The sequence below is a fragment of the Calonectris borealis genome, chromosome 1, assembly GCF_964195595.1.
Source record: "Calonectris borealis chromosome 1, bCalBor7.hap1.2, whole genome shotgun sequence".
In the NCBI taxonomy this organism is placed as follows: Eukaryota; Metazoa; Chordata; class Aves; order Procellariiformes; family Procellariidae; genus Calonectris; species Calonectris borealis.
In genome coordinates, this window is record NC_134312.1 from 28,096,132 (window position 1) to 28,320,324 (window position 224,193).

At 41.0% G+C, this 224,193-nt stretch overlaps 2 protein-coding genes across 11 annotated transcripts; both read right to left on the reverse strand.

The window, feature by feature from the left end:
- Positions 1-2,023: 2,023 nt before the first annotated feature.
- ST7 (suppression of tumorigenicity 7) lies at positions 2,024-155,459 on the reverse strand. 10 transcript variants are annotated; one of them, XM_075147250.1, is made up of 16 exons: positions 155,387-155,459; positions 154,904-155,044; positions 72,427-72,509; positions 62,680-62,839; positions 58,045-58,099; positions 57,375-57,490; positions 56,143-56,218; positions 53,625-53,779; positions 50,265-50,362; positions 38,478-38,592; positions 29,115-29,187; positions 27,477-27,579; positions 17,383-17,533; positions 13,315-13,407; positions 10,073-10,212; positions 2,024-2,346 (listed from the first exon to the last, which is right to left on the reverse strand). In XM_075147250.1, exons 2-16 carry the CDS (start codon positions 154,962-154,964, stop codon positions 2,251-2,253), a joined length of 1,575 nt encoding a protein of 524 aa, XP_075003351.1. In that variant the 5' UTR covers positions 154,965-155,044; positions 155,387-155,459; the 3' UTR covers positions 2,024-2,250. The 10 variants fall into 10 exon arrangements, 8 of the variants coding, with proteins under 8 accessions (XP_075003351.1, XP_075003360.1, XP_075003345.1 ...); XM_075147259.1 differs by lacking the exon at positions 155,387-155,459 and adding an exon at positions 155,156-155,257; XM_075147244.1 differs by lacking the exons at positions 154,904-155,044; positions 155,387-155,459 and adding exons at positions 64,163-64,251; positions 142,056-142,081.
- A 14,509-nt stretch (positions 155,460-169,968) lies between these two features.
- CAPZA2 (capping actin protein of muscle Z-line subunit alpha 2) lies at positions 169,969-202,412 on the reverse strand. The gene is made up of 10 exons (XM_075147320.1): positions 202,290-202,412; positions 185,808-185,871; positions 183,739-183,790; positions 182,972-183,035; positions 182,259-182,465; positions 180,994-181,073; positions 178,080-178,158; positions 174,482-174,553; positions 171,860-171,922; positions 169,969-170,953 (listed from the first exon to the last, which is right to left on the reverse strand). The coding sequence occupies exons 1-10, from the start codon at positions 202,326-202,328 to the stop codon at positions 170,813-170,815; spliced, it is 861 nt and encodes a 286-aa protein (XP_075003421.1). The 5' UTR covers positions 202,329-202,412; the 3' UTR covers positions 169,969-170,812.
- Between the last annotated feature and the right edge of the window lie 21,781 nt (positions 202,413-224,193).

Consider the following 224,193-nt stretch of genomic DNA (forward strand, 5'->3'; position numbering starts at 1 on the left):
TTCCCCACAGTTCAAGGGAAGGATCTGATTCTTCTAGGAGTTAAGCACTCCTTTTTATCAGATTATAATCAGATAATAATTCCCACACAGATCAGAATTCACATTATCTCTTCTTCTAATAGAAGGCCAAACTAATACCTTAGTTGGTGACAAACGTGGACATTTGTATAAAGCTAGATATACACTGATATGCAAACACATCTACATATTAGGACTGTTAATCACAGCAATTTGTTCTTTTGAAATGTAGGGTACATGTAAATGAACTTTGAAAGGTTTTTGAGGTGGCTGGGAATAAGCAACACAAAACAGCACAGGACAAGAGCTGACTATGCCCGAACCTTCTGATTTTCACCAACCTTAAATAATTCTGACAGTGCCATTGTGAGGCAAACAAACGAATATAATTATCCCTAGTTTTACAGCTAGAGATACACAGGAGCACCTGCCGTAAAGGTGTTCTCTGTGGCTGTTCTAGCAATTCAGATGCAAAGCCGAGAACACAAATATTTGCCCATTTCACACTTCCACATGCTCCCCACGAGCAATCCACCACCTCTAATCTCATGCCACATCCCACATTAAATGTAAGCCATACTAATTTCAACATTACAGTGAATTGTTTGCAGGAATAATGGCCAGAGATGAAAAACCTGTATGGAAATCCCCAACAGCGACACACCTCGCCAGTTTTAACATTTAGCCGTGGGGCTCTCTGATCTTCTATGTCCTCCCTCAGGTCTCATTCTTACAGTTGATTTCTGCTGGTGTGGGCTGTCTTTTCTCCTCATAGCACAGCACTGTTTGCTTTAATGCAATACCATTGCTCACTTGGACAAAAATCTTCCTTCTACGTAGACTAGCATATCTGTGATCATGAGGGCAAAAAATAATGCAATGCATCTCCTTCTGTTACGAAACACTTTCCTTTTATACCAACTCCAATAATGGGAGTTTTGTCTTTGCTCGCTCATTTCCTCATTGATAAACAAACTTACCCGCTGGTGAGCACAGTCCCTCAAGCTGCTCGGCATTTTTAGAAGAACAGCAAAGTTGAACTGGCGAAGTGGCATTTTTGATCTGCTGCATCGGGTTTATGCTTCCTTGTCTGGGAGAGGAGTTGGAAAAAAAAAAGTCCTAGAGGGATCTGTAAGGAGGCACTTTCAATTCTTGACAGTCAGGACTATTTGCTTCAACCTCCAGATCAAATTCTTGATCTTAGAGCTAGCCTCATGCATTAGCTCTGCGGCAAGTTTCCATCTACAGTGGCTAAGTTATAAATGAATACTTTGTCTAAACCTCTCACAGCACAAGGATAAGATTTCCTGAGGTAAGCACTAATGACAAAACACCAACCTCTCTATTAATTGTGCATGAACTAACACCAGTTTTGCTAATGAGTTCTGGTCTCAAGCAACAGTTTATAATGCTGATGTTTAATTTGTACAGGAAAACGTACCTGCTTTTTCATACTTGAAAAGTACTAGTAATGCAATAAAAACTCAGCAAGAAATACATAAGAGCATGAATGCAATGCAATGATCACCCACTACAGGTAAATTTGTCTTCAATTCTCTGCCATTACTTATGCTTTGTTCTGTAGATAGAGAACAAAGCATGGAGTTTCTGGAGGTACTTGAAATAACAGTGGTGTGAAGAAAATCGGTAAAGTATGTGAACTTTTTGAAAATTCAAATGAGGATAAAACTCACCTCTGTGCAGGGATGGGAATCAGAAGCCCCATGTCCCATCCAAACTGCCTGGAGAGCCTAAAGCTGCTTTAAGCAAGAGCTTTAACTGTCTAGAAGCCTTGTCTAGACTGTCTCTAGTGGTAAGGGCTTCACCCTAACTGAACTCCGTAAGAAAAGGCAGTGATACCGTTGCTTAATTTTAAAGTTATTAGTGTGTTTTCATTAACAACGGAAAGCCAAGCCCTAGCTGTGGTGAAGCAGATACACCACACATGTTTAAGAACACGAAGTGCAATCTGAGCTTTGAAGAAGAAGCCAAAAGACAGCAATGCTGCAATACACAAAAGTTTATTTTAAGTTTTTCTCTTCTGAAGGCAAAATATAATAGAACCTAACATCAATGTATTTTGTACAACAAAACAGTTTTTATATGAGAACAGACAATCCATGAAGAATTTTTAAGTCTTAGAACTGCTTCCCTTTTTTATCATGCTTTCTTGTGGTCAACAAAAAGTTGGCACAGAAGATGTCATGGCAGTCAGTCAGTGGGCGCGCTCCCTCAGATCCTCGTCAACTGGTGCCACAGGCTGGAGGGCAGGATACTTTCTACTTTTTCCATCACAAAATTTAAAGGGGCAAAGAGGGTGCTGAGAAACTGCAAAGAAATCAGATAGATACACATTCAGATCAAAATCCAGGAGAAGAGAGAGAGAAAGCTGTCCAATAAGACCAGAAACTCTTGCTGCATTCCTCTGTAAAATCCTCCAGCATGATAAAAATTATATAATTCACGTATAAAGACTTTCTGCCAAATTCTGAGTCTTGCATATATAGAGATTTTTTGATTTTGCACTAAAGAAAGACATAGCCCCATTTTTATGAAGATCAAACTGATGAACTACAAAAGTTTTCACACATCTCACATCCTAGATTCAGGCTCACACTGAAGCCACCAAAAGCTCAAACCAAGGGAAAGAGAGGCTTTTTCATAACAGCAGAATCTGTCAGACCACCTCTCAGACACAAAAGGCGTGTCTTTAGGTTCAGGTTTAAAATGGTTCTGGGTTATGTATAGATCTGCTATATACACTGAGGCATCACTAACTGAAATTATCGTAACCTCCTCCCTCTATTACAGAACACAGTTGGCCATGTTGAAAGAAGTTTCAATATATTAACGTTAGGACAGGCATATGTGACAAAAATCAAACGAACAGAGACCATTTGATCACAGGAAAAAACCACTGTCAGCTACACATCTCAGAACTCAGGTACTCAAAGCACTCCCAAAATTTTGGTAAATACATGTTAACTTTGCATTAATTGCAATTCAACTGTACACATTACATACAGCTATGTCGGGTCCCTATACGTGTATGAAAGAGTACAATAATATGCAAAGTCAGCCATCTCAAGACTGTGAACTTTGTGGCTTCTAACCATCTAGGCTGATGCGACTTTGCTAAAAATAAACCATTCTGTTTGGAACTGATCAGCAAAGAGCTGCATGAGGTTTGTGTTTCAGTTACTGCTCTGCAGTCAGCAGTAACAAAACATATAAACTCTGCTTACTGCACTGATGTGTATATTAAGTCTGCTTGGTAGGTTAGTATTAAAGCAAATCTGGTGCTGGATGTGTTCTCTTTTTGCCCAAAAGAACTCTGTCTCCTGACAAAAGAGAGCACCAGACTTTATATATAAACACACATCCCTTTTCATGTTCTGAATTTGTCCCATATACCTTTAGGCACTTAAAGGATGCAGACATAGGGTTCTGGTCCTCTTGTAGTCACTGAAGAGAACTAAGCACTTCCAGAGAGTAATTCTACCCATCCCAGGACCAGAACTGCCCTTTGAAATTGTCTCTTCCCTCTATACCCCCAGTTGCAGAGGGAGCCGGGGTGGTCGGGCTTTTGTCTTCTCCCGTAAAGCAAGGAGGACTGCGGCACGGTGTGGGTGCTGGTCTAACCCAGCCACACGCCTGGACTGCTAGCACAGCTCCTGACACCGTTCTGGCCCGTACCAGTTAGTCTCTCTTCAACAAAGCCCAGGCAGAGTTTGGGAAAAGCACAGGGCAGGGACAGTTCAGCGTCTGCAGAGGTCCAAGCAGATGAACTATCTCCCTGGGCAAACCTGCTTGCTGAACTGAGATCTCATCCATCATACAGGAAATATTGAAACAGACCATGTCAGTGATCTCAGGCAAACAAAGGAATCAAATCAGAGAAAAATTAGTCTTTCTGAAGTTTCACTCATTTTAAAAATTTAACTAGGCACTACACTTTTAGACACGACTGTTGCCTCGAATTATATAGCGACTCCCTTGTTAATACAACTCTCAATTTTATTTAAGATACATTCTTGTTGCTACCATGTTATGAAAGGACCTGCACTTACATATTTTTAACGATTTCCCAGATACTGTTGTATTTCTGCATGACAATGAAAGAAATTTAATAATACCTACATTGTGCTGACAATTTTATCCAAGCCATGCAATCAGAAATTTGTTCTGCTTGTATTCACATCTTAAGTGATCTTCAAAAGCCTTTTATTAGAAAGCCTAGCAAAAATTAAAACCACAAGCTATGAACATGCTTCTCCCTAACCGAGTGAAAATGCTAAGATCTACTGTCATTTTAAAGTTACTTATATTCAGTCTGACAAAACAATCAAAGAAGAACTGGATTCTTCCAATTTCATTATGGGAAGAGTCAAGCTTACTGCCAGGTACAACATTACCAGAATTGGATGGATGCAGTTGGGAATATCTAAACTTGCTGCTGAACTGGCAGGCAGCATTCAGAGCAGGTTCTGGCTCTAAAACATGGGTGCACTGATGGAGTTTGGTGAATTCCATCCTATGTTGAACCTCCCAGAAGACGAAAGTAGCTTTAAAATACCTTTGACTGCTGCATCCAGTGAGGGAACGTGGGCTGTCCTAAGGGACTGTCACAGTGGCCCAGGCCACTGTGGAAGAGGTCCTCAGCATTCAAGGGCTTTTTCTGCCTTGAAGAACCTGTCTGGGTTAATGGGCTTTGGAAAAGGTGCAAGAAGATGCTACATGGAAGACAGGTCAAAGTCAATTCCCAATCATGCTAACCTATTCAGTTTCTGTATAATATGGTAAAAAACAATTTGCAGTAACATAAGCCTGGGCCATTATGGCGATATTGCATCTGTGCAATGCTTTTGGGATTGGCAGGCATAAGAGAAGGAATAATTTTGACCTGTTGAAATTAAAGCATATGTGCACAGTTTTCACAATGTCATATACCACATCACAATGAGTACCAACCATACAGGAATAGGTAGTTCAATGCACATAACCACAGTAACAGTCAGCACAGGCCAGGGCTGGCCAACCTCTTCTATTCTGTTCTGAATTCTCAGCTGCATTTCAGAGAGATATCTGCCATGATTCTCTTCCATCTTATACACCTGGGCTACTTTTCCCAGAGTAGACAACAAAATGAGGTTTCTGAATCAAAACCTTTCTACGAGCTACTAAATGAATGTCACAGGCTTAAATTCTGCCCTTCCTGTGTACAACAAACACTCAGCTGCTGCATGTGGTGGTTTATGAATCATAGAATCATAGAATCATAAAGGTTGGAAATGACCTCTAAGATCATCGAGTCCAACCGTCAACCCACACCACCATGCCCACTACACCATGTCCCTATACGCCTCATCTACACGTCTTTTAAATACTTCCAGGGATGGTGACTCAACCACTTCCCTGGGCAGCCTGTTCCAAGGCCTGACCACTCTTTCAGTAAAGAAATTTCTCCTTATGTCCAGCCTAAACCTCCCTTGGCGCAACTTGAGGCCATTTCCTCTCGTCCTATCGCTAGTTACTTGGCAGAAGAGACCAACACCCACCTCGCTACAACCTCCTTTCAGGTAGTTGTAGAGCGCGATGAGGTCTACCCTCAGCCTCCTCTTCTCCAGACTAAACAGTCCCAGTTCCCTCAGCTGCTCCTCATCAGACTTGTGCTCCAGGCCCTTCACCAGTTTCCTTGCCCTCCTCTGGACATGCTCCAGCACCTCCAAGTCCTTCTTGTAGTGAGGGGCCCAAAACTGAACACAGGATTCGAGGTGCGGCCTCACCAGTGCTGAGTACAGGGGCACGATCACCTCCCTACTCCTGCTGGCCACACTAATTCTGATACAGGCCAGGATGCCGTTGGCCTTCTTGGCCATCTGGGCACACTGCCGGCTCATGTTCAGCCGGCTGTCAATCAGCACCCCCAGGTCCTTTTCCTCTGGGCAGCTTTCCAGCCACTCTTCCCCAAGCCTGTAGCGTTGCCTGGGGTTGTTGTGGCCGAAGTGCAGGACCCGGCACTTGGCCTTGTTGAACCTCATACAATTGGCCTCAGCCCATCGATCCAGCCTGTCCAGGTCCCTCTGCAGAGCCTTCCTACCCTCGAGCAGATCAACACTCCCACCCAGCTTGGTGTCATCTGCAAACTTACTGAGGGAGCACTCGATCCCCTCGTCCAGATCATTGATAAAGATATTGAACAAGACCGGCCCCAGTACTGAGCCCTGGGGAACACCGCTCGTGACCGGCCGCCAACTGGATTTAACTCCATTCACCACAACTCTCTGGGCTCGGCCGTCCAGCCAGTTTTTTACCCAGCGAAGAGTGCACCTGTCTAAGCCGTGAGCCGCCAGCTTCTCTAGGAGAATGCTGTGGGAGACAGTGTCAAAGGCTTTACTGAAGTCCAGGTAGACCACATCCACAGCCTTTCCCTCATCCACGAGGCGGGTCACCTGCTCACAGAAGGAGATCAGGTTGGTCAAGCAGGACCTGCCTTCCATGAACCCGTGCTGGCTGGGCCTGATCCCCTGGTTGTCCTGCACATGGCTCGTGAGCGCCCTCAAAACGAATCGCTCCATGATCTTCCCCAGCACCGAGGTCAGGCTGACCGGCCTGTAGTTCCCCGTATCCTCCTTTCGGCCCTTCTTGTAGATGGGCGTCACATTGGTGAGCCTCCAGTCGTCCGGGACCTCCCCAGTTAACCAGGACTGCTGGTAAATGATGGATAGCGGCTCGGCAAAATCCTCCGCCAGCTCCCTCAGCACCCTCGGGTGGATCCCGTCCGGCCCCATAGACTTGTGAACATCCAGGTGGCATAGCAGGTCATTAACTTCATCCTCTTGAATTATGGGGGGTTTATCTTGCTCGCCATCCCTGTCTTCCAGCTCAGGGGGCTGAGTACCCTGAGGATAACTGCTCTGACTATTAAAGACTGAGGCAAAGAAGGCGTTGAGTACCTCAGCCTTATCCTTGTCCTTGGTGGCAACGTTCCCCCCCCGCATCCAATAAAGGATGGAGATTCTCCTTGGCTCTCCTTTTGTCATTAACATACTTATAAAAGCATTTTTTGTTGTCTCTCACAACAGTCGCCAGGTTGAGTTCTAGCTGGGTTTTTGCCTTTCTAATTTCCTCTCTGCACGACCTAACGAGATCCCTGTACTCTTCTCAAGTTGCCCGCCCCTTCTTCCGAAGGTGATAAACTCTCCTTTTTTCCCTGAGTCCCAGCCAGAGCTCCCCATCCAGCCAGGCCGGTTGCCTTCCCCGCCCGTTCTTCTTGCGGCACATGGGGACAGCCCTCTCCTGCGCCTTTAAGACTTCCTTCTTGAAGAACGTCCAGCCTTCCTGGACCCCTTTGCCCTTCAGGACTGTCTCCCAAGGGACCCTCTCGACCAGTGTCCTTAGCAGGCCAAAGTCCGCCCTCTGGAAGTCCATGGTAGCGGTTTTGCTGGCCCCCCTCTTTACTTCACTAAGTATTGAGTATTCTATCATTTCATGGTCGCTAAGCCCAAGCCGGCCTCCGACCACCACATCTCCCACCAGTCCTTCTCTGCTTGTGAACAGCAGGTCAAGCGAGGCACCTCCCCTAGTGGGCTTGCTTACCAGCTGCGTCAGGAAGTTATCTTCCACACACTCCAGGAACCTCCTCGACTGTTTCCTCTCTGCCGTGTGGTATTTCCAGCAGACATCCGGAAAGTTTAAGTCCCCCACGAGAACAAGGGCTAGCGACTGTGAGACTTCTGCCAGCCTCTGGTAGAATATTTCATCTGCCTCCTCGTCCTGGCTAGGTGGTCTATAACAGACTCCCAGCAGGATATCTGCCTTGTTGGCCTTCCCCCGCATCCTTACCCACAAGCACTCGACCTTATCATCACTACCATCGAGCTCTAGACAGTCGAAGCACTCCCTAACATCCGAGGCTACCCCGCTGCCTCTCCTTGCTCGCCTGTCCCTTCTGAAGAGCTGATAGCCATCCATTGCAGCACTCCAGTCGTGAGACATCCCACCATGTTTCTGTGATGGCGACTAAGTCATAGCCACCCCGCTGCACAATGGCTTCCAGCTCCTCCTGTTTGCTGCCCATGCTGCATGCATTGGTGTAGATGCACTTGAGCTGGGCTGCCGATTTCTCCCCGACATTGGCGTGCGGTCCCTAGGCTCTTCTCTAGTGAGCCTGGTTTTATCCCCTTCCCCCTTTGAAGATTAAGATATAGCTAAAACAAGTCACAGTACATGTTAACTGACATACTAACTGCATCCATCCAGGTTCTTGAGTGATCTTGCCAACTTTATGCACGTAATGCAGCCCACATTTCAATTCTAATTGTCTGTGCTTATTTTACTAACTAGGAGCTTTACCTGCTCCGATATGCAGAACTTGGTAACCACATACAGAGTCTTGGGCTATCTATTCTATTAACACCAATGGCAGCTGCACTTACACATCAGGGAAATAGATCCTTCTGGTCTGACTCTACTCCCCAAATGGCTTTGGAATCTGGAAGCTCCAAACCATGGAGAAACAACTACTAACACACCACAGTGTAACTTTTGGTATCTCTGATTGCACTCAGCAACCAAAGCCAGGTGAGTTAAGCCCATGCAAACATGCTACCAATTTTCCAGTAGCTCACTGCCTGTAGCAGGAGCACTAAGTACAAAATCTCATCATGCTGCCAGCTTGAGACATACTCTTTGTTCAGGGTACAAGGCTGACAAGCACAGGAACAAGGCTAACAGGGACAGATTTGGGGTCATTGACTGTGACAGTATCAGAAAACTTCAGATTACATTGAAAGAGCCCCCAAACAACGGGCATGCATTTCAACGACTTAAGGAAAAAAACACAAAATAAGCTTTACAAAGAAGTTTAAGATCATATGCCCGAGTTACATGCTTATTGTCCACCAAATGCCTATGTATACGCTCAAGAAACAAGAGAAAGTAATAATATTTCAGGTATGTTTCAGCACTTTTTGCTTACAAAAGTCGTATCTTTCGCTACAGCTAAACTTATTTTCTGTCTTCTAGAGCTAATGAAAGAAAATTCTTGATGCAAGAACTGTTGCTGTACCAGACCTCTATCACTCACAAGCCTGGGTGGTAGAAGATCTGATTCACCTGCAAAGGGAGTCTCTCGCCATTTGCAAAGGAGTTTGAGGAAGTACTTACAATCTGGAATTTGCCAAAGCCTTTCAGCCTTGCCTTCTCCACCCCACCTCCTATGCCCCCCAGACCAAAAGCACCAAAGACATTAAAAACAAGGCCAGGAGGCTATTTTGGAAACACCAGACCTACAAGAGATACAAATAGATCTGAGAAAATATATTACAACAGAGGATATTCAGTATTTCTTGGAGAAGGAGACAGTTTTTTTATTATCTTATAACTTTTCTGTAAGTGGATTTTTCATATCCTAGCACTGGAGCAGTGATGTTCTTGGTTGTGCAAAGAAAAAAGCATGTTTTAGCATAATTCATGGTCCTTCCCCCTCATCCTCCAAAATTTATTATTCCTTGGTGGATTAAAAAAGCAGAATTACAGAGACTTCTCTGGATGTAGTTAAGAAAAGTTATGAGGGAAATACTGAGACTGCTTCCTTCATGGCAGTTTAGGGAAAGAACGCAGAAATTTGCCCTGGTTAACAGTACACTCTATTTCTGCTCATACTAATAGTTTCTATTGCACTGGAAAGCACAGCACAGTCATTATAGCTCTACACAAAATACAGGGGTTCTGCAAACCATTATTAGTTTATTTTATCAGATTATATATGAAAACACAGAGATTTGCTTCTCCTACCAAGCCTTTTTTGGCAAAATCACAAGAGATCTAGCCTAACAAAAGAGCCATATAAACCAGAAAAGACAGCCAGTAGTATGTTTTACTGATTAGCTCCCTTAACAGTTGCTCAAATGTTCCCCTGCTCAGACATCTCTTGCTGTTTTATTTATACTACTGAATATGCAGGTATTTAATACTCAGCAATATTTAACTCAGCTCTTCCTGCATCTGTGTCTTTATTTACCAGAAGAGAGCACCAGCAGAGAATACTCACAGCTTTTGCGAAGACCCCCATAAGCTCTGGGAACTGATGTGTCAGGAGGGCTAGCATAGCTGTGAAAGAACATAGTCCAGCAGTGAAGAGGATGAAGAAGGGAAGCTCTTTCTTGGGGTAAACTGAAACTTCATGAAATGCTGTAGAAAAAAAGATGGGAAGGGGAATGCATTATATGTTAAAAAAAAAACCAAACCAAAACAAAAAACCAAAACAACCAAAACCAAACCAACGTTCTTAACGTCGTTCAAACAGCCAGAGACATGCAAAGATGATTTTGAAGGAAGAAACACGTAGAAGGTCTGAAACATCTGAAACATCTAAGGTCATCATTATTGTTGTGTCAGTCATCTCACTGCCAAGTAATTCTCATCTAAAGATCATATTTCTGGCTTACTCTGGTCCTATGTACCTATTACCATTGCCCTCCTTGTGTCAGCACTAACTATAATGCAGCTGGGCAATAATTAACCTACAAATAAAACATTCAGGTTTTTTATGCAGGTCATTGACTAGCCACATGGCTGCATGTTTGCTAATGCTGATACATGGAGAGTGCAGAAACATGCACCCAGGAGCAGCAGTGAGACCAACCTCGCAGAAGCATGGTTGTAGATCGGTTCAAGCAGGCTGTAGAACTACAGCCTTTGTAACAGTAAATTCTGAGAGTTTAAGCTGCAGAACCAAGAAAAGTTATCCTAAAAGTAGAACATATAAACACGTACTTTAAATTCAGATTTTCAGAATTCTCTGTATACTTATAACAATACAACAACTTTAAATTCAGATTTTCAGAATTCTCTGTATACTTATAACAATACAACAACTTTTTAAAGTGTTAAAACCTGAAATTTAAATTAATAGTGAGGTTTTAAGGTGTTTGTTAGTATACAGAATACAGAAATACAGAAAGGAATTCAGAAAGGAATACAGAGATTTCCTCGACTCTGGTATGAAAAATCGCTCACTGGGCTTTGCAGAAAGCAGCACTGAGAAGCCTAAAAGGGTCAGAAGAAGATAATGAGTATTTTAGTGGAAGAATATATCCCTTAAACTTTTATGGTGGCTCAGATTCAAGGTGAAAATTTGGCTGGGTTGGCAAAAGGTCTGGTGAACTTTTATTAGTCTGCTTCACTCATTGTCCATACAATCACGATAAATGCAAACTTTGAAACATTTTTTTCTCAAACAGAACCAACCTCAAGGCTTCCCATATACTCAAATCCTATGACTATTTATACACACAAAACATTAATCTTCCATTTTGCCTACTTTCTTTGCTTCAGTGACCAGATCTCATCTCATCGTACTTGCAGACAACATAAGCACAGGGTAATCCAGCAACATGACAGGACAACATCCTTGGCTGCATTCATCCAGAGTGGAGCGGTTTCCAAAACCAACAGCAGGAATTTGTAGGAGTTTAAATTAAAATATTATAAAACAAAAATTTGCATGATTTTTGGGTCTGCTAATTCATTCAGTTTAAAAAGAAAAACACAGATAATTTGTAACTTCTCTTTGATTTAAATTAAATTTAGAGATCGGGAAATACCAGATCATGGACTTTATAAGTTTAAGATTTCTTGTGCTCAGTTTTTTGCACAGGTTCAAACTTGTTGTTCTGGTCTGTCATCCAGTCATGGCAAAGGTTTTGTGATTGATATTTTTAATTTGGACAGCCTATCAGATCTTAGTGTTCTGATATAATTCCAGCTGACTCTCCTTTAAAACACACACAATTAAAGGGTGTGGACAGGTATGCAAAACCCCTTTAACCGACCTGTGTCTGTCACGGTATGTTAAACCCTTCCCTACTCAAACCCAAGAGATTTTGCAGTGAAAGGCATTTCCCATAACTGCCAGAGCAGAACACGACTGTCTGCATATGCTGTTAAAGAGTCCCGCGCTTCTAACATTTGACAAGAACGATTAGTTTTGCATCTAAAAAGAGAATGCTGAGCTATTCTGCATGACTTTGTCATTCCTAAATCTCCTGACACTCCACCCTCCCCAGCTCAGCATCCCCCTGAGTAAAGCAAGCAGAGCACTCTAAGAGGTGTTGTTATAATTAGGGTGATTATAATGGGGTGGGGAGATATTGTCAGTTGCCAAGGATTTCTGTGTAGTATCAGCGAGAATGTACTGTGAAGGAGAGACTTGCAATGAGTGGATTTTCGCTCTATTATTCTCACCTAATGTTTATTCACATAGGCTTATAAAAAGTGACAACACATTTTTCAGTCCAAACCAGAGAGGTTCTGAATGAAAGACTACAAAGAGTGCAAATGCCCTCAAAACCAGCCTTCACAGCAGAAGCAGGTTACGTTTTACTTTTTCCAGAACAGATTTCTCTTTATTCCTTCTTCAGGATAGAGAAAGTGAGAGAAGAATCTCCTTCCTTGGATCAACTTGTATTTGCCTCCTCTGCCCTGACCCTGCAAACCCCTCTGCACTTGTGTGTGTTCCACTTGTGCTCACACAAAGACCCACTGACTTCAGTGAGAAAACGTGGGAATGAAGCATAACTGTTTGCAAGATTTGCTGCTTCGGCTCTTCCTCTGCATTCTTGTGCTTCACTGCATGCACTGCAAGAAGTCCCATTAGCTTGGACTGTAACGCTTCCCAAGGGCTGGATCCGTCTTTATACCTGTATCTTGCAGAGCAGTAGGAACACCGTTGGCACTTTGCTAATACATGCCATAAACATAATAGCAAACACACCATTACACGAAAAAAAACCCTTTCTTGCTATTTAAGACTGCTTTTCAGAAAACGTCAGCATAACCTGTCAGAATAACAGTTGCGTTAATGATCCAGCCATCCTCAAGCAGGTTTGGTCTTGCCTTGGAATTTAAATAGCTATTGTGTCTACAAAAGACTAACAAGGCTGTCCCACCGTGCTTTTGGTTTGATGGGAAGTTACCCTAGATGAAAAATCAGACATATTTTCCAGTGTCTTGGCAAGAGAGAATAGCAAGATCTAACTGATTTATCTCTCTTCAGTAATCTCTCTCCCTGTCCCTACACTGTCAACAACAACAAAGATAGCTAATCATTACGAACTATGGCTCGGAGCTGCCTCTTAAACCATCAAGGGAGCTCCAGAGACTCACTGTCAACCTGATTATTCTACTCCAATGTATTCAATTTAAAATGCATCATCAATGGAGAGCAGTGCTGTAAGACTCAGGTAAACAATTCTTTGATGTCAACGGTGAGAAGAGAAAAGCTGAACGTACATGGTAGTAGTTCTCTATCTGCAGTTTCTGTACAAATAGGATACGGGTAGAAAAGATGTCCTTTTTCCAGTGGATAGGGGATCATTCTGAAAGCTGAAAAGAAAACAACACCGTGCACAAGTTACTGTGAGTGCGGCAGTCACTGGGCATATTTAACTGTATTTACAATTTTGAAAAACAAACATAGACAAAACATAACATTTCTATCTGGTTGCAAACAGCACGTAAATTGTTTAATGAAATGCCAAAATATAAATCTACACTTAGCTTTTCATCCTGCAAACACTTATGTTTATTTTTATTCTTGGGAGAAAGTTCATGAGCATCAAGTACATACAAGTACATCAAGTACATTACAAGTACATACATGAATGTTTGCACGATCAGAGCCCATTGTACTTACAATTCCATAGCCAAATTTACACATTTTGTCATAGGCTTTTAGGCTGTAGAATTTTAAAATTTCAGGGGGAAGAAGTGTATCTGATATAACAGGTATAGCCTACAAAAATGACCAGCCAACCTTGTGAATTGAGGCCAAATCTCGCAATCTCTGTGCATCAAGCATAATAGAAGTTTTGCATGGAAAAAAGTACACTACTTTTTTCCCATCACACTCCAGCAAACCAGGTAACACTGATGACTCAGGCCCAGGGAACCAGTTTTCCTACACAGTCATGTTTTCATTTTATATTTGGCAATCAAAGTTTAATACTGAGTTATTAAAACCAGGTTCCCCACATGCATTCTTTTTAAATGTACCAGATCAAGTCAGGTTTCCAATATAAATCTTCAGGTCATGGATTAAATAATACTTAATCTTATGCATTTTAAAAATTGAAAATAATAACAGAGAGGGAGGGAAATGGATTACTAAATCTGGACAGTGATGATGTCATAGGCCATCTGAGTGTGGTTTATGGAAACATCAGAATACTTGACTGAATTATAGCTTTGCAATCAAGGCATCCTTTTCCATTATCCTATATATTATTCTCACTGTTAAAATGTCATCAATGTGTTATTCTCACTACTCCTATGAACATCAGTCACTGAAGCAATATTTTCCTCAACAGATGTCCTAGAAGCACTGTATATTTTAGATGCTAGGTACAGCCCACCGCCACGCAATAACACTCCATTATCTCTTGCTCACAAGGCAACCGAGGAATTGGTTTAAAATACACAATATCCCAATATTTTCAGTTGTGCACACTGCATTTGAAATAATGTTAGCTGTGTTTTTTGTGCAGTTATATGAGTGTATTTATTCTTGATTACTATGTTTAAAACAACAGTAAAGAAGGCAGAAATCCTCAAAGGCTGTAAACCAACCTGGGCTGTAACGCTTTTCCAATATTAAACCCCCCCTCTCCATAGCACCCCAAAAAGCCAAGAACAAATGTAATAATCCAAGCCTTGTATGATCCAAGCCTTGTATGACACCAGCATTTCACGTGGTGTCACTTGGGCTTTTTCAGTTGTACTATGAATAAAAATGTACTTTGACTGATCGAATGAAGACAGAGCAGGAAACAACCAACATTCCAGTTCGATGATGATCATTATTTTTATAACCTCACTCTTCTCAATTGTTGAATGCAATTTGGGAAAAACACTCTGTGAGAATTTCAGAGTTTAAAATATCACAAAGACATTTCTGCATAAATTTTGTTAGAGGCTGTCTTAATTAGGAGTGACCTTATTCTCCTCAGAAGCATTCAAAATGTACTGCCCAAGTGACTGACTTAATGTATTTAATTCTGCCCAATTCCCACAAGGTCAGAACTGAATAGTGTATATACGTGGGCACTAAATTCCTACATACAAGCTACTAAAGTGAGACTTGTGGTTATTTAAGCACACTGACAGAATAGTACACTTTAAAGACATGGCAAGTACATAAATACCTAGAAAGCAAGCGAGGGCAACTGACCATATACTGTATGCAGGCTGTTGGTTAGAACTAGTATTTAATTACATTTAATTTCTCTGTCATGTTTCCACTGGTTTTAACTTACAATTGTGCAGAGATGCCAAGGAAACCTTTTGCAAGTAAAGGACATAAGAGTGACATAAATAGTTCACCACATCCGTAAAGAATATTACCCAGAGTAAGATATGGACCAAAAGTTATGACTATTGGACTAGATACTGGTGAAACCATTAAAACCCATGGGAGTCTTTACATGTGAGCAAAATCTGAACAAAATTCTTGAGGATTGGTGCACTGTTCATCTCTCTCCGAAATCACTGAGCAAAATGAATTATGGATTTTTCTTTAGAGGTTATACAACAACAATAATTTACATCTTTACAGGCTACTATAGAAATATTAACTAATAAAGTACATATTCAGATTGCTGTGGAGGGAATAAGGAGAGGAATCAGTTAATGTAGTTGGATGGGAATGCCCTACACTGCTTTCAGGCACAGATGACTAGATTCCCTACGTGGCAGGAGGACTGCAGGGCAGCCAGCCTCCTGTGCCAGAAGCTGGTCTGTGTAAACAGCCCCTTAGGGACTCCCCAGCCTGACAAAGCAAAAGAAGATCTATTCAGGATTCCCTGCAAAATACTGCTCCATAATGATGGGATAATGAGCCTTGGGCTAAAGGACTTCTGCAAGCATCTGGAAGAGAAGAAACACTACGGAAAAGCAAACTACCAAAAATAAGCCACAGAGAAGGAAGCTATGACAGAGAAAATAACAGACTGAGAGATATCACAGGAAAAGAGCAAGCAGGTAGGACAGAGAACAATGCAGCAGAGCAAACCACAGGTGGCAATTGTATGGATTACTGAGCAAGGTGTTCTGTACACCTAGAAATAAAGCCATTGCTTCCTCAGGGAGCCTACATTGCAAATTAGGCAAGTTCAGACCATTTAATATGGTGACTGAGACAGTAAGTCACTTTTACAATGGAGGTATTAAGTGCATTTCTGTAGGAATTATGGTGACAAACTGTATCTTTTATAACAAACCTAAATGAGAACAGCAAATGGAGGAAGGAAAAAAAAAGAGCAACATATGGAGAGGCTAAAAGAGAACAGAAGAAAGCAGAGCAGAAAAGGGCAACCAGATGACAGAAAGAAAAATCTGCATTAAAAAAGCCCAGAGAGGTTGATTCTAAATGGCACTCCTTAATTCTCTGGAACCTGAAAAGAGCACATGTCAAAGACAGGATAAGATAATTTAGGTTAGAGGGTTAGTATAGAAGTCCAACCTCCTACTCAAAGCAAGGTCATTTTCAAGGTGAGGTCTGGTTGCTCAGGGCCATGTCCATTTGAGCTCTGAATATCTCCGGGGATGGAGATCCCACAACCTACCACTAACCTGTTCTAGCCCATCACCACTCTCATTCTGAAAATATTTTCCTTATGTCTAAATGAAATTTCCCTTGCTGCAGCTTGTGTCTATTGCCTCTTGCCCTTCTGAGAAGACTTTGACTCTGTCTTCCATGTTATCTCTCCATTGGGTGGAGGAAGACAGCAACTGGATCCCTCCTTCACCTACCAGAAGTCTTTTCCAGGTTGAATAAAACCAGCTTGCTCAGCGTCTTTTCCTACTTCACATGTTCCAGCCCCCTAGACATCCTAGTGGTCCTCCACTGGACTCACTCTAGTTTGTCAATTAAATATTAATGAATAGTATAAAATAAAACAGTATTTTATGTTGTTGTTATTGGGTTTTTTCCTGCTTGTAAGGCACTTTCATAATTTCCCAATATCAAAGCATTCAAATAATGACAAACAAACGTCTACAACTCTGGAATGAGGAAGGTAAAATATTAATTCCCTTATCCATGAATAAGGAAATACATCACAATGAAGATGAGAAATTTTGTTCAGTGTCACACAGAAAACAGAATCCAAGACTTCAGAACCCTTTTTCCTCATTAAATGAAGTTTGTATTTTCAGTTTGAATTTCAAATATTTCAATGGTGGTGAGGATATAACTGACTTCCAAAATTCCCACATACCATACTTCAGAAAAAGCTATTATTTTATCATGACATTCAATAAAAATATTTTATTAGCTCCTTTGTAAGAAAGAGGATTACTTACTGCCTTCCCATGTACAGTGTAAAAGATTCAATGCCCCCTCTACTCTTTTCCAGTGTTGAAGATGAAAGAAAGCGTATGCTATTGCTTCACTGTCCCCTCTCTTCAGAATATGTTCAGGGGGCAGAATTAAGCTTTTCATTTCTAGTAGATACTGCAATAAAAAAGCAGAGCACAATTATTTCAGAGGTAATAAAACACAGAAAGCTGCCTGCAATTCTACAATGCACACTGAAAGGTCTATTTCCCTAAAGTACTTTCCCTCATAAGTGTTTCATCAAACATGTAACATCACCAACTGCACTTGAAGGTAATTATTGAATTATTCCCAAAGACTATGATACGCTGACAGATGGTTAATGTTCTGCTCTTTAGCTGTAGTAGAGGGACTATAGAGAATTTCAAAATGAGATGTCTCTCTTACCAAAGGAGACGGAAAAAAGGGCTCAAAGCAGAAAAGAGAATCTAATTACAAGAGCTTTTTAATTAAAAGTGTTTATAATAAAATGAAGAAGACATTAAGCAGTTTGATGCACATAGTCTTTCTATAAGGAAACACGCAGTACTCATAGTTTGCACACAGGTTGCTTTACTGCATTGCCATCAACTGGTTGCTAGAGCTATGAATATGCAAGGCTGGCAGCACCTAAGTAGCTACCAGCAAGTTACAAAGTAAAAAAAGTTACAAAATGTAACGAACAGCTTATTTCCAGAAAAAAAGTATTGGATGTTTAAGCTTGCTGCTTGAAATACTGAAAATGGTATGAAAATGAAAAGCACCATTGACTAAACCCCAAGCAATTCTCCCCGTTATGGGATCCCCCGTAACGGAAGCAGATGAAACACAGGGAGGGTTCATGCCAGCAGAAGACAGAGGTCCTGGACATTATTCGAGCAGGTGGTTTTTCCTCCCTCCCCAGCCCATGAACTAGACCACTATGAGCAGATACCATCTCATCACTTGATATTACTATATTCCAATTAGTGGAGGGGAAAGATACATCAGAGGAGAAAGACACATCCCTTCTTGGCATGCTTTACAGGGAAAGGAAATCACAGGCTGCCAAATCAACTCCTGTTTGTCAGTTCTCCTCCGAGAAGTGTAACATCGCCCAGTTGTGCGCTGACTGCCCTTCAATAGCATAAGGAAACTGCCTCTCTCTTCCAGGATGCCCAAGAGCAAATGTTCTCCCCACCAGACTATTTAAGTTAAGACAAGAGGCAGCAGGTGAGTCAGGCAGTAAACCGTCAGGCCCCAACACAAGGTTCGGAAAGGAAAGTTATGGTTAATCATTGGCAAAAAGAGAGTGAGCGTGCAGCCCCTCCACTTCACTGAGGCCTCTGTGCCTACGCACTGGTCTCTGCTTTGCTCTGGAAGGAGGAGGGCTGCAGGACCTAGGGACTGGCAACAACCCAGTGCAGGCACCCAAGAGAAGGCAACTTGACACCAGAGGTGGAACAGCGGCATGGGTGGTGTTAACCTTCCACAGGTCCTGTTAAACGCTGACTTTTGTGAACGGGAGACCGCAGGGCATGCTTGAGCTCAGTGTGTGAGCTGGTGCAAAAAAGAGGAGAAAAGAGGGCAAAAGAAATAAATGAGAATTGAAAATCAGCCTTTGGGAAAGGAAGAGGAAAGTCCAGAGGGAAATGAGCACAAATAGCATGATGTCACGGAGGGCATCCTACAGCTCGTCACCCCTTCGCCTGAAGGAGCCTGGAAGGAGCTAGCAAACAGGTAAAGGATTTGAAGAGACCGTGATCAAAGCAGAGAACTGTCAGCCCTGGGAAATAGATAAATACTTCAAAGAGGAAAGAGGAATCACGCGTGTTTCTGATGCAGGTAACAGTATTAAAGGAGGAGAAACTGAATTAGCAGTGGGAGTAATATGTGTGACACTTGGATTTTCTCTAAAGCCTTTCAGAAGAATTTGAGAGAGCAGCAGAGCAGGTGGATTAATGGAGGAAGCTGCAATTCAGTAGGCAGGACAGGGGATTAAGAGTGACAGAGAAAAGAGAATAAAGAGTTGACAAGAGGGAGGGAGCTGCCAGGCTTACAGAGATACAGCAAACGTTCTTATTCACTGCCCTAATGAATGTGCCACCCTTTTAAAAACACACATTATACCTGTTGAGCAGAATGGAATACAGCTGCAAGAGCTGCAGGTTCTATCTGTTTTATTAATTTAGAACATAACTCTTATTTCCGTACTTTCTATAAAAGTAAATTCCCAATATTTAAATATTTCAATCAAAGGAAAAAGAAACAACCCCAAAGCCATGTCACTATCTGTAGGAAAAGAATAACCAGGAAGGAATGCCCGATTTCAAGGAGCGTTGAGGTGAAAATACGTTATTTTGATTCTTATGTATTGCTTGTTATCAGTGATTAAAAACAAATCAAGTGGAAATACCAAATGGAAGGGTGTATCTTGACACTTGCAAATCATTCTTAGTCCTCACTCAGTTATGTTGACTTTTCTGTCTGCGTTTTTCCCAGTTTCCAAAAGAAAAATATTTTTTAAAGTTCCTCAGATCAAAAATGTGGAACACTCCTCTCTCATTGCTCTATCACAGCTACTTTCCTAAACAAAAAGTCCATAATCTGGTTTGGTGATATTCAAGATGACCCACACATAAATTTGATGGATGGCTCAAGTCTCACTTGGGCCTCATAATAGGTTTTGTTTTATGCACACCTTTTGGGCATACAAATTGTCAATGAATTTATTCTGGAGGCATTTCCAGCAGGGATGCTAATTGTACACAGATCCAGAGAGACCTTGTCTGGAACACTCTGTACAGTTCTCATCAGGCGCTTTCAGAAATCAAAGATCAAATTCCACACGTAGAGAATAAAGCTTATCAAAGAAATGGCACGTCTAGTTTGCGAGAGGGCCCTTGAAGGCCTCCATCTGTTTAACTTCTCTAAATAGCAGTAACGGGTACCAAAAAGGTACCTAGCTGTAGGTAGGGCTTGATTATTATGGAAGGAGAGATATGACGGTCCATGAATATTAGGATGGTCTTGATGTCCTAAAGTATCATATCCATTCATGCATTGCTGTATTTTCAAGGAGAATTCAAGAGCCCGGAGGGCGTTCAGGTTCCTGGAGGTTTGGCTGACAGGGCTCAGGGTCTACTTGGAGATAGCATAGCCCCCTTCTATGGTAACTGCAGGCTACTGGCACCCAGATACTTGACAGGCAGGACTGAGTCCCAGCAATCTGCTGGGTTTCTAGCAGATTGTCCATGAAATCAACACAGTCCGCCTGAAACACCTTGGATTGGACAAGCAGACAAATTCCAGTGAAATGAAATTAAATGAAAAAAATCTTTCTTCAAAAACTATCCAATAAGGTTCAGTCCTCATGCTGCCCATATAACGTGTGAATCACAGTCCTAATGGACTTCTGCGTGCAACAAGTATCTCCAGCTCTTGGAAAAAATCAGCCGAAGACATCTGATTGTAGTTTCCAAGAGGCTGCTATTGCACTTAATCAGAGATACTACACTAGACAGGTACAGTCTTTTCTTCAGCCACCAAAGACTTCAGGGTGGGAATCTGACGATTTACATCTCAGCATTTCCAAAGGCCTCAGTCCAGAGCACAGCCCTTGTTGTTACAGGACTAATATGGACACAAGATCCTACCATACCACTAAAATTCATAACAGTATGAACTCCATCTGGCTTTACAAGAAAACAACCTACATCTCTTGACAGACTCCCTATTAACTGTAACTCCTGATACACTGGCATCCTCTCAGATTCAACAACGATCTTTACAATTTAAGTAATAAAACTTCACTACCTTTTCGATACTTTGAATATACAGGGAAGACAGGAGCCCTCTGCCATCCTGACAGGGCTCTGAACCCAAGCGTGGTTCCACTTCAGAGTGAGAGTCAAGTAACAGGCTAAATAAAAAACTTAGCAAAGAGCTAGCCATCATGGAGGAAATGGAGATGGCAAGCCCAGCACATCTCCAACTGCATTTGTTTTTCAATGACGAATGAAGAAGTTTACTAGAACAGGAAATAGCATGTCACCACCACCTGGGGTTATCATGTTCCTTTAAAAAAGGAAGCAGCTCAGAAAAGACAATCTAGAAAACTACAGCCAGAATGACCTAGCCTTAATCAAGTTTTGAGTGAATACTAAAGTTGCGCAATCATTTCTGTCATCAACAGATGGCTCAATCAGCCCTTCTCCACTGCATTGTTTTGGCTTGGATTTTTTTGGTTGTCTTTTTTGTTCTTTTGGTCTCTCTCTTCTCTCACCCCAAACTTTTTCCTGTCAAAACCCATGTATTTTAGGAGTTATAACAAGGATAACAGGATTTTTCATGTGCTTCCACAGAGGGCTTCTGGGCTGGTTACATGACATTGCAATAGATATTGCTCAGCTATAGCCACCTGTACACATATGGCAACATGCCTTCTAACATTTGGAGGATGACAATGGACCTTGTACACATGAAGTGCAACATGGTGGAGTTTATATTTCTTTTACCTGAATTGATTGAATATACATAATTTATTTCACAATATCGACAGCACTCTGGCTACTAATTCTCCTCTGCTGGGAGTGCTTTTAACATTCCACATCAATGAGCTACTTCAGTGCCCTTTTATAAAATAAATCAACCTACCTCAGGCAGGTTTCCTTCTTTTCCTCAATTGTGCAATTTGCCTCTGAAATTACAGCTCAGGCTGCAAATAAGCAATAGTCACTCCTGCACCTGTGACAGCACCCCTCCAGGCCAGAACATGAGAATTTAACATTGTTTGAACAGGAACTCTCCTCCTCCCAGCGGGATGAACAGCACAAGCTAAAAACACTTCCAAAATACTGGTTTCTACATGCCCAGAGAAGCCACTTTTAGGTCACCTTACAAGTTCTCATTGGATTGATGGTAATTAAGAAGTTTGGCCTTTTTGCTGGAGACACAAAAACAAATCACTGTCTCACTGAACAGTTAAAAACTCTCTTAAACATGGCTGGAATAGTTTCTCTGTAATATCATGGGGTGTGCGGAACAGATTCATTTCCCATCTGGTATATGAATTTGTTTGCATTATTCGTTTCTATTAGCAACTACAACTTACTAGAAACCACACAAGCATACAGACAGACACAGTTCTTATTAAAAAAAAATCAGTAAGAAAGAAATGAGAAGGGATGAAATGGAGAACAGATAAATCTTTAAAAGTGTTTAAGTCAATGGTTTGTTACATACTTTTAAGAAACTGTTTACACATAAAATTGGTATTTCTTAAAGTAATATCAATATTTAAGTTGTCAGATTCAAATGCAGCAAACTTCAGCAGGTACTCTCTTTAAATCAACTCAGCTCCTGGCTTACATAGCAAACCCATACAACTGTGTGCAGAGGACACTTTTGACTTACTTTTGAAATTAGATATATGGACCATCATCAGTTTTCTCTTCCCTTTGACTTTACTGAATAGCTTGTGTCTCATAGATCACAGAAAAGAGGGAGGGGCTTTTCAGGAGGAGTTTGAATGCAGGGAAGGAGCCTTGCAAATCAGTTCAGAAAGGGTGTTCCACAATTGAGGAATGTCCCAGAAACAGCGGTGGTACTTTATCAGCATTAGCTTGGGATAGTTTTGTGTGTGTGTGTGTGTGTGCATGCTCCCCATGACATAGGATGTACTACTCTCTTTTTCATACAAAATCCTCTGGAATTACAGTGATACCCCAAATGCTTCAGTGGCAATAAAAACCTTTTTGTTTAACTCTTAAATTTTTGAGCAGCACGTTGTCAGACAGTGTCAGCACATTTCCTTGGGACCAAAACTCCACAGCGCATGATTCTACACTAAAACAAAAGTATACTAGTCCATAAAATCTCATTTAAGACAAAGATGGTTGAAAAAAAGTTCAGACAAATCTTCACAAACAAGTGATACAATTTGCTGTGATTCTTCTCGTAGTGAAATTCACAGCTATTTGCTTTGGTCTCTTCTTGCTGTACTGCTGACTTCAATCTGCTATGGCTTATGTTTTTCTTCTACTAAAAAGAACCCTGAAAACACTCTAAAGTGCTTTCTTTTTACACAGGCAATCTCTGTCAAGTATAAAGCTGCAATTTGCTGTAGCTAAGTTGTTTCAGTAACAAACAAGGCAAACAGTAGATAGAGGTACTACCTTTGATCAGATATTTTTCCAGCACAGCTTAAAAAATTTAGCCACTTTAAAGTACAGAAACCTTTTTACAGGTTAGATGTCCTCAGAATGAGAAGTCTTGATCAGTTTGATAGTGGTTCCATTTCTGCTGCAGTCAAGAAGGAGATCATAGTTGACACACCTGAGCTGGCCTTACCCTGCACAGCTCGGCTTCCAGAAACAACACAGCCAGGTCAGCTGCCCAGCTTCCTGAAGAGATGTGGCAGGCTGCACGGAGCTCTGTATTGCCTTTGTTCACTTAAACCAAGTTCTGGTACCTCCACGTGTCACACCTTGACTCCAGTGTATTCCAAAAACAATGAGATTTTATCAACCATGGCTGAGACTTAATGGACTGACCTCTGGGAATTAAATTGTCATTGAAATGTACTCAAAAATGGAAGAAGAGATCTGTGTCAAAAGAAGGTTATTTGCTGGAAGGGTGGCTACCTGAGGAAAGACTGTCAGCCATATTAGGTCTCTGTAAAAGGCATTTTTGTGCAGACAGAAAACGAAAACCAAGGTGATGCGTAGTTATCTAGAATCAATGGAAGTGGATGCCAACATCTTCGTGACATACATACTGAGAAGACTCCCAGAACCATGCATACACATTGGTTTCTATGTGGAAGGTAGGTGTTTTTGCAGGGTTTCTCACCTCTATGTGAAGATGGAAATCTGGGACTTTTAAACTGCTTCTTCTTAAGGGGTTCCTACATCTTTAGATTACATTCAAAAGCAAGTGTAAGAAGTATATCTGACCTCTGCAACATCACTATGGAACACTGGACTGCAATCTGGCCATAATCACCTAGCGAAAAATCAGCAGCATTGTAAGAATCCCATAGTGGTTTTATACAAACCTGCAATAGGTCACAACGGGGAACCCAGTTTCCCTTTCTTGCTAAATCCAGCTCAGCAGCATCTCTCTGCATGTTCAGACTGTGTTCCCTGCATTCCCTTTGTCTCAGAATCTCATTAGCAAATATCTGCTATTTCCAGTTAAATGTCTTGAAAATGCATATCTAGTAATAATCTTTTTATGTGATAATTCTACATTTTAATGATTTGCACTGAAAATGGTAAAATCCCCTTTTGAGACAAACCAAAAACATATAAAACAATTTTTTTTCCTCTTTAATAGTGCAGTTCACTGCTTTCAAGGCTTCTGCTGGGAACTTTGCAAATGCTTTAAATAATTTGTCACCTTTGTAATTTCTTTCTTCATCAGTCTGAACAACAGACTCATTAATGTTTAAATCCTAAAGAGGCGTTGAAGACATATTAGTTTTGTGGCACTGTTAGATTTGTTGTGATGCTGCTTGCTAAAACTTATCTCGATTTCTTTAAGAACAAATTGGATAGGACTTCAATCATAATTGAGTGGAAATTGAGGTGTAATATCCATACTGTGCATAAAATTGTAACGAAAAATATATTTTTGCCACCTTAATATCCTTTAGCTAATAGCAGAAAGAATGAGTGTGAAATCAGCAGTGCTGCATATTAATCTGTATTAGGCTACACTAATGTATGTATTAGGCTACACCAAGGCTAGTTTTAATGTTGAAACACAAACTAAAAAAACCCTAGAGTCTGCTCCCATTATTAACTTGTTATCCTGATAATTTATATGTTTCACAAAGGTTTTCAATTTAAAAATGACAGACTTCTTTGAAAAACTGAGGGAATCAATTAACAATGTGAACTGACTGAAAAACTCAGGAACTTAAATGAGGAAGAGGACTGGAATTTCTTTAAATCAAAAATACTGAAAATAACACACAATCTGCATTTCACACATGGGGACATTCAGCCTTGTATTAAACAGCAACCTAAACAGAAACTGGCTAGTGAGGAGGAGGTCACAAGTGATGAATGAAAGTACTGATCTACAAGAAAAGCAGAATCTTGGAGGTCTGGAAGTGCAGAGGTTATGGAGCAACTGCCACAACTTACAGTGAGGTAGATTTTGCAAAGGAAGTCAAACCAAAGAAGCACAAGCTCTTAAGTATAAACAGAAAAAGAACAAGCAAAAAGGTAGTAAATGAAGACTTAGTCTCAGTTTCATGGCAGTGCAGAGCGTGGAGACAATAGCAGAACGGACATTAGGAGCATGTATAGAAGTGGAGGCCACTGCAGCCAATTATCTCTGTCCCTGAACAGTGAATGAACCAGTCCCAGAAACAGCCAGACTAGCGTAACTGACTTAAAACAAAAAGATCCCCACTCAGAATCAAGTGATCCAGTGATGAGAGAAGTAAACGCAGTGCTGTTCATTTAAAGAGGAGGGAAACCATATGTGTTAATATGGAATCATTAGTATGTAAACTGTTAAAAAATATTTGGATGGAAAGAATTATCAAAAGCATGGAGGTAAGTGAGGAAAATGGAACCGGCTCCCAAGGATTGCTCATGACAGGCTAAGCTGATATCTTTGCTTGGCAAGATAGCTAATTTTTTAGACAGCAAGGATAGAATACTCTAACTGGGCTTCAGTAAAACATTCTGAAAGGTTTACCCAGAACAGGACTGGAACAGAGAGTTAAACAGGCAACCAGGCAGAAGAGAAATATCAATGGTTGTGTTGGTGCAAGAACCATTGGGATAGAAGAAAGTAAACAGGGTTCCACAGAAGCAGTCCTGGAACCAAACTTCATTTAATATTTTAATTTTATAGCTTGGCACAAAAATAGAAGATCAGCTAATAATACAAAGGGACTCATCTCACCTAAATCTTGTTGTCTAAAAATCAGGCTTTTACTGGAAAATAGTTGCTCCTTTCATAGTCAATGTAGAAACAGGCACCTCGGAGGGAAAGTCTGTCTAGAGATGTCTAAGATAGTTCCTTCTTTCCACTGCCTGTAGAGGAAGTCTAGATGATTTTATTAAACAAACAGCCTAACTTTCAGATAGCTAACCCATTGTATTTAGTGGTTGGCGTAACAGATATAGCTCACAGAGAAAATATTTAATTCCTGCAATGCATGAGAATGAACTTTCTGCAATCCATGTGTACATATGGGAAAGGTTTGGGGTTTGTCTTGATCAGACTTGGTCAGCTGTACCTAATGAATAGGCTCCCTACATTAACACACACCAGTCTTCTGCTCTCCAGTGGAGGCTGCTTACTTTCAAAGGGCAATACTGGTCCAAAGGTTTGTGGGGTGAGGTTCAGAGGCAGATCTCCAAGGGTCAAAAAGCATCTGCCTCTAGTTTGCCTTTACAATGAACTTAGAGGCTGCAATACTGAGTATCAGGTGATGAAATAATAAAATACATTAGCCTTTAGTAGCCTTTGGGCAAGATTCTTACTACTGAGATGCATATCTAGAGAAGGGATTAGGGAATTAGAACATAAATCCCTTTTCTTACTTTGTAGTTCTCAGCAATTCTTCATCTCTGAGCTTTGCATTCTCAGAACTTAATGACAGCGTGCTGCATAAGGAATTACTAATGCAACTTATATGAAGCACACCATGAACTCCAAACATAGGTTCCTTTGTATAGCATGCCAAAAACATATTCTTACATGTAATCATCAAAACAAATAAAACATGCTATTTTGAACTAGAAGATCTTTAATGGCTATTTTGTAAATAATAATCTGTCTTTATGTGTGGTTCTGTCCTGCAGCGTGGCATTTGGTGGTGTCTACTACTGCAATCCACCATGTAATTGTTGCTCACATAGAGGACTCACTTCAGCTAAAATTTCAAGTTTCACAGTCCAGCATAGAAGACACTGAGTGTAAAATACCATACGAAAAAACTGTGCATACTATCAGCTTCTTTCCCTTCCCATTGTTTGCTCCCCTTTCCACAACATCACTTGTTAATCTAACACGGAAATCAGGAGTTAGGTCCTCAGCAGTGTTAAAGCTACAACAATGCTTTCTCCATACTCACTTTTGGCACATGTGGATTAAATTCTACTGCTCTGTGAATAGCTTCTACTGCATTCATCTCTGCAGTACTCAGCCCTCGCCTTGAGGCAGCCTCTGGAGAAAATCTACAAAAGCAAAGAAACAAACACATTAGGTCAGAAACGCTGGTAAGAAAAAGCCAGAAAAGGAATCTAGAACATGGGCCCATGTAACCAAACTGAGTCAATCTCCTATGCTCTCCAAACTTCCATAGCAAGTGGAAACTCTGAGTGATCTATTACATCAAGGCCAATGAAAATCCCAGCAGAAGTGGAAAGCATGTTTGCATGTAATCATGGCAGAAAGTCAGTTCAAACAGTCCTTTCTCTGTCACTAATCTAAATTTAATCTAGGTACCTTGCTAAGGGGCATATCCAAGGCTGAAGTTGCAGAAAAAAGAAAAGCAAAAAAAAAACCAATGCCAAATTATTGGAGGGTTTCTATTAAAAACAGGTTTGGGGAGGGTTTAGGGAGGTTCCCAACCCAATGCCCCTGGGTCAGGTTGGGATGGAAGCACGATGCAGCAGCAGTAGCGGGTGGTCTACTGGCCGCAGCACCATTGAGGGTAGCATGCCCAAACTGTGGGCAAATCATCTGCCCCAGTGAATGAAAAACCAGACCATGCAATCTCTTTCTCACCTCACACCCCACGGCTAACTCCAGAGCTGTACTTGGCAGGCAGACACCACAGGGAAAGCTGTGACAACCTTAGCCCTGCCCTCCCAAGCTGGAGTCGCTGTGTAGGGAGGAAAGATGTTGCAGTAGGTACTGGCGATCTACAGGATAAAAAGAATGAAAGAAAATTACTTAGATCTTGATGTGTACATACACTTTAAAAGCAAAAACTGTCAGGATGTCAGTCAAGAAAATGGCTTTCCACTCTACTTGCTTTCCAACTTAGGGACGCATTCGACCCTCAGGTGCACAGACACAACTCTGCCTGGGATTTGTGTGAAGGCATCTGAGAGCAGAATCGGGATTTTTGAGCTCCATCTCACAAGGAGCTGAGCACTCTTTCAGAGCGGGCCAGTGCTCTCAAGTCCGCAGGCATCAAGTAGATGTGCTCAGCACCTTGGAAGGTTGAGACCCAAGACAAAAACCATAACAGGAATGAGCAGATATTTGTCTCTCTAAAAATATGAACGTCATCTACCTCTCAGAATCCCTGACATAGTAATGCTAAATCCACCTGCCGCTATTTAAGTAGATGAGCAGTCTTCTGACAGCACTTGTAAAATGACATTGCTACCAGTGCATCCACATTTATTTATTACCTTTTTTGTGGTCAGGTTTATACAAAGTTGAAGAGATTCAGCCACACAACACCTTTCAATTGCATCTTCATGATACTATCTAGGAAGCCAAAGCTCACCCAGACAGTATACATAAAATTGAAACAAGAATTGAATTTATGCTATTTCTCTTCTTTTCTTCTTCTGAAATATTTGAAGTGCAACGTTTGATCACTGCAAATTTTTCTTATATATAAAGGCATTTTATGAATTTACTGCAGGACTGAATTCTCCTGCTAACCCAGCAGATTGTTAGGGTGTGGGCTCAGCTAAGAGAAATCTCGAGTTAAATCAGGAATTTTGCTGGACAGTGGTTCTTATGCACTTACTTGTCAGAGACAGCTCTGGCTTTCAGCAATGCAGCTGTGTAACATATTGTTGCTGATTTTGGTAAGCTTATATCTGTTGAAAAGAAAGAAAAAAGTAAATATCTGAAAAGTTGAAAGTCTGCAGAAAGAAAAGTGTTTGATTCATACTTCAGAATATGCATGGCATACGCAAAATTATTACGTGAATTCAGAACACTTTCTGATCTTGGGACCTGTACTCCCATGTCACATGGATTTTTAAATTTCCACCCAATATACAGGCTTTAAAACCTGCATTAATGACCACTGGAACTGCTATTTAAGCAGCAACTGAGTTCATTAGAGAACTAATTCAAAGAGTGACATGACAGAGACATAATGAAAGAATGCATTGCTTCATACATAAATGTATAGGTAACCTGGAATACAGGAACTTTTCCATAGTTCACAAAACATCCAAGCAATAGCTGAGGGCTATCTTATTCACTCCTCTTGTTTTCACTCAGACGCAGTTGTCTAATTTGAATATGTGGCAGCTATACAAGTTAAGACAGCTATTTAAGTAATAATGGATTTGACCTGCAAGCTAACAACTACTAGATTTATTGCTGTTAAAGATCAACAGAAAAATAAGGTGTTTTGCCTCTTAAGGAAATCTTGGACCAAAATATTCACCAGACAGTCTGGCCATTTTATGCTGTTCCAGAGACACACAGGAGCCATAAATTTAGCCCATTAGTTCAACTTAATTTATACCTGTTCTCTACCAGTAGATTGGCACAAAGCATCCAAAAGGTAGAGAGAAATGCTGTTTAACAGATTTGAGTTATAGATTTGTTCCCACTATTACAGAGAAGAATTGACTTCCACACTACCCAGCAGACACATATTATATAGTGACTGAAATATTCCAGCATTAAAAAGTTAAAGATTACAGCTAAATGGAAAAAAAAAAACCAAACAAACCAACCACCCCCACTAAAGGCTGGATTCTGCAAACACTTCTGCACACTGCAATATTATAGCTTCCTATAGTAAATAGCAAATACACAGCTTAGTAAACACAGGACACTGGAGTAGGCCCACTGTAAAAGCAAAGAGCAGCTAATCAGACTATTGTTCTAAGAAACTATCTATCCTGCAGTTTGTCAGTAAAGTTAATTAGAAAGATGAAATTACCATAGAGATTGGTAACTTTAGGGTTAAGAGAAATTTGTCATTTACTGAACCCCAGTGCCTTGCAAGACAGGGCTCCAAAAAGGAGTTAAAGAGGACAAGCAAGTTGTATCTCAGCAGTCACCATCCTTCACTTATTAACAACTGAGCAACCAAGCAGAACATTGTTCTGTTAGACAGAAAACATTGCCAGAATGACTGAGGCACTTTGAAAATGTTACCTGTTAAATCCTCTCTATTGTCTTTTTATGCATTTGCACTTCAAGTATGAGATGTAAAGATCTTGTTGGAGGCTCCCCTATAATATATTCCAACTATAATTTCACTGGAGTATGTAATTGTAGTGACTGAAGTAATTAAAATCAACAGCATGCAAAGCAGTCTGGGTGATAGATATGTTAATTACTCCACTAATAGTAGCTAGCTACAGACACAGATGTGAGCACATCTTCAATGACAGGAGGAGAAAATATTTATAAGCAACTTCAATAATCCTGCTTATACCAGGTTTTCCTTAACATTAGGAGTTAAAAGTTATTTCCAGTAAACAGAAATGACCTTTTTCAGAACATGCTGGTCTCTGTCTTTCAGTATAAACCTTATTTATCAAATCATAAATGGAGTGAAACGTAGAGGAATGGAAAAGGAAAAAAAAAAAACCCAAGAAAACCAACAATGTGCTGTCATTTACAAGGTTTTCAATTGGTCAATAGAATACCTTATTTTCCCCTTACCTGTAAGTGTTTCTCTGGGCCATCAAGCCATCATTACCTCACGGGAAATAATTTCCCTTGCATCAGTTCACACCTAGTAACGTTCATTCAGGATCTGATCTTTACAAAATTTTGCATGAATGACACAGAACAAGAGGTCTACCTAGAAGTCTCTGGAAACACATTTTCCCAGGCAAAAGGCAAACTCCATATATAAAAAAAGGACCAAGAAGAGAACGTTTGCTCTGACTTCTTCGAATAATGCAGCGAGAGCACCACTTCATTTTTCTGTCTGTTTGAAGGAGCTGAAAACTAAGAGGAATCAAGAGGTCTGGAGTATATAACTGATGTAGCAGAGGAAAAACAGTTGTCATGCTGATGAAAGCTGCTGGCTCAATTTCACCAAAGAAAGCAGGTATGCCAGCAAAAGCCAGAATGACAGCAAGAAAATGGCAATTCAGCCATTAATACACAATCCATGAGGTTAAACAATGAGACCACTCAACACACAAAAAACCTCTAACCACATGTATAAAGGCTAGTTTCTGCATCAGATCATTGATACTTCATTGGAGAATGTTCAGTGGAAGTTGCATGGACCAAGTGGTGAGAATTATTAAAATTCCTGGTTAAGAGATTAAGATACAGTAGGAACTGAGTTTGATACAGGGTTAAATATACTAAAACAAAACACCGTATCACAAAACAGTATCTTCTAGTAGGTAGTAAGTGCTCCTGAGTTGGAAACATCTGTGCATATAGACTGCAGAATGATCCACAATGAACTACTGGCACCTGTAAGGAAGGGAAATGTGGTGATGTGAGGTAAGGCTCAGGCACATCACCTGAGTCATTCCTGCAGAAGAAATGGGATTTCTCAAGGGGAATGTTGTTTTCAAAACTGATCACCCATGGTCAAGAACAACAAATCAAACAGAAAGACTGGATTGTTTTTGTAACAATCCAAATGAAATAAAGTCTGAGAGAAGATACAACTGTTCCCTATGCATACTCACAAGAAACACCGGAAAGGAGAAGGGCTGCTTAGGTAAGGAAAATGTTGGCACAAGAATAAACAGTTCGGAATTAAATTTAGGCTGGAGATTAAAAGAAGGTTTCTGAGAAGTGAATTTTTGAAGCTGATTTCCAGGTAGAATAGTGGGGCAAACAAAATAGCTAATTCCAGGATGGATCTTGCTCAGCTCATGGAAGGGGTAATATCATGTAGTGAATGCAACAGCAGGGGACCTGACTCACCCAGGAGTCAGTACTACGCTCCTAATGAGCAAGCAGCAATTATTTGAGGATAATATCTACAGTCCCTTGGCAATGGAAGAAATACATATACATGTTCATGTTTACGTTGCAGTGGAGATAGCCCTCAGTAGGACCACGCCTGCTTCCCTCCAAAAGCATTTTGATTTTTGCTTGCTCTGTATTAGACCGTAAGTATTTGGTTCTGCTATATCCTGGTCTGATCACTACAATACTTCAAAATCCTCATATAAACAATTATGTCTGGTTACAACTTGAATTTAGCAAGGGAATCAAGTATAAACTAGCCCTAGAGATACATCCTCTGTTAGGAACCAAAGTGAAGTTTTTCATAAACGACTGTGTCCAGCTCTGTGAGCCATTTGGCAAAGTATCTTCACATATACTGTTTCCCACCCTCCTGTGATTACTTGTGGAGCTCTCACTGTGCTGAAAGATGTGACTGCTATTCTGTGGTCAAAATCATCAAGACATTTTTGCCTAATAAGAACTGATGTGTCAATCTAAAAAAGGTTCTCCTTCTTCCTTACTGCTTGTATCTTTAAACAGAATACAAAATAGTCTAGACTTAATTTATGAGCATTTTCTTTCAATTAGGCCCAGTCAGCTATGGGGAGGGTTGGGAAAGTGAATTCTTACTGGTCATTTGCTTCTTAAGCGGTTGCTTGTGAGAGTGAACTAACGGAAAGATGCTATGGATAGAGATTTGCAACCATAATATCACTACTCCTCTGATTCAAGATATCCAGCATATGCCATATATCATCTAAATAGGTCATGGGATCTATTGTTTTTTCAAAATAGCAACTAAACCAAGAAATGATAAATCTGGATATGGACTGGTGCAACATCCCCTATTGAAGTCATCAGAAGGCCCTAAATGTGAAGAGACAGGCATGCTGCAATTGCTTTAGTCATTAATAAATGTAAAATCTAAGTCACTAATCAGAAATTATTCCCTATTTTGACCCCAAAGCGTATGTTATTCCCAAGTCACAATACAGATTCCTATGGGCTTAATTTCAGATAGTCGAATCAACACTAATAGGACTTAAATATTTACTGAAAGAAGCTGTAGACCTGGGGCCATAATTTGCACGGTAAGATGCTTCCAGTCAAACTGCTAGTTCTTCTTCATGTAGCACTAGAGAGAGACTACATTAAGCTGCTGGAATCATTCACATATTTCCAAATATGTAACTGAAAGTATATCAACAAACTGGAAGAAGTTATGCGAAGAGGTAAAACAAAAAATGGTGGAATACAGAACACGTATTGTGCTATGGCTTGGGGGTGAACCCCAGCTCTGATTTTCTCTCTCTCAGCCTGTCTGTAGACCCTAGTATTTAAGTGATAGGCCAACGCTTGCCATGTCAGCACAGAACTCCCTCAGTTCTCTGCACCTGCAGGCTAGATTGTCAGCCCTTGCACAGGTGGTAGGAAAAATTACTTATGGGAAAGATTGAAAGTGCTCTAGCAAATAAGTATGTGCAGGCTGGATCAGTGATGACGGAAGAGAGATGCAGTCATCTATAAAGACACAAACATTAAGGAAGAAAGTTAATTAAGCTGATACAAACGGTTAAAAGCAAGAGTAATGGGATGGAATTCAATAAAGAAAGTATGAACTGAACATCAGAGGAAAAACACTTAGTCAAAAAGATCTAATATCCTGTAGTATTATCTCCCATGAGAACAGTCATCGCATTTTTCCACAAAACATGGTAGAAAACATGCTGGAGAGAGCAAAACCATGAACACAATGATCTAACGCTTACTTTGTGCTTGCAAAACAAAGCAGTTCCGATTCTCTGTACTTTTGACATTCTTTCTCAGTGGTGGGAAACACCCCAATCAAACACAAACACATAGCCACTGTGTATGTTAAGGCCTGGATTTTGGTCCCCTGATAGGATGGGAAAAACATTTCAGCACAAACAAAAAGTGGGTTTTTTGCCATGACCACAACCAAAACTTAAACTGTTAAGTTATGGAAAGATTTTGAGGGTCACTGCTGGTTGTAAACACTTCATATGCAACTCTTGCTGAGGTGAATATCTCAGTGACCAGGCAGGTGTCAGCCCCTTTGATTTGACCAAGTTCAATCCTAAATGCATATAGAGGGGAAGGAATAATTTCTCCTACAGGAGATTAGAAAGAGCAAGATTAGTATAATTAATTTAGACTTTTTGTGCTTTTGCACAAGCAGGAGAAACAAAAACCACCACAGAATCATACAGAAAAAAAAGAAATCAGACGGTATGAACAGACACAGAACTGATACAGAGACCTAGCTGAAGTGACAAGTGATTTTGACATGGAGGAAAGAAACTAGTTCTTAGAAGCAGAAGCTGAAAAAGATGTAATGGGAAAAAAGACAAACTATTCTCTTGATACTGCTGTTACACAAACCGGAGGTCTTACCTGATTTGCATCTCTCAGAGAAGGTAGACTAGGCTTTGGTATGACCTTAACTAACAGGAACTTTCTCTTAAGGTCTCTCTTTCAAAGAAACAAAAGGATTATAAAATAGTGTGCATGAGGTAATGGTTGCTTCCATACTGCCACATGCTACATCTTTAACTCAGAAGAAAACCCTTTCTTGCACTTAGAACATCTACCCAGTTAGCTCCACCAGGTAGACCATCTTCTCAAAAATACCAAACATAATCATGGCAAGTAATGAAACTAATGGAGTGGAGCTGTGATCTCAAATATATACTTATACACAAAAACCCTGGAGATCATAGCTAATATAACTGAAGACTCCATGCAATTGGTTCATCAATCTGCAACTCTCTACAAAAGGAATGCCTTCAAGTTCAATGTAAACAGAATTTACCCATTTCAAAAATCTGTAAGGACAAGAAAAAACTGGACAGAGGGGGACTGGAGAAAGGAAAGTAGCCCTGGATATGCTACATTTTAGAGAACTAATTTCTCTACATTAACTGTTTGTATTTCACTAAATTGAAAGTATTCCAAGACAAAGAAGACACTGTTTCTAAAGTGTTTCTTCAAAGGCCTGCATTTTGATTTCACACTAATTTAAAATAGGATTCTTTGAAGTAAGCTGTTACCAAATAAGAAAATGTCATAGCCTAGAGCAGAATGAGACCTTTTAAATTTAAAACCCACTTTCTTCCTATGTATCCTTTGGTCTAAATTATCTTCTCAAGTGAGCTCTGAATTTGGGCCTCTGTCTACATGGTGACATGGTCTTTCTCCTTCTTTGCAAGGGGATAAGTGAAAGGGGAATCTGTGTAAGGTGTTCCTCCTGCAAACCAGAAGGCTTATAGTCTCACTGGAAAACAGAGTCATTTAAAAAAAGGAAAGCAAGGACAGGTTTAGGGAGGAAACACTGCATCACTATGTCTAAATACATAGGCATCCATTCTTTTTAAATCTGACTTTCAATTGCCAGAAAGGTCTGAGTTTTCACACAATGCCCAGGTTACCAGATAATAACAATCAAAGCAACTGGCTGCCCAGGGAAGTTAATAAATCTCTAAGCTCTAAGCATCACAACAAGCAGACCTACTCCACTGGAAAACAATCTGTTTAAAAAGCAAGGAAAGAGGAGCAGAGAAACTTTATCTACTATGAATACCAGAAGCTTATTCCATCAAGAACAGTCTCTTTAGCAGCCATAACTATTTCTGCTGTAAATAACATGGATATGTGTTAAATCAGAGCCAAAAATCCTTTCGGAATTCAACAGTATTTAGGTCATCTGCACTCTATTGACAGGCACTGAACTCTGAAACCATAATGATGTAGCTCAGCAACAGTGCATGCCTTCCCACTAATGAGGCCCTTTTTCCATGAATAATGAGTATGGACATCAGCTCTGTTGCCAGGTACATAATATAAACACAATTTAACACATGGCTTTTGGTAAAGCAGTGTGTCTGCTTGCAGAGGCTGAGGTTTCACATAATGTGATCCAACTTTTTAGCTCAGGGTGGGGGCAGACTGCTCAAGGAAATAATTTGTTCATATGTTATCAAAATACAATAAATCAGGTTTGGCCTTAGTCAAAAAAAGGCAGTGGAATGGGACCAACAGATAGGAAAGTATAAATGAGTTCATTGTTTTATATTCCAATAAATCCTACAACACATGCAGCTGATGAGTTCTAAAATGAGCTGAGACTCCCTGAGATGGGCCTTCTGAGACTCATGAACTGTAAGGGTTATACTGGTTAAGCCTGTGTTTGCCGAGTCCTTGCACATACCCAGTCTATATACACACCTTTGTTTATATATGGCAAACCATAAGTTGAAACTGCATGGGTTCAAACAAAGTAAGAAGAGTTTTTATTTTGAAAAGCGTCATTTGTTACATTTACGACCTCAGTTTTGACTCTGTCAGATGCTTTTGAGAAAACAAAACGCACCTTCAAGTTTTATCAACTTCCATGACACAAAGTGCCAACACAGTATTGTTTAAAACTAGGAATCAGTACTTTAGTATGCAAAAGCAGAGCTGGCACAGGAGTTTAGTCCTAAATCTCAGGGCATGGCTTAATTCCCTATTCTGTCACAGTTCTGCTATCTCCCAGGGCTATCATCTCATAACTACATTAAAGACTAGAAGGTGCCTGGGGCATAAAAATGGGCATTTCTATTTACTTGCTTCTTAATGTGCCAAAATAAAGTCCATAGGGATCTACATCTGTGTCACACGAATTACTGAAATACAAGGAGCTACAAGAAAGACTCTGATGTTACCACTTTAACTGCAGATTTCTTCAACCAGACTAAGCACAGCCAAGATCTCTCCCAGAGTCATTACTGCTGCTGGATGGCAGCACTCAAGGGCCTGGGTGACATTTTGATCTCTGCTTAGTATGATTTGACTCCAGAAAGAGTTGAAAACATTCCAGGCTGGACTGGTAGCAGTGACTATCACTAATGTTGCCTGTAATCAGCTGCTTATTTATCTTTCGTTAAGTAACTCAGTTCTGCCACAGTCTAGTGGGGAAAGGACTGTGGATATAGGCTCCAGAGCCCATATTGGTAGCCATTTATACAACAGTACCTCAAGTGATGTCCATCTACCTTTTCAAAAACTTTGGAAGTTACAAGCCTTAAAATGTCAAAGAACACCAGAAAGGCTGTAAGAGCTAGTAATTAAGAACATTTTAAAGGCTATGAGATCAACCTAGAGAAAGAGTTAAGAAATATCAAAATTAAGGCTACCTGTTTCTCTTAATTCAACTGAGTCATGCATGTTATGATTTCATTTTTAGTTATATGATTACTTAATATTCCTTTCATAAACTCCCTTGCCATACTCCAGTGCACAGAATGAGATTTTTCTGAGGACGACTGAGGACTGTGTAGTAACACAACAGGAAACTGATGGCTGTAGGATTCCTGATTCACTTGTTGCAGAACTTGGAATGTGCATAGTGAGTAAGCCAGGGACTGCAGGAAGAGGATGAAGAGTGGCACTGTGAAGGTTGATGGCTGCTGCTCAAGAGAACTGGATTGTATTCCTGTTTCTGTCACAAAGTTTCTACACAATACAAGGAAAACCCATTTAACTTAAACTAAACAAAGTATGCCAGTTGGCGCTTATTACTCTGTCCTTTCTCTGTTTGAGACCCTGGTGTCTCTTAATTCTTAAGTTCAAACGGCTAGAGCTGAAGTCAGCAGGAGCTGTGATTTAAATATAAAAAGTGATGTAATGCTGCATAAACCAATGTTTACTGAAAAATACTGAAAATTAACGTGAAAAGACGGTCTTCTGTGCTGTCCAAGTTTTCCCCGTAAGCCATGAAGTCTGCTGCTCACTAGACTGCTGTGAAGTTAAATCAATTAATATTTGTAAAGCACTTGTATGCTACTGAGTCAACATTCATAGAAAAGGGAACTGATAATTCTTTCTTCAGACAAGGTTTGAATAGCATGCAATAAAAAGTCTGCAGAACCTAAAAAGTCATTCTTTAAAGATCTTTAAAGATCTTTAAAGCAAAGAAAGCACTGAAGAGCTGCTAGTAATTGATTTCCATTACCCTGTACAATGAATTAAGCATGGGTTGGCAGAAAAAATGCAGAATGTTTAATCTTTGGATTAAGGACTGTGTAAGGGGATCTACGAAGCTTGTGCCAATCACCTTAATTACAGTGTTTCCCAAATTTTAAGAGTTTGGCTTAGAAACATTGCTTCTGTGTGTACCATATAGAGAAAATATAAATATATATGAACTTACCATCATACTTTGCTAAGACTGCCTGGACATCTGCATACGCTTGCAGTTCCAACAAAGCCTCTAGCAGGTTTTCATGGATGTTGAACATGCTGAGCAGAGGAAACTCCTTCATCAACTAAAATCAATAACATATGAAAGGGTTAGATCATTAACATGGAAAAGGGTTTCTTGTTCAAAATTAAATAACCAACACCAAGTCAAAACCCCTCAGTTCCCCTTGTTCTTGGCTCTTTCCCAAAGTTCACTATTACCTCAGACATTTCTGAGCTCTTAATGGGTCAGGTTTCTTCACAAGACATGCTTTGCATAGGATGTAATTAGTCAAATCCAAGAACACAGCTGCCTGAATACATAACTCTCCTTCAATTAACAGACTTCTTCAAAGTGAAGAAGAGTTATCTTATTGTACTAGAAAAGAATCTTCAACAATATAGCTCCTGTATATCAGCAGTAAGTAATCCAGCACCTTTCTGGTATATTAGTAGAAAAAACAGAAAATACATTGAAAAAAATCAGAATAGAATCGAATGAGAGAAGCTTACATATATGCAACTATATTATCAAGTATGTGATATTAGGATTTGTAATCATGGATATTTTAGAACACAATTGCAATTGTGGCCAATATAAAAAAAAAAAAGAAAGAAAAGGCAGCAACAATAGGAAAGGTAGAGTTTATACAAATCTAACACTATAACTAAAGAATCCATCTGGTATGACAAACTGAATGAAATGTGTAGTTAAAATAATCTAATCCTTTTACATGTAAATGCCTTTACTTCATGAACTAACCCTTTGAGATGTACCGGGGATTTGTTCTTAGATATCCCCAGTTTCAGTGTCTGCATAGATTCAAATGACTGAAGCTGATATTCTATGGCATCTCCTTTTTGAAGCCACACTTATTAGAAACATCCATGTTTTTTACTGCAGAATTGATTAAATAATATTTTTTATTGTCAGAGTGATTCTCTAAAGAACTGAAATATTAAAAGATCCTTGCTTCCCTGTGTCCTCTTTATGGCTGTTATACCTTAACTGCCTACATGATGTACATTCAGCACAAAAAGGTCCCACAATGTAGAACTAGGATAGCTGATATTACTGCTGCTCTTCAGGAACTTGCAGGGGAACACTACCATTTACAAACTGAGATGGTTTATGAGAACAGAAGTCTATAACAAACCGGGCAAAGAAAATGATTCGAGGTCAGACTTGCTCAATTTGAGAATAGGAAGTTGGACCTGAAAACCCAGTCACTTAATAAACCTACCTTTGAAAATATAAACAGAGAAACTGATGAGAACCAACAAATCTTAATCTCACAAACAGGTAACATAAACAAAAATAAGCCAGGATTGAAACAAGAGGGGTGGAGATTCACCAAGAACTTTAGAAAATGAGACACAGGTAATGCAGTAGAGCTTCTTCACTCTGTTGAGGAAGAGACCTTAACAGGTAAACAGAGATGCAAAGCACAGAGAATTTATTCCTTGTGTTAATGGTCTGGCATAAGCTAATGTAAGAACTATTCTGACCTTAACGGATAAGCCTATCTAAATTTGGCTATCTGGATAGTACTGACTTTGCCGCAGTTTAAGGATTATTAAAATATCAAAGGCAAGGATGACAGTGTTTTGTTTAACTAATTATATAAATTTCTGGTGAGAATCATGATCACTGAGACAGCAACTGAAAGAGCTCGCTGCATTTTTTATGCTAGTGGCATGGGGATGGCCACAAAGCTCTTAGCTTCAATGGTAGGAGCTGAACCTGTAAAAAAGAACACAAACAAAACTGCATAGTTTGCAGGCTTTTCTCCTTCTCCAGTCTTCCAAAAAATGGACCACAGGCCTTGGTGCTCATCTAGGTAAGTGGAAGGATTTTATGAGAAAATAAAAAGTTTAAGTCATTGCTCATGAAGAAAAATAACTGCAGGTGAAAATTCACATAGTTGGATTATACAGTTAAGGATTCAGCATAGAGCTTACTTCTATTCGTTCTTGTCCTTACTCACTATTGCATTTTTAACAGAGGAAGCTACTATTTGGCAGGAAAAAGCATGACAGAATCTGGCCCTATATAAATAGTGATTTAAAGTTCAGAATGAACATATTGCAAAGAAACCCCTCCAAAGGATTAAGAAAGATTACCCCTGCTCATTGAGAATGAATAATGGCTGGCAGAATAACATTCCCTCCGTCAGTGAAGAAAAGGGAAGAGCTGCAGCTAGTTATATATGCACTATGGCCACTAAAAACTCTTACTCTGGTTCTCCATTTCTCACTGACGTCACTCACTGATTATTTTTTTCTATTTTAATTAGCTTCTGTCAGAGTGATAAACCTTGCCTAAGACAGCAGCGGAACAAAGGTCACTGTCTGGAGTGCCAGGCCTCCAAACTGACAAGTGTTAATAAAGGTTTAATCTGGGAAAGGTCAAATGTTAAGAAGTCCAACCCAGTTATAATGAACTCAGTTGATATTGTAGCTACAAAAATAAAACACCTCTAACTGGCCACTCAGCTATTCGAACATTGACTGTGCACAAACGACAGCACATTTGCTATTAAAAAAAAGGAAAAAAAAGAGAGGACATGAACTCATTTCTCCGTCATCTCAGGATGTATATAGTTTTCACTGCAAATAATTTTCAGTCACAGTAAAAATCCGTTTTTTGAGAAACTTCCCAGAAAGTAAAGCCACTTAGATGGAAGAATATTATGACAGGTCATCTTTTAGGCCTCATAGTGAAAGCAAACACTGGGGAAGAAAAAAAATGCCACACAGGTTGCAACATAGGCCTGCTGGATGGTCAGGGCAGGCCAAATACTGCGTCATGCTGAGAAGCAACGGAGAGCGGACTGTGAGGCTGCTCCCCTCCCTAGCAGATGGAGAGGGAGGCTGGCTCACACTCCACACAGAGATGTAAAGATGGGCACGTTATCCCTGAACACGAGATGAAGAACACACCCTCGAGTTCCCCAGACCCGTACAGCATCGAGCTCTCATCTGGACTCCAGTATAAGAGGCACAGACCTCCCTTTGCACCCAAAGATTTATTTTCTGTGAAGTTACAGAATAACATTTGCCAAATTGTTTGGCTTATCAATTTTAATTCTCTTTACGTCTTTACTGTAATCTGACAAATGCTTTCATTTGAGTGGCAAGCACTGCACTTAAAGAAAAGACAAAGGCTCTGTTATCATCTTTCTCCACACCTTAAGACCCTCAAGAGAGAGTCATCAAATTCAGCAAGATTTCTCACCAAAGCTGCTACGGCTCTTTACATAAACACTCGTTAGGACTAAAAGTTTCATTGTAAAATTCCAGTTAATTGGTTTCTCAGCTGATATGAAAGAGCTGTGCTCCACTGAGCGAAGCTTATTTTCATAGCATATGAGAACAGACACCACATGGCTATGAATGTATTCCCTTACAATATAAGGATGTTCAAACAGCTATTGAACATATACCAAATCTATGTTCACAAGGATTTTACTTTGAACTTGTATTGGTCAAAATACTTTCTAGTGATTAAATTCAGACCTGGGGCTGGGTTAGCCCATATTCTGTTCTAATTGCTCTGCACGTTTGGGGGGAAATAGACACATGTCTAGAAAGTGGAATGGCTTTTCACTGAAAGATTCGTTAGGTATACTGCAAATATACGGAAACGGTAGCTTTTGCAGATAACGAATAATTTTTAATTTTTTAGATAAATAATATTTTGGAAGTGTAAGTTCACAGAAAAGTTCTGGAAATAAGTTTGACACAATTGGATATCTTATCACTAGTCCTGGGAGGGCCATATTTCCAGACTCACCCCAATCCATATTGCAGGGTGTAGGTCCAATGATTTTGTGATGGATATGAAAACGTGATGATCACAAAAAATGCTTTATGGTACAAGGAAATCCACATCTGATTTATTGGATGAGGAACAAGTTTTATCTCCCAGAACAGTTTGATGAAGAGGACTCCCTTCCCTGAGAATATTTCAGTCATCAGCATTTTCTCATTTAGATCTAATTTTTGAAACATTTTCAAGGAATGTAGCTTTAACTGTTGCATCTGTTATTCTCCCTGTGATGATATTAATGTCATGCATCAATTAGCAATGATACATTATTTGTGCAGAAAACAGCTTTAAGCTACAGTTTATGCCTACGACTAGACCATGGGACTCAAGGGAATACAGGGGTGGCTAAATGAATGATCTTATATGTAACCTGATGTTGACAGAGTTATTCTCCATTTGCATTATGGCTGTATGCATGTTCACATATTTTACGGGCAGTGCATGCAACCATGCATTGCTGCTTATACTCATATCTTCTCAAAAAACAAACAAAAACATTTTTATATCAATGTATTCAACTGAGTGCATTCATAAATATGAAAACTAAATTCAGCTTAAAATGAAGAAACAACAAACAAGAGAAATTCAATGCAAACAGTGAAACTGTTGCAACCTTAATTCCTAGTGTATCTGTTCCTGCAGTGGGTATCTGAAATGGTAAAATTTGTCTCCTAAAAGAGGAATGACTGAGGCTGCCATCTTCCAGGTGCAACTGTCCACCACCATTGAAGAATCAAGCACACAGTATGGATAACACTGTTATTTTCACAAGCTCTTTGCATAAGCTGCTTGCTTGTATATGACTTGTAATCTGTAAGAACTGTTAACTGAACAAGGTAGAAAAGGCAAAACTCCAAGCCATTTCTGAGTAGAAAAAATAGAAACCTCCATTTCTGTGGGCTTCATTGTCTACAGCTGAGCTTTCAGATGTCTAAGCTCTGACTGAAGCTTACCCTGGGCTTGAGGCATTTGCAACATTTCACTCCACATTGACTCTCTGATGTCTAATAAGATACACTAATACTTAAGTTTTTCTCCTGGCCAGCTCACCTGGCAATGACAGAAGTGAAGAAACATTGTCAGCAGACTAAGGCTAGCACACAAAAAGGGTCTGTTAACAATGTCAGATGCTTAAAAATTAGACTAACTCCTGGTCCTAAAAGTGCAACTCATTCCAGAGCAGTCTCAATGTGAGTGGGATTCATGTGATATAAACAGACACTCTCATAGCTCTTGGAGTTGGAAAATGATCTGAAATACACTGGACCTACCTGAATTAAAGTTCTGCTTAATTACAGCAAAAAGTAGGATTCCGTCATTTAATGCATTTCTCTATGTGCTACATTCCTTTTGGCAAATAATCACTGTTTTTTTTGGAAGCAGCTCTGCAGTTACTCTTTTACAGCTCAGAGAGGATAGAAGCTGAGAAGCTGAATCTGCCAGAACCTGTTCTTTTGGAGCTTGGAAACAATTAGCAGTAGGATCCACATATTTTCATCCATGTGTGGAATTCAGGGTATTTGACATGTCATCTAATAGTTGAACTTCAGAGTGTCAGAAAAGAGACCCAGATCCAGTTTACACTAACTGTGGCATGGCATAGGTATAAAGTTTGCTGACATTCCATTTTTAATGGCAAATATGAGTTTAGTCCTAGTGCTCCATAATATTCACAGATAATATGACTTCTCTTCAATGTAGGATTAACGAGTCAATAAAGTGAAAAATGTCTTACCGAATACGCAAACTCTAAGGAAATATGCTAGAACATGCAGCCTTTGTGTTCTCTCTTAATTGGAGGATTAAAGCCTTCAGACTATGACTTGAGTTCTTTAAGGAATATAATTATGAAAATGCTGTTATTTGGACTATGTTGTAAAAATGCACTTATTTTAGGAATAAAGAGAATTTTAAAGGCAGATGTGGCATGAAACCAGAAGAGCGCAAGTTGTTCCAGATGTACATTTACTACTAAACAATCACATCACATAAAAGTAGTAATAGTGATAAATTACAATAATGTTTGTTACATCAAAGATTAGTAACTTTATAAAGCATGAAAATAAAGTCATTACTCATAGCCCTCTTCAAAAACATTCCTTTATTTGCACCATCCCAAAGTACTTTTTGCAGAAACTTTGCCATATTTTTAGAAGTAGATTTTTAAATGAAATTAAAGTAAGGAAATGATCTAGTAGCTCAAAAATGGGCTAGGAGATTCCAGAGAGACAGAAGAGCGTAATTAAAGGACAATATAAAGCCCCTGAACATGGAGCGATGCAAAAGGGCAGACAAAAAGGAGTCCAAGTTACCAGGGCTCCTACCAAGACTATGTGACTATATTCTAAGACTAGAATCATAGAATCATTAAGGTTGGAAAAGACCTCTAACATCATCGTGTCCAACCATCAACCCAACACCACCATGCCCACTACACCATGTCCCTATACGCCTCATCTACACATCTTTTAAATACTTCCAGGGGTGGTGACTCAACCACTTCCCTGGGCAGCCTGTTCCAAGGCCTGACCCCTCTTTCAGTAACGAAATTTCTCCTAATGTCCAGCCTAAACCTCCCTTGGCGCAACTTGAGGCCATTTCCTCTCGTCCTATTGCTAGTTACTTGGGAGAAGAGACTTGGGAGAGGAGACTACCTTCTATCTTAACAGAATCACAACGTTGGAAACCCATAATTTATATGAGAAACATTATTATTTGTTTAGGTAGTAGTCACCAAATTTCTAGTTTTTGAGGGTTTTGCGCAGGATCACAGCCATGACAAAAAGTGAGGGGTCTGAGTCATGTGCAGATAAAGGGAAGGGATAAACATCATCAGGGGAATCACAGGAGTCTCCATTTTATTTAAGAGCCCATTCAAATGAAGGATGTTCCAACCTGCCCCTCCCACTTACCAATAACATGTGAATCTGTGACAAACCAAACCACATTTGAATATAGAGACATATGGAAATGTTAAAATCAGCATTTATCACTTGCTATTATTGCAGTGCTTACGTGCCAGAACAAGGATTAATTGAAGATACTACTCTGTGGTGGAGATTGGCAAATGTCACTGTTCACAAGTGTAGCATTCTTCTAAGATTTATGAGATAACTCTTGGTCTTGTTTAACTAAGAAGCACTCTTCCTTCAAATTTTAATAAATGGTACTTTAAATAACTGCTACAGATATTAATAAAGCTGGAATCCCACTCAAGGCAGAGCAGCCTGCTTAACCTGACCTGTGTAACATAAGCCAAAGAATCTGACTCACTAATCCTTGCCTCAAGCACAGAAGTATTTGAAAGAGACAGACAGTAGCTACTGAAGCAAGTAGCTACCGATGCAGAAGTTGTGTTGTTAAGTTGCTAGGGATCATAACATCTTTATTTGCAATTAGTACTCTTTCTTTCACACAGCTTGATAATTCAAGGTGCAGAACACTGTCCTGGCTATGTATTCCCATTACCCGAGAGCAAATCAGCAATGCATACAAGAATACAGAATTCAAGAGAATATTGAACAGAAAACCTAATTCAAAGCCCAGCAAAAGAGGTTGCCAAGAAAGTATGCTAGATTTGCAGAACGATCATACCAGTAAAACCACTAATACTGCTGGCCATAAAAAGATAAAAACCCAACCCACCCATTTCATTAAAATTGTTTTAGTATGGGTTAGTACCCTTTTGAAGCCTTCAGGTGACATAACCTCTCAAACCATTTTAAATGCTCAGGGCAGCCCGGGTATTTAAACAACTTACCATGCAGCCCATTGACAAGCATGCAGCACTCTAAGAATACAAGCTGCTTAGGTACTGACAATTCCTTAGTGTCTCCTGTGGCTTAAAATATGCATTTAGAGACTGCAGGTGGGCACCAAGATGAACACACAAACACATCCAACCGAAATATCCTCAGCAAGGTTCTTAGAGCTAGGTGCATAGAAGTAGACTTCTAGGTCCTTTACTGTGATCTGAAGAGTAATTTCTCAGCAGACATGACTGATCCCAGAAATAAAATGTACTTTTCTGACCCTTAAGAAGTGTTTTGGTTTCTGATCTTCTCCACAGCCGAGGAAAGACCTGGGAGAGTCTCTTCTCTCCCTAAACCTCACTTGTTTCCAAACAAAGCTGCAAAGCATGGGGCAAGTTGCAATTCCACTGTGTCTTGGAAACATATACTTGTTAAGACTACAAAGCAGTCTTCAAGGGAGTGCAGGGCCATGGGGTAGGAGATAAAGACACTCTAGAATGAGTTTCTTTCATCTTCTCTCTGAAAGAGGAAGCAGCTAAGAGCTTTTGTTCACTTTGTCCACTAGCACACCTTCTGCCTGCCACCCTTCTCTTTCCTAAACATACATCACCCTTCAATGAAAGCTTATTCCACAGTCCAAATGTTCTCCAGAACAATCCCAAGAAGCTCAAATTAATTTGACAATTCACTTTCTTGCATGGTACACTTTCACCTCGATACTCCAGTGACCCAGTCAAGGAAAATACCGTGTCAGTCTGCCCCTGAATTCAGTAGCGCAGTCACTTATCCTATTACCTGCAAAGTACAGAGAGAAGTGCCTTTGCATACCCTCCGCATCCTCTCTGTTTTTAATCAATGAAAAACACGAAACACAAAGCCAGCATGCTTCTGTTTTCTTCCATTGTCATGGTGAGGGAATCCACAAGGAGCAGACAGAGAGCAGCTGGTACAAACGGCTACCCTTGCTCATCAGAATGTAGCTACTCGGCTTTCAACAATGTCCACAATAAAGATTCAACATGAAGGGATACTGAAGATTCCCCACAGCCACCATTAAGGCCTTTCACCTCTGCACACACCAAATTTTCCAACATCATTTAGAACACACTAGTTTAAATCCTCCTAACATAATCCGCACAACAAATAGAACAGCCAGCACTGTAGACTTTCTCCTCAGAGACAGTAAAAGAGATCTACTTCCCCCACAGACCATATCACGCTCTGTATAAACAGGAATAAAACTGGAATAACTCTGTTGACTAGATTGGAGTTATTCCAACAATACACTAATCAAATGAGATCATAAGTTAACCCAATATATACAAATAGTGACAGCTGCTGGTTTCTATAGCAAAATATAGTAAATAATTATCATCAGAAACACAAGCAAAAGCAACACCTATGTATGATTCAATTACATGCTTCCATGAAAATTACAGGTTCGTAATTCTCATTAATTCAACTCAGCTGAATGAATGACATCCCAGCAGCAAAGCCAGAAACAAAATACTAACTCAAAATCAATCACAGAAGCAACAGAAATTTCTACTCAATTTTTTTAAGTTAAAAAACCCTGTTTTTAAAGTTTTTTAAAAAGTTTTAAAAAAACTGGTTTTAAATATCTTCAATATAATATAAAGAATGTGATTTTCCTATCAGCAGTGTATATAACCATAAAATCAAAATCTTATTTAAGTCACCAACAACTCATTTTCTTTCCATCAAGGTGTTTTAAGCAGGCTCTTACTCTTTTCTTACATAAAATTCAAGTAAGACAATCTAAACCATCAGTAATGTCCTCAAGATGGCCTTATATACGCAATGAATTAAACACTCTCAAATATTTTATTTTTTCGAAGTGGCAAAGACTCAGTACATCCCAATCATATTTCCCAGATGGTGTCATGAACCTCTTAACACTTCATTCCCATCATGTTCCATGTCTTGAGAAATCTGTTTTCAATCTTTCAAACACAAACAGGGCCTCCGCCCTCTGTCCCCTGATGCTAGAGTCAGCAGTCCCCAGCCAACATATTCTTCATATTCTTTTTAGGGTGAATAAATTCATCTCCTCCCTCATCAATCACATAGAAACCTTCAATGACACAATCATGTTCTTCAAACTTCTTCATAAGTATATTATTTGTGTCTTCTATGAAGAAATGGAGGATATGCATTCATCAGAAATAAGTAGCTCCAAGTCAGTCTAAGAAAAGCATCTGCAAAGCTGACTTGACCCTACTCTTGCTCCCAGTGTATTGGAGTTGTGACCTACAATTTTCTCTCTAGTGACAGAATAAGCCATTCATTACAATCACAGCATTCTGGGTCTCACTTTGCATAAAAAACCTAGGACTAGATGGACCACCCAAGTCCTGAATCCAATTCTCTGCATACACAATTAACCATACATATTAATATCAGCAGAAGAAGGATATCACAGAGTTCCATGTAGCCCTATCTACAAATCACAAAACACATTCAGCAGCCCACAGTAAGCTCCAGAAGTTGCCATAATTATGATGTGTGACATTTGAATGTGAAATTCAAAATGTTATCTTTCTTGTATATTAATGCCAGAACTTAGAATTCCAATGTTTGTCCCCAAACATTTCAGTATTTGTCCCAGAGTGCCTGTGTAACAAAATTCATGAAGAATCAGTGGAGGTGACTGGACTGAAAACAACATTTTTGAAATCAACGTTCTCCCAGCTGACCACAAGACTGCAAAACCAGGTCTTTTGTCCTCGTTCCTCTTTCTCACACTCCTAGCTAGACAATGGCTGGGTTTTTGACAAGTTCTTTTTCAACACCCTTGTCTGGGAGCCCAGTGATTCCAGGGAGTGATAGTTGTGTGCCTGAAAAGCCCCAGCTAGAGACAGGAAAGTTACTCACCACTTGCCATCTGGTAGATTATTTAGGACAAGGACCTGCATTATTACGATGAACTCCACTCAAAGTTTTAAAAAAATATCCATGGGTGCCCCAGTTCCAGGAGAAGATGCTGGGTGCTGGATTCCAGACATACTGGCCCTACTGCCGTTGATGAAAGTGCGTAAGCTCCAGAGAAAGTCACTTGCCTTTTTTACATTAAAATTCCCACTGACTTGCAGCGAGAATTTCCCTTTTCACTAGGCAAGTTTCAGGACCATTCATCTGAGCTGCCTAAAGCACACTTTACAGGTGCTTCATTCTGGTCTGGGATTCCATTTTGTGCCTTTAAAATTTAGGTCCTTCAGCTTAACTTGGAGAACTCTGTATCTTGCTAGATTCACGTCTACCTCACTTTTGTGGGAGCTGGAAAATGAAGTGTAAGAAAGGACAACACAGGAAACCAGTAAGCAGTTTTATTATCCTCTGCCCAGAGCTCTAGGGCTCCATTCCTCCTCCTGTCACAGACTTGCTACCTCGGGTGAGGCAAATCACCACCTCAAAGAACTGTGTTCCTAATCCAGGAGATGTCACTTGAAGAAATGCTGGGCATTCGCAGCTATCTCTAAACTTAAGCATTTTACATACCTGAAACAGATACAATGCCTTATGCGGACAGCTGCCCCTCCTGCCATCCCCAAAATAGCTACTCTTTGGTGTTTCCAATTTGTAGCTTACTGACTTATGACTACCATTGGTAGCTCCCCTGCCTACAAAACAGAGATATAATCATCCCCCATCTCAGAGGGAAATCAGTTCATTATAGATTAATTACGTGGTTTTGACTTCTCACTAATAGGTTTTGCATGAATAAATAACACTGTCCTCAGGTCTGAATACTGTGATGTAAGCAATGCACAGAGCCAAACTGCAGCTTTGCAAGGAGGAAACAGAATACTTAAGACCTGTTTATTAAGTTAGTGGCATTCGTTACATGCTTCAGAAAAAATGTTATGTAACTTCATGATCAAATAATTAAAGACTGCACTCCATTGCACATGTACCAGGATGGGAAATTCAGTCTGTATGGGCAACTGTCCATCTGGTATTTTATGACTTCGTAGTGTTGCTTTCACAATCTTGTAAAGATTAAGTTAAGAGATCGTTTATGTACATTACACATACAAAATTACTATCAGCAGTGCTGCATGCAGCAGGAATGGATGCTAACTTGTAAGCAAATACATATCATTTCTATGCTACTATTATCTAAGTATCACATGCGAAACAAATCCAAACTCACATCTCTCATCATTTTCACTGCTTCCCTGGTCCTTCCCAGCTTTCTTGCACACATTGCCAGTCTCCTCTTAATATAAACTAACACATTGGTGTCCCTTCCTGTATAAGAGGAAAAAGAAACAGCATTAAGGTAAAAAAGATAAAACAAAGGTTTATTTAATATTCCAACACAAAAGGAAACATAGTTTTCTTGCCATTTTTTGTTATTCGCTACATCAATGCTTTCACAATAATATTAATAAACAATTACCAACTTCTGCTGATTTAGATGTGGCATAACACCACTGAAATCAGTGGAATTACTCCAGATACACAGTGGTATAAATAACGACCCATGGGCTGGCCTTATACCTATGAAATATAAGCAGAGCTGAATGTACAAAGAACGCTATAGGGTGTAGACCATGAAGTAAGCAAGTGAGGCAAGAACCCCTATGAAGTTATCACTGGCACAAAACTCCTGTGGTCACACACACAGCATTAAATTATTTACCAATTCACATACTTGGTTAAGACAAGAGCATCCATGAAAATGCACGTTATATCCTGCCTTTTTTGTAAGCTATGATGTACATGCTTGTTAACAGGAGGTGTAGCAAAACAAATCCTCATCCTCTAACAGTCTTTTTTCTTAATGATTAGAAAAAAAGAAGTATACCCTGAACTTTCAATTTACACAGAGCCTTTACCTGTTACCCAGTTATCATCTTCAAATTCCTCACACGGCTAATTATGGATGGCAAATTAACATGTTTCAGATATGACAGTCCTATGTGCTGGAAGATGCCCTAACAGCAAAGATGACAGAAACTAAACAGCTGCAATAATTATTCTCTTGGAGAATTCTTACTCGTTTCATTTCTCATTCTCTTCCCTGTAATTCCAATATGAACTCTTAGCATGCTTCTGGACCAACAGGAAATGAGCGGACAGCTAATCATCTATAAAATTACCGTATTGTGAAAATATAAGACACCTGCTACAAATTATCTTTGTGCATAGTATGCAGTCTGTAAAGATTTTAGTCTGTTCCTAACATTTTCAAGTCTTTCATAATAAGAACAAGATGTGCACTGAAAACATTCCAGGTACCTACAAATTGTTTTAAAGCTGTGATTACAATTTTCAGATAGATTAAGCAGCAGGTTGAAAGTCTGACTTTAGAAGAAAAAATAAATAAGGGAGGGAAGGAATTTCTTTAGCTGTATTTTATATTATGTAATTCCTTATCTCTGTATTGATTCCTATATATTTAATAAACAATTTATTAGTTACATCTGTTTCAACATGTTTATGTGGTGTAACTAAGAGGTATACATTTCAGGCCAAGCTTCTTTCCAGAAGGAATGGTCAAAAGGCATTTACTTACTATGAAATCCAGGTAACCTTTCAGGCCAAAATTTTCTGAGGTGACTAATGATTTGGGGTGACTAACATGAGCCACCTTAAAAGGAAGATAGCCCATGCTTTCTATAAACTAGCATTTTTTGAAAGAGGTTAAGTTGGGTACTCAAAGTCATTATTTACTCTTAAAATTCATGGTCTAACATAAAATACTGTACGAAGGAGATGGAACACATGAATAAACAGAAATAGAGAGCTATTGTTCAAGAAATTACACAATGTTTTTCACCTGTAAAAGACAAAATGCCTATTTTTCATCCCGAAGTCAACTTCAAAGACCAGAAATGGAATGACAGACAACTCAGAACCATGGAGTAACTGCAACACATGGTCCTTCCTCTCTAAAGAGATCTGAGCTCTCCCCCTTTGTAAATCATGCAGAAGTCCAGCATATAATCAAGACAATCCTACTTGAAGCCCCTGTATCCAAGGCACCACCTGAGGCTGCAACTTCTCTAACTTCTGTGGATGCAGACTGACATTAACAAGGGGAGGCTGGGTGGTATAGAGAAGTGCGACGATCTAGCCCCTCCTGAAGCCACAGTCAGAGCTGGCAGGCACTTTTCAGTCCTTCCTGCTCTGTGGCAATGCACTTAATTTTATAATTCAACTGGTTGCTTCCTCTGTTGTGATACTGAAGGTTCAGGGTGTCAAATTTGATGATGACAGTAGCCATCTAGCACACACAGGTTACAAAAATACCATACTTACATTTGCCCACACAAACTTAACCAGGTTATCTTGGACATAAGCACTGTGACAGTGTTTAATTACTCTTATTGTGTATTTTTCATAGAATCACTGTCATTTTCTGCGCTCAGGATGGATTGAGTGCACAAATTAAGGTTTCACAGACAACCATAAGCCTGCTACAGCCTGAAAACTGCTTCAAGGGCTCAGCTGCTCTACATTTTTATTTTCTCCAAAAATAAGCAAATCATCCTAAATATAATTTTATAACCAACAAATGTTCAAAATACTACCCCCAAGCTTTATAAAACCTCAGGTTTTCAGGTATAGACTTGCATACACTTTTGAAACCAGAGATCACAGACAATTTCACTATGTACAATTTTTATCAGCAATCTTCAAATTAGGTGAGATAGCCAGAGGCTGTGTATTCAGGTCCTGAGAAACCCGAAGATGCCCAAAGTATGTTAGTGCTTGTACTTATGTAATTAATTGGTATTATTTTTGCCTGAGGTATCCATTGTAGACTAGAAATAACCTACACTGTTTGCTTTATTTATCTTTTGTTCATTTACCGGCAGTGAACCCTCATGTATTTTCTTACGTTTAAGAAGCATCTAATAAATATCAGCACAGCAGCTAAATCTGCTTATTCAAAATTTTTAAAAAATAATAAAAATCTGGACTTCCAGTTAGAGACCTGTATTATTCCAGTTGTTAATTTTTATGTTTCTGTGACCTTTTTTAAATGTATGCAACTAACTTTTCAAATGTCACACTAGTTAATGGGTCTCATTAAGTTTTACACAGAACAATGTACATATTTACCCTCATAGCTGATGGAAAAAAGCTGGCAAAACATCACTTCACTCCTGTTTCCATCATTCTTTACTGCCTTTTCACAACATGAGCCCATGTTTTCAAAATGGCTAAAGGCACTTCAGTGCAACTTCCTAAAACAGTGTCCAGCATTTTCGGAATATCAGATCTCTTTTGGCTCTGCTACCTTTTCTTTTCTGTTAAGTACATGCTACATATTTTCTACCATGACAAAGGAAAGGTGCATCTGTAATCTGAGCATTGCTAGCTCAGCAACAGAATCAAGCAAAAACACTGAAACAGACTAGTCTGGCTCTAGGGCCATATTCCAGCCAATGTTAAATACTGAGTACATAGTTCTGAGAGGGGAAAAAAAAAAGCAAAAACCAAAGAACTCCCTGGAACTTCTGTCCCTTTAGAAACAGCTATTCCCTCCAAAGAAACTTACTGTGTTGAGCTTCATACTGCGCACCATGGTGCTGTAACTGCTGGCTGCGCCTGTAACAGCCCTCTCCAGCTTTCAGAGCTTGCTTGAACAGCTTCTCTGCTTCTACAATCGTTGTTGCTTCCTCTTCGGCCAAGAGAATATAGGCAGTAGCACACCTGCAAAAATATCCGAGGAAAAACCATGAGAAAATTGCATGAAATAAAAGCTATACAAAGACATGCAGACTGGCAAGGATGTATCAAATACAGAGGCAATCGAGCTTTGTCCATATACCTTTCTGATGAACTATTCTGATGAATAAATATTCTGGCAAGCAGACCATGAATCTCCTTTGTAGGTACTATATCACTCAGCCACTTGAGTAAACCTACTGACAATTGTCCCAGAAAGTAAAGCACTGTCTCACTATGCAGTCATGGCCTACATCACTAAAACTTTTCCTTCTGGAAACCAAGACTAGTTTTATGCACTATTGTTTTAACACAAAATGTCTCCATTACTGTAATGGTCTGAAAAGAATCAATAGACCTATAACACTTGCCATATGCAAAGAACAGATTATGAACATAATTGTAGAGATTAAAAAAAACAAAACAAAAAAAAAAATCCCCCCAAAACAGGAAAGCAGCTATAGCAATACACAGAAAGGTGAAATGCATGGTGGGAGTCATCTCATCCAGCTTTTAGCTGTCTAATTTACACCTCTTAATTATTTGTGCCCCTCCACCTCCATCAAGGAGCATCTTCACAAAGCCATTCTTTTCACATGTTTAAACATCTCTCTAAGAATAGGGTGAACTGCTGAATGGAGGTGCCTCTCTCACCATTGACTATAGGGGGAGCCCAGGCAACTATTTTAAACTTGATGGCCACATTTTTAGCAGCTGAAGTTAGGTGGGATATAGCCTGTTGACTTCTTTCTGATACAAAGCACGCTGCTGATAAGATTCTTCTTTATACAGAAATAGAATTGGGCTGCAGCTGCCTCTAGTTGCGTTTCACAAAGAGTCATCAGCTGTGGAACAGGAAACAACCGGTTCTGGGTGAAAATGAGATTCCAGGCACCAGTACTTGCTGGGAGCCACCCAGCTGCAAAGCAGCTCGGCAGAAAAGGCCTTGGCGGTCCTGGTGGACACCAAGTTCAACATGAGCCAGCAGTGTGCCCTTGCCGTGAAGAAGGCTAATGGTATCCTGAGCTGCATTAGGAGGAGTGTTGCCAGCAGGTCGAGGGAGGTGATCCTTCCCCTCAGCTCTGGTGAGGCCACACGAGGAGTACTGTGCCCAGTTCTGGGCTCCCTGGTACAAGAGGGACATGGACATACTGGAGAGAGTCCAGCGAAGGGCCATGAAGATGACTAAAGGACTGGAGCATCTCACATATGAGGAAAGGCTGAGATAGCTGGGACTGTTCAGCCTGGAGAAGAGAAGGCTCATCAATGCTTGTAAATACCCAAAGGGAGGGTACAAAGAAGACAGAGTCAGGCTCTTTTCAGTGGTGCCCAGTGACAGGACCAGAGACAAAAGCACAAACTGAAACACGGGAGGCTCTGTCTGAACATCAGGGAACACTTTTTTACTGTGAGGGTGACCGAGCACTGGCACGGGTTATCCAGGGAGGTTGTGGAGTCTCCCTCCTTGGAGATATTTAAAAGCCATCTGGACATAGTCCTGTGCAACGTGCTGTAGGTGGGCCTGCTTGAGTAGGGGAGTTGGACCAGATCACCTCCAGAGGTCCCTGCCAACCTCAACCATTCTGTGATTCTGTGATATGTGAGTAGAACAGGACAGGCTTATAGCTCACTTCTGCAAAAGCCTTTTATGCTACATGCTCCCTCAGTTAAACTGCTGTCCAGGAACAAACAAGTCTTTTTCTCCATCTGATGAAACACGTGAAGGACAAACCATAAGGCATCAGTTTATGAAATTCTAGAACGCAGTAATCTCTGACAGCAACCTAAGGGACTCTCTCCACCTTATGCACCTCGGCAACGTTTATACAGTTTGCCATGCCAGTAAAGCTTCACAGCATTGAGTTTTTTGTGGGATCTCAGAATACTACACTTCTCATTGAGAAAATAAATAACGGATTCAAAGACCAAAAGTCCCAGAAAATTACATCATATTCTCTCACACTATGAAATTAGTATTTCGGAAGGTGTTTATGAGTCCCTTCTTTCTTGCTTCTGTTCAGGACGACTGAGAAATCCAAAAGGGAACTCTCCATCCCATAAACGCGTATTTCATACGCTCATCAGGAGGCAACTTAATTAACACTTCACTATGCTGATCCAAAGCCCACTGACATCAGTGGGAAGACTCTCATTGTCATCACTGCCCTAAGGATCTTCTGGGTAGCTAGCACAACATGCAGCTGTGCTTTTTTCCTCCCATTGTAGGCTTTCCTGTGACAGGCCTGTAATCATGGTTAAAAATTACTGTAGCAAACCCCCTCCCTTAAGCTATCATCCAATGGATTTTTAAATGACAGGAAATAAATGTTAATGTTGTTGTCACTCACTCATTCAATTCCAAAGCTTCATGTGCTGCAGAAATTCGGGCTTGGGGGTTTCTCTCTCGCCAGGCTTTTTGCATTACTATTCAATAAAAAAAAGCAGAACAGGGGCATATCAGTCATTACAGCATTAACAAGGAGAATTTACTGCATTATAACAACAGAATTTATTGCTCTCAGCCTGACTCACTCCAGAGCATTTCAAAGAGCTCAGTGATCACTCAAAAGATACATAATCAACATGAGCTTTTGTCCCAAATACTCAGCTTTATTCTGTCTTTAATTAAACTTTTTTCCATGGGAAAATCTGGCTGAGAGATCATGCCATCTGCACTGTCACATACAGAGGTGATAAGCAGCTTGGGGAAGTAGATTCCACAGGGCACAAAAGAATACACGGATAGTTGGGATTCTTATTCTAGTTCCTTTCTATGCTGTTGCTTTAGGTGAATGTTAAAGGGAAACAACATCCAGGCTAATCAGACAACCTCATAATTAGCCCACTGAGTTCAGAAAATAGGATTCATGTTTATCGTGTGTCAAAAAAGCACAGTATGTTCTCCTTTGTAATTATGCCCTCAGAATGGAGTGCCCAACTGTCAGTATCTCTCCCTTCCCAAGAGCCAGAGAAGATTTGTCTCTTCAGAGGCAAATTCTGATGATCAAAATCATTGTCGTACATTTTTAGCAGAACCAAAGTCTGCACATGGACTTAACAATAAAGGCTTAATACAACTAAAGCTGCTTATATCAGATTCAGTTGTAAATGTGTTGTTCCCATTTTTTACAGAGCTTCTAACTACATCAAGGAATGAAACACAGAACACAAGTTTTACATAAGCTCCCTCTCTTCTGTCAGTGTAGACTAAATGGGACCTGGATAATGTAACTCAACATACTACACTGCAGCTGGAGGCAAATTAAGCAATACACGTTTGAAGCCACTGCAAGAAACAGGAGGAGAAAACAAGTCTTTACACTTGCAAATAGTACCCTGAATGACTTCAGCAAGAAAGTAGAACAAAATAGAGATACAAATTAGATAGTTTATACCTATATAGATCCTTGTTCAGATCTAGAATACTACGCATCCAACAGCAACAGTGTTCCAGGCACAGTCAAACTTTTGCCTTTCCTTACCTACCCAAGAGAACTGATGTCTGACTGCATTTTTCTTACATCAGTTTAAAACAATCATTAACCTATTAGCAAAAACAGTTGTTCACAAGGTCTCTTACTAGCGTCTGCAGGCCGTAAATGATCCGTGTCACATGTAAAGAATGTCTGATGGTCCTGTGCTGAAAGATTCATATCGTAGTAAGTCAAAGGTTCTCTCCCTGTTACCCATGTATACCTGCAAACATGCCAACAAAGAGACATTTTGGTTAATGAGGTCACATTCGGCAAAATGAATCCAGAAAAGAATCCTAGACATTAGAGATGGGCATAGCCTGCTAAATTCACCCAGCCAATCTCCTAACCAACATACATTGCATTTCACTGTACTGTGATGGGGTGACAGTAGTTGAACCTAAGCTAATGAGGATGTTGGAAAGTACACACTGGAAATTGGTAACACACATATTCAAACATTAATACTACATGAAACCTAGATATAATTCATTAGGTTGTTTGCTATAACTGATTTGAACAGAATTACTGTATTAACAGTACCAGGTACACCGCACTTAGGTTTTCCATTTTTTAATCATTAAAAAATTGCAGAAATAACAAGTGCATGAGCATGAATTTAAATTCATTTCCATTCAGAAACATTTTACAAATGACAGAAAAACCTGGCATGAGCACCTGTGTCCACAGTTGTTTTTGTTTTTCCATCTGAATTAGATTAATGGAAAAGTACAATTAAGGTCCTTAACCCTGAAACTGTAACATCGTAGTACTTACCGATTATATTCAGCTCCTCTGAACAGATTTAAAGGATTTCGCCAGACTTTGCATTCTGTCATAAACAGAAACACACAATAATGAATCTCTCCAAAATTACAATGGTACTTGAGATTTATCAAAAACATCAGTTACCTTCTAATGAGCCTTATCAAATAACTTTTATTTTTTAGAGGTGCGAATGGAAAAAAAAAATCAAAAGCATAGAGATGCACGTAACCAGACTGCTCTTCCCTTTTTAAATAATAATTTCATTATAAATTAGTGTCAACAAACGTTATCATTCCAGACAAATAACCACTAACAAAGCTCCAAACACCAGATGAAAAGATAATACCGATCAGTGCCAGGATTCACATTTACCATAATGCAGAATTGAAGAGGGATCACACTAGGTTATTGTACTGAAAAACAGGAATTAACTCAGTCCCTATGGACTTATTATTTCTACAGAAAAACTTCACCTTCTATTTAATACTGTAAATCACTGAGAATCTCAGCTACAGTTGCTAAATTTAATTCCGCCTTAGCTCGTGAAGTAAAAAATCCACGGTGACATCTGCTGACCTTACTTAAGTTATAAGCATCCCAAGGTTGACAAAGGATGCTGAAGTTGATGGGCAGAGCAAAGGTTTGGGAACACTAAAAGCATTTCATACACTTCTCTCGGGGGAAATAAAAATGCAAATTCTTCACACTACAGGTAGGAAGAGATAAGAAAATCCACAACAATGTAACGTACAACAAAACTCAAAAGAAAAAAAAAATCACAAAAATCAATTTCTATGGCTTTTGAAAAGGTGAGGTCTTGATTCTGGCTTTTCTTCCTTTAATTTAACACCAGATTTGTTCTCTTCATTTCAACAAAGACAATTCACTCCAGTGAAGGTGAGACCAGAATCAAACCCAGTATTTGCAACAAAGAGTCACTAAGAGGCAGCATGTCATTCCACCACAAATCTGCTACTGGATGACCCCTCACGTGGTGCTCTGCAAAAACTCATCAGTAGCATTGGCCCTGCAGCATTTCACCAGCTGCTTTCCACCATCAAAAGTCAACCAGCACACTTTTCCCTATGAAAATCTGTGACATGGTTTCTAAAGAGATCACAGCAACAGTTTTCTGGTGGGATATTGAGTCAGCAGGGTATCTACCCTACTTTATACAACACTGGTAAGTATATGTCTGTTCCCTTTCTGCCTGTTCCATTAAAAAAAGAGACAGAAATACTGAACGGCAAGTCAAGCCCTTCTCTTTTCCCATGGACTTAGCTCCTGCTTCTGAATATGAGACTAAGGTGGCATGGAGAGAAAGCATTTTACATAAATTATTTGCAATAACATAATGACACCTGCAGCTACACAAAACCTAGTCAAGTGGCATAGGAGGAGAGCCCTCAGCTTGGTGCCTACATCACCTAACACGTGCATGAAACAGAGACACAGGAAAGGGAAGATGTTTGGGAAGAGAGCATTGATTATACATCTGCATCTTTCAACTAATCACTTCAGCAGGTAGCTAACATTCGAAAGCTCCACTGGTTTTCTCAGCAGCAGTGCTGAGACATTCGGCTGTTCTGTTTTGCAGCCAGCGGATACGGCTGTTTGACAAGCTTCAATCTGACAGTTTTTACATAATATGACTTTCAAACCGCAGTAAATATTAAAAAATCATCAGCCTTCTCAGTTCCAGAGGTACAATTCAATGGCTTGGCTTACTCTTTTTGCAACCAACAAGATTAGGCAACAACTATTTGATCACAGTGACACCACTCTTTTTGCTCATCTTATTTAAATTTAAGTGGTTATACTTTATCTGAAGTATGCAGTACTTCAGCACTATGGCACGGAAAGGGGGAATTGGGGAACAAAAAGGGGAGGTGAAGAAGGGATTTTATTACCACCTCCTGTCCTGGGGGTAGTTTGGCATCTGTCTGGCTAGTTAAACGTGTGCTCTTTGTTGCTTTTGTCTTGGTATCTGCTGATACCGTGGTCTCAATAAAACCACCATTCTTCCGACCTTTCTGAAGACAAAGATACCTACTGCAATATTCTACCATAGTCAAACATCTACATAGGAAAACATGGTGAGCCAAGTGAAAAAGCCATCTTCACCTTGTTGGATCGTGAAAAATATCCCAGTGTTGATGCATGGTAAACTGGAAAGGTTGCCTTTTCTGTTACATTACAAACTAATAATATAACTATGTCCTCATTTTATATAAGCAATTACGATTTATTGAAGATTAATCTTTCAGCCCCTCGTTCAATGATCAAGTTTTGAGCACCGATATCTTTCTGAAGGCACAAATAACAGGCTATCCATAGACACACTAGCCAGAGACACTGTGAGAGTCCCAATTCATAGACTCAAGTGCCAATGTACTGAAAGGAAACACACTCTTTGACTATTTCTTTATATCAGAAAAGTCAAGATGCTTGGGTGAACCTCATTAGTCAAAATACTGTCCCTTCTGCTTTAAAACGATGGGACTTATTTCAGAGCTGCTGAAGTGTGACTGAGCACACTGATGAGTGCACACAGGTGTTTCCAAGCCATCCCATGCTTTCTGCCAGTTCACCCAAATCACCCAGACCATGCTCTGCTGCTATTCACAGCCCCTCCTCAGATGGGAGTGACAACAGCTGAATTTGCTGTGCTATACAGAGGCTTCGCGCAGTAGAAACACCCAGTAGAGAGCAAGGTTTTCTGAGGCCACCTATTTTATTTAACTTGTGAGTTCAAAGTTAATTTTTGTTTGCTTGTTTTCATGAACACTGAAGACCAGAAGTAAAATTTGCCAGGTACAGACATAGGCACCTCGGCTGCTAAACAATAATGTTTTCTCCGTAACTGAATTTGGTTTTTTTTCATTCACTTTTCCTCACTTATTAATTCTGATATATTTTAAAAGCCTGCAGAGGAAATAAATCTAATGAAACCGTAATTGATTCTAGGGGCACATCCCTAATGAAAGTTAAATTAACTTCCAATATTAAGATTATGGGCTGTATGCCAAGCTAGGGCTGAAACAGGTAAGCTTCGTTTTCCATATGAGGAACACAAGCCGAGATGCTCCTGCCCTGACTTTCTTTAACGGTAGCAATAGTATTTCAGCATCTTCATCACTCATGGGCTAAGTTTTCAATTCACCCCCTGCAGGTAGTCACCCAAGCAGGGAGACAAGTTCCCCTGGGACTCCTCTTCAGTCCGCAAAGATCAGTGCTTGAGGGGTTGATTCAGTTTAGGCAGACTAGCCTGTCTCTCAGAGGAACCATCCCTGGGCAACCAGACACCTGACTCAAAGTGCCTCAGCAGAATCCCCAACCCTTGACGTGAACGAAGTGACCTGCAGGGATAGTCCTCCTGCAGCAGAGCTGTAACAGGACACAGGCTGCCTCAGTTCAAAACTGACATCCTCGCCTCCATCATGTAAGAGCTTACTTCTTCTGATTTAACATTGTCTTTTTCACCACAGCAAGTAAATTTGTATTCATTATAGTAATATGTAAATGCATAGCAAAAATTACAACCCATACATTTATACTGCTCATGTACGGCTCTTAAAACACCTCCTCAATCACACGTTTGTCCAGAATAATCACATGCACCAGAAAAGAAGCCTCAGAGTGTCAAGGTCAACTTTTAACGGCTTGAATGGCTTAGAGTCAGACACCTTGAGCCTGATTTGCAGCACCTACTCCTTGCACTGAAACTCATAGGGGCTGTGAATGCCTGGAAGCTCACCAAAATCAAGCCCCCTAAACTGGAGGCCTTTTCTTAAAACCTGACTGTGTTATGACTTGCCCAAAGTCACAAATCAAATCAGTAGCAGTCAGGAACAGAACAAGCCCTTAAGCTATTAAAAGCCACTGTGCTTCCACTTACTAAAGTGAAATCCAAATGTTGTTTACATACTACTTACATTACCTAAAAAATAAAGCGATGCAAAAGCAGATGCACATTCTCAACATCTTTTTCTAATTTTTTTTTTACAACATGGTTATTATTCAAAAGAATTTACGTAAAAATACTGCCTTTAGAAACAATATTGCAGAAAGAGCATGTGCAATTTAGCAGGGCTTTCAGAACAAGGGGGCAATAGATTGGCAATGCAGTCTGAGCAATAAGCACTGCATGAATTTGGAAAGATATAATTAGCCAGAGCAATTAATGAAACAGCTCTGCCTTTTATTTGACGACAAAACAAGTTTAAAGGAGGCCTCATCTCACGGCGCAGCTCGAGATGACAGCTGCACGGCGGGCCTACGGCAGGCTGCCCACGGCACGCCGGGCGTCCGCTGCGGCAACAGGCCTGGGCGGAAGTCGAGCGTGGCACCCCTGGGTGAGGTAAATGCGGGGTGCTTCTGGGCGGGGGGGCTGACTGCCCACAGCAGCGTCGTCCTGGGCCCGGCTCCACGCCTCACCAACCGCCCGGCCGGCCGCCAGCGGTGACAGGCCGTTACGTCCCTCCTCGGGCACACAAGGGACATTTCCCCCCGCGCTGAGTGACCCAGGGCACGGGAACCTTAAGAAGCAAAGTTTCACCTTTACACCGCCTCGAAAGCCGAGGGAGCGGCGGCAGCTCCCGCCGGCGGAGGGGTGAGCGCTGCCCGCCGCCCGCCGCCCCTCACCTGAGACGCTCTGGCGGCTGGAGTCCGCGTCCCCGTTGGCGGCGCTGGCGGTGCTGGGCGCGCTGTTGTCCACCCCGCCCAGCAGAGGGCGCAAGTGGCTCACCGAGACCTGCTCGATGAAGGACGTCCCGTACTTGCGGAAGTACCACCACTCGAAGATCTGCAACACACAGGGAGAGCGCGCGCGTCAGCGCCCGCGCGCCCGGCCCCGCGCCGCCCGGCCGTTAACGGCTGCCCGCGTCTCCTCAGCCCGGTCTCCCGTCCCTCAGCATTGCGCGGGAACCGTAAAAGGGATGAGGCGCAGGCAGGCAGACTCCGGCCTCCCCTCGCATCCTGAGGGAGGCACGTGTCTGGGAAGCACCGGGGCCCGCTCGCCGCAGCGGCCCCCCGGCCGCCCTGTGGCACACTGAGAATTTAAATCTGATGCAAGTTCGTGCTGAATCCGGCCAATCGCTTTAAAAGCCTGGTTTACAGGAGATGAAAAATCTCGATCTTGTCAGCAAATTTGTTTGGTGTTTTTTTTTTTTTATCCAAAGAACCTTACATCAAATTATTTCTTCTAAAGGCTTTTAAAATTGTTAGGAGCATTCCTTTAAATTGTCTCCTGGAAAAAAACAGGAGCCCGGCTCCATCCTGTCTGACGTCAGCCACGTAAATGGGATGCTGCAGTCAGGACTATATTCTGGCCTCATCTTTCCCCAGCTCCCTCTACAAGTCGAGGGAAAGTGAGGAAAGGCAGGTTTGCTCGTTTTCCCAGTAATGCTTCCAAAGGAATTTACCGAGTCTAATTTAAAAAATGTTTAAAATACCAAACAAACTCCGGGAGGCTGAATCCTATTTCTTTCAGGATTTTTTCCCCCAACTGAACTGTGTTTTGTTTTGTTTGGCTGACTTGGGCTGATTCCGAATTAATTTTATTTTCAGGCTTTTGGTTTCATTAGAAAAAATGATTATTTACAGAGCTCTACTTGGAAAACCATTCCACAGCCTAAAAGAACGCCTTATAATTGAATTTATATACATAAATATGTATTTGTGGTATTTTCACTGAGAAATAATATTCTTGGGTAAGAATACACATATTTCAGGAAACCACATAAACCTGGAAATGCAGACTATTTCATATAAATAGGAAAAAGGTTTTGACTGCAAAAATTGTAAAGGCATACACACTTATATAATGAGTATGTAAAATGAGTGTATTTTGCAGTTGCACTTGAATCATCACCCAAACATCTATATACCAACTGAAACAAAAGCAAATCAAAGGGGTTTTGAAAAATTTGGCAGTACTCCGTAATATTGATTGCACTAGAAATTGCGAATGAACGACTTTTGCCCTTTCTATATTACTCGGTGTCTCCATGTTTTATACCAGTGCTGAAAGCTTTTACAGAATCTCTACAAAAAACCAAAAGGTTATTTATTAATTCTTACTACAGCTAGGCACAATCAGCAACAAGTGAAAGGATTGCGTTCACACCTTTGACACCATCAGCGTGCTGTCGAAGAGGTTCTGGTGGGCCAGCCAGGAGCCAGCAGTTTCTGGAAGGCCTCTTAGGAGTCTACCTGCTGCAAAGAGGTTCAGGCTGGGCTCCACGCTCTCCCTCCCACAATATATTTTCATTTTTAAGTTCTCTTGAGCTCTTTATATAATTGAACTGACTTCTGTCTCCATAGGATTGTCTGTAGACAAGACATACTTTTTTTTCCCCCCCCTTTAAACCATTCCATAGGGGAAAACCAGAAGATAAACCTTCTGGCACAGTAAGAAAATGTTCCTTTCAGAAGGATACCCCAAGGCATTCTGCACTGGGGATTTCCCTAAATCCAGCTGTGTTGTTAAAGCATCTAGAGCATTCAAATGGAGGAAGCTGACCCTAGCTGCACTGGAATGGAGTGGGAATGTAGCTGGTGGCCACTTGAGACAAGTTCACACAAGAGTGCGTGGCAGCCCTGGAGATCACTCGGTCCCCAAAACAATCTAATGGCTCTTCTAGGAGACATCAACAAGGAAGAATGGAGCAGTCTGATGAGAAGACAGAAGGGCTATGTGAACACGTAAGGGTCACAAGCACTTGGGAAGATAAACAGATGGTCACAGAGAAACCAGAACATAAACAAACCCAGATCTTTGTGAACTCTACGTCCCAGGCAAATCACTGAAAATGCACAGAGCCTGGACAGTTCCTCCTTACATTGGCTCCGCAGTGCGTTTGTCACTGTACTCGTTCCACCGGCACGCGCTTGCAGCAGCGCCCAGATGGGGATCCCGGGAACCAGGGACAGAATGCTGAGGAAGTATCACTGAACACTTGCTCTGCATGGATACACTTCCCCTGGCATGCACCACTGCCTCCAAACGCTGGAGAAGGTGGACAGGGAGCTGGCACAGGTGAGCTTTGGTTTTAGCTGTTCTCGTGCTCTTAGGCACACAACACTTTATCTAAAGGGTCTAGAATTTAAATCTTATGATCTAAGAGAGCATCATAACCTAAGCAGGCAGCGTGTGGCCGACGACGGGAGAAAGCCTGTGCCGTAAAATAGTCACAGATCTCCTGTGAGCATCTGTTTCTGTTTTATCTTTGGAAACTTTGAAGCTTGAACAAGTCAAGGCACACAGGCCACAGTTCTACCTGCCCAAGGCCTGAGAGGGAGTGGTTGTTAGGAATCAAAGATTACAGTCTTGTACTGAGGCAAGGGACACTCGGTAAGAGTATCACTGTAACGTAAGTCAGGGACTGAAATGCAGCTGCCAGACTGGCAGCTCAAAACTCTTGGCAATTATAGACTGTATCTAACAAGCTTCATACTTTCTTTAAGAGAAGAAAAAAATAGATTTTTCAAAATGTGCTAATAAATTCCTGCTCATTATTTCAATCATAATCAGTTTTTAGATAAAAAGTCAGTAAAACCCAGAGAGGGAGAGTGAGCAGCACAAGAGCATGCTTGAGCCCACTTGCCCTCCACGAATGTATACCAGCTGGAAAACTGTCACACTGAATTTCAGTGAAACTGAAGGTACAAGCAGAATGAATGTATATATATGTTGTCACTACTACAGTTCAGCTGAGTGACAGGAACTTGCTGAAAGTCTGCCTCCCTGGACTTACAAATACATTAATTACTTTTAAAAATGGCATTAAAGCTCGTAAATTGTTTAAGGCAGCTTTGAAAAATATTTGCAATGTTGAATTGAATCCAGTGCCAGGAAAGATCAGCCAGATCTCAATGCATACAGTCTCTCAGAAATTAAAGCCATAAATCATCATCATAATAAGCCTTTGCTTGGAGTGATTTGTTCAGGGTGTATGAGAAGGTAATCTGTAATCTGGTACTGAAGTCAAACCAATAAATTCTCTTTGCAGAATTTTTGCACCTTTCTCGGACAGTGTCAGCTGTTTTGAAACCTGATTTCTATAAATGAAATTTGATTTTTAACTGCACCAGACATTTTGAAAGCAACGTGAAGTCAACAAGCTTTTGACAGTTCAGCAGATGAGACATCATCTGGCAGAATAATAGCTGACTATAAGGATTAATTACCCATTGAAAGATATCTGGATCAGAGAGGAAATTAAGGCAAAAGATCATTTCTGCACCACTTCTGAAAGAAAAGGCCACCTCATTTCTGTCATATAGATAGAGTGGGAGGGGAGCTCATCTTCACAGATCTTGTCCCCTTCACAGCAGTGGCAAACTTCTCTGAGTTCTTTCTAGTTGGTGCCTGTGCTTTCAAACTGGAACAGGGTCAAACATCTCCAAACCCTCAAGGGATCTTTGAAACCATTATGTTCACAAAGGCCAAGTTAAAACCCTGTTCTGAACATTTCCAGCTTTGTGTGTTTAGAAATCCAAATCTATAATTTTTATTTTTTAATCTGGTATGGGTAATGCTTAATGTAAGAGTATTTGATTTTGGAAAACCCTTATTGATGATTTATGCATGGCTATGAAAAAACAACTTGTAGGTGACACATATACATTTGGGTTAAGTAAGAGCTGGTTAATCACTCATAAGTCGTCTTAATGCATTTCAGATACTTGCTTTGGACTGTTCTTGCTTTTGCTTCTCTGTGCAGGTACTTCTCCCCCATGCAATGAAAACATTACAGTCACTCTTTCTTATCTCTGCTCTCACGTACAGACAATCCCGGATCATTTTATTTCTCTGTGTAGCAACAGATCTATTCTGCATCACTTGGATATCTGATATTCCCACCTGGTTTTTCAGAACAGATATTCCATCATAAATCCATTCACAAGGGATGGTTTTGATGGTGGTTCTCTCTGGACCAAGTAGTGATGTCTATCAGCAACTTGAATTATGCTTTCCTGTTTATCATATCTGAGACAGGCATCCTCTCTTACAGTGAACACCCTCTGTAGTCCTCTCCTAGTGTATGTGTATTGAGTCTTCAACAGAAGCAGTAAAGCATTTTGTTTGCTGGCAACTTCCACGGTTCAGAGTTCTCATTCAGCCTTGTAATGAGGCTTCCAGGTCTCAGAGGAGTAAGATTTGGAGTACTCTTCTAATATGAGGGGTAGTAACAACCAATCTAATGGATTTAAATTAAACTTACTCTCTTGAGGAACAGGATAACGATAGCAGAACTTGATTCAGTGGTTAAGCTGATTTAATAAATAAGATAGGACCACAGCACAGGTTTGGTTGGCTCAGTCATCCATGCTGTTTGTTTGCTAGCACGCTGCCTGGCCTGTGCCAACTCTCCCAGGCAATGAGTGGACATGTTCTGGGGATATCACAGCCCAGGGGCTGTTTCCAGTACACAGTATGGAAAAGATCATCCTGTTTTGGGAGGATGTGACTATACAATGCCACTTGCCTTCAGATAAAGCAAGCCCCTGGTCTGTTTTATTTAGCTGTTAGGGGTAGCTGGTGACTCAAAGAGATCCTCCAGTCCAGCCCAGCTTGGTTCTAGGAAACAGTACGCCTCTGACCATGCTCTCAGTTTATCAGTCTTGAAAGCTATGCAGCCCCATTACTTCTGGTTAAAATACCCCCGTTTAGCATCCTCTCAGACTCTGCTCCTAGTTACCGAACCCCCACTTGTCTTATCTCAAGGAGTCAGCATGAGAAGATACATGCAGTGCTAACAAGCAGCTTATTCACAATAAATAGCTATTTACTTACTTACACTTCCATCTACCTCTGGAAATACAGAAATGGGAAAGAAAACAATATACTGCCTGGACTAAGTATAGTACTTCTTTCAACACTGGGTAGGCCCCAGCTACTTATGATACCTTTCTCTTGTCTGTGGACTGGGTTATAGCCTGCCTCCCTACAGACCCTTCCTCTCTCATCCGCTCCTTGGCAAGTGTTTCCAGTTTCTTAGGAACTCCCTACAAGGATTCTACCCTCCCTGAGCTGTCAGCCTCCACTGAGCAGAGCAGAAGCTTTGAACAATTACCACATAGTGCTTTTTCAGCCGCCAAAGATTGTACCTGCACAATTGTCAGACTTTCCGGGAGTCTGTGGCAACACCCAGAACTCAAGTCACCTTTCTGCCCCTCTACAGCAGACTACACAAAGGTAACGAAACAAGCAGAAGAACAATTAATATCTACAGAAAATCAGATAGGTCCCTTCTGTGTTACTCAGCTCCTCTCTCAGACTTCCTGTACTAGCACCATTGGCTACAAAAGGCTGGGACTCTCACAGACTATATACATACTTGGGTAGTAGCAGACAGCCCACCTGCTCAACGCTAGCCAGTGTGGAGACTCAGCATTCATGCTTTCCCTCTGTAGACTCATTTTCTAATTCCTATCTCTGAAAGACCTGGTATTTGTTCATTGCAGAATTTCTCATTGTGTAGCAGAAAACTCTTACTGTCCCAAGCTCTGAAGTAGAATAACAAGGCATTCTTGGTGGAGATTCAAGACTGGGGTTCAGTTCTGCCTGTGCTTTGTTAGAACTGAGACTCCATCAGTTTGCAGTGCAAATGCCACCCGCATTTGCTAAACAACTTTCACTCTAGTGATAACTGTATGCTAAATACGTGGCCTTATTTAGAAATCTCAGTAGCATTTACATAGTTCCAGTTCACAGCATTTACTGGACGTCAGTTGTGCTTCATGACAGCTTTATTGCCCTACCTGTGGAAAACCTTAGCCTCTCAGGCACGGAATACAATACAGCTCATTGTATTCTGTGAGACAGAACCCTGCTTTTTACTGGATTAAAAGTAACTGTGGTGGAACCAAGTTTCCAATACAGTATTTCTAACACAGCTTGGAACTTATTTGGTTCCTGTTTTTGAGGCCTAAAACAGTACAGGGATTAATTGAATATAAATTGTTCATTTTAAACTATGTGCTGTAGTCAAGTAATTATTAAGGAGAATGCTTGAGATAGAAAAGTATTTTCTGTACAGTTCTGAGCTATCCAGGAAAGAAAAAAGGTCTGAAATCCTTGCTTCATTTAAGTCACATTGCCTACAGCAAGGCCAGAATTTTACCTAAAGAATGAAAATAAAGTAAGAGACAAAATAAGACAGGAAAGCAGTGTTTTGCAAAGGAGTCACGTAGCATGCGATTGCCCAAAGCTGAACTCTGCGCAGTCACAGTTTCATGACCCAAACGTGAAGTAGGAAAAGTGTTCACTTTCCCATCAGTTACCACACTTCTGAAATGATGGAATTTTCCATCATTTCATAACCTGCAGTGCTGTGATTTCTCCTTCTGATTAGGAATTGCAGCCAACTGATAATGGAAAGAAATCTGCCAGACCATATGGTGGAAAATTCCAAGGAATATTAGTACATCTAGTCTGAAAAATACCCCAGCGATGTAGACTTGACAAGAGAATGTTTATTTTATAACAGAGTTTCACTTAATACAATTAGCAGGATTAAGAATCTTTTAGAACTGCAGATGCTGTGTAGTGTGACGGATAAGTGGGTAGTAATGCAGGCAATTCAGCAATGTTACAGGGCCATTGGTAAAAAGCAAGATTATTAAGAAATAATTAATCCGAAGCATAATTGGGCTAGTGACTGGCTAGCACTACCTCACTAGAACTTGCTCAGCTGTCTTTCCTGATGCATGGTCTGTTCAACTTGCAGTTTCTTCTTTCCATGACCATCTCTGCTGAGTTCCTTTTCCATCATCCAGACCACATGTTCCTCTTGGCGCAGACACCGGTCCCTACAATCTAGGGCTCCTGGCTGTTACCTATGTATCTTTTGCTGGCCTATGTATCTTTTGCACATTTAGGATGGTGGCATATGAACAGCATACAACAACTGACAGCAGTAGTGAAGGTCCACAAAAAAGGCTTTCAATCTTCTTTCAGTCTGTGTCTACACTTCCATCACCTCACTGTTCCTTCAACTTGTTCATAATGCACTCTGTCATACCGCATTTAGTGAATTTCTTCGGTTAAGGCGCACTCAGTCTAATCTCTTCTTGGAAGGCTTCTATCGGTGCACTTTCCCCCCTTCTTCATATCACAGTCTTGAATATTCCTTGCCACTTCCTTCTTGTACTTTCCATCGAAGTACAGCACTTAGAAATTTCTTGCTCGCAAGTCTCCTACTGAGCTCATTCCTCAGAAATTGCCTTCATGACTACAGTACAAAATGTACCTACATTTGCAATCATGCTATACACAGAATTTAGTTACAGATAATTTAGTCTCTCTTTAAGGTTTTTGTTCCTGTTTGATTCTGTAAGATATTTCCATAGGGCACAAACTGTCTTTTTCTTGCCACCTCCTCCCGCTGTCTTCCCTCTCCAACAACAAATACTGAATTGTGCCTGTGGAACCCATGTTATTTCCCTCATTCCTTCTCATCTTGGTGGTGAAGCCTGGCCTTGTGAAGATTTCTTCTTTCTGAGCGAGAGTACTGAATGCTACATTCAGTGTTTTCCTCCCATGCATTTGAGTGAGTTGTGCTGAACTGAATCCAAGTCTTACAGGACTGGCTCCTGTTCATATTCTGAAAGATCTGCTGATGTCTCTGTAGCTCTGTCCTGTGCTTTGGGGCTCAATCCATACAAGGATGATGAATGCCCAAGGTGCAGACATTAAGTAATTGCCTTCTGCTACAAGGAAACCCCAGAGCAAGGCACAGCAGCAGTGCACCTGATGCTTTATACCTGAAATCCTCTAAGTGATGAGAGTCTCACAGGCATTCAGGAGTCAAGGATGCCATTTCTTCGTCTACATCAGCTACAGGCAATGTGGGAGTGAGAGGTGTGGATTTCCCACACCAAACTGATACAGTTTAGTTAGGATCCTAGTCGCTTTCAGGTTTCTCTGAGGTCAGTAGATCCAAGGTGATGTGAAGCCGCCATGCCTGTCTTTTTCCACTTACCACTATGGTAACTACACTCCTAAAATTGGTCTCATTGGTCTCCCAATTACATGCCTAGTTTGGGATGAGGGAGGGTCTGTAGCTTGTATCCAGCAGATTTTAAACACGTACAACTTGTTTTTAGACAAAGGACCTAAGACTGATTGAACAAACAAGACTAAAACAAAGACAACCTTCCCCTGAGGAGGGGAAGTGGAGAGGGAGGTGCTGGGCTCTTCTCCCTGGTATCCAGTGATAGGACGTGTGGGAATGGTTCAAAGCTGCGCCAGGGGAGGTTTAGACTGAACATTAGGAAGCATTTCGTTACTGAGAGGGTGGTCAAACACTGGAACAGGCTTCCTTCCTTTGATGCCCCAAGCCTGTGAGTATTTAAGAGGCATTTGGACAATGCCCTTAATAACATGCTTTAACTTTTGGTCAGCCCTGAAGTGGTCAGGCAGTTGGACTAGATGATCACTGTACGTCCCTTCCAACTGAAATATTCTATTCTATTCTATTCTATTCTATTCTATTCTATTCTATTCTATTCTATTCTATTCTATTCTATTCTATTCTATTCTACTTTATTCTATTCTACTTTACTCTATTCTATTCTATGCATTTGTGAAAGTAGAAAGCCAACTCTCAGCAGTGAGGAAACAGAACAGCTCAATATAAGCATAATACCATAAGTACACCATGCAGATTCTTAGATTTTTTACCTCCATTTGTTTCTGTGAAGATTTTGAATAAAATCCAGAGCAAACGCTCTGCTTTGGACTCCTGCACTGTGATGGTATTATTATGATTCACTCCACTGCATCAATTTGCACAACGAAGCCCTCAGGGATTGCATATGGGAGGAGGGGTTTTTAAAGGGTTTAAAAATACTCTTCAGACCTTTAAGCGAATAGGCAGATATGTATTGAGAAAGATTTTAAAAGTGAAGATCTTAAATAATTATCCCTTAGAATCTTGGCAACAGAACTGGGTTCATTGATAATATTCTGCTTGCTGTTTCTCTAGTAAGTCCTGCTGTAACTTTCTAAAAGGACCATGCTGAGATAGTTGGTACCTCTCCTCCTCTTCTTTTTACTGGCCTTTTTATTTCTGTAGTACTTGTTGATGGAAACACTTAACATGCAAAAACTTGTTATGAATTACTATATGGTTGTTAGTGGGGCACATTGTCCTTCAAAACTTTTTTTCTTCAAAGACACATAGCATTGAAACATTTTCTCTGTCTTTTTTTTTTTTTTTTTGGTTCCCAGAAGTACAAATAAAGAAATACAGATTTTATGTACTGCAGCAATGTAAGTTTAAGGGGAAAAAAAAGACACCTATTAATCTGGATAAAGCCTGAAATCCCATTCTGGAGAAGGAAATCAATTTGTAAAGTGATATTAATATATCTAGTACTTACCAAAATAAGTCCCGAGATTAATGAGGAAGTGCCTGTCAGGGCAACATAGAACTTGGGGGTTAATGTGTTCAAAAACATACTCACTGAAAAAGAAAAGAGAGGAAACCATGAGTACAAGAGCAGGATATGTTCTCCATGTGTCCCCTCCTCCTCCCAACTGCTTTCCAACTTCAGATAAGTTATTACCTTAATTCTGATAAAAAAGACAGTTTAAAGAACATCCTGTTCCATCTGCCTCACATGTGATAAAGCAGAGCATTAGACTGCTACATGCAGAATCTTGTTTTCACAACAAAGTCAGTCACAAGGCATTGGAAAAAAGTTGCACACACGTTTGGGTTTTTACTATTCCAGTCAGCACTCCACTGACACCAAGTTCAGGATTCCCCATGATATATAGAAGACATTTTATTATCACCTTTGGTACTCCATTGCAGTTAGAAATCTTAGGGGTCGATCTCAATGTCCTGCATTCAACATCATTGTCTCAACGTCCGGTCTGACCTTGGTGAAACTATCTGGACAAATTTTTAAAAGTCTTTTACTTCTCATTGCTTTGGTTCCTCACTTATGAAGCAGGAGATAATAGCATTTCCCTAACTCATTCCACTGCATTAAAGTTGGTGAACCACTCAGTATAACAACAGTGAATAAATGCATAAAACAGATTAGGAAAAGACCTAACTGGCTTTCTGATAATTAGGGGTGAAAATCACGATAGCTGTCCAGATTATCTGGAATCTAGGGCAGAAGCAAAGCCAGACAAGCTGCAAGGAATGGCAATTCCATCTGTATGGGCTTCTGGAAATTCAAAGGGCTTTTCTAGTCATACGACATTTTGGAAGCTGCTGAGAGAATCACCAGGTAGTCGTGCTCAGCCCCCATAGAAAATCCCTATGGCCTTAAGAGAATAAAATAATCCTCTTATAGGTTTTGGATCACTCTACAGAAGCTACTAGAGAGAACTGGAGCTCCTCCACTAAACTCTAGATGTTTAAAGAAAACTCTCAACTTCCCATCACCTACATCTTCCACAAATGAAAACATTCTCTATTAAACCACATGGAGCATTAGAATATCTTCTGTAAAAAAAAACCTACTGGTCTCATCCTTAACCAGTGCCAAAGTATTTCTCATACATATATACATACATGTATATACATGCATATATATTTGTATATATACATGCATCCATGACTGAAGAGGGAACCAACAATAGTTAGCAGGTAAATTTAAAAGGCTTGTAGCAGACTACCAGTCATTAAAAAACACTTATAAAAGACCTGGATATGTAGGTGGGAGGCCCTCAGTTCATTCTGTTCCCTTTAGAAATGACACTTACTGAAATTAAATAATATGGAGCCAAAAAATGAAGAGAAGACAACAACAGCAGGATACAAATCATCAAACATATGATTAATTTTCTATGACCAGTAAAACAGAAAATTGTTTTCCAGAAATGCATCACTGAAAGAGATTGAAACCCTGCAATTCAGCTGCTTTGTTTGGGTTTTGGCTGCATATTTTCTATTTTTTTTTCTTGAAAAAGCCATGAACTGTTAAAATGGAAGTGTCATTTTGTGTTCCACTGGAGTGGCATTAAGCATCAAGCTGATATAATAAAGAACTAGTTTGGTGGTTTTTAATTCCATCGTACATTTTCTTTGTATGAGTTGGATGCCAGGTTCTCAGCTAGTGTAAATCAGCATAACATCTCCAATTTTACTGTGTTCAACACAGCTACACTGATTTATGCCAGCTCTGGCTCAATAGTTGGGATTTTCCCACATTTTATTTATTTTTTCCCTGTTCCCATTCTTTCTTTCTTTTTTTTAACGTCTAATACAAGCTGACCTTGAAATAGTAGTCCCTGCTTTCTCCAGCCCCAGTACCTGCTAAGAAGGAAGAGGAATGGAGAGACTGAAATAGCTTTGGCTTCTACAAACCACTCATGAGTCCGTTAGAAGAAACATTCCTCATTCTGGAATGCAAACGTAAACCAGCGACATAATCAAACTGTGTCACTGGCAAAATTTCAGACTGCCAGTGAAACTACTTCCTCCACTTAGGTCAGGATACTCCTGTGAGAGAATATGCTATGATGGGATATAGATGTCCATGTCCCCCATGTAGCACAGTGCTGCTGCACTGCCAACAATAACATGAAAAGCCAGGCAGCAGGAGACTTTACAGAGGTGCTTTCTCTTCCGTTCCTCTGCTATAGCTTCGCAGCTCATGGAATGCTGGAATTTTTCTTACTAAACTGGAAAAATTTTCTCATTACCCTGGAGGAAATTTGATTTCCAAAGTTGTGAAGCCATCTAAGCCTCCTGTGTTTTAGAAGATTCCACATGAGGATATCCATTGAATAAGGACATAATCTATTTGCTTTAAATTCCTATTGCCTGTTTCACTAAGAAATGCTGCAAAGAGAACAAAGCAGTGATGAGATACTCATTGATCGTTACTGACTGCCATCAATAAAATTCGCTTTGGGAAATGCATCCCCATTTGGAAGAGCCCTCTCAACAAATTAGCTCCATGGAGCTCATCAATGGAGTAGAATGAATGAGGCTCTTAAGAACTGCTGTTAGCTTTTCTCTGTCACCACTCTTCTACAAGCAATGTATACTGATTTATAGACAAACCCTCAGATCTGAATGGAGGTAGGATTTTATTTATCTGTCATTTGCACCAGTGCTACTGCTTTCTTCTTTGCTTGCATGTATACTGGTGCTCCTTTATGCTCTTTACTATAGGCTGCTACAATTCTTCCATTTTACAGCTTAGTCATGGGAACTGGCAAGGTGTACAGATATGATGCTGGATGCTTTTAGATTGTATGGGCCAGACTCCCAGCTAACTGGAATAGCTCAGTACGTTTGCTACAGCTGCACTCCACTACCAGAGCTGCTTATCTGGACTATATCTCCATAATCCTTTTGCCATTCTTCTTCCCACTCATTAAATGTAAGAAATTTCTGTTCCATTATGAAAACTATCAACTTCTGCCAATTATTAACTACCCTCCCAATCCCTTTGTCTCCGTAAATATTATTAACAAAAGCAAACATTTTCTAAAAAGAAACATATCTCCAAAACGGTAAAACTAAGCACTGGAGGATCTGTGGTCAGACTATTTTTATTCTGAAGTCAATGAGAATTCAGTCATTGTTTCAGTGGAAACTACATCAAGGCCCAGTTCTCTTAATCCCCAAAGTAAAAATCATCCCACTTTGGGGTTGTCTGATATGCATCATTATCCAAAAAGGAGTATTTCTTTACAGTCAGCATTCTGACACTGGAGAAATCACTATTATATCCAGTGTCTACAACCTGCGTTCACCTGTAGTGTATGCAGGTTTCCTTCAGGGTGTTGCAGTAAACTAGAGCCATTAAATAATGCTAAATGTCCATCTGCCTAAATTTGGATAGCAGTATTTCTCTTCTCTATTTCAATTTGATGAAATAGTAGGATTGAGGAGCAGAGAGAGATTTCTGAGAAATGAGAGTTGAAGATACCTGCAGAAGGTGACTGCAGAATAAAGAAGCCATAGGATCACCAGTGAAAGGTGGTACTGTATGTCCTTTCTTCTGAATTCATAACATGCCGGTGTATGCCTAATTATTTCTGTCCGCAAAGGGAAGATGGTGCAGTTATTCAGCTTGGAGTATCATCTCTTGTCTGTAACTTGGTAGGGCTTAAAAAGGGCATCTAATGAGTATCTAGAGAAAGAAACTTGCCTGATGGTCCTACAGTGCCTACTCATTTGAATTACTGTAAAATCCCAATTATTCCCACAGGCTTTTGATGATGAATGATTTATTTTAGGTGTGTTAATAGCAATGATGGAATACAGTACAGCCTGTTTTTTTAAAGAAAACCAGCATGATCTATAAATGCTGTCTAAACAAGCCAAGCATGTCTGCTTATGAGAAGCTCCTGGCCTTACAAATACCCACCCCCATCTTTCTTCCCTTCTCTTTATTGCTTTCATTTTAATCATGCTTGAGTCATCCAGAATAAGGTACTATTTACATTTCCAAAGGTGCCTACGTTACATTGGTAAATCATTCCAGCCTATTGTATAATATCTAGGGAAGGACTGTTATTTCATTGTTAACTGTGCATGCTCACAGAGATGAATTTACATCCAATTCAATTCATGGCAGACAAGCTAAAAAAGCACACAAGTCCCATCTAATATTCCATGTTGAGGCTAATCAAAAGAGGCAATTGAAATGTTCTTGAACGCTGATGCCGTTTCATTCCTGTTATATATGTTATTCATTGCCAACACTCGTGATTCATTCTGAACATGGGAATAAACAAGAGAGGAAAATCCAGATGTTTTTCAAGTGACAAAATCCTCAAGTCATGTAAAACGTATCACTCAAGGTGATAAAGCACTATGTTGCTTTACAAATTTCTTCAAGGACTTGAGGTATTCAGATTTTAAGCATGTGAGGAACCACAGCAGGAGGAAAATACTGGGGTTAAACTGCTCAAAGTATCATCGTGCTGCTGTATCTGTTAATTACATTAGAAGATCATTAGGGGAGGGAGCATTGCAAACTACCTAGTATTCCCACATGTGGCTTTACTAAAATTACAGCCCATTACCTACTTCTGAATGTGAGGCTATGTAGCTTGCACAGTAAGGTGCGAATAAAAATTTAATAGCAATCTTATATAAATCATCTACACAAACAGATTAAGCAAAAACAGGACTGCATCATTTATGGCACTTCTAAGAGAAAAAATAATTCCCCCAACAGAATGTTATCTTAAAATACAGGTAAACTTAAATATATACCAATAACTTAGTATAAATAAAAAAATGCATTACAGACCCAGAATTAAAGAGCAAACATAAACAATCCAAATATATTGAAATACACATGAAGGCACAGCTCTTTTTGTGCCAGTATCTCTGTGCTCCTAAGTGAGACAAGGTTTCTGGGTACAGCAGTAACTTTTATGAGAACGAATAGCCAGAAAACACAGAAAAGTTTATAGTCACAGAGCCCTTCTTGTGCATTACTGATCCTCAAGTCATCATGGCTATAACGTCTGTGTCACTAAGAAATTTTGCTGCACTTTCTGTCTTCACCCTCCATATTTGCTTGGTATGCAGACCAATGCAAATTCTTGTAACACCAGTGCCAAGAGCCCCAATCCTTTAGACAGGCGACAAGCTAAGAAACCTATCATTGAGGACCTTTGACACAGCAATTCAGCTTCTTTTCACTGCAACCATCCATTCAAGCTGGTGTTCAAACATGGTAGAGAGGATGGGGCAGTGATTGGCTTATTCATGGGATTCATATTCATGTTCATATTCATTCATCACAATCATGCTTATTCACGCAGCACGGATTAATGCAGCCCTCCGATTCAAAGTTGTTGCAGCAGTGAAGATCTCTTCTACCAAACTGTCAGCAAAGAGGGCAAAATAAAGTTCAAAAGACTTAATAAATGTATAACATTCCCCTCTCTGAGTACGAAGTGCTGCATACTCTTGACTTTAACTGAACTATTTATACATAACCTTTTTGAACCCTTAACCCATTCCTCATAAGAATATTAACAATACACTTTTGGGAAAACAGACTGAGTTATGCATTATAAACTATGATGGCCTCCAGCTCAATATAAATACAAACCCCACCAGATTTAAAGCTAGCACAGGGTATTGTCTCAGAAAAAAAAATCTTTTTCCATTTACCAGGGTTTTCCCTGGGAAGCTATCAACATTTTTTTTTATCTTCTTCAGACTTCTTGAAGAATTACCAAAGGAGAACTAAGCATTCAAAAATTTAAGACTGCTGCAGAGTGAGTTTCATTTTCACTTGTTGCAAGTGCTACGGAACTTCCTTCTGTAAGGCCTTTGTGTAGATCTGTTTTCAAAACTTGAAAAAAATAGTCACTCAGAAACAAACACATGGCCGTTCCAGGCAGAAACAGCCAGTGTCTCTGTGCTGTGCCCAAGGAAATCCAGATGCCCACTCACTTTGTTCAACCACCTACTCTTGTCCTAAAGGCATGACGCTGAATGAGAGTCACATTCAGATGTCTGGAGGCTAAGCTAATGGCCACTGAAGTCGTCTGTTGCTCTCAGTGAATGCTGGATCAGAGCCCCGGTGAGAGAAAATGGTGATGTGCCAAAAGCTACCTATTACTTCAGATAAATAATGAACTCTGATTAACTACATAGTTGCACATAATGAAAGTTCTGCCCTTACAGATATTTCTAATTAGTGAAATAAAACTTTTCTGGACTGAAGACCACCACACTCTCATGTTTCCACATCTTAAATGTAGGTTTCCCCCTTTCAACAGAATACCTTTACCACAATAAAAAGGGAGAGTGAGTAGGGATGGTCTATTCTGGAGAGAAGCTGGGTATCATGGGAAAGGCTTTTCAGCCACAAAGCGCAACCCAAAGAGAAGTAAGAGTGGAAGGCAATAATACAATATCAGTTCCAGGTCAAAAACATTACTTTACTTATAACTGAAAAATAAAGAATTTTGAAGGTTGCAGATGACAGCAATAACTTTCTCTCCACTTTGTGATCACCCAGTGGCCCACTGAGCAAATTATGTCCCGCACAGAAAACTGAAACAAATCCTAGCAAATTCAGTCCATGTTTTCCCAAACAACCTGGCCTGAGGATTGCTAACAAATTCAGTTTAATCATTCTCCTCAACTTTTTAACGCATTAAATATCTGAAAACCGAAGTGACACAATGATCAGTGCTGGCCTGCTTTTCAACACCAGGTCTATATTCATGTTATAATGTCCAGAAGTTATCTCATCGGTCAAAATTCTGGCTCAGTCCTAGCAGGAATTAGTCTGTGCTGGTTCTGGAGCTTTTGGGACTTACATGAATATATTGTGTCCTTCAGAGTGCATTAACCATTCAGCCTGTTAGACATTAAGATTGTTCATCCTCACTGAGAGTCATATACAGGGAAAAGTAACTGGTAAGAGACAAGAGCCATCACAGAACTGAGGGCAGAAGGTCATACAGGTGAATCAAGGAAATCAGATCTGGAAGACAAAAAACCACTTAGACACTACTGTGGCTTGGGAAAGGGAAAAGAAAAGAAAACCAGATTAGAGATAGACAAGCATAATACAGAAATGAGTTAAAAGAAAATTAAAAAATGGAATGGCCATAAAAATTAACATGCGTAGAAAAAAGATAGAGACAAGAACAGCAAAAGCAAAAAAGACACACAAGAAATGACACATGCACCATTAATTTAAATAAAGTCTATTTTTACTTTAGCAAAAGATGGTTTGCGATTCAGAAGTATCTTTTCACTGGGAGAAATAAGACTGCCAACACTAATAGCTTTGGTCATTTAAGAAGAGATACTGTCAACAAGTTATTCCTTAGTATCAAATACACCCCAAAGCCTTGTCTCACAAACTAAGGCACTTAACACAAGATGCTACTAAAGAATCGCATTCCCAACTATATTTTCCCAGCATGTCCTGCTAAGGTCAGCTGCTACACTTTCCCCCAGGAACATAGGCTGGAGATACGGGCACAGGATGCGCTGTACCGACCCCAAGAAAAACATTCTCTCTGGTGAATTTAAATACTAAAACCAGCTTAGGATAGCTAGACTCAAGCACAGTATTTTGCTATTCCATTTGTATGAGATCATGAACTCCCTACCTTGTAGATTTGGGGAGAATAAAAGTATGGAGAAAAAAAGATCAACTTTCCCCCATGAAAGCAGCTATTATAATGCAAATTTGCTGCCATATAGTTGCCCCTGCCAAGGGACAGGGACATTTCCTCTTGCTTTCACAATGCAGTGGTGACATGAGTTAATTACACAGCTCCTGTTAATTGCAGAGCATGTTGCTGAACACCAAGATTTGCCAATATATTAGCAGCAAAAATCCCATTTAAAAAAAACAAAAAACAGAAAAAAAAAAACCAAAAACCCCACAGCATGTCCATTTAAAGAAAAAGAAAACGAGGAGAAACCATCTCCTGGGACTTTACAGCCCTCAGCTGTCACGGACTGAACTACTGTGCATTTTTTTATGACCATCACCATGTCCTAATGCTAAAAGCAGACTCCTGGTATTAATAATGTGGAAGGGAGGAACTGGGCCAAATAAGAATGAGGCATGAAGGATGAGCAATGACGTATTGAGTAGAGATGTTAATATTTGGATTTTTAGAGATGTGGATGCATAAAATTGGGTTGTTGCTTGGTTCTTAGTCAAATTCTCTTGCAACAGTTTCAACCTCAATTCTTCTAAAATCGGGTTGCTTGCAAATTGATTTGAAATGCTGTCTTTATACACATCTCCCCTGCAGATTTTAAAGCTTCAAGAAACATATGAGTCTTGTCTTAACTTTTACTTTTACTTCAGTGTTGCACTGTATGAGGAAGCACTCTCTCAGATTTGTGATGGGGGATTTCCTTCACTGTGCAATATTACAAGGTATCTTTGTAGGCAGAACCAGTCCAGATATTGGAGAAAGCACCTTCACAGTTAGCTTGTGGTTTCCTTTTCTAATCACACATATATCAGCATGTGTATGTATCAGCAATTTCCCCAACACAAAAGCAGGGGAAATCCTGACGTGATGCTACAGTCAAATGAGGATGCATTCCCTGATGGTCTCTCATGTGACTGCAGAGTATCACTGTGTATAGACATCTTCTACCTTCTTTTAGATACACATTTGTAAGAGAAAGCAGGAGTATACTGAGCTCTTCAGAGTACAGCTTTGCACAGTTTATCAGGTAGATGAGTTTAAGACTTCTAAGTCTTCAATTTAAGGCACACAGCAATTGGACCCTACAGAAAATGAATAGTAATGTATTTCACTGCAAAAATGTACCTAAGGACTGAAACAAAATGACCTTATTTTCCACTCTGCACCCCAAAGTGTTCTAACATATCCATATTTTAAAAATATTTTTAAAATATTCTTAACATAACTGATCATTCATGTAACTGAACTGATACGGCTTTATCCAGTTTGGACAGGCACTGTTTGTGAAATCAAACTTACCTGTTACCTTAACTGTCGCTTATTCTGAAGCATTACACAGATTTATGTGGTTTAGCCTTTCAAAGCTGTATTAAAACAAAAGCCAATTACTAAACCTCATTATCTGGAGTCATTTAAGACAATTAATGGCTTTTGTGCCAAGTGCCAGATCAGCACAGTTCTCTCAATGGAACAGGGTAAGTTTTGCGCTCTTCTTTCATGCAACACTCAGGGAGGTAACAGCTCCATTAAATCTTTTTTATTTTGGTTCATTAGCTGTCTAAAGAATACGCTAAACTAAAAGTTTGTCACAGTGATGAATTCCAATGCCACAGATAACAAAGGCTAACCTACTGCAGAGAAACAAATCATGCAAAGAGTTTTCACCACCAACTCCTGGCATTCCACAAAAGAGAAAATACCCCATGGGTTCACGTTATCTGGGAACCTGTCTCGGAGGAGCTATTCCCATACTAAGACAAAAAGAGGCACATGGACAAAGCACCTTTGGCGGCCCTGCAGCCTCCTTTTGTGTCTCCATTTGTTCCAGCCAGGATTTGCTATGAGCACTAAACCTACAGATATGAGCAGTGCTACATCTTCCATCTTTGCTTGTGCATTGCGTTCATAGGCATACAAAGACGAAGATCATTATGGTTTGTGCATCCAAAAAAATTGTCTCAGCAATGAAAAAAATTCAGAAAATATGGCTGAAATTTGCATCTTGACTAAAATTTTGACTATTTTTCAGATACAATTTTTTTTTAATTCTGGACAAATATTCTATTCCAGACATTTCTGTTCTAACCTTGATAGCCTCACTCTATCTAGCACATCTATTTTGAGAGCCTCTAAGATGCTGATCTCTTCACATACAAGGAATTGCAAGGTGGTTCTTGGAATAGAGGTGACTGGAAAACATTTTCATAATTAGAGCCAGCAACCTCATGAATACTCCCTGGCGATCTACAATAGCTAATAACATTATCCTGTCGTTGAAAACTCATCTATGCTTCCTACTTACAAAATCAATAGGGTATTCATGCCATTTTTCTCCTGTGAGAAATTTCTACCTATGATAAATTTCTATATGCAACAGGGATTTTTTTCCAGTAATTGATGGTCTGGTTAATCTGGCACAAAAAGAAGGGAAAAATGAATTTTCCATCGAGTGTGATTCATTATTCTTATGTATCTAGTAATCAACTTTCCCTTTCAAAGCATTCTTAAAGCTGAGTGACGCACACAGTAATTGTACAAATGGAAAAGACGACAAGTTAAGTAGAAAACTTTTACCTCTTTGCCTCCATTTTGGGGTATTTTAAAGCAAGCATAGCAGCAGGTTTGACAAGCGCTGTGTAATTTCCATTGTCTACCAGTCTCTGGGGACACCCAAAACTTACTAAAATGGAAAAGGCTCTGTGGTAACTCCGTAGACAGAACTGCAATCTGCATTCAGGACCTGACTGATGAGGAGACAAACTTTGGGGGAGAATTTTGCATAATAAAGATTTTCAATAGAGTGAGCTCCAGAGAAAGAATTTTCAACCAAATGCATGGCAAATGGCGCAGTGGAGGCTGAGGGAGCACCTCTCTCACACGGCCTTATGGAAGTATAGCATGAAGCTAGACTTTTAAAACACGATCATCTTGTGGCCAGGGTGGTCTTCCTGTCCCTACAGGCAGTGAGTCTCGCCCCGGTGTGATTTCCTCCAAAGGCCTCGTGTGTCCACTAGACAAAACTGGACTGTCCATAATTTTGTTTCATGAGAAGACAAATAAAATGCCACTTAGACTACCTCATTAACATTAACAATAATGATGTTATTTAATTTAGCCTTTGATGAAATCCCAGGAGAAAAGGCAGCACAAGACACCCGCTACTTTTCTTACTGAATATTTGATGGTTTTAATTCCAAAAAAAATGGCTGACCAAATTCCAAAAAAAAGTGGCTGACCTGGCTGAAAACAACTGTGAAATAGCATTCTGTCCAATAGTGACTTCTTTCATTTTCCTTTCTTCTGTTTAAAATTATTGAATCTTTTCAGAGGTGGGTCTCCTCACGAAGGCAGGAGGGACCACAGAAAGAGTGGGGCAGGACCTGCAGGCAGAACTCGGCGGGGCTGCGTTAGCACCATGCAGAACTGTCACTCGACCTGCCGCAGCAGTCAGGCTGTTCAGAAACACCGCACAAGTACACTAGTCCCAGCACTCTGTGTTACCCACTAGCTACTGTCAGATCTCTTCTCCTCTAAAGCTAAACAGTGTGGAAAGAGAAGTGAAAAATGCGAGACTAAATCAGCCAAATGTAGCACACCTGATAGATGAGAAGCTTGCATGAAAAGTAACACCTGCGCAGGACTGACTATAACCTGTGTTCTCACCCCTGTTGTTGCGTACCAGGTACCGAATTGGCTCTAACGTGAAAATTCAAAGCTGTGTTTAGGTCCAGTCTGGAACCTGTGAAAGTAAATGCCCATTTACCTGTCTGAATTCTCCAGGTGGACATCAAGGAGCTGAAGAGTACACCCCCACATTTTAGTAAATAACTCTAGGGAAATATTCTGCATGTCACACCATATCAAACTACAGCTGGACTGCAGATACCATGATGCAGAAAGCAGCTTAAAAAAAAAGTAGTTCTCTTCGTGATTAACAGGCTATGTCTTGGTTTTTACACTGTTTTTTGCACACTGCTCTGTGAGAAAGACGCTGAGCTAAAGGGAGGCCATGCCAGAAGCATGGCCGGTCAGCAACGCTGCCCTTCCCTTCCACTGCCTCATCCAGATCGGGGTCTCGAAACAGCAAGTAGTGGCTGAAGATCCTCTTTGCAAGTTCCCCTTGACTCTGACTTGAGCTATGGAAACTCCGAGTTCCTCAAAAATCAGGCCAAGGTGGCTCAAATCAAATGTCTGAAATTAGAAACTGGTTTTGAAAGTTTGGTCAGGCAGGCAGTGAGTCACCGAGGTGAGACTAACCTCAGGAGCTCGGCTTTCCATTCTCCAAGGGTTGTTATGACCTGAGCACTGAGCAAACCCGGTGACCGTTGCCTGCCATTCAGTCATTTCCGAACATGACTGAACGCTACTTCACCACTGCATCCGGTGACTAGAGAAGACCATGCTGCAAAAACAGCCCATCAAAATGCTGTGGTTTTCTTGCATCTGCTTGGTCCTCTTCTGTTCACATTAGTATATCTAGGACTAGTAACCATGGCTGTGCTAATCCTCAGATACTGGTGATTAATCATGATAATCACTACATTGGGATTTTTTTCTGCTGTCCTTTAAGTTGACCTACTCAGACCACCCCGGAAGAATTGTCTTTGAAGCTAAAACTTGCCATGTTTTCTCTTAATGCAGTAGCAGAAGTTTCTGGAATTTTTTCGGGGGCGGGGAACACCAGCAAAAAGATTCAAAAACCAGGGGACCTCACATCCACTCCCAGTTTTCCCTACGCATGCGGTTAGGAATTAGCTTCCCATCTGGCCCTTGAGGAAGAGCAACAGGAAAGTGATCTCCAAATGTGCGGCACATGGAGCCGATTCCCCTCTGAACACATGCATCTGAATGAGCAACTGCTTCAGCAGAAAAATCCAGAAGAAAACTTTGAGAATGGCAGAATACCAAAATTAATACAGCGATACATTCAAAGTGCACTCTGGTACAGAAAACTCCAAGAGGGAACGCAAAATGATTGTGGGGGTCTACTTAACTTAATGCTTTTCAAAATGCCATTTGGCTCAGAAACAGAGAGATTTGGAACCTGCTAAGTGCGTTTAAGTGCTTGGAACTGTGGCATTTAAATGACCAACAAAACCCTTATTGCTCATTATTCAAAGCACGAAATACCACCGAGAGAAGGGGAGCTGACTTTCTGGCTAGAAGTGCCCATTAGAGAGATGCACTTAGGGATATCTAATACCGGAGCAACATGAAATTTGCAACAGAATTTGGCTTCTGCTCCCAGCTTCATGGCTGGCTTGCCTGTGAGTCTTTCAGTGCAGTGTTTTGGGGCTTGGGTTCTCTGCCTGCGCTTTGGGAAGAGACCTAAGTAACATTTTGTGTGCAGAAGCAGCAAAGATCTTTGCACTCATTTATAGCCCCCCTGTTGGTTTCTTCACTTACATGTAGCACCTTCCTAAGACACCAGCAAAGTGAATTGTTCTGGCCTTCTCCAAGGGCTGTTTCTGGTACTATCATCCTCCCAGTCAAAAAGGCATTACAGCAAATAGCTGATTATATCCAAAGAAAGGTATTTCATTTAGTGCTTTCCAGCAGACCTGATCTCGGTCCAGCCTGTCCCAGGACAGCGCGGTCGTCTAAGCTACAGTGGTCCATGAAGCAGACTTGCCTGCTCTCATTATATAAAGGCATTGGAAGATGAAGCAGAGCATGAGAGGGTATGTAAAGGTAATTAGAACAAAAAACTAATACAGCTTCACAGCCTTACCAACTCGCTACAGCAGAAAAAGTGAAGACTACATATAACCTACTGTGTTGGGTTTGGGTCTCCCTGTATTTGGCTACCATCTCCCTATTTTCTTTGTTACTTTTTAAAAAGAAAAATAGCTCCCCAAAGGAGGTTCCTCTGAGCTCCAGCAACATTATCACTATTAAGGAATGGGTCCCTTGAAGAGCTCTTTTTCATATTATGCAATTAATATTTCACATGGTGAAGAGCTGCCACTGAGCAGAAAGATCCCAAACTTTGAAAATAGGAAACATTGTCAGTCAGGTGAATTAAGGAAAACCATCTGAGCTCGTAAAGGCATTGCTGCCTGAAGGAAACTGCGACGCCCAAATACATGCTACAGCTCGCCAGCAAAGCCAAGCCCAGACTTGATACTGGCAGCAGAAGCCGAAGGCACGAGATGCCAATAGGTCTGTGAGCCTGAAATGGTATCAAGGATGTTACCATTTTGTAGCCGTATTAAAAAATGTATTTGGCTGACATGCAACGGTGCAAAATTTGTTTATTTCTGCATGAATGCATCAATAACGAAATATTGCATTAATTCTTTCCCAAAAGCATTCACAATTTTCTCAGTGAAGCATAACGCTAAAAAAAAATTTAATTGTTTTTCAAAACCCAGAATTTTTTTTTCCCATTAATAAGTCCTTTGTCCTGAAGACATTTAATTTTTAGATTAAATAAATAAATCCAGTCATCTTTTACCTGGGAATTATGAACATGGCTTTATGGGAGAAATACACCTCATGAATTGGAAATGTTATAATAGGTTTTTAGACTTCTCCAAAGTGGTGGTTTCCTTTTGCTGAGGAGTCAGACTCCTGAAGAAACTACTCCAGGTTCGCTGCTCATGAAGTACACTCGTAATTTGGATAATTAACTAAATGCCACAGAGTCATTACCTTTTCCCTAAAGCTGTTTTTTTTCTGTGGGAGTCTTCCCAAGTTAATTTAATACTGCCAAATAGGTAAATCCTTCAGAGATTAGTTAGTCTCAAACCAGACTAGAAATCCGCGAGGCAGACAACTTGTAATGGTTTTTGCTGCAATTTTAAGTATCTTGCTCTTCCTGGTTTTCAAAAACAAGGAGACATTTTTAATCCTATGCTTGATTGCGCCAATGAGGCAAAGCAAAAAAGGAAGGCAAGAGGACATTGTTTAGAAAAGGAAAGCTCTCTCTGCCCCATCTGCCGGTCCCACTGCTGTCAATGCTGCGAGAAAATGCCGACTGCATCGATACATGTCAAGAGAACTGAAGTGCCACAAAATGCTGCAGACGTTTTTCCTATACTGAAGTTTTGAGAAATGCAGGCGAATACTACAGAGGTAGCAATGCTAGATGATCATCACTGAGGCAAAATTACAAGTAAACATGTAGCACAGAAATTCAAATGAATAATTAAAGCACGCCCTTCTGGTGTGCACACACGCTGCCTGGGTGTTTGAAAACAAGCCCCTGAGGAGTGATTAAGGAGAGGCCTCTTCACTGAAGTGGCCCAGGATGTTCTTAGGGGCTGGAGAACCTCCCCAACACGCAGAGCCAAGCTTGCCTTCAGCTGGGCTGCAAAGGATTTGCAGAATTTTTATCTTGCAGTTTCACACTTATTTCATATGGAACCAATCAATTTCTGCCAAATCTTGACCGATAGCATCGAATAAGCAGAAAAAAGAAAGCAAAATCAAGAAATAAAATTACACAAGCCTGGGATTCTTCGTTGACAGTCATTAACTGTATCATTTTCTTTCTGTGTAGACCACTGTTTCTTTCTCTGGTTTGCTCTGAGCAGACAGAAATTTTTTCACCACGGTTATACTCCCTTTCTTTGAAATGTTTGTCACCAGAAGCACTCCACAGAGCTGACAGGGAAAGCACAGAGGCTCTGCTAGCAGATGGGCTTGTTAAGATTTTTTGCTCAAGGCCAGCGTCAGTGGAAACCAAAGTGCTCTCCATACACCAGATTAGCTGAGGTGGTTGCGTGGCTCCGAAGGACTGAACTATTTGTGCCTCCATCTCTTTAGGGCACACCTGCAGTTTGTAAGCACACCAGCTTCCAGCTCACAAGGCCATTTCTACTTTCTTTCATGCTGCAGAAGTTTTAAAGCCTCTTCTTGCCTTCATTTCTGTGATGTGCATCCCCTTGCTTGCTTCTATTGCAGCTCCTTCCTCTGTGACTTGTAAATTATTCATTCTGGCTGTCATCTAGCTCAATTTAGTTTCAATTTGCAATGTCATTTGAAAAAAGCAGAGTAGATCTATCCTCCCATCCTATCCCACCTGCATGCATTGGGAATGGCCTCAGAAAGGAGAAGAAACCAGAGTACAAAACTTCTGTTCATGTCTTTTCTGCCAGGAACAGATCCAGTTCTGAAGAGCTCAGCAGAAGTTGCCACTTTTCCTTATACAATCTAATTGTATGGTAAACAACGATGAGCCAAATGCATAATGAATGCTGATGGGCAAAAACTCCAGTCAAAGTCCCCACTGACACAGAACAATTTATTTTTTTTCTCAGTAAATCATTTTGCAAAGCTTTCCGTAAAATCAGATTTCCCTGTAGTTCAGCCGAAAAAGCAGGGAAGAAATTCCAAGAAAGTGATTGGTGAACAAACAGATTTGAAGGAGAAGGGGGAATGATCAGGAAATACAGCCACTTATTTTATTTAAAGGAAGAATGAGAAGTTCCTTTAACCTTGAAGAAAAATAACCCTGTTCAAGAAAAGGAAACTGCATCACTGCCACGGCTCTATTCTGTCCCTGGTGGGGTCAAGGCGCAGGGGCTCATGGAGGGCTGCCCGTCCACAGGGATCACCCGGGGAGGCGGCAGCGGCTGCCCCTTTCACTTCAGGGCAGCACTGCCTCTGTACGACTGAACCCCGCTTTGAAAGGGAGCCCCCAGAAGCTGAAATCAGTCGTTGAAAAAGTTGCCAGGTGCTATCTGCCAAGCCCAGGCGAGGGCCAACGCAGGCTCTCCCTGCGCAAGGTCCTTCCACAGGAGCGTGCTGCCCCCGCGGCACAGCCGGCAGGAGGAGCGGCGTGGGGAGGCCCGGCCTCGCGGTGAGGGGTTACGGTGCCCTGGCCCCCAAACCCCGCGGACGTGGAAATCCGAGTTTACCTTCTGTTTACCTTTGCTTCTCTCCATGTTTTAAAAGGCACATGCCTTATTTTTGCCTACTCTTCCTAGATTTTCCAAATGTGTGTTAAAATCCCACGGGTACTGCCATTTCCTACCCATGCCAACAGACTCAGCTCCTCCGGTGCGCTCCCAGGGAATCAGCCACGGCGCTCCTTCTTCCATTAGAAAGAAGAACTAAGAAAGAGGTTAAAACCAGTACGGTGCCGAAGAGCTCAAGGTCTAACTCTGCTCCCTTATCATCTTATCGCCTTTTGTTCGGGGGCGGTCTGCCGGCGACGGGGGTGCTCTGCGCCAGAGCTGCAGGTATCAGTATTCACCGCTCCGAGCAAACACAACGGCACGGCAAGAGTTCATGGCATCAATCACATGTGCTGCACCTTATGTAACTTCAGTTCTGACTCACAATTCAAAGAGTAAAACAGGATTTATTATAACCCACCTTCTAATGCCAGAAAAGAGTACCTGCTAGAATAGATATTAGAAAAACCAAAATTTACTTCTTGTATTTTTTTCCTCTTCCCCCAGCTCTCCTTCCCCTTCCCCCACTTCTCACTTCCATGTGATGCTGAGCCACAGACTCTCCAGGCAGTTTCCCAACAAACCTGCTTAAGATGGACTCCAGGGAGCGGATTTCCAGCCCACGGATTTAGCTTTCCATCTGCAATTAATGGTACCAGCCGCTCAGCAGCTAAGCCTGTGTGCGTAGCATCACCCACACTATTATTTAAACTGAGGGGTTTCATTAGATTTTGGTTGTTTTATTCAGCTCAAGAACTGCTTCAGGACAGCTCTACAACCAGTAATACATGCAAGTTATTGACTGCAGTTGGTCAGTAGTTTTTAGGCTCATGTCCTTGGGCAGCGTTTTCCCCCTCTTCTTCTGAACCACAAAAATGGGACAATTTACTGTCCTCTTTCAAGGTAAAGGGACATTGTCAGCCTAAAAACATTTCTTAACAGGCACTTTTTTTTTCTCCCGGTGAACAGAAAAAGATTGTGCTGAGAACTTCTGATGTTAAATGAAGAGATAAACTATCTTACTGATGTTACCTTTTTTCCCAGTCTCTTTGCCTGAAATCTCTTTTGGATTAATGTTTTCAGCCAGACACCTTCTCTATTTTGGCGCTTCACACAGCAATAAAAGAAAAAATCTTCCAATAAACTAGACTTCTATTACCCATTTTCACATAGATATTGTTTTTAATTTTTAAGTTACAACATTGTGAAAACCTGAAGCAAACGAGGATAGTCATCATTTTGATGAGGATTTTATAAAATGCTAGTAAGCATCATCTTTTGCACTTGCATCTTTTGTCTCAATGTTCAAAGTACCTAGCAAATAGAAATTAAGACTCTTCCTATTCGTACAAAAATAGCCTAATATTATGCCAATTTTCAAACTGACATGATCAGAGCTAAAGGGACTGAGATGTGTACCCCAAAACTCTGGTTCTCCTTTCTTTGCGTTCATCCTGATGTTCTATTTTTAGTCTGGTCTGAAGCCACTTTCTAAAGTGGAATTAATTGCAACTGCTAAAGTGTAGCATAATAATGGTGCTTTCTAATATAAAACTAATAGAAGAATAACTTCTGGATATCTAATAAAAGGGACTTTTAATGAAGTCACATGTGCAGAAACATGTCCCTTCCAAGGAAATCTAGGATTCCAGATTGGAATGGCCAGAGCACTGCAGTTGTTGTTGTTGTGTTTTTGGCCACTTCACAATACAACATGAAATATTGATGAAAAACCAGCATGCAGGGTACGTTGCCTACATCTGCAGTACATGGATCGTGCATGTCTATCATGAGACAGGACTAAAAGCAGATATAGAAAGAAATGAATAGAACTCACCAGCTCTTGCCAAGCAAAACCTCCCAGTGTTTGCCTAATTACTCATTTTGCTCATTTATTACACTTTGCAATTTGCCATCATATTTCCATATTTGGTATGTTATTTTGCCCAAGTAAAAAGGACAAATCCAGGAAAAATCTAAGTATCTGAATGGACTGAATGACATTTGGTAAAGAATTACTGATGTGACTGTAATCTCTTCCAAATGGCTTTTTCCAATTAAGTTCAGGTCTCTTACTGTATTTACCACCATCCTTCCATGAGATTACTAATTCTTACAGACCTCAACCTCATTTCTGCCTTCAGGCCATCACAACCATAAAAGCTCTGCTACCACAACCATGGAAGATACCCAAACTGGATGTCCAAAAGAAAGCCTCTATAACTCAAAGGAAAAAGGAGCCAGAATAAGTGACGCAACTTCTGCTTCAGAAAGGCTTGCGTGCCTGGAAGCTTACTTGTTTTTTCCAACTGTAACAATTGGTCTGAGGAGATTATCCCTTCTAACAAATTTATTTAGCACTTCGGTTCCTTTCCATCGTAGATCTCAAACTGCATGGCTAAACAGAGTGTGCATCAATTCACATTTTAGAAGGGGACACTTAGATACAGAGAAGCACTTGTAAACACTGAGTCAGTGGTTGATCTCAGAAGGGAATCACAGGAGAACTCCATCTACCCACCTTGAAGCCAGGGGAAGTTTTGCTACTGATGTTAGCAGGACCAGGATTTCACCCTAGCAATCTGATGCCTCTGTCATTTCCCTGGTAGGGTTAGCAACTCCACAAAAATCTCATCCAGGTAAAGCCATTTTGCTGATGTTGTCTCCAGAAGGCTGTCATTGTTATAGCAGTAAGCTATGCAGCAGAATGCACAGTTCTTGGGCGATACCTTTTCCCTTGCACATTGGTTATGATTAACAGTTATATACATGAAACAGAAGAAAGCATCATCTGGGCCCTATTTCCAGGCAATAATGATCTTAGAGCACCCAGAAAGATAGACCTGATAGACAAAAACCACCTGTTTCTGAGCCGATTTCATTATTTTGTACATCTGCTCAGTTCATTTCATTTGCTGTTAATACACTCTGCTTCGCAAGAGACTTTTACTAACGAAATAGTTGTTAAAGAATAATAATTTGCTTGATTGACTACCATCCTCTGTATTGCTGCCTTTTCTGGATATTTGTCACGCTGCAGATACTGGGAACAAGCCAGTCACTGCAGGGACTTTTCCAAAGAACCTTACTGAGATACGAGAGCTCCTTGTTTAAAGAAAGTCCTCTTGTGCCACCATGGGAAGACCATTCTTCCGCTCCCTTTTGGGCACTCTTTTTTTCCTATGTAATTGTTATGCAATTTTTATATAGATTTTTATTATACGATTGATGTGTGAATGTAAGCACGTGCATGCCTCAGTGGAGGCAATGACAAAGACAAAATGGGACAGCCGCAGGTTCCTTCTTTGTTTGTTTGGGTGTGTTTTGGGGTTGGTTTGGTTTTTTATTTACAGCTTGGATGGTCATTTTCACTTTGCCTTCCCTTTTCATCATATAGCTTCTTGACATCGTCCAACCTAGTGGGGACAAGGCTCTCTTGATATTGACTGTCTATAGTGATGCTTTAGTGAAAGGAGGGCTGCTGAGCTCCCCTTCTTATCCTCAGGGGATGAAACCTTCATCCTCTTCAACTCTGACATTTGCTGCTGGCTAAGGACGGTTGGTAAGAAATGAGCCCAGGTATCCTGTACAGTCATTCATGTACCTTCTCTGTAACATATTAGGAAAGCACCACATATTGATTACTGCATTTGTATGCTAGTAAGAATCTACGAGTGATTCACAACAACTAACAAAAAGCTCCCTGCTTCATTACATATCCTCGAGCCTCATACCTGATACTACTTAAAGCCTTGTTGATTCGCTTTCCTCTAAGAGCAATATAGAGTATGAAGCCAAAGGTGTGTGCTAAGATTGCTTCAAGCCTTTCCAGTTCTGCTGAAAAGCAGAAACTTCCCACTTCCCCAATGCAATTTGGATAGCCGAATAGGTCCAAAACCAGCATCCCGTGGGGATTGTCTCAGGGCTCACAGGGCAGTCCAGAAGCTTTGCTTTGTGACGAAGCTCCCATGGAAGTGCCCCCCTCCACCTTAGTAAAGGCATCAGAAAGAGTCCTTGGGAGACACACAAACAGCTGTCTTCTGCATAAGTTTAAAGACAGGCTTTTAAGATCACTTAGACATCTTTCACCTGAGCAAAGAAACTAGGAAAAGTGGTCCTCTGATACGTGATCTTTGATGGGCATGCAGGAGAGACATGCTTTTATTTATAGCACAGAAAGTTTGAGATGTGTTTATTTATTAATTTAGCTGTTTTTTTATGTAGCACATGCTGGAAAACAATATATCGAGATGCCTTTGCAAAAAAGCTTAGAAAACCAATCTATTTTACTGAGACCTGCAACTGTAGTACTGTAACCACATCTGATAGGTTTATCTCCCTGTATTTTCCTCCAATCTTCCCCTTACTGCAAGCTAGAATCTTCCTGCCAATCTTATGCGGGATGTTAGCACTACAAATAGATTGGAGACATACATTTTATTTCCCCAGACTGTTTTTCACCTTCAAAACTTAATTTCATGTCTTCTTGCATTCTCCTAGAGAACAGCCTGGGTGACTAGAGCACAAACACCCTCACACCTTCTTCAGAAGAGATGCTTGAGAAATACAACGATGCTTCTCTGGGCTGATCAGAGCTTCTGCTTTTGGTAAAGCCTATTTTCCTTCATGGAAATCTCCTCTTATTAAGAATGGCCTGGTATTCCACATGTTTTGTACAGGGGCTCTGAGAGATACAGATGAAATAATCTGGAGACTTTCTTGGCCCTAACTGAACATATTTGAAGGTTATAACTCTTTTAGTTAAAAATAATCATAGAATCATAGAATAGTTTGGGTTGAAAGGGACCTTTAAAGGTCATCTGGTCCAACCCCCCTGCCACGGGCAGGGACATCTTCAACTAACTCAGATTGCTCAGCGCCCCGTCCAACCTGATCTTGAATGTTTCCAGGGATGGGGCCTCTACTACCTCCCTGGGCAACCTGTTCCAGTGTTTCACCACCCTCATCGTAAAAAATTTCTTCCTTATATCTAGTCTAAATCTACCCTCTTGTGGTTTAAAACCATTACCCTTTTTCCTATTGCTACAGGCCCTGTTAAAAAGTCTCTCCCCAAATAATGGCTCTGTCTATATACTACTGAGAAGTATATTGATTTTGGGTGAACTACAAGTATGAGCAGTAACAGCAACCAAAAATATGAAATGTTAGATTAAGACCAATTGTTAGAATTTGAGAGGTCTGATTCCTCACTCAGTCTACTGATATAAGCAGAATTTTTTTCCATGGAAGGAACAATAAAATGCAGGTTTGTCCCACATTTTCAAATGCTTATTCTGTCTATAATTGTGTGGCAATCTAAACTTACACAAATTAGATGAAAACCAACTAGTTAAATAAGCAAATTATCAGCACATTTTGATGATAAAATGTGTCTCAGAAGGACAGTAAGAAGCAAACATAGATCAAGATTTTTGAAAATAACTTATAATTTTAGAGATTTAAATTAAGGCACTTTAAAAACATCTAATTTGAGGAACAGAGTACATCTCCAGTAGGATCCTTTGGAAGGTCGTAGATAAAGTGTCCAATAAAACAGGATTTAAAAAATATCACAGTTTAGAAGAAAAGCAGGGGGTTTTGTTCATGGTAGAACATTTACTGGTAGAAAAGGAAAAGCCAAAAACCAACTATCATTACACAACCTCTCTAACAACAACAACACAATCCTTCAACATAAATTTAGCATGGATCTGAACAAACCTGACACTGTAAAAGATGGAGAGAACATCTAAACGCTAGAGCCAGGTATGTTACAGAGTGCCCTGAATGACTCCTTACTGCTTCAGAAACCCTGTGTGGTGCTGCAGGACAATGCCGTGTGAAGATGCTCATTTTCATCCAAGACAGCATTAAAACCCTATTAAACAGCTTGACAGACTAATTAGCTGGAGTACAGTGTTGAAGAACAATATTGCTTTGGTATTACTCCACTAGCTCAGTTGAAGCTCTCTCCACTGCACAATATAGACATGCTCTTCATAGGAAAACCTTAGCTCCATTTATTCAGTGACAAAGCCCCCTGCTGACTCAGTTTGTCCCTCAACCTTTGTATTAAATTCCTATTTCAGCTTTTTGGAGCTAAATATACTGCTGTATGCTGAATGCTGTAAGCAGCAGCTGAATCTAATGAGGCCTGTATCCAAAATCATAAAAGAACTCAGATAAAATGTCACATCCATATTTATTTGAAACGTTAAAAAGTTTCAGTCTTCTCAGGCATAATTAAAATTTGTGTTCTGTATATGCTTTGCTGCTCCGGAAGAATAAAGATCTATCATTTTAAAGGCATCAAAGCATGTTTGTACGATTGGCATCTGACAGATTTCATTAAAATCAGGTTTCTTTGAAAAGTGGTATCTATAATTCTGTTTAATGTAGGATTCCCTCTGTGTATTTTATATGTGTAGACAGCAAGCACGCCTGTATTTTCCCTCTTTTCTGACAGTAAATCTGTTTCTGGTATTGAAACAAGTAGAAATGACACTAATTTTGTATGTAAATTTAATGTATGCAATACATATTTTACAATATATTTGTGTGTGTGAATTATATGGATTTTGTATTTAAGGGACTTAATTAGTGCCTCTTACTGCTGGTTTCACAGAGCTGGCTTAATACCTGAAAAGGTGCTTTGCTGTTCAGAACCCCCCCGATCTATACCTTCAAGACTCTTCAGCTTTCCATCCTAAACTGCAGCCAGAGCAGCCTGCTCCCACACACCGCTGGACCAGAACATCAGCCTGCAGATGGCCGGGATTTCTGTGCGTGCTCATCAGCAGGCTGAGTACAAAGAATGATGAATTGGGGTTTCTCCCCACTACTACGAGAGAGATTCAAGATTTTGCCCCACTCAAATTTCCATGTCTTGCTTACCACGTGTATTGCAGTCATTAGCTAACCTCAGTTCTACCAATTCCCATATTTGAATGCTCTTTCATTTAGTACTTCCTGCGGTGACTGTAATTGCATTTCAGGGCTCATTGGCTGGGACAGTCAAATGACATGATATGAAAAGAAAAAAATTAAAGCAAGTTCTCAACGCTAAATGTCAAATATATTTGACAGATAGAATGTATTGTGAATTGGCACCAAATGAGACTGTCATTCTTTATCCTGTAGTTAGCAACATATAGAAGTTGTCCTTTCTATTCTATTCCTTTTCCTTATAACTGTTGGTTAAATTATTATGTTCTGGTCACTTACTATATTGAACAGTAGGAAAAGGACACATCAAGATAAAGTATACCAGAACCTGACGTAATTTTTGCAAACATAAACACAGATTTTCAAAAGAGCTTTCTTCCAATGGCCCTGAGGCAAACCTTGCTCACAATCTGGAATATTTTATTTGTATTTATTAGTATTATTCAGAACTATTATTAGTAGCAATAGCTATTAATAATTATTAATAACTAGCATTATTATTTTGATCACAGGAAGTACAGCTATCTACTTGGGATCAAAAATACACTTGCATCTTTCAGGGACTTGTCAGGGTTTTACATGTAGATGACATTACTGCAATCACAGGACAGCCACATAAATAAATATAATTGAATATAAAAAATATAGATATAGATTTATATTTATATGCTATGTAAATATATTCTGATATGGAAACTGATGTTTTTTCCTGACAGTAGCTTGTTCTGCTTTTCCCCACCAAGGGAGGAGGTAGAGTTATGGTTCAGTCCATACGGGGACTAAAGAGAGAGAAGAATTTGTTTTGGATGAGGGGGAAATAAATGATGAAGGAATCTAGAAGTGTCAGTATATTAATACATGACTTTGAAGACCTGCAAGGAAAGTACAGGCATTTGCTGCGCTCAGTGTCTCCCCTTCTCCCAGTGTCGAGTGTAATTATAGATAACAGCAACAGATGTTGCCAATAAGCTTAAAAGGAGAAAGGGAAATGGCAGGAATAGAAATGCAGTGTCATATAGAAAAAAACAACAGGAGAGACACCTGAAAACACAGTGACTTTCCCTCCCCTGAAGACAGACCCGCGGCAGCACTGCGTGTCTCCCACTGCAGTTAAGCAGACGGTTGCAAAGGCTGTAACGGTACAAAGATCACAGAATATCCCGCAAAGCCATAGAAGGAAGGAAACTGGTAGCATTGCTTAACAGTCTGCTTATTTTACAGTCAAGCGGATTGCCAAGCAACTAAGCTATAACAAGTCCCATATTTAGGGGAAGAAATGTTTGTCTTCTGTCTGTCCCTGCTTGCAAATGGCAAGTGGAGGGCATTTCTAAGCCAGATAATCCGAGTACAGCATGTTCCCTGATCCCCGAGCCTGGGCTGCTGAGCAGCCGGTGTTAATCATGGCAACAGTTGACACGCGTGCCTTGCCAGAGTCCAAGTTTATCATCATTATTGTGACTTTTACTCTCTACTGCTCAAAACAAAACAAAAAAAACCCGAAAAACCCTGCAGTTATTCAGGAATCTGAGATTCCCACATTACTTAACACAGCCAGATCTCTTTAGCATTACATAAACGACAAGCCCTGATGACAAAAAGAGCTTGATTTGGTTGTCTAAGCATGTGCATCCAAAGCTGTTTGAGATGCATAGGGTAGCTGGTACACCGACACAAAGGCACAGACAGAATACCCCCAGGGACCAACAGCTGGAGGCCAGGTGAAATAAGTCCTAGGGCATCTGAAATGGCTCTGAATGCCTCATGTAGGCAACTGACCTGAGCCTCAAATGACCCCTTCATGTCCTGAATTCTTCAGCTGCATCACCCACCAATAAAAATGGGTTAGTATTGCTATTAAAAAGCACCTATATAAAAGTACAAATATATACAGTGTGTACATTTGGGAGCACATCTTAAATCACTCACAAAGACTAAAGATGTAGTATTCCTTCTGTATACAAGCAGATATTGAAGACTCTCACCCAAGAGAATCATCTTGTAAACACAATGCTCAAGCCTGAAGAAAGATGTGGTTAGGGCAAACGACAGAAGACGCCAAAGGATAACACTTCAAGATTCCAGGTAGTTGGGTGCCTACCCCAGACGAGTACCCTCTCCTGCATGGAGAAGGACCATGCAGCAACAAAACAAACCTGTAGGTCATATAGGTAAGTGGGGCAAAATGATCCCAGCCTGAGCCATCGACACCCATGACATTATTTCAAGGATAAATCTAGTTAATCAACCTCAGCACTACTAGTCCACAGGAGAAAATGTAATTATCTGAATGCTTTGATAGATGTTTATTATCTCATTAGTGGCTTTTCATGAGGCACCTGACTCCCTTTATTCAGAAGATATGTCTTTTTCCCTAGCTTAGCTATCTGACATCGATGTTTTCCAGGATTCTGCCTAATAGTAATAGAATAAAATTTAAGGTGTGATGAAAAACTATAATCTAAGTGTACAAGCAGTACCTCAACCTAGACTGATTTCACATTAATGCCCAGCTGAAATATTAAGGACTTAAAAAGAATTGTTAAAAAGTAATTATTTAAAACAATCAGCCAATTTTGAAACAGATTCTTTTTGTAGTTCACTGGTTTACTTCAAATAATAGGATCAAATTAATGGCAAAACCACTGTGTTCCTTCAATCTGAAATGATACTAAGAATCGAAGTAGAATTCAGCAATGGAAACATCCACTGGCTGATCAGCGCTAAAATTTGATTGGAATATAACTAAAATGTCTTTGCTTGGGAAATTACTACATTTAAAGTCACTGTTTTCAGTTCCAAATTTACTACATTTTCAGTTCCAAATTTACAACTCAGTTCCTCTCTTAATATCCCAACACAAAAGTTGACAACAGAGCCCCCCAAAACCACAACTGACAGCTAGCCTTCTCCCTGAAGCACCGTGTGTGTTAAATGGAGATGTAACGTGAAAAGGTAATTTATAGCTTGTTTATTACATAAACATACAAGTGGTCTTATTCTTTCACCCAGTAACTGCCACAAACAACCAGAGAACACAAAAATAGGGGTATAAATAATTACAACATAAAATTCTGCCATTGCTTCAAGCAAGTGCTGCTCTGCAAGCACAGCAGATGATACCTTCCACTCACCCCAGGCACTTGCTGCTAAATCCTGCTCAAAGCAGATGGAATTACTGACTGGAATCGGAAGAAACATTGTGTTGTGCAGCAATGTATTGGGGTGAAAAGTGCTTCCAGCAGTGAAGCTGTAGCTGAAGAGCCAAATTCTCTTCCTTACCTGTTAAAGATGACCCTTGTCAGTCCACTTGTTCAAAAGTGTTCTCTCAAAACTAGGTGCTTAACAAAATAATCCACCAAACAATTTCTGAGAAAATGTCACGTGCTATAACTACACAAACCACAGGGTGGCCATATCAAGGGCTGGAGCCTGAAGACCAGCCAGATGTGTTTGTAGTGGACAAAGTGAGGAACTCTGGTGTCTGAGATGCACTGTGCATTGCATTGAGCCTGATCAGCCAAACCACATGCAGTACTGGGAGTCAGTCACTAGCAAGAAATAAAAAAGTGACAGGTTCAAGATAAAAATATGAGAGACCGCTCCAAGCCAAATAACTGAAGGCCATGTCATAGATAACAATAACTATTTTCTCTAGATGTCTGTTTGCTTCCCTCTTACAGCAGGACAGGCTTGTTTTCGTCTTAGTTATCTTTCTTACCGTTTCAAGGATTCTATCAAGAAAGAGTAAGTCATCTAGCTTCAGAACAGATTTATATCCACTTTCAAAACACTCAATGCCTACTGTTAATTGAAAATACATACGTATCTTTTGGCTACCTATACTTTGGGCACTTTCACTTGTTCATGCCAGAGACCTAGCTAAGCCCTCTCTGTAGCAGACCAAGCTCTCTAAACCTGGTCTGTCTGCCACAGACTAAGAAATGGCCTTTTTTAGATTTACTGAATTAATTCAGTGCACCTTTTTATGCTCAGGCAACCTATCTGGCATGCTGTATGGACTGTAACAGAAAGGAGAGCATCATGCTTTTTACAGCTGAGGACTGTAAAGACTAAGCTTCCAGTGAGAACCTGAAACACTGACTGTTGGAAGTGATCATACAGCACATGAAACAGTGGCATGTTCAGAGATTTCCTTCACTGTCATCTTTAGAGTTCTGAAAAATAGGGAGGAAAACCAAGCTAGCTCTTCCAGTAAGTTCCCAATACATATTCTGAAAACACGAGATTTTTCAGAGTAAAGGGAAAACTATCCAGCAGGAAAATCTCAGTGGGGCCATACTGGTGATGCTGAATGGGTCAATAGGCTTACGCACAGATATCCGAGTTCTGAACAAAAGTGCCCGCGGGGCAGCTGGAAGCTGCAGGAGATCTCATCAATAAGCAGAGACTTTCAGTTATTTTCTCTGAACTACAAGATGCTAGATCTAAAGCAAGCAGTGGATTGAAAGGGATCTTACAGTAGATGCAGCTGAAAGGAGGGGAGGCATCACTAAGGAGGGCATAAATGCATATGCTGTACTCACTTGTTCATTAGAGAAAGAGAAGGGGGAAAAAGATGCAAATTAAATGGAAATGCCTCATTTTCAAAGGAGCTGAAAATAACACAGCAGCCATGGGAAGGCACAGCTGGTACTCAAGCTTATTGCTACCATCAGGGCTGAATGGCTAGCAGGATTAAGAGCAAGCCAGGCTCAAACAAAACAGCACCAGGCAGTTTCTCCTCTCCCCCACTCCCTGCTCTTTCCCGCTAACTACACCGTTAACTCACATCCCACTATTAATTCCGTTTCAGACGGCAGGCTGCACCGATCTGCGAACAAGATTGCAGCTTGGGCTCCTGCCCGTTTTGTTACAGCACAGATTGCTTTCCGTATTGAAAAGGGAACCATCTGGGAGGAAAAGCAAACGCTCGGCTACTTAATTGGTGCTTTCAGTAAAACAGGGTACAGTCGGGATTGACAGACCTAGAGAAAATCACAAAAGCAGCCATCGGAAAGTGAGGGAAGGAAAAAGGAGCCTGCCTCCACTCCAAACTCTGAAAAGATTTGGAAATAAAGTAGGGTTTGTGTCAACCCCCTCAACCCTGGATCACCTTGGTTGTCGCAGCTTCACCACTCCAGCCCTGGAGACACTGCCCTATTTTCCCACCCCACGCAGGAGCAGGGGGACTGTCTCCATGACGCGATAAACTCTGTTCACACAGCGGTCAAGGACTGCGTGATAACATTTAGTATGGCAAATTATGTACTATCCACCTTCTCATCCAGATATTGGAGTAAAGGGAGGCTGATGTCTTGATTTTCATTTCTAAAATGGTCTCATTTACTAAAATCACTTCAATAGCATCTCCAGCATTTTCCACCATTTCCATTTTACATCTTAAGGATGTCTCTTGATTTCTTCATGAGAATGGCAGCATCCTTCATGAAGGATGGATGGGCAGGATTCAACATTCCACCATCAAACCTGCTCTGCCTCTCCTACTGCTTCTCTCATCCTCCCCCCTCTCTTACCCATACATACTCCAGCGGCCTATTAGACATACGAGATTTTAGCTCTCACACTTTCCAAATCCCCCACAATTCGAGAATTTACTATTCCAGGATCTTCCATGTTGGAGACTTCCTTCTCTCTTCTAGCTTATCACACCTCCTCAATTTTCTTGCTGCTCAAGAATGAAGATGATCTGACCTCCTCCTTCAGGTTTCCAACAGTTCTTATTCTTCAGCTTATTTCAGTCTCCACAGATCAGCCACCTAGCCCGTACTTGATTTTGCAACAGCTTGCAAAATATATTTTGTGCTCAATTCCTGGTTTTGTCAGAATCTCAAAAGTTTTAAAACCAGCTCAAATTTAGTATTTAGATCAAGAACAGAACACAAACAGTATGCTTTTTGGTATAAAGACTAACTTTTATACCACCTTGGACAACGGCTTCAGTGCTGAACCATTACAGACAATGCCCTCATAAATTTAAGAAGGGCCTTTTCACTGCGTGCCCTCAGAATTGTTGATGCTCTGCCACTGTGGATCGATAGAAATGTCTCTAGGCCTTCCTACAAGCAAGCATCTCAGGGAAGCATGGCCTTACCTATGGGTAGGGCAATGAACACCACCTAGTATCCATTTTCTTGGCATCCTCCAAATATGTATCATTAGCTTTGCAGAAACATCACCAAAGGGCCGACTGCACGGCAGCAAGATCAAAGGAAACAAAGTTATTCATTTGTTATGCTTAGAAACTGTAGTTCATCTTCGGCAGATGTGAACTTCAAACCCTTTACCAAAGGTCATTCATGCTTGTTAAGAAATCTGAGAGCACAGCAAACAAGCAGATATTTCATTTTGAGTTTCCAAAAACTACAAGTGTTATGAGAGACATTAAAAACAGAAACAATAAACCATGTCAACATTTTTACATGAACATTACTTTAAAGTATTTTAACCTGCCTGCACCCACATTTTGACGCGGAAGAGTTCATGGACATTCTTATTTCAGCTAAGAAAGTTTATTTCAATTAATCTTAAACCTTGTTAACTCAGTATAGTCCTAATTGTGAATCTGTGTAGGTTTTTTTGTACCAACTTAATTAACCTTGTTAAAACAAATCACACTTTTATTTAAACCCAAGTAAGGACACATACAGACAAACCTTGTAAGAGATCATGTACTATTTCTGAGAATAGTAATCACAGAAAAGACTGATCTCATCAATCAGCCTAAGCTCCTAAAAGCCCAGCACAAAGGTTTTCAACACCTATTTAGGACAAGTCTTTCATTGCTCGAAACCGTCTTGATACACTGTTCCCAAAGAAAAGGTGACCAGCTGCAAATGGCCAGTGCTCAAACTCTATTGCAGTGACTCCTACCATAAGTCAACTACTGGTTTTGGCTTATTTTTGCCATTAGCATCCCTCAGTAGCTGGTGTGAAATCACTTGCACAGAGGCAATCAGATAAAACTTGAGTCCACGAAGGCCATGTTTTGCCTTGGGCTCATGTACGAGGCCCTGCAAAAAGCAACTTTATAAAGAAAAAGGAAGTTACCTTCTTCAAAATTATTTAATCAGACCAGTTCTGTGAGTCTGGATGCTAGAAAGCAGAAGCACAGCCCAACGACTATGATTCAAGTTTAGGAGTTAAGAGTTGCACACCTTTCCCTTTGAAAGGTATTTCTAGACTGAACTTCTGAAATAAAGACAGGACAAAGAGCCAGATTTTAGCCTATTAAAAACAAAACAAAACAAAACAACAAAGCAATCAATAACCTCCAGCAGCTGAATTTCAGAGATGAAATTCCAGTTTCTGGAAGCAGCATAATCCTCCCTTACCTATACGGAGGGCAGCACGTGAGTCAGCTGCAGTGAAGGCTTGCCCATGCCGCCCGTGATATACCTCCACCCTCTTCTGTCAGTATGTCCACAATGCTTCTGGAGATGAGAAGGTACTTCAACTTCCAGATGTATATAAAGTTTTGTGCTCCCCCACAGGGGAACAACAAGAGTTACTAGCTGCCATGGTACTGAATTCCTGGAGAGAAGCAGTAAGACCACAGCTTCACACCAGCATCTCCAGTATATAGAGACAGCTTCAGGCTCTTCCTTCATGAGGAAAAAACTGCTTTAACTTTGGTCAACTAGTCTGTTTTACAATCCTAGTAAAACCAAGGCAGTTATAGTTTTAACTCACAACAGCTTTCAAAGTAAAAAAAAATTTAAAAATTTTAAAAAATATATGCACACATACTACATACAGAAATAAAAACTGGGAGTTTTTTTTAATTCCTTCGTCCATAGTTAGATTGTTCAATGACATAAGGACACCTCTTTCTTCCTAGTGTAAACCAAATCACATTTGGAGTACACATACAAATCAGTGGACTAAAGGAGAATAACTGAAAATGCAGGCACGGCGTATTTACCGCCAGACTGCAGGCAGCAGCTGCTGCCCCGGTGCCTCGCCCTATAGTGACGGTGGCTGCGCTGACGTTCCAGATCACAGAGTCACATCGCCTTGCTCCCTCAGGGAAGCCTCTGTGTTTAAGGGCATTATTAAGAATGGCAAGTCCAAACATGACTTTTCTTCTTGTCTTTTTGCGTAATTTGTGCGAGTATTTATCTATATTTTATGGAAGAATTAATTGAATGTCACTATGGACACAGAAACAAGACATAACCTAACTAAATGCCAGGCACGTAGTTCACTGAACTCCTGCAGTACAGGGCACTGGTTTTCAATCTACAGCTTCATTCCTCTCTGACACGCAGCCAAGACCCGCAGAGACTCTCAGTCATTAGCATACATGCAATGCCCCAGAGCGACCAAGCTAACGTCTCTGCATCCAGACGGGTCACTGCAGGCTGTGACACACGATGCCCACAGCAATGCCACCTTCCGTGGCGTGGAGGTGTACCCTAGCATAGCTAGAGCCCCAGTCGTGAAAAAATGTATACTATGAAGATAACTCTAGAAAAGGTCTTGTGTAAAGGCCTTTGAATGCCCTTTCTTTGTGCGACCCCTCTCTGCCGTGACAGACCACCAGTGCTTTATCCTGGATAGGCAACTTAATCTCTTGGTCATCATAGCTGTTGTATCCCTATGGGCTGGGGCAACACCCAGTAGTCCCACTATAGCATGTGTAAATGATATTAAAGAGGATATACTATGTCTTATTTAAAACACTTCAGAAATCCTTCATCCCAGTGCCATCTCCTTGTGCTGTTGTAACATTCCAGCTGAAGCCCCAGAAAGACATCACTAGCAGGTCAGCAGCTGTAGAGGAGTCTGCTCCCGCTTGTACTGCCACAGAGCCTCTCTTCTGTCCTGTGACGAGGGACACCGTATCCTCCCGTACAACCTGCATTAGGCCTCTCACACTTGGGTGGTTTCTTGGAGGAACTTCCACTCTTGAATGCGATGCTTACAGCTCAGTCTTGCTGCTTTTTATCTGGCTGCTCTTTTCCACCAGTCGGAGCTTTTCTCCATCCATCTGCACAGGCAGCCTGATTATCACCCTCTTCGCTCTGTACATAATAATAACAGCTTATCTGGAGTTATCACCGTGGACCACGCAAGCAGCAGAGGACACGGAGAATAACCAGGCTGATACACATTACTGAGTTACAGGAACACTTAGTTAACCCTCTAGCAGACCTTTGCCTCCACTCACTGCCTATAAAATTTCCAGTGCTTTTTAGTTGGATTGTTTGGGCTCATGTCCTTGTGGATGACAAAGCACAGCATGGGATCTTCACACACAACTCGACACATTTCTTCACCAGCTAATTCGATGTTTCTTATCAATTTATTCTCTTTGATAATCTAAATCAAAGCTTGAGAGTATTTCATCAGCAGATGGATGGTTTGAGTGACTGGTTATTACCTCTATGCAGATACAGTGGCACAATTTACTACCACTGCGACAGTCTTAGATACCTTACTAATGCCAGTAATTAATGCAGCTGACAGGAAAAAAAGGTTAGTGGTGCTAATATTTTCCACATTCAGCTCTTTTCCTGAATGTTCTTAGCATCTTTCAGTATTGCTAATTATGGTGCATTTCTTTTTTTTTTTTTTACTATTTGTGACCAGCAGTATTTTCCTTGTGCTAAGTCAGTTCAGAGTCAGCGTGACTCATGTTATAAGTATCGGTAAGCCAGTGATTTATGCAGTTCAGGTTCTGCTTGGGATGCTATCTTCTTACAGCAGTTTCTCCTTTTCTTGTAGCAGAGATCTTACAAGTAGAGTTAGCTGCCATTTTTGGAGCTGTAATATATGCCCTTCCCCTCAGAATTTTCTTTCTAGTGGTGTCCTCGTCATACGATCCCTTACTACTTTTAAAAAATGCAGCAAACACGTAAAGTGAAAAATGTCTGATCTTCTTTTTCTACTCCCATCCAGGAACTTTTAAAATATGTAACTGAGTACATTTTCCTTTTGCTGCACATGCACAACCACAACTCATCAACGTCAAGACCATATCCTCTTAAAACTCCTTGATGCACCACAAGACAGGTACTTCCACACTCAGGCGAGTACAACAGGAACTCCAAATTCACAACAGCTTTGCAGGACTCATTCCTAGTGGTAAAATGTAAGTCGGCATTTGCTGGAGTGATGACATATATGAAATCATATCGTCACTGTAGATTGCAAAATCACTGGGCTAATGAGTGGCACATTAAACATGAGAGGCCAAGGGGTATGGATAATCTTTCCATTGGCATCTTCAAAACCTCCTCGTGGCTTGTTAGGCTACAGACCTTTTGAGCACAAGGCACATTCTTCCAGAGCTCCTGCCCACCACTCTCTCATCCTTCCTGTTCAGTCAAACCTTGGCAAAAGCTATGTAAGGGCTACACAAACGTGGAAAGTCCCCACTATAGCTATATATTTTCTCTGAAAAGCTCACCAACTTTGTACCGTTTTCACCTTGGGCTCCTGCTTTAGGCTGAAACACTATCTAGCATGCTTTGAGGGTCGCCTCAGCATCCTTCGTTTCACTGCACTGAGGAAAGATCTTCCCAGCCACTGGATTTCTCAAAAGAGGTCAAACATATCAGACTTTAATTTTGTATCGCTGCCTTGTAGTCTCACAAGAATTTCCCTTCTACTTCCCATGTACTGATCAAAACACTTGATATACCTCAAGATGCCATTTCCAAATGAAATCCACAGAGAGCCCTAGGAACTCCTAAAATCCTTACCATCTAATGCTGGGAAGCAATGGCACAATTCTTGGTCTAGGTAGAATATGGGTTCACTTGCACTCCCGGTTTCTGAGCATCTTAAGTTGATCTCTCAGCATGAGCTTCACCTTCATCAAACACAGCAAAGCCAGCCAATTTTCCACCGAGCTACACTGGATTCTGGGTAGCAAGTGTTTTTCTCTGTAGTTGTACAGCTTATTTCCCTAATATAGAATCTCAGCATCCTATCCTTTACAATAGGCAACATAATGGCATTTCTAAGATTCTGTAATCTCTCCTTACAGATAGTGACCTTCATATGAAAGGGTCTAAACAGTGATGTTACATCAAACAGGGAAGATATCCATTAATCTTGAAACCTGGAATGCTCTATCTCCCTGAATCCCACATGCTCTTTTCGTAGCACTTTACAGACCTTTTCCTGGTGCTCCAGGGATCAAGCAGGGTACTCTAGCTAAGACGAAAAGAGACGACTTAGATTGTTCTGTGAATAAGTTTTTTTGCTGGGCATATCCATTAATTACCCCCAAATTACATGAAACTCTACTGCTTCTACCCCAGCTCAAATAACATGACACAGTCCTCACTGCATGTACTGCGCTTCCTATCTGGGTCACACGGCCCAAAGGGACTCTAATAATCTTTCAGTTGTCCTTGGGCATAAAGATTTATCCCTATTTCTGGTCCTGTAAATTAAACTGGTCAAACTTGAAGCTTGTTCTGATCTCATACAATTTTGCAAACATGCAGATGGATTGAGACGGTATCTTTCACTGGCTCTAAAGTGGAGATCAGTCCTGCTTTGTGGGAGGGGCTGGTCCCTTCAACCTAAATTGTTCTATGATTTTTGTCTTAAATCTGAAAGATCTTTTGTCACCTTTGGCCAGTCACAGACCCCTCCACTAATTATAGCTCATGCTTTTAGCTGTGGCAAGGACCAACCAATTTGACCATCTGAAAAAAAAGGTTACCCTATTCACTGCATGCACCTTGAGATTTCTCCCCCGTTCCAGAAGCTCGTGTGTGGACACACCGGCGCTGTATTCAGTAACTTTACACCAGATCCTTGCAACCCCTAAACCAATGAGATAGGACAGGTGATCCCGGGCTGCGAGAGCCAAACCGTCCAAGACTGTCAAATGCATGAGTCAAATCTAGCCTGTGAGATGTCTCCGTTCAATTTTTCTTTATGGAAGAAGAAAGGGCAAGGTGCACTTAAATTTTCCCAACAGCTGCCTGCTTGTAAACAGCTCAACACAGCGAATTCAAACTGTCATTGGTGCTGTCTGAGAAGGAGGGCTGAGCTTCAAGCTCCTGTCCTCCTGAGCACGCAAACAGTCAAGCCCTTTGAGACATCACCTCAGGCATCTAACAAAGTAATACAGCCAAAGGAGCTTATAGAACCTGCAGAAGCCTCTCTTATCTTATGGTTGTATTTTTAAAAAACACATTTATTTAAAAAAACCCCAACAATTAGCACTCAGTAAATCCTCAAAATCTACCGTAAAGTAGGAGGTGAGACTACATTTTCCCTCTCAATATCTTGAAGTTTCACCGCTGAATTTGTCAAGTTTATTACAGCCCCTGCAATCTCAATCCCTTTCATAATCCAGGTTTACTCTGGCATTTGACGCTGCTGTAGCCAAGCTTCTCTTTGACCTGGTTCCGCAATTTGTTCAACAATCCTGACTCTATCAGGAACAGCAGGAACCTCAGCAGCCAAATATATTGGTTTAAAGTTACAGCTTCTGGTATGTTCCTGTAACCTCTCTTTGACGTACAGTTGCCTGAGAAACCAGCATAACATCATTGTGAAATTGTGGCTGTCATCTGATGCCAGGTACCTGTACTTACTGTTATTACTGATCTTGGCAATTACAGGATGGCAGTGGGCTATTTATGTTCAAAAAAGGAGCATTTTGGTCATCTGCTGGTTCAATGGAGCCCACCCTTGCCAAGGCTGCCATCCCACCAGAGTTTCAACAGCAATGACCCACCTTGTGCCGCTGCTCATTTGATCACTCCATGAACCAGCCTGGGGATCCAACATGCTCAAAACTCACTACCTGCAGAAGTGGTCAGGTTTTGGCTGGCTCTCCCACAGGCGGGGGTGAGTACCGGTGCTGGGGAAAGGAGGAGGCAGGCACACCGGCCCAGGACGGCAGCACCCGTGCTGATTGGATCGTCCTTGCTCTTAATATCTGATGCAAGGATCTCTCATTTCTCCACTGTTGACTGCTGCTGTTTTGCAGGGGTTTATAAGACTACTTTTCTGATGCCATAAAATCAATTATCTTGGTGCAACCTTTCCATTTATTGCATTCTGGCTGGAAGAGAGTTTGGGAAAAAAAAACGCTCAGGAACAAAAGCACCTTCTGAACAGACAGAGCAGGAGACAGTACAGTGAGCCTGGAACAAGCACAGCAGCTTTCCCTGGCACGCTTAAATGGGCAAGGTTTCCCCTTCTCCACAGCAGTCTCCAGCCTCCCCATGGAGAGCTGCCTTCCAGCATTAGCCTCGCGACGGAGGAAAGCTCCGCTTGCCCTTTGGTTTTGCATTTCTCCTGCCCTTTGGTCAACTCTCCTTTGGTCCAGAATCTCTCTGCTTTCCAGAGTGCAGCTGCTATCTACTAGACAGGGACCACCACGAGCACCTCCCTGAACAGCCCAGGCTGGAAAAGCACCTCCCAGACAACCTCCCGTATAACCCTCACAGTTTAGCGCTGCTGCTAGCTTAAAATACCCTGGCACGAACAAATGCAGCAGGACTGAAACCACCACCTCAGACTTTCACAGCACGCATCTGGGTCCTTTCAACAGCATTGGGGCGATCGATGTACACCTGTGTGTGCAATCCCCTCCTCGCAGCTTCCTACTGAGTTACTCTGTCTGGGGTATCTGAAGCACACATGGTGCACATTCTCAGACGCATGAAATGGCTCTCTGAGCGCCTTTTTGCTCTCTTTACAGGCTCTGAACCACACCCTGCCCCATTTCTTCCCACTACACAGACAGATTTGGTGGAGCTGCATCGCCCTGACCTCCCCCAGCATTGGTGACCCCCACCAACTGTGGCTGTTCTCACATTTCGGTTTAATTTGTGCCTGTATTGTCTCTCCTGTAGGCCTGCAACTGCCAGTATTACAAGTTAGATAAGGGACGTTTGCTGGGTATTTCCCCTAGGCTTGGGGTTATCTCTTCTCCCTGAACTGAGTGTCCTTCTCGTGGGGACCAGCTCGTCACTGGTTCAGAGCCCCACCGCTTCTCCGCTGAAGGTGCAGCGCTGCAACATCATTTCACCTTCACCTTCTCAACCCAACGCTTTATCAAACCAAGCTTTATTTACTCCCTACACAACGTGAAACAATTAAGGTGAGCTGATACACCTGTCAGGTCAGCTGGAGAGGTGGCGGGGGACGGAGAGCTGCGCCCCCCACACATGCAGCCCCCCGACACCACCCCGGCGGCGCGGCTGCAAGTGGATCAGCGCTGAAGATGAAGGGTCTCTGGCACATACGTTTCCCGTGGGGATTATAAAGAGGACACGTGACCGATGGAAAATACTGAGCATGACCCTACGGCAACTACCCTGCCACAGCGCAACCCTTCCCACGGACACTTCACGGGGTTTTTGCCTTGCGTACTCCTTCCTCGCCCATCACGCGCCGGAGCGTGAGCAGCTGTTTGTGCATCGCCTGCTGCCTCTTCCCCCTTCACAGGCCGGCGTCGCCTGCTGTTTGTCTTTCCCTGCATCCAGGAGGCGATAAGCAGATGCCTGTGTTTCTACAGCGGCCCTCGGACTATCTTTTATTGCCCTTCTGACTGCTGTTAAAAGCAAAAAGAAAAACCAGGATTGCTGAGTAAGAGTTGACTTGACATTTAAAATATTTTGATAGCGAGTGACAGAATAAAGGTTGTTGCTTCTGACCATTTTTCTTGTTTTTTTAATGAGAGAAAAGATAAAAGCCTAAATACTAAGTGTAAACAGCAGGATTAAAAAAACGTAATCTGCTCATTTCATCCTTTTTAGACAGCAGCAGAAATGGCTTCTGTCATGTTTTCAAGGACTAGATGATGCTGAAGATGATCTTTTTATTTTATTTTATTTATTTTATGTTCTAGACAGACAGAAATATTAACAATTAGTCACACTGTTGTCCTTTGACAGCTTGGAAATACGAAGAAGACAGGAGGAGAGGGAAGACCAAAAACCCTTAGCTGCGACCGCATTTTGAATAAATTAATTTTGATGCAATTTTCTTTCTTTGAAAGCAAACCCGCCGCTCCTCCAGCAGCGGTGCGGGCAGGGCTGGTTACGCAAGGGCTGCCCGGCGCAGGCAGGCGTGCGGGGGCATGGCCAGAAACCCCGCTCTCCCCCCGGCTCTCCTCCCGCCTGCCAGCACCCGGCGGCAGCAGGCAACAGGACAGCCAGCCCAACCTGAAGAGGATCTCCAGCGTCCCAGGTGGCCCCTTGGGTACGAGGTCCAGGCCTGAGCAGAGGCACAGGGGAGGGGGTCTGAACAAAGGCAAGGCCGTCACGCTGCCTTCATCCTCCTCTGGCCGGGGAGTGCCATAGCCTCTGCTTGGATTGATGGCAACTAGCCATGTTGCGTTCAACCCCTTTTTTAAAGGCAAATAATGCCGCTAGACCCTTCTGGGAAACAGGTAGCGGCTGTTACGGAAGCTCCTGTCGCCCTTTTCTAAATTGTGGGAACCATGGAAACAAAAGCAGCCGCAGCTGGGGGGGTACAAGCCAGCGACTTTAGCCAAAAGCCCGATGTGACAAGCAAGCCGTTTATTAATGCACCTCATAAAACAAGAAGGACCACGAAAATGAACAAGGCTGAATAATGTGACTTTCGAGTATGCAGCACGCACTTTTTGCAAGCGGGCAGGTACGCCCCTGATTTTATCTCAAAGCACGTTCATATGCATTTTGCAGAGGCAGACCCCACAGACACACAGGCTGGGGCTTACAGTCTGGCAGGGTGTGAACAGATGCAGCTACAGCACCCGGCATCTCTGCTCACGCTCCACTGGCCCAGGGCTGCAAACATGTTTACAACCATGCATGAAAAATGGGTCCCCAAACAAAAGAAATCTAAAGGCAAATTTTGTTTCTATGCTGCCTGACCTTGACCAGGAGTTGTGGTAGAGGAGGTTGGGAGCTGCCAGGGCCAGGCAACAGGACCGATTAACCCTTCGGGAGCATGGGGATTTGACAGCCAGGAGGACGTGATTATGAGGTATCCCCATGGAAGATACCTTCCCAGGAAGAGCCGCGCCACAGAACGGGTCCCAGCCTAACAGCACAGAGACGTTATACCACGCTGCACGTTATAACGCTCTAAAAAAGCCACTGCTTCATATTCAAGTGAGACATATTTTCAACATGCAGCACTATTTGTGCACAAAATTCAGTGTAAATCAACTGTTTTCTATTTTTCAGTCACCCGATAATCACTGGACCAGACTGGTCTCCACACAGCCGCACTGTCACCAGCAACATTATTTATACATAAATCCCCAGCCTTCCTCAGTGGCCAGATTTGCCAGGTAGGTAATTGTTGTTCCCATTGAAGCAAAACTGGCTTGCTTTCAATGACATGCGTCTGCACTGCTATTATACAGCAGACTGCCTCAGTTAAGATTTTCCAGCACAAAGATTAGGAAGAAACAAATAAATGGTCCTATTATTTTGCATTTTTCACCTCATATTCCACCTAATTTAATTCTGGATTCTCCAGTCACAGGAGGAATCCCACGCAAGCCTCCTTTTTCCCAGAAACAAAAATGAAGCAAATGAGATAGAAAGTCTTTTCCTGCTGATTAAATCACTCTCCCCCAGCTCTCACCCATCTAACGCTGCAGCATTCCCAGTCCCCAAACATATCATCTGAGTAGTGCATTCATTAGGGCGTTTGCAACTCCCGATCATTGACAGATGCGATCTTATCAATTACGACATTCAAGCAAAACTGCCTTTTTTTCCCCATCTTTCAGTGGCCTGAATTCAGCAGCACTGACAGCCCTGCGCTGCCTTGCTGCCGGCACCGAGGATGCACCCACAGTTAGGAGGTAGATGCTTCCCCTCCGGCATCTTCCGTCCCTTCGTAAACAGGCGAGGACCGCAGCTTTTAGCCAACGACCTACAGCAAAGGGAATGCGGGCACGGCGGTGGGTGCAGCAAGGATAAAACAAGCCCTATTCTCAACAGAAAAAGGATGTAAGTGGGATGCATTTACTTACATGAAGATTCAGTGCCAAACATGGCTGGCCCCAGATGCTGCTATTTTAAAAAGGAAAGAAGAAAAAAGAGTGGAAGACGGAGTGTATGAGAGTAGGGATGAGTGCTACACAGCAGGGGTCATGAAGCCAGACAATGCAGTCCAGGCTATCCAAGCTGCCAGATTCTCCACTCCTCTCCTCTCCTCTCTCCTCCTCTCCCCTCCTCTGCTCCACACCGCAGACAGCTTTTCCTTGCAACCGCAGCAAAGGTCCTTCTTCAGGAAGCAAAAAGCAGGAGCTTCTGTTTTAAATCCAAGAGGTAAGGGCAGGCCAGCGTCCCTTCCGTGATACCGGCAGGCATAAATAGGTAGCAGCCACCAGATACTGCAATCCCCAGCCCCTGCTCTCCGTAAGACAATAGCAGGGCTTATGCATACACTGGATGACGTCAGGACACTGCAAAGACTGACTGCTGCTAACCCAGAGGCTCGGAGGGGGCTTGAACGGAGCAGAGCAATTCAAATGGGAATTCCTTTGTCACAAAAAGCTGAAGACAAAGAACCAGACATATATTTCCCTCCGTGATGATAAAACCCCCACCCGGGGCTGTAATGCTAGCAGGAAAATAGCCGCGTTGTATTCACACTCCTTTTCTCAGCTGCACGAGACGCAAAGCGTGCAAACATATCACACAGAATAAATTTTGGGGACAAATGTCCAAGTAAATGCCACTTATGGCATTTTCGATAAAGAATAACCATGAATTTCTATCACTAACTCTCTCCATTATTTTTCCTTCAAAGAAAAATTAAAATCTTGGGCCAATCTACACATCAAACCTAATTTTCACATCAAAGTGCTAGCCAACTGTCTCATTTACTTAAACCTATTGTCAAAATATACTGTAGCAATGCTCTAACCATAATAAGTCAGTCATACATTTAAATAAAAAGAAAAACCCCAAACCACACTGATCGGAGTGATAAAAAGGCATCCTAGCAACCAAAGAAATATTTTCCCTATTTCTTCTTTATTCTTCTAAACCATCTAGATTGAGTGTTTCTTAGCCTCTGCGAGTGCATTTTTGAGTGCATTGAGAGTATTTTTTTCTGACATTCAGTAATCTAAAAATGTTCAAACATAGAAACAAAGCCCTAAGCTGGCTCCTTCCGATCCTCCCACAGACAAAAGGAATTTGCCTGGCTTGGGCTGGCGAGAGCAGCCAAGCAGTAAGCTGATGGTCGGAAGCTACCAGACATTGGGGGCCATCCATAGGAATGGCTGTCCGGAGGGGGCAAAACCGAGAACATTTTTGGTAAGTCTCACTGAACAAGTATATGCAGCTCCAAAGATGGCAAAGACTGAAAAGAGCTGCTGGTGGATGAGGAGAAAGGAGATAGATGCAAGTCCGTTAAGTGAAGCACTTAAAGAAAAACAACCACCCCCCCATTTCTGAACTTTTGTGGGTTAAATGTTCCCAAACGCTCTGGCTGCTCTGTGCACTAAGGGGTTTGTGCTGTTTGCAGAATACGCAATGCCAGTGCCAGCAGCAGGCTGGGAAAACAAGTAGCACTGAAGGCTGGCAGGACCTGCCACCAGAGGATCTCAGCGTGCTTAAATCATTAGGGATCCAAGCCGGTGTTGGCCGGGGCCACCGCTGCCCGAAGAGCAGACTGGAAAGCAACGTACGGGTTGGCGCCATCCACTGCCACGCCAATCCCTCCGCTCCCGGGGAGGGGGAACGCCATCCCATGCTCATACAATGTGTGTGCCCACCAACGTACGTATGGACCCTCAACAACCCTGGCCCGCAGGTGCTGCGAGGAAGGAGAGAGATCAAGAGGCTCTATAGAGCCCGACCTCCTTGTCCTCCCCATCCCGGTGCAGAGAGTGGGGGCACCTGCAAGGCACACTGAGCTCCTCTGTTGGCACAAAACGCTCTTCAACTGTTTCCCTGCTTTCCACCCCACACGTTGAACAGTCTCTTTGTGTTCTGTACACACCATGAGAATACTTAGGACCAGCAGGTTTTCGGGAGCATTTCAGCTCTGGAAGAAAGCCGTGGGAGAAGTCATACCCTGGGGTGAGACATCTCACAACACACTCTCTAACAGGCAACTTTTATTCTCTCCATTGGCAGGCAGGACACGGGTGCATGGTGACTCAAATCAACCCTTAGGCAATGACTAACCAGATGTCCTCAAGTCGTACTTAAGCACCTGAATTAATGGCCTGGCTGTTCAATGGTAATGAATATTTGCAGTCATGTGCATGGATGCTCAGCACCAGGAAGACACATCCAAATTGTTCTTGACCATAACGCTATAATGACAGTGGCACAAACCCTCTGACAAGGACCATAGTTTTGCTGTTCCCAGAACTGGACTAGTTATTTTGACTATTTAGAGCCAGTAACACCTCCGTCAGTCATAACAGCTTGACAAGAAGCTGCGGTGCAGGGAGCAAAGCAAGTTGGTTCTGGCTTGGCTTTCCAGTGACCGAGGAAAGTTCACAAAGAAAACATGTCTATTATGTACCGGTAAGTCTCCTAGCATCTTTAAACACAAACCTCTGGAACAAAAACCCTAGTGTTCATGTGCAATGGCTAAAGAATAAGTTTTGCTCTGATGAGCAGATCTGAACTTCCCACAGCATTGTTTCCAAAGAAGATGCAAAACTTCAGGGATTTCTAATGACATCCTTGAAGGTGTCACGGAGCCCAGGCCCTCTGCCAAGTTCTCATCACGCTGACGCACATACGCAGTCGAAAAGCCTAAACAACCCATGCAGTATCTGTGGAAGGATTTCATAATAATCTATTTCATTAGCATTAGCCTTGCCAGGTCAGTGCTTTGCCTTGTGGGGAAGGTGACTCCTGACAGGCCACTGAAAGACTTTCTCTGAAATTCTTTCAAGTCTACCTAAAACACTTCATAAAATGACTTAGAGAAAGTGTTAAAATCTGTTTCTGATCTACTGCTCTTGTAAGACCACAACCTTACAGTTAGGCTAGCCAGCTAGCAAAATTACGAATTTCTGTTTCCTACCCTGAGTTTTGCTGCTGGTTTATTCTGCAAAGACGGATCAACAAATTTAATCTCTTCCTATGAGAAAGTTTCTCTCTCCTATAGATAATGTAAGATAATGTAAATTGGTGTACAGAGAACGTCAAATGAAATCTCCTGCAAGCGTTAGCATCGCTGTGATTTGCTTACAATGGGCACAAGACATTGCTCAAGCATTAGATTCATTTACAATGTAACTTCCATAGATTTCTCCACAAGCAAGCATGAAATATTTAAAGCAGCAAATATATTTGCTATTCAAAGCTCTCTGCTATGCATTCACATTTTCCAGAGAAAGGGATGTGCTCCACAACCATTGCCAATCTTGAGCAGATATTCTTTATTCCTCAATTTATTACCGCAGAAAAATAATACATGTATTTCCCTTTGTTTTGTAAGGACACGTGTGTCTAAAGCCTAAACCATAGTTTGACTTTTAATAAAGAAGCTGGATAATGAAATGTTAAATTTTTATACAGATGTAAATTTCTGCTTTTGAGGAATTTCCCTGAAGACAAACAGCGCAAGCAGGAAATTGTGAGCTACCAACAGAGGTAGATTTGTACACGTGCCTTATGCTGATCCACTAAACTAGAAATCTTTTTTCTCTCATCACTAGAGAAACATTTCATTTTGAGCTTAACCTCCTTTTCCACAGGAGAAACTCTGGGAACGGGAAACGAATCCCTCCCATCTGTGAGGTTCTCCTGTCCTGCTGCCCTGAGCAGCTCCCCTCAACAGGGGGGTCTCACCTGTCTACCCCTGGAGAAGGGGAACAGGTCCCCTCTACAAGGAAAGTAGAGGATAATCTTCATTGTCCTCAAAGATGGGTAAGGATTTTTATTAAGTTAGTTAAACTTTACTTTCCAAGTCCCTGTTCTGTAAGGGCACTGAAAGTTTTTTAAGGCATTAAAAATTTTAATGTATTTATGGTGCTACTGGAAATCTCTGAGTGACTGTGTAGTTAATCCACACTATTCAGCAACCCTCAAAAGGAGTTTATTTTGCCTCTAGGAATGTTAGCTCCCTCCTACAGACCCAGCGAGACCCCCAGTCACCCACGCTGTGACAACCTCCAGCTTTGTCAGCTCTGCCAACAGCTGCCACACCAATTATTGATCGACATGACACCAAGAAAAGGCGTTTTTTCAGGCTCTGGAGAAAAATGAAGCCAAATAGCAGCATGCATCACTGAGCTATAGCTCCTCGGCTTTACACTTTCTCTGGCCTTGTGCTCAACTTCACTGACCCTTCATTAACTTTAACAAATGTTTCTGGTGAAAAAAGTTGACATCACAATTACACCAGGGAGAACCTACCGCGATGGTACAACTTCAGCTTCACATCTGACAGGATCATGGAATGACAAACCCCCAAACAACCACACCGAACGGCCTGCGCTGATGCTTACAAGCCCAACCCCTGACACAGAGGTGTGAACCATCACCCATCTGCGGGGTATTTTTCCAAACAGGCTCCCACCTCCCTCACTAAATGATGCCGCTGTCTCGGAAACAGCACCTTGGGAGCCGCGGCTGCGGGAAGAGGGAGCGCAGCGGCTGGGAGGGAGGACGGCCCCGACGGGCGCTTCCCAGCAGGAAAGCAGGCAGCGGGGCAGGGGTCCCGCGGGGAGGGTCCTCTGGGGTCTGTGGCTTGGATTACACGGCAATCAGAGCCAAGGAGAGCACATAAAGGCACGTCCCGCTGGAAGGCAATGTCTGAAGTGCCTCATTTGTGGAAATGCCAGCACGTTCCCAGCAGGAGCCAGGCTGGGCGGCGGGGAGAAGAGCAGCCCGGAGCGCGAGGCAGGCGGCAGGGCCAGGACCACGCCAGGCAGCCCAGACACGGAGGCAAGGGGACCGGCTAGCCGGACAGTGGAAAATATCCCTGAACATCCCAGCTGTCTGGAAGTCCTCAGTGTTCTCCTCATAGCCTGCTCTTAGCACCTTTTGTTCGAGGTTTTCCACCCGCATTCCCGCTTTGCAACTCGCTGTTCCCTTACTGCATTGGCACAGAAAAGGAGGAGTCTGCAGGCACAAAAAAAGTCAAGGTCTTCATCCTGTTCAACATATGAAGAGGATTTTAGACCACACTGATTTACTGATTGCAGGAATGTTTTTTTTCTTTTTATTATTATTATTTGCTCTTGTACTGATTTTTCAAATATTTCTGTGTAGTCCATATTTCACTCATGCAACCCCATTTCATGTAAAAACTCTTTTTCTGCAGCATTTTAGCCAACTAATGCCTAGAACAACAAAGTTTTTTGAGTAAACATACATACACAAATGACAAGAAAGACTGAAGAACAAGTACTTAATTTTGCCACCAAAAATCTTTGGTCCTTATCTGAAAGATGAAGTTCAAAAGACAGATTGCTTTTTTAAAAAGAGATACAATGAACTGTAAGAGCCAATCATTACATTACTGCAATGTCTTTCAACTTCAATTTTAACAAAGATCTTAGCTTCAGCACTGCTCTGTAGATGATTACTGCCAGCCATTCACTACGGGCAGCGAGAGGCAGCCCCGAGGAGATGCTCAGCAATTAACAGAGGAAGTTCTGTGTGTTCTGCCTCTCCCAGGCCGCCCTTCTGGGACACATCTAATGGCCATGAAGCTCCAGCAGTTATGAAATGGTAGAGTATTACACAGAAAACTATATGTAAAGAATATTGCATACAAGAAAGAAAATAAGAAAGGATTAGCCTGGCTTAAGCACTTAATTCTAGGGTAAGGCTGAGATTGTGGATCCCAGGCAGGTGTCTAGCTCTCTTCAGAGGGCTGGGTGTTTGCTCCTCGTTAGCCTCATGATCTTGAACAAACCCCGAATCTTGGGCTCCTGTCTTCTCATAGGAACCAGGAACTTCTGTAGGCGACAGCCTTGAGATACTAAGCAATACGGTATCTACTCCTCCTCTGCTAGTAGCCCCTGGACTTGAACACTTGGGGTCTAGTTACAGGGAGCAACGGAACAGAAAGATATTCCCATTCCCTACACCAGATGACGCAGAATAAATCTTCCATTTTCAACAACCACTTCCCTTCCAATATTCATCATGAGACTGGAAAATAAGGCAGTATTATTTTATAAGTAGCAGAGCGTAGCTCACCTTCTGTATAGTACTGTGAAAAGATTAGGATGATGATTCACCTCTTTTTTATTTTGGTTTTGTTGGTTTGGTTTTCAGTTTGGTTGGTTTCATTTTAAACATAAAACTGTTTATCCACAAATATCTAAGACTGTTATCAACACAGTGTGACAATCTACTCACTGTGGGCAAATGACATATCCAATCCAAATCAAATGTGTTATTTTTTCAACAACATCAAGCCCCATGGCTCAACAGAGCATGTGTAATGGCTTCGTTAAATTCTGAGAGCAGTTTTTGCCCCAAATGCGTGCAATTGTGTGATGAAATGGGGCCACTACTATATCTGAAAAATGTACCAGCAGAACACGCTACCTTTTGATATGATCCAAGGAGAACTTAAAAACAAAGGAAGCAACCAATCAGCGCTGTGGTTAAATTAAATACATTTAAATAACCACACATTTAAATGCATTTTTAAAAGAATAAAATATTAGAAGAAGAAAAAAAGTGTGTCTTTTCTACACTGAGGGAAATACCTGAAATATTTTGGTTTGGATTTTTGTATCCTAATATTGGGTCATTTCCAAGGATCTATGCCACAGGACTGCACATAAGGTACACATGAAAGCCTCAAATGTCAGAGTAAACAGAGGTGGGTAACAAATTAAAAAACAGATTCTAAACAAATAATTATCATTTTTTATGCAACTCTGAGGGACTACAAATTAGGGTTAAGGCCGACTCGTAATAAACTGCATGCAAACTGGCATCAGAGGGAACATGTGTGCCCCAGAAAAAACACAAATATCCAATTTATATGCATAAAAAATAAGTTGGAGGGATTTAGAACAGTATTAAACATTGCCAACATTGCATTACGATCCACATTAATAATGTCTGATCTAATGCCAAAACTTCACGGTTAGGAGTGAGTTTGATTGTTGAGAGAGGAAGATCAAATTTAAATTACTTTTCAGTCTGAGTAAACATAGTAAGAACGTTAAATCTGACATTATAAATAGCAATTATTTCATCATACATACGGGAAAAATTAAGAAGGACTTCTAAGCTTAGGAGGGAATACCCACAAAGCAGTGTAAGAAGGTATCCAAGGAATTTAGCTGTTCACACGATCATGCTCCATGTGTCCCTGCTTAGTTACTCAGGCACCGGTCAGCCATTTCAACCCAACTTAGCCACGGGACAGGAGAAACAAAGTTATCCCGCATGCCCTGTGACAGCAAGGAATGGGATAGGGAGGGTCCCTGCTGGAGGAGCGAGTGCTGTGTTGAGCACAATCCCTAGGAGACGTAAAAGACTCTATAATACAACCATGAGAAAAACGTCAAACAAGTTGTATTTTCATTTTCCTATGTGGATACTCATGTGCATAAGAGTGGATGAGCTGACATCGCAGCCGTAAATATAATACAGTTGTGGAGTAAGTGGGGAAACCAAGTCCACTGGAAACCTTTCACGAGTTCCACTGGACAAAACTGTAGTCATGTAAGGATTTCAGTTTTCCCAAGATGCAGCATTTCGGTGGTGTCCCAGACCCTCTTTCCAGGGGTTCCACCCAGCTTCCATGCGGTGCCAGCCCAGCAGACTAGAGATGTAAAATTTCTCTCTCAGAATAAAAAAAATTAACCACAAAATTTAGTAAATGGTTGGATAACTTGATTATCATAGCTTTTCTTGAGAAAGATGAGCTTCTACGAATCAAGAAAACAAACAAGAGGCCCTCCTGAACCGCAGCTTGATTGGCGTTAGGTTGCTGCAGGCACCGATGTCCATCAATGAGGCTTCAGGCAGCAAGCCTGGACACAAGTCCCACTTGCTGAACACTCAAAAGCAGAAGAGTAAAACCTCTTCTGGAAATGCAACGTTCTCCAAATTAAAAAAAAAGCTTATCTGAATAAGGGCCAGCCTGAGGAACAAATATGTGGTGAAGAGGAAGCCTCCACCAAAGCACTTAAGCATAGTCCCACTGCCTTTTAGGAGAAGTAGGCTCTTAAACTTGACAGACAACTTGGAAATGTTCTCCTAAACAAAGCACTAGAGAAAACTTCAGGCATTTAGTCATGGTAACAGAAGGTTTACCTATGCAGGTAGAAGAAAATAAGATTGGAAAGGATGGTGGCATCTGCCCTCCTCACAACAGATTCAACTGCACCAACATCCTTCCCGCCAGGCACGTATCACAAAGGAAAACTGCAGAGACTCCCAGGTCCAACTCCATGTGGGAATTCAACTTAGGACGTAGAGTAGACCTTTACTAGGAGCTCACAGCACTTACTGGTTCACCGGGTTCCTCTCACAGCAAACCACCGTGCTGCCAAAACACAAAGAAACCTCAGTAACTACGGCTTATGCCTTCTGCCCAGTGATGGTCAATGTATGAACACCATGGTAGAACCGTGATTCCAGATGGGCATGATAATAAGTGGCATGGCAACTTAGGGGCAATTAAATGATCAGACATTAACACTATTCAGGCTTCTCAGAAACTTGATACTAGTTGAGGGTCCCTCTCTGAGCAGACCACCCTGCCCAGAGCCAGGGTGCTTGTACCCCCCTTCCTGGCCTCTCCCCTGGAGAGGTGGGTGGTGTACAGCAGAGCTGCTGTGTTTCAGCAGCGCAAGGAGAGGATGGAGACATGGAGGTTGCAGCTCCCAACCTCCACAGCACCCATCCCAGGAAAGTCCTCATCAGCACGATTAGAGAGCACTGATTTTCTGAATATTTTTGTGGTCAGTTGAGAAGTTGCCAATCCCAGCAGTGCCTACTTCTCTCTGTACAGAGAGAATACACACAGAGTCAGGCTTGAGCAGCTCAGATGCAGACATCTACATGTGCGTAGAAGAAGTGCCTCCTGTGTGTCTGGGAGTTTTAGGGGAAGCATAGGAAAAGGACAAGGCTATGCTGGGATCAGGGGCCCCATACTTCAAGGAAGGAAAAGTAGATCCCTGCACTCCAAACCTACTTTGAACCTCTGCTATGGGCGCAAGTTCCCCTTGAACAGGTCCCAGGCTTCAGCATGACCAAGTCACCCAAAAAGCAGGTGTTTAAGCTGAGAGAGACACCCTTTTCCCCCCTGCAGCTGCATAAATCACACGAGTGATTTAACAGTATCTCAATACTTGGAAGCACTGTGCCACTTCTCTGGCTTCAGTATTATGAAAGGTTCAAGAGCTTGTGTCCAGTACTAGGTGGCACACAGTTTATCACCTTCATCAGCCCAGGCAGGAAGGTCACGCTGAGCACAGCGTTTGCAGATACACAAAGTGGATAAAATCAGCAGGCATTGCTTCACCAAAGAGCAAGTCTCCCTTGCCGTCGGAGACATTCCTCCTCCTAACAAATTCAAGCATGGAGATGCATTCCTTTCTTCAAGTCTAAGAGTTTGTGGCCCTTTTGACGCACCTGATTTGTTTACTTAATGTCACCTGATCAGTTGTCAAACCAGACTGAAGAGCTTCAGCTTGTAGTAGAGCACATGTGTACGGCTCTGCTCAGCCTGCAGGGTAGGCAGATCGCCTCCGAGCATCCCTCGTCGATGCCTCATGAAACCCATCAGCCATCAGATGGCTACGGGCTCTGCTTAGCTCTATTTGTTGTCAGTCAATGTTATTTACCCACTTTAGCCTCCAGCTCTGTTTACACTACAGGCAAGTAGTGTTTGACACCACTTATCCTTCGCGGAAGATGGTTTGGTGGTTGGCCAAAACACAACCTCAAGCACAAGGAGCGACTTGCCTCCTGCGTTCGGTTGATTAAGGCTGGCCCCGCACCACCGCGGCCAGGCCACAGGACCCTGCGGGCACCCCCAGGGCAGAGGCTCACGGGTCCTTTACACTTCAGTCAAACAGCATGAGAAATATATCTTGTGCAAATTGTTTCATCTTTTTTTATTAAAACTCTCAAGAAAATGTATTCCAAAATAAGTGACACAGACTACTGTGCCTTTCTCCAGCTCAAACCAAATATCACTGGAAACAGTGCACTGGATGAACGCTGTCCAGTATGGCACCTTCCCTGACCTCAACCCTCGCATCTCTTTATAAACTGGTATAAACAGACTTTCAGGCTTCATTACTTTTCATGTTGCTAATTGTGTGTTTGACTGAAATCGGTACAACACATTACAGGTAGGGAAAAGCAAAGGGTTAATAAGAAAAGGGTATGTGATATCAAGTGTCCAACTATGAACATACAATCTCCCTTGGCATGCAGTGTCAGGTCCCAGGGAAAAGACCTCAGTGGAAAGTCCCACTCTGTCTTCATCATGTGCTCCACGTGCCCCTATTCCAAATATCTTTCTCGTGTCTGTGCAGAGAGAGTTGAGACTCTTCTGGAACATTGCTTTCATTGTACGCAACAATTGCTTCTTACCAGAGCAATTATTTTTACAGAATATATTCCGTAAAAAAAAATAGTTCACTCGGTTCAACTTCAGCCCTGCATTACAGATGCAAATGAAAGCAACACATATGTGAATTTGTACTTCATCAGCAAACTAACCCTTCACCGATTTTTCATTGCCATTTACTAGCTTGAATTAACATCAATTTAAATGCAGTTAGTTAGATAACAGTCACTTAAAGAAATGCCAATAACTTTTCTTTTGCTCTGAAATAACATGAAGGATTTAAAAAAAACACTTGTTGAAATGTGCCCTACGTGTCCTTTGATAAGCGCCCGCACTGACGCAGGCAGCAGACAGACACAGGCTGCACGTTCACCGTGGGGAGGGAACTGGAATATTTTACTTGCAACAGCCACAGCCAATAGTTCAGCTCTGCCGCAAAGTGCAGTAGATTTACATGCACTAAGCTACAGAGCCAGGAGATGTCTCCAGGGCAGGAGCTTTCTGAAGGGGTAATTTCCTAGTTAGCAAGCTGCAGTTAAAGCATTTATTTTCTTTAAAATCTGTCTTTTTAATTGTTCTTGTTTTCTGGTGTTACTAATATTGCCTATTTAAAACAGAGTGCTTCACTAGTTTATAACAGACAAGGACTACTATGTCTCCAGCAGCAAACACAAAGCAAAAACAAATCAAATAAAAACCTACAGGACTAGGTGATGGATAGAGTGGACAGACCCCTTGCAAAAAGTCATGGCGAAGTGGTAAATCACTCTTGGAGGATGGTTGAAATGGAGCAAGACAGTCATGTCTATAGATCTTTATTCAAGCCAAAATCCAAGTTAGATGAAATGGGTATAGCAAGGTGGCTACTTGTTCCACCCACCCGGCCACAGCCAAGCTCAGGTCCCATGCCTCCTCTTCCCAGACCTACCCCATGCCTGCCCTGCACTTCCTAACCCGGAGCTCTGCTGTACCAGTGTTCGTCCCTCTCCTTGGGGAGCATCCAGCCCTTCCCAATGCACAGCCAAGTCCCTCCTCTTCTCCAGCCATGGAAAAACCTCCCTCGCTCCTCTCTTCTGCCTTGCTCCATATCCTCTGCTTTAAGCCTCTCCTAAATCACCTCCCAGAAGCACAGGTTAGAAGGGACCTTTGAGGATCATCTAGTCCGAGCCTCCTGCTCAAGCAGGGCCAGCTGCAGCAGGCTGCTCATGGTCACGTCCACCTGGGCTTTGAATGTCTCCAAGGATGGAGACTCCACAGCCTCTCCGGGCAACCTGCTCCAGTGTCTGACCACCCACAGAGTAAAGAAGTGTTTTCTCTTGTTCAGACAAAATTTCCTGTGTTTCAGTGTGTGCCTGTTGCCTCTTGTCCTGCCACTGGGCCCCACTGGGAATCTGATCTGTGTATCCAGTCCACCTCAAAGGCTGCAGCACCTCCTGGCTCAGACTCCACCATGCCTTGCAATCTCCCAACCAAAATACCCTTCCATCTCAGCCAGAGGTCCCTTGGATAAAAATAAGGAGACAACAACATGCACAGTTTATTTAAATAATGTTGCTTAAAGCAGATGTCCATATAACTTTCTTTTTCCCTTCCTTTTTCTAAAATCAAAAAATCACGTTTTTTGCACGTGCCTTTGGAATTAACTTCAAATTGAAACTCAGCCTTAACAGCTGAATATTTTTCAGACTTCTGTAATCTGCCCAAGTCTATTCATGCAAGAAAAGTATTCTGTCCATCACTGTATTTGAGGTAAAAAGACATACAATAAAGTCAGCAAGTTTTAAGGAGCAGGAAGCCTGGATCCGAAAGCACAACATCGTGCCTTCTCCTAATGCAGAGCAACTGAAGCATAAACATAGATGTCTGTGAGGAATATTTTATAGTGAAAACTTTAACAAACAATCCATGACTTTTGCCAAATTAAGTCCCCCATAATGCTAATGATTAGACTGAGCTACGCTTAAGAATGTATAATAAATAGATTTTAGTATATTAATAAATACTAGTTATAAGCCATAGAAAGTCTGTCTTTGGTTTCCCCCTTTCAGCATCTTTAAAAAAACCAGAAATTGCAATGTTAACAGGACTGTTTTGCAGACCGAACAGTACAGAAGTAACTCTTGCAATTGCAGCCTAAGGGAAAAACCACGCTGTGAAGACATGACTAAACATTTCCCTGTCATCAAGCCCAATGAAACAGATATTGTGTCAGGCAGTTCTGAAGTTTCTGCAGGTACAGAAGGTTCATTAGAGCCTTTGATTTTTCCCAAACCAAGGACCTGTCCATCATGTACCTTGGGATATTGCACAGTACATAGGCTAGACAGTAGTTCAGAAGCAAATAATATTTATATTTTTTGAAAGTTACAATGCTTTTTATTGTTTCTTGAAAATAATCACACAACTGATTTACTTACTTGTTTTTGTTGCGAAATAACTGAGTTTCTGAATTTCCTTGATTTAAGGCATCACTGACCTCAAAGAAAAATATGACCTTCTCAATCAAGTCTTTATTTTTTCCTTCCAATAGGCAGATGAATTATACTGTTGGTAATGAACAAAACTTTTCATCCTCTTACAATGCATCATTTTAGCACAGGGCAAATATGAAAACTGGGTTGTTTAATTTTCTTTCACAATCAAAGAAATCCCCACTTCTTCTGGCAATACTGCGGCATAATCTCATCGCTTCTGCAGCAGCCAGCTATGGATTTCTGTATTTCTCAGCATCAAAAGATCACAAATCCATGCCTTTAGAGGCTCTACTAGAGCTGTTTTACGATCCCTTTCAGTTGCATGCAGTTGTGGCCCAGCACCGTGACCCCCCTTTCAGCAGCCGTGTGCCCACTGAACCCGTGCGAGCCCGTGCTCCTTACACCCGCCTCCTGGTACTCGCTCTCCTGAGCGGCGTGGGGGAACCAGGTCTGGGAACGGACCTGGCTGGGCAGAACATGGGGAAGAGCACGCAGCAAGACCGACTGCCCACCCGCAGAAAGCTGTTCAACGGAGCACAGTCACCGCTGACTCACGGCCACCTCTGCCATCTTTACTGATCTGTGGGATCAGTGGGTTCCCATTACCTGAGCTGCTATTAATGCAGCAAACGTTGTGGTCATGATCAAGCTAACTAAAAATAAAGCCTTTGGTGACCTCTGTACCCCTACATACCAGACCAACAGATCTAACATACTGTTTTCCAAACAGGCAGAACTCGGCCATTGGATAAAATAGCCTTTAGATACCAACGGACTGCATGTATAAGCTATTCTTTTAAAAAGAGCACAGTTCTCATGGGAAATATGAACCATCCTTTTTCCTTTCAATGATGGTTGAAGTAATTTCTGAATAAAGTTTGAAAAGAAAGGTAAGGTTCTCTAGATTTAAAGGTACTGCTTACATGGGACCAGAGTACTCCATCTCAAATGACAAGAGTTGGTCTCAAGGCACAAGGTAGTGCAGGGAAAGGAAGCATAGTCCCACAAAGGTGGATCTAGTGCAGTCTCTGAATTCCCGCTGCAGAGGGACAGCTCACCAGGCATCTTTCACTCATTCTAACTCTTTTGCCCTTTTATCTATTTTTTTATTTATTTATTGCATAGTGTTTGCTGTCTTCAAGCTGTCAGCAGGACCTTAGGAAGGCTTTTGCCCTTTCAAAGTCTCACCTAATTGCTCCTACACTCAAAGAGAAACCATTTCTCTTTCCTCTTCCATCCCACAGCTCTCAAGACTTCTTTCTACAACCTGCACAACTGATACGAAAACGTTGATGGCAGAGCGCAGTGAACCTCCTAGTGCCCCCCCTACCGCCAGACCCTCGTCTGGGGTAATAGCTTCCTAGGAGCTCCAGTACAGTTTCCATCTAAAAGCTGCAGACCCTGCCAAAAGGATATGGGTTGTCAAATTTCAGATCTGTGCTCTCTACACAGTACTCAAACGCGTTTCTGCAGTAATAAACATTAGCTCTCCTGTGTGGCAAGCACTTGCCCTTTACACAGACGTGACTGAAGCCTTGCAGAGAAGTCTTCCTCCTTCTGCTCCTATTCCTCACTCATTTCTAGTCCAGACACAGCCTTTCTCTGACTGAGAAAAGGAACTAGAGACCACTCAAGGAATGGGGGACAAGCGTCTCCCTGCCAGGGTCCAGAGATTCACCATCAACCACCATTGCTCACCCTACCCCCCATAAAAATCACCCACATCGTGAGCCTCCTCGCATACCTTGGAGCCCACCTCCACTGCCCCCGGAGTGGATCTGACTATCCCAGTTTTTCCAAATCCCTGATTTTGCTTTGGCAGGGAGCTAAAAAAACTATCCATAAGTTGTTCTTATCAAAACCCACCTTCACAGGACTCAAGGGACAGCAAAAGCCGTGTCTGAGAAATAAGAGGCTAATGAAAGCACCGTGCAAGAGACTGTCTAGCGTGGCCACAGCAGTGCAATACAGAGCTCCTTCCAGCAAGTAGTGAAGGACCTAAGCTAAATATTGCTGAATTGCTCCGTGGCCGCGATCCACACAACCGACCAGGGTTATTTTACAGGTCAGCCTGTAAAATAGCAGCTTTTGCTGCTACAGGGGTGCACCTGCATTTGCAACACCGTTTTATCTAAAATCCTCATGGGACCGCGATGGGCAGCTGCGCTTCAAGGACCAGCCTCTGCTGAAAAGCCAGAGCAATCAAAACAGGCCGCAGAGAAGTGACAGTCAGGAGAGACAGAGGTGCGAGCACAAGAGAAGATGAATGGCAGGAGATGGGAGAAAGTTTATGGAGTAACATGGCAGGGAGCGTCATCCGTCCCTCTCTGTGTGACCATGGCTGCAGGAGCCACATCCTGTGACCGAAGAGAGCATCAACAACAAACCTCCTCCGAACCAGCACGGCTGTCAGAGGAATTTTCCCACAGTAAGGATCACATTCATCGCTCCGCGCCAGGAACAATATTGCATTGTGACGTCCCCAGGATTCCAGCAGACAGAAGAAAAAACATCCGACCTCAGCCATGAGCAAACTCTTGAGAAGCGGCTGAAGCGATGAGGAGCAATGCTCTTTTAGCTGCACTACAGCATTGCAGGTATTTTACAAGTTGACCACATGGCCAAGCAGAGTGACATGAACTCAAGTGAAGAACGGAGACTAGATGTTAATAAACCTTAAAACGCTGATGATTAAACAACCAAGCTTGACCTTACCTGTGAATTCAAGGGAAAGCTGAAAAAGGCTAGAAAGCAAGTGACTGAACCTTATAGAGGCATATGACCAAAAGGGGGAAAAATAATGTAAAAAAAAAGAAGAAACGAAAGAATAAAAAAGAAACAGAAACACTGAAGAACTTGAAGTGCTTTCTCTACCTGTACAATCTCACAGGTCTGTCAGTGGGAAGAGAACATGGTGATGGCCATGGAGACAACGCTGCGGGTTTCACTGTTGAAAAAAAACCCTAATATTTCCAATTATTTTTTCAGGGCTCTTTTTTTAAGTTTCCCTAATATGTGGCAAAGCTTATGTCCTCTTAAGGGTTAGACTTTTCTTCTTATCTGTAATGGTCACTGTTATTTTTCTTCCTACACATTTTTCAAGTAATCTTTCTCAGCATTCGTATGAGAACAGGATTTCACAGCCACTCTGTTTTTCTTTCGGTCTGGGACCACTCTATGCTTTCTCACAATCCTTACAGCAGGAAAGCTGTAGCCTACGCGGAGAGGAAAGCATAAATTATGCTATGACAGGTTTATAAGACTAATTCTAATAAATATCTCTCAATAGCCTCCTATTCACTGCTCCCTATAAGAGCAAGGAGGGATTTTTCTGCTGGCAATTTCAACTGTATCAACATATCTCATGCAAGCGCATGAATTTCAGCGACACTTTGTCCAGGAAGCCCAAACAGGCTTGCAGGCCAGGAGGAACAAGGAGGACCTCTCAGAGCACTGGCCTGGGGTAAGATAGACTAGACTTGACCCTATTTGATGAGCAGATGCATTCAATCTACTACTTTTCACCTCGGATCACTGTGAGTCAGGCTTCGATCAAAGCTTCTTCCCCCCACAAGACCCCACTCTGGCCAATTCAACTGACCCGGGGACAGGCAAGGCAGAGATGTGAAGCGGGGTGCCCATGTCCCGAGATGGAGCCACCAGCACCCGCAGCCCAGCCCAGCCCGTCGGACCCACTTCCCAAAGGTGTCTCCTGTTTTCTCGCATTGTTTCGTGCTGTTTTGTTCAGGTGTGCAGAAGTCCAAAGCTCGTTTCGTTTCAGTAGGACCTTTATACATATCTTAGTTTCATCCTATCTACTGCCACTGGATTTTTATTGAGAGAAAAAAAAAGCCCATATTGCAGACAGAAAGAAATTACAGCCCTGGAAGAAGCAACGTCCAATGCCATCAAAATCACTATACCATGTGCTCTGCATGCAGTAGATCTATTTTTCTGTCATTCATCCTTTCATGATTGTCCTGTTCTTACTGTTTCAAAAAACATTTCATGCCTTACCTACATGTATTTATTCAAATATTGGTTCAGCTGTGTCATTGAAACTCTTAGAAACCCAAGTGTCTTTTTCAAAAGTTAATTAGGAACATCTTTGTTCAAGTACCATTGGCTTTCCTAGAAAGTCACATCACTTTTGAAAATAGGATTTAGATGCGTGACAATGTGGAAGGAAATTCAGAACAACTTCATTTTGGAGACATTAACCAGTCCAGTAGCTCACCTGTACCACTGACCCATACCCATATCATTTGTTACCAAAGTCTCTTATCACTGATATTCAAGTGAATGCTGCAGAGGCCAGAGAGGTCTGTGTGTTCACACCTGTTTAAATCATACAAACTATGAAGGTCTAGGATTAAAACCAGAGGGTGAAGGATGACGTCCAAAAGCTAGAAGCATTTAACACTAAAGCATCTTCTGCAACACTCGCAGAAGAGTTTCTTCCTGTGTTACACTTGACATGGAACATATCAAATGATGGCTTTCTACCCTCAGACTAACTCCATTCTCTGTATCACGACCTCAGTACACAAAATAACTAAGACTCAAAAGAGCAATATTAAAAAAAAAAGTTAAAAGAAAAGTAGAATTAATCTAGTGTTAGAGTTCTTGCCACCTTAATCTATCGACTCTCCTTTTCCAATTTTATATAGAGAGTTGTACCAACTTTCAGAAATATTGAGAAAGTCTTTTAAGTTTTCCCCTTATGCAAGACGTGCAGATGGACTTCTCCTTTGGCTCTCCATGAAATGCCTTTTACCCAGTCTCTCTGCACTTTTCCTTTTCAGCCCAAGCACAGAGCATCTGACCCCACCCCTCACTTTTTGTTGTGAAACTGGAACATGCCCAACATTTTTTCCTCAGTAGACAATTTATTTTTAAATCCATGTCTAAGAATGCAGCATAATATATTTTAAAACAAATGTTCTTAGTCATCATTTCCATAATATTTCAACCCCTTCACAGGAAATATGATTCAGAGCAGCAACAGAATGAAAAACAACAGTTTTCTATTAGCAAATGTCCACAGCTCTTCATTTCAAATCTCAGCAGCAATAGAAAACTGCAATAATAAAAACCTGGATAAAGACTGACTCTTTGCAATAGCACTAATCAACAACTGGAGATCTGTCTGAAAGGTACACCGTATTTCAGTGGCACACAGTTGGTCAGCTACTGAAATGAACGCTTAAATTATGTTGTCCACGTTAGGAGCATGACAGACCTTCTGGGTCTTCAAATAAGTAAAGTTTAATATTTAATAGGAGATAATACAGGTCTAAAACTAGATTGTCTTCCTCAAACAAATTCTCATTGATCCCAACTGGCCTGTTCTCCTAAGGAACATCTCCCAGATGAGGAGAGAGAAGGTCTCCTATACCATAATTCCCTGTTGCTTCGTAAAAGCACACCATACATGCACAGAAAGTGAGGTTAAATGCCTGGTACTTCTAACAAACTAGTTCATTCCTCCTTCTTTTTCCCCATACCACTGATAAATAAAGGTAAGTGTGGTTTGTGTCAGTCATGAAGAAGGGTAGATGTCAGGTCTGAAGTGTCAGGTTCAAATTTTAAGGTTTTGTAAATTAAGCTTTTATAAATGCCAAGGCCATGGAGCTACCCCATGAGTAGCTCTGGGCAGGCAGTTTCGGTCACAACCAGGAATTATTCCTTGCTTCCCTGCTTACTGCATTACACTTTGATACAAAAGTGCTCCTGCCATATAATGTAAAAGCAGATGAATCTCTTCACTGCGCTTAGGGATCTTGTTGGTAATGTATTGACTAAATGTATCTTACTGCGTGCAGCTAGGGGAAAAATAGGAAATACTACTGCAAATAAATTTCCATTAAATTGCTATATTTCTTCTTTCCTTTAGCTGAATTATTACTTTGGCTTTGCTCACTGTCATGATTTTTTATTTTTATTTTTAAGTTCTTTCTACTAAAACAAGTAGGAATAGGCTGTATGTGAAGTAATAAAAGTTGTGCTGCTATTTTTCATATGAAATTATTCAAAAACACACACAACTTAGGTTCAAACCACAAATTCATGACCAAACATGAAAACACACTTTTATTCATGTTGCCATGAACTTTTAACTGTAGAAGCCAGTGAGAAATCAGCTATTGACACCACTGTGAGCAGGTCAGACCATTCAGAAAAAAATGTAACAGGATAATGTCACCCTGGAATTAAGTAAGTTGTGTAAAAACAAGTGGTAATCAAAACATAGAATGGTCCAAACTGTATTAAGCATTTTCTCTAAACTCCATTAAAAGGTTAAAGACAATTATAAATACACTGTTTTCTAAAATTGGCTTAACAGAGGCAACATGGACAGAATCATGGACCATGATTGATGTTCGAAAGCTACAGCATTTGCTGCCCTGCTGACACCATGGTTTGCTGAGTGGAAAGAATAGCATTTCTCTCAGAGAATCCACTGCACCTGACAGGAAGTATTTGCAGAAAACAGTATCCATGCCTTTGTCTAGACCTTATACATCCACAGGCCGGACCCTGTTTGAGTACCTGTTGCACTCTGAGGAGGAGACATTCATCTCCATGGCCATGGAGCTCCCAAGGATATTTACCTTCCATGGCAATATTAATAGGACATTAAATAAGAAAAGCAATTGCACCTCCACAGTTATTTTTGCAATTAGATTCCCTCAGAAAACCTATTTTTCATCACTAATGAACAGGCTCTCACCTCATATTCCTAGCAGAGTCCATTGGTCTCAGACCCAGGGCTCAAGACACAGCCTCCTGGAGCCCCCGGGTACTTAAGGCAGATGTCTCCCAGAGAAGGGGTATGGACATCCCACTGCCCCACTTGTATTTACATGGGACAATCTATCCAAAGAAACTGGCTAAACAAAACAAGGTTTCTAGTCACAAATGTCTTACCTTGAAAAACAGCATAAATCCAACACACCCTACCAGTTGGACCTTATCCCATCCTAAAGCCCTGGGTTTACCCCAAACCCCAAATCCCAACAGTCCTTCTTGCCTCTTCTGATTTTTGTCTGTTAGGGTGAAAGACCTCTACTCCTATGGGATCTCCTTTTTTCAAAGGCATTTCTCTTGCCGTTCATGCAGTTCACAGAGCAGAAACCCATCTTGGCTCACCAGTGTGGCTGGTTTCTGCCTAATTACACAGGGACACTTTCTAAAGTCGGGGGCCTTGCTGGCAGAAACTGACTGCTGCAGTTGTATGGAAAAGCTGTTGAGTTTAGAATGTACCTTGCTGTGCCAGAAAACCATCTCTGGCCCTGACTGTCCATGAAGTATCACATCTGTGCTGAGATAGAGATGCTGTGAACCAGAGCACAAGTTACAACTATAAATGGTTTTCATACACCACAACGGAATTCATAACTTTATACAGGGATATTTCACACATGGTTACAAACACGCCTAAAAGCTCCTGAGCTTCTCACTTACTAGTAAATAAAGAAAAAATTAACAGTGATTCCTTAAGTTTCTGTTTCTGGTTAACGCTAAAGATGAAAAACTGTTAACAAACCAACAGCGGAAAGAAAAGAAATATCTGGTAACCTAAAATAGAGCCCTACATACTGATTTGAGATAGAGAAACAGGATTTTTCAAACACACCTACTGTTTGGAAATGTCTTCCAAGATTATGGACCCTTCCAAGTCATAAAAGAAGTAGCAAGTATTGCATAAAAAGTCTTTAAACTTGGCTGTAGAGAAAATTAGTAATGGAAAAATTCATCAAATGTCTACGTCATACAAATTAAACAGTCAAAACCACAAACACACAGTCAAAATCTTAGTATGGGTGGAACGTTCCTGTGTGTGAATTTACAACGTCAAACTTTTAACATCCACAATTATCTATAATTTCCCAACACTTTAAAACACTTTGGCACCTTATTGTAAAGATTTTCCAAAGAGGCCGATTTCAGGATCATAGAACCATGGAATGGATTGGGCTGGAAGGGACCTTTAAAGATCATCTAGTCCAAGGTTTCCCGGAGTCTTCTCTTCTCCAGGCTGAACAATCCCAACCCTCTCAGCCTTTCTTCGTAGGAGAGGTGTTCTGGCCCCAAGATGAGACACCAGAAGTCACCCCAACACATACGTAGTGTTTAATGGTTGGACACTGGAAGGAGATTCATTTCCATCTCCCAGGCGTAAGACTCGCATAACATGCACACAGAGAGACATAACTCATGGTACTCAGAGGAGAGCAAACAGTGAGTCTCCTGGAGGGCAAAGATATGGCCCAGAGCATCAAACCACCAGTTTGTTCATGTTCAGCTACATCAGTAACTTCATCTCAATGACCTTCCTGTCTGCCACATGCTATGCCTCTCCTCAATTCATAAATCTTGACAAAACTACGTGAAAAGAAGGATGATTCTCAAGTGGTGTAAATAAACTGTACAGGCAGTTTAGTCCATGGAAGTAAACGGATTCAGGACAGCTACAGAAGCAGTGACCAGATTTGGTTTTTTTTCCTGGCAAGCTCTCCTTCATCTCAACTAACCACCTTGCTACTTCATCAAACTTTGCAGCCTTTTCCTAGCAATTTGGACAAGGAAGACATTGAATTCCCCAAACTTCGCTTTCAATGACTTGAAGTTGGCTTCACAACAATCGATGGTTATTCTCAACTGGCTGCCAGCTTGGCCTTACTCTCCCAGTGACAATGATGCTGGGTTATCTCTTCCGCTCGCATCAGAGGACACCTAACACCTATTCACATCCACCTTTCAGTGCTCCCCAGGTTGCCCAAGGAGCATCAGACGGAAGGGTTTGCCCGAGGCTTCAACCACCTACAGAGCTCCAGAGAAACCTCCGAAGCATGACAAAATAAATCTGACAGCATTTTTAGTAAATAATGTTTTCCATTAGCTACAAGAGCTATAAAATTAAAGCTTCTGGTCAGTCAATGCCCTTCTGTTTCCATTTACGGTTAAGAATGCAAAAACTTGACCATAATTTTTTTCCCAAACTCTCCTCAGCCTGTTCCAATTTTGGGACAGAATTCAGTCTAGTCAAAAATATTTTTAAACAATGTGGTTTATTTATAATCGGAAAAGTGATCTTAGTAATCATCAAAATTACTAAAAGTTACTAAATTTAAAACATAACGGCTACATTTTCTTCCCTCCTCATACAGAGCAACAGATTGAGCAGCAAATCTGAGCGCTGCTATACATGGCTCAACAGAATCCCCTCCCTCCATGAACAGCTGCAGCCAGAGCCAGAAAAAAAAACCAAAAACCAAAAAAAAATCCCAAACCAGCCAACCAACACAATATTAGGAATGGCAAAGAATATGAAATATATAATCTCTTTTATATATTGCAGATCACCTATACTTTATGAGTACTACCACTCTATCCAAAAAAGATGACTGTAGAGGGAGATTTAGCAGTGGCAATAAAAATTGTAAGATTAAAAAAATCAGTATCATTTAGATCATGTACGAGTTAAAGGAGAAGGGATATTCTAAGTGTATGTAGAATAAAAAAGCAGAATTGCAACAAAGCAGCCATTCAATAAAGTAAGGGACAAATTCAGAACTGTACAAGGAAACAGGCTTTCACTAAACACATAATTTGCTTGCAACGGTCACTACAAAAAGATGATGCTGAATTCAAGGATTAGCAAAACTCAAAATTGGAATTACAATAAGACTATCCAGAAAAGTAACAAAAGGAAAGCCAAGTGGCAAACTTGCATGTGAAAGTAAATTACACATGAAGAAGGAGAGGCAGATTATGATTGGCTCATGAACAGTTATTTTACATTGTCAGCTGCATCTGGTATTACCTATTTTCAGGAAAAAAAAATACACCTTCCCAAAAAATAACCAACCTCCCACCTCCCCCAAAACAACACTAGAAATGCCGTGAGTGACTTCACCCCAGAGGTTTCAATGTTCTGCGTAGTTTCTGGAGCACAGCCTACTAGCACACACAAAAACCCCTACGCTGCTCGAAAATATCAAGAACACATAAAAACCCCTGCTTTACAGATAACAGGAAACTGATTATTTCCAGACTAACCTGAAGAAGCTTTCAACATACATTATATTATGTTTGAACCTGAGACTGTCTTTTCTTGCCAAGTTAGCACCAAAATCCGTCACACTTACTCCAGCCATGTGACACTCTGAAAAAGCAAAAGCAAGGCTCAGGCTGTGGTCTGACGGGTATTTCTGGCTGCAGGTCAGGCATTAAGTGCTTTTTCGCTGCGAACGCCTGTCGTCACCGCTCTCCCTACCTGGGGTAACCCCCAAAGGTCTGCTGGCCTAACAGCACAGCGGTCAACCACGCACCAGCCCTGCCTGAGGGATGGGAGGTCACAACCAGAACCAAGCAAAGCCACTGTACGGAAAAAGTGTTCGAGCTAACTGAGATCACTTTGCCTTGCCACATCTGTCCAGATGTATACCTGGTTTTGCAGCACAAGTCATGTGGGCAAGAGCAATGAGGCATTTCCCATAGGAGGCTTCAAGTGCATTGGCTTTCACGCTGAATGAAATCTAACCATGATTCAGTTGGTTTTTACTCTCCGTACTCCCAGGTGTGGTCAGGGCTATGTAACAGCCAGGGATTCATTTGCCTTTGGAGTAAAAATGTCAAGATTTTGCCTCCACTAAGATTTTACAGCAGTGCTGCAAAAGGGTGTTAATTATATCGCACGAGGGAGAAAGAGAGAAAAATCACTGTTTTGGTAACAAAGACACTGCTTCTCGGTAACCTCTGGATGCCAGTCTCCAGCTTATTAGGCATCATTTCCCACTCTCCCATACAACACACTGAACTCGTATGTCTGATCACTGGAAATGAACTTTCATGGCAATTAAACCCCATCCTTCCTGCCTATTTATTTTCAATCAAAGGACCCTTCCCAGGAAAGCAGACACCCTAGTTCCAAGCATGAGCAGAAGAAACTAAAACAAATGCTAGCGAAGATGCACTACCTTTTACATTATCTGCGATGGCTCTTTGAGGTTTCACAAAGGATGCAAGTATGGAAAGGGAAGTTTTATGTTCTCACTCTCCCCACAGAGCTAGATGTTAAAAGCTTTTCACCTAAATTCATTCTTAAAATTGTAAAAACAAAGTGACACATGGATTTTGAATCCTTTCCGTATCAGTGTCCGTGTTCCTCCATGTGCCGCACGATTTGGGAAGGGGCTGTGGTGACATGGCTGAAGCAAGAGAAAAGTAAATTCAGACACAAGTGGAGGGGGAGTGTGAAAGTTATCACTCATTTAAGATCTGGAGACCAAATGAGAACTTGACACTCAAATGATATTGGATAACACTTGAGAAATAAATCAATAAATCAAGCATTATTTGGCTTTTCCTTTTCAGATGAAGAATTGTTTTTCATGCAAAATATGAAGTAAGCTCTACTCATATTTCACGTTCACTTATATGTTCTCAGCTTCAGCTGTTACACAATTGGACAAATTTAGCTGTTAAAAGTCCTTCCATAGGAAGCTATTTAACATGTACCTTTCTTTTAATGCTTCTGACCTTGCCATTGCTGTTCAGCATTAGAAGATGTGCAGCCAAGGAAGGGCTGAGGGCTTGTCTAGCAAGGCAGGTATTTTTTAAAGTCACTGCCCTTCCAATCAATGTGTTATTTTATACCATGTTAAATGCAAGAGAGGACAAGGCTGAAACATGTATTATGCAAAGAAATGTAGGAGATGTCTCACCAGAACAGAACACCTAGCCCTACGCCCTTGACATTCAATGTGAGTTGCTGGTAGCCATACAAATCTGTTTTCTTGTATTCTCTTTTTGAAATCTCTAAAATCTTAGGTAAGCTGCTGCCTTGATAGACACTAACAAATACTTTTGTTCCATTTATGAATATCTGTCATAAAAACACACCACAACTGAGACTGCTCTTTCTAAAATACTTTACAGACAAAAATTTTAAGTATTTAAATCGCTTCTACCTAGTATGCCTTATTATAAGTCTCCTTAGCTGAAGTCATGCTTCACTTACAACAAGCCACACACACAAAAATCAACGTAATAACCACAAAGCAGGTGGGGACCTGGCATTACAAAACACTGAGACCTGCACAGCACTTGGCAACCTACTCTAAACCATACCTGCAATGCTATTTTTCATCTTTTATCGCTTACATTTATCTTTGGTCTGTCTGGATAGATCACATAAAGATGGGAGCTAGCATTTAATACACAGCTGTATAAAGACTAGTCACCTGAGCCCCAATCTAGTTGAAACTCCCCAAGTAAGCTCATGGATAAAACCCCAATGAAGCAGACGTGTGCTGTTCCAGGGGCCCCTGATGTTGAAGAGTCTATTTTAACCATTTGAGCAGCTGCAAACACCTACATACTTGTATTTTTAAATGATGCTATTGTGCATACACAAAATATCAATGGCAGTCCAGAGAAAGAACATAAAGCAGCAGAGAACAAACTGAATGAACAGAACTAGAGCTCAGTTGATTTTATTTATAAAAGAACAATCATTTATAAAAGAACAACCTGTTATACGATTCTTTCAGCAAGGCAGACATAAGCACCAAAGGAAAGCAATGAGTTCTTTCCTGACAAATCCCTGATAAAAAATGTCAAATGCTAAAAATGAGCAATATACATATTCTTCTTTTATAAAGATGATATTGAATCAAAAGGGACATTTTTTAGAGACTTGCATCAGTGTCCATAGTTACAGGTGCCTGAATGGATCAGTTGTATGGGGGAGAGGGGGCGGAATAAACACCACCTTTAATTTGTTTGTACATATACAAAACCAACAACAAAAAATATGTCTGAAGGTATATACAAACGCTCAGACAGATGATACATGAGATCTATCTAATAGCAGCCGGGGAGGAGGCAAACCTTCAGGAGATGAAGCCAATTTTGCTGTTCGTACAGAATAAGCCAGCCAGAGTCGGGCACACGTCAGACTGTGCTTATAATGGGCTCCACGAGAAAGCAGCCCACGTCGTGGTCCTGGGAAGGGTTGTCCGTGCAGAGGTGGCCTGCACCAGCCTTCAAAGACGGCCTTCTGCTGCGGGTTAGGCTGTGCTGCAGTGGGGAGCCGGCGGCTCCGGCAGGGATTGCTCACCTCCCGCTGCCCGGCCCGCTCCTGCACGTGGCACAGGCCGTGCTGGGTGTCTGGGGGCAGCTTCCCAACCACCGCCACCCAACCTTTCAGGATAAACTCGCCTGAGTTTTCCAGAGCCTTAAAAATGACAGGCAGTGAACGTTAAGTCTGTAGAAGTGCTCTGTGGCCTTAACGGCTGAGGCAGTGGGTTGAGCAAGGCACGCAAGCTGTGGCTTGAGCAAGGCAGCAGTCACCTCCTCAGCGTGTCCATGCAAATTGTCCCCACGGCCTTTAAGCCCCGAGTCTGCAGGAGCATCAGCACACAGATGTAGCACCCATCACCACAACTGCTTCCAGCTCGCAATCTAGCTTGTTGTGCGGTAATCGCTTCAGGAAGACAAATATGAGACATCTTAAGTCAACAATCAGTCTTCTAGTCCTGCATTTTTCCACTTTTTGTCCTACTTAAGATAGTCTGGCCTTACTGCAGTCACCGTTGTTGCTTCAGTTTGCCGAAGCCCAGGACCTCATCTTTCATCTGACCTTGTAAAAGCAATCTAGAGGACCACCTCACAAGCAGACTTCTGAAGGTCAAGGGTGGGATGTGACTTTGCCTTACAGTGATGTCAGTTGTAGGAAGGCCTTATATTTCTTGCCTATCACGTGAGTGTGTTCAACATAACACCTCCCCTCTGCGGGTAATTGGATGCAATATAACGACTGTTAGGGATCTCTGCTCGTGTCTGAAGGGGCTCCACACATTCACAAGCTTGCTGCACGGGGCTGCGTCTGTGTGTGCCTGTGTCCGCTACCGGCAACCGGTGACGACCCTTCCTTAGGTCTCTGACACACAAAGAGACCTCCGTTTTTTTCCGGCCACGCAGGCCGCAGCCGCCTCTCCCTGCCCCCGATGCCTCCTGCGTCTTTAACAGGATGCCCTCTAGTGCGCGAACTGTACACGGACTTTCCACTTCTGCCCACGTTACTGCCGATAAAAAATGCCAAATGTGTTTAAGGCAGCCCAGGCAAGGCACGCTGCAGGGCCCGGCCCAAGCGCTAAGGAAAGGACCAGAAGGGAACTAGCAAAGACAAGGGGAAAAAATACCTACAAACCAACAGTGTAGAACAAAAGTCTAATCTTACTGTTCCCATCTGAACAGCAACCACTAGGAAATGGAGGTGACTCAAATGCAAGTGCATTGGCTTCTAGTTAGTTTTTCTAGTTAGCATGATAAACACCTGCTGAATCGAAAGTATAATTTTATCCCCTTCATAAACGAATTCAATGAATCCTTTCTAACAAATTTATCTGCAAGATGCCAAATGGTAATGTTAACGGTCTCTGTGAATAAATATACAGTTTATTTTGTTCACGATAATTTAAGAACAGAATGCAAACTTCAGACCGTTCCCATCTACTGCCATGCAGTGTTGCGATCCCCCGACCAGAGGGACCCATATTTTAAGAACAATGTTGAGGACCTAAGTCGGCCAATGATCCTCTTGCCAAACTACAGCGTTCACAAAGAGCAAACACACCGTAACCAAAGTTGTTTGAACTGGCATGTATTTTTGGTTTATTATTATTTTACGGTGTTCTCACATCTCTCATTAATATTAACTTTTATTCCAAACTGACAGCGTAACTTCCTGCAAAATCAATGGCTGCGATGCACAGAATTACACTAGCATACAAGTAAAAGGATATTGTGCCATTGAGGATGCACATATTATACTGTATATCAGATATTTCGTGATTTTCCTACAGGTAGCAAAGCACTTTCTGGTTTATTACTCTGCTTGTTATAAAGAGTATATAAATAAGTACATGTTAATAAGTAATCTAATGGCTGACTAAAGCATCTAGGTGATGAAATACCACGGGTGCTTCTGAAAACACTGCCCTGTAGATATAATTCCAGTCTGCATGTTTAAAATACATACGCCAAATAAATTAACACTATAAACAGGAACAGAGAAGATATTTTTAATACTGATTTATTTTCACTTTAAAGACCAAAGGCAGGTAAAAATCTAAGGAGGGAGGAGGGAAAGGAAGAGGACAAAGCCCTTAGTTAAAAGGCAGGCTCAGGTGCAGCTGGCAAGGGCACAGCTATACAGTACTGATTCCATATAGAAATAAAAATACATCCAGAGAACCGCAGAGCCCGTCCCAGCCAAGACACATCGCTACCTCCCCCATCAACATAATGGGTCGTTACGTTATCTCCTTATGCAAGGAGAAGGTTTCTGAAGGGCTAAGCCCAGGACCCCCGCTGCCGCAGCCTGCCGTGCCTGTCGCGTGAGGCCCTGCGAGGCGATGGCGGCCCCCGGACACCACCAGCCCCTTCGCTCCTAAAACAAAGGCGTTTGTGAGAAAACTGCATTGCTCCCGGCATCCTTCTCCCTTAAATGCGCCTCTGTCACATCAGAATAGAAAAGGAAAAGAAACGCAAAATTAAACAAGCGAGATTTTGGTTGGCAGGCCTTTCGTTATTCATTTACTGTTGATTATTGATTTTTGTGCCTGTGCAGCAGGGTTGGAAAGAGGACGACTGCAATTTACAGAGGGCTGTGTATGTAGGGGAGCTCAACGGCCAGAGAGGCTCTCTGTGGATTCTCTCTGTGCCTGGTTTTTGGATTGTTGGGTTTTTTTTTTAAACTAAGAAAGTCTCCAGTGTTCACCAGCTAAACCAAAGCCTCCTCTGCAGCTCCAAGGGCCCACTGCAAAGACGGAAAGGGGTCATGACCCAGAGTGGAAGATCTGAGATCCCACCATCTTGGGTGCTCCCGAGGGCGGCAGTGCCCTCCCGACGAACCAACTGGGTCAGCATTTACAGCTACCGAGCCACGTTACAATAACCGACCGGTGGCTGCTACCATTTGCACCAACAAACAAAATGGCCCCTAAGAGCCCTGCAGTAAAGTGGAGAGTATAGAGGTGTACAAACCCTCACATTTCTGCCATCCAGTAAGAGGAGCTCCACTGTACCTAGGGAAGAACAGATTTGTCATGAAGGTGTTATAGGATATTTATTTCAAGCCTGTATTACTAACTCACCTAAGGAAAGTAGCCAACGATGCTGACTAGTCCCGCAGGCGGCTGACTCTGCACCCCAACCGACAGAGCATTTGTAGAGCTGTGTATTTATAGACCGAGACCCTCAAACACAAGGGGGACAGTACTATGTAATTATTCAGAAACCTAAATAAAACCAATTGCCTAATAAGGATGTTGTTCCATAATCAGTCATTGCCAGTTTGAATGTGGCCTGCAGAAAAACTGGGAATTTTAGATCTACCTGAGTTTTAGAAGACAGTAGAATAGTACTTGAAGTACCCAAAATTTTCAGCTGAGCGATCTACTAATTACTGGGTTTGGCTTATATCGTGTAAAATTTGTCATATTGTCAGAAAGCTTACAATACCTTGTAAAACTGAAAATTTATCTTGCAACTTCAAGAATTTAAAAAAATGTGTGGGAAGATAACTGATTAAAACTCTTTAAACATAAAAGCACCTGAGAAACTTTGCAGTTTAGGTTTAGACAAGTCAGCTTTTATTAACACATAATACTCACTAAATATCTTTATTTAATGCTGTCTAACCTGCACTGCTATCAGTTCTCAGTTTCTTGATATCTATGATGTTCCAAGCACAGGAAGGCAGTGAATGTGCAGACTAATTTCAGATTGCTGGGGAGTGCTTGGGAGTTATTCATGCTAAATACTCTCTTGTACCAGGACCTAATGTCAAAGGACTCATAGTCATTTCACCAGTCAGGAGCTTTGCCGACTGCTTCAAGGAGGCCGGAACTGCAACACAGACTTTCTCAAAATAATCGTGGAAACTTAAATTCCATTTCTACCTCAGAGACACCAATCTATCAGCCAAGGCTTTAAAATAAAGCAACATCAGCCCTGTACGAGTAACACCCACAAGACCTAGGATGTTCAAAGATTCCCCTCTGCTTTGGTGAGGACAAAAGGCACAGAAATAAAATTGTATCATCTGATAAAAGTCAGACTGAGTTATACCTTAAAAGTTGTACAAAAACACTTAATATATATCAAAATAAACCCAGCAAACCAGTAAGATTACTTCAGCAAAATAAATAATGAGACAGCAAGGTAAGAAATAGGATACAGTAGTCCCCAAAACAAAGTGAATACTTATTTCAATTTTAAATGGGAACAAAACTGTTGAATATGGAGGGAAAAAAAAATAAAAGTAAGTGCAAGAAAAGAGATACTGTGATAGGAGAAACAGAGACATAATTCAAAGAGCTTAACACGTTCAAGACATGGCTGAGTGCGAGATGAAGGGAATATACATAAATCATCTTACTGAAAGAAGTGGCATTTGAAAAATCAAGCCCAGCATCAAACTATGCCAGAATACCTCATATTTCTATATTTAATATGTAGACCCAAGCTACTGAACTACTGACAAAGCAGTACTATGTGAAACTTCAGAATTTTAAAGATAACAATAAATTAAGCAACAGAGGTACATGAAAAATTGGATAAAACGCAAAATAAATCATGCCAGACCAACCAGATGTGTCTCTTTATTAAAAATAGCTAGTTTTCTAGCCAAGAAAAATGAGCAGCCCTAAATTGTCTGGATTTCAGTAAAGCATTTGACAGTGCCATAGGAAGCTAGTTAGAACAGGAGACATGGGGAAGAGAGAGAGGAACTGGCAGAGATGAAGAAACCCGCAACTTGCCTGGGAGCAGCGGGCTACAAGGAGAAGCCATGGAGCTGTCAACTGAACCTTATTGAATATTTTCATTACCAAAACCAGAAGGGTGCAGAAGGCGGCTGGTATGAGCTGCCAGGGAAACCAGATCAAAGTTAATGGTGCAAAGGGCAAGAGACCAGCAGGGGTTTCTGCTCGCAGCTGGTCAGCTGGCGTGACAGGTCCACACCTACTATATGACCGCATACTGCTATGATCTACCAAGAAGATACCGGTACAGAAAAAAAGGCAATTTTAACTGTATGACTACACGGCAAAATATTTCCAGTGAAAGGCGAGAAAGATTAATTACACTATATAAGGCAGTTAACGAAGCCTTACCTTGGCGTATAACATACAACGCTGGTTACCCAATTATGAAATGGATGAAAAAATTAAAGAGTATTAGTGGCACGATCAAGGACATCCAGCTGTTTTAGGAGAGCAGGCTAGGATAGCCTAACTGACTCAACCTCACTAGGGGAGGACGAGGAGGGAAAACCCCATGTAAGTGCATTGGGAACCAGTCCTCATGGCGGCGGTGCGGTTTCTGAAGGTAAAGGAGAGAGCTGTCATGAGGGCAAATGCCTGCAAACCAGCCATGAATACATCTGGGCTGGAGTAAGACCAAGGTTTCTAACCATCAGAACTATCAAGTTCCAGAAATATCTTTCAGTGCAGTGATTTATGGGAAGATAATGTAAAATATGACTGAGGACTGGAGTCGGGGACCCAGACAGCTCTGTCCACCTCTCCAGCTCCATGCAACACAGCTCCTACCTACTCCTCACAGGAGGCAGGGGAGCTACGCTGGGACATCAAGGGTGAAAACTCTGGCTTTTGGGGCTGCTGCCAACACAGCTGCCATCAGTACTTTAAAACCATAGACTCTTGACAAGGATTTCTGGAGGGAAATCCACGTTAGGCGTATGTAGGACAATATTCACTGCTAAAGAGTGAATATTCTCCTGTGCTTGTATCATTCCTCCTTTGTCCTAATCCAAAGAGCTGGACAGACGGACATAGAGACCAGAAGGCACTTCTATACCCCCCAGTGCAGCACAGTACAGGAGCCCACTCTGAGCGGGCAGATAAATCCATAAAGTCAAGCTCAGTCAAGGAGACACTTCTGACTCCTAAAAGCGGTAGGTCTGCATCAGTGCAGCCCTGCACGAGACCTCCTCAGCTCCTTCTCTCAGCAGGGAGGGCTCGTCAGCTCGGCTGCAGCATCCTGCTGCTGCCCAAAGTCGGCTTCTGCTCGAGAAGCGGCTTGAGTCACACTCGGGGACTCTGTCCTCTTGTCCCTGGTGCAGGGTATGACAGGCCAGCTGCACGCCCTCTCCTAACGGGGTCTGGTTTAGCCTTCTCTCCGAAAACCAAGGAAATGACTAGTCTGGGACTCTAAGCTGAGGTTTGTGTAAAACATACCAGCTGGGTATGCTGCTATCAAGTTCACTTCGGAATTAAAAATAGCAAGAGAAATTTCACATGGAAGATTAAGTGCGTTAGTAGATCATATAACCTTGCTCCAGACCAAGCCACGCTGTAAACAATTTTCAGTCCTCAGCATAAAACATACAGGCAGTGCCATCAAAACATTTAGTTATGTGAAAATCAACATCTACGGCACTCTCAGGTTACAAGCACATTTTCTTGAGACATTAATGGCAGCCTTACAAAATAAAACGATGACGACGATAACATTTCTTGTGCTTTAAATCTGATCTCTGAGCGTCTTGCTGCTGAGCACAAGACCTAACATACCAACCTAACAGGCTTGACATTTAATAAGCCAAGTTTATTTCTAGAAAGTGAGCTGGAAATTAAATCTCATGGTTGCAGTTGGCACACTGTGTAGAAGAGGAATCTTACGATGACTGCATTTCATTTTTGCCCTATAGCTTTCATCCTTCTAATTGGTATATTTAAGTGCACTTAATCACTTAGGCATTGAATCTACTGCAGTGATAAATCTCCAGTTTAGACTCCACAATAATAAATCTTTGTCTTCTCACAGCAGCTGGCGAGTTTTGATTTGGACTTTGAATTTAGGTCTTTTCCTCAGGCTTAACAGTAACAACTTGTTTGTTCTGTCTGCTGAAAGCATGACATTAACTCTTGTCTTTAAATGCATTATCGTTGCTTAAGCTTAGTGTTCTTGGTGTTAAAATTGGTTGCCCTTCTGCAATGCCCAACTAAGAAACACAAAAAAAATCCAATTAGCCTGTGCTGCGAGTTTACAAAGCAACTTTCACTCATTAGTATTTACACAGCATCACTGGTCCACACGACACGTCACAGACACGAGGACGAGCTGGACTTTATAATGCAATCTTTCAATAGATGGCTCCAGTGCCACAAAGAGCTAATTTAAAAACAGGTGGAAGGGGCCTTCGGACACCCCTTTTAAGAGCCAACAGAGAAGCAACATCCCTGCAAGCACCTCACAGTCTGGCCACAGGACCAAGCTAGGTTTTACCTTGAATTCTTTGACAAATGCCCTAAACAGGCTCCTGAAGTAGCTCTGGTAAAAAAGGTAAAACTTAAGATGCGACCATCAAATTACAAGAGGGAAAACTGCCTTTGGACTGAAGAGACTGGGGACTCTATCCCCCATTTTGCTACAGGCTTCCTTACCTTGGTAAACTATTTACGCCCCAGTCATTAAGAATTCATGCCTATTAATTACCTTTGCAGTAAACCCCTGGACCTATGCTTGCAGAACAAACCATGCCATTAAAGATTTGCAGGACCAGGGTCTCATTTCCCTGTGCCTTAGTTCTCCCTGTACAGTTTAACATAACCCTCAGTTGTATTCAACATACCAACAGATGTCTGGAGTAGGGGGTTATTTTGTTAAATATAAAATACCTTCTTAAACAACTAGCCTTGTTATAAAAAAGCTGAATCTTGACTTGTGACTACTGCACAAAAACCACTATCTTCATCATTTTCTGACGGTGATGTTCATTTCTGTAGATTTAAGTCCAGAAGAAACTGCTCGGTCATCCAATGTAAGTCACCACTTAGGTGGTTTTATTTGCTTTACCACTTGCCAAGAAGACAAATAACTCTCCCTTAAGCACAGAGCCTGCCAGCCGACCGAGCTGCCCACAGAAACCCTGGACTCGGTGGGGACGGGAGTCTGGCACACGCACAAAAGTCCTGGCACATCCGTGGACTGTCGGAGCCTCCGTGCTTGCACAACGCACCTGCACACCATCAGCAATCGCTTCCAGCTGGGTGTTGGCTTTTTTTAATCTCAACACGATAGCGTTTTTACTAGTCAGCTCTCCTGTTTATCGCGGGCCATTAGATTTCACTCCCATTCCCCCTCTATTGAGCTTGGCAGTCCTCATCACACTGCTGGTCTTAATACCACGACAACCAAAGCTGCAAAGCCATAGCATCGCTTGCCAGAGCAGTTGGGTCCAAATGCGCACATCTTCAAAAATCTCCTTTAAAAATATACTTCACATGTGAATTCCTCTGGATTCAGCTTGCAGCCACCCATTTTTGTAGGATTTGTCTCCCCTATATTAAAGGCTACTTTAGTACCTGCTATTTTCCTCCCACCGTATAGTTTACAGTGTAAGCAACCACCTCTCAATTCTTTGTGTTATTGAAGCGGGGGCATTGCACGCAGCATGTCTCACAGCCAGGCTGCTGCTTCAGACCACAGATGATTTGGCCCCAATTCTGCCAAGCGTAACACATTCATTTTAACTCCAAATATTTAGGAAGCTCACTATATGTTTGTCAACTAGATTAAAGCTTTTACTCCTCCTTAGCTACCGTCAAGTTGCTTCTGTAGCTTCTGTGTGATTAGATAAGCAGTTTGAGCTTCCTTATGCTAGCAATGTGTTTTTGCTAGACTCTGCGTGGTTCCTCTCAGAGATGCTGCAGTTGTCAGAATCCATTTTAAAACACAGGCATACCATTCCCCCCAAAATGCTTGTTTTATCCAACATCACCTTCCTAATTCCTGCTAGGTGTTGCTCTCAAGGCAGGCATCACGTCCTTCTGTCTTTCACTTAATATAGAGCTTTGGCACAGAATTATGTATTGCGCTCTCTTTTCAGTCCTTTAGGCACTGACACCACTTAGCAGTTCTTGCATCTTTCACAAATGCAAATTTATGATCTAGATTTTTGCATTTGCTTTGTTTACAAAATAACCACAAAAAAAACCTCTATTTTAAATTTTTCCTTTAATTTAGAATCGTGGTATTTTTCACAGCCACTCAGACAATTAGGACCTATGACCTCTGTGAACAACAGGGCTTATGTTCTTTCAGGCTAAATTTATCCAGGCACTCAGGGGATGCTTTGGGAAAATCCCACTACATATATGCAGTTTTAGGAGCACTTCTGAAGATTTTCATCAGCACACAGAGGACATTAGACTTCAGTTAGAAGCTGGCAGTACAACTCCATGGTTGCATATCAGCCAGTGTTACAGTAAGCTCACTCAAGATTTTATCAAATATTATTTTGAAGGCTCTGGCTTACACATTTCCCCTGAAATACTGGCTGCAAATCTTCTAGAGCTGTTGTAATATGAAAGTCAATTTCTTAAAGAAGTATTTTCTGAAAACCTTGGATTTGCTACAAACTTCGCTCAGTTTCCTGCATTCGATGCTGATTGAAAAATTAAGCTCAATCCAAAAATCAAACTTGTGAAGAAATGCCTAATTTAGTAGAAAACAAAGTATCGTTGTACGCTTGCATCCATCAGAAATTTATCTAACAAGTTTTGTTAGGGCTTTTCCGCCCACAAGAATCCCAGGTTTCATCTATAAAGACTTTTGTCAAAAATAACACGCTACTTTCACGCACATCAGATTCTTTTCCATAAAAATTAAAGGGAGAGTTTCCAAGCTTACCATGATGCAAATATATGTGCTTAAAACAGTTAAAATCTGTTTTATAATACCCTCTTGAATATTAGCCTATATCCAGGTAACAACTATTTTTTTGCAGACCAAAGAAACCTCTTCAGCAGCCACTACAAATGCTTCACCATGCTGTAACTAACACAACTGAAGACCGAGGCTAACAGTAAACAAAACGCTGTTTACTTTAATTCCATTAGGACTGCAGCAAAATAAGATGAGTATTAGGAAAGACTTCATTTACATTCTGAGAAATTCAAAAATTAAAGGACAAGTGATTTTGGGTCAGTGGGCAAACTATCTATATATAACTGATACAGTTTATTCTGTGAAATCCATATGCAGAATTAATGCTGACCTTGCCAGAAGTGGTCATGTATTTAAAATCTTACTTTCAACAGTCTAGTTCACACAGAAAAAAAAACTCAACACTGCACTTGCAGGGCGTTACGAGTTTCTCCATCCCCTTTTGGTGGCATAGGGATTTTGCTCCAGATTTTCCGTGGTCACATCACCACACTCACTTCTGTAGTCCACACAGCAGATGCTTACAGGGAAACCCATCACAACGATGACAGACGACCTTGAAAGAAGGCCAAGCAACCACCAGCAAGGCCGCGAACGTAAAAATAACTGACCTTCAGTTCTCAAAAGAAAGAAGCTGTTCACTTGTTTTTAACCCATTTGAAATTCCCCGGCCTTCATCAGGTTAATGTTTTCCAACCCTCATGGTTACCTTCCCGGGCTTAAATTTATGAAGGGGAACAATACCTCCTGACAGCGCTGTCAAGATGCTATCACAGCAAACGCACCGCGACACGCAGGGTGGCTACGGTGACCGAGCACACCGCGCAGGCGCCGGCAGCCCCAGCACCAGCGCCTGCAGCCACGCTCCCTGGCCCAGGGAGGACAATTCCCTGGCTAACAAAAAACCTTCTGCCCTAAGGGTGGTTTATCACCGTAGGTCTGCACACACGCAGCTCCAGATGGCCAAATATCACCCCAGCAGGAAAAAAGTGACTGTTAGTTAAATTTTAATAACAGGCGAATGTTTTCTGCTGCTACTTGAATTTGAGACCATGGGAATGAAAAGTTACTTATTTCTCACACTGCAACCTATTGGAGCACATTGCACTGGTGCCAAGCATATATCTGCAAGGTCAGGAAGCCCAGAAAGGGAAGATTAGAAAGATGAGATGAGCTTTGTTGACAGCAACCATCACCCTAAGACAGCATAGCCTAAACCTGAGAGGGGTGCTCCATCACTTCATCTCCTGCAGTATTTCTGCATATAGAATCACACCCAGCTTTCCTGCATGGTTAAATACTGGATAGTTTTTGTAAAATGAGGGTTCAATGAGACAGGAGCGGTCCAGGTGCTTTATTTACCGAAGCCTGTGCAATGCACACATCAGTGAACGCATCTGAGGTGGACCAGGTCACCATAGCATCTGGCTGCCTAAAAATCTCTCCGTTTTGTGTCTTCAGAAAGACTCTTGGATGAAGAGAAGGTGTTGTTATCCCAATTTTACAGGGAACAGAGGAGACACTTCGAACACGTCTGCTCCGTCCTCCTGCCCGTGCATGCACAAACCCCGACTGCGAGTGAGTAATCCGGTGTTGGCCAGCGCTGCAAGCGTTGCTGCACATCAGCCTCTTTCCTCCGCTCTCCAGGTGGCTGGCACCATGTGCAGTGTTTCAGGCTCTGGGGTCTAAGAGAAGCCTATTACATGGTCACAAATCCCACATTAATTAAAATTCTAGGTAATTATTTCAGTTGGAACGTCAGAAAAATAATTTAAAAACCATAGTGAAGAAAACCACTGCGTTCCCCAGAACACGACTTTGTCACAACCACCAGCTCCTCACCAAGGTGACGTGATCTTCCTCCTCCTGCTGCAGTTCTCCCAGGCTCTCTGACCTCTGGGACCCGGCAGGACAAAGGACAACGTTGCTTACTGCCTGTCAGAACCCTCCCTTCTCTAGATGTTCAACTGGTAACAGTATGGGGCCTTGCTCCAGGGCAGCTGAAGCGGGATGTCCCGCAGAAAGCTAATAATACTCTGCAGACACTGACAGAGCCAGATTCAACCCAGAGCTCATACCCCTATATTTATTATTCACGCTTTTAGGAAATCGGGTTTTCTGATGTCTCTGAACCCAAAGGTTTTCTCCTGTCTGCCTCATCACAAGCCAGTTGCACTTAATGCTCTGATTATTAAATCCGTCTTTCTGTTGCACTTCGAAAGGATAAATAAAATCAGAAACTCTTTAACTTCTGGGACTTTCTCCTTCTTAGGATATGACTAGGAAGCCAAACTGTTATGTCAGGAAAAACAAGCAGGGTTGCACATTTTTAGAAGAGGTGTGTCTTAGTTCAGATTAATGTGGCATTTAGAAATTGTGCAAGTGCCAATATGGGAGGAAAATATAGCATGTTATACAAAATAACCACATTTACTTTAATTATTTTGGAATAAGATGATAACATCCGCTTCCTCAACTACTTATTCTTCTGTATTTAATATTTTAGCCTGGCATATTAAGTCTCCTCTCTTGCTTCCTGGCTAATGGTATGGTATGGTTATAATAGTTCAACCACTCTTATTCATAAAGAATTTTATTATTTGATTTGTACATCAAGCTTCAATAAAATGCAAAAGACCATGAAAACCACAATAAGATTTAACACGAATATTTTTATATGACAGACTAGATTTCCCTTTGATTATATCACAGTAACCTACTCCGCTGAGGCTACTGAAATGACGCTTGCCCCAAACTGCCAGGACTTTCAAGCCTGGAAGCCCAATGAAACACACAGAATGACTGACTTGCACCACCAGAGCTACCAAATGCTTGGGGCATGCACATCTGTACAACCTCAAAAGAGGAGAAAAAAAGGCTCCACGCTTTATCTTAATAAAACTTACAGCTAGAAAAGCCCACTGGACTATTTGGTAAAACCATCCATAATCACTCTGATGGCCGCCGTTGCAGCCCACTGCCCAAGTCCTCGCTGAAAACCGATTCAAAGCTGTATGAACGCCGGTGACTCATATTTCACCATCTCATTTGAAGACTTTCAGACATGGGAAACCCAAAGGTTCCTTCAGCAGCTGATCCATGGTTTGTAAAAATTAATGCCTGATAATGACTAAATTGAGTTTGCCCTCTGTTTCCAGTCATCAATTCTTATTATTCTTTTTGTAATTAAAAGGCCAGTTATTTCTCTCCCATGACAATACCTCTTTACTGTAATCTAGTCATCTCCCAAGCAAAATCTCTCACTCTGATGCTTCTCTCCAGCCCTTATATCATTTTTCCACTATGTTCTCCAGCTTTTCAACTTCCTTTTAAAAATATTGACATCAGGCATGGAAAAACAAAATCACACAACAATACCAAGTACCAGTCCCTCTGGCAGGTACTCTCCCTTACATGCCACACTAATCCCTCAGATCACGTCAGCCCACTGTGGACTTGGGTTAAGATGATTGATCTAAATGTCTAAAACCTTTTGAAATAACTGTTTCGTGAGGTGCAAATCATACCTGCGTCTCCTACCGGCTGTCTAAGCCTGCGTCTGGTGGTACTGAAAAGCAGTTTGTTTGACCTCAACGCACCAACAGATCCAGCTTGTTCTGGAAAAATGCCCAGTCATTGTTTTTAATCACCTTATTATTTCTTTACGTCATGCAGAAGTTTTAGTAGCAACATTTATACTTTTATTTTCACATCACTGAGATCCATTTGATTAGTATTACATCTGGGGCCAGTTGCTGTGGTACTTTATGAGCAACCTTAACCCACTGACAGCATCCTACTGTGATCAACTGGGGAAAAAAAAAATCCACAATTAAATCAGATCATTTTTAATCCATTCACAAAAGCTTTGAAAAACAAAACAAAAGAAAACAAACTCATGTTATTGCCAGTGCTGATTTTTTAATAAACCCCATTTAGGAACAGATGATGCATAAAGGCCATATTGTGCCTATTCTTCCCTGGTAACTCATTTTCATCATGCACTTTGGGACTTACTGGTAATTCCTTCAGTCTTTTTAACCCCCTCAATGCTTTAAAACACACAGGTGTGAAAATCTCTCCGATTTGCAGATTTCATCCCGTCATTTTACTTGCATTTTGGGACATTTCAACGAAAACCAAGATGACTCAGCTGAAGACAGCTGGAGTAACATTTCGACTGAGAAAGTGTATCAAGAATTAGTCCATTCAAACTCAGGAAAAAATCAGAGGGGGTTGATTAGGTCTCAGATGGACGCCTGCGATTTTTTTCCAATCGTGAAAATGATCATAAAAACCATTCTGACATTGTTGCTTGACAACCACGGCCTGCAATGTTTACCTGGGACTTATGTATTACATAAATTGTTAAGAATCAAGCAACAAGAATTACATCCTGTTATAATCAGTGTGCAGCAATGTCAAAAGAAACAAGATACTTGTTCAAAGACATATTGAGAAAGTTTGACCAAAATTGTATTTAAAAGCTGTTTTTAATTGTGTTTACTGTCTATGCTTAAAGTGAAAATTGCAGTATGCTGAATCTTTTCTTTTTTTTTTTAATTCTTCTTTGATGCTGGATTTGCCAAAGGCTTATCAAATGAGAACAGGCCAGAACGACGGGTGAAGAGTGCTCAGATAATATTTGGCTTCCCAGCAGCAGGGATGCCGCATGGGTTATATCTCATCTGCCCCCAAAACAAACAGCCTTCTCCAGCATGGGGGCGGGGAGGGGGGGAATAAATGATCACAGTGGACAGGAAGGAAAAATAAGCAATTTCAAGATAAAGACGTAACTGCCCAGTTCAGACTGGCTAACGCTACATAAGTTACTGCTGATTCAGTATAGTAGTGGCACACTGCCTTAGTGAGTCTTAACAGTCAACGCAAAGTCCATTGCAACAGTGATAATCTTCCAGCAAACTTGCACGGATATAATTTATCATCATTCAGAAGAATAAGCTGATATCTAATTTTTATCAGAAACATAATAAAAGTTTCAGTCCTGTTAGAAAATGCTGAAGTATAATATAAATTGTACAGGAAAAGATATTAATTCCACTCCATATACTGCCCCAATCCAATCATATTCCCCATAATAACCAGTGCTTTTTTATCCTTCAAAGAAACCAAGAATTTTCCACAAATGTAATTCTCCTTTGGAATCCCTCATACATGCATATGCCACCTGCTCCTAAGAAAGCTCCCAGAAAGAATGAACTGCCCTGCAACCGAAGATGGGTCTGTATTTACATACTGACTCAGTCTACATGAAAGATAAGCCTGTTATGGAAGTGAATTGAGACCAGGCGCATACGAGATATAAATTACTTTTGGTTGTTCCCGACTTAGGCTTGTGAATTGAACAAGCTGCACATTTTTGCTCAAGCCCCTGAAATCCTCAGTTATTCTCAAAAGTACAGAAAAAGCATGACATTGTGGGGGGAAACCGCAGATCTGCTATTTATCATTTATGCAGTAAAAAGTATATCAATAGCTTAACCCACTACCTGAAAATCAAACATACAGTTTTTTTCTCAAAGAGCCTGCTAGTAAAAAATCAGTATGTTGACTCCTTCAGTCGAGCGTGAAATACAACTCCAGAAAACAGCAAGCTTCAGCTAGGGCACGGCCAGGGTTTGCCCTACACTCCTGAAGTCATCTTGACTTCTTTACCTCTACTCACAGCATAAAGGAGGAGAGAGAGAGAAGCTCCTCCAGTGCCACTACAGCCCTTACACCCGGGCAGAAGCAGGTACAAGGACCAAGCATCCCTCAGGTAGCTCACTCCGGCGGGCGAAGCAAGCAGGAGGGAGCGATGAAGCACCAGCAGATGATCTCCCTCAAAGCACCCTCTGGGATTTCCACAGCCTGTTCCTTGCTCCAGCACTACTTTAAGTCTCCCAGCTCCAGGAGGAAACTCTCCGCGTACCTTCAAGCCCTCCCCTGGGTTAGCTGGACCAAGTTCAAAGAGTCGGTCACAAGCTCAACATCGCCCACCCCAGCCCCTTACAAAAACCCAGCCAAGCAACGGGCTGCGGAGACGGGGACCTCGGCTGCCTCCCACCACCACGGGCACCCCCAGACGGGAGCGTTTTGGGGGAAGGGGACGGCGGGCAGCTCGCGGTGGGAGAGCACCCTACCTGTGGTTAAATTGTCATTGATCTTCAGAGGCACCCTTAAGATGTAGACCAGGAAAAGCATGATGAAGAACCACAGCGTCCAGAGATAAGTCCAGGACCAGACGATGCAAGACTTCAGCTGCTCTAAAAAGCCCGTCCCAGCTTCAGCCATGTTTTTGGAGGAAAAAAAAAAGGGGGGGGGTGGAATTAAAAAAAAAAACACACACAAAAAACAAAAAACCCAACCCAAACCCTGCTCTCTGCTGCCACAACCTCTCAGCGCGTATTCGTGGGATGATTCACGCCTCCCGGAGGCGGCTCTCCCCCTCCCGCCGTACGCACCGCCCGCCGCGGGGCGCGGCCCGGCCGCGGGGCGCTGCGCGTTCCCCCGCGGCGCGGCCGCTTCTCCTCCACGGCCAGGGCTGGCCAAAATGGACTCCTGCGAGCTCCCCTCGCCGCTCCGGCTGAGCGGGGGTGTGTGTGTGTGTGTTTAAGCAAAGCCACCTCCGTTGCAACTGCCTTCCAGGGGCGGGGAAGGGAGAGCGGAGCCCCGAAACCTCGTCCGGCGGTCCCCAAACCCGGGGCGGGGGTGGCAGCTCCGGACCTGCCCCCGGCCGCTGCCGGCGCTGGCAGCAGCTGCATGATGAAATGCGGGGAAACGGCGAGAGGCTCCGGAGAAGCGGGGGGGGGGGGGGTGGTGGGGGTGGTGGTGTAAGGAAAAAGAAAGAAAAAAAAAAATAAAAGGCCATGGAACTTTTTTCACGTCTTTACGATTTTGGACAAGGATTTCCGGCAGTATTTTCACCGTGCAACAGGACTTTAAGCCTAAAAAGGGCTCATGTAAGATTTTTCTTGCAGTTTACTTGCCTAAGCGTCTTGATACAGTTTTGCTTGTGTGTATTTGTGTGTACAACGCCCAGCAGAGTCCTGAACTGTAAAACTCCCCTCCCCCCCGCCCCCCCCCCCGGCCCTGGAGGAGACTATATGGCGAGAGAAGTAAGTGTGTCTTATTGAAATAATGAATAATTGTCAAATCACACAATTGTACTTTTGTGAAATGCATTTTTTTTCTTCCGTGACTCTCTCAATGAGGTATTTCTTCATGAAACAGGATTTGTCAACAGAATGTGACAAAAAATCAGAGGCCAGTTAACACAACTGATCCCTCCTTTTTTTGATGTTACATGACTTGCAAACATGTAAGCAGACACACGCTGTATATTCCAGGTTGTTTGGATCTCTCTCCTTCTGTGTTTCCACAGTCTGTTTGCAGTGGGGTAATACTTTCCAGCATCTTAAGAAACAGTATTTCTTAAGCAGTACCAAAAGAACAAAAAATCCTGGAGAATTTTTCCAACTGGTAATAGCCACTCTGTCCTGGGATTTTCTAGTCTGCCAATGAAAAAGTTATCATGGAGAAAAACCTAGTAGCTTTTCCAGAATGTTTATAATATCTAAAGACATTAAACCAAAATAAATCTGTAGTTACACAAATTGATATCTTCTCATATAGTAGCAAAAGCACCAAGATTCACAATTTTTTTCTTCCAGACTATGCTATGGGACTTGAAGCTGGATGGGGAAACTTTTAAGCTGGATGGGGAAACTTTTAAGCTGGCTGTGTCTTGTGCACTCGAAGATGGCAGCATCTGCTGATTAAGAGACCGTGGTCCCCATATCCGAATATTGGTGCAAGAATGACAGAAGTTTTTCTTGCTAATACATCACAAAACTTTTAAAATTTGAATATGCAGATAGCCTTTAACTACAAAAAGGTCATTTATAGTTTAATTACATACCAAAGAAAACCACATTTCAAATATTTCAGCTTCCCCTTCCAGTTATAAAGGCAAGAAATACTTAACGCATAAGTCACATCTGAAAAAAAGTCAACATTATTCCATCATGCAGTTATTTATAAATCAAAATATTAATCTCACATTCTCTTATGTACTAGTAAAAACACCCAAAACACTAAAATATGTAGAGGAAAAATTGCTTAATTTTCAGAATATTATTGCTCATATTATAAAACTAACTGTGATCAATTCCTTTTATGTATGAAAAACAGAAGCGGTTTATGGGGCTTTTTTAAAATTTCTTTTTATAAACAACTTTTCTTTTTCATTCTGTTAAGCTGTCTTTTATTGAAAGACTGGAGTGAACTGTGTTGATTTCTTCAGCTATGCTTTCTTTATATCCCCTGTATTCATAGAAGATCAAAACACTGTGAACTGTGCCCACTTAAAGCACAGGTGTTCATTTTATGCCTTTCTTCCTCTAAGCATCACTGTTTCTTCTTCCCCTGGAATTACAGCAGTTATTAATATTTTGCAGTAATTTTATGCATTTCACTCCTGGATCTCCAATGTTTTTACAGTAAGCATAAAGTATTTAAAAACCAAGCTGCCAATGGAGTCCAGCTCTTCAGGCTCCCAGTAGCACACTCCAATGGATTTCCCATTGGGTGCTACACACAAGTTAATAATAACAACAATAATAATTAAGAAATCAAGAAAGAAAAAATACATGTCCAAACCCAAATGTTTGCATGAGGCGAAGAGCAGTTACCCGTCAGGATATCTTGACTCATGACTAGCTTGGTGCACTCATATGACAAATTACATTTCTGTTGTCCCTATTCAAGAAGCGCCTAAGCTGACATTCAAGACAAGTTCACAGTTCAGACTCTGTTTAATACAGTTAAATTATGTCTCCTCTTTCAATTCTGTTTAAAAGGAGTGCCAAGTATTAATACAAAGCCTTAAAACATGCATTTCACAAGTCAAAGAAGCAAACTGTTCAGTACGATGGAGAGACACGATTTTATTGTCATCTGGCCCCAGGCACTCATTCGCTAGGTCAAGACATAACAATGCAGCTGAACTGATCATTGGACAAAAATAATTTTGAAAAGAGTCTTTTACCTTTCTGCTAAGATTTTCCACTCAATTATCTCACTCGTTTAAGTGTTTTCTCACATAACCCCTCAGGTACCCCAGCTCCTACCTCTAATAACAGCTCTAAGTGCGAACACTGCTCATTTGTTTGCCATAAAGCGAGTTCAGGGTTCCTAGTTTCTCATACGACTGTTCTTGACTTTGCTAAATGAAATCAGGAAGTAGAAGCGATGACAGTTACTAAACAGGAGGTGCTGTGAAGTTACTGGTTTTTTCCAGAAGAAAGAAACGCTCTTGAACTTGGGTCCGGGCAAGTAAGAAAGAATAGATGGGACCACTATGCAGAAAAAGTCTAGTCTGAAAATTCTGGCCACCCGATCTTTTTACGGGTCAAGATCCAAAGTAGTGGGGTTTTTAATGTGTGTTTTGGGTTTTTTTAAAATAAACCTTAAAACATCTTCTGTCTGAACATTTCAGAGATCAATAACTTTTTCTAGGCCCACAATGTACAATCCCCTTGGAGCCCGGCTATAAAATAAGATTGCATCAGGTTTCTTGGCAGGCGAGAGGTGGCCAGGCACATTTGTCGAGGATGTTCAGAAAGGGCACGAACAAGACCCACATCGGCTCCCGGCATCTGTGAGCGCTGGGAAACGTCGTCAGCTTGGTTCAAAGGAGGCAGACACCCCCCTGACCTTCAGCTGATGCCTGGTTAGTGATCGAATCCAGCTAAGCAGTGTTATGCCCAACACCTTTTAATCTTAGATACATAATAAACAACAATATATATACGCATGCATCCATGCGTGTATCTACACGTGTATCTATATACACATAAATACATATGCATATAGCGCACCTATTAAACATATCAGATGCATATTAACCAATATCAGGGATGAACTGGAGATGGCAGTCTAAACTGAAGTCAGTGATGGTGAGAAACAGCATGCCAATGTGAGTGAAAGCACTGGAGGAGAGTTCATGGGATCCCATGCCCAGCACTTTTCAGACATACCGAAGTCTGAACAAACATACGAAAAATCTGTTTTCAGCTAAAGCACACGGTCCTTAGTCACAGTCCGGAGAACTGAAAATATGCTAAGAAAGACTGAAATAAAAAGTAATGCTTAATTTACAATTTAATCAATGTCTTTTCATTAAAACAAAGATACTGCAAAAGTATGCAACTACAGACTTCTGAACAGTGTAGCCAGCTGAAGGTTCTGCTCCCCGTCTTAAAAGTGAGATACTACGGTATTACAGGAATATTCTTCAGCTGAAAGGAAGACAGTAATTTTAAAAATATGCCACCATTACTAATGAGGAAAAGTCAAATAAGCATTCACATGCCTCGAGCACCACTTGTCAAAAAGCTTAAAAAAATTGTCTTCCTTATTACTTCCAAAGCAGTACCAAGATGGGGACATGGGGATGAATCTCTGCCCCTTTTATTGGTTCAGAAAGCAGGGGAGCTGAGTTTGGCGGAGCCAAATCTTCAGATTCCCAGAAATCTGTTTAAACCAAAGGAGGATGGAGAAAACAACGAAAAGGCAAACTCCCCTAAACCCACGGGATTGTCCATGGCCATGGGGACTCTGCCAGAAAACGCTGCCAGGGTGACGTAGAACTTGTCTGGGCAGTTGTAGAGGAGGGAGGAAAGACCGCCTGAAAGTCATTTGAAGATCTTTACCAACAAGAAAATCAACTGACAAGCTGCCTTAATTGCAAGACAAAAACTCACAAAAACTGAGTTAGAACTGGCTCAGTTAAGAATCAGATGTCAACGCAAAGGCAGGGCAAAGAAAGGTGTTACCAAATAGTGGGTGCAACTCAGAGCAGTGTTTCAGTATTTTTAGGCAGTGTTCAAAATAAATCTTAACCAGAAAAAAAACCAAACCCCAAACCAACAAAAAAACCCCAAACCTGTTTTCTTCTTTTGCTTTTTTGCCTAACAAATGACTCTTCTCCCTCAACATGAGATGGGAATTCCACCCTGACCACCAGCACAGTTAGGCGTCAGTGCGGGACAGAGCAAAAGCACATTGACTTTTTTTTTTTTTTTTTTAAATCCATGGAAATATTCCCCAATAGCACTTACATATTTTTACGAAGTAGGTGGACGCACACATTCATTGAGGCATTTTATGAAGATCCTTTATAAAAATCAGGTGGTGGACCAAGACACGTCAGTATTTGTACAGGATGGTATGTGCTTAGGATTCATAAAGGAATCACGCCAGCTGCGAGGTTGGCCCCTGGTCAAACAAGAGCTCTCGGCAAGTCAGAGTCTGGCATCTGCATCCACACGTTCTGTACCTCACGGGAGGCAAACAAGGCTGTGGGAGAAACGGGGAGGCAGAGACAGATGGCGAAAAGCCCGGCGGGAACCAGCGCTGGTTTCTCCCTCCCCCGTTTACGTCCGGGAAAAGGACAAGAGCTCAGCTCCCCAGATCCATGCCTTGGACTGAAGCCAAACAGTAAATCTGCCTTTTTTTTTTTTTTTTTTTTTTTTTTAAGGAGATGCATTTGTGGGATGCAGGAGATGGAGAAGACATGGAATTTTTTCACTGTTCCGTATATTGTTCTTTTTTTTTCTTAAGAAAAAAGATATTGAAAGTAGTCTGTAATTTGCTGAGCATTGATGCTATATTTAATAAACAAAGCTTTTTAAGAGAGAAAAAGGTCTCAACTCCTCTCCTCTGAAATCTGCAGTTAGCAAAGTATGGTTTATTTTTCCCCTATCATTTGTCAACACAGCATCTTTATCAGCTATGTATCAGTAGAAACACAGAAATCCACTGACAGTTACATTTTACTTAATCTCCAGAAATCCAGATGAAGGAAATCGAGCAGTCACAGTGCTGGGTCACGTACAGATAATTATTGCTGCTTGAGGCTGGCAACTATTACAGCTCTGACTGTAGGCAGACGGGGATGGAGCACGCAGCGCATCCTCTGCCATGGAAGCAGGTAGCATCCAAATGGCACACAATTTCTTATATCACAGCTGGATTTGGCTCCTGAGCCAAATCTTGTTAAACCTTAGCAAAATCAAGTACCAAAATATCCTTTTGCATTGCCTCATGCAATTCTTTCCTCTTGGCCTGCTTGTCTCACCTCTTCACCTCCATCCAGTACATCATTGCTGAGAAAACTCTCTGCAGACCATGGAGCCCCCATCTGCTTTCCCCCTCCACAGATGAAGGTCTCCATGAGCTCTTGTCTTTAAATTCGGGCTATAGAACAATTGTCTGTCTTACCTGTTAGATTCATCACACCCTACGTTCTTCCTTCCTTTGCTCTTCAGTCTGTTTTGCTTTATCTATATTCCTGCTGGTTCACGGCATTCTCTCTTCTGCACCCAGCAGTTGTTCTTCACATCCAAATTCCTTTCTCCCAGCATCCTTTCAGTCAGTCCATCCTGCCTCCCCTTTTAGTAATGATGCAATCACTACCCCTACATCTACCTCACTATATTTAGGTTATAATATTGTGGAAAAAGGAGGAACATATTTTGCTGATGTGTAGTGAGAAAATGTACCCAATAATTTGTGCCTAAACAGAAAACCTTGTTGATAACCTGATGTAGGCCATTAAGGAGAAAGAGAGTTCTGGAAAGGCAAAACCACAATGGCCATTTCTTGAGTAAAAGTGGCCTGGCTGCAAAAGTGACATTTCAGAGTAAGCCTGGCCTGGGACTTAGAGGGATCCACCCTCTAAATGCTCATGAAGCAGCAGAATAACCCCACGGGCAGCATTTCTCACTTCTGAGGTAGCCCTTGTCTATAAAACATTTCTTGTTCAGCAGCAGGAGCTGAAGACCCTGCAGCCTGGCCCAGCCCCGCCTGGGCAGGTGATGGGGCCAGGAACGAGAGAATGAAGCTTGCCGCTGGTACAGACACCTGGGCTGCCCAACACCCTAAAACAAAGCTCCCTGTTAATTGCCGGTGCCAACCTCCTACCTTGCACTGAAGTGGGATGCTCACATTTGTTAACTGACCCATGTTTCAAGAAGAAATTTCATTGATTTCACCGTAGGCCTTCCTTCCCCTCTTAATATAATCTGAATATTTCATTAATATTAATCTGAATAGTTCCTATCTCTCTTCTTCTACATTATTCAAATAGGTTGTCTGCTCTTCAGCCAAACTGAGACCTAGGTGACTTCTACACTATAGGTATGCTTTTATATAACATTTTAATATTTCAGCCTCCTTCCGCTTGTGAAGAACGCAGAAGATGGAGTCCCACCCAGTCTGAGAAGATTCTCTTCCTTCTCACACCTGCTGGTGTTGGTAAGCCCAAAGTGAAGTGACTTTCCCTGTCATAAATGACTGCTAGCGCACATCCCACTCACTATCTCCCACCACGCAGCTCCGCATTTACCGCGCAGCCGAGCACCGCTGGACAGCCTTAGGTGGGTGCCTGCCGCCCCGGGAAACCCCGGGCACTTCTCACACCCCCCGACGGCTTGTTGAGAACGAGGTGGGTCTGCACTCAAGCACTGGTTGATACCTGCAGACCCATTATTCAGTACATATCCCTGGCCCCATTTACTGCCTATTACTGAAATCCGGCTGTACATACGGTATTATTCATTTCCTGATGGCTTCTTTCATGACGCTTGCCACTACAGTACCAAGTACTTCATAGACTTCACATGGACTTTTTCCATAATCTCTTTTGCAAACAGAAAGCTGTGGTGGAGAAGGAGTAACACTAAATATAGTCACTAATGTGGGATCTCGTGCATCGCTGAATACTCATGACATCGTACTTGTTGAACTCCAGCCTTCCGTCAGTTTGAAACAGCGAGTGCTTCTGCACACCTGGGTTTCTCTGGGCTTGTACGCCCCAAGGTGAGGAACACAAGCAGGCCCCTAGTAAAGGAGGATTGTATGGAGCATTAAATGGAGGCGAAATTCTCCTAAATCCCAACAGCTGCTGCTGCGTGGGGAAAAGGGTGGTGGCCCTGCAGCTATAGGGCGAGCAGAGTGCCGCAGCGACTGGGAGGTGGCACCAAGGTCAGGGCAGCAGGCTCAGGCCTGGCACCAAAACATTTTGCAATGGCTCTGAATACATAAATGGAGCATCGTAGTACTTACACCAGAGCTTTATACAGACACAGACTGCGAGAGGAGAGCCTGGGTACTGCTGGCCGCTTCCTCTCTGACTCGTTCTCCTTGCCAAAGAGTGACCACGCAAGGGCAGCTGCCCTCCCACAGCCTCCCACCCTAGGTGCGACGGAGGTGACTTGCCCAGCATTGGGGTGCTCTGCGCGCCGGTGAGGGTGAGGCATGCCCGTGGTAGTTATCTGAGTGGCTTTCAATTCCTTCCCTTCTCAATATACCCTGCCCTTTCCATACATTGGCCCTTAGAAACAGGACTCGTTTTAATTCCTCCTTCTGCTATTTAGCCATTTTCAGAGAGGGAGAGAAGACTTTCTTCTGCTTCCCCCATTGCTTTTACTAGAGAGATTTGTATATTTTTCTGGCTGTCCCATCCCTGAGAAAATTAGCTGTTAGGCCATTTCCATCCTGAGATATAAACTGTTCCCAAAGTCTTTATCTTCTCTATTTTGCATTTTTTATCTTCTGTGCGGAGGAGATTTTAAATCCTTAGGAACCCCTCTCCTACAGGCTAGTCCAAGTCTGCCCTGGCTAATTGGTTTTAAAGGCATACCTTCCCCCCTGCTGCTCCAACATGAATTCTGTCCCGTCTCAGTTCCAGACACACACACATCTGGTGAATCCTCATTTACAATTGACTCCAGCATCGGCTCACTTCACTTTCTGTTTAGACACAATCAGTGCAGCTGAAGAAGCCAGTTTGTCTTCATCCTGCTGACTGGATCCGTTGCTCTGCACGGCAGCAGGGAAAAAGAACAAGATGAAAACCCTGGTGGGTAAGCAGGGAGCTTCACCCATACGCTTCCATTCTTTCCTCTCAGCATTTCCTAACCTTGCTGGCAGGCACAAAGAGCCATATTGAAGGGTTTTTTCCTTATAATTTCATCAATAGACTACGAGAGGTTCTGAGCAAAGGACACAGTAATGGTTGCTGTTTCTATGTTTTCTTCTTCTGTGGAATCTCCACCACCAAAGACAGCCACGGGATTGTAGCAAACCCATCATCTGCAGTGAAAATCCACTGTTACAGATAACCTTGGAACCTCCTTCACTGCGTCTGTTACTTTGTTGGTAATTTTGATTTTTCCCAGAACAATGATCCTTGGTTGTGGGATTGCAGGGTTGCATCTGCTACTGCCCTCTTTCTCAACCTTGTCATCATCTGTGTTTTGACACCAGGCACTGGGTTACCACACTGTGTCAGCAGCTACAATTTGGGTAGCAACTTTACTACGTCTGGAAGGATCTTTTCTGGAAGGATCTTATCAGGAGGGTGAAGTATCAGGTAGCTGGATTTATTCTTTGGGAAATTAGGTACTGGCACTCTCTACCTTCATTTACATTCAGGTAGAATAACTCTGGTCACACCAACTGCTGGTAGGTCCGCATCATTAGGATACAGAACAGTCTCATTTTTGTACACTCCCAGCGCCTACTTTGTCAGCAGAGAAGGATAACATCAGGCACACACACCTAGCGGTAGTAGGTTGGGGTTTTTTTCCCTCCTTAATTTAGCATTCAAAGCCAGATTCTAGCAAAAGGAAATCCAACTACTATGTTAATATCACGATAGCCTGCAATATCACAAGGACCAAAATGAACAATATGCAGAGAAAAACAAGCTTCTCAGAATGAACAGAAACCAAAAACAGGATGTAGAGAAGTGACGTGAAGTGTTGGATTTCATGCAGAAATTAGAATTGCTGGATTCAGTCTTTAGCCTAAAAGCTACATAGTCTGGAGACGCTCCTCAAATACATAAAATGTGTTGCAAAGAAAACGGGAACAAGCTGTTCTGTATGCCCACAGCTAAGATAAAAAGAGGTTAAGATCCAGCAAGGAAGATTTAACTTTTCTTAATATCTACCTTAATACTAATAATACCAAAGCCCTACACGCACTTGGAGAGGAAGGATAATCTTTATCATCAGCAATTTCTTTCAGAGCAGACAAGCCTCTGTCCTGCCACATACGGTTGAGATGCAGCTGATCCTGCCACACTGTGGAATAAAAAACAAGATGAGCTTTTGCTTTCCATTCAAGGATTTCAAGACTTCTACCACCACTATTGTTCAGAAATCTTCCATCAAGTATCTGAACTTTGGAGTCTTTAACCATAACTGTGTTTTGGCCAATCATATTTTTGCTACCTCATGTTCCTATTTTTACAATGAAGTGAAAGACTTGCAAAGCTTACCAGTTTTACAGCATCTGAAAGCTGGTTTAACAATGCAGCGTCACGTAAAAGGAAAGAAGGAAGCAGATTTTTCTTCCTGCTATTTAGTTTAAAACTGCTAATGGCTCTTGAAAGCTCAGATTTCTATTCCAGTTGCTTGTGCAGGTATTAACCTCAAGTGTCACAGCAAAGTTGAAAATGTATTTAAAAAATCTGTTCATCTTTTGAATGCTGATTTATTTTGTAATTAGTTTATTCCTTTTCCAAGCCTCCTTGCCTAGTTTCCAAATAACATGGATGTTATTACTGCACGCTGCTACACCAACAGAGAAGAGTAACATGCGCTAGGTCAACACACGAACAGCAGTTTATTAACAAGGGCCACAGAGGCATTTGGAGCAGCATCCTCAGGAGTTTTGACTGGATTCAGATGGACTGTGCCGGGGTGGGAAGGACAGCTCAAGCAATACTTGAAGCAGGCCGTCGCCGCTTGCGAGGCACGGGTTCATGAACAGCACGTGTACCCAGACAGGCGGGCAGCAGAGGCTGTAGCCCACCGGGCACTGTCCCCCCAAGACTCCTGTTGTGAGTGCTCTGCCAGCCTCCATCAGACCTGCACCCTGGAGCGCAACTTTAATTTAACTGACCCTCTCCTCAAGAGCTGCAGCGTCAGGCTCCTACTCTCCAGGCTGAACAGGAGACTTGGTTGAGTGGAAACACGTGGCACCTTTCTTCCTTAAGGAAGGTCATAAGAGATCACATTCTTGTACCTCTTCCAGTCTTGCTGACGCACCTTACGTTACAACTGGACGAACTGCCTTACCTGGGAAAAGGCAGCATGACGGCATCCCAAATCCCAGGGCTGATATTTGGGCCCCTTGCTGCATGATCAGCCCTTCTGGCACCTTCACAGCACAGCAAGAATTTGAACATTTCTGCCTTTGGGCACCTAACTTTTAGTACCCAGCTCCTGCAACAGATGCCCAGTCCGAGACAATACACACGACCATCCGGTACCCAAGCAAGCCAGGACACTGGGCCGGCAGGCAGCTCAAACAGGCGAAAGGAAAACATTTTAAATCCACTGCAGCCTAAGAGAATGAAAGGTAAGTATTTTTCCTGTACTTGAGAGCTTGTGGCTGTGATTTTTCTGTTAGATTCATAAACATGTTATTTGCAAAAGAGGAGATAGCCTGGTTCTCTTTTAGCCAGTTGAAAGAACATTTGCTCCAGGGAGATTGAGTCCCTTCTTTACCTCATGGGACCAAAACTCTCTCCTCTACATCTGAGGAAAGTAGCCTAGGTTCCAGATGTACCACGAGAGGCAACTTTTGCCTTAGCCAGCTGTTGCACCATAACTGGCAATCCCTCTGAGGACGTTTTTACTTGCTACGAAAGAGATCGTGAGCATGTTTTTCTGAACCCCTCCTCACAACGCTGCTTGTCTTGCATTCACAGTGCTGTGCCAAAGTTGTAGTTCAGACTCCTACATTTTCATTCCTAAGTAATTTCTGAAGTAATCTTGGAAGGGTAACTCAAACTTTGAGTTGCACGCTAGGAAACTACTTCTTAAAGGAAGTACTCTCAATTCTTTCACTGATGCCTACAGTAGCTGCAGTCAGTATACACTGGATACTGAAAAATATTAAGCACATTTAAATACAAAACTGAAATAAGTATTTACTACAAGTCATTATTAGCATGTGGTGTTGTCCCCCTAAAACAACCAACCAAATAGTACTTTAGCAGGTACATTTACAACCCTGTAAGCTGGAAGTTGTTTCAGATCCGAAGTTATTTCAAGTAACTTCACGCAAAAGTCCCTACAAGCTCCTCTTGAGAGGAAAAAAACCTAACAGATTTGCCCCTGCACAACTTTATTGATTTGCAAGGAACAGATGCACAGGCAAGTCTAAACATGTTTACAGAATATATCCTTTAAGGCAATGATTACTGCTCTTACCCTCTCGTGATGAGCACATGGATAATACGCTGAGCAATACCTGTTACAGTAACAGAGGAAAATACTGCTAGTAAAAAAAACCTACCAAGTACTAAGCATTCACTTTCACAGAAGGAATAAAGTACATATTCACAGTTCCTTTCCTTTAGCTGTGGAAAAGAATTGATTTTTTTTTTGTTTAAATCTGATGCAAATTTTCCCCTTTCAAAACAAAAAAAAAAAGAGTTCAGAGTTGACACTGTCACACAAAAATTGACACTTCAAGGTTATGAACAAACTAAGTTTAATCTAAACCTAGTTTACAGTTGCATCAGAGGAAGAACAGTTGCAGTCTCTTTCCAGTAAACGAATGCAACAGAAGCTATGTCTGTGTCCGCAAGTAATTCAGTACGATAGGCGTGAATCCATAGAATCAGTCAATGTTCAACCTCTACGCCTACAGTACATACAGTCTGGGAATTTGAAGGCCAGGTTTAGTCTGATCCTCCAGACATCCTCAACACATCGGTGGTTTCAAGCTGCCTGAAGGAAAACACTGCTATGGACTCACGTCACCATTAGGGGCCTGACGGCATCTGGTGCACACCCAGAGCCCAGTTCCCAGTTCGGATTTCTCCCACAGGAAGTGAACTCAAGAGCACCAGAACTGCTTTGTCAGCCAAACCAGTATGTGGCAAGTGGGGACGAGAGAGGGATTACTCCCAAACTGCACAAACTACATCACTGCCGCAGGTGGGGCTGGAGTCATCCCCTAAAGAGAACACATCTATTAGGATGTTCAGTCTCATACAATACTTGTAACCTTGGGCTGAATGACTGTTTATTACGCCTTGCGGTGTTCCCAACTGAACCAGCCTGCAGAACTGCTTTCAGCGTGTAGAGCATAAGAAGCAGTAGTGACGTAACCAAAATTACAATGATTTTAAAGTTGCATTCTACCTGCAGTGTGAATTAAGACAGACACACAAAAAGGGGCTGCTCAGGAGAACCTGAAAGCAGAATTGTCAGTCCTGTTGCAGATGTTCAGAAAGAACAATTGCTTACTTGCATAAGTTAGAAATTCCTTCGTATAAAGGGGCACTAAGATGCATGAGATGTAATACACTTCATAAACACAGGCATTTTACAAGTCCATATTACAAGCCATAATGTCTAGTACATCAACATTCCACAATACAAAGCTTGTCTTTATATTTAAAAATAGAATATAAACAAACAGTAATTCACATCAAGACAGTTGCCACAGCAAAATTTCTCAGAGAAAATGCTTTACCTACACAAAATACCCTAAAGCCTAATAAGCAAGCTCTAAAAGTTCTCCAATTTAAGAGCAGTAAGGGTAGAAACAAAAAAAGTGCAAATGACATCCAAAATTTCGAGCGAAATCAGTAACTTCAAATGTGCCATGTGCCTCAGCTGATACGCAGGTCAGCTTCATCTGGGAGTCATTACCCCTAAATACGATACAGCATACCATTTCGAAAAAGTAACAGAATAGTTGATTTACTTATAAATTGCTTTATTGAAGCTATAACTTAATAAATTTGACGTTCAAGGTGTAAAATTATGTCACAGACTAAAAATCAACACAACAGGAAAAAATATAAGTAATACAAATCTACTTATGTCACCCTACTGGTAGAATTGAACCTGTAGGATGCTATTCTTTAAGATAAGGAATTAAGACTATCACAGGACTGAATAAACAGAGAGGGAAACACAGTAATAGGGTACTTCACAGTAAAATACCTCTTTATTAGGAATATATTTAAAACTAGCTTTTATTCAGGTAAGAAAAATAGCATTCTGACTTTTAGCCAGTGCTGATTCTAGTCATATGCAATATTCTAACAGCTAGAAAAGTTATTTGCACCGTTGCTGCCCATTAACCGTTCTCCTAACTGTCCATTCACTGTCTTCTGGTTTTTTTTAGCTTGTTCTTAAATATGTTGAAGAAATTCTTCAAACAAGGTTTGTGTTTAGATCTTAGTTAAGATTGACAGACTGACTTGACAGTGACTCAGCATCTGTTATTAGCTCACATATGGCTTTTATAAGCCTTCTTTTAAAGAACAACATGGTTCAATAGCTGATCTACGAAGACAATTCAGAGGGCAACTCTCCAGGAAGACTGTGGTAGAACAAATCCCACTCTTCTACTATACAGTTTAGTACTGTAAAGTAGCAGCAATTTCAAGAACTTCAGTTAATTCTATACCCCTTTATAAGACAGCACTGAAGAACAGAATATAGGGGTAGTGCTATCACTAGTCAACAGTAAACTACTTTGTGTGTACATTTTTACACTCAGTACAAGTCTAGACTCTCTCTCTTGCTATGCTGTAACTTAACAGTTTAAGGTAATTAATTGGATCATGCTGTAAACAAAGATATAAAACCTTTGTGTAAGCTTTACTGGTTTAGGAGTGTGCATAAATACCTGCCTTCTAAAAAAAAAAAAAGCTGTTTAGTTTTCCATCATAAGCATGTAATTAGGTAGCATATTTTAAAACAGGTTTTCATCCAATTAAAAATGAAATCTATGCATTTCACAGAAGTGTTATACAACATTTGTAATGAAGTCTGTGTTTTTTAGATACCTAATGTCCATTTTCAATACGAGATGTATCAGACAGGGAAAGTATTCTCCAGACAAACGTGTTATTTTTGGTCTTGTAATTTCTTCCATCCTCTGTAGCCAATATGAAGCTAAAAGATACCTGTTTTAAGTAGACTCCCATATGTAGATGTTTCTTAAATGCAGATGGAAACAATGGATGATGATATTACAACAATCTCCAAATACACTGAGAATAGCCAATAGGCCGCAAGTTTGTGGCTGTTTTAAGCAGTATTTTAAAAATACATAGAAACACCAAAAATAGGCTATATCAGGAAGTAATCTGATACTCAAATAAATAGAAAATTTGCATTTTAATGTCACATTGAATTTTAGTACATTTCAATCCAAGAAAAAAATAAACTGACAGACATAGTAATGAGTACAGGATTATATATATTACAATATGCCTTGTTATAATACATTTGTGGCTTTATGATAAAAAAACCTCAAGGGCAGATGGAGTTTGAACTCATTTAAGTAATTGTCAGGAACAAAGCATTAAATGCATTTCTGAAATAAGTACTTTTATTTAATTTCAAAATCTTAAAACAGCATTAGACCCTGGCCTTTTCTTTAAAAAAAAAAAATTAGTTACTATGGAGTTAGCTAAATAAGTATTCTGAAACGTTTAAACAATATAGAAAATGCTTTTCTCAATTTTACATACAATGAAAGGATAGATGATTTCAAAAACAGCACCTATGGCTAACTCCGTGTTGACCTTGACCTAGAAATGCACATTATTGATCTCAACAAGGAATCCAGCAAATTTTGGAAGTTGTCCATTTCACATGAAAGCAAGAGAAAGGGTTATCATATGCAAAAATATTTTTCAAACTGTTCTTAACGTGTAATTGAAAACTAAAGGCATGGTCTTTTCATTATAAAAAAATAAAGGTACAACAGAAACTCTAAAGGAAGATATTCAGCTATACTGAAGTTGCAATCCTCTGAAAAGAAAGAAAAAGGAAAAAACTCAATTAGCTAAGCTTTGTGCTCTAACCAAACTACTTACAGTGATTTTCAATGGCAAAAGCCCATGCTGACTGGGTGATTTGACAGTTCCAAATACTTTTTGTAATAATTTTTATTTGTATACAAGGACACTAAAATGATCCAGTCATGCAACGTTCACTTTAAGCATTCTGCATCTCTTTTCCGATCTTATAGCTAAGGATCTTGTTCCAGTCAATCTTGGTGCGGGTAACTGGCAATTGTCGACGTAAGGCCTTGAAAGTAGTGTCCGACATAGTCTGGTAATTCTCGCTGATAGCAGTCTGTTAAACACAAAGTCATACAAAGCAAAGACACATGAAGAACAGAACTAGGATGTTATATAAAAAGTTAAATGATTGAGTAATCTGTTACCTCTTAAACAAGCTTAATAAAAATATGTCAAATTAAAATAATATTTTATGAAGGAAAGCTGTTAGATCTAGATTGAAACTATGTGAAGAAAATTAGTGAGACAGATGCAATAAACCTGGCTGTAGCTCAGGTGTTTCAGCAAACCACAGTGTGGTTAATCAGCAGCATGAATAAAATGCTGATCAGAGTTAGCTCATACATCGTTAATTTCAGACACCAGTCTTCCACTGTTTTGCCTGTGGGGATGGGTAGAGTCAGCCCACAACATCGTATGAACTTGAGTCTAATGCATTTGATACATACTTAGTAAATTTTTATTAAAGAGCATTTTTTTTTTAAAACTGACAGAACATGGTGTCTGAAATTTACCTTATGCTCAAGACCTAAATGAACATGAATCCACTTCTACAGAGGATATCTAGGACAGTTATACTTTTCTAACTTTAAAATGACTAACTGAGATGGATAATGCTTATAGTCATATTTAGCAAAGCTGTCTAACAGAGTAGCCTCTGAACAGAATCTGTAGAAAAATTCCGCTTAAGGTATGCACTAATACTTAAAGAGATCAGAATTGCCGGTATTCGATCACGCTAGGGACTTTTCTGCACTCAAAAAAATGACTTCTAAATGTAACAGTAAGTAGGTGAGTGCAATCGTCAAAAGGTATGGAAAGGGAGGATAGAGTTAATAACAGCATGTAATCTATTTATATTTGTATGGAACTACATTATCTTAATATCAAAAGCTTGCTAATTATAGAACACTAGCTTTGATTAAGAATATGGTAATGTTATACATGTGAGTCAGCTTACCTGATATTCATTTTCTGCAGCCTCTACAATTTTTATAAATTCCTTCGCTGTCTGGGCTTCGTTCTAGAAAAAGAGCATTTCAGTTAGGTCTGATGTACAGCATGATTCCAAGACCAGTTGGATTATGTTTTTTCCTATAGTTATGAGAGATGTCAGGTAGACTCCATGAGAACACATGACCATTTAGTGGCTAAACCAAACCTAAAAAACACATTCATCCAAGAGGCATATGCCACATTATTATAATATTTATATTATTATTATATTAAAAATATAAAAGCAGTCCAACTGCAACAAGCATAAAGATTACCATGGAGCTCTTTACACTATTTTGATTTTAAATTCTGTGGTATGATAAAAAGACATATGGAACAGAACAGCATTTGGAAATATGAAAATGCACACACGTGTGTCTAAAAACATGCAAATTATGGATATTAACATTCATAATGTTAAATTTCCACTACAAATTCAGGAAAACTTAAAGAACACCAGCTAACCCAGAAGTATGCAGAATACAAACAAAAAACCAAAACATCCCTAAGTACATCTTGCAAAAATGAGGGTGCAACACACCACAATGTCCAAATTTCATCATGACTGATAAACAGTTTCTTGGCTTTGGGCCTCATCCTTAAGTATGCAAGCGTGTGTGTGTTTCAAAAATAAAAAATGACCCATCAGTCAATCTGGAGACAAATTAGCTGAAGTGCTTGAAAGAAGTCTCAAGAAGGAAGTGAGGGTTCATGAATTTCAAAACTTCCAACTTGGTGTTGGAGCCATTCCTAAGAGTGCTTTTGCAGAAGCTGTTGAAAGACAAGAGTGTTCTTGCCCCACATGATCCCTCATTCCTACAAAGGCAAAGACTGGGAGCAAGATACAGCCACTTCAACTACAACTGGTTCAAAGTTTCAGTGAAACCACACCTAGCAGCTGTGAAAGCGCTCCTGGACACCGCAGAAAGAGATGAAGGAGAAGACAGAGACCAAGTAGAAAAAATGAAAGGGTTCTGACTTTTCAGTCAACTGAGGCAATGATTTCAAAGGCTCTGCTAATGACAGGAAGAATTCGGGGGTATGAATTCTTACTTGACTCACAGAGAAATTAGGGATAAGAACGTAACCTTCAGCAAAATTATTCATAAACTCTAGCAACAAGAGAACTCTCCAGTCACTTACTTCAGTTGTGACCATTGATGGTACAAAATTGTTTCTCTGCCAAGCAACAAAAAAGAGGAGTCATTGGGGCTCCTTTTAATCTACCTGCCACTCCTTCTGTGTGAAATATGAACCTGTACAGCCTCTGCCCTCTATGAAGCTCAAAGCCAAGGCTAAAAATTGGTAACCAGCAACATACTTGCTTTTGTTCTAGCAGGAGGTAGGAAAGTTACGTAAAAGATGTTTTTCTACTCATCGGTCTTCTGCTGCTTTACTAAATTGCAGAACAGGATTAAATTTGGATTCATGGAAAGTGAAGCAAAAGCTATTGAAAGGAGAACTTCCACATAATCTTCCCTGAAGCAACTCTTAGTTGAATGAAAGACTGAACAGAGTCCTTTGCTTAGGGGGTCAAAAGTAATTCTATATCTACAGCTTCAGAAGTGTTATCAGTTGGCACCACACTCCCCCATTCTTTATGGTGCTATTGCAACTGAAAAGCCAACAAGCCTTGCTTTATATTAACAATGTTCTTTATTGATGAATTGAGCTTTGGAGCCAAATTGGTCACTACTAGTCCTTATCATTAAAATACTTCTACTGTTCACTTTTACAATTTCCATTTGCCAGTTTAACTGCACTGGCTTAAGTTTAATTAAAGAACACTCCAACAGAAAATCTTACTGTTTATAAACACAATCTCCAGTAGGCAAGAACATTATTTCAAAAGTAGTAGTTGTCCATGTTGCAACATTACCAACTCTTAAAGGATACAGCTGGTACTATTTCCAAACAATTTTTATTTCTACTGTCTGCTCCTCATTACTATAATGATCCATTTGGAAAGAAGCTGAATAAAATTATCCTTTATATTTAAAGCCGAAGCATCTCTGAAAGGGCTTTTTGTACAGAAAAGCAAGAGGCTGACAGCACCGGTTACAGACAGGGAGGAAATGAAGGAGAATACCCACTACTGCTTCTCAGCTGGTAGCATTTGTTCACTATTTTTAGCATACTGGTCTTCTCCCAGTGAGCAAAGAAGGCAATCTCCTAGAGACCGTACTACTTCAGTGCGTTATTACAACTCAAACCTGCTTCATATTCAAAAATTAATTCTATAGGTCACTCTGCAGACCAAAGTTTAAATACAACAGAAGTGCAGAAAAACTGACAGCAAGCTAAATAAAGACTTACAATCAAAGTTAATTTAGCTTATATAAGCCACATGCAAGCATACATTAATTTTAATTTTTTTTTTTACTTTTTTTTTTTTTAAACAGTAGCTACATGTTAGGTAAAAGTAATAAATATTACATACAAAATATTTATAAATTAGACCATTAATTCCTATTCATGCAGAAGAGTGAAGTAGCCACCAAACTTTTGCGTTTTTTTAAGCTTGCTTCTCTTTTTAAATTAAAAAGTCATTTCAATATACACACTAAGGTCTTTAAAGTTCACTTACAGACACTGTTAGAGAATCTTGTATGTCTTTATGGCTCACCAGCTGAACATTACCATCTTCATAATAGTGAACCTACAGAAAATTAAACAAAGAACCTCATATTAAATGTTACAGACCAACAACATAAAGGAAAATCAAAGTATTGTAGTATTTATCATAATAACAAACCTACAGGAATCAAACAAAAACACACATAAAATGTTACAGAACAACAAAACCAAAACCAAAATGTTGTAGAATTTAAATATTTTTGAAGGGGATTAGTAAAGAAGCTACTCTGGAAACATTTTTGTGTTGATGTGTCTTAAGCAGTATTTCATGCAAAGAAGTTTAGAACCATAGAACCATAAGAACATAGAGTCCAACCGTATACCTAACGCTGCCGAGTCCACCACTAAACCAAGGTTTTGATTAACATCATGAAGATGATAACATACTATTTACGTGACCTTACTAGAAACTCTTGAAATGGTGAAGTTATATTTAAAGTGAGAATAGTTTTGGCAAGGCTTCAGGATACTGTGAAGATGTTTTTTGCTTCACCCAAACTGTTTTCTAGGGACAGATATTTTCCTCTATTAGATATGGCTCATAACAAAAGCTGGTATTTATGTAGACAAAGGAGCTCTTTGGGACAAAGTTTGCCAAGGTTAGATAGCAAAGTAGCATGAAATCTATTTACTCTTGAAATGTTGTATCTACAGAACAGCTTCCTTGATTATTTTGCAGGAGGAGGAGACCAGTAAAACCCTACCCAAGCTAACTTTAGTACTTTTAAATTCAGTTGGGAAGGATCTGAAAACATTCAGTTTCTAATGCAACTATTGGAAAACGTAACAAATAGGAAGCATATGTAAAAGTTACATGTAATCATTCACAATAACTGATATAGAAGAGTTATGCAGCTCACTGACACTAAAACACGTATCTTTAAAGATTTTTTACAATTTTGATAAAGTCAGCATAGTCAGCGTAGCTATGTTATGAGGAATTGAAGAATTTGTCTCTCACCCTACTAGGCAAGATAACATTTTAGTTTGGAGATTAATGCACAATACTATAATTTCATATACATTATGATCATGATGTGTGCATGAGACCCTCAATTTTATAAACAATAGAGAAAACACAACACAGAGAAAGACAGCTATAATACCTAAGCAAAAGAAAGGTTTCCTATATGAGAAAAACATTATTTCCTATGATTCATCTTACGTTATTATTTTGCTTATTGTCAAATACTTGTTTTTCAAGAAAAGCTTCTTTTCAAATCAAACATTACTGGGTGAAACTTCTGCCAGCCTTTTTCAATCCAGTTCCTAAGAGATGATTAGTGCTTACTCAGTGCAAAATTCTGAGAGCTCCCAATGAAACAGCAGAACCCAGACAAGCATAAACCTCCTCCTTTCTCCGTCACTATCCACTGCAGAAGGCCCAAACCTCCCCTGTGCTTTGAGGCCAACATCAGCACGAACATCTTATCTGTCTCACTGAGTCACATTCTTGGCAAACACTCAGGCCTAAAAACTTAACGGGATGAAGAGTCAAATCTAATTCTGGAATGTGTTATATCTTATACAAAATATGAGAAGTAACTGTTCTGTACTATACCTCACTGCTGACATCCTTCTAGAATGCTAGGTCTGGGTTCAGAAGACTACAAGAAGGATGATGTTTATGAACAGAACCTCTTGGAAAGGTTAACTAAGGAGGGATGAGAATAACAAATTATCTAAGAGATAAAGTTAGTAACCAGTACACTTATCAGTTGTTTTCCATGCACAGTTGGAGCATGTCAAGCGCCATAGGGACTTATTTTTAGTAAAAGACTCTGCTGCTGCAGTTTTCCCCTTACATATAGTTCAAAGAAAATTAAACAATGGAAGAGATTAAGACAGTTGAGAATCTCCTACATTAGAATTTATTAATAGAATTAAAAAAAAGAAGGAAGAAATTGTGCAAGTGACCTTAAAAATACTGAACACACCTGAAGACAGCAGGTGATGCTGGAATTTTCCCCAACGTATTAATAAAAGGTCTTATCAGAAACAGGGCAATGGCTGTATTGCTGTCATAAAGATTCTGCAAATAACACTGAAATTCAGTACTCTGAAATTTCACTAATGTTATAATGAGTTCATATTCTAGAAAATTATTTTGCTCCTTAAAAAAAAATTAAAGCACTTTTTTTTGTTTGTTTCTTTGGAGAGGGGAAGGGGGAGCACTCCCACATACATTGAAGAAATTGTACACAATTTCTAAAAATTTGAAACTGAGTTCAAAATTCCTTGATGAAATAAGCAGTTCCTATACAAGCAAAAAAAGTAAAACTTTTCATCACTCCCCAAAACACAGACTTTAATGAATGTAAATAATGTCTTGATTAATTATGTGAAATAGTAATAAAAGACAAAATCAGCTGGTGCCCAAATTGAGATGCCTATTAAAACCTGACTAAACTCCCTATTCAGGGTATTTTCTAGGCTACTGGGCTAACCTTTACCAGAATTAGGTAGACACTTGCCTGCTTGTTCTGGAAAATCTTTTAAGGCATTTAACCAGAAGTGCATGCTGTGGAGAAAGTCTTGACAAGCCTAGAAGTTATTTAGGGTGCTTACCATGACCATCTTGATCTGACAACATAATACTGGCCGTCCACATTTTGACTATCATTCCAGTCGTTACAGAATTTGCCCCAGAATGGGAAATCAGATTCAGGCCCCCTGCTTGGGTGGATCTGAACACATCTACCACATCCTGAAATAACATCCTAAGTCTCAGGTTATGGCTAGAAAAACATTCCATTGCATCTTCCTTCTGAAATCAAGTCACTGAGCAGTAAGGAAGTACAAAACTCATGGGGGCACAAGAAGAGCAGGAAAAGGGAACTTGACTCTATGACTTGTAAAAAAAAAATAATAAAGTACTACGCTGAAAGCCAGACTGCACTAAGATTCTATTCCTGATCGCAGAATTGTTTTAATAAACTCCTGCACAATATGTGTACACATTCCAGGGAACCAATCGAGGAAGTCAAGTCCCCCTGCCTACCACATGACAGTCAGACTTCCTTTGGTCTCAAGATTGCTGCATTCCTCCTTGGACAGTATCTCCTTTCTGAATGCTCTAAAGCCAACAGGAAGGGCAAATTCTGAATGAAGGAGAGCCGGATTCAAAAATTTCAGATGGTGGAATGACTGAAACCAAAGGTTCCCACCTTTCTGAACAATGGGGTGGGTAACATGAAAAAAAACTGCTATTATTATTAGTTAAAAAGAAAAAAACTTCAGAAAGGGCCTACCCTCAGGATAGGCTTGTGCCACCATGAATTCACGAAACAGGAAACCGAAGAGCTATATGCCTAGCTGAGGTGAATATACCTTCTGAAGTCTTCTGAATCATTACATTAAACACATTTTGTGTTTGTAAGGATTAGGTAAATATGCAGTTAAGATGCTTAACACTTAACTGAATGGGCATCTCTGCTTTGCTTATTGGGCCCCCAAATTCTCTTAGAATACTTAATACACTGCCCTGAGTCTCCCTTGATAATAACTGGAGACGTTACTGATCAGGGCACAGTTTGAGATAAGCATACCTGAATTTTCAAGATGCCAGCCACTTGAGTGGTTGAAGGGGTGATTGTAAACTTCCATTCTGACCTCCAACGGCCATTCCTTTAAAAAAAAAAATAGAAATCAGATGTCACCCCACTGGGCCACTGGTTAAGAAAAAAAAACAAACACCAACATACAACTGATAGTCAAAAGAAAACAGAGAATGAAATATGCTGTGCAACTACACATGCACAAAATCTTCCCCTTAAGATTCAGCCCCATAACCAGCTGAGAAGAGAACAGTTTCCCAAAATATTTACCCTCGGTTTTGGATGTGGACCAAGGAGACTTATTAGTAAGAACCTTTTAATGATAGGACTTAACTTCGAAAATACCTAAAGCCTCCAATGTTCTTTTCTTCCTTTATTATTAATTAGGTATATATTGTCAATATTTTGTTTCCGGGACCTGGATGACTTGCTAGATCAGCTGAAGTCATACTTCACATCAGGCTATGAGAAACTTGAATGGAAGGAACATTAAAATAGCAAGACTTTCCGCTATGCCGAACTGTAACTAGGCCTTTCGGCTCTTCTAGCATTTCTGTTCCAGGACAACTATTTCCTTCCAGTTTCCTTCCACAAATTCAATATCCTTGCCAAATTCCTTAAAGGGAGTTTCAAACATCTGGAAAACAGTATGGGAAGACTGTAGTTTCACCTGATTTCTTTCCTGTAGACTAGACATTTTCTTTTTTAGTTATGAGGTTAGTGGATTAGAAGGTTAGTACATTAGAGCTATATTAAGAATGCACTGCAGCTGTATCTTGGTTTCTCCTTTGCACTTAAAGAAGGAAAGAAAGTTGATACTCTGAGTTCCAATCCTACTAATGTTAGGTGTAGATTCCAATGCATTCAACAAGGGGAGAGAAAGAGATAGAGACTTTAAGATTAACACCTACTAATGGATCTACATTGACACATCTTAGATGCTAACAACGTTAGCTCAATTATAAAGCCACTGTTTATTATTTCAGATGATATCCAAATTATAGATTATCACTGAAAAGTCAGACTAAGACAATTCAGAAGCTTGTTGGCACCTCTAAGAAAACCAAAAGAGTGACCCAACTCAGTGACACTAATATTACTGGTAGCCTTAAGACCGACCCATTAGTTATAAGAACACGCTGAACTACATTTTAGGTACAATATTAGTTTTTAGATGCATGGGATTCAATGACTAGCTAACAGATTTGTCTGCTTCTTAGTCACTTTGTGGTCCTTGAAGTTAAGATGACCACAATGTTTCCGCTCTGGGATACCTTTTTTGTCCTTAAGATGCTATTCCAAGAGAAGAGTTCAAGTTCAGAAGGATCCTTCTGTAGGAAATGCTCTAAGTTAAAAACAGCGTGTCATTACTTTATTTACCTCTGCTGACTTAAGATGTTTTGTAAGAGATTAACTGTCCTTCCTTTTCCTTCATATTCTTTAATAAACCATCTACCCTACTATGCTGATAGTATTTCAGAAATTCATAGAAGACTTTTCTTTGGCATGTATTGGTTTTCTATCATCCAACAAACTTGCTTTCACGGTAGGCTGCCAGCCTTCCAAATGCCTAAAAGCTGGGATACTTTGAGAATAAATACTGGCTGTGGCTTCGGTTGAACATCCAGACATGCAGTTGGATAACTGAGGAGCCTGGTTAACTTTGAATCTATTCCTCCATCCCCAAATCCCTCAAACCAATATGCATTTATTACAACTTGCCAAGAATGAGAATTCGTCTGATTATCCCCCTGTAAAACTTAGAAACATGGTCAATATTTACCCATAGATGTCTGACCATAACTTTATTAAAGAAAACTTTCAAGAAAGATTTTCTCCGTCTATAAAAGGTTGTTGCATATCTGTTCCTCTTCTTCAATATAAAGATTATAATATTAAAGTGATTATTTGGAATACCAAAATTCATTCATACTTCCGAACTAAAAAGAAAATCAGTATTGTTTCAAGTTACTTTTAATATTGATGTAAAACATGCAGACTTAACTAGTCAAGTTTAAGTCAGTAGGAAAAATTATTAACTGTGCAAACTCAATTAAAATCTATGGAACAGTATACTGGGCAAATCATTTAACTGATACAAACACATGCTGAAATTACTATGCATATGTAATATTCACCTTTAGCATCAGAAAACAAAAGTTGCTGCACTTCCATTCATTACCCATGGGATTACTAAATATAATTTCAAGCAGATGCAAAATAGCAAATAAAATAATAATGAAATACATTTCTTCAGACAACTGCATCTATTAGGTATCTTTAGGAGATACTTCCTTAACCCAATTCCAATACTGTGGTATTTATCTCAACTCTGCAGTTTCCTGCAAGGAGCTATCCAAAGTTCACTCCAGACTGTGGAAAACATCTTTCAACCAAGTACAGAAAAAAAAAACCAAGCTGCAGTTTATAAGAGTTCATTTCATCCACCTTTATCTACCTTACCAAAAAATTAATGATTCAAGTCCTACAGTAAATTAATCTTTGGTCACCTTCTTTGTTCGAGACATGCAAACTAGAAGGAGCTGGTTTTATTCTGTCAGTCACAAAGGAAGCAACACAAGCAGAAGCAACTTTATTAGGGAACACAGGCTTGGGTATTGGTGCCGGTGTGATAAACTGAAAGAGTCATAAGGAATTTTATGAAGTTCCCAAAGTTCTGCAAAGGAGATGCAGACATGCAGTCTGCCATTTTACTTACCACAAAGGAAGAGATTTCTACACAGTTTTGGCAGAAAAACTTGGAGTGGGGTGGAGGGAGAAAAAAGTCACATGCAAGATGTGCATGCACCTCCTTCTCTGAACTAAGGATTATCAGTGTAACAGCACTAGTGCAGTTATTCAGTTTGTTGTATTTTACTGTATTTGTATCCATACAGAAACTTACCAAAAATTTTTTGCTTGGAACTGATGGCTCTCTATGCATGCAATAATGGTCTGCTGTCCATCAATTGTTTTACCGTACACCTTAAATAGAAATGGGGAAAAAAAAAAGCAAACAAACCCCCAAAAAACAGAGTTAAAGTTTCAGAAACTGTTTTGCTCAAACTGCTTCGAGATATCTAGTTCTATTATCATTACATAAACTGTAAAATTTAATTTTATAACTGCTATGGTTCTTACATAATATCCAGTACATCAAACATTAAAGTGTATATTACAATGCAGAAAAAAATAAGATTAGAAAATCTGAAGGTCAAGCATCTTAAATGAAATTTTATATACTGCAAACTCATTTTTCTGCAACTACAGGAATTTTAAGCCTATAGCAGTGACTGCTGTGACAATATATATTGCCAGCTGGGTTTCAGATACCAGTTATTCTACAACTAAATGATGATTTAAGCCTTTGCAGACTAGCGAAAAAGTGATTAAAAGGGTGGTTTTGGTTCTGCTTTATCCCCTAAAATCAAATACTACTAAAAATGATCTCAATGAACATGCAATCTGGTTTCCTTTACAGAAGCTGGAACTCATCTGACTGCCTGGGAATCCAATTCAACTTGTTAACTCAGCAACTGATTTTTTTTTTTTTTGCTAGTTAATTTTTCCATCAGGTTAATACAAAGCACAGGACAGCTATCATTAGATCAGTTTGCTGAACTTCAAATAGTCATAGGGCTCCTAACAGCAAGTGAATGCTATTTTGGTCCAGAGTGAGAGGTTTTATTTTAAGAAGCCATCAGAACCCACTGATTCTGGTAAGAATATAGCATTTAGATATATAGGAGATGTGATGAAGAGAAAACAGTTTGTTTTACTGACAGTTTTGTCAGTAAACCAAGCTAAGACAGACATTTGTATCTTGTGGATTTTTTTTTTTTTTTTTAAAGTAACCAGCCAGGTAGCCAGGACCAACAGGATCAACCTGCAGTAGTCTACAGAAGGTCTTAATGCTTTAAGAAATTTAAATAAAAATTCTTCAGAACTGAGAGTTAAGTCTCCACTATGACCTGCAGTAACCACCCACTAGTAATCCAATAGCTGAAATATTAAACTTCTGAAGCTTTCCTTCATTTCCCTGTATGAACCCTTGACAGGACTAAATTCTTTACAGTTGAAACTGCCTATCTTCCTGGTTTACAAAGAGTTACACTTTTATTTTAGATTTCTATCTATAGTGGTAGTGTGGTTATATAATTTAGTACTTACTGTGCAGACACCATTTGGGTAGTGTTCTTTCACATATGCTTTCATTGCTGTTTCAACTGAATTTCTCCAGGATTCTATGGCATTTTCAACTTCGTGGGGTCTAGGATCAGTAGCCTCCTTTCTTAAGTGATCGAATTTAAAAGAAATCTTGTTCTTGGGATCCAAAAATTTTCCATTTCCCAAATCACCATGTTCTGTTATCAAAACCTGTATTATAAAATTTTAGTTGATAACATTTGCTATTGAATAAAGAGAAAAAAAATACCATGCCCAATCTAATTATATCCTACATTTAACTGGAGCTTACTCCTGTGCAAAGACTCACATTTTAAACAAAATATGCATATAGCAAGAGAGGATGAGGCTAACATGACAAACTGATTCAGAAAAAAAATCCTGAATCTTACCCTCTTACTGCAACAAACAATGCAATACAGAAATTTATGTCTTCTAGCACTAAAGATGGAGCAAATTGTTTCTACAGCTTCAAATCAGGTCTGACTGAATTCAGGACAACACTACAGAATGAAATTTCAAGCTCTTTATATGCCCTTAATGATTAGCTTATGGAACTGGTACTATTGGAGGGCCATAATCTCTATATTTTGGCAGGGAAGATACATTTCTTTTAATTTACTTGCCAAAATATGTTCCAATACCAGAACATCTTTAACAGTTTAAGGAACATTGCAAGTATTTCATTGTATTCATACCTGTTCATCGTAACCATCAATTTTTACTGGAGTAAACTGGTCCAAGTTGTACTGTGCAAATGCACTACAAGAGAAAAAAACACCAAAAGCCTGCATAAAGCACAATCTTTTTCCTTAGTAGCTGTAGGAGATTTAAATAACAGCTAATAATCTGGGCAATGATGCATCAAAAAATTATATCAATGCTTCATTATCTAGCAAGCTCAAATTCTTGGAATCACCTTGGTTCATTCAGTGCTCATATTACAGATTCCAACCATCATTACACAATAATTTATGTTCAAAAGTAACCTGATATAGACACACACATAAGCTTTACAGTAACCCGTAGAAACTGGAGGAACAGATAGTTTATATTCCACAGGGATCCAATCTACTAAGCCAGACATCTCCATTCTTACAGATGAAACTAATTTTGGCATAAAATACGGTAGGCGTAATGTTTTGATATATAAGTAGGGTCTAAGGAAGCAATATCTTACAGATGTTCAGTGCCTATAACATAACAAGAAGCAGAAAATGAAATTCAAAAAGGTGGAGACTAGTTCCAAAATCCAGGTCACCCATTTCCAAAACAGTTGCTCTAATCGTTAGGATACACTATAGATCTCTCCTCTGACAAAAATTTAATCTTGATCAAAGATGCACAACACACATAATAGGGTTTTACTTGCCAAGCACACATCTTTTTAAACAAATCACTTACTGACACTTACTGAAAAACATCTTGCTTTTATGCAACTGAGTATGTGGCATCTGGTACTTACTGGGCTGCTCCTTCCCTGAGAAGATTGTCATTATTAAGCAGCAATCGAACATCTGAAAGGAGATATTTACAACGTAAAAGTACAGTTAACTCCGAAACTTGTTTCAATCTCATAATTAATGGCAACACACCGTACAAAACAAAAAACCCAAACCACCCCATACCCCTACAGATTACTAGGTAGGAAATTTAATGTTTCATATTTCATAATTTTGACTGAACAAAACGAGAAGAGTAATACGGAAATGGATGCCTTCCAACACAATCTGGTAAGCAGATATAAGCCATATTCTACAGGCCGTGTGACAGCTCTAGGAATCAGTCAAACTAGTTTTTAGAAAAGTTCTGAATGAGGACTGCATGGGATTCAAATGAGTTCACTTTTAAGATGTAAACTACCAAATCCCTCACATTGTATCGATGGTAGTGGTTACTGTATTTTGACGACACTAATATGGTATGTGTTGCACTTTTTTTTTTTAAGCCTCACCATTTTTGCTCTCATTCCTTAGTGACACTTAGTAGTCAGAGCACAATGTATCATACAAGAAACATGAGAGTATAGAATAAAGTCAATACTCTCCTCACAATGACTTCATATTTACTATGCAGTAAATTGTTATTTATGTACTTGACTTACTGCCTTTATTTACTAGGCACTATTTTAATAACATTTTAATGCATTGATCATAAACTAACTGATCATTAGTCTCACTATAACATTTTAAACTCTCCTAGAGATTCCCAAGATATCATGCAAGTAAAAAAAAAAATCTGGAATATATTCAAAGTATTTTTTCTTTTAAAACAAACAAACAAAAAACAAACCACACAACAAAAACCAAACCAAACACAAAACAACAAAACACCCAAAATGAAAAAAAAACCAACAACCCCACAAACCCAAAAAATCCCACACTAAACCAACCAACCAACATCACAATTTACAGAATTGGAATTTAAAGCTTTCTCTCTCTTTTTTTAAGATGTCAGTATGAATCTCACTGAACACCAGTCGCGCATTTATGATCAAATGTTTTGTTATATGTTTTCAAACATATTATACTCTGTTATTGAGCAGGTAGTTGCAACTATGAACCAGCTTAACAATAAAGTTTATAGCAGTACTGCTGTAAGAAATTGTATTAACCTTCAGGGAGCTCAGTTAATGAGCTGCTCACTAACAGTTCATTTCACAAATGCAGTACAAACTAAGTTTAAATAATAATCAGTTGGTCACAGTTTAACTGAAGAGAACAAGGTACTTCTAAAAACATTACATTATTTAACAAATTTAAGCTCTTTCCAGCCTGACACTAACTAAAAGTTTAGTGCACTAAACCTACTACTTTACTTAAATAGCACCAGAGCTATTTGTAAGCTACAGTTACAAAATGCATGCCTTCTTACATGGTATGTATGCCCATGTATCTTGATGCAAGAAAAACACAACAATTTTTAAAGGAAAATAACATCTTAGGTAAAGTTCAGGCAACAATAGTTGAGCTTCTGAAGTTTCCTTTCAGCTTACCTATACACTCAGTAAAATGAAGCGTGCCCAGAATTTAAGGGTTAAAAAAATGTTTGGAGGAGATTAATATTCTTTCCACAACTGGCATTAAGCAGTAGTCCTTTGTATACTCAAGGTTAAGTATTTGTAATTATACTTTTTCTTTTTTTTAAAGAAAAAGACCATTTTAATTTCAGCTAGTTTAATTTTTTTTGAAAAATGTTAATTGTCTATCAAAGACTCAAAAAAAAAGAGTACATGTGTCTTCTAAACAAAAACCCTAGCAACTGTTAATTCATGACTGATTAAAAACAGAAAGAAAGCTCATTCTCACATCACAAAGAAAAGTGCTGCTTTCTTCCTTCTGCATTTAAACTCCAAGCTGTCTTGTGACTGCAAAGCTTATTATGCCAAGCTACAAAATCAGCTCTTACAGCAAGTGAGCTGCTAAAATGCTACAAGTGAGCTGCTAAAGCTACAAGAAATTCAGGAGAGTAATCAGCAATACAATTTTGGATACAGATGCCTTAAATGAAAGGACAGAGCAGACAGATACTCACCATTGAACACCTCATTGAATTCTCCAGGAGGAGCATGAATTATGAATTTTGCTGCTATACGCACCTTAAATACAAAAACAATTATGTGTTGTATATACTTGTATTCAGACCTATTCAAACCAATCATGCATTTTATAGGTTTAATACCCAGACATGAAATTGAACAACTCCCACTGTTTCATAGATTTGTTTACATTATTTAAACGACTCTGTCTTTGTTAGCAACCCAGAATATAAAGCTCCACTTCTTCAAACAAAATAGAGGAGATTATATGTGATGGAAGCAGAAAGAGAAATTGAGTCACTCATGTTTTGTATTACTGGCAAAAAGAAAAAGATTAATATAACAAATAAGATCAATAACATATTCACAATCTCTTTCAACTTTCAGTCCATGGATGCCTGGGAACCAGCCACATTCCAAGACAGCCAAAAACCATGATGAAGATACATTCAATCTTCAAAGCTTCTCCTCTAATTTTACTACACATCCTATGGTTCTAAACTTTCCAAAAGGCCCACAGCGAGATGGTAATTGATAGATTACATAAGCTTAAAAACACTTGTGTAGATACTAAAGCATGTAATTTCACCTGCATCTACCTTAAGGCCTCTTAATACCACAGTATCAGCAGATAAAGTTTAAAAAAACACCTTGAGAACTTCTTTAATGCACGTCCTCGAGCAATTGCCTTCAGCCACAACTTCTTGCAGACAAAACACAGCATAAGCCAGTACTTCCACTAAAAGTACGTGCACCTGCCCTGGCTTTCTCCCTCCTTCTGCTTGCACAAGCACTTGTACAACTGCACAGTGAGCAAAATTAGAAAGGTTCTTTTTCTTTTTTTAGACCGGTTCCCTGAACTGGTTCACTGCACAGCTGCAGACACATGTGCTTGCAAAAGGAACACAAAAATGCTTTTTTTTGATGTGAAGCAACCTTAAAACTTTTCAGCTGTTACCTTACTTGTAGAATGTCACTCAGCAGACTTGCTTTCATTCATTCTTCTTTCCCCCTTAAACTGTTAAGGGGACCCATTATGAAAATAAATAAATAAATAAATGTTGGTTTCCTGACTTAACCTGACAAGAGTTCCTATCCTTCACACTTTACAGTTATCTAAGTTCAGGAGACGTTCAGAGCTCTCTTGCATCCTTGATATGATGTCACTATTCAAATACACTATACTACCTGAACCACAGTTCCCACTTTTAACACCTTCAGTTATGTTTCTATGGAATAAAGAGCTGGGAGATTCAGTGTCTGCACTCTCTGGGCTTCCTGTTTGAAATTAAGGTGTATGAGAAGCACATACTCCATTAACAAATACCTAAAAATAACCAAAGAATGTTTTACATTTACGCATTTATATACATTTGAAACTACAGAAGAACTGTCTGAGCTTGCTAGAGCTCTTGAACTGACTTGTAAATAGCTTTTATAGTTGAGGGTTGCAATACAGCCAGTGCTCAGGCCCCAGGTACTTGATAGGGCCCAAGTTTCAGATAACAGTCTCCAGGAGAGATGGTTCAAACTTAGAGTGCCCTGAGAGAGCGCTTAGTTGCCTCATTAGCAGTGTTCAAACCTCGATGAGATTCCAAATCACTAGCCCAGGCAGCTTTCTGCTCACTAACAGTCAGCACACAGCCACTTGGAGCTGGCTAATAGAAATGGAAAGGCTGTCAGTTCCCAACTTTCTAAACTGAATGCTACATTTTGGATTGCAGACAGCCTTTATCTGCTGCCTCAAATACCTAAATCAGAACTCCTCTTCCCATGTAAACATAAATTTGCATTATACCAAGACAAATGCCACAGGGTTTACTCTTTTCAAAAGAGACAGAGAGGCAAGAGCATCTTCTTCTATTGCAGCTTATTAAAGCACTTGCCCAGATAAGAAGAAAGTGTGATTTAGATTGTCTCCTTTGACCCAAAGGAATGTAAACTCACATGCATTAGCCAGAGATTACCCCAACCACCACTGTACACTTTTCCCTGGTCTGTACACTTTTCCCGAGTGAGGACATACTCCATACCTCTCTGCTGATGTCAGGGCACTCTGTACACAGCGTACACAGCTCAATGCTCAATCCAAAGCAATCTAAAGGACATGAAATATAGCTAACTACAGTACTATTAAAGCACTCCTGAAGGAGAAGGGCAAGACAGGCTCCAAGGCTCTATTACCAGGACATTTTATCAAATGACCAATTTGTAACAGAGTCTGGGATCAGAATGGAATTTAGGCCTCACACTTAAGAGCAGGCATTTAGTTGTGCTTTCAGCATGACTATCAGGCTGACTCCCAGCTCAAAGTTACATGATGGGACACCATTTCTTGGTTCTGACTTCAGGATGTGAACAGGGCTGCTTACCCCTGCCAAGGCCGGGTTAGCTCTGGCGCAAGCAGAGAAACAAGACTTGCTTAAATGAGCAAAATTAAGCAAAACTTGGGTGCCCAAACTGCGCTCTGAATGACCATGTGCTTTAAACTGGCAATATCTGTAATGTGAGATATTAAGTGTGTATTAAAACTGGAATGATACCTCATTTTCAGCTGTTTTGGTAATGTAAAACTGGTTTTGCTTCTTTTTTCACTATCAGTAAGAACTATTCTTATCAGTCAGATGAGTTATAGTATGAGTAATATCCATTCAGAAGCATTCAACAGTAACAGATGTTTCCTCATGACAGACCAACCTAAACATTGCTTTTAATGAACATTTTACTAGTAAATTCAATGCCTCAATGAGAATTTTTTCAGTGTCATAATTCATCATAGATGCCACTTTTTATAGGACAGACAAACACAACCATGCTAATTCACAATGAACATCTCATCAAGAAGTATAAAGTATATTCATGCTTACAGAAGCAAAAAAACTAATGTGTCTTAAGAAGATGAGTCTGTCAGCTAAGACACTCTGCATTTTGCTAAGCTGCCTTTGTGAAGTCCATTTAAAACTAATCCACTCTTCTTCAGCAGTTAAACCAAATTAATTTATCTGTGGAGATGAGTATTTGAAAAAGCTGTATTTCCACAACTCATACATACAAGAAGCTGATATAAAATAATTAAATCCAGTAGTCTCACTTAACACATAAGAACTGAAAAGCACTTATGGCTTCTTTATCGCTACCGAGTTTTTCCAAAATAAATGCTTTAAAGGAGGTTTCTCTGTTTTCCAAAACCAGACCAATACTGAAGGATAAGTGAATACACTTTCAGGAGCTCCAATGAGATGAAGATCCCCCTCTTTTGGCAGTAAAAGGCCACTGGCTCAGCTATCACTTGAGGAAGCACAATTTAAACAAAGGGACAGTCCATATAAAATGTGGTGTTTACGGGCAAACAAACAAACAAAAATGCACATATAGCAAGAGGCACATCACTTGTAATATGAAGCGACAGGCAAAAAACTCAACTTAATGTAGTCCAGTTGAGATAGGAAGTTATTTTTGCTGAAAACTGTTTAAGAAAACACTTTAATCAGATGCATTACAGTTGAAATCAACATTGGTTTTTCAATACATTGAGACTTTTAAAAATTGAATAGAACTGATTTGAACAAGTCAAAACAGAAAAAATGTAACACTTTAAAAGTCTAAATGACAAAACCATTTTCGTTCACCTTTTTCATGCACCTTCACACACAGTACAAGAGCCTTATACACATATCAGCAAGTAACAAAAAATTAGGTTACAGTTGAATATTCCTTCAGAAAACTCAAAAGGCAAGACTGAGAAATCACCTGAAGTTTCTCCACTTATTACTCTAGTTACTCCCAAAACACCACCTAAAGTTTAAGACAGTGTTTTATTGATGTAGTTTCCAAGATGAGATTTACAGCCACTGTTTTCAGTTAAATGTCTGCAGAGTGGCTTGCAAGAAACTATAAACTTCAGAGCTCACTAATCCAGAACATCTGATCATCAATGGTTCACAAAAAAGCAGGTCTTGCAAACAACTTTTACCACAAGGTAAAAGCCTATGTAAGGAATTGTACATTTGCTATACTAAATTCCTTGAATGCACAAAACCAATCTAAATATGTTTTCATGAAATGTGACTTCGTGCAACTTTGAGCATTAATTTGGACAAATCATACAGAAGCTGAGAGGAAGTTACCAAAAAAAAAAAAAAAAAGACTTCTGAAACATTGAGAAGGGAAGCATTCCCCATGGCAGGTGTTCTCTTTATCCAATTTTCACATATACACCAGTCATAGTCTCACTCAAATGGATATCAGTAGGTAAGAGCTAGCGAGATTTACTTTCTCAATTCAAGGGAAGCCAAATACTACCCATCACATCAGTTACAAGCTTTTTGGTTTTATAAAATACACTATTTCAGTTAAGGTAAAAATTCAGACTGAGAAGCTTAGCAAAAGAGAAAAGGACAGGTTTGTTGTATGCGATGAGCATGGATATTAGGCATAACAATGCCTAATTCTTCATTCTGCTAGAGATTAAAATAATTGGTCTACCAACAAATGCCTACACTCAGTTACTACAGTATTTGCAGTTTTCAGATTACACAAGCACAGAGGTAGCAATGTACAGAATGGTGTCAGTTATGCTAAATCTGCCTTGCTTTCATACTTCTGCCTTTATCTCACAATCTAATTTCTCTCAAGGCTGACACCCATCAGATAGATAGAGAAATCCTACCTCTCTACCTTTTTCAGTCTGTGACATTCTGAAGTTTGTTTTATTTTAAATAAGTTACACGCAGTGACTTCAAATGCCCCCAAACCACACTTCCTGTTCCTGGCACATCGGAACCGACATTGGTTGAAAAAGCCCGACCTTCTGTGCTGTATGTGCCTATATATGGTCATGAATACGTGCTCGCAGAAGTGCAGGGGCTCCCGCCGCGCCATGCCACTGTGGCTCCACTAAGATATGCTCTTTCCTGATAATCAGCTAGGGTACACCTAACAATAAAAGAGACATTTAAACTTAAGTTAGCTTTTCTCCCCCACCCCCCTTTCCTTTTCCCCTTTTTAACTTAATTGAAATACAGCTGTATTTGCCAGGCACCCTGACAGCTCACTCCTTCAATCAACAGCCACATTGCGCAGGAAAAATGTGCTGGTAAGCAAGATGCTGTGAAACCACATACTTTGCCCTTACTCTTTTCTACACATAACTTATTTCAAGTTCAGCTGTGAACTCCTTGCAGCAGGGAGACCCACCCTTCCTCTACACTCACAACAGGTTAAAGTTTATTGCTCTGGAGCAATAAAAATGAAATAGTGAAGTACATATTAAAAGCTCTTTTTACCTAAAACTGCATGCAAATCTGAAAAGAAAGAAAAAGTGACGGAAGACCTCCACAATACATTTCCACTCAAAGACAACTTTGTTGCTAATCGCAGGGGTAAAAAAGAGCTTCCAGCAGTTACTTTTATCAGTGATTATAGGAAATGTTATAGCAGAAGCAAGGCACTGTATATCATGCATTTATATTCTGGATTCTTGAAAGCACCCTTGCTTCATTACAAAACAAACCAAATCTCCCACTCACAGGAACCTATGTTTGGCAAAAAAAGTAGATGAGACATCGCATTTAGAAGGGAGCTCTTTGGTTCTGCTCTAGGTACAGTAAACAGTCCAGAGAGCCCTATTCCTGGTGTCATGCCTTCTGCCACAGTTCTTCTTGCTAGTTCAGGAAACCTTTCTGCAGGCAACTAAGCAAATGGGTTTGTCTTGACCCACTGAACTCTATTTACAGGCAGCTACAGGGGTTTCTCACAATTAGCCTGTAGTTACATAAAGATTAACACAGTTAAGCTGATTCAAAATTAGATTAAAAAAGTTCCAAATCTCTCAAGAACCTGTAATTCACACTCACAATAACATACAAGTCATTCAGGGATCCTGCTTGTACTACCTGGAGTGATACTGGACAAAAGGCTTGTATAGTTTTATTGAGTTCTGAGTTTGATCCAAACTTGTGTTTTGAGTTCAGCCATTATTTTTCAATATCCAGCTTTACTTTCCAATGAACAACAAAACTGCTTTGACATCTTCTATCAGGCAAGATTAATTTTGCATTGACACATCAAGGAACACAGTCCAAGGTTCAACCATTTGCAAGATACAATGCCTGATGATCTGTCAGTACTGCAAACATCAACATAGTTTGAGTTTGCAAACCCTTCAAAATTTAAAAAAAAAAAAAAGTAACTGGCTTCTCCTTTGGAGAGGTGGATACTTGGTATTACTGGCTCCAATTGCTCATTAAATTCTTAGGTTAGATACTTCCCAGGATGTTACACCAGCAATTACAACACATTTTTTAAAATAAAAAAAGAGCTAGAGGTGTTTCATAAGTGGCATAAACTGACCTAACACCATGCTGCTGCTCCCACCAAAAGGACTAATCTCCCTGCCTCCTCCCAAATAAGCCCTGTGATCCATTTGTACAAACTCATTTGTATCACCAGTGCTCAGCTGTTTATGCGAGCACCCACAGAAGCAAATTGATCCAACTAAAGAACAGCTTTAGAAGGTGGCAAGAACATAGCAACCAATTCACTTACCAAGAGAGCTTTAAATAATTATTGCTTCTTGCTGCTAACAGTTTAGTAAGGTGAATAGGCCTTCAAAGGGCCAGACAAGCACTGAGAACGTGTATGTGAGAAAGGGATTACCCCATGTCAGCAGCAAACCATCTTCTAAGCATCTCATGAAACCTCACCCATACCCATTGATATAATTTCAAATAGTGAAGAAGCATCCCGAAACATGCAGCATCTCACACAAACATGGAGCAAAGACAGTGACTCTGGCAGAGTATATAAAAAGTAGTGTTGCAACTGCCTTCCTACCAAGCTCAACTAAAAAAATGCACTGCAGTATTCAACTCACTACTGCTTCTGGGAGAGCTAAGGAAGAAAACACTGCAAAAATGTGGTTCTGTGGCACAGGAAAGGAGGGGCACATTCCATGCCTATGGCTTTGACTGAACAGATATTTCCTTCATAGTAATGCCTGAAGCTGCATTGTGTCTGTAGAATGTGTGTTTTCCTCAACTATTTTTAATACACAAGTACTTAAGAGTATGTAACAGTACCAGCACTTAATAGTGGCACAAAAAGTAAATCTTACACAGTGTGAGGAATTCTAGCTGCATTCTTTCTACCTGAAGAACTGACTCTGATAATGAGATTTATTTTCACAAAAATAACCATCTTGAAAGGTGCTGACTGTTTCACTGTAGGGCCTTTCAGCAGCAGTGTATCAAAATATTATAAAAGTCTCCATCTTAAAATCACTTTACACACCACATCATATTAAGATGAAGGATTAAAAAAAACCAACCCAAAAGAGGACTTCTGAAAGTCAGAAGTATCAGGTACAGATAGCAAAAAGGAATATGAAAGCAATGTATGTTACTTGAGTAATACACAAGTCTAACGAGAAAAAAAATCAGAGATCATAAATCTCCCCCATGTCATTTTGCAGTTCCTTTTATTACCCCCAACTATATCTAATTGGACACCTTTTTATGTCATGCACTTCCCATATTTTAATTCAGAAACATATTAAAAGAACTGTACTGGTCTCAAATTAGTGAAACAAGTATGTTTTGTTTGTAGACATTAAAGGATTAAGATCAACCTGAAAATTTAGCTTCAGCTATCACTATCAATTACTAAAAGCTCTGAACTGAAAAAATTTGCATGTAATTATAATACAGACAGTAGAATACATTATATTATTTTTCCCCACATCTGTATTTCTCTGAAAGCCTATGTCTTCTCAGTAGTTGACTGGAAAACAAATAAGCCGAGAAAACCACATACATGCAAAAGTGATTCTAAAATTACTGATAGTGCTACATCTCCCAAATTTGTCATACAGAACGTTCTTCCTGCAGCATCTTTACTGCAAGTTTTTATCTTTAATGTAGTAGTCCTTTTTGCAGGTATGTACATGAAAGCTCATAATATGAGCAACCAGGGGTGGGGGGGAGGAGGAGATTAAGAACATTTCAGGTTCACAACTTAGACAAAAGTTGCTTTCAGTAACTTCCAAAGGACTGAGAACAAAAGCAAAGAAAAAAATTAAAAAAAAAAAAAAAGAAAAAGAAAAAGGATGAATAGGAGGTCTGTCCAATAAAGTAGCATTACGTTCCAGTCTCAGGAGACTATACATTGGGTGCTTTAAAATACCAGGATTTCAAACTGTATCATTCTTTGGTACTTCCTACTTCATTGTAGGGTCAAGCCCCACTATATGTAACCAACCCAAGAAACAAAATATTGCTTTGGGAAGCATGCTAGAGGCTAGCACTCCCTTTGATAAATAGAAATCTCATACGATTTGAGAAAGGTCTAACGCAGTCATTGGTCTGATGTAAATATATGAGGACATCATATCCATAAAACCTTTAGAAGCTGAGCAATTGCAAACTTTGCTTATGGATCAGATAAACAACAAATAATAAGCATTAAAAAAATCTCAGAATTTCCTTGTGAGTCATTCATTGAAAACTGAAAAAGTAGTAAAATTTTACATTTATTGAAAAGCAAAAGCACCAACTTTTGTTTGAAGAGTAAAAGGTGTAAGAAATGGCTAAGACTTCACAAATAAAGAAACCGATAGCATCATCTCCCACATACAGAATCAAGATGTTCTGTCAGCCCAACACGCGTGCTCCTCAGTTGCAGCAAGAAGACCTCTCTCTCAGCAGTCTTTACAGAGTGGTATCTACTATAACCTAAAAAGCACTTGGTTCACATTTGCAAAGCATTCTTCCACCACAAAGCCTAAATTTTTAAAGTGATCCTTCCTATTACTCCAAGTTCATTATTTATAATTAAATACTCCAGGGACATCAAGCCTGGATTCAATAGCAGCGGGGAGAGAAAAGGAACAAGATCAGAGCTTGCTCTATGAAAAATGCCTTTAATAAAGTCATAGAATAAGGTGTCACCTAAACTGTATGCTCCCCTCCCCCAATTCCAGTGTCTTAAAATTCTCACTCAAAGTTACCTATTAGTTTGAAAGTTTTAATAACTTCTGTCAAGTTAAGGAAGAATTTGAAATATTTTACATTTCAGAAGCTTTTTACTCAAGGATAAAAAAAAGTAATTTCCATACGCTGAAAAATCTGCTTTCATTTCTGCATGAGCAGTTCAAACTCCTTTACACTGGAAGTCAATATTATACAGCGCTACCTGAGAAAAATACACTAATTCACTAAATAATGTGGCTAGAATTCTTATCCTATTCTTCTTTGGCTGCCAAAATTGTAATCAACCAAACATAGTATTTCACAGCAGAACTGTAGGCTGATGACTGTATTGGTGGGCAATAGAAACCTTATCTGTTATACCACAAATTATTGTCTCCAGTTTCATTACTGGATTTGCCAATAATTTGTTCTATTATTCTTCTCCTTTTTTGGTTCAATTTGTTTCTCTTATCTACTTAAACTATGAGGTTTCCTGGGTAGCAAGCTTCCGCAAGAATTCTACAAGCACACTAGAACAGGGCTTTTGATGGTCCTGAGGTGCCACTGCATTGTAAGTACTCCATGACACGGTAAAAGTCATAATCCACAAAAAGTATCTAATTTCTTCAAGCTACCAATAACAAAGGAATATATGAACCGCAGTTTTAGAAATCACTGATCTTATATTTAGAATAACAGGTTTCATTTGTATTTATCTTCAAGCTTCAGATAATTATTTTTAACTTGTCAAAAATGCAGACAATTTCATTTGGCATAACTTTCTATGGAGGTGCACAGTGAAAAGGAAGCAGCATTGGACACAAGCTGCAACAATTAAATATTAGGAAAAGTTTCTGACCATGGATGTAGTCAAACATCGCAACATGTCACCCAGAGAGCCTGTGCAGTCTCCATCCTTGGCGATATCCAAGGGTATTGATGCATTTTAAAAAAAAAAAAATTCCTAACTATGGTATCTCAGGACGTACATAAAAATCTTAATCTTGGGAGGACTGCTATATTCAGAATTACATGTCAGCCTGAGAAGCACTCCCAACTTCCTCACTCTTATTAAAGAATTTCCTCAAAATGTTATCAAAGTGTAACCATTGAGTTTAACCTCACCTTTGTAAAAACAATTTTTTACACACAACTTCTGTTCATTTCACTTATGGAAAAATGTTAGTTTTCACAGTTTTGATAATGTAGTAAATTAAACAGAAGATATGCTTACACAGTAATTGAGTTATTTCACATGTAAGTATTAAAGGTTTTTCAACCTATTATCAGAACCTGCTACAGCATTTCCAGTTCCATTCAGAATTTAAATATAAACAAGAACCAGAGAGCTCACAAGGTCCTCCTGCTAGACACATTAGCAAAGCTGCACCTTTAAATAGAAAACAAAGTGTACACTGATGAACTACAAAGAAAGAACATTAAGGACACTTGCAAAACTTTAGCTTAAGTTTACCTTACACATTAAAGTACAATTATACCCAGAAAAGGCTATTCAAATCCTGCTTCTACTTCAACACATCCTGCTTCTAATCATCTAGGGTCTACAAGGCTCATTCAGGGCAATTCCAAAAGTCAGAATTTGAGATCCTTCCAAAACGAATGATTTAGAGCACATGTATTGCTTTAATACCTGTAAAAATTTTTTAAAAGTAACAGTTTTTTGTCAAAAAATTCTGCTAATGCTTCCAAAGCAGTTTCAGGGAAAAGGTTTATGTTCGCATTAAGGAAACACCTGAACTTCCTGTATTGGTAGGTTTGTTGTACATGCAAGTGAGATCTGCTGTCAATGTATTATGTTTTAAAGACGAAGTTACACACATGAGAGAATGCATTTTACTGGTACAGACTTTTGATCTCAAAGCACTGACTAAAGAAACAAGTTTTCCTTAAACAATCTGACAAAACTACACTGCAGAGTTTTGTTGGTGTAAGACATCCACTTTTATGACTTAGATTTGTGGGTTTTGACACCTAATTTAAGAAGTTAAAGTTACCCAATGCACCAGGAAATACCTGGAACCAATGCTGGCTCATTTTCACAAATGGTACTACTTCCTCATCAGAAGAGAAGTTTTGCTCTAATTACAGCAAGCTGACCTACTGTTAAACCCCACCTTAGTCAGTATGTCTTCTTGAACAAGTGGAACTACTGAGACATAACCTTACTGAAAGAGGTGTGGTTCCTTTTTTTAAAATCATGTTTGACAATTCCCATATTTCTATGCTCAGCATTTTAAGGAACGGAAGAGCTAATTTTTTGCATTAAAAAAATTGATGTGTTATCCTTTCCTACAAGGATTCTCCCCTTTCCTCCCTGAAGGCATCCTGATTTTCTCAGTCTTTATCTTGGTATCAACACCAGCTATTTAACTCCTGTGCTTTGCAGAGAACAGGATTCACGTTAAAAAAAAAAAAATCTACAGTAAATACATCCCTTTGAGTCACCAAAAATGGACTGCAGAACACTAGTTTTATGATTTAAATAGTTTTAGTCTTGTTTTGCATTTGCACTGTTGTTTGTTAATGAATATTTACATTAGTAAATGCAACTGCAAAATCAGTATCTTCCATTAATCATTGCCTATATTCATGTAGATAAATTGTAGTTTTTATATTTATACTAATATGCTCATTAAAAAGATTTTTGTATATGCTTATTAGTTTGACATAGCTGTAGGTAGGAAAACAATTTCTACAGAAACTGGAATAAAATTAAATTGCAAAAAATGGTTACTAGACTTTAACAAAACTACTTCAAATATGCTGGATAAATAAGTAGGTTTTGCATTGAAAACTTGTTAAGTGACAATGCATTACCCATAGGAAGGGCACAGAAGTGATGACTTTCCATTGCTATCTCCCTTAAGAGTTCGGGGCTTCAAGATTTCCACCTCTCACACCTCATTTTTATTTATAGACTGAAGCAAACATAAACTTATGTTCTTCCACCTATCTAAAAGCTTCTGAACTTTCAGTGACCTACATGTAAAAAGCAACTACAAAACACTGTGTCTCACAAAAGCTGTTTTCAGCACTGGATGCTAAGGCCAGTTACTTTCACTGGCAATGGCTCAACTTCAGATCTTTGGATCTTACACACCATATTTACTACAAATAGTTCTCAGATTTTTTTAAAAAAGCTTTTTCAGATTTATCCTTACACTTACTATTATCACTTTGAAAGATAAGCAAAGCTTCAAAATCTCTTCAAAAATCTCACACTAAAATGTGAATCTAAGGAACAAGACTAGGTTCAAAACCAGTTACGCAATCTTGCATATTGAAATCATGTTTTTTCTGGCAACTGGCTCTTCTCCTTCTTTGATTTTAGAGTTTCTTTACCTGAACTGAAACTCTGTTTTGCCACTGTTCCAATTCATGACCTTTCTGACCTTCATGACCTGCTAAACACTGCAAGTTTTAAATCTGAATTATGTTACAGCTAAATACAGCCATCTTAAACTGACTACTAGATAGCAACAGGAAGGTATAGCCACTAAAAATCCAATTGCTTACTGCCTTTGCAACACTTAAATCTACTGACTATACACGAAGACAGACATGAATCAAAGACCTTTCAGAACTTGTCGTATCACTACATCACTTGATCTTCTATTTACTTACGCTTTCACAGCATTATTAGGAGTCTGGTACAAAAAAAAGTTCTGTTATTTTGTTCACCTTCTTCCCTCCTTGAATTTCAGCAGTTTTGAACAATGTTATAGTTATGTCTCTATTGAAATTACTTACAGAACTATACTACCAACATCATCTGCATCAGCCTTCAATACTACCAGTTCCACATCATGGGAGAGAAGTATATAAAGGAGCAATGTGATTTTTTCCCTGTGAAAATGAATGTTTGTCTGTCTGCCTCTACTCCTATATTTATTTATAGTCCCAACTATATGGGAGAAGGGTGTGCTTTTCAAGTGCTATCCAGCTAATTCTTTTTAGCTAAGTAAAACTGAATGTTTGAGATAATATTTTTATGGAGATAGACAAGCTTTAACTTCAAAAATATTTGCAGTTATCTTTCATAACAAGTGTCAACTGAGACATCAGAAACTAATCAAAACTGAAGAAATTCAGTTCAAGATCTCCATATATATTAAGAACTTGCACTTCTAAATTTCATTCCTGATACAGTATTCATTTAGTGGTGCAGTAGAGGGCAAATCTCTCCACTTAAAAGCACAGTAACTTACACTGCCCCCAAATATTTTATTCTAAACTGAGTATTTGTCTTCTATTTAATCCACTGAGAGTGCACAATCATCTAGATCTTTTAAGCAGTACACATTTTTATTGTAAAATGATAGCACAACTTTAATGTATCAGAATTAAAATCTTAAGGCATTACAAGATCTGCATGGATATTTGCCTCCTTTTCCAAGAGTTCGCAGTGTTACCCATCTTTGCTTTATTAGCCAATAAAATATATGGCCAGGCTTGGAAAATTCCACTCATATAGGACAATCAATTTTATATGGGACTGAAGTGGATGGATAAAGGAATCAATTTAAATTTACAATGGAAGAGTGCTGATTCTATTTATTTATATCGAGGCAGGAGTCTCTAGAAGGTCTGTACCCATTTTGGGAGAAAAGAAAAACTGGAATTAACGGATAGAAGAAAATTCAGAACTTAACTTCATCAGTCACAAAAGCACAGGCAGCGCTTCTCAGATCATACAGAGGCAAGATAAAACTGTCATTGTATCTTAGAATCATAGAATCATCAAGGTTGGAAAAGACCTCTAAGATCATCGAGTCCAACAACAACCCAACACCACCATACCCACTACACCATGTCCCTAAGCACCTCATCTACACGTCTTTTAAATACTTCCAGGGATGGTGACTCAACCACTTCCCTGGGCAGCCTGTTCCAAGGCCTGACCACTCTTTCAGTAAAGAAATTTCTCCTAATGTCCAATCTAAACCTCCCTTGGCGCAACTTGAGGCCATTTCCTCTTGTCCTATCGCTAGTTACTTGGGAGAAGAGACCAACACCCACCTCACTACAACCTCCTTTCAGGTAGTTGTAGAGCGCGATGAGGTCTCCCCTCAGCCTCCTCTTCTCCAGGCTAAACAACCCCAGTTCCCTCAGCCGCTCCTCATAAGGCTTGTGCTCCAGACCCTTCACCACCTTCCTTGTCCTTCTCTGGACACACTCCAGCACCTCCATGTCCTTCTTGTAGTGAGAGGCCCAAAACTGAACACAGGATTCGAGGTGCAGCCTCACCAGTGCCGAGTACAGGGGCACGATCACCTCCCTACTCCTGCTGGCCACACTATTTCTGATACAGGCCAGGATGCTGTTGGCCTTCTTGGCCACCTGGGCACACTGCCGGCTCACGTTCAGCCGGCTGTCAACCAGCACCCCCAGGTCCTTTTCCTCTGGGCAGCTTTCCAGCCACTCTTCCCCAAGCCTGTAGCGTTGCCTGGGGTTGTTGTGGCCGAAGGGCAGGACCTGGCACCTGGCCTTGTTGAACCTCATACAGTTGGCCTCAGCCCATCGATCCAGCCTGTCCAGGTCCCTCTGCAGAGCCTTCCTACCCTCCAGCAGATCAACACTCCCACCCAGCTTGGTGTCATCTGCAAACTCATCCAGATCGTTGATAAAGATATTGAACAGGACCAGCCCCAAAACTGAGCCCTGGGGAACACCGCTCGTGACTGGCCGCCAACTGGATTTAACTCCATTCACCACAACTCTCTGGGCTCGGCCGTCCAGCCAGCTTTTTACCCAGCGAAGAATGTACCTGTCTAAGCCGTGAGCCGCCAGCTTCTCTAGGAGGATGCTGTGGGAGACAGCATTCTTCTACTATTTGACAGAAAAAGAGGCAACGGGCACAAAATTAAACACAGGAGGTGCCATCTGAGCATAAGGAAACACTTTTTTACTGCAAGGGTGACCCAGCACTGGCACAGGTTGCCCAGGGAGGTTGTGGAGTCTCCATCCTTGGAGATTTCCAAAAGTCATCTGCTCACAGTCCCAGGCAGCCTGCTCTAGATGACCCTGCTTGAGCAGGGGGGTTGGACAAAATGACCTCCAGAAGTCCCTTCCAACCTCAACCATTAAGTGATGCCAAGATAACTTGTAATCTAAGTATTTTCAAGTATACTCTCTAAGAACAACGTATTGGATTAGAGTTACTTGTATTTTCTGTAAGGGGCTAAAAGAATTATAGATTACCACATATACTTCTTGATTACATTACTACTTGTACTAACAGAGAGGTAGCATTTGAAGGTGAATTACGTAGAGGAGGGCACAGTCTTAAAGCCTCTTGGAAAAAAGATAGTGAGATTCTGGCGCTATGCATCTCTTAGCATACCAGTGTACCTAGTTCTGTAACGTGGTCCTGTTAACATGCAGAAAATCTGCCTTATTGTAACCACTTAGGCATTTTAGACATCCTTCTTCTAACTTCAAAGAAGTTTGAAACATCGTTTATTGATGTCTCCCACATTTAAGTCATCTCACAGCTTCCACAGCCATGAAAATCTACGTTTTTAAACTCGAAAATTAATAACACCGTATGTTACATAAAGACATGAGCAGTGCACCAGCACCATGTACACAAAACACCACACCCTAGCTCTGAAACAGGCAGCTGCCATGAAGCTGGATCCGACAGAGGAAGACAAGGAGCACTGAACTGAGGTCTTACAAGACACCCTACTCCTTGTGAGATTTTTCTGGAAAAATCTGTCTTAAATCGAAGAAGTTTTCAAGTGCCATAAAAAGAAATTACATGTACATCTCGTTAACACAGACCCTCTCTGCTCCTTGGCCTTACGCTTCTCCAATTGCCGTCTCCTAGTAGGAGGTAAACCAGCCTTCCTCATCCCCGCGCCCCCGCTCCTCTCCCCAGTCTCCCGTATCCCATCTCCTCCCGGAGCCTCCGGGGGTGAACGGGGAGGCGATGGCCACGGCCGGCCCTGTTCTGGGGCCACGGCCGCGGCACAGAGCCCCTCTTTGGGAGGACAGAGCCGGTGCTCCGGAGCAGCGGGCTGGCATGGGCAGGAGGCCTCGGAAACGGGAAGTGAAGGTGGGGGAAGGGGAGGGGAGAGGCCCTCCGCGTCCTTTCTGCCTCTCCCTACCATCCCCCGCTCACCGTTCTCCCCGCCGCACACCGGGCGGGGGCGGCGGCACGCAGCGGCCGTGCCCGATGCCCCGGCGGCAGCCGGCAGAGCGGCCACCGCCTCCACCGGACACCGGGCTCCGCCCCCCACCGGGCCCGCACCGTACAAGGAGCGGCGGGAGATGCGCCGGGGCCGGCACGGCGGCCGGGCCAGCCCTCCCCCCTCGCCTCCCCATCGACCCTCCTCCCGCCCCCCGGCTGACAGGCCCGGCCGCGGGACGACGATGAAAATACGAACCACACGGCGAGAGCCGAGCTCGCCCCGCAGCCTCCCGGCTCAGAGGGCCGGGGGACAAAAGGGCGGCCCGGCTCGGCACAGCACCCCCACCCACCCCTACCTTCTCCTCGTCAGACAGCTGCTCCTCCAAGTCCGCCATCTTCCCGTCTGGCCCCGGCCGCCGCTGCCGCCCCCGTCTCCTCCCGCTCAGGCAGGAAGGGCGGGGCCCCCCCCGCGCCTTGCGCGGCTCGCTGGGGAGGCGGCGTCTCTGCGCATGCGCGCGGCCGGGGGCGGGGGTCCCGCTGTGGGGCGCTCAGCGGGGAGGGGGAGAGGAGCGGCGGGCAGCCGGCGCAGGCGGGCGGGCTGCCGGGTTGTCGGCTTACCGTCCGTGCCTGTGTCCGTGGGGCGCGGGGTGGTCCTTGTCGTGGGGCTGGCTCGGGGGAAGCGGGGGCCTCAGCTGGTGGCTGGGTGTCGCGGCAGAGGAGTCGGGGGGAGCAGGGGGGGCAGGGCCTGCTACTCCCCTCAGGGCGTCTTCGGAATGAACAGTAGGGGTTCCTATCTCTTTTAACAGCAAAACGAGTCATTTAAGTAAGATCACTGGAAATTTGGGCAGGCAGAACTAAAAATTGCCGGGTTTCAGACATCCCCTTAGCAGCATGCTCAATGCAGTTAGCAGATGCGGGTGCTGGGAGCGGCGGAGCTGAGGGTTTGGCGGGGGGCGAGTGCTGGCGGGGTGCTGTGGAGTACCCTGCGGTGTGCTGGAGGAGGTCTTGGAAAGCTCGGTTTGATGCCAGCAACAGAGACTGAGGAAATAGATGTGTGAAATGATTTGTACTGTAGAAGATTGGACATGGAAAAGAAATGTGGTCAATGGGAGGAAACGGGAAAATAAATGAATTGGAAATTTTTTACCACAAGAGTAAGAAAATGTGAAGAGTGTCTTCCAGCGGTGTGACATTGCAGATACACAGAGGGGCATTTGAGATGACGGCTTGCAAGGATTGCCTGAAAGAAGACATAATAGAAGTTTTGAGGAAAGAAAACATTTGTGTAGCTCAAACCATGTGGGTTTGAGGCCTGTGAAATTCTGTATCCTCTTCCAACAGTGACCCAGGGGCAGGTGCCCAGGGAGTGGTGAGAGAACAAGGCAGTACATGTTGGCCTGGGAATGCTTTCTCGCTTCCAGCCAGCCGTGGTGCAGAAGATGGCCATCCTTCTCGGTGACTTTTTTCTAAGGAGGATTGTTGAACTCTTCTTTAAGGGTCAGGTAGACAGTGGAAGTTTTGTTTTCTTCCAGGAGAAAGTCAGACTGGGAAAACAGATAAGCAGGAGAAGCTGCTTTGATAATGATCTGTTCTGGCAACAGTGAGACAGTCGCAGACTCCATTCTGCAGAAGGTGAAAAACTGCAGAGGCCTGAAAAGGAAACCAAAAGAGGAGTCAGATGACCTTTTTGAGAAATCCTTCCTATTCCTTGATCAAAAGTAGAAAGAACATGGGAAATACTGGTGTTGGCCAAGTAGAGTGTTTGGGTTTTGGGGAATACTGGGATAAAGTCGGAATAAAATTGGGTGTCTACAGACTTCATTTCATTAATATGGGTGCCAATTTCCTGGATAATACAAAAGCAAGGGCAGCTGAGAGAACAAAGTAAATATCCACGTTCTAAAAAGGACAACCCTAAAGCATTATGAAGTGAATCCAAATGTTACATTATTTGTAAGGGGTACATCTTTCAGTTTACTGCATATTAATGTTAGGAAACTCAAATATGTAAGTAATTTGGAGCTTGAGAAAGATTATATGATTAGTATAACAAAGTTAGTGGGTAGAGTCTTGTATGATGTCAAAATTCATGGTTAAACCTTGTTCTTCAGGATGGAAAAGGTAGAAATGCTGGTGTATTATGCCAGAGTGGCCATTAGCTGTTTCAAAGTCAGAGAAGTTTCAGAACAATAAGAACTTAATTATTTATAAATTAAAGTTCTAATTCATTAAATGAAATATGGTCTGCCATGGATCCCCTGATCTTGCTAGAGATTAGGTTGAACTTCTTAACGGTCTGTTCCTAATGTGTGGGAAGAAGGTAGTTTTTATCGTTACTTCAAACTGAAGGAAGTATGGTGGAGGAATTATATGTCCAGTGATAACTCTTTGGTAACACTTAAAAAAAATACATTTTCTTAATGTCCAGCACAGTGTACTTCACCCCAGTTATGACGGACAAGGAAAAGCTGATCATTGACTGGAAAATCACAGGTGGCAAGATACATCTAAGTCAGTCATGGTTAGTGGTATGAATGTAGCCAGCTTCTAGCCAAAGGATCTTGTTATGCTATAGAGTTCATCCACATCTGTCTCTCTTGCATGAGTATTTGTACACAATGATTAATGCTGTCACATGCAGTATAGCAAGATATTGCCAATATCTGCAGAATTTTTCAAGGCTATCATTCTAGATGCCCTAACAGGACTGTTGCATGGAAATGAAGGAAAGTGATATTGGACAAGAAATCGTTGCAGTCAAATGGATACGTGGAAATTACAATGGCACCGAAAATCAATGTATGAACAAAGGATGAAAATGAAAAAAAGTCAAAATAATGAATGTACAAGTTGAACAATGTGACTGATTCAGGAAAGTTGAAGAGAGATTTAAAATGCCTGTAGCCATGGAGAATAAAGATAATGGACAGTAGTTTATTCATGTCAGGAACAAAATAAAGGACAACCAAACCTAATGCTAGATGCAGAATGGTGAAGTGTAGAGTGGAAAAGGTACATCTAAAGGATGTTTGGTTTTGGAACATCTCACATCATACATTATTTGGACTCAATAATAAAAGGTAATTGTAGCAGGGGAAAGTGTTACGCAACATTCAATTTCACGGAACAGGACTTTATACTTCCATGCAGGAGTCTTAAGAGTAACTAGCTGAGGAGGTCTGTGAAATGCTCCTGTTAATTTTTAACACACCTTGGGATTTGCCAGCTAGGGGATGTTGCCAAGGATGTTGCTTTATTTAAAATGTATTAAGACGATAGTTCAAAAAGGTAGATCTTGCCAGATAAACATGAATAGTTTCCTCATAAGTTAATATATCTATCGATTGGATGTACCATGTTTACACCAGGTTTTTTCTTGAAGTTTTCTGAAATTAGCATGATGAAGTGAATGATTCAGAGGAGGACCGTGTAGTCATCATAGATACTAATGGGAACCTTCTGCGTAGTAGCCTGGCAGGTGCTTTGCTGTGACCTTAGGACTTAATGGGAAATGAATAATCATGCAGTACCGTTCTTGCCTTGTGACTCAGTGTTTTGGAGTGCTTGTGTGTCTTTTCAGGAAGAATATGGAAATTTCAGAGGGAATTTAAAGGAGGACTAAAAATAATCCTGAAGATGCAGAACAAGTTTCAGGATGCGAGGCTTAAGGATGTCAAGATTAGGAAGTGACTTAGGAAATAGCAGCAATACCTGAGTTAGTTTGGAATTTATATGCGTCTTATCTGAAGTCATACATCTTTATTTGCTGTTTTAAATTGAATACAGCCAATTTTCAGCCAGTAAATCTTCTCATGCTATAAAATTCACCCACATTAACCATTTTTTTTTATGTGTCAGTGTCTCTACACATTGATCAAAGGTTAATTTGCGCTACAATCACGTACAGAATAGCAAAACATCCTATTGCTAACTAGCTAGCTCATGTCTTAGTAGACGTCTAGTCCCACTACATGAAGCTCACCGTGGGCTAGCAGATCTGTCTGATGAGCAGTGTGTGATTTACTGATTCAGTGAGAGAAAAACAAATGAATTTAGAAAAAAAAAAAAAAGCAGTTATTGAGTTCTACTTAATCTAATGATAGAGCTACCAATCAAGTACCTTGCTGTTTTGCTGTACTGCTTCTGTCATTTCTTTCTGTATCGACTCTGTAGGACCAGACCCCTGGTCCTTGAGTGACATTGGGAGGACCAGCAATCCTTCCTGCAAGGTCTCCCTGCAGGGCTGTCAAAATGGCTTGAGTTTCTATGCTGGCAGTTTCTATGCTGAAGCCATCCTGAAGACTGGCGAGGAGGCAATGGGACATAGGGGTTAACACAGCACACTTCTTTTGTCCTTCTGCACTGGCCCCAAAGATTGAGATAAACAATGCAGAAGAAAATAAATTACATTTTCATTCTTCTTATTCAAGACAGATGATTGGCATTTGACCTATTGCATCCGTTCAGAGGACGGAGGTACATTGATGAAAGGTACATTTGGTGCCTACTTGTTTAATCTGGAGGATGTACTACACTGTTTTCTAGGACAAAGGTGGACTCTGGCCAAGCTCAGATGATGCTCCTGGCAGTGGGACAGGAGGAGTGCCCAGAAAGGTGTGGAGGGCTGTGTCCCTGCTGCCTGCTCCTTTCTGTGGGAAGCGTCTCCCTGCATCCTGATACCTGTTGGTATAAATCCTCACATTCCTGCGGGTTGGTGGCAGGCATGCTCCAGTTCCTGAGATTCCCAAATACGTATCAGATCTTAGGGCCTTGGTAATTGCCTGCCAATTTGTGTCCGTATTTTGGGGGAGTTGGTGTTTGCAAACCTCGCAATTTGCTCTTTGTACCTTCTAGAACCTTAATGGCAAAAGCATATAGGTTTGTTCTCGAGAAGTTGAATGTTAAATCCTTACAAAAGTGTTGGAAAGAAAGCTGTGACAGGAAGAAAACTATAATAAAGTGCAACTGTAGAGCAAACCTGAGACTGAACTTCCTTCTTAGATAACACTTAGGATCTTTTAGGCCACAACAGACTTTCAAGAGAATGACTCAGTAGCCCTTCACCTACTGTGGAGGTCCCATTTGAGTCATAGAACAGCCGGGGTTGGAAGGGACCTTGAAAGATCATCTGGTCCAACCTTTCGTGGGAAGGGGAGCATAGATCAGATTATCTAGCGCCCTGTCCAATTGCATCTTGAAAACCTCCAGTGATGGGGACTCTGCCACTTTCTTGGGGAGGTTGCTCCAGTTAATGATTGTTCTCACTGTAAAAAATGTCTTTCTTACATCAAGATTTTTGTTGATGCCTTAGAATTTACTGTCCTTAGGTTTCTTTGCTCATCAAGTTCACGGTCTTGCTCACTGTGGCATTTTTAAGATTATCAGAACATTCTTTATGCTTCACAACCATAATATTTTTACAAGTTTTATTAGTTTTCCATCATATTCTATCTTTTTCATGGAGACTATGCATGTCATAATTATTTAGATGACAAACTCGATATTTGGAGTGGATTTTTTTGGCCAGTTTTAGGGGCCTTCATTAACACATTTACCCTAGAAGCTCTTCTTAGGTTCCTCTTAGGATTGCATTCAGATCTTACACAGGCTTGCTCTGTGACTTCCTACTCTGTTTCTATTCTTAGGAGTTTTCTTGGCTTCTTTCTCCACCCTGTCCCCTCCAAGAATAGTCAGCTATATATCTTGCCTTATGTAATTCCAATTCAAAGTCTTGCATTTGCCTTTCTTTTGACCTATGTTTTAGGAATTAGCTACCCATGTTGTTTCTTAGATTTATCTCAAAATGCAGGCCAGTAGTTTACTTCACTGGTTAAACAAGATTTAGTTCTCCCATAAATTGAGGTGCTTTGAAGCAGATACACTCTTTCAAGAACTAAGAGTGGGATTATTTATTTGTGATACAGAATTTTTATTCAGGGATGGGAATGTGCAAAAGTAGGGTGAAAAACAGCAAGTGTTGAGCATTTTGGAGGAAGGCAACCGAAGAAAGGAAATACACCTAAGTCTTGCTGGCTGCTACTCCTGCTCCAGCAGAGATAGGGAGGTTGCAGGTCTTTGAAGGCAACGGGCAATAGTGCAGCAGCATCTGCAAAGAGCTGAAGGCAACAAGGAGATGATAATGATGAAGCGCTGCATACTAAAACATCTACTTTTGGTTCTAGTCAGTCCCAAGCTATCTTTTGGAAGGAGCAATGCTTATGTAATCCAAATTATGTACAGATTTTCAGAGGTGCCAAAAAATTTCACGTTCTACTGATTCTGAAGCCTGTAATTTTCATACATGGGGAATGTGTTGGTAGGTTTCTCCTAACATGTTTGTTATCTTTGCTATCTTAGTAATGTTAACTATTTAAAAGCCACAGCATGAGCTTTTAAAATGTTGTCTCTACCTGCCAACTTCTTTTCTTCACCTACACTTCTTGAGTGTATTGTTTGATAAAGTTGTCAAACTTGCAAAAGCTCTTCATACAAAATTCTCTGGTGAAAGAATTCTGATTTCCTTCTGAAATGTAAAATGAAGTACTGTCAAGCCAAGAAGATTAGTGACTGCTTATAAAACATCTTTCATTACAGAATATCTTCTCTCAGTGCTAATTTATTTAATTCTGATGCAATGTAAGGAACAAAAGCATTCTAAAAGTATTCTTGAAGTTTGCAGTGCATGATGGATTGCCGGCACCGAGCAATTTTAGGGGTTTAAATTACAGCACCGGAATTTTCAGGAAAAACAGGACAACTAGAAAAGTTTTCTTTAGCATTGTTTAGAGTGTCTGTGGAAAAGTTGCTAATTTAAACATTAGTCTGTGCTACAGTGATAAATATTTTATTAATAAATTATATCATAGCCATGTGCTGTGACAGTGCTTTGGAAAGAAGAGTATCACCATGTCTACTTTACAGCCTGTTTTTCGAAGATAAATAAATTAGCTATAGACAGATACAGCTAGAGGGTTTCAAGGAGAACATTTACGAATTGCAAAGGGTTCAGAGAATAATCAGGGACTGGAAAATGTGAGCAATCCAATCTGGTTAGTTTATCAGCAAAAAGCTTAAAGGTTTGTGAGTACTTATTGGGAGATCAGAAAGTTGTTAATAAGATGTTTTGATGTATTAGGATATTACAGGATTCACGGTCAGAAGTTAAAACAGGAAAAATTCAGGCTAAAAATAAACTTAGTATTAATAAATAAACTTAATATTAATTGTCAGAGTATTTGACTACTGGAACAATTTAACCAAGGCAACACTGGCACTAGCAATTTTAAAGTAAAGATTGACCGTTTTTCTAAAAGATATATTCTACGGTTCAGCAGGGACTTAAGGAGTCTTGTGGCCTGTGTTGCAGAAGAAGGTAGCAAGGCAGATCCTGAAGCAATCCTCTCTGATATTGTATGGCATGATTTTCTGAGCCCTTTTCCTGTTCAGCAACTGATGGAGAGAAACTCAAGTGAGAATGGAAGTGACTTCATGGAAGAGCCAAAGAAGAGAGAGTATAGTTGGAGCGTAATGAACTGGATCCAGCGAGGACGGAGTACAGAAGGGGATCTGGCTTTTAAAAGAGAGGAAGAAAAAGTACCAGGGAAATTACTGAGGTTAGAGTGGGTATTAATGAAATAGGGAAGACCAGGGTCAAATAGAAGGTCTGTAAAAAGGTTTAGTAGAGTACTTGAAATGGGATTATTTGAGGAGTGTTTTTCATACTTAACTTATAAACACCTGAGTCTGAGCTGATGACCTTCGGCTCCCTTTACATCAACAGGGAGAAATAAGCACTCCAAGGGTGAGATTCATCTGACCTAGTTAAGACGTCTGTCTTAAGATAAGATTATTGGCTGTAATGAGGTGGCTAGTTCAGACCCAGCTGTCTAAATATTAGGTACCTCTGTTATGACAGCCAAATCCCTTTTCAGCGTTAGAAGACCAAAGGGCAAGAAGGTGATGGACTAAGGGAGGGTGACAAGGGCTAAGGGAAAAACACAAAGGACAGCTGAAGTTACAAGGCTAAGGGAAGGGAGAAAGGACTACATTTGTAATTCAGCATTGCTCTGTGCTCCCCAGGGAACCTGTACTCAGGGAGGTAAATCACACACTTACCCACAAAAGACTTTGTACCAAGAGGGCTGTATTTCTGTACTGCTTTTACTGCAGCTCCTACTCGGACATGAGGAATGCTGTATCAGTAGCTATTGATAATACAGAGATAGGGCAGGATTAAGATTCACAAAGGGGGAGGACAGGCTGGGGATTAGGAAGCAGGGGAAAATCAAAGTGTAATTGTTCTGCACCCCATAATGGCTGAAAAGGGCCTTTAAGATAACTGTGTGGCTTATAATAGCTCTGAGACTTCTCCAACCTGAACCAGTCTAGCTCTCCTTTGGTGTACATCATTTGTTTGCCTTTGCTCTGTACCAGGATAGGTTGGGAAGAGAAGGGAGGACCAGGAGAATGCAGCAATGGTGCTAGGACAAAGCAAATAAAACTGAGGAAAGCAAAGGAGCTGGAGCACTGCTCTCCCCAGGCGTTAACTTGTTACAGGAATAGTGCATTAACTCACAGGAGTAGAGCAGCCACCTGATTTTGAAAAGCTCCATGAGAAAACACAAAAATTCCTTTCCTTCCCTCTCACTGAGCCTGGTTCCTGTTTATATTTTTAGTTATTCCTTTCTGAAAAAGGAAAGTGTAGTCTTCTAACTGGATTTATTTACTTTCGTTTTAAAGGAGACATTGTTTGGCAATTTTATTTTTCAACAGGAAATGGCAAATGTGCTGATTTGTTTAATGAAGTTGAGATTCACTGGAGGAGTCCAAATTCCTTTTTCTTTTACTCTCTGTAGAACTGAATGTCTTACGAAGATAAAATCTCAATAAAGATAAACCATGCAAGCAGATGTGACTGAAGGGCTGAGAATTTCTGTGTCTCTGTAGAGAAAAATGCCTCAGAGACAGTGGTACTCCATGCCGGTTAACAGTGATGTGGGTCCTTAATTTTTGATCTTGTGTCACATATTAGAAGAAATGGTAGGAAGAGGAGTTAGGATTTTGAAGTAAAGCAATGTGATTTTATTTTTGTTTGTTTGGTCCCTGAATGATGCACAAAATTAGTACTTGAGTACACTTGCTTCTGACCTCAGTAAAAGTCCTGAATGGTAAATACTTGTGAAAATTAGGACAGTGTCCGAATGTTGATGTGGGAACATAACTTCAGTCATCTACTTTTGAAACAGTTGCCATGTTGTGTATCACATTAATCTATTAAAAGAGTTTTTTAGGATTTTTTTGTTCTGCACTGTTTAATGGAAGACTGGCGCAGATGGTGGTGCAATTTGCCTATAGCAGTCATGTAAACCCTGTCCTGCAGAACTCACCTGTGGCTTTAGAGCCCAAGATCTGCTTCCTTGGGAGATCTATCATTTCTTATCTCTGCACAGGGACACAGTGAAACCACCTTAGATGTAAAAGAAACAGAGGAATTTTTCTTACCATTCTCCTTTAGCAAAAGTAGTCCTATATAGGACTGTAATAATTGCATTGTTCTCAATTTTCTGGTGCTCTAGAAATTAGTAGGTCTCTGTATGGCTACAGGAGAGCCAGGATTTCACCCACCTGGATCCTGAAGTTGATGATGACCAGGGAAGATTAAATGATCGGGAATCAAGGGAGGAGGTCACAGACAAAGGAACAGTGTGTCTGTGGGAGGGAATGCCAAGTTTTACATGTCTATACATTGTCTCAAGATAGCATTTATCTTGTTTGACTTCAAAAAAAACCATTTCCTTATTTTGAGGCCTCAATTTTACACTTAATTGGATTATGTAATGGTACAGAGGCCTCTTGCAGAGAGCAAAATTAACATCAGAAGCATAACAAAGCTCAGTGCAGGAATTATCCATCGTATTTCATGCTTGTTTTGTACTCAGCTGTGATCAGCTTCAGAGGCTTCATATTGACACCCCTTTATTCAATGGTTTACAAGGAAGAATTCGTGCCCCCTCCCCCAAGCATTTCCACTATTGATTATCTCTATGGGAATGGGATTTTGATTAGGTTAATAATTCTGTCTATTCCTGAGAAGTTTGTAAAAGGGGAAAAAAGATGACTTTTTTTTGTTGCAGTCAATTGGGATATAGGGATAATTGGTCAAATTCTCCTTCAACTGGCCTGAAAGACAACTGACAAAAGTCTAATGCAAAACCAGAGGAAATACATCCCACCATAATGCCCCGCCAAGAAGTAATCTTTTGGTTAAGAAGAACAACTCAGAACAGAAGTAACACAAAGATTAAAGTTCAGATTATAATACTTTCATTTCTCCATGTTCAAGAAATACTCAGAGGAGTAAAACATTATGCTTACTCTGAAAAAAATGCTGCCATTTTCCTCTTTGTGGCCCTTTAGCAAGCATTTTGTGTGAACTAATTGGGAGTGGAAAATACCAGAACTGTATTTTGGTAGTAATTAGTAACTCACTAAAGAATTTCAATATCTAGATGAAATATTTTGAACCAAAGAAAATCTTTTGATCCCAGAAAGGGAAAAAAGTTTTATTCCACATGTGCTTTAACCAGTTTTCTAATTTCTAGAGAATTGCATTTGCTATGTGTCTGTGCCTGTTTTAACTCCTCTTGCTGCTGTTATAATGATATCCCTGACTGATTCGGATCATTAGTCTGACGGAAAGCCTCATGTACTTTCTTTCCAGATGGTAAGCTCAGGCTTTTGCAATCTGTGGAAAGTTAGTGCAAATACTGCGCTGCACTTCCTTCCTCACCAGAAGATTTTGAACTTCTGGTTTTAGTCTCTCATGTCGGATTAGGACATACAGCAAAAAAAGGAGTCTCATCCCTGTTGTGATGAGTAGGATGAGGTGACGAAGAGATACAAACAGAAGTGGGATATCCAGATACGTAAAGTAACACCACTCGTGATGGAGAGGGGTCTCTATTCTCACTATTCTTTTTCAGAGTTTTGTGGCCCTCAAGTCAAAAGTCATTTTTAGGGAAAGAGGCAAAGGAGAGCAGCAAGGTGCCTTTATAGATGTTTCAAGTGTAACACAGGAGAAGACAAAGAGTTTTCTTGAAAATTTAATGGTGGCAGGATGTGACACTTTGATAACCTATGAAAGACTTAGAAGGAACGATAATAGGCAGGAGGTGGTGAGACACAGTTGGACCACTGTTTTCGTATGCTGCTTGCTGACATGATGACATGAAAAGCTGTTTCTAAACCCAGTTCAGCTTATTTGCAGTCCTGCTGTAACTGAGTCCAGCTTCCTCATGTGACCCGTGTCCTTGCAGATGCTGGATGTTGTTTTCTGGCTGTTCCCTTGTGTAGCACGTGGTGGTTGGACCTGTATGTGTTCATTTCTGGTAGTTTTTAGCTCTTCATTGCTACTTACCTGTTTCTAGGTTTGACCTTGCATTCCTTTTAGTCACAGTCTTTTCTGTGCCCTGAGTCACATCAGGTTGCTGCTGCCACCATTGCTCCCTGCCTTGTGTGCCGGGACTTCTCCTACAAGTCAGGGAAGAAAAAGAAGACCTAGGAAAAAAGAAGTGGGAAAATGGGAGGGTGGGGAGGAGAGGGAAGCAGATCTCATGTCATGTTTTTTCCTTACAGCATATTGCCCTTCAGAGTTTCCGTGCAATACAGCCTGCCTCTCATCGTGGGCTATATTCCAGGGAAGGATTTTTCAAATGGGCCGTTAATAAACCCTCCATCTAGTCATGAAAGTCTGTTGCAGCCCTCTAAACTTGGCAAGGTTGGGGTTTTGTTGTGCGTGCAGTGAAGGACCTGATGGGGTCACCTGCTGGCGACCAGCCCTGCAAATGGCCAAGGCTGGGAGGGATGGTGGCGAGGGCCTGCTCCCGCCCATGGCGCGAGGTGGAGGGGAGCGGACTAAAACGGGCCAGCTCTATGTCAGCCCGAGGGGGTTGTTTTATGTTTTAACATTCACAGGAATTTCTGTTAGCCAAGCAAAACAAAACAAAAGGGAAACCAAAACAAATAGCGAAGCGGTTTCAGTGGGCGTCGGTGGACTAGTTCCCCTGATGTCAGGGGAGGAGCTGATGAAGAAGACAGAGAGGAATTTCAGTCTTAACCAAGCTGCAAAATCTGAAGGATGCGTGCTTGACTTCTGTGTGTGCTGCACGCATCTGTGTGCCCAATGTCATCTGAGATGTGCCTGACACTATTTCTTATGGATTAAAGATTAGTGATACCAGGCTATGGGTGCAAAAAACGCCCGTGAAATATGAGTCCTTGGGGTAGAAAGGAATCTGAGGCAATTGGCATAGAGATTGTAATCTTTCTTCTCCTGCTGCAGGATATACAGCCTTTATTTTTGGCTTCCTTTTGTAGTTTAAGACAATCTAGATTAAGACCTGACAATGAATGTACATTAATCTAGTGTAAAGGGCCAAGTATGGTGCTAGATGTAGTGGGAAGACTCTACAGGGTTGTGAGAAAAGGAAGCCAAGTCAGTATTCAGTGTTCCTGAAAGGGAACATTTAATAATAGGGGTCATTAAAGCAGCCAGAGAGAAGCATAAAATTGAGTGGCAACAAAATGGGAGAGCTATTCTGTGGAATTGTGACTTCTGCGAGGGCTCCTCACGTGGGTTGGACCCTGGCTCTTCTAGGGAAGAGAGTTTAGAAGCAAGCTCTATGTGCTTTGTCAGTGACATATGGGCAAAAAAAATTAATGACTTACATTTTTCTGATAAAAATGATCAGTGTCCATTAAAAAGGGGTATATTTAGCAGATCCTAAACGGGTACTACACTACAAAAAACAAAATGGTACTGTCCTTTTTTGCTTTCTATTTTTGCCCACTGGTGTGTGTACATATACATCTAATAAAAAGCCATGAAAGATGAAAAAGCCATCAGAGATTCTTATCGAATGTATTTTAGTGCATATTATAAAGATACCATCTACAGACAACAAAGAGATGTTCCAGTGTAGCTGTTTTGAAACAGAACAGGTTAGAAACCTGAGAATTACTGTCAATGTAGAACTTCTATTTATTTCAGTTAATTCACAGTTAGTAGTTAAATCTACTAATCAAGTAGATTTATCTTTATAGTTTTATTAATTATAGAAATGTAAATATGATGTAAGACTTTCTTCACCTGGAAGTCATGTATTCCCCGACTTGGGACTTGGGGCATATGGAGTTTGATAGTAATGTATCAGTCCTTTTTCGCTGGCGTTAGGAAATAGCTGAAATGAAGAACGATGTGGGTGATGCTGTGTGGTGCCCTTTGAACACAGCGGTGCACTAGATGGCACTGTTGGTTTTAGTTTTACTGCTATCTTCCTCTGCTAGGGAACTTGTCTTAATTAGCTGCTTCTTGAAAACAAACATGCTGTTTCAACAGAGGGTCAGTGTACATTGTTCTGGGCTGCTGCTTTTATGTTTATAGTCATGTAATCAATATGTTGGAAGGGTAATTAATTTTTAACTTCAAGCCAATTGTAGATCAAATGCCAGTAGAGTTACTGGGTGGAGACAGTTTAATTTCTTTTGAAGCAACGATACTGATTAGCTGTAAAGGGTTTGCAGTTGAGTTGCTAGAGATCCAGAAGACCTTCTGCTTTGAAATACTGGTGTTAACTTTAAAGTAACATTATTACTGTGATACAGATTAATGAGTTGTGGCATAATTCTGATAAAGTTCCTCTCATGTACTTGCTATATTTTGTCCTGTCAATTCCTATTTCAAAGCAGCTTTATTTGCTTTGACTATTCTGTTCCTATCAAAGGGATGGTACAAAGTCAACATTAATTGATCAAACTCACTTTCTGCTTTTCATCCCTTTTCTCTAATTATCTGTCTTAAGGGACTCGAGGGCCCACAGCTAAGGATGAGGTGTGACCCTCCGTACAGCAGCATATAGGACACTGTAAGAAGCCGGGGGATTCGGAAATCTCTCCAACCCATGTGTGTGGGGCCCACTGGTGTCCTGGCCTCCCTTCCCTGTCACCTGCTGTCTAGGGCAGCACTGGCTGTCTCTCAGGTTCCTTACTTGGAGACACTTTCTAGCTCAATACTTCCAGTGCTTTCAGCTCATCCCCTTGGTGCTTCCTTGTCCTCTGAGCTGACCTTCCTCGACCATATTTTCATCCCTTCTTGCTCTTTCATCTTATTCCTTGCCCCTGTTCTTCAACATTCAAACAAATTAGAATCTCAACAGTCAGCTCTCCGTCCCTGTCTTACAACTTTAACATCTTCTTTCTGCTCCTTTTTTACAATCAATAAATGGGCCATTTTCATGGATAGGCTATTGATCACTTCTCCAGGTGTCTGGATTCTTTCTGATCTAGTGTCTGTGCTTTCCATTACACTGAAATTTCACTACAGGCTCTGGCTATCCATTCTTGGGCAAGTCTCAGAGCCTCTCTGCTGTCCTCATCTTCCTTGATCTCTTGGCCGACTTTCGATACTTTGATCATTCAATGGGATTTCATGCCAAGTAAAACCACAAGCACTGGTTTAATCTGAAATTAAACTTTTGTTTAGTCTAACATTAAAAAATAAGGTCAATTTCAAAACAAAAAAATATTTCCCTTTCTCTGAAAAAAGCCAGCCTTTTGTATTTTTTGGGCTTAAACTATTAATTGAATTCAGTCTGGACTGAACCACAATTTCTGTCGTTTTGAGTCATACTTTTGAGTAAATCCTATCACTTAATGGGACTGTTACTGAGCTGATTTCTGCTGGAACCAAGAATAGCCCTCGGTATGGACAGGCGCAGCCATCAGCTATTGAGACTTGTCAGATTTTTAACCTTTTCAGGAAGACAAAACATCATAAGTAGGATAATGATCAGCAGAGGTTAGGGTCCACGCCATTACATTTTCTGTCAGAAATGAATATTTTTAGTAATAAAGGCAAGACTGCAGTTACTGCAGCAGACTGCTCTGTAGACTGTAGTCTACAGTTGTTTGTAAGATATTAGATTAAGATCATGAAATTTATTCTAGTTTTGAGACAAACTAGAGATGGATATTTGCAGCTTACAAGAAGATTGAAAAACCAATTATCATAACCGCAAGAACTGAAAAGAAAAATCCATGTTGTCTTTCTGTCTGTCGGTTCTGCAGGATGCATTTTTCTAGTGATCTTAGCCACAGTGCTTCAGAATACTACTTTTATCAAACCCGACCATTTTGGGAGGTGGTGGGGTGGCAGAGTAATGTATACTAATGTATTTACAGTAGAGGGAGCTGATGTTCAGTGAGTGCATGCCTGAGTTCTTACTGCCGTGCCAGTCTCTGTAGAGTACGAGTCGTTACCAGTGAGTACTGCAGAAGAAATATCTTCTTCTCTCACCAGTTCGAGGGGGATACCTCTGCATCCCTCGCCCACCAGCTGCAGTCATGATGGAGGTCTCTGGCTGGGCAAGCGGCCTCAGGGAGCACTTGTTAGAAAGAGGCACCTCCCGGGGCCCCTGGGCATTTTTCCATCCGTCAGGTTTGACGTGAGGGATAAACTGGCAATAGTGTTCGTATAACATTGCAAACACCGAGCCTCAGCGCACCTCCTCCCTTACCTACTGAAGTCTGATGTTTCCATCTTTCCAAATGTCATAACTTCCTATTGCACCGCAAACAATGTCTCTTTTGTGCTCTTAGCTTTGCTCTGCTCCCTGGGTTTGGCCTGGTTTCTGCCTGACCCATCTCATGAATAAGTGCTCAAGAAATTCTTTGATTTACAGCACTCTATTTAGAAGCCAGAGATCTCTAGATCTCTGGCACTGCCCGTCTGGATTATGCAAGTTATTCAAAGTTAATTGATCAAAGTTAGTTAAAATAGAAACAAAGTAAGTGTGAAACAACAGAATACATATACATTCAAAAATATGAAGAGTTATCATTCTTATAAGGGAATTTTGTTGGGTAGTGTGGGCTAAGGAATTGAAGGACTGGGGTTCCAACTAACTTGAGTTCCTGCTCCTGGCTTTGCCGTAGCTCTTTGAGTGAGTTTTTCTCACTTTTACCCTTCTGATTCTCTCCCCCATCCCACCCGGCGGGGGGGGTGAGCGAGCGGCTGCGTGGTGCTCAGTGGCCGGCTGGGGTTAAACCACGACAGTTGTCCTCCTGGTGAGGCAGCTGTCCTGACTGCAATGGTTCAGCTCAGGCAATCACAAAAGAATTAGTTAGGGAGGGGACATTGTCCCGAGACAAATGTAGGATATATACTTAAAAAAGAGAGGATTCAGAGAATTGCAGACCCATCTAACTTGTATAACCAGAAAGATCCTCACGCAAGTTACTGATTTGCCTTGTTAGCACCTAGAGCCATAGTTCTCAATCTACATCTGTTTGTGGACAAAACCACTAAGCACGTAATGTGCTGTAGTACCTTGCTTTTCCAGACAACTTGGGTTATATCACTGGTGGCTTTAGCCATGAGCGACAGAGCTGCTGACCTAATCACTCTATAAAGTAGTACATTTTGAGAGTACCGAGTTCATCCTCGGCACTGCACTTAAGAAATGGGGAAATGTGGAAACTGGGAAGAACCAGCAAGAAGAAAGTTATGATGTTTAGAAAATAAAGGATATGAGTAAGGGTTGAAGAAAACTTTTTACTTAGAAAAGATGAGATTAAGATGGGACATCTTTGCTTAAATTTTTTCTATAAATAACGTGACAGTCATTTGTTGGCTATGTTGCCAGTGATGGGGCAAAAAAGAAGGGGGGTGGGTCTCACGCTGCAGCCAGGAAGACTTAGAAAAGAAATCCAGGAGAACTTTAGCACTATGCAAATAATGAAGCACTGCAATCCTTGTAGCTTGTACAGATGTTTTTTTTAAAGAAAACTTTAGACAAACGTTTGCCAAGGCAGCTTAGGTGCGTTCACCCTGTTTTAGTGACACGGGATGGACCAGATGATCCCCTGACATTTCTTCCAACCCTATATTTCTGTGCGAGTGCTTTGAAATTTATTGATGGAAAGCACTCTCTCCAAACTGGGTGGTACCATTCATTATACTTCTTAGCGTAGTTACAAAGGGAAACTTATCTCCAAAATGGGTTCTTTCTGCTCATTCTCTTGTCAGCTTTCCTCCTCAGGCCTCGGTGCTAGGCATTATCGTAGCAGGCTGAAATTGTCCCTAGCTGTTTAAACAGAGGAGAGTTTGATTAGAAGCATCAAGAAAGGAAACGAGGCTTTTACAATGACATTTCTTTTAGGGAATCCTCCCAATATTTCAGTATTTCCTAGTCACGAGTAATTTTGGTATTAATTTCTTTAACCAGTCCTCCTCAGAGTGATTGATTTTTGAGCTGTATGCTGTGTGGTCCCTGTTACTGGATAATTACTGCATGTTGGACAATGTACTGATGTTATCTCAGCTGATCACAGAGGATGGATTTGCCTCTTTTTCAAATGCATTTTATCAGTTTTCCCTTGTCTTGAAGTATAAATTATTGTAGACTGAGAAACATCTCTCATATTCTCTAGTGTAGCTTGGCTCTGGGGGAGGATGTATTATATATTCAATCTGTATCTAAAGAAAACCCACTCCACAACATAGGTGTCTGAAGTTGTGGATACCTTTCATGTACATGAAAAATACACCAGCGGCATTGCAAAACACAGATAAGCCAAAGCAGCAGCGCTCCTCGTTTAGATCCCCTGTATCTGACTGACGCAGCTTACCTCTCAGCTATGCTTTGCCACTAAATAGAAGTTCCCTTGCAACTCTGAAGTCTGTCACTTTATGCTTAGATATTTGGAACTTGCAATACATCTGGGAAGTGAAAAAACACTGGGAAGCATTTGAGATCTTGAAGGAGTTGAACGCTTCAAACAGATGGCTTCTTTCCAGAGAAAGCTCTTCCAGCTTTCAGATATGCTCCTCATAAAATTTGACCTATCTGTTAGGGGTGGTATATAACTAAGTAAGGGGGGGTGGGGAGAGGTGATATTAAACTTGTAGAAAATAGCGTTGGGTACCTTGAGCAGTAAAATCCTTTGATCTCATTTGCAGTCTCTAATTTTCTGATTGTGGCTGAATGTATGAATGATGGACAAAGTTTCTGTATTCTCATTCAGGTAGTAAAGGAAGTTGTTTGTTTGGTTTTTTTTTAGTTTTCACTGAAATGAGACCTTGTTAGTCTGAACTCAGGTTGAAAATACCAGTGTTGCTCCTGTATGTTGTACTTTATGAATGAGTCTGTTTTATAATATCTGCTTGGCAGACTAGTGCGTAAGTACAGTATAACAAATATGATCTAAACCAAGCATTTAATTAAGGAAGGACATTTGTTACTGGTTTTTCTTATTGGCTTTCAGTATGGGCCGTTAACCTTCATGGCCACCAATTTCCTTGCAATGAAGTTACTATTTTAACACCATTTAAGGTTTTATGCAGTAAAATATAGGACTACATAAGTTTTAATGCAGTCGTGGTAAGTATTATAGAGACTTTGGAAGGGGGTGCATGGGAAAGGTGCTGTGTTGGTAATGATTAGTTCAGCACAGCAGTAAGGTTTTGTTTATATTGATCATCACCATCCAGACATTATCCTCCTATTAAGGATTGTCTTTAGAAAATAATATTGGGTAGATATTTGCACACAGAACCTCCATATCGTGATGCTTTCTGGTAGCGTGAAGATACTAGAGACAAGAAAAAGGATGAAGTATTTGGTAAATCAGTTCTGGCGTTCAGAAGAACCCTCAAGTACTGCAGAGAACTCTAGTTTCTGCCAAATAATCCAAAATCAGTTTCCCTGGACTCCTCCCCAAGCAACTCAGCTTTGAGAAGAAACAAAACCTATTTCAAGATGTCCAGAATGGCTAAAAGAAGAGAATTCCCTTCATTTATCCAAACAGGCTGGCAGACATATTTTGAAGGCATTCGCTCTCCTAGACATTCGACACAGACTTAAACATATTTTTAAATGGTCTTAAGAAAACCCTGCTGCTATAAATTAATATCAAGATACCTAGCAAATATATTTTATCATTGTCGTTGCAGATGTACAAGTATTTTTCCAGGATATTTTGGAGTAAACTTAATATTCACAAAAAGAAGTAGAAATAGTCCTGGCATAGATGCCCTTTATTTACCTGCATTTCATACAGCAGCCCAGGTGTACACTTGTCAACCAGGTGAGTTTGTTTTTATCACTTTAGTGACATGATTCAGCGTTCATAGGGACTGGCATGAGCCTGACAAACTTTTACCCTCTTCCCATCTGATTCAGAGCTGCTGTTCAAAAGTTCTGCCAATAGCTGCAACAACTTGGTGCTTCAGAGATGTATGGAGGACACAAGCAATGCTGGAGCATTTTTGCCATTATTGAGCCGTTGACCTTAGAGGGAAATACTTTGAATGCTGTTATGGCCCCTGTGGCCAGGTGGCAGGTATATTACATAGGCATGGCTGGTAATTTAATAGACAAGCTGATTTAAATAGATACGCTTCCTGTAACTGAAAATGAATGAAGAAACTATTCAGATAATTACACTTCTCTACAAAATGCAAAAGTTACGCGGTGACAGTGTTTTTAACTTCTGAAGCTGGTTGTCCTTCCTGTAGCAGTAACTTCTTCTAAGGAAGAGCTTTTCTTAAGAAAACCATTAGCATACAATCGGGGTTGGATGTGACTCATTGCTTGTTATGTCCCTCTTGCTGACTATGGTATACATGCTGTCACATCATTGCACGTGTTTGCCGTGAGTTCTGCCCCGGCATCTCCAAGAGGCTGCAGCTCCGCTGTCTTTCTTAAATTGCCTTTATTTTTTCCTCAGCCGCACAAAAGATGATAGAGAATATACCACCGTTGTCTGAAGTGCTTTTCTTCCTTGCTAATTAAAGCTCTGTATTTTTAGCATTTGTTTTTGGTTTTGTCGCACTTGCGAAGTGATGCCAACAGCCCCAGCGAGCTGCAACCTCCTGGCAGCTGAGGTGTCCATGTTTGGTCATGCACCCTGAAGTTTTTGGCAATAGCACTTTTCACATCCTAAAGGAGGGTATTCAGCTGTCATTTATACCAGAGAGGGGCTCAACGTGCGCTCGGTAATTAGAACTCTGGCGAGTGTTAGTGCACAGCGTTTGTAGAAACGCAGAGGGCCTCAGAGGCCCGAGCGAGGATGACTTCCCTGTTAAATTGTCGTAATGAATGTGAGAAGACATTCAGCAGACACTGACGAAGCTCCTAACGGCGCTAGGCTGTGGCAACGCACTTACTACTGAAAGAGAAAAGCACATGGAAACCAGATTAAATAAATCACCCTTCTTTGGTGTTCTACCTTGGGCTGTGCAAACAAAATCCTATCAAGGCTAACCTACAGCTTCTTGCTATATTCACTTAAATCCCTAACTGCAACGTGCTCCTTTGTCGGACTCGTGAGGCTCGTGAGGCTGCAGGCCGGGAAGGTCGCTCCGCTGCCCCGAGGCCTCCTGCGCCAGCCCCAGGCCGAGGAGGAAGGGATGAGGTGACAGCAGGGGGAAGAGAAATCTGAACGTGCCCCTCCTCTCCCTCTAACCCCCGGTAAGCTAACAACTGAAAAACCGAAAGCCCATGTGCTCTGCACGTCAGAGTCTCCCGTTTAAGCCTGTTTTGGCTGGACTGCACCCGACTGCCGTTCAGCCGGGAGGGTTTACCCTCGGCCGAGGTCTCTCCCCAGGCATGCTGTGTCGTGAGCAGGCTGCCGGCTCGGGAAAGGAGAGCGCCGAAGTTGATAGTAACACCAGCCAGGGAAGCGGTGTTCCTTACAAACCAGAAACCTTTCCTCTCTGTCCCCCAGGAGGTCGTGGGGTGGCTACAAGTGCTTGACCTTAATCAGAAGAAGAGCCTTTCGGCAGCCTCGTTGGCAGTGATTACACCTTCAGCCTTAGCAGGTGGATGGGGGTTTGAAAAGGCAAATTCAGGTTTAATGTCAGAGCACACAGTTCCAGTGCCAGGGCGAGAGGCTGATCTCCTCCGGGCCGGCGGCTGCGGAGTCAATCAAGTTGCTCTGAATCCTCCCTGCTGTCTGTGAGATCACAGTTTCTTGTAAATGTTTTTACTAATCGGTCTGGCAAAATCCTAAGATTTCCTGTGTCTTTCTTCGATGCTCGGAATACTCAGTTCATGACCTATTTGTTAAAAATAATGGAAATTGGAATTTCTCAGGAATAGATGTTTTGTTTAGTGAGTAAAAAACCCATTAGGATTTGTATTTCATTTATCTGCTATGACCTTTTCCTGTGATACAGTGTTATGGCTGAATTCCAGAAATGAAATTTCTGAAGGGAGAGTTTCATGTTCAGGTTTAAAGTATTTTGATGCCCTTTTGCAGTTGCTCACCTGTACTGCTTCTGCCACTGTCACAAAAATTGCAACGTAGCTTTCCTCTTCATGTATTTACCTAAGGCATGTAGGTCCATTCTTCATGATGAATTTAACACCAGAAACAGAAAATGAGCAATATGCAAAGCCTTAGCAACCCAATGGTACAGGGTACCATTTTCCTTGATTTTAGAAACCTTTTATGTTGTTGGATGTGTTAAAAATCTTCCTTAATATAGGCAAATTATTGAAGATGGTTGAGTTAATACTGCACTACAAAAAGTTTGTGTGAAATCAACAGGAAAATTTCTGTGGGGTGAGGATATCCCTCCCCATTTTTATAATCTCTTGGCTTTTGTGTAGGCTATCTGTTACGCAACGTTTTGACCACGGGCCACGTCCACTGTTCATATTCATGCGGGGGGAAGGCCGCCAGTGTTAAGCCAGCTGAAGATCTGCTGCAGTGCGTACCTGGTATAAATACAGTTACTAGGATGAAAAACTGAGCATGGGAAGCTTGCGATTGTGTTGACCCTTTCAAAAAGGCAATGTATAGCATCCCTTAGAAATCATGAGAAGTAATCAGAGGAATGTGTTACAAATCTGGTATTTACGTTCAGACCATCATTGGCTGCATGTTATGCTGGTTTAGATTGAAGACCCCGGTATTAATAGTGGACTGTGGTAAAACCTTGGAGATTTTTTACTGACTTTTCAGGGAAATCCTGAAAATGTATTGGAAAATAAATTAGACATAAATAATTAGAATAAAAAAAGTCAGACCTTTTAGCTGGATTGGGCTTGTGACACAACAAAAGAATGTTTTCTTCCTTAGCTGCTATTTTCAATGCCTTTTTTCCCCAAAATACACTTGGGGTTGGCATCCTTGTTGGGCCAAGCAGCTACTCTTTACGATGCCCAAATTCTGAGCTTCAAATGTCACCCCCGACTC

Coding starts and splice junctions, on each gene's coding strand:
- CAPZA2 (XM_075147320.1), bottom strand. CDS start 202,328: ATGGCGGACTTGGAGGAGCAGCTGTCTGACGAGGAGAAG. Junction 182,466..182,971: donor TTGATGGTTACGATGAACAG/GTATGAATACAA, acceptor TTTATAATACAG/GTTTTGATAACAGAACATGG. Junction 170,954..171,859: donor CTGCAGAAAATGAATATCAG/GTAAGCTGACTC, acceptor TGTGTTTAACAG/ACTGCTATCAGCGAGAATTA.
- ST7 (XM_075147234.1), bottom strand. CDS start 155,054: ATGGCTGAAGCTGGGACGGGCTTTTTAGAGCAGCTGAAGTCTTGCATC. Junction 72,510..154,903: donor CAATGACAATTTAACCACAG/GTAGGGTGCTCT, acceptor TTTCTTTTTCAG/TGAGTATGTTTTTGAACACA. Junction 13,408..17,382: donor ACACTGTACATGGGAAGGCA/GTAAGTAATCCT, acceptor TTTTCTTTTCAG/CTTTCAGAATGATCCCCTAT.